Here is a 288,358-nt window from a genome sequence, read left to right as displayed (position 1 = left end):
GTGTGCGATTTGTGCAGTAACAATCCACAGTACTGTAGTGCCAGCATGCCAGTCGACACCAAACCTCATCCAAGGAACGTATCCCTACATTGGCGGACCATACCAACAACCACATTGTGCCATTGTCACATGTGTGAAGATGTTGAGGGACATGTGCATGGCATCATCAATTAATAGTAAGCATGATTGCCAAAACCACCTATAACATGTTGGACATCAACCAAATGCATCAAATATTTCCCAACATGCATATGGTAACATCCTCTGCCACACATCCCTCACATGTGAGTACATCTTGGACCTTTGCACCTCATCTAGGTGAGTGGTGAATCTGATTTCAATGCCCCTGAGTCGTGTACGTCACCCATGCCCCCCATCATGTACACATTCCTGATATTTGCACAGATGCGTTGTCAATAGCTGCCGTTGAAGACCCACTCCATGTGAAAATGAACAATGTACATGCTGTGGACAAATGGAATGGAATAAATACTCACACACGTACATTATTGTGCTCCCATACAGGTGATGCTGGCTATCCCCTGAAGCCGTGGCCCCTCACCCCTGTCCGTAAACTACAGAACAGGCACCAGGAGGACTACAATCCTGTTCATACACACACTCGTGTGGTGATAGAGCAGACCGTTGGCCAATTGAAGGCACGGTTTCGCTGCCTCAGCAGGTCGGCTGGGGCACTCATCTACGGGCCTGAGAAGGTGGGCAAGATCATAATAGTATGTGCCATGCTGCACACCATGTGCATCCGGTGCAACGTACCACTACCACCTGACATGGACCAGCCAACACCGGGGGAGGATGAAGATGACGAAGAAGAAGATACTGCACATGAGGGACGTGCTGTCCGCCAATCATTGATTGCCCATTATTTCTGATGCACTGGGATGCAGAAGGTGCTTGAAATGTGGAATTCTGGGCACTGGGATTGGGGGACTCTGGGCACTGGACACTGTTGTACAATAAATGGACACACACTCAAGAAGCAATGTCCAGTCGTGATTTTTTTGACACAACAGGTGTATTGATCTGGTGAAACTATTTACATTAATGAACCCTCCACCCGCAGTACGTCAAAGTCCACCTACCCCCACACCGCAACAGCCCCACACACCCACGTACCCCACCCCCCAACCGCCCCACACACCCACGCCAGCCCCACACACCCACAGCTCAATATGTCTTAAAATGGACTGTGTTGGTTTGCAGTCCAAGGGTCCCCAGCAATTGCTGCCCCCTTTTTGATGGAGGGGGTTGCATTTCTGGACGGCGCATGCTGCGCAGGGACCTGCACACAGGGCTAGTTTGTGTGGAGCTTGCAGGCATGGTGCTCGTTGATGTACTTGGTTGTGGTTCGGGTGCAGCAGGACGGCATTGTTCCATGTTGTTGGCCATGCAGTCAAGGGTCTGTGCAACAGGTGTGAAGCCCTCATGGACCCGCTTTGCAACACGGTTGACGGCACGGATGATGGCCACAGTGTTGTCTCTGTAGGCCTTGCGCGTGGCGTCCTCATCAGCCAAATACTGCTTTACCATATCGTGCACTGATTCTTGTCTCCTGTCCATGCGGGTCAGCCGTCCTTCTAGGTCCCTGATTGATGTGCATCGGGATGGTTGCATGGCCGGTGGTGACATGCTGAACACAGGGCTGTATACTTGTGGCGCTGACGACTCCTCGCCGCAGTGGCCTTCAGACTCATGCTCAGGGGTGCCCTGTGGTGTATCCTGCGGGCTGGGCGTGTGTTCGCCATCCCCCAACATGCTGACTTCTGCATTAGGATCCTCCTCAGGCCCCTCATCCTCGCCAGCACTGTGGTGGGCCGATGCGGCAACCTCGCCCACGGAACTGGTGGCTGCTGACTGTGTGCCATCCATGTCACTTGCCACTGATGTTGGCTCATCTTCAGTAAGACGTGTCTCCTGGGGGCCCGACTGTTGCATGTGGGCAACCTTCATGGCCACAGCATCTTTCGGCAGGTGTGCCTTGCTGGCACAGGTTCCTCCGCCATAGTGATCCAGGGTGAGAGGGGCAGGAGACTGCTCAGCCTGTGGTAGGGGCTGTGTACCCTGTTGGGCACTGGTGTGTGCTTGGCTTTCCCTTTGATTGCTGATGCACCCCTGGATGTGGATGGCATCATCCTCACCCCGGGCCTTTTGTGCAGGTGTTCTTAGTTGTGCTGCGGCATCATCGCTGTTGCTGTCTGAATTTGTGCCTGTGGGGGATAGAGAGGCAGGGCATCAGTGATGGGAGGACTTGCATCCTGCATGCATCTGTGTTGGTGCAGTTTGGGGCATGTGCTTCCTTGTGTGCTGGTTGGAGTGGCGGGGATGGTGCTTGCAAGATTGTGGGGGGATTGTATTGGCATCCCACAGGTGCAGACATGATGTCCATGGTGTCTGTTGTGAGGCCTACAGGTGTGTTGTGGCTTGCATGCTATGTGCCATGTGCAGTTAGGTTGCAGGGATGTGGCATTTGGGTTAGGAATGTGTGTAGGTGTGGCTGATGGGCCATTTATTTGCTCTCATTGACCTCACACTTGGTGGGCAACTTTGTACTTGGCATGCCAGGGGTTTGTGGGGGCTTCTGTGGTGCGCAAAGGGTCACTCAACGTCATAATCCGATGGTGAAACTCCATACTCTGCTTGTCCGACTCCTTCTATCGACTCCATGTCCATGATGGAGCTACATGTTTCCTCCCACCTGGCCAACTTGATGGGGGAGTTAGAACCGTTGCCTGCCCCTGGCTGCAGTTGGCAGACAGTATATTCCTGACTCGCAGGCACACGTCATCCCATCTCTTTCTGCAATCCTTGACGGTACGCGGTGGTGTTCCCACCGCACTGACCTTCCTTGCGACCTACTCCCATATTTGTTTCTTTTGCAATTGCGCTGCACTCCGCAGGTCCGCACAGAACACCACATCCGCCTGCTCTACAAGTGTCTGCCAGCAAATTGAGTTTATCGTCACTGAAGCATGGTTTGCGCAGGCGTGCAATACCTTTTCTTGTAGCCTTCGACATTATCTTCCAGCAAGGATAGGTATTTTTAGTGCACCGGTCCTGTCTGCAGAGGATTGCAATGGATTGTGTTTTTCAAGATAGCCGCCGGCACATTTGCCATTCCGGCGCGATTATGTTGCTTCTGGTTCCGGTATTGACGTTAACGGTAAGAACGGTGCCGTTATTAAGGGGGACAGCGATGGCGGAGGAGGTATCAGCGCATTCCTTGATGCCGCTATATGGGGGGTTTAAGGGACGTTACCTGCTTGGCGGTGCGACCGTTACCAGCATGCCGATACGTGCGTGCACGATTACTCGTATTCAGACGCTGATTACGGCGGCAGTGCTACCCAGACACGTTCGTACCGGCATTCTGGTAGTTGCAAATTATTACTGCCTAACTCGTAATGAGGCCCAATGTGTGGCCTTAACGTGGATGATTTACCTGCTGGTGGTAAATTCTGCACTGCATGGTCAAACTCAGAATTTGGCATAGCGGTAAAAGCATCAGCATTCCTGTTACCGCCAGAGGCGTTGCTAGGGGGGGCTAAGGGGTATAGCCCCTGGTCTTTTGGTTGGAGCCCTGGATAGAATCTCAGGAGCTACAGCCAAAAGGCTAGCTAGCCCCCAGACCCAACAGTTCCGACATCAGCGTAGCCCCGGGATTTTTCGAGACCTAGCAACACCCCTGGTTACCGCAGTAACGGATGACTGCCACTTTTTTTTACTGCGCTGCCAAACTCGTAATGAGGACCTATGCTTATACTTACTAGGCTTTATTTAAGTAAATTTACTGCTGATGTACCCGCGTGAATGGCTTGGGGGTGCATGCAAGGACATGCACTGCATGCTTGCTGTGCCCCGGGAAGGCAGCACCCCTCGCCCTCCCTTCCATCATTTTGCAATGGGCCCCCGCTCCCCATCAGCCGGCCCTGGATGTAAGCAGTCAAAGATAGGAAAGTGCCGTCCAATGACGAGGGCCAGTTCTGCCAGTCAGACAAGCCTGGGCAGTTGTTCATTATTGCCCCATGGCGGATTAAAGGCCCTGGTTAATGAATGCAGGGGCAATACTTTGAATGTCTGGAGGTTTATCTGGAGAGCTGACCCCTCAAGGGACCTGGAGGCTCCAGACGCCTTACACCAGCTGATGAGTGTTTGAGGGGTTTAACAGCAAGTCCTCGGGGTGGACAATGGCTCAGTGACCTCCTAGCATGGCTCGAAGGCTATTGAGACTCCAATAGCCTGTAGGCTGTAGCCCCATTGAAGTCAGTGGAGATGGACACTGCTATGGAGGGTGATGACGTCGGCACCATTGAACAGTGGAGGGCATTTGGATGCTTCTGATAGAGGTTGACACCTTCTAAAAGAAGGTGAGAGGTATCACTGGGAAATGCAAGGAGCGTATGGTTTCTACTGGACCCTGTTGTGCACGTGAAAAACACAGACATCCTACTGTTTCAATTAAGTGTCAACTAAACCCCAAGACACACCTCTCTCTCTCTCTCTCTCTCTCTCTCTCTCTCTCTCTCTCTCTCTCTCTCTCTCTCTCTCTCTCTCTCTCTCTCTCTCTCTCTCTCTCTCTCTCTCTCTCTCTCTCTCTCTCTCTCTCTCTCTCTCTCTCTCTCTCTCTCTCTCTCTCTCTCTCTCTCTCTCTCTCTCTCTCTCTCTCTCTCTCTCTCTCTCTCTCTCTCTCTCTCTCTCTCTCTCTCTCTCTCTCTCTCTCCATCCCCCAGGTGTGCGTTACTACATCACTATGACCTTTCACCTCCAAAGTGTCTCAATACGTGTCATTATCAGGAGAGGGGCAGTCGCTCACGCGACAGTATGTCTGGCTGGAAGGCCAGGGGGCCTGGCCTACAGAGAGCCTCCCCGTGTGGGTTAATCATCCGTTTTCTGCACCACCTCCGAGGGAGGGAGGACTGTGGTGTGGAGAGGCACAGGCTGTGGATGTAGCCCGGTCCCCTCTGAACGCCCACCCGCCATTAAGGGTATCTCTCGCACCAAGAAGAGCCCCGTTGGGACAGTGTGCGCTAAAAAGAGCAATGGCCGAATCAAATAATGCCGACCATAGACAGACAGGGTGACAGGAAAGTATACTGACAGATGTAACAAGAGGAAGACATGAACTAAAGGAGACAGAAGAAGGGATAGACAGACAGGGTGACAGGAAAGTATACTGACAGATGTAACAAGAGGAAGACATGAACTAAAGGAGACAGAAGAAGGGATAGACAGACAGGGTGACAGGAAAGTATACTGACAGATGTAACAAGAGGAAAACATGAACTAAAGGAGACAGAAGAAGGGATAGACAGACAGGGTGACAGGAAAGTATACTGACAGATGTAGCAAGAGGAAGACATGAACTAAAGGAGCCAGAAGAAGGGATAGACAGACAGGGTGACAGGAAAGTATACTGACAGATGTAACAAGAGGAAGACATGAACTAAAGGAGAAAGAAGAAGGGGTAGACAGACAGGGTGACAGGAAAGTATACTGACAGATGTAACAAGAGGAAGACATGAACTAAAGGAGACAGAAGAAGGGATAGACAGACAGGGTGACAGGAAAGTATACTGACAGATGTAACAAGAGGAAGACATGAACTAAAGGAGACAGAAGAAGGGATAGACAGACAGGGTGACGGAAAGTATACTGACAGATGTAACAAGAGGAAGACATGAACTAAAGGAGACAGAAGAAGGGATAGACAGACAGGGTGACAGGAAAGTATACTGACAGATGTAACAAGAGGAAGACATGAACTAAAGGAGACAGAAGAAGGGATAGACAGACAGGGTGACAGGAAAGTATACGGACAGATGTAACAAGAGGAAGACATGAACTAAAGGAGACAGAAGAAGGGATAGACAGACAGGGTGACAGGAAAGTATACTGACAGATGTAACAAGAGGAAGACATGAACTAAAGGAGACAGAAGAAGGGATAGACAGACAGGGAAACAGAAGAAGGGATAGACAGATAGGGTGACAGGAAAGTATACTGACAGATGTAACAAGAGGAAGACATGAACTAAAGGAGACAGAAGAAGGGATAGACAGACAGGGTGACAGGAAAGTATACTGACAGATGTAACAAGAGGAAGACATGAACTAAAGGAGACAGAAGAAGGGATAGACAGACAGGGTGACAGGAAAGTATACTGACAGATGTAACAAGAGGAAGACATGAACTAAAGGAGACAGAAGAAGGGGTAGACAGACAGGGAGACAGAAGAAGGGATAGACAGACAGGGTGACAGGAAAATACACTGACAGATGTAACAAGAGGAAGACATGAACTAAAGGAGACAGAAGAAGGGATAGACAGACAGGGTGACAGGAAAGTATACTGACAGATGTAACAAGAGGAAGACATGAACTAAAGGAGACAGAAGAAGGGATAGACAGACAGGGTGACAGGAAAGTATACTGACAGATGTAACAAGAGGAAGACATGAACTAAAGGAGACAGAAGAAGGGATAGACAGACAGGGTGACGGAAAGTATACTGACAGATGTAACAAGAGGAAGACATGAACTAAAGGAGACAGAAGAAGGGATAGACAGACAGGGTGACAGGAAAGTATACTGACAGATGTAACAAGAGGAAGACATGAACTAAAGGAGACAGAAGAAGGGATAGACAGACAGGGTGACAGGAAAGTATACGGACAGATGTAACAAGAGGAAGACATGAACTAAAGGAGACAGAAGAAGGGATAGACAGACAGGGTGACAGGAAAGTATACTGACAGATGTAACAAGAGGAAGACGTGAACTAAAGGAGACAGAAGAAGGGATAGACAGACAGGGTGACAGGAAAGTATACGGACAGATGTAACAAGAGGAAGACATGAACTAAAGGAGACAGAAGAAGGGATAGACAGACAGGGTGACAGGAAAGTATACTGACAGATTTAACAAGAGGAAGACGTGAACTAAAGGAGACAGAAGAAGGGATAGACAGACAGGGAGACAGAAGAAGGGATAGACAGGCAGGGTGACAGGAAAGTATACTGACAGATGTAACAAGAGGAAGACATGAACTAAAGGAGACAGAAGAAGGGATAGACAGACAGGGTGACAGGAAAGTATACTGACAGATGTAACAAGAGGAAGACATGAACAAAAGGAGACAGAAGAAGAGATAGACAGACAGGGTGACAGGAAAGTATACTGACAGATGTAACAGGAGGAAGACATGAACTAAAGGAGACAGAAGAAGGGATAGACAGACAGGGTGATGGAAAGTATACTGACAGATGTAACAAGAGGAAGACATGAACTAAAGGAGACAGAAGAAGGGATAGACAGACAGGGTGATGGAAAGTATACTGACAGATGTGAAAAGAGGAAGACGAAATAAAGGAGACGAATGAAGGGATATACAAAAGGATGACAGGAAAGTATACTAACATAGATGTAACAAGAGGAAGACATGAACTAAAGGAGACAGAAGAAGGGATAGACAGACAGGGTGACAGGAAAGTATACTGACAGATGTAACAAGAGGAAGACATGAACTAAAGGAGACAGAAGAAGGGATAGACAGACAGGGTGACGGAAAGTATACTGACAGATGTAAAAAGAGGAAGACATGAACTAAAGGAGACAGAAGAAGGGATAGACAGACAGGGTGACAGGAAAGTATATTGACAGATGTAACAAGAGGAAGACATGAACTAAAGGAGACATGTAACAAGAGGACGACATGAACTAAAGGAGACAGAAGAAGGGATAGACAGACAAGGTGACGGAAAGTATACTGACAGATGTAACAAGAGGAAGACGACATGAACTAAAGGAGACAGAAGAAGGGATAGACAGACAGGGTGACAGGAAAGTATACTGACAGATGTAACAAGAGGAAGACATGAACTAAAGGAGACGAATGAAGGGATATACAAAAGGGTGACAGGAAAGTATACTAACATAGATGTAAAAAGAGGAAGATATGAAATAAAAGATGGATGAAGGGATAGGCAGGGGTTAATTAGGCAGGGGCAAGTGTTAAACAGGGCAGTGGTTTGGTCCCCGTCCCCCTTGGTGGGTGGGTGTATCCTGTCCCCGTTCCCCTTTGCCGTTAACGGAAAAAAGTTAAACAAGATCATCAAAAAGAGACATTCTCAGGGAGTTGGTCAAAATAGCCCATTGATCGATAATCAGCATTCTGCAAGTTAGAGGGGTGCCAATATTAGACTTGCTGAAAATCACGATTGGTTAGCACTGCCAAGGAGTATAATTGCAGTAGTGTGGCAAGGCGCAACTGGCAGAGTTATTTTTGTGTACTGAATACGGATGGCAGGCAGGTAGCTATTCAAGCAATGTATATTACAAAGATTATATCATAGTAGCAGGCCCCACAGATACACGCTAACAGCTTAACAGCGACCATCCAACTGTCCCTCTTCAAACTCCTCCACATTCTACCACCCTCAACATTCCCCCTTCCATTACATCACCACAATGTGGACAATATCAATGCTGTAATAAACAGTAAGATACAACACACCCCCTCCCTCAAATACAACAATGCTAAGGAAAGAAAACCTATCACGCAACATAAATAGTTCTCTCAGAGTACCTGAAAGGAAAACATACATGTTATACATGACAAGGTTCTACATACCCTTGTGGTTGCAGATTGTCTCTTGCAACCACATAACAACCGTCCTTCAAGAGTACCTGAAAGAAACAACAGCATTATTTATACATCATGAATTCTTGACATCTGTTAGGTAACCTAGGCACTCTGTGACTTCTCTTAAACATCCTACATGTGGAATTAGCTTCCAATTCCACATTATCATTCATGCCTAAGTGGCCATCATCACTTGATACAGGAGAATAGTCCCAATGATCCCATTCCCTCACAACAATATCATTGTTCCTCCTTGCTCTGCCTCACAATAATTTAAACACCTTGTTATTATTCCAAACCGCTCCACCTTCCACTCTGACAGCTTTCTCAAAACACTCTATTACTTTCATGGGATTGGAAAACTTAAAACTCCTTTCTTACTCATTCGTCCTTTCCACACCATTACCGCATCACCCACCTGGAATTGTTCACACTTCCACACAATACTACCTTTGTACTTCCTATCATGATATTCCTTAAACTTCTTCTGACCCTTCAGCAGCCTCTCAGCCACAACATTTTGATCTACCTCCAGCACACCCATCATCTTATTTAACCAAACAGAGCATAGCTTACTATTTGGTTCTCGGTCTCTCATCAACTAGAACGGTGACACCCAAGTAGTAGTATGTGGCATCACTATTAAACTCCATAACAAATCACAAAGATGATCCTTTCAATTAAACCCAAGCCAAAGCCAACTGCACACAATCTCCAATGACCCTGTTCAGTCTCTCCACCATCCCATTGGTCTCTGGGTGATACACCGAAGAAAATGTCAATTGAAAACCCATCTTCATAACAAATTCACCCATTTCCTTGCTCCTATACTGCGGACTATTGTGACTTAATATCACCCTAGGAATACTTTCCCTCCTAAACATCTTCTCCAGGAAATCATTAACCTTACCTGAAGTGACACAATCCAAAGCAGCAACCTCAGGCCATTTAGTGTACCTGTTCTGTCAATCAACACTAATAAGAACCAACTACCTCTTCCCAGACCTTCATAAGGACATAAAACATCAATGGCTTATTCCATCCATGGGCCATCAGGAACCAGTAAAGGGTCAGCTGTGACATCTTAACTATCATGTTTTTGTCAATTATTGCATGAAGCACATGATCTCACTTCTCTTTCCATTTGTATATCCATGGCAGGCCACCAAATCTTTCTTTAATCTTCCTTTTCATTATAGTCACACCAGGATGTCCTTCATGTGGTAACATTATCATTTCATCCTTCACCCCTTCCGGTGGCATCACCAGTATACCGCTCAACATTGAATCTCCCTCAATCATCAACTTATCTCCGACCATGAAATAACCTTTAAACTTATCCTCCCCTAGTTCTCACTCTGGCCACCCATCCACTACCCATTGCTTCACCTGGGTAAGGGTTTCATCTTCAGTATTACTCTCACTCCATTTTTCTTGACTTAATGCATGCAGGACTCAGCACACACGTTCCTGATCATCCAAATTCCCATCAATGCCACATTCCACATTCTCACTATTACCACTACACTGGACAAAAAACCTGCTATGCAATTCCTCTTCCCTGGAAAATATTCTATGTTACAATTGTATTCCAATAATTTGAGGCTCAACATAGAAATTCTAGGTGTGGCCCTCAACATACCTTTCACGGTCAGCACTACAACCAGTGGCTTGGAGTCTGTGTTAATCGTGAATCTTTCACCACACACATACTGTTTAAAATGTTGGGAACCCCAACAACATGCTAGCAATTCTCTCTATTACTGAATAACGTCCTTCAACATCACTCACCGCTCTAGATGCAAACATAATTATCTTCTCTCGGTCTCCTTCCATTTGAGACAAACCAGCACCTGAGCCCTTAGCACTGGAATCCACGGTAATAATTGTCCTTATACCTGGCACAAAGCCCCCTAATAATGGTGCTTTCATGATACATTCCTTTATCACATCCACAACCTTTCTATGCTCCTCCGTTCAAACATATCTTGCACTCTTCTTCATAAGCATTCTCAAGGGTTCAGTAATTTCAGCAAAATGTTCCACAAATTTGTTATAATATTAATCTAACCCCATAAAGGAACACGACTCTTCCTTTTTGTGTGGATAAGGTGCTTTTTTGATAGCTTCCATCGCCTAAAATGTTGGTTTATAACCCCCTCCTGACAATGTGTGTCCCAGATAGTCTACTTTATGGCTACCAAATTTACATATACGGTGCTCCTCAGTCAGACCTTTCTCATCCAATGTTTCCAAAACTTTAGCCAACCTCTCTTCATGTTCTCCTGTTCCTTGTCCGCCATACCAATATAATATCTTGAAAGACAAACACTCCCGGCATACCCTCCAACAAATATGTCCAGATCCTTTGAAAAAATGGCAGCCGTTGAAGCTAACACAAATGGCATTCTAATATATCTGTACATGCCAAATGGTGTGAGAAAAGTGGTATATTTCTTGGAATCCTGGTGCAATTGTATCTGATGATATGCAGCCGACAAAAAAATTGTGGAAAATGTGTCTGCACCAGCAATCAAGTTCAACATTTCTGATATCACTGGTAGGGGATATTTCTAAACATTTATGGCCTTATTTAATTGCCTCAAAGCCATACATACTCTTACATTCCCATTAGGCTTGCTAGCTACCACAATAGGAAACACACAATCTGATGCATCCACCTCCTCAATCACTCCTTCACTTTTCAATCTGTGCAATTCTGTTTTAACATCCTCTCTCAACGCTATAGGTATGTGCCTTACAGTATGCAACATTGGTTGAACTCCCTCCTTCAACTGTATTTTATGCTTATATCCTTGCAATTTTCCAATACTTTCATTAAATACATTGGGGAAAAACTCCTTCTCCTTTCCTCTGACATATTTAATTTCCCTCTTCTCACAGTTAGCCACGACAATTGAGATAGGCTCTTTACTGCCTGGATTGAGCTTAATCTGGAGTTCACCTGGTCCTCCCAACCTAAAACATTCATTCCCTTGGACACCACATCAACTTTAACCTCTGCTAATCTGCCTTTGAAATCAATAAGGGCAAGTTTATAACCAAACATCTTTTTTTATCGAACCCTCAAATGAACCTGGATTTCTGATATCAGGCTTTTTCAATACAGGATCGTATCCCTTCCTACACAGCTCTTCCCATTTTCCTTTATGGTATGTGGTGAACCAGTATCTACAGTAAGTTCCAAAACAATGCTATCAATAGAAAACATACTCTGGGGGGCTTTCTTCCTGTTACCATCTCCCACCATAGTAACAACCTCTACCTCTTGTTCTTCCCCCTCCCCATCGTCTTCTTCCTGCACACATTTTATTTTTTATTAGCTTTCATATTTCTACACACAATGCTAAAATAATAATAATAATAATAATAATTTGGCATTTATATAGCGCTTGGAACCCTCAGGTATCTGAGCGCTGCTTATTATTACCCACAGTGTTTGGTGCTCATTTATCGAGCTGGGAAGGATGAAAGGCTGAGTTTGGCGCCGCCGGGATTCATTTATCGAGCTGGGAAGGATGAAAGGCTGAGTTTGGCGCCACCGGGATTCGAACCGGCGTTAGCAAGCTCTGCACGGATGTCAAAGCGAGCAGCTAAAATGGCCTTTCATGCCACAATTTGAACACTTCTTACTCAATGCAGGACAAAATTGAGAATTTGCATAATGCCCCTTTCCATATCAGAAACACTTCCCTAAAATAACTCTTTCTATCACTGTCCTCTCCACTGCCATCCACTGTGACTTTTGTTGCTTCCTTGCTATTCCAGTCTTTATTTCTGATCGTAGTCGCCTCCTTAAAACTGTCCTTAGGTTTCACAGAATTCACCTTAGACACCTTGGCCGCCAAGTCCCTTTCTCATTCCTTTATCGCTTTACTGCACGTCATCGTGTGCTCAACCTTTTTAGTAATTGCCAAAGCTTCATCGAGAGAGGGATCCCCACACATCCCTAGTCTCTCTTGGGCAATGCTGTTACTCATATGGATGATTATCTGGTCCCGAATTAGTTCCTCTTGCGTTACTCCTCTGCCAAAGTTACACAATACCTCCAATTTCTTAAGAGAATTCACATATTCATCCACTGTTTCATTCCTGCCTTGTTTCCTCGTACAGAAATAACATCTGTTGACAGCTACATTGGTTTTCGACTGGTAGAATTCATCTAAAGCTCTTAACACTTGTTCATAATCATCCATGCCATCTTCATCACTTTCGCTTGCCCTTCGAGGCAGTAATTCTGTAAATACGGTGCCCTTCTGGCCCAAAGAGTGTAGAAGCAATTTCTTCTTCTAAATAACTGTGAAGCTATCATTGTCAATAGCATCCATATCGTTCCCCATTACTCCTTTCATTCCTTCCATGGAATAGTGGGCACACCAGCCATTGCCAAAAACTGGCTGAGGTGGATGGATGGTTACACCCTGCACGGTTGCACAGTATCCACTAGACAGAATGACTAATCTCTTTAATTATACAGGCAGATGCTTCAAATTATGCATGAAAATGTGTCCTAAATTGTACAGGCAGATGCAATTCATTAAATTGTACAGGCAGATGTAATTCATTAAATTGTACAGGCAGATGCAACTCTTTAATTGTGCAAGCAGATGCAACTCTTTAATGGTGCAGGAAAAGAGGCTCTAAATTCTATGACAAGACTGGAGGCGAGCATTATGCTTCATCTTCATTTATTTCTAATAGAATTAATACTCCCTGCGCAGATAGCAGGGGTAATCTACATTGTGCAGGCAAATGTACTCTTAAAATTGTGCAGGCAGAATTGTGCAGGCAAAAACAACACCTGAATTGTGCAGGCAGATATGCTCTAAATCTTGCAGGCAGATACAACAACTTAAATTGTGCAGGCAGAATTATGCAGGCAGATGCTACTCTTCGAATTGTGCAGGCAAATATGCTTTAAATTGTGCAGTCAGATGCAACTCTTGCTCACTTCTACAGTCTCTGACAGCGCACAGTCATTAACATGCACCAATATCATGTTTGCTGTATTTAAAGTACTTGAGATGATCTCATATGTATCATCTGGAATACGTACTGCCTCATAAGATTTTCTTTATAGAAAGGTTCTGGTATTTGCCTGGAACAGAAATGGCTGCATGCAATATAACATTCGAGGGTCCTTTCCTCGAACGCACGTCAGCATTCATAGGCTTAATGGAGACTCTGTTCCTCCACGGAGCACGCGCACAAACTTCATATAATGCCGGCAGAATACAGCGTTAAATCCAATCCTGGGCAAATCAAACTTCAGAGCAGGGCATCGCGGGTCCACATCTATTGGGCATATGACTGGCAGGAGCCCAGTAAGAAAAGAAAATAAAACAAACCGGCAGCAGCACTGTGGGGCCTGACTTCACTGGGCTGAAAAATCCCCATGGCATAGCTCTCAGCTCACATGCTTTTGGCGGGTGTCACCCGCCTTGTAAAGGGTTGAATTACCCGCCAAGCCTCCTGCACGCCCATTCATTCCAATGGGCGTCTCACCCGCCAAAAACAAAATCGGGTGATTTCACCCGCCTTTGCAGCACAAATGGTTGAGACCTATGCCATGGCCACGGCACTGTTTGCATTCCATCCTCGCCGCCATCTGATGTATTCATACACAGGCAGGCAGGTAGCTATTCAGTCAATGTTTATTAGAAAGATTGTATCATAGTAACAGGCCCCACAGATACATGCTAACAGCTTAACGGCTACTATCCAACTGTCCCTCTTCAAACTCCTCCACATTCTACCACCCTCAACACTCCACCTTCCATTACATCACCACAATGTGGACAATAGCAATGCTGTAATGACCAGTAAGATACAACAAATACATGAGGGTGAGCAGGTGATTATTGAGGTGCATAGCGAGAGGCGTTTTGTGTCAGGGAGTGCCTTAAGTGACACTGAAAAATGAGCCGGGCTCATGAAGGGGGCTTGGTCTAAAGGTGGTGGCCACCTGCCGGCTTGTTAGGCCATGCCCCCGTGACGAGCCCCCGCTCAATGGGCTACAGGCTCCCATGCCAACAGAGGAGCATCCAGCATTGCAAGAGTGGGGGGGGGAGTGGCGAGACACGTAAAAGTTCTGCTACTTTTCCGCCGAACACAGTGCGTACAATTTCATACAGTCTCATTCGCGACCCCAAACCGCCCACCCCTGCCCCAATTTACTTTTTTGGCAACATTAGTGGCAGATGGCATTTTAACACAGAACAAAAAAAATAAAACTGCAGGACCATTACAGATGCAGGAATCTATTAGAGCTCTGCCCAGACGCCCTGGGGCCAAATACATACAAACCTCCTAATTTGCATATGGGTTGCAACAGCAGAAATGACTTAGGATCCAAGAAGAATCTGGGGCCCCTGGATGATTCCTGAGGATGGAAGATGCTCTTCCTCGACACAGTACCTTGGGTGCCGTGGCAGACGAAGTGGTGGAGTTTCTTGGTCTTACTCAATGAGACCCCTTGAGGATGGACCCCCTTTGAAAGAAGGAGTCACCGGGATGTTGATGGTGAAAATAAAGAGGGAACCAAACAGTGTCGGAAAGGCGACACTTTCGGTCTACGTGGTGGTCTCCGTTGGTGGGTCGTTACTGTGGCTGTGGATGTCCCATTAAGGTGAAACTTGCTGTGGACCTCGATAAGGACGGCTGAAGAAGATAAAACCCATGGTTGCATTGAGTGACTTTCAATGGCCACGGGTGCAGTGGCAGAAGTAGGTTTCGGGTTTTGGGGTTTCACGGTTTACTGCCTTTTGGTTCTTCAGTGCTGCAGCTGCAGCATGAACCTCTGGATGGATTCTGGTGACCTAGACACGACCAATAGACTGGACTATTCACCCTCACCTAGTATGGATACTCAGGATGTCTTCTTCAGATTTTGGTGGTGGGAAACCCACCAGTGGACACTCCACTGCAGGCAGCGATCCTGGACTTTCTCTGGCGTGGATAGATGTCGTGTCAGGGAGGCCCCTTGAGAGATTCTTAAGAGATATTAAACTTTGTCAGCTCTGGGTGTCAAGTAGAACCGTGCCAGGGAGCTCCCTCTTCTGGCAGATACTCAGCAACCTGACTTACAGTGGTCACAAACACTCCTCCGGACCCTGGGTGACACAGATGAACCGCTTGGCTTCAAGAGGTTCAGGCACTCCTCTTCTGGACCCATGAATATCCCTTCTCCAGATAGAATGCACACAGGACTGGCTTCTAGGACACTTTGGGTGAAGAGCAGCAGTTGCACTTTGTTTCCTTGCAGCTCGGGAAGCGGTCACCTATCCAGGTCCTCTCTGGTTCAGTCCTTAAATCAACACAGGAGTTTTCGGATTCGGTGAAGTGCATTGTAAATGGCTGCTTTTTCGGCCACGTGATTATTTTAGGGGAGATATTCACATAGAACCGAATTCATGTTGTGAAGGAAATTGAATGATTGAGGCCTGCAGTGTGACTCTGAAGGACTGCATACTCTGGTCCGACTAAAAGCCAGCAGTAGTTTTGTTTCATCAATTCCACTGAGACTCCTTGACCGTCAGACCAGCGCAAGGCCTACCTTAAGCTGGTAAAGTACTGCAATCAATGCATGCTTCGAGGGACCATTGCATCATCACATTACTACTATTTTTAAAGGTTTCATGGCGCTAGGTCCTCTCTAGAGGGAACAGGGTTCAACTACAATGTGTTCCTTTGTAATATCACCCTCCCTAAAATCGTTGCGTTCTTAAACACCCATCGGAAGCAATAGTTGCGTTGGTATTATTTAGAACCTGAAATTCATTGATTGGTAAACTGAAAACAGCAGGGGGGGGTCTACGTCTGGACATCAGCCAAACATTGTTTCTCCAACAGTTGTAAGATAGCTCAGTGGATTCAGCACTTGCTGCTGCAATATGTGTTTGATTCACAGTTTGCACGTTCGAATCCCGGCGAGGTCAACTCAACCTTTCATCCTTTTGAGGTCGATAAATGAGTACCAACTCAGGTTGGGTGATATTGTATGTATATTTGTTCTATATAAAGCGCTTTGGCGTAAGCGCTATATTATAGCACATCATTATCATTACCTCTTGTTAACCCACTCTACCCAGCTGCGCCATCGTCTGTCCTCCACCATGTGTCCATTACTTAATACACTCTTTCCCCCTTTGCCATTTTGAAATGTTTTGTACTACACATTTCTGCCATGAAATCTAAAGCTCCCATGAACATTGATTTGTGGCTTGGAAAGGAAATCAGGCAGATGCCGTCCCCAAGGGGTTAATGCTGAAAGGTGTCTCCTCTGTTTCCTGTCCCAAAATTCATTATCAGATCTGGTGACTATGTTTATAAAACATGCCTGGTTAGCTGCCCTTAGGCAGATGCTGCTGTGCCAGTTGCTCTCTGCATGCCAATGCTGCCGTGCCAGTTGCTTTCTGCATGCCAATGCTGCTGTGCTCCTGGCCCTGTCTGTCAGATAACGGACATGCCTCGCATACAAAGGCTGCCTTTGCTGGCCACAGCATTTCCACGTCTTGCAGCTGAAACTAGAAATATGTTTGCTTGACTACATTAGCAGTAACTTGAATACACCCCGTGACTGGATTTTAAAAAGGAGTCCACACCTTTTGGTTGAGTCAATTCATGTTTTCAAATGCATATAAAACATTTCAGAAATGCTCTTTTGTTTGAAGAAACTCCGAAAAGTGGGTGTTTGTGTGTGAATGCAGTGTGAGTGAATGTGGGAAGGTTATGGGTGAGTGATTGATGGGTGAATGGTTATGCATGTGACTGAAGTATCTGGGAGGGAGGGTCTATGCATGTGTAAAGAGTGCAGTGTGAGAGGAGGGGCATAGGTAAGTGATTTGTGGGTCAATGGGTATGAATGGGTTTGTGTGTGAATGCTCTGGGTGGGTGCCATGTTGAAAAGGCAGTGTGAATGTTCTGATATTTTGGTGCAGCCAGTCTAGCCATTTCTTACTGTGACATGCCATGTTTTACTGGGCATCTATGATAAAGCAAGCATGATAAGTGTTCTTGCATGTCTAAATTGGCCTACATTGAAGCCAGATTGGACATGTTTTCTTATCATGGCATTGCATTTTTAATGGCAAAGCCAACAGGAGTATGTTATGTGGGGCTACTGGCATACTGGCAGAGTCACTCTGGACATGTTTTCTTATAGTATCATTGCTGGCATTAACGTCAACATAAGTATGTTCTTATATGGGAACATAGCGCATATTTGTGCAGCCACCATGGACCACACACAACTGCTAGCGAAGAATGTGGGCTTATGGCAGCCCTTGGCTCCTTATGTTGGCTTGGTCTCCATGTGGCCTGGAGCCAAAGGGGAGGAAGCGAATGAGGGTCTCACTCTCTTTGTTCCTTGCCACACTCAATATGTGAGAACTGTCTAATGCAAATGCTTCAGAAAACGTTCATCACCTGTAAATATGCATAACCTGCTACAATCTATTTGTTTCAATTTTTTGCATATCCCGACAGGGGGTGACTGTAGATTTGCTTGGTCTGGCTCCGTTTCTAGGGGGTGAATTTGATGACACACCTTCTTTTATTTCAGGCAACAGCCACATGTATTTTATTTCCATTGCATGGTATCATTTGGACTTGGACTGGTGATGTCATTTTCGCTACCACTGGCATTTTGGTGAAATTACCTCCCTGAGAGAGGACTCAATTTCAGACCATTCCGATTTGTGCAATGACTCAGCACAGTTTCATATTGGTATACAGCTAGCCCTTAAGGTAAATAAAACACTCCTCTTATGTGTACTTAAAACCCAGCTTAAGCAGCTAGCTTTTGACTCATAACACACATGTGCAAAATACTGAGAAACTAGGTCCTTCCTGATCTCTGCACTATAACGCATAGACCTTCTATGTTCCATAAATCTCCAGCAGACCAGGGATATATCGTTCCTTGAGATATTGGCAAAGGAACTGTAAAGACTCGACTGGGTATCTGTTTCTCTGCCCCCTATACGGTTAGGGTAGAAACACAGAGCACCCCAGTCAAGGTTGTCTATGTGTTAGCAATGCAATCCGAAAGCATTGGATAATGGCATAGATATACTGTAGAAAGGCAAATTACAATAGGAACATTGGTAGAATGCTTTTTCTAAAGTAGATAGACAATACTGTGTGAGGACATCCCACCTGGGCATGCTCTAAGGGAAAGATTAAGGTGTACTTTATCTTGTGTAGTACAGCCCAGTCGAAATATGTTCAATAATAATCTGCTTCTTTTTCTACAGGACTGACTACCGCAATGTACCTCGGAAGCCACAGGAGAACAGGAGCCAAGAAGAATCTGAGACCCCTGCATGATTCCTGAGGATGGAAGATGCTCTTCCTCGTCACAGTACCTTGGGTACGTTGGCTGACAAAGTGGTGCAGTTTCGTGACTCTTACTCAACAGGAGCCCTTGAGGATGGACCCCCTTTGAAAAAAGGAATCACTAGGATGTCGATGGGGAAAATAAAGAGGCAACCAAGCAGTGTCGGAAAAGCAGCACTTTCTGTCTTCGCGATGGTCGCCATTGGCGGGCCATTGCTCTGGCTGTTGATGTGCCATGAAGGTGAAACTTGCTGTGGGCCCAGACAACGTCTGGCTGAAGAAGATAAGGTCTGGTCTCAGATGCCTGTCGGTGGCGACAGGTGCAGTGGCAGAAGTAGGTGTTGGTTTTGGGATTTTGCGGTTTACTGCCTTTCGGTTCTTCAGTCCTGCAGCCGCAGCACAATCCTCTAGATGGATTCTTGTGACCTAGACATGACCATTGGACTCGACTACAAACCCTCACTAGGTTTGGTCAGTCTGCATGTCTTTTTCAGATTTTGGTGGTGGGAAACCCACCGGCAAACACTCCACTGCAGGCAGCGACCCTGGACCTTCGCTGGCGTGGACAAGTGCACAGATGTCATGGCAGGGATGCCACTTGAAGGATTCTTAAGAGATTTGGAACTTTCGCAAGCAGCACTATACCAGCGTACCCCCTCTTCTGGGCGATACTCAGCAACCTGACTTAGAGTCGTCACGAACACTCCTCCAGACCCTGGGCGCACATATTAACTTCTTGGCTTCAGAAGGTTCAGGCACTCCTCTTCTGGGCCCACGAAGATCTCTATTCTGGATGGCAGGAACACAGGACTGGCTTCAAGGGCACTTTGGGTGCACGATGTTCCCTCGTTGCTCGGGAACAGGTCACCTTTCCAGGTCCTCTCTGGATCAGTCCTTGAGTCAGCACAGCAGTTTCGGATTTGGTGAAGAGATGCATCTGCAGCCTTCTTCCTCCAACTGGACTTCAGGATGCAAGCTTATGATGACTTCAGATTCAGCTTCAGGTTTCTTGTTACAGCTTCTTACAAGGAGGTGAGAGTGAGGCCCCTTGTTATACTAAACACTCTCCATTCAATCAGGCTGAGCAGGCTCAGGCAGCCAATAACTCCCAAGTGTATTCATGCAGGCAGCATCCAATCAGGCTCACAGACATTCAGGCTATTCACCAGAAACCAGACACCCACAACACAGAATGTGGAATGGGGGCTACTCCCCAGGCTTTCAGTGCACCGCACTGCATTCATGCCAGATTCAGTCAAGGCTGGTTCAGGCATTGTGTCACACCACCGAAACCAGACACTCACAACACAGAATACATATTGACTACTCACTCCATTCAGGAAGGCTCCACTCCAAGAGTGTACCTACAACAAGCAGCTTGATGCAAGGATCCGGCCAGTCTGTCAGGAGACATCCCCAGAGCCATATATGGTCCTTCCATCCAACACCTATTTAGGGGAAGGGAATGGAGCCAGGGGTTCTCTGGACTTTGGGAAACCAGGTGGTAAGGCAAAGGAAACCAACAGGACACCAGGGGCCATCTTGCCTTTTTGCATGAATCCATTGACTCCTATGGCAGGGCCCGGTATCCCAAAAATGGAGGATATGTAGAACTACTGTCACATTAGCATGTTGCTGCCGCAAGCCCATACCCTGCTCTGTGGGTAACACACATATGCCCAAAAACATACACTACGAGTACAGGGTTGTGTCCTTACTATCCTATGGGTACTGTTAACCAGGAACAAAATGAAGAGCTGCACTGCCAAGGGTTCAAACTGAACTCCTGTGCAGAAAATAAGCAGAACACACAGTTTAAGAAGGAAGAGGACAAGGAGGTCCTGTCTCTTCAATGCATTTCCAGCATCACATGAACTATATAGTTTCAGAAGGCCAAGAAAGATGCATTCTTTCATCAATTTATTTAGCATGGGAATGTTCATGCAATGTCAGGTGCTAACAATTCCTTAATGATATTGTGTGTAAAATGAGGCTTTATTTTTTACCATAATCTAATCCAAAATATCAAAGGTTTAAGACTAATTAGATCATTTACATAATCCAGTCCAAATTCCTTATGAAGCATGTAGGTGGGAGCACTTTTAGCGGCTCCAAAAAGATGTTGCAAGAAGTTATTTTCCTTAGTCTGAATTACTGGTGCAGGGGAAAGGCCCCGCGCCTCAGCCCCATACACGCATATTGCTATGGGCCTGGCCTCATAGATAGTGAGTGCAGCATCAATAGTTGGACCTCCCATATCTCTGCCAAACTTAGTGATAGCACCATTAGCCTGTGCAAAGTTGAATGCTGCACTATTAATTAAATAATATCCCAAGACAGGTACATTTTGAGACCCATTTTAATTTTCAACTGGATGCAAAAATGCCTGGTAGATTACTACTAGACTTGCCCACACACATACGTTTGGATTTTTCAGTATTCAGCGACAGATCTCTCTGGTCCATGTATCTAACATAACCAACAGTGAGTTTCTGGAGTACTAATGGGGTACGGGCCAGTAAAACAACGTCCTCTGCGTAAGAGAGGGCACGTATAGATCTCCCCACAATTCTGGGTGTGTGTTGCATCAGCCTTTATCAGGTAGTCACACTTGGAGCAGGAATCAGGCAGGAGTCTGGCAAGTATAAAAGGAGGCTTGTTTATTAGTTACAGGGTTTAAGACAGGTGGTTAACAGCAGAGCAGCATTGTAGCTTCCACTCAGGTGTAGCTCCCATCCTGAAGTTCTGTTTAACGGTCAAACCTGGACTCTGGAGGTTCCCCAGGTTCCATGGCTCACACGACATTCCATTAGTTATATTCAATACACTTAGCATACTACAGAGTGTCCTTTGAGATTTCGCTTAACTCTAGTGCCAGGGTACTAACATAGGGATTAAATAATAATGGCGCCAGCACACATCCTTGCCTAGCCCTACAAGACACACTAAAAGGTGGAGTAACTTTACCAAAGCCATCCAATCTCACCACTACCTTATTATTGTGTAGGGGAATCAGCATGTATAAAAGGGTGCAAGCATGCCCAGAGAGTGTAGTGAATTCCCCCAGTTTATGCCGGTTCACCCTGTCGAAGGCTTGGACATCCGTATCCTCGAACATAGTTGTCCAATATCAGGTTGAGGTTAAGTCAAGCCAAATAATGCTTTATTTTCAGCGCAGAGCCATAAAAGCATACAAAATCAAAAGGTACAACACATAACTTTCACAAATTAAGTTAAAAAGAAGATTAATATATCATTTTAAAAAGCACTCATTTCAGGCAAGCCCTGCCTTTAAAATATCATAACAAAATGTGGCATACTTTGTGCAGGGATTCAATTCCAGCAAGGGAAAAAATACATGATCAGTAGTTGTTTCATAGATGCTCTAAAAACATTTTTTTTAAAAACCTATTAAATACCCTATAGCGGTAGACTTCAAGATGGCGGCCAGAGGTAGCAGACGTGTGTAAACGTCTCCTCCGCCGGGCCGCAACAGTAATGCAATTATAATAAAGTGGTGTTACCGTACAGGAGCCCCAGAGGGGTCAAGATTCCAGAGAGTGCAACACGAGCTGAAACCCAAAGAGACAGAGGCCGGGTGAATCAGAGAATTATACTCCTCAGTTGAAGGCGGGATCCCATGCAGCAGGAGCGGACAAGGGAGAGCAGCCTGAGCGCCCCGCCAGGCACCAGAAAACCGAGGGCAGTAGCAACGCTCGGGAGTGAGGAAAGCCAGACATCCACAGGGAGAAGCGACGGCAGGCCCTTTCGGGTGAAATTAATACCCCCTGAACTTAGAACGGAATAGAGGAATGCGCTCTACACCGGAGTAACACAGGGCCCAACACCGATCGGGAGCAAGAAAAGACAGGAGGGACAGCTGCAGCACCAGTAACGGTAAATCGCAGAAGCAGATCCGCAAGGCCCCCGTCCGAAGGAGGGTGCGGCGACGTCCCCGCCCGGAACAGACATAGCTCGGGAAGCGAGAAGTGGAGGAGCGCCACAGGTGGAAAAGAGGCCCAGGAGCAGGCAGCGGAGGAGGAGGCACCAAAGCAGAGTATCGGGACTTCGGGCTGCAGCCTACAACAAGGAAGAGAAGGTACAGCCAGATCGCTAAACCCCATACCGGGGTAGCAGTATAGAACCATACAAGGAACCAGGGCGGGCCCCCCACTTCCTCTATCCTCACCAGGGGTCTGAGAACAAGCCCTATCATACTCCAAGACACCCCAGGAGGGGGGAACTTGAGGACAGCTACACATAAGGAGGAGCCAGGCAAAGCAAAGCGCCTAGAGCTGGAACACGAGGGGAGACTGGGAAAGCCCCTGCACGGCGGCTTGAACAACACACCTCCACCAGGACCCTCAATAGGGACAAGGCACACGAAAAAGCCCATGTGGGAAGAGCAACACCACGAGGGGAGCGGGCACTAAGAGGAAAAGCCAGGAAGAACCGAACACTGCAACCCCATCTCGGTCAATAGAACATCCACACGAGGTTAGGGCAAAAATAAAAAAGGAAAGTGAAAAAAGGGACAAGGAGCAGTGGCACAAGTCTGTGGTAAGCACAGAGGGCTTGGCTTCCCACCATTATGGCTAGACAGGCCTGAACCCCATCAGAAAGTGGCACTCACTGCAGAACATAGAGCCCCCTCCCCAACTACAAAAGATTAAGAAAATGGACAATACCCTCACAACCAGTGACGCAAGAGGGCAAGACAAGAGAGGCTCAGATATCCGCACACACGCGTAAGTGTGTGCAGTATTGTGCAAGGGGCAAGAGGAGGCAGGACACAAGCGACGGAAGGTACAGTGAGACCTCAGAATCAGAGCCCCCACTTGCAGAGCTGCACCAACAGAGGTCAACAGGAGACTCTTGCCCAAGGAAAGAAAAAAATGATGCTTTAGAAACACTGAGCGCATTAAACCATTACCAAATGAAGAATCCAAGTGGTCCATACCCATATACCCTGAAACTCTGCTTTTCGACTGCTCAGCATGCATCCTAACTGTTTGAACACCACCCCATCCGTGCCCCTTTGTGACTGTCTTTTTTTAATATAATGGTTTTGTAGCTTGGACATACCACAGTACCACAAGCCCAGTACCACAGTAGGTACCACAGTAGGACAAGCCCAGTAGGACACGCCCAGACCAATGCCACGACTGCGGGACACCAGGAGAAACACACGCCCGATGGACAGACCTCATGTCCAAGTCAAGGAGAAAAGGGAATCCACGGACAACGCAGAATCAGGCAACTAAGCAGGACTCCAGCCTACTACAATTGTGGCGCACCGACGTACCAAACCAATCGAGGGGCAAAGGACAGGGAGAGACTCATTCGAACACAGGCCAGCCATCAACACTCCCAACGGCGGCAAGTAAGGAGGACATGCAAGTGTGGTTCAAAGAACTGCAGGATAAATTCATGACCACATTGCACACTTAATTCGAAACACTGAAAGATGAGATGAAACAGGCGGTGCAAGAAGTAAGGGTTGACATGGCAAAACTAGAAGAACGAACTGACACGCTTGAGAGAATTGTGCAGAATGTGGAGGAAGAAGCGCAGCAAACACGGGAAACCCAATAGCATCTGGTTTGCCTTACACAGAACCTAGAACTACAGTGCGAGGATCTCGAAAATGGATCCTGCAGATCCAAAAACCGGATTAAGAACATGGTGGAAATGGTGGAAGAAAAAGATCTTAAAGAGGCAGTGCAGCAAGTCTTCAAGGAAATATTGGCCAACAGTGAAGAAGAAGAGGTCCGGATCGATAGAACCCACCGTGTAGGCCCACGAAGGACGAGCGAACCAGGATCACGCCCTAGGGACTTCCTGGTAACACTCACTTCATACCCCCAAAAAGAACAAATCTTACGCAAAACAAGAGCGATGGGGCAGATCCAAATGAACGGGGTGGAAATACAGCTATACCAAGACCTAGCTCAGTCGACGCTCCAAAAACGGCGAGAGATGGGCCCGGTGGTAAAAACTGGTGGTGAAGCAAATCCGATGTAAATGGACCTTCCAGGTTGGACTATTATTCGCATGGGACGGCAGACAACACAGAGTGACCACCTTTGACGAAGGCCTGCATATCCTGTACCCACAAAAAGAGGAAAGAGAGGAGGGAAGGAATACAAACGACAGGACAAGGAGGAGGCAGTGGGAATGGAAAACAATACAGCACAGAAAGAAATATAATGGAAACACAAAGTGATGGCCGAAGAAACCAGGTGACATCATCAGCTAACTGGACGCAGATTTCCAGAGGGAACTAAGATCAGTATATAACCCTACAAGGGGCAGCAGGTAACATGCTCCATGATCAGGTTGCGGCCTGGGCAGGGACTAATCCCAGAGTAAACCACCTAGAGTCCGATTGGGGTTTAGAAATCCCCACAAAGTTCTCCCTGAGTTTTCTGAGGGTCGGGTGCGAGGGGCAACATGCTCTAGCAGCCGTAGAATCCCGAACCCTCCTCGGGGCTGTTATTGGTGTTGGGGTGGGCTGGTTTAACAAGTTGGGGAGGGCAGGGGAGAGGGTGGAGGGAAGAGGGCAGGGTGGGGGCAGCTGGGGGGATGGGGGAATGCCAGAAACAGGGAAAGGAGAAGGGATGACATGGAATGACCGAAGATGGGAGGGATAAAAGAACATACTTTCAATGTTAGGGGCATAAACACCCCGACAAAAAGGAAGAAAATTGAACACCTACTACATAGGGGGAAATATGATATCTTATTGCTTCAAGAGACGCATGTGAGGGCTAAAGACAAGGGGAAAATCCATCTCAGAGGGTACAACCACATACTCAAGCTAATGCGGAGGAGAGGAGGGCGGGGGTGATCCTGGCATTTCGCAAAAGCCTGCGAGTTCAATTACACGACACTCCAGCGGATAATGCAGGTAGATACATATTTGCTCATGTGTTCTAGAAGATCACCCAATCACACTGGCGTCAATATACACCCCGAACACGGCCCACGATGGATTCCTGAGGGACACCTTCGAAAAACTGGAAAGATTTGCTAAGTGGGAAATGGTAATAGGAGGCGACTTAAATATGGCCTGGCAACCCAAACTAGACAGAAGCGAGATAAGAAATCAGGAATATGGAGCTCCATCAGAGAACCTGAGCCGCAAAGTAGAAACACTGGCATTATGCAATGTATGGCGAGAGAAGATGGATCAGCAAAAGGGGTACACACACTTCTCACACATACACCAGACGATGACCAGGATAGACTACATCTGGGTGTCCACCGGGCTACTGGGGAAAATACAAGGCATAGAACTGGGCCCTATATCAATATCTGATCATGCCCCAATCTGGGCAGAACTCTCCCTGGTGGATAAGAAAACGGGACTGTGGCGGTGGAAACTCCCATCTGATATGGAGAACACAGTGACCCCATAATGGGGAACACGGCGAAAGAAAAAATCATAGAATACTTTACCTTTAACGACACAGCAGACACCTCACATGAAACAGTCTGGGAGGCTTTCAAAACGGTCATAAGGGGCCACCGGATTGCCCTCAAAGCAGCGAGAAACAGAGGTACCAATGGGAAAAAGAGTTAGAGGGGAAACTTCAGGACATACAGACAGAGATCACACAGAAACCCACAATTAACTTAAAAAAGGCACTGTGACATGTCCAGGGCGAACTGGAAACACTACGCACAAAATGGACAGAGAGAAATCTCTTATATCGCAAACATTGGTACTATACAAAGGCAAACAAGGTCGATAAATACCTAGCTAGACAACTGAGAGCCAAGCAATAATCCCAAACGATAAAAAAAATTAAAGACAAACCTGGCACACTGCAGACCCAAACAGAAAATATAGGGGACATTTTTAAAGATGTCTATGAGACACTCTAGACATCAGATAACCCGTCAGGGCTAGAGCAAGACTCCTATTGAACACAATAACAACCCCCCCCCCCAAGATCACCAAACATAAAAGGCAGCAGCTAGAAGAAGATATTAAAATCGAGGAAGTGAAGGAAGCCATACTAGAACTCCTAGGGAACAAAGCCCCGGGCCCGGATGGCTTTACGGCAATCTTTTACAAGAAGTATATAGATGTATTGACCACGATACTAACAAACTTTTACAACTCATTCAAAGAAACAGGGAACATTACCCCATCAATGAACGAGGCCAAGGTCCTGGTGTTTCACAACATAGGAAAAGACCCGACCCTACTGGGCTCGTACCGCCCCATAGCATTAATTAACATAGACGCTGAAGTGTATACGAAGGTCCTGGCAAATAGACTTACACCCCTTCTCCCCAAAATAATAGGTGAAGACCAATCAGGCTTTATCCCTGAACGCAGACACACGACAACACTACAAGAATTATTCACTTAATGGAAAAGATAGGGATGACCCGGACACTGACCATACTGCTTTCCCTAGACGCAGAGAAAGCGTTCGACAGGGTTCGCTCCTGTGCCGCACCCTCTGGAAAATGGGGTTTGGGGATCAATATATTAAAATGATACAAGCCAACTATAATACCCCAGGCATAAGAGTAGACATAAACGAAGAGGTAACCAAGAAACTGAGGATAACATGGGGAACTAAACAAGGTTGCCCTCTTTCTCCGCTCCTGTACGCAATATTCCTGGAGCCACTCTTAATTAGAATGCGAGAAAAGAGTCTGTTAAGGGCATAGAAATGGCAGGGAAATCCCATAAATTAATGGCATACGCGGATGACATGCTGCTGCCATTATCAGACCCAGAACTGTCGCTGAAAGTGGTGATGCAGGAATTGGAAAAATATGGGTCAATCTCGGGTTTAAAAATTAACAGACAACTGGCCACCAGGGGGCGCACAGGCAAGCACGCTTTCTGTGTGAGCTCCATTGCTGCAGCCCTGCATAGTGGAACGAGCCCCCACTTATGCCCCCCCCACATACAAAAAATTGAGTAGCTGCCTCCGAAACACCCTCCCCCATGTGGGAAAAATTTGAAACAAAATCAGACCCGGAATCCACCTGTAATCACTTGTGGAAGTTTCAGCCTCCCGGACGCAAACAGGCCGAAACCGAAACTACAGAGACATACATGCGTCCACTGATGCGGATGGCCCCTTCAGTAACGACGCTCTGATGTGAAGGAAAACTGCTGCGGGTCCCGCGTTGTCTGCAAAGCATGAATCAACTGTGGAGGTAGGTGCCCCTGACTGTGAGGAGCCGCATCCTCCATTGCTCGCCCCTCGCATAAAGTGACTCCAGCGAGGCAGGTCCTGGCCACCCGTTAGCCGGCTGGAAAAAACGGCGTAGCACAAAAGGCGGACCCGTGCTGCAGGTACACCTAGAGGCCCCTGCCCGAGGAGCGGACGGAAAGGTCCCCGGCCACCGACACCCCCGCACACTCCCCCGGGTGGAATACAAAGAATGGGAGGACCCGTGAGGCGAGAGCACCTGAGGCGCGTAGGCGATGATCCGCCTGAGGCACCCGGCGCACCAGTACACTCCTTTACTCCTGATGCAACCTTGGAATTCAGAGCCCCGTGACAAGCAGTCACATTCAGGCACGGAGGAAAACATATATGGACCTCACCCCTAGCGTTACATGTGCAACCACCCTAAATGCACTCTTAAACACCTCTAGAGACACAGTTTGAAATCCACAAATACCATAGGCGCACAAGAACATTCCAGCCATGTAAAGCTGCCAAATTGAGCAAAGACCAGAGTAAGAGGCAGTTAAAGGGACAGCCAACAGGAACAAAACAATCTACCTTCAACAATAACGGTGCCCACCCCATTGCGCACAGAGGGGGAATCCTGAATGCCCCGGTTAACACTATAGCTTGAGACCCCTGCAGATTTCGGCAAAACTCACTATCCAAAGGCTGGTACACCGGACATTTCTCCACAGCGGGCACGTTAAAAGTATCCCACATCGATCCTCACCTGGTCCGGCCACTCGGAATGAACTGGGTGGGAACTCACTTCAAGGGTCCACAAGTATCATTGCCACTGATTACCGCCACAACAATCAATACTTACAAATGGATGCAAAAGAAGATGCTCCGACATAGCCCTTCCTCGCGGAACTACCCTGAAGACGCTCACCACACGCTTGAAACAACCTTGAAACAACCTAACTTCGTGGGTTGACTCATCTGAAAAACGGTAAAGAGGCTGACCCAAGACATCACACGAAAGGCTGAAGGGGGAAAGGCGGTGTCGGACAGCTGAACACTATGCCACAAACTACACAGGCGTAACAGAATCAACTCTGGCGCTGATCACTGGTAGGCACAACGGACAACCCAACCAAGTTACACCAAAGTGCCTTGGAAGGAGGTGAACCTAAGTAGCCAACCTTCTAGTGCTCACAAGGACGCGGCAATACCAAGTCAAAACCCCCATTAAGAGGATAACCCCACTTGCCCTCATTGATACCGCCCCACAGCCTCAACGCAACCCCCAAGACCATATGAACGTGAGACAAAAATTTGCCCCATTTGCCTACGCCTCCACATCTACTCTGATTGGCGACCCCGACATGGCAACCTCAGACACCTCCGGGAATGAAGCAGCAGCCACAAAGGGTGACATTGCTGCCCTGCTGGGAGAAATCAAGAACATGGGGGCCAACATAGGTGGTAAAATAGACAAAATTACACAACGACTATACAACATGGAAGATAGGCTTGACGGTGTGGAAAACAACAAAGAATCCATAGACACTCTTGAAGCACAGCTCAAACAGAGTATAAAGGAATTGGAACGACGAGAGGAGAACTTCAAACTCAAGATGGATGACTTGGAAAACCACGAACGACTGAATAATCTACGCATTTTTGGGATTCCGGAATGAGACGGAGAAACTGAAAGCGACCTCAGGCAACGCTTCATGATATCATAAAGCTCTTGGTCGCTGATGACGCAATAGACAAACCCAAAACTGAACGAATCCACAGGGCCGGCGGCCCCTTGGCGGCCCAAGATCGGTCCTCGGCCAATTTCTTCGCTTTCAGGACAAGGCCAGAGTGCTCAAAAAAGTGAGAAGCAGTCAGGCAATCACTCTATGAGGTGCTTAAATAACAATATATCAGGATGTATCTTCTATGACACTGGCCCTCAGGTGGATGTGCGGGCCTCTTAACAAACGGCTGAAGGAAAAGAATGTGAGGTACAGATGGGGCTATCCGTTCTCCCACTCCTTCGAATACGAAGGAAACAAGATAACACTGAGATTTGAAAAGGAAATCAAGGCGTGCATTTCTGAGATTATTGGCCCACAAGAAGAGGAGGACAATCGAGAAGAGCAGAGAAGAGAAGACCGAGGATGGCGCATCGAAGGCCCGAGGAGAAAGCGTGTGAAAGGCTTGAGAAAGTTCCGCAGAGGTAACGTCTCCCCGGAGGGGGACAACTGAACGATCTGCAAAATGGAGATGTAACGAGAGCCTCTGGAAAGATGCAGTCTTTAAGACCGAAATGGATACAGAGATTGACGAATACCTCAAAATGGAAAAATACTGGTGAGGTATCCAAGCAGGTAGTGTGGGTGGCGGGGAAAGCCACTTGGAGAGGTATTCTTATAAGAGAGGGGTCCCGCAAGAGGAGAGAGCAGAAGATCATTGAAAATAGACTCAGGACTGAAATCTGCCAGATAGAGGGTGATATTAGGAATGACACAGAGAGGAATGACACAGAGAATGATCCCGACAAAATTAACGATGCGAAAAGGAAAAGGGAAGAACTAAAATTGTTAAAGCACAAACAGATAGTGTGTAAGCTTCGGCTCCTCAAAAGAAATTTTATGAAAAGGGGGACAAAGCTGACACACTTCTGGCCCCCAGACTTAGAGAACAGAGGGCTGAATGTATGGGTAATAATGGACAGCAACCACGATCTAACACACACACCCCCCACTATCCCGGAACACTTTGCTACATTCTATGAGAACTTATACACCTCTGAAACGAACCCAGACCAAACAGACACATAAACTTACCTATCCTCCATTGACATGCCCAGGATGCCAGGCCTAAACTCTGAACTACTAGAATCTCCCATATCTGAACAAGAAGTCCTAGATGCGATAAAGAGACTAACATTGGGCAAATCCCCGGGGGAAGACGGCTATACAGTGCACAACTAACACCATTCCTCGCAGAACACTTTAATGTAATACTTGAGACGGGCATAGCCCCAGACTCCTTCACTTGTGCTTTAATCACGGTAATACTCAAAGAAGGAAGAGACCCCAAATAATGCAGCTTATACTGCCCCATCTCCCTACTTAACTTGGATGCGAAAATTTACACGAGAGTGCTGGCCGCCAGATTGGAGAAACTAATGCCCCAACTCGTACATACCGACCAGGTCGGATTCATACTAGGGAGACAGGGGGAGGACACAATGCGCAAAATCCTCCACCTTATTCACACATCCCAGACTACACCTAACGAACCGGTCCTCCTCTCAAAAGGGTAGAGTGGGGATTTCTAAGTGCAGTGCTACAAAAGGTGGGGATAGGCCCAAGGTTCAGACAGGGAATACGGGCAGTGGATACGTCCCCCAGAGCCTATATATTTGTGAACGGAGAATACTTCAGATGGTTTGAATTAGAACGCGGAACACGACAGGGATGCCCACTCTCCACAATTCTCAATTCTCTTTGCACTCTCCTTGGAGCCACTACCACAAAAAATGAGGTCAGACCCTGGGGTGGAAGGTATTCGCTTAGGAGAAATAGAATACAAGGTGGCTCTCTACACTGATGACATACTCCTCCACTTAACCAACCCCATGACATCCATTCCCCAAGCCCTTAAGTGATTGGAAGACTACGGGCGCCTCTCTGGGTTCACGGTAAACAAAGCTAAATCCACCTTATTCCACCTACAGGGATCGATAGAGGGAAATGAAACAAGGTTCTCACAATTGGGCCTCAAAATCGAACATCACAAACTGCAACACTTGGGGATACAGATCAACAAAGACTTGGGTGGCCTATATGAAGCTAATCCCCCGCCCCCTCCAACAGTTTAAGGCTGACCTCAATAGATGAAGCAAGTTGACAATCTCCTGGTTAGGTCGACTCAATGGAATCAAAATGGTATGCCTCCCCCGATTCTTGTACCCTTTCCAAATGCTACCTATCGAGATGTCGAAAGGTTTCTTTTTTTGAGGCCAAGAAAGCCATTGTACATTTCCTATGGCAAGGGAAGAAGGCGAGAATTTCATATGACACTCTCACACTCCCTAAAGAAAAAGCAGGGGTAGGGCTCCCTAACTTAAGAAAATATTATGAAGCGACACAACTCCGCATCCTAATCCCTCACCTACGCAACCAAAAAGACCCCCAATGGATCCCCATGGACAACCACTATCTCTCACCAGCCACAGTTTCCGAATGGATATGGGCCCCAAGGAAAAAACTCCAAAAAAGACTCAAAGGCCACCCGATACTAAACACCTTATGGGAAATATGGACAAACAGCAAGGAAATGCAAAAGATCACCACATGGCCGTCCCAACTAAGTCACCTATGGTCCCTGGGAATCAACAACCACATCCCAAACGTAGAAAGATTCCAATCCTGGTACGAGGCCAGCTTAGAAAGGGTGGGACAACTGCTGAAAAAGGTTCATTTTGTCCCGCTGCCAGAACTGACCGAGACCCTGGGAATAGGCCCGCTGTCCACCTTTCACTATATACAGATAAAAGGGGTATTAACAAAACCAGCATGGAAGGCCAAATTGATGCGGGATCTTACCCCCTTTGAAAAAATATTAGACTCTCGGACAGAGATGAGGGGCATGATATCAATAATTTACAAAGAATTGATGGAAGGGGGATGCGCATAAGCGGAATCGTTGATAAGTAGATGGGAGAGAGATTTGGGAGAGCAGATAAGCCCTGAATTGTGGGAAAGAATGTTTAAAGCGGCATCACAGACATCTATATCTAAACGCAATTAAATTGTTACACAGATGGCAGTATGATCCCTTTAGACTTTCTAAAATGTTCCAAACATCCAATCCGACATGCTGGTGGGAATGTGGAGAGGTCGCCGACTATTGGCATATATGGTGGGGGTGCTCTAAAATTAAAATATTCTGGGACGAGGTCCTAGGATGGATCAAAGATATAGATGGTATCCATAGGGATGCCAACCCCCTCCTAGTACTATTGGGACTTGAGAAGGATGAAGATTAATGGAACAGGATTGGAGGCCTGGCCCCCCAATTGTTACAAGCTGCCTGTGCCACACTGGTGACAGGATGGAAATCTAGAGTAGTCCCGAGCAGAATCGAATGGATCAATGTGACTTCCAATATATGCACAATGGAAATGATAACAGCATCCCTACACGGAAGATCTGCACAATGCGAGACTTTATGGATGGACTCTACAAATAAGCACTTATCACGAGAAGCAGAAAACCAACTTGATTGAATCCCAGGGTCGAAATGCAAAGAGAACAACTTATGAAGTTCCGTATGAAGACACTTGAAACTCATCCGAGGGGACACCTCACAAATATGACTAACCACTGACACACATTGAAATAACCCTTATGATGTTTTGCTTGACCCTCGGGGGAAAGGGGAATCGGGTAAGGAATGTTACGTTTAATTGTCACAGTTCAAGGTCGAACAAATGGACAAGTGATATGAAAAGGTGTATGTATATGAAGTTCTGATCGTGTAATGTAACCTTGTAATTGTATTTTTTCTTATCCATGTAATGTAACATGACCTGCAGAAGAACAAAATTCAATAAAACCAAATCTAACAATAAAAAAAATTAACAGACAGAAATCTGAACTTTTAATCATGGTGATTTGATTTGATGCATGGTGATGCGATAAAAAGAATCTCATCCACCTTAAACCTAAAGATAGCAGATAGAGGGATCAAATACCTAGGAATCACCCTAACGGCCCGGGAGGGACAGTTATTTGGGGAGAACTTTCCGCAACTACTGGGGAGAATAAAACAGGATACGCAGAGATGGAACCAGATGATGATCTCTTGGTGGGGGCAGATGGCCTCAATAAAAATGAATATACTTCCCAAATTAGTGTATTATTTTCAGGCGCTTCCGATTACAATCCCTAAGTCATTCTTTAAGTCCCTGACTAGAACATTAATGACATATATCTGGAATAAAAGACCCCAGAGGGTGATGAGAACGGTGCTGACAGCACCAAGCCACAAAGGAGGGCTAGCTCTCCTGCATTTCCGTAAATATTACGAGGCAGCGCAGTTGTGGGTACTAAAGGAGTGGGTCCCGACAGACACACACAAATTTTGGGCAGACCAGGAGAGGGCTGTGGCGGACACATCACTGTCTGACATAGTATGGAAAGAGAAAAAGCATAGACACCCAAACCTTCAAGTCAGCGAAGTGATGAGGGCGGCTTTGGACGTATGGGATGAAACAATCAAATGAGGCGAGCTGACCGAGGCAGCAGCGCCCTTCAAATCCATGTTTGGAAATCCGGAATTCCCACCGGGCGTAGAGAAGGGGGAATACAAAAAGTTGGAGACAGCTGGGTGCATAAAAATTGGGGATATGTACCAGGACAAAGAAATCAGGTCTTTCGAGGATTGCAAAGATATGCTGGGCCTGAACGCTAATGACAGATATAAATATGAACAGCTGAGACACTGGCTGTTGACCCCTCCCATAAGGCAGGCAGCGACCAGAGAGCTAACCCCATTTGAGCTGTACTTGATGACTTATACAGGCAAAAAGAAGCATGTCTCTGCCCTGTATAAGTTTATTAATACACAAAAGGAGGAGATCCAATGGAACTATATGAAAAAGTGGGAAAAGACCTTGGGGGAAACAATTTTAAGATCACTTTGGGAGAACACCTGGGGAGCCATCCCAAAACTGACACGAGCAATTCAAAGGAGAGAAATGTATGTAAAGATTATGGTTCAATCGCACTACACCCCGGAGAGGCAGAACGCCATGTATCCGCAAACAACAAACTAGTTCTGGAGAGGCTGTAAAAGAGAGGGAAACTGGAACACCATTTGGTGGAACTGCCCGAGTATCAAAGGCTTCTGGTCCGAGGTGAAATCTCAGATGCAGGCGATGTTTAAAGATATAGACCAGGTGGGAGAAAACGTTTTTTTTTAGCTCTGTGGAATCCCCGGGCAAGGGGCATGCCGAAAGTGCAAAAATGAAACTTTATGGGCCTACTGATAGCAGCTTGGCTGGCAGTTGCCCAAAAAATGGAAACAACAAGCCCCACCATCAAGTTATGACTGGCTACAGAAAGTATGGTCTTATCACCATGGAATGGGTAACATTTAAAATTCAGGGCAGTCAAGACAACTTTCGGAAAGACTGGGGAATAGTTCTATCATTTTTACAAAGTGTCTACATGGTGCCATGGTGCCCACACAAGATCAGAACATTGGACTTATTCAGCTCGTGACCCACAATCGTCCACCGAAATGGAAGGAACTTATGTCCGGCAGCGGATAGGGGGAGGGATGGCGACAAGGAGGGGCAAAGGGGAGGAAGCGGTGTTGGGAGAAATGCTGGCTGTGTTGATATTAAAAACTAATTAAAATACGTTAAAAAAAAATAGCCTATAGCAATCCCTATTAGGGAAATTTTCCAAAAGTGGCCAACCAGAAACTGAAGAATGGGGGCAGTACACGTGCAACCCAATCTTAGTATTGGGAGAATGTGTTCGCAACCCCTAGCTTACAGGTGTTTCAAACTCGCAGGTGGCTTTATGGTGGGGGATCAAGTATCCCCTCCAATAACAATACAATTCTTACGTCTACATAGCCACGCTCAATGAATATTAATTGGAATATGTATCACACAATAGGGATTACTGGTGCTTTAGCAAAACTTCACAGCATCCGCCACTGATCGTACACCCTTGCTTTGTGAAAGTGGTTTCAAGCACCGTACTCTCACCTGCTTCAGCGGTGCACACAGGAATAAAAAGTGTACAATTGTCTCTTTCCCCCGCTTACATAAGAGGCAGAGACCACCCCCACCCGTTTTCCACGATTTGGTGAAAGCAGTAATATTTAATATCCCCATCCTAAAGCTGATAAACAATGCACCCATGTATGATGGCCTCAGGTTATCCTGGTAATCTTCCTGGCCTGATTTGTGTGCTAGATAGTTTGGGCCTAATTTTAGCAAGCAAACCGCCTCCACCATTTCACTCCTGGATAGAGCAATAGCTTTATCCTTTATCCTGGATTTCTCAGCTTTCACAATGGATTTTGGGTCCAGCCATAAAGCTGCTTCATTGAGGCTATGTAACCCCCTTCTCACATGTGCAAGCCAAGGGGTGCTATTGCCTCCGTCTACGCCCCGTACATGTGCAATTGCGCCACGATATTTGTCTAAACCTTCTGTACTCCAAATCCTTATCCAACAGAGTACAGGGTAAAGCGCCATATAATCTCCAACTGGGTACACATCCGTTTCCGTATGCAGCAATGCATTCGGGGTGCCTGTGGGTATCTGAAGGATTTGCTTCAGGTGTTTATTTCCCATGCCGATTAGGGTTTCCGAAATGGTGTGGCCCCAGAGTTCAGCACCACGAAGATATGCAGGAATCGCTTGTTTTCGATACAGTTCTAATGCTCTGGCAAGCGCCCCCCTGCCATGCCTTGCATGGATCATTCTATGGGCGCGGGCATATTTCCCCAATGTGGTACAGGCTTTATCTGCATGGGCATTCCAGAGTCTGTTTTCATGGAATCGGATTCCCAAATAGTCAATAAAATTTACCTGTTCTAATTTTTCTCCCTACACACTAATAATTAGGCTACAATGTTTTGAAAGCCGGGGCCTGAAAACCAGCACCTTTGTTTTCTTGATATTCAGTCTCATATTGAGCCCCTCACATTTTCAATAATCTCCTCCATATAGATGGAAAACAGCAAAGAGGATAGTAAGCAGCCTTGCCTCACACCCTGCAATACAGGAAAAGGTCCAGTAACCTCCCCCCACCAGGCCATATCTTACTTCTGCTTCGTTATTGCTATACAATGCCTGGATAATAGAGATTAAGTGGGAGGGGGCTTTCCTTTTCGATATTCCCCCATCACGTCAAATGCCGTTTTGAAGCCTACAAAGGTTGCGTACAACTTCATGTCCCTCAAAACCGTGTATTTTTGCACCAAGAGGAGCTATCGGACAATTGGTCTATTCTACTTTCGTTTTTCCGAAAAGCCGCCTGGAGATCACTAATAATACCATTATCAACCGCCCATGTCTGCTAATGAGACATTGATTTTGTGAAAATGTTGCTGGTGCTGTCCAGGAGTGATATGGGCCTATGATTCTCTGGTGAGTCCCTGCACCCTCTCTTGAATATTGGGATAATTAAGGCAGATTTCCAGGACTTCGGAACAGTTTTGGCCACAAGGATATCTTAAACAGTTTACATAAAATTGGGCCCCATACAGATATTTAATTTGTATAAGAATCTTCTGGGATACCATCTGGGCCAGCTGCTTTTCAAGTCTTCTGTTTGCATGTCGCATTACATACTTCCTGCACCGTTGAGTGGAGCCTATACTTTTCTAGGGGCTCTTCCACATACACACTGTTCTCAATGGGGACTATATCTGCATGGTAGACCGAAGCTCCACAAATGCCTGTGAAATGATACCGCCAGGCGTCGGCCTTTATACAACAGATCAACGTCCCATCCCCTTTTGTATCTGCCCCTGAGATTCTCTTCCAAAAGTCTACAATGTCACCTTTATCAAAGGCTTGCTGCAGTTGACACCATAGGGACCTAAAACGCCTGTTGTTCTTATCGGTTTCTTGAGGTTCAGGACCTTCTTGACCATTCCGACTCCTGCTCTAACCCATATTGTTCTTCAGGTAAACTATTATTGGTCTGTGCCCAATCGATTATGCGATTATAACCTACCCTGCCTAACCATTTTGCCGTAGAATCAATCAGTGATATTGGGCAATAACAGCTTGGATCAAGTCTGTTGCCTTTTTTGGAAGAATGGTATTATTGATTCTTTCCAACTATGCAGGATTTGATCGTTAGCCAGTATGCCATTCAAACTGTTGGTAAAGACCGGCACCCAGAGCAGATGATCTTTCTTAAATAAATCCAGTGCAATCTGATCTGGACCTGGAACTTTCCCAGAGGGGGTAGAGAACAGAGTGCTCCTTAATTCTTCAAACTCAAACTGCAGTAGGAGTTATTGATACTTTTGTTTGTTTATATTGCGGCTAGTACACAAGGGTTTCAGAGCGTGACGAGGCAAGGGAGGGGAACAAGGGAGAACAAAACAACATTCTTGCTAGACCCAGTGACATTGAGAACGCGCATGTGAGAGGGAAAGGGGAAAGTGCATGGCAGGTGGGGGGAAGTGGAATGTGCTGAGCAAAGAAATTAAAATAAATAATAAATAAATAATGAAAAGCAACAAACAGTGATAGTGCAGCCAGCAAGTGGCAAGTGCTAGGTTTGAGGCAACAGAAAAGGTGTGACTGATAAGTGCAGAAAAAAGGGGGGGCTGTAGGGTTACAGATACAGACCCCAGTGCAAGGGATTGCCAGGAGGCAGTGCCGGTGGGTGGCAGGGTGAGCAGGTACCTGGGCCCGAAAGTCGGTGGGTAGCCAGGTGCATGATGCCGAGACAGAACAGATCAGCAGGGAAGAAGAGGAGCTAAGGCAGAAGCAACGAGGGAGGTCTTGAGGTGCTTCCGGAACCGGAGATGGGTCTCCTTAAGTTTCAAAGTGGCAGGGAGGCTGTTCCAGAGGAAGGCCCCAGCCGAAGACAGAGATCTACCCCCAGCTCGTTTCTTTGAAAACGATTGACCCTGAGGGAGCTATAGGTAGAGGAGTGAAGAGCTCAGAAGGGAAGGTATTTATAGAGGGACAGCTGGAGGTACTTTGGACCCAGGCCCCAGAAAGCCTTGTGGACAATGCAGAGGGTTTTGAATGTAATCCTTGCATCCACTGGGAGCCAGTGCAGAGATTTCAGTCCTGGAGAGATACGATCTCTGGGCCTGAGGCCAAGGACAAGTCTTGCAGTCCTGTTCTGGATAAGTTGCAAAGGGCGGAGAGTAGAGGCAGGTAGATTTAGAAAGAGGCTGTTGCAATAATCCAACCTAGAGGGAACCAGGGCTCGAGAGACAGTAAGCTTCTGGGGGAAGGAGAGGAAAGGCAGAGTACCTCTGAGGAGGTGTAGTTGGAAATGTGTCTTTTTAGAGACATCAGAGATGTGGGCGGAGAAGGAAAGCATGGAGTCAAAGATGACCCTGAGGTTTTTAGCCTCGCAGGTGGGGGTAGGAGGAGGGCCAAGGGAGGCCGGCCTGAGAGTGACAGCAAAGGAGGGCGAAGGTGTAGGTGATTCGTGACTTGGGTTTTTCCTCATCTATCTGGAGAAAAAAATATCCACGTAGCTGGACCTCTGTGGGAGATTCCACTAGCTGGCTACACTTATGGGCATCCATATCAGAAAGAGTGCCAGGGGACCACTCCGGTGGTGATAGTGCGCGGTAGAAATATCCTTTAACATTAACATCTAGGATTGCTTTTAGCCCACAGTCGCATTTGGGTCTCTGGGGGAGTGGGAGAGAAATAGACAGAGAGAGAAATAGAGAGAGACATAGATAGATAGATAGATAGATAGATAGATAGATAGATAGATAGATAGATAGATAGGACTGGCCTGGCAAAGTACATATATATGGAGGTTCTCATTTTATGTTAAGTCCTGTCTCAGTCCCCTGGCACCTGATTGGGCTACCCAGTGATAATCACACTCTTCAGTGTCTCTCCTGGTGGAAGTAGGGTCTGTGCTATGAATAGCTGTTTCCTCATAGCATAAGGAGAGTAGTACCTACACAAGTAGGGGATTTGTGGCAGCCATAGCAAGGAGGGCTGATGTCATATGCAAACATGGGCTCAACCTCGCCCCTTTGAAAGGACACTTGGAGGGTTCATCCTTCTACTCACTCTAGGCCCAGATATACATTCCAGACCAGGACCCTCGCCAGCATACCTGTCAACCTTTCGAGTTGCCAAGGCAGGTGAAAAAACAGTATTTCATTATTGCGGGGGATTGGCTGATGGGTGAATTGACTCTAGGGTGGGGGATACCTCCCAAAATCTGGGGAGTTCAAAGTTATGCACCAGGGTTTGGCCACTCTATGCACCTTCCTGAACAGATCTGCCTGTTGCTGGGAAGAATGAAAGCCCGATGCAGTCTGCTGTCAAACACAGTTCACTAATTACTCTCTAGAACCCTCTTGTCTGTACACAGAGCCCTGAATCAATATACATATAAATCGCACACCTTTGTCACACTTGCACACCTGTAGTAAATAGGGAGCTTTCATTTCGGTTTTGTACCTCGCTGTCTATTTGCTGCTTTCCAGCACCGCTAGGGCTGCTTCACACTGGACTCTGGGGTTGGCTACTTGGTGCCTTCATCACATGTCCTTTTAATGGGAACCTCTCACAAGGGATGGACATTTCTACTGAAGCCCCACCTTTTATGAAAATCCAGCAAGTGGTGGGCGAAAACGCTTCTCCACCACATGGAATTCCTCTGACTGGCGTCAGTTGCATTTTTGTTTAGGCTCCTAGGTAGTGCTTCTGCGCCACCTACTGTGAGCCCAAAACTAATAGTGTTGAAAGGGGAGGATGGATGGATACACTTCTGGGTGCTTTGACCATGTTCTACCCTCTCCACGCTCATGCCGTAGGCTTGCATCAACGTGACAAGCACCCACATGAGGCGGGAGCTCTTTTGTCATTCCTCACAAGTCATCTACCCACGCTTTCTCAATGTGGATTTTTACTTTGTATGGTGCCATTACAGAAGAGGACCAACATATGAATATCTGTCTCGACCCTCCCCTCAAAAAGAGCAGACTTGTATGAACAGGTAGGCCACATCCCCTCTGCACTGGAGCATCCTTTTTTTAGTTTAAATCTGTATTGAGGGGTGGCCACCAGGGGGTGCAGACAATGTCAAGTCTCTCTGTCCAGCTCCGCACCTCGTGGGCCGAATAACGGGTTTAGCCCCCCCAGATCACCCCAGGACAGACATATAACATGCGGGCGGACATTGGGCATAGGCTCGAGAAGATGGACCAGAGAGTGGACAAAGTGGAAGATCGGCTCCAGGAATTGGGCGCCAACCAAACATCGGTCAACATCTTGGAAACACAGATAGACACCATACTGTCCGCCCTGGAAAAGAAGGATGAGGAAAGGGCTCTGCAAATGGACGATTTCGAGAACAGGGAAAGGAGAAATGACCTTCGGTTCTTCAGCTTTCCTGAAACGGAAGGGAAAACGGAGAGGTACATATGCTGAGCGGTCAAAGATGTGATCCGCCTCCTGTTCGGGAACGATGCAACAACGGACCTTACCACTGATAGGGCGCATAGGGCGCATAGGGCGGGGGGCTGAGCCGTAGGCCCTCGCTCCATCTTCGTCCGCTTCCACTACTATGCTGAAAAGGTGAAAATCTTCTGTTTTGGCACACGACTGGGCTTCAAGATAGAGGCTTCTGTTAAGGAACCGGAGGGTCGATATCTGTTCGTAAGAGGGGAATTACAGGGGACCCACCTCACACTAGGAGTGATCTACGGCCTGAATGAGGATCAAGTGCCTTTTTGGGAGGTAGGTTAGGGACGAATTGAGACTATTTGTGTAGGGCACTCTCATAGTGGCATGGGATTTCAACATGGTACTAGACCCTACTAGAGATAGGAAAAGAATGTCATCACAAACAACTTCAGCGGCAGAGGACTTCACGTCACGGAGTTTCCGCAGAATCAACCTCGATCTGTGCCTGGTTGACACACTCCCTAGCTCGGCCAAGATGGAACCCCCCTTACACATACTACTCAAAAATGTACGATACATTCTCAAGGATTGACTATATCCTGGTGGAATGTGCTCTACTTGCCCATACACAAGACCTACAGGTGGACCCGGTCCCTTGGTCTGATCATGACCTGCTGCAAATCACACTAAGGGGGGGTTGGGGACACCGGCGAAGGGGGAGGTGGAAGTGTAACAATGCCCTGTTGAAGGACACGGTAACGGTACTGGTAAACATAGTGGAATATTTTGAGTTGAACGATAACAGGGAGGTCATCCCACACGTCTTATGGGACGCATTTAAAGTCACCATTTGCGGTGTCCTCATAAAGATAGGGGCTCAGGAAAATAAGGGAAAGGGACTGCCAGGAAAAGGCCCTACGAGAAAAAATAGCGCAAATACAACCGGGACGGGTACCCAGCACATCTATCTCCCCTGAGCAAGCTTTGACCCTAGACCAGTATAAGACCCATTTTAGGGATCTACTGTTGAGCAAGACTGAAAAGAACCGCTTATTCCTTAAACAAAAATATTATGAAAAGGAGGATAGGGCAGATAGGATCTTGGCGAGGAAACTGAGGGAAGCCCAGAAAGGTAAAATGGTTAAAGCCATGAAATCCGACGAGCGGACACTGAGGTATGATACCCCGGGCATAGGGGGGTCTTTACGCAATACTATGAGCGGCTGTATAAATCAGAATTCAATGGGGATGAGGCTCTGATAGAAGACTTTCTAGCAAAACTACCCATACCGGGTTTGACGCAGGGCAGTGCCGAGAGACTTGAGACCCCGATAACAGAGGAAGAAATTGTACAGGCAATAAAGGCGATGAAGGGAGGCATGACGCTGGGGGAGGACGGGTTTTCAGTAAAATTCTTCAAGCTATATCGGTCCACCCTGGCCCCGCACCTAGCTAGGGTTTTCAATGCAGTTCTCGAGGGGGATAATCTACCCGAGACAATGATGGGAGCCATTATAGTGGTGTTACCAAAAGAGGGTAAAGACCCAACAGAGTGCTCCTCCTACCGTCCGATCTCCCTACTGAACACGGATGTCAAAATCCTGGCAAAGGTGCTCGGTAAGAGGATGGAGGGGATTATGCCAACCCTGGTCCATGGAGATAAGGTTGGCTTTATTAAAGGGCGTCAGGGGTCGGATAATATCCGGAAGACCATCGACCTAATGCACTATGCACGGGGGTCTGATCTCAATGCCAGCCTGCTTTCCCTCGACTCGGAGAAAGCCTTTGATAGAGTGGAACGGAGGTATATGGCGGTACTCCTACAAAAAATGGGATTTGGGGAACACATGAGAAAATGGGTAGGACCGATGTATAGGGCACCCACGGCGAGAGTGCAGGTGAATGGGGACTGTCGGCCCCTTACAGTCTTACAAGTGGTACGAGACAGGGTGCCCTCTATCCCCTTTAATATGCGCCCTCTCGATGACACCCCTGGCGATAGTTGTAAGAACCCACCCGGGAATACAGGGATTCTATGGGGACAGGTCCAATTCAAGCTCTTGCTGTTTGCAGATGATATTTTGGGGTACCTTAGTGATGCCCCATCGACACTTCAAGTCCTGCTCTCTCTAATTGACACGTTCAGAGTCGTCTCAGGCTTAAAAATAAATAAATCTAAATCGATGCTGTTGCCTCTTCGAGCAGTCGATCCAGACTTAGACTCAGTGAATAACTTGTTAGGTGTCAAAGTTGTCAAGGTAGCAATCCAATGCCTAGGAGTAAAAGTGACCAGAAACCTGGCGGTGCTGGCAACAACCAACTTTGACCCTCTGCTGACCACCATCAAAACAGATATGAACCATTGCGGCAACATGATACTTTCGTGGTATGGCCGTATGAGGCAGTAAAGATGAATGTTCTGCTGAGATTCCTGTACTTGTTCACTGCCCTCCCCAGAAAGGTACCGGAATCGACCTTTAAAGAACTCCAGTTAGCAGTTCAAAAATGTATTTGGCAGGGCAAGACACAAAGGACGAAACGATCCACTCTCACCCTCCCCAGGGAGGAGGGGGCTTCGGCCTCCCTGACTTCCGACTTTACCACAGAGCAGCCCAGCTCAGGGTGCTATTGGAACATATGTGGGACGAACTGGGTACATACTGGACCTACCTAGAGGACTTAGACACGCACATGGTCGAAGTGAGGGATCTGTTATGAGCCCCCCACAGGGACATACCGAGTAGGATAATCGACCATCCCACCCTAGGAGTGATGTGGTCCTCCTAGGAGGGAGGGGGGGGAAGCAAACAGAGAACCTATCAACATGGCCCTCCCCAATGATTTCGCTCTGGGGTCCCGTTATAGGATTGGTAGACAAGGGTTTCCGTAAATCGCAAGACTGGTCAGAGAACGGGCTGGAAAGGGTGGGACAGTTGTTACAAGAGGGAGAACTCCAACCTTATGAGGCAGTAGTAGAGGTTCTGGGAGATGGTAAAATCACAGTATTTGAGTATCTCCGTTTGAAAGGACTCCTGAATGATCAAAAGTGGGGAGTGAAATTTAAGAGACTGCTAACCCCATTCGAGAAAGTCTTAGATTCAGCCAACACACGGAAAGGGATGGTCTGCAAACTGTACAAGGTCATGAATGTCAGCGACAAAAAAATAGACAATGGTTTCAACAATACTTGAATGAGCTAGCGGGGGAAGAACTTACAGTGGAGGTGTGGGGTAAGATATACAAGATAGCTTGTCATGGGAATCTCTTTACAGCTGATATGGAGCATCATTTCAAGGTACTCCAGAGATGGCATGGAGGCCCTCTCAGAATATCTAAGATGTTTGCGGGGCGTCCACACTGTACCCGAAGAGGTGCGGCCAGATTGGTTTGAGAGGACACTGTCCATGAGTCAAGGCTTACTGGGAGAACCTAAGGGGGTGGATGGCGCAGGACATAGGGGAAACACTCCCGCTAGACCCTCTGCAAATGTTACTGGGGATCCCTCCAAGAGATTCAGAGACATATAGGTACCCCAGGATGTGGGAGACAATGCTGCGGCAGGGAGGGTGGCTCTGGCCCAGAAATGGAAAAGTGCAAAAATCCCAAGCAAGAAAGACTGGTTGAACAAATTGAAAAATATGTTTCTGATGGACAAGGTAACGGCAATAGTGAATGATGAGGTGGGGGCATTCAGGACAGCCTGGGACGGAGTCGGGCAGAAATGGGGATGGGATGTTCTCTAAGGGAGGGGTGATTCTGGCAAAAAGGTGGCAAGAAGAAGAAGGGTGAGTTCGCTGGAGCGAGAAGGGGCGGGTCCGAGTGATCAAAGAGAGGTAGATGGCCCTTGACGGTCCCAATGCCATAATGGAACAAAGTTCAGATGGCCGATGGATCGAACATGTATCCAAAGAATGGGAGTACGGTCCCGGAAGGGGATGACGACACATAGTAAAGAATCACTGAACTGCTTGATTTAGTTGTATGAGAAACCACCATTGTTTGTGTGATTAGGCGAGGGAGGGCAGAGGAGAAAGGGAAATGGGTTGTTTAAGGGGACCGGAAAAGCGTTAAAGTGACAAGTAACTGTGGTCCTTGTGTTGAATGTTAAAATGCCAATAAAATCCAAAGTTAAAAAAAAAAGAATCTTTACTGATGTTTTAACAATGCAACCAACAGTACATAAGCCTTTTCCTGTTCAATTGTCAGGACTCCGAACAGACCATGGACTGCATGGGATCGCTGGTGAAGGAAGAATTTGCCAATCATCATGAATACCCACAGCAAAATTCTTTCCTCCAAAGGATGGCCGCCATGTTCTCTGCGTTATGTTCAGAATGCACTGGAGGAGGAGTTTACAGTCCCCGACAACAAAAGTAAACGCCAGATGCACCTCAGTGCGTCACACCTTACTTGTTGCCTACACGCTGTTCTAATTTCCTGTCCTCACTCATTTCTGCTCACTCTTGGTTTCCATTACCTTGCCTTCTTCCTTTCTCGTGCCCCTTCCCACTCGCTCTACATGCTCACTGTTGCAGGGCTTCCCTGCGTTCCTGTTGGCTCTCTCCCGCTTGCTCTGATACCTGGTTTCTCTGTATTCGGTGCAACATGCAGTTCAGTTCCTTTGGCCCGCTGGTCTATTCTACATCCTTACCTTCTGACCTATGTTAGCTCCTTTAGGATTAAGGGGTCATTTTCCTCCAACAGGTTTTTGGATACTTATCTTCCTCTTCCTGGAATTTGAAGATCATTGTACAATGTTCTGGAAGCCGGATTACAACACCTTCAACCCAAGATATTTTACCTCAAGCCCGAGTTTTTCCTTGGGTCGGGCCTCTCCTTTTGCTCAGCCACTCTGTTCCTATTCAGACAGTCCTAGCATCTCAAGAGGTACAGCCTTATCTCTACCACTGATGAACCGCTGCCAAGAAGCAGGTAAGGGCTAAACCTGAACCCAATTAATTTTACAGCTGGTTGGTAAGCAGATATGTAGAACAACAGATCTGGCCAACTGGCATACACCAATGTTACATATTCAATGTACAATTGATATGAAACCTATTGGATCAATCAGTAGAAAGATTGTGGTTTATCCATAACAAAATTATTAGTATGTTTGACGAGAATACATTAGGTGAAGGAACAAAAAGATGCATCTGTGGAATGTACGCGTATCACCCTCGTGTATACCGCATACAGGTCTCGATTTAACCTGTTTATTGCCTAACTATAGAAAAGGGAAAAGGTGAGAGAGTAGGCAAGAGTGACGGGTGAATGTTGAGGAATTTGTGAAGAGATAGGCGTGGAGAAGCAGAAGGAGAGACTTGCATGCAGGTACGTAAAAGGTGATGAAGTTAATTATTAAGTTAGGGCTGGCAGAAAAGCAGGATAGATTGGGCTGTGGAGGGGTTGAGATAGGCTTGTACCACAATACCTGGGATGGAGGACCACATTATTTTTTTCTTTTTTACCCAGTTGATACGGTGGTCATTTTTGTTATACATTCGGGAGCCTCTGAGAGTGATATTTCACCACAGAAATTGGAAGAATGTATTTCTCCCATAGAACTACACTGGGGTTATCATTATTTTAGGTGGGAGACAGTAAATAATAGCACGATTTTTAATTGAACAATCACTAGTCTCCTTTCTAAATTGGGAGGGTTGGCATGTATGTAGAAAGTAAAGAGTGAAGAGTGCTTAATAGTACATCAAAACATCAGTCTGATGGTTCATTGTACTTGTGTCATCCTCAATCTCGTCCACGGTATCCCATTAATCTTCCCTTAGTTCTCGATCCATGTCCCTGTCAGACCTCACTGTCCCGTATCCTGTGCTCCCCACTCACCTGGCACCACCCCCCTCCTTCTCAATGTGCTCATCCTTTATAGCTGTACTATCTAACCAGAAATAAATGTCTCCCCCCCTCCATTCATCCAACCCACTCACCTTCTTTCTTTCCCCTTCCTGCGTCGTCCTCAGTTGGGCCAATTCTACCCGTGTAGCCTCCAGTGCCTCTTCTAATTCTGTCCGATCCTTATTATTATGGGGGTGGGAGGATAGCACTCTGTGTTGATCTGTAGGGAGGTGGGGCAGCAGCTGGGGTTGGCACATATGTCATGTTTGTATACCCCGTGGCTGGGCGAGTGGTGAGTGGGTAAAGTCCTGTGTGTGAGCGTGCAGCCCCCTTCTCCTGTGTTGTTACAGGCAATTCTTTTAGGGTGACCCCTTCAGTATTGGGTATCCCCCCTCCATCAACGCCCTCCACATACTCTATCATTTTCCACAAATCTAATATCTCCTTCCTCTCTGAAGTTGTTTACCTTTATATCTAGCAGCTAAGAATGTGCTTGTGTGCTCCAATATCCCTCTATTCTGGGTGCCCTGCTCTGGCTCCTCCTTGTGTCGCTACCACCCATTTTTAATGATACTTCTCTACCTTGTCTCTGTACAGTGGTAATGTACTATACATATACTTCAATGGCATCCCTCCTCCCATCTTCGCAATTTGCACGCTCAAAACCCCAAACTTTACAATTATGCACTGCAACCGCTTTATCACCAAAGTCGCTACCAGTCCACCGACCCCGCCTCCCCATCAGCACTCTTGTCACTCCCCTCTCCACACGCGCGGACACACTATCACACTACATGCTTTTAAAACAAGCTATCAACTCCGGCCACCCCTCACCTCCACCTTTTATACACAAAAAATCGTAATACACTAAAAATAACAAGCTAAAATAACAACCACTACTCCAACTGAGCCCACTAATTACACAGAGCTCCTATTTTGTATCTCCTTATCACAAAACAAATGGCACCATCATCTTCCCTCACTTGGAAAGGTTAGCACACTCCTATTTTTCCTCTGTATAATCATCTTAAATTTAAATCATCAATAAAAATAAAAAACAAAATCTCGCCACATGGCCTTACCACACTCCTCATGCACATCACACTCCCCCACACACCAGACCCTTTGTTGTTATCCCTTGCAAGGGGGTACTCACATCTGGGTGTTCACCCGAGCTCCTCAGTCACGGGGTCCCAATAACGGCCTGCACTCTCCCAAGAGCCACACCCCGATTCAAAGAGCAGACATGAATTTTGTGAAAACGGCTCCTGGATACCTCTGCGTGTTGCACGCTTGGGTCTGGTCGCTTCAGGTGGTGCGTGGCCCCTTCAGAGAAGCGGCCTGGAAGCCTCAGTCATCGCAGGGGTCGCTGGGATCACATCGGGGTCACCAAATGCCCCTGAACGCTCACACCAGAAAAAATACAACCCACTAGGGAAAAAGGCCCAAGACACCTCTTGCAAGTATAGCAAGTATTTTATTCCCAATAAATAGGAGTGCACCAGCAAAGAGCTTTGCTGCCGCCGAACGTTCTGCCAGAATCTGCATGAGCAGCACATTAAGAAGGTACATAGCGTCATCAGTGACATCATTACATACAGTAGAAGCCTGCGCGGCTGGTTGGTGAGACCGTATACATTGGCCGCCTGCTCCATTAGGGATGCCAGGTCATTGGTCCCAGCCCTTCTGCTCATCTTCTTCTATGTGAGTGATGCTGCATTCGTCATCAGTCACAAGGTGGTGGCTAATTGGCAATTATGTACAAAGTAAACAATACATCTCTATCTATGTAGCAGTGCACCTGGTACGAGCAGACAGGGGCCCAAAGGAAAAGCCGAGGTCATACTAACTCACAGAATTCGCTGGATCCCAGACAGGCCGGTACCTCTCCAAGGTCTTCCACCCTCGTTTTGGGCTATAATTGTATCCCTCCCTACACCTCGCAGCACAAATCACGTGACCTTGAAGTGAAGGCAAGAAAGCCCTGCTTTCTGATCTTTTTTGATCGATCGGGGGTTAGCATGTTTATGGTCGGTGGTCTGGGGCTGGCTGGTACTTTGAAATGCAGGAGTCTTAAGGCTAGGGCATTTGGGTGCTAAAACTTAGAGTTGGGACTGGTGGGGTTTGGAGGCCCGTGCCCTCCTTCTCATGGGATTGTATTGTACAGAGATGCTCAGCCCTCCTCCCATGGCCTTGCGGAGCACATTCTTCCCAGAGCACGAAGACTGGCAACTTTTAGGACAATAAAGGGTGTATGGATCTCTGCGGCTCTGGCCTTTCTCATCACTGCCCGGGATACAACCTTGCCCAGGCCTTTCCTCATGTTCGCAGCCCGTGATACTTGCTGCTGCTCCGCATTTAGGCTTTACATTTCAATATGGCTGATAAGATTGCGTTTGTCCCTGCATGTGCACTATATCTACAAAGCATGCAATTGGGTGATGGTGTAGAGGGCTTTAAGAGCACCTCCCTCCTCCCTGGTCTCTTACATTACATCTCACGGCCTTTGCTTATCCTGAACTGTTTCGGGGTGTGGGATGGGCATCTCCCCTTCCCAACACCAGTCCTGTTTCCCGCACCACTGCATGCTGGGACTTGTAGGCCCATTCTTAGAATGGGAAAACCGCAACTCGGTGGTCGAAGTGGGCAGGAGCGGTTGGGAGTGGTGCTCCTCTGCTTTTTTTTAAAAGTTTTATGTTCCTATACTTTTATTTTAAAAGGAACCTGTTCCGGAAGGGTTTTGTTTTAAAATAAAAATGAAGCAAGAAGTTGAAACTTGCACTTCAGTGCACTGCACTGAACATTCCCTTAAACATCAGTTGTGTTTGTTTGGCGGTTTGGATTGCTTGTGGGAGGGGATGTGGGGAGTGGGGGCAGGCCAACTGGGAACATAGTTCCACTCCTTCTTTACGTAAACTTCGACTACTGACAAAACTACAAGTTCCAGCATTCATTGGGGGTGAGGGGGCTGACTCAAGGTGTCACGCATGGAACTGGGAAACTCGGCAGCTATGTCGTAGGTGCAGCTTGATTTTCAGCACCCTGTTCCCCTCCACGCACCATTATCACTACCAAACCCATTCAAAGCCCGAACCAAGTTGATTTTACAGACACACTGCGCGCACAAACAAAATAAATTGCAGTTGGTATGTGTTTATTTCCCAAAAAGGTAGCCTGACACGTGTTTCGAGCACTTGCTCTTCTACTGAGGCTACAGGTTAATGTACATGCAAAATAGGCCAATACATAGAATTACAGAGTATTGTATTATAGATGAAAACGACCCAAACAACAAATCAAAAAGAAAGTGGCAAGTCACCATACAATTGCACATCAGGCATATGAGACCAAAAGTAATCATATTAAACATAAAGAAGCAATCAAAACCATACAAAGGTAATTTGATTGCCAAATAAAATGTGCCAGTGCATATGGAGCCAAAAAGAACAAAAACAATTCAAGAGATGGCAAATAGATTAACACACGGAAAAAGGAATGGGGGTAGAGAAAAACAAAAATAACAAAAAATATACGAAATAACAAAAATAACAAAAAGAAATTAGCATATTTCATCTGGGTTGGCCATCCAGTTAGTTAATATATTTCCGAAAGGTTGAAGCAATTTACCTGAGTAGTGGGAAGTCTTTATTAATAACACTAAACAAGACAAGAAAATGGGAGGGAAAAAGAGCGTGTGAAAAATAATAGCTCAGTTGGGGACATGGTAATTGGAGAAAGCAAGAAAAGTTGAACTTACCAATGTGTGTGGTAAACAACAAAAATAGAAGGATCGTGGGCTCCACTGTAAAGATCGCAAACATCCAAAGTCCCTTTTATGCCATCACTAGGGTTTCACGCCAGGGTCAGTTGTAGAAGCCTAGACCAGGCTGCATTGGGAGAGACGAGTGCTAGGCCTACCGACAGTTTAGCAGCCTGTTGCAGGCTCTCCACCGTCATTCCAGAATCCCTAGCCCCGAGAGAAATGATGCAGTTTGCTATTGGGGCTGAGTACACAAGGACAAAGGGGGGAACTGCTCCCTTGTTTGTGTTTTCAGCCAAAATGCCAGGATCCCCGAAAGTACATAAATAAGGCTGCGTCACTGCTTTAACTGAACAGGTACTTGTTGGTCCTGGGTGGCACACCATGACTTTTTAGTCATTTGCAGGAACTTCACTGTTGGTAATGCAGTGATCTTGAACTGGGGTTAAATTGTTTGAAAATTCAGTGATCAGACATAATACACACAAATGGAAAGGTAGCTTGGCAGGTTGAGCGACTGTGGCTGACATCTCAGGTGTTTTCGAAACCTTTCTAAATCCCATTGCGTTTTCCCCCAATGTTTTATGAAAAATGTAATGTGGTGTCCACTCATTTAAAGAAAATAGAGGGGAGAATTGCTCCACCCCAACCCTCCAAGTGTGCGGTCGGTGGGTCATCTCTGCCCCCGGTATTGCAAATCAAAGGTTGGCACCATTGTGCTCAGGAGCTCCCCTCCCCCACCTTCCAAATCTCATCTGACTGGGGATTTGCAGGTAAATGTATCGTTTCAGAGAGCGCGTGGGAGGGAGACTGCAGGCTGTGTGCGGGGGGGAGGGGAGCTGGCAGACGCCATCTTCTCACTCTCCCGTGCCAGGCCCTCATGCTACTCTTGCTGGGCACCCTCCCCTACCCACTTCCAGGCCCGAATGATTTACCTTATCGCCACCTGTCCCGACCCCATCTACTCCCATGCCACATTCCTCCTCTTGAAGGCCTTAGGCGTGAGATAGTCCTGGCTGTCTGGTGATGAGTCTGTCCTGGTGACGTGACCTGCTAATGATGACAGCCCTTGTAGTTAATGCAATAGCTCAGGGCTGGTCACCTGCTGGTCCTGCCCAGTGAAGTGATGGTACAGGCCCCCAGTGATCTCTCTGGGATTTAACAAGTTCTAGCGTTCTATTTTTGGAGGCCACTGAACACACTGTGTATAAATAACTGTGCCTATATACATATGATTGATAATGATGGCTGAAGATGGGACAGTCCTGGATGGTGGTGTGATTGACTTGGGATGGGGGTGGTTCTGGCCTGTGCTTGAAATGGAAACAGAAAATTGAAGGTACTCACTGTCCTAGAGTGCCTGCTTACTGTTGAGAAGTGCCAGTACTCCTCCATTAAAAGTATTGGCTTCTTTCCTGCTGAAAAGTGCGGGTATGGGCCTCATCAGCAGTTGGGCGGTATACCGGCGGTAAATCTGCAGCAATACCACCCAACACAATGACTGTTACTGCCACTTGGTCCGGCCGTATTACCGCAGGATCACAAGTGGCGGTGTAAGTCCCCATTATTTTGAGTCCATTGGACTCAATGGGGCATTTTTGGAGCAATTACTGCAGCGGTAATTGCGCAGCAGTTATTGCGCCGTAAATAGGCAGAAAGTCAGCGCATTCACCTCCAACTCAGAGCTGGAGGTCAATCCTCCTACTTTCTCCCAAACTCGTGATTGGGCGGTGCGGTAATGCGTCAGTAACGCTATTACTGCTGCATTTTTACCCAACCGCCCAACTCCTGATGAGCAGTGGCATCGGCAGGAATCAAATTTAGGAGGGGCACCGAGGGGGACAAAGACAAAAGTGGGGGGGCACAGACAAAAGTAAGGGGAGAACATGGTCACTGCTCATCTTACGTAGGAGGGGCACAGGGATTCACAGGGGGGGCCTGGCCCCCCCATGACCTCCCCTAGCGACGCCACTGCTGATGAGGCCAATGTCTTTCAATTAAAAATGCAGGTACTCGGGACCAGCAAGTACCTGCTCATTTAAAGCACTGGTTCTGGCTAGTGAACTGATAGGTCCAGCTGGTGATGGGATTGCCCTGGCAGGTGAAGCGCTATGACCGTCTTGACTGGTGATGTGAGGGTCCTGACTGGTGAGGACATTATCCTTATCTGTGATAGGATTCCTCTGGCTGATGGTGGGTTCTCCCTGGCTGGTGATGGGCTAGTCCACGCTGGTGATGGCCTAACCCCCGGAACAGGTGGCTGCTGATATTCTCGTGGTCTTCCAGTGTTACTCCCACCTCTTGAGTTAGTGATTCAAGTCCTGGCTGGGTTGCTGGCGGGTTTGTACACTATTTGTGCATGTGTGGTGTCCAGAATTTGAGTCCCTAGTGGTGGAGTGGGGCATGGTGCTTTTACCCCAATGAAGCTAGAATGTACTGAAAGGGCAGGGGTCTGCAACCTGCGGCTCAAATTGTCCCTCACCATTGACTGCTGGCTAGAGCTGGCGGGAGTTGCATTCGAAAACATCTGGAGAGCCAAAGGTTGTAGAGCCCTGCGTTAGGGTTTCTGAGTACTCAGTGAAACAAATACTTTGTGCTCGGCAGCTGGACCTATGTCTTTTGTTCCCAAAGGCATGCTGGCCGAATTTTCTCCCATAATTTTTCTGCTCTCCCTCCTGCCCCATGTATATCTAAATTTCTCCCTCCTCGGCTCTCTGCGACCTCACAGGGCGTTTTTTGACAGAAATACTTTTCTTTTGGTTTTTATTGCGGTGCTCAGGTAGACCAGATGTCTCTTTTTGGCATAGAATTCACACAGCTCTTATCCTTATAGTAATTTAATAGGCACTTTGATGGCCCCAGACACACTTATTACGAGGCAGAAATAAGTATTGTATTGTTATATTCGAAAGGCACTACCACCGGAAGGTTTCAAAGCGCGTTAAGACCCCGAAAAGCAAAACTAATATTAGGACAGAAGCAAGACAAATGGGTCACAGTGTGTTGTGACCTCGTGAGACACGCCTCCAGGGCAGTCTCGCGAGATTTGCAGCGTGACCTGGCGAGAGCCGGAAAAGCGCGCTCGGCGGCATTCTGAAGGCGCCAAGCTAAGGAGCAGCTGTGCTCCTGGCGCTTCGCCTTCATAAGAGACTACAGACAGTACTGGGAGTGATTTATGTGCTGGTTCTGCATCATATGTTAATCTGTTTCCTGGACAATTATAGAACCATAGTGTGTTGTTATTGTTGAAGCTACTACAGCAATAAAAGCTGTTCAATCCTACTGGCTGATCCTTATAATTTATACAATACAGAGCCAGAGCTCTCAACTCACACGCTTTTGGCGGGTGTCACCCGCCTTGTAAAAGGCTGACTCACCCGCCAAGCCTCCTGCACGCCCATTCATTCCAATGGGCGTCTCACCCGCCAAAAACAAAATCGGGTGATTTCACCCGCCTTTGCAGCACAAATGGTTGAGAGCTATGCAGAGCCAACAGCTTGCTAAAATTAAATGGCTGTCAGCTTTTTTCTGAATGCGGAAAGACCACTAATATCCTGTAGAAGGTTGACAACAGTGCAGGAACGGCCAAAAGCCTCGGAGCGTTTCAATTGGGTGGAAACTAGTAATGTCGAGCGCATAACTGCTGTGTGAGACCTTGAGGAAAACATTTTCTGTTAGCCAGGAAACCTTATAAGTGCTATTTGTTTTCCACATTTTGCTCTTTTTCTTTATGCTTTTCAGTGTATCCCTTATACTTTTATTCATTTTTTATTCAAGATAACCATTCACTTTCAGTATTTCCTGATTTATTTATTTGTTTGTTTATTTCTGTGACTAATCCTTTTGCGCTTCCTCGCCTCTTCTCTGACCCCTATCTTCTCCCTTTTTCTTATCTCTATATTCATTTTTCCTTTGATTTTCCTCATCCCTTCTTTCATGTACCTTTGCTTTTCTTTTAACCTTTGCTGTTTCTGTCTGTCACGTTCATAGGCTGCTCTCTGGTTTGCGACCGAGCTGCTTTTCTTGCTCTTCGCGATAAAGCTGTTCTCGCCTTAGCCTAACTTTCCTTCTTATCCTTCTGGCCCTTAACTGCTCTTTAGGCCTCCCATCCTCACTTTCTTTCCCATCGAGTTTCAATGAGATTTGTCCTCCCATCCATTTGTCCCTTGTAAATGCTATCTCATCAGTTCTGTCTTCACTTCCTTTCCTCTTTTTTCCCTCTCTTCCCTTGTTGAGAGGTGCCCTTGTCTGTGCCTGATCCCCTCCTTCATTAACGCATCATCGTGTCTCCCTTTGTCCCTTGGCTAGGGATGTGAGATTCTTGTCCTTAACCTTCCCTTGATTTTTGCTACTACTGTATGAAGGTGACTCATAAGCGGGGTTGTTATACCCTGTGGCTGCTTTTATCTCTCTTTAATGGGCAAAGTCCCTCGGGCTTACTTTCCTCGGTTCCTGTTTCAGGCGGGGTAGGCGATGCTGCAGGTGCCTCACCCTCCCTCAGTGCATATTTTTTTTTCTCAACCAAGCTGCTGGAGGCTCTTCCTCCTTTCCTTGCTCTTAAATTTTTACAATTCGAGAACAGCATAGCGTTTTTCTAACTTTTTGTATATGCGGCATGCAAGTAAGTTGCCTTGCGTGGTAAAATGGCTTTAGATTGAGGCTCAATTTGTGGCCGCGGCATAACATCTTGTGGGCGGTACCTTTAACCCACTCCTCCAATTGGAGCAATGTTTTCCGGGCTTAACTCTGTTTCTATTGATATCCTTATGTGAGTCCAAATCTCCCATTACTATGAGCGATCATCAAATGCAGCGAGCTCCAATCCAGTTCCTTCCCGCAAATTATTTTTACTGCCAATTTACTCAAGATCATCAATCTATGTGCGATTCCTTCTCAACTGTAGAATCGCATTAAGCTTTTTACTTGATTTCAATCAACAAGGAGACAAAATTCCTTACATTTGACATACAACAGGACATGTATAACAGACACTTGACAGACTAGACAAACACCAGCTGGACACACATATACCTGCCTTCTAATGAATACCCCGTCATGGGGTTTAAACGAACCCCAATTGTGCCGTCTTTAATCGTCACCGTAGCCTATCGTCCCCCATTATGTGGGCTCTGGCTTCACGTTTCTTCTGACCACTCTTTAAAGCGCAGGAACAAGGCAAATCCTTACGTTTTTGTCTCAGGTGCCCCCGTTGTAATCCTTACTTTTTCTCTTGGGTGTCCTCCCAGTATCCTTACTTTTTCTCTCGGGTGTCCTCCCGGTATCCTTACTTTTTCACTCAGGTGTCCTCCGGGTATCCTAACTTTTTCTCTTGGGTGTCCTCCCGGAATTCTTATGTTTTTCTCTCAGATGTCCCCCCGGAATTCTTACTTTTTTATCTCGGGTGTCCCTCCGGAATTCTTACGTTTTTATCTCGGGTGTCCCCCGGAATTCTTACGTTTTTCTATCGGGTGTCCCCCTGGAATTCTTACTTGAACCACTACTGTCCTTCATGATTCTTATTTCATTCTGCTTGCTCTTTTATCAACTGCCATATTTCCCTATTGTATGGCTGCCTTCATTTTCCTGAGGTCATCCGTTTCACCTCGTGTTTGCAAATGTTCATAATTCGCAGCCTGCGCCTAAATTTCTAAAATCCTTCTAGCTCCCTTTTTTTCGTTATTTCTTCACCAGGTTATACAGCTGGCTACATTCATCACACTGCACACATACTAAAATCTTTTACTTCTCACTCACCCAATCTTATTTGCCCTCTGCCGCTTTCATGCCTTCAAAATTGCTTGTGTTTAACTAGGATATGTCCTAAATAATCATGCTTTTCCTTGGTAACCTCAACACCGTCATCATGCTTTCACGCTTCGTTCATCTAATTCCTACAATACCAGAATCTCATCCGCCCGTCTCAATCCGAAAGTCTTTCCCCATTTAATAAAAATGTTCTCCACTCCGGCTGACAAGGCTCAAAATTGTAACCTACCACCCCTGGTATGACTCCATGCAGACTGTCCTACAAGTCACGGTGGAGCTCCTAGAAAAAGCCTTTAGGAGCACCCAAAAAAAAACCTTCACTACACCCCAAAATTCCCCAAAAGCAGGTCACAGATGATCCAGTAACCTCCTTTAATTTCAGGGGGCATTCTTAGTCAAATATGATAGAACGCACGAATGGCTATGGACCATTCAGCTACAGGGCAGTGCCTGCTCCTGCCTGCACGTTGATTTAAAACCCCATGTAAAATCACTTGCTCCTCATCTCATGAAGTTTATCACTACCGGGGGGCATGGCCTGGCAGCCATGTAACAGGCCGCTCTTTGTCGGGGCTCCCAGATCCGACAATCGATCCGTAGCCTTGCACACCAGCAAGCAGTTATTTCTGGAATACATGCAGACGTGAGTCAATGGGAAGAGGAGCGGCGTTGAATGCAGTGTCTCACGCCGAGATCGGATGCCAGTAACAGGAGTTCTGTTACATTGTAGCCCCCGCGGATGAAGAGAAGGCTGGCTACAAAATGGCGGCGGAGGGAAGACAAAGGACTCTCTGAGAGCCAGCATCGCGTGACCCCAACGAGTGACACACAGAGCCGAAGTGGGCTGTCTGTGAGGACAGGACAGCTCGCGTTTGCAAAGGGGAAACACAGAGTGAAGGTGCCCAGGCTGCTAGAATGCAGAAGAAGAGCTTGCGTGCGCCGGCGGACCTGCAATCAATTTGAGTGATTCTGCGGAGCGGTCTGTGGTTCCCGGCCGGCACACACGAAGCGGCTGGAGGGCTAACGGGGACACGGAAAACTGAAGACTTGGCAAAGCGGACTGAGGGGGTGTGTTCAGGGGTGCACAGTCGTTCGGAGGACCAGTAAAAAAGAAAAACAAAAAAGACGTCGGACATGCAGTGGGGCCAGACGCGTCCCCGCAGACCCTGAAAGCACACGGGCCGCCAGTGTGCTGAATGATAATATAACAAATCAAAGCCTGGCACGGCCGACCAAGTGAGAGTGCGTGAGGGGGCACGGAAAGGTGGATGATCACTTAAACGAAAAAAATAAAAAATAAAATAAAAAGGACGTCAGGCTCACTGAAGGGCTGTACACAACCTTGCATTCCCTGAAAGTGCATGCCCCAAATGGTAAAGGGGATGAGACTGCCTGGTCCTGCATGTTGGAAATGCCTTAGCAAGTACCTAACAGCACTGGCTCTGGGTGGCCCATATTGTGAGCCTGTGAGGCTGGAGCGCCTGTAGCCAGGACACAGTGAAAGAGCACCCCGTGGGGGTTAGCGAGCCCACTTGGGGCACAGGAAAAAGTGCGAGAGGTGGCACGTATCACGAGCCCCCCACTGGACACGGCACTGAAATATTGAGGCAGTGATACAGCACCTTTAGGCACGCATACATAAAGGGGACTGCTGACTATGTCACACCGGGCAAAAGAGGTGGATGCAGAACAGTGGGCTGGCTGAAGCATAGGAAGGTCACCCCATGGGTCGCAATACATCAGCGCTACTGCCCAGAGAGCACAAACCATCCTGTGCTCTCCCCTTGCAGCCTGGCTCAACCACGGTGTCGAAAAGCGAGGATGCCAAAGCTGATGTACCGTAAGATAGTAGGAGCTGACTATGTACCCGCAAGCTGGCAACAATAATTAACAAGACAGAAATGTCGGCGAGAGGCAGCAAAGTTAAAAGCAAACAGCCTACAATGGACATCTTTGCTAAATCGCAGCAGACGCCCACCACCCCCACGCAAAGTGGAATTGCTGCGCCCTCTGGGGCGGCAATGCCAAGTGACAATCACATGATTCTGGCAGCCATAACGGAGCTGAAGGCCTCATGGGGGACGACGATGGCAGAACTAAGGACTGCATTGGAAGCAAAAATAGATGCGGTCGGAGTGGAGGTCAACTTGCTAAGGCAAGACTTAAGAACATTGGCGGAAAGAACTAGCGGCCTGGAGAGTGCTGTTAAAATCAACGCAGATCCTAGCAAGGACAACTCCAAGGCAGTGCACATATTGAAGCAGCAGGTAGCCAACCTGGAAAATCGAGCAGAGGAGGCAGAAGGAAGAGCTTGGCGCAACAATATACGCGTGGTTGCCTTGCCGGAAGGGGAGGAAGGCCAAGACCCTACAAACTACGTGGAGAACAGGATATTGCAGGAAATAGGTGTAAATAAGCTCTCCCAAGGATTTGCTGTGGAACGTGCGCACAGGGCCCTGATGAGAAAACCGCAACCTGGAACCCCCCACCCAAGAGCAATTATAGCGAAGATCCTGAATTACAGAGAGAGGGAAAAGATCTTGGCGTTCTTTAGGAAAGGGGGGACGATCAAGAGAGCATCAGCGACCATCACTGCATATCCTGACTATACTATGTTAGTCCAGAGACAACGCTACAGTTATGTGGAAATTAAGAGACGGCTGCGCACGGCTGGATTGAAATATATGTTGCTGTACCCTGCTAAGCTTAAGATCATTTACAAAGACAAAGCACATTTGTTTGAATCTCCGGAGGATGCAGCGGCGTGGCTGCATGAACATGGCTGTCTGGAGCAAACTGAGGAGCAGGGTCCTGGAAGTAACGCTAAGTGACCTAATAGCCAAGCATGCTGAGGCTGATGGCGAGGGGCAGAGGGTTGCTATATCAGGAGGCATTTGGACATGTTGGACTGGAATATAGTGTGTGTAACGATAAAAAGGAGAAGGGAGGTGCGAAGAATTTGATTTTTTGAATAGGGAGCAATTGTTACGCTCACCTGGCTCCCACAGAGGCGTCGATCTGGACTGGGCTGCTGCGGTCTCCACCAATGAGACGCATAGGGCCGAGATGACGGAGTGGACTGGCCCACCTAGCTTTGTTTGCTTGGCCCGTAGAAATATTCTTCTGCAAGTGGAGAAAGGGAATTAACCACCCGTGGAGTTGAGCATAAATCCCCCCACCCCGCTGTTCTCCCCACTGATCACCTTGGATGTTCCCTCTTATAGTCTCACCTGATGATTTGAAAAGATGAGCTCTCCATCCTGCATTGAGCGCAGGGGCGCGTAGATAACCAGTTGCTTCACTGACTCGAAGGAATTGGTGAGTTCCAGGACAATATTGACTCCGATATTCCCAGCAAGACGCCGTAAGTATGTAGTTCGTAAGAGTTCAAATGCCTGACTTTCACTCTTGTCCGATTCCTTGCAGGTTGCAGCTTGACCCTACTGAAGAGTTCCTCGTGGCAACCGGTAATGTTCTGGTAAGGATTTGTATTATCCAACACAGTTCGATAAAACAATGTCCATATGTAAACTGTTGCTTTCTCCCTGATTCAGGTGCTGAGAGAAAGTATGAAGTTTCGGGGAATAATGCCTCCGGCGGTAAAATCAGGTAAGTCTTTTGTGGTGAGGAGGGTTCCCCTTGTTAGTCCCTTATTTCACCTTGCTGTCCTTTTGTTTCCCCTTAGGGGCCGGGGTTCGGCTAGGATGCAGTGGAAGCTGCGCCGACCCGTGAAGAAGAATAGTACCCCGGTGGTAAAATCAGGTAAGTCTATGGGGGGTATTCCTCTGTGTATTCCCTTGGCTCACCTTGCTGTTCTTGTCTTCTCCTTAGGTGCAGGAGTGCGGCAGTAACATGCAGGAGGATGTGGTGAAATGTGAAGATGCTGCGAAGGCCGGTGAGTTCAGCGTGGCGCTGCAACAGGCGAGGCGACGCGCATAAAACAACTTCTTTCTTCCAGCTCGAAGGCGCGATCGATCGGGAATTCAGGTAAGGATCAAAGGTATTGCTCTTGTTCTAACCTATTCTCCTTCTTTCTCCCTTTTTCTAGGAGCTCCAAACTCGAGGCGGGCGTGGCAGAAGACTGGATGCAGACTTGCAGGCACGGTGAGCGTTACGCTGCTGGATGCAGAATAACACGAAGTGTGTGCTGCTCTTCGGGCGTGGTTTAAATAGCATCCAAAGTAGTCCCAGGTAAGTATTCCTCCCCAGCCCCACCCGAGTAAAAAATAGTCCCTAGGTAAAATAGTCCCTTCCAAGCCTCGTTTGGCTTGGAGCTCTTGCAGCATGGTCTGCATCAGGTAAGTTTGCAGCATGGTCTGCATCAGGTAAATTTTAATCTGAGAGCCTGGTGCCTGGTGCCAGGACTGACTCTCCATATGAGCCTGGCACCATAGGCGCCAGGAATGCACCCAAATAGCCCCTAGCGGGGGTTGTTGGGCTTGCTTGGGGTAACTTGATGCCTGCTTCCGGGGTCACTGGACTTGGTCTGGTTCCCCGGGGGTAGGCATCATGACAGCACTCCCCCCCCAAGGCCCCTCATAAAGTCATTCTTCCCTGTGGTTTTGGTTTGTCTGGGAAATTACGGTGGAATTTTTTCACCAATCGGGGTGCATGAACATGGTCACTAGGTTCCCAAGACCTTTCCTGTGGTCCGTAACCTTTCCAGTCGATTAAATAAAAAAGTTTTGACTTTATCAGCTTGGAGTCCACGATGTTCTTAACTTCAAATTCGGGTTCTCCGTCTACAAGGATGGGGTCTGGTGGCTTGGTTAGTCTTGTCCCTGGTTGTACTGGCTTCAAAAGTGACACATGAAAGACGAGATGAATTCGCAAATTAGCAAGTAAGTCCAACTTGACAGCCACCGGGTTGATAATGGCCTTAATAGAGTAAGGTCCTAAATATCTGGGGTTAAAGGTCTGTGTTCCCTTTAGAGGTATATGTTTTGTGGCTAACCATACTTGGTCCCCTATTTGGTATTGTGGAGAATCACTTCTATGCCGATCAGCATCTTTCTTGTATTTTTCTTTCGCCTGTTTTAAATGTGTAGTTGCTTCCTTAAAGGCTTGTGTAATCATAGCGTGCAGATGGTCCACTGCGGGCATTTCTAAGTCTTGGGGTGAGTCAAGGTCTGAGGTTCGAGGATGGTGCCCATATTAGGTATAAAAGGGGCTTTGTCCAGTTCCAGAGTGTACTGAATTATTGTATGCATGTTCGGCGATCCAAAGAATGTCTTCCCAAATACTCTCCGTCTGATGTAACATACAACGCAGGTATTGTTCGAGAGTCTGGTTGGTCCTCTCCGTTTGACCATCAGTCTGGGGGTGGTGACTGGTCGATAACCTCACATCGATTTGCGCCAATTGACAGCATTTTTTCCAAAAATGTGAAATGAATTGACTGCCCCGGTCAGAGTCCAACACGGACGGAAATCCATGTATGCGAACAATGTTTTTGAGGAATTCTTTGGCCAGGATTGAGGCTGAAGGTAGTCCTTTTAAAGGAATAAAGTGGGCCGTCTTGGAAAAAAGATCCACAATAACTAGAATGGTGTTAAACCCATTTCAAGGAGGTAGATCGGTAATAAAGTCTAACGATAAGGTGTGCCATGGTGTAGGCGGAATGTCTAAAGGTTGTAAGAGTCCAGCTGGTTTTTTCTTTTGACTTTTGTTTTGAGCGCAAATGTCACAAGACATCAAAAATGATTTATTATCCTTTCGCCAGGTAGGCCACCAGAATTGTCTTTTAATTTTAGCTTCAGTTTTTGCAATACCTGGGTGCCCCTCAATTAGGGTATCATGGTAATGGGAAATGACTAGCTCTTGTAGTTCCTTGTGTGGCAGAAATAGCCACCCTTGGTAATAAGGCAGATCATTGGTGACAGAGTAGTCCGGGCCTTTCTTTACCCAGTCCTGCAGGGCTGTAGGATCAAAGAGTTGCTGGATCTTTACCTGAATGTCCTCTAGTGTCTGTAGAGTAGTCATGCCAAGAATCCTTTGTTCGGAAATTATAGGTACTGGTTCTGTGTTCACTTCTGCCTCTCCCATCCCTATTTGGGATAAGGCGTCTGCTTTACCATTCTTACAACCTGATCGATAGGTTATCACGAAATCGAACTCGGCAAAGAACAATGCCCATTGGAGTTGACGTGACGATTGGGCCTTGGCTGTTTTTAAATACTGTAAGTTCCGGTGATCGGTGATCACAGTAATGGTATGCCTGGCACCGAGAAGATAGTGCCACCAAGCCTTGAAGGCGGATTTAATGGCTAATAACTCCTTGTCGGTAACCGCATAGTTTACCTCGGGTGCCGAGAACTTTCTGGACCAAAATGCTACTGGGTGAAGCTGGCCAGTTTCAGGGTCCTTTTGAGACAGGATAGCTCCCATGGCTAGACTGGATGCATCAGTTTCCACTATGTATGGAAGTTCAGGGCGCGGGTGCTTTAACACAGGTGCAGACGTGAATTTCGCTTTCAGCTCTTGGAAGGCATTTTCAGCTTCTTCAGTCCACATAAAGCGTTTATTTTTTCGCAAGAGTGCTGTGATGGGATGTACGACATGTGAAAAATCTGGGATGAATCTGCGGTAGAAATTGGCAAAGCCGAGCATGCTTTGTACTCCTTTAACTGAACTTGGTGATGGCCACTTAAGGATTGCATCCACCTTCCGTGAGTCCATTTGGACTCCCTTTGGGGTCAGGATAAACCCAAGGAATTCAACTTCTGTGGCATGAAAAACGCATTTGTCTAGTTTTGCATATAGTTTGTGCTGGCGCAATTTCTCAAGGACTGCTCGGACGTGGTTCACATGGTCAGATACTGAAGAGGAGTATACTAGAATATCATCGATATACACAACAACACAAACGCCAATGAGTTCACGAAGGACATCGTTCATGAAGTATTGGAAGGCTGCTGGTGCATTGCACAACCCGAAAGGCATCACCTGGTATTCGAATAAACCATACTTAGTGCGGAAAGCAGTCTTCCATTCGTCGCCCTCTTTTACACGTACCAGATGGTATGCCCCCCGGAGATCTAATTTAGTGTATATACAAGCGTCCTTCACTTGGTCTAGTAGTTCAGGGATCAGAGGCAACGGGTATCGGTTCTTAACAGTTATCTGGTTCAATGCGCGGTAGTCTATGCACGTTCTGAGGTCACCTTCCTTTTTGGGTACGAAGAACAAAGATGAAGATGCAGGGGACTTGGATGGGCGAATAAAGCCATTGGCAAGGTACTGGTCTAAGTATTGTGGTAGGTGAAGATTCTCAGGTTCCGTAAGGGCATAGATCCTGCTACAAGGGGGTTGTGCACCGGGTATGAGATCGATTTGACAATCGTACGATCTGTGAGGAGGTAAGGTGTTTGCCTGTTCCTTTTGGAAGACATCCTGGAATTCTTGGTATTCTGGAGGTAGTTGCATGACTGCTGTGGTTACTGTGGCCAGGCCTGCGTTCTGATTTTTCTATGGGTAACAGGTTTGTGCACAATCCGGGAAGGTTATTCTCTTCTCTCGCCAATCAATACAAGGATTATGTGTTTCCAACCAAGGTATCCCCAGTATTATTTGGAACTGTGGGGCCTTGATTAGATCAAACACAATAGTCTCTCGATGCCCATCCTGACCCAATAGTGTCATCTCTGCGGTGGAAGGAGTTACAGGTCCAGAGGCAATTTCAGTTTCATCGACTGTGGTGATGACATCTGAGGTGGTTTTTCGGCAGAGAGGTAGATTCATCCTGGAAGCCAATTCATAGTCCACATAGTTTCCTATAGCCCCGCTATCAATGTATGCCCTTACTGCGTGCATACGCAATGGCTGCCCTGGATCTACGAGGACCGTTGGTATGATGAAATGCGAGGTCTGAGTGTCCTTCTTCAAGCTTGGCAAGCGGACCTCTACGCTTGTCGGGCATGGTCGTTTCCCGAGTCTGACTTCATATGGCTTTTATCAGCAGCTCCTACCACCTTCTTGGGTGGTTTTACAGGGCAATCCCGTAGAAAATGTCCAGAAGTTCCACAATATAGACACAATTGCATTTGCCGTCTCCTTTCTCTTTCCTTCTGGGTTAAGGGTCCTTTAACCCCTCCGATTTGCATGGGTTCTGAAGCATCTGCTCCTTTGGTGTTAGCGTGGGTTTTGACCAACACCCGATTCTCAAACTTGGCTCGATCAGCCTTTCTGTTCTGAAGTCTGTGATATAACTGGACCACTAAGTCTATATATTCAGCGCAGTCTTGAGGTGGGTTCACGACTTGAGCCAAGACATCCTTGAGTTCTCCTCGAAGCCCTCGATGAAATAACGTGATTCGTTTTACCTCAGGCCATCCAGTTTCCACTATTAACCTATTAAAGGTCGCGATGTAGGATAAAAGGTCCTGGTTACCCTGTCGTAGGGACAAAAGTTCGTTATCCAGGGCCTGTCCTTGGGAGTGCCGGGCAAATAGTCTTTCCATGCTTGTTTGAAAGCCCTGAAAATCCCGAAGAATTGGGTCATCCTGAGTAACTAGTGGAATTGACCAATCAGCTGCACTGCCGCTGATATATGACAATACAAAGGCTACCTTGGCTTGATCGTTTGGGAAGGCTCCAGGTCTGCATAAAAAGTGCAAGCGGCATTGGTTCATAAACACGGCGAAACTTTTGGGATCTCCGGCAAAGCGTTCAGGTGGGGCTAATGGAATATGTCCTGGTAGGTTTATTTGCACAGGGTTACTCGATAACACAGGAGCTGGATTTCCCCCGGAACTAGGTAGGGGTGCTTGTCAAGCCTGGCTTTGCAATAGTTGCCTAGCAAGATTATCAGTTCGCTTCTTTGACAAAATCAGTTCTCTCCTAAGAGCATTGGTTTCTTGACAGGCGGAATGCACTTCAGCCCTCAATTCCCCTAGTAATTGGGCCAAATGGTCAGTCTCTGAGGTATCCATAACGCCCGGGTGGGAATTTGTGGGTAGGCTTCACGTTCTGTTACGCTCACCTGGCTCCCACAGAGGCGTTGATCTGGACTGGACTGCTGCGGTCTCCACCAATGTGATGCGTAGGGCCGAGATGACGGACTGGCCTGGCCCACCTAGCTTAGTTTGCTTGGCCCGTAGGAATATTCATCTGCAAGTGGAGAAATGGAATTAACCACCCGTGGAGTTGAACGTAAATCCCCCCACCCCGCTGTTTTCCCCACTGATCACCTTGGATGTTCCCTCTTATAGTCTCACCTGATGATTTGAAAAGATGAGCTCTCCATCCTGCATTGAGCGCAGGGGCGCGTAGATAACCAGTTGCTTCACTGGCTCGAAGGAATTGGTGAGTTCCAGGACAGTATTGACTCTGATATTCCCGGCAAGACGCCATAAGTATGTAGTTCGTAAGAGTTCAAATGCCTGACTTTCACTCTTGTCTGATTCCTTGCAGGTTGCAGCTTGACCCTACTGAAGAGTTCCTCGTGGCAACCGGTAATGTTCTGGTAAGGATTTGTATTAGCCAACACAGTTCGATAAAATAATGTCCATATGTAACCTGTTGCTTTCTCCCTGATTCAGGCGCTGAGAGAAAGTATGAAGTCTCGGGGAATAATGCCTCCGGCGGTAAAATCAGGTAAGTCTTTTGTGGTGAGGAGGGATCCCCTTGTTAGTCCCTTGTTTCACCTTGCTGTCCTTTTGTTTCCCCTTAGGGGCCGGGGTTCGGCTAGGATGCAGTGGAAGCTGCGCCGACCCGTGAAGAAGAATAGTATCCCCGGTGGTAAAATCAGGTAAGTCTATGGGGGGTATTCCTCTGTGTATTCCCTTGGCTCACCTTGCTGTTCTTGTCTTCTCCTTAGGTGCTAGAGTGCGGCGGTAACATGCAGGAGGATGCCGTGAAATGTGAAGATGCGGCGAAGGCCGGTGAGTTCAGCGCGGCGCTGCAGCAGGTGAGGCGACGCGCATAAAACAACTTCTTTCTTCCAGCTCGAAGGCACGATGGATCGGGAATTCAGGTAAGGATCAAAGGTATTGCTCTTGTTCTAACCCTTTCTCCTTCTTTCTCCCTTTTTTCTAGGAGCTCCAAACTCGAGGCGGGTGTGGCAGAAGACTGTATGCAGACTTGCAGGCACGGTGAGCGTTACGCTGTTGGATGCAGAATAATGCGAAGCGTGTGCTGCTCTTCGGGCGTGGTTTAAATAGCCTCCAAAGTAGTCCCAGGTAAGTATTCCTCCCCAGCCCCACCCGAGTAAAAAATAGTCCCTAGGTAAAATAGTCCCTTCCAAGCCTCGTTTGGCTTGGAGCTCTTGCAGCATGGTCTACATCAGGTAAGTTTGCAGCATGGTCTGCATCAGGTAAGTTTTAATCTGTGAGCCTGGCGCCTATGGCGCCATGACTGACTCTCCATATGAGCCTGGCGCCATAGGCGCCAGGACTGCACCCAAATAGCCCCTAGCGGGGGTTGTTGCGCTTGCTTGGGGTAACTTGATGCCTGCTTCCAGGGTTGCTGGACTTGGTCTGGGTCCCCGGGGGTAGGCATCATGACAGCAATAGACGAAGACAACATATCCCCAAGAGTTAGATTAGGGGGACCGCCACTAGGGCGACACCTCCCTGCTGAGCTACGAGTAAGGCGACTGCCAGAAAGGGCTAGATGCGGGGGTGCCTGAGATCCAGGGATGGAGCTGGGTGACAGTTGGGGAGACGGGGCAAGTTGGGGCTAGGGAGGGAGAATGGAGATGGGGGAATTCCGGGGAAGTTGGAGATATTGTTGGGGCAGGGCGGGGAGATAGGAGGTTTGGGAGATCTGGGTGTTTGGCGTGGGGAAAGTTGGGGTGTTTGACGTGTTTTTAGTTAAGCAGATTTTTAGTTGGGAAACGAGCCTATACAGAAAGGGATTGATTTTGAAAATGGACTGCACTGATGTGAGAAGAGGTGGGGTTTTAATAGGCCATGGGGGACCTTAAAATAATTACCTGGAACGTCCGGGGGTTCAATAGCTACTTAAAAAGAAACAAGGTTATGTTATACTTGCGCAGACAGAAGATAGACATAGCCCTGCTGCAAGAGACTCACCTGACGCGAGATAGGATGGAGATGATTGAGAAGAAATGGAAGGGAACTATAGCGGGCTCAACATATTTGACGTATGCCAGGGGAGTACTTATATGGGTGGCGCCACATGTCCGGTTTCAGCTGGTACAAACGATAGTTGAGATGGATGGGAGGATGGTAGGATAGACACGCATCTGAGGATAGACACGCATCAGCTGCTAAGGCGTTGCGGAGGCTGTTGAATGACTTTGGGTTTGAAGATACGTGGAGGGCACGGCACCCTCATGAGAGGCAATACTCGCACTATTCAGCCCCACAGCAGTTACATACTAGGCTGGACTATGCTTTTGTCACACCAGTTGTACTGATGGAGGTCATGCAAGCTGAATATAAAGCGAGGGTCCTCTCGGACCACTCTCCCTTGATCCTTGCATGGCAATACCGACCCCCAAGGGCGAGGATTCTGACATGGCGCCTCAGAGCAGAGGCACTAAGAGACCCCCTATTTAGGGAAGACATGAGGGATGAGATTGTTGCTTACTTCGAAACGAATAACGCTAGTGTAGACTCGGCGGGTACACTGTGGGAAGCCTTTAAAGTTGTGATAAGAGGGGCAGCTACAGCGAAATCTAAAGGATTGCAGGGTGGGATCCAGGCTGACCTGCAAAACACGGAGGAAGAATTGGAAAGGGTATTGAGAGGGGGAGATAATACTAAGGAAGAAACCAACCTGATAGTCAGACTGCAGCAAAAATGTGCGGAACAATGGGAAAGGCTGTGTAACCTTAATTACAAAAAATATATAGAGAGACAGCATGCTGGGGGGTTTAAACTGGGAAGGATTCTGGCGTGGTTATATAAAAGTGAAACCCCCATATCCATGATTAGAACAATAACGAGGGAAGATGGTAGTGTGGTTGACACCCAAGAGGGAGTTAACTAGGGGTTTGCGGATTACTACAGACAACTATATGGGGATGATGGGGAGAGCAATTGCGAGGTGATAGCAGAAACACTAGAGGATATAGGATTGCCACAGATCAGTGCTGAGGAAAAGGAAGAGCTAGATGCCCCAATTACTTTAGAGGAGCTAGAAGAAGTGGTGAGACAGTTGCCCACCAGTAAGACACCGGGGGCGGATGGACTCCAAAGTGAATTTTATAAAGTAATCAAAGGAGAGGTGCTCCCCCCACTGCTAAATATGTTGAATGAAGCATACGAGCTGGGCAAACTCCCAGTGTCGCTCAGAGAGGCAATCATAATACCGCTTCCTAAGCCTAATAAGCCGGGGCATAGCTGCGGTTCATATAGACCTCTGTCAATGCTAAATCAAGATAGCAAAATATTGACGGCCGTCTTGGCAAACAGACTGCGGAGGGTTATTGGCAAAGTGATACATCCTGACCAGACGGGCTACGTCCCGAATAGAAATATATCTAATAATCACAGACGACTCGAGTTATTGAATATGGGAACGAAAATGAAGGGGAGCTGGCAATTGTGTCACTGGATGCAATAAAGGCCTTCGATTCGGTCAAATGGCCATGGCTGCTGGCGGCCATGGCTGGGTATGGAATGGGGCTTGGGTATCTACGGTGGGCGAAAAGGTTATACAGCAAACCGCTAGCCAGTGTCAAGACAGGAGCAGTGATATCAGAAAGATGGCAACTCAGCAGAGGTACCAGACAAGATGTCCCTGTTCTTCTATGCTTTATATTTTGGCTATATATGCGGATGACATGCTGTTGTATTTGAGACACCCTGAGGAAAACCTCCAATACATACTGGTGGTTATGGAAAGATATGCGGGGCTGTCTGGTATAGCGGTGAACCCTCAGAAATCTAGCCTGTTCCCATTGGGTGGATATAAAGGGATCCCATTGAAACAGCTACCGGTGTTACAGATATCTTGGGAGGTCAGCACGTTTTGCTATTTGGGGGTGGATGTATGCCACACGGTAGCGGAGGAGCATGAGCGCAACACAGAGGTGTCCATTAAGAAAATCGAAAATTGCATGACGTTTTGGGTGAAATTACCCTTAGCAATGATGGGACGTGGGGCACTGCTGAAGATGGTGGTCTTACCTAGGCTCCTGCACTACTTTGGGAATATATCACACTGGATACCAAGGAAGATCTTCACTAGACTGGACACTATGTACAGGGATTTCCTGTGGCATGGCACACGGAACAGGGTGGCCCTTTGGAAGCTGCAGAATGTCTATGAGAAGGGGGGGATAAAGCTGCCGAATTATGAAGTCTATTATATAGCAAGCCAACTTCAATATGTTAGTAAATGGCTCTCAGAGGAGGTGACTTCTGAATCCAGGCTGTTTGGACAAGATTGTACCCCATTTTATTTAAGAGAGATTGTGTGGCTTCCTAAGGTAGCAATGGTGGGGCATCCAAAGATGATGGTACTTGGGTGGAGGATGTGGCGTAGGGCATGCCAGATGATGGAGAACCCGTCCCTGTGTTCCCCGCAGGTACCCCTGGTAGCACTGGTGGGTGGGGATGAGCAACTAAGGATGATAATTAGAAACCACTGGGAACCTGTTGGGATAGCAACAATGGGTGAGGTTTGGCAAGAGGGAACTATAATAGACCTTGAAGTGTTGGGGGAAGAAACCAGGTTGCACGCTGGCCAGTTTATTACGTACCACAGAATGGTGCAGAGAATTAAGAGGACATGGCCTGAAGTGGTGTTGGAAGAAGAATCAGATGCTACCATAGATGTAATATATGACATAGCATTGGGAGGACATGAGATATCTAGAATATACGAGCTGATGATGTCGAAAGTAGGAAAGGAGGTAACACAATTGAGACTAGACTGGGAAGCGGAAGTGGGGGCCCCGATGGAGGATGGGATGTGGGAATGTGCCCAAGGGTACCATAAGAAGGTGTCACGGAATGCAAGACTACAGCAGATGCAACTGTATGTTACACATAGGGCGTATATGACACCCCAGAGAATATCTAGGTTCAAAGATGCAGGACGGCAAGCGTGTCCTAAATGTGATGAAGAGAAGGCGGGCATGGTGCATATGTTCTGGTCATGCCCGATTGTCGAGCGCTTTTGGAGCGAAGTTGCACACAGGCTAGCAGAACATGGGGTTCAGATGGTGATTGATACAGTGTGGGCCTGCTTGTTGGGGGGGTTCCCTAGACCACGCAAGCTCAAGCATGTAAGCAAACTAAAGGACTTGGCATATGCGCTTGCGAAGAGAAGGATTGCCATGGGGTGGAAGGCAGCCGCAGGCCACGAATAGAGGTATGGTGGAAGGACTTGCAGAAATGGGTGGAGGCAGAAACTATGGTGTGGCAAGAGGCGAGCAGCGCTGGGGGGGAGGAGGAGACAGAGACCCTGGTGGCCTGGAAATTGTTAGTAGCTGAGGTATTTGGGTCAATAAGAGACCCAGTGGAACCTATAGAAAGGGACACCCTGTCACAGGATGCAGGAATAGGAAGTGAGATAGGATAGGCTCGAAATGGGGGGTGGGATAAGGGAAGCAGTGAGCACATTTATGTGATGTACTAATTGAAATGTTAACACATGCACTGCAAAGTTTGGTTTGTATTGTTTGTTTTGAATAAACCAATAAAATTCTTTAAAAAAAAAAGGTTTATCACTACCTCTTTTAATTCTAACACTACTTTTGTAGCTGTAAAATAACCCTTACTCATGCCATGCCAGGTTACATGCTAAACTCTGTTTGTTGCACTTTATCGTTAGAGTGCCAATGCAGGGACGTCATTTGGGGGTCACCAGGGGTCGTGGCTTTACCCCCGCAGGTATCCCTTGTTGCCCCGTGGTCCCCTTTGCTATCCTAAGAATTAAAGATGTTTAAAACTTTTCCTATAGTGGTATCATTAGAGGTCAAGGGTCATTGAGATGTCACTTCCGCTACCTCTATCATTCTGGTGGAGTGACGTCCCTGTGTCATTACTTCCCTTTCACTATCTCATTCGCTAATACCTCCGGCCCTTTCCTTTCCCCGCCATACTTACACCACCTGCTCATTCATGTCTCGTCATTATCAGTGTTAAATTGTATTACTACACTGCCATCCTTGCAAGCATCTCACAAAAATCCTCACAGGCTCTAAAAGTGCAGAGTGCCGCAGTATGCAACTCTCGGTATTCTTTGAAAGAATACACATGACTTTGCGCCAGATGAGCTGCTCACTGGCCAACCATGGAGGAAAGGCTCCTCTTTTAAAGTCACAAATGTAAGTCTTACACAGTGCTGGTACATTTAACTGATGCTGCTGCTAGGGTCAGCACAGCCCAGTGGCGGCTGGTGACTTGGAAGTTGGTGGGGCGTACATGTCTTGGCGGGAATTTGGGAGTGAGCTAGGCCACCTCACACCACTCAGTGGGCCGGTGGCTTCTCCCTATGCAAGGCATTTTGGGAAAAATGGCTTCCAAGATGTGCAATTTACTGTCCAAGCCCACAGACATGTGACATCATAAACCTGGTCTAATTATGAGTCTAAACAGCCTGGAATCCACTGAAATGTCTGCAATGGTTTTTCCCAGCTCACTGACACCTGGACTGGACTAATGTGAAGGCATTAACAAATAATGCACATGGATACAATTTCTTAAAATAAAGCACCTATTAATGCCCCCAAAGGTAGTTCGCAAAACTGGGAACACTGTGCCTCTGCCATACAACGCACATACATAATAAACTTAACTAAAAGTCCACATCTCAGAAATACAAAGCAATATCTGAGCCATGGTGTCTGCAACCAAACGGTATGAACGCCACGTGTCCAAACAGCACCCCATTGAGGGACATGTATGAGGCTGGTGGCATTCACAGATATGCACAGACACAGACTCTGCCCTTTACAGGATCTCTGCTAGCCCAGAAAGGGGTTAAGAGCGAGGAGACAGCTAAATTAGGCTATGACCTCCATTCTCTGGCTCCTTCAGAGCCACGCATGCTATAGAAAGCAACATTCGTACACTGACTGCCATATTCCATTTGCCTATGTTGCTGGCAGTCCTGCATGTATGTGCCACTAGGACTGCTGGCGCAATGACCCAGCCAATATTTTCTGCGATGCTCGGCCAGGGCCAGATTGGCTACCTGCACTAGGCTGCTTGCCACCCCACAATATAGAGGAATAGAAATGGAGCTAAAACCTGTTTCATTGTCATCGCTGGTTCCCCCATTGGGTGCGCAGGATGGTCATACACAGCTTTGAATTCCCCCTTCCCATGCGAGGATTAAAATCCTCATTTAACAATTCAGTTATGTCCGCTCACCCTGCAACATTAGTGTTAAAAATCACCACTACTGCTAGCATTCTGTTTCCATACAGCACTTAACAATACATAAACACATACACACGTGTCGCTGCAGGGCCTACCTAAGTGAGAAGCTTTTCTGACATGCAATGCGAGGAGCAAGCATTTCTTAAATCCTGCGCTACTCCCCAGTGCTCTTGCTCATGGACTCCTTGTTACCCACTGCTGTCCACATTCACCAAAAAGGGCTAATGCCACAGGGCTAAGCTCCCCCGTCTTGTCCCCAAATCATGGAATGCTTTTCTAGTGAACTTGGCGCAGAACCATCCCTTCTTATTTCTCGTAAAATTCTCACCCTGCTTTGGTTACCTACCTCTATCAGTTCTCCCAGCAGTGTCTGTACTTATTCCCTTTTTGCTAAATTAACCACTATGCTGTGTTTTACTTAATATACTCTATCCAGTGTGAGCTTAACATGCAGTTCATTCATAGTAACTACAATATATCTATTTGTCCTATAACCACAGGCGATACTTCAATACACAGCCCCTAGTGTATGCCTTTTACTGTAATCTGCAAGCCCCTTCTTTTTAATAGCACCACAATGCATACGGGCTTCTGCATGCTCCATGCTACTAGGAATCTCTCATTCCTTGCCACAAGACAGTAGACTCCAGAGACGTTTTTATTTGAGGGCTCATGGGGTGGCTGCCCAGGGCCCCCACAATGCTGCCTGGTCTAAAGCAAGATTCCAGTTTACATTAGGCTAAAATAGCACATGCCAGGAAAATTTGATTGCATGCTGCTGAGGCTTCAAACCCATTGCCTGTCATTTTTGACAAGTACATTCTGCCTTGATCAATTAAAACGTGCCCTGCCTTTCGTTTTCATTGTGGAATACATAGTTTGGGTACCACGATCTTTGTAGCGTTACTTTCCCCCTGTGGGAATGTTGCTGATCGTGTGCACTAGCCAAAGTTGAAATCCATATTCATCAACAGGGGTTCAGAAGTTGTCTCAGTGTGTTAAGCACTTATTGTAGGGATATGTGTTCATGTGAAGGATCAGAAGGGCCCCTCCCAGTGAGGCTGGCTGAACCGTTTTTAAATCTGAAGTTCACAAATATACCTGCACAATTACTTGGGTTTGCAGCACAAGCAGCACGATTAGCAGCACTGTTCCTGCACCAGTTAGAGATTAAAATCAGTTTGCTCAGCTGAGCATTCTTAAAACCTAAGCAATCCCTTTAAAGATATGCATAGAATATCTGTCCAAGCGGCAAACGAGTATGCAAATTCGGGACTATGCAGCAAAAGTGTTCATGCTTGTACCCTGGCAATGCCAGCAGACGGCACAGTGATCCTGGTCAAAACATATAGGATCCCTTGTATTACTGTGCTGTTTTCTGCGAGGTGTTGCCTATTTGCATTGCTGGAACTCCCCTTGATAATCGAGAACTGACGCTAAAATCATTCCCATGTTGTGTAGCCCCCGTCAGCAATATTTTGGGTTTTAGAATTGTCAGTTTTGGAAATACGGGTTGCATACTCTTGCAAGTCAGTTTTATAAACATTAGATTGTTTTAGTTCATGTTGAGAGCTGGAAGAGAAAGCGCTCAACTGCAGGAATTGCAGTATTGGTACAAATCCCAGCTTCACCCCTTAAACGCTGTGTGATCCTGGACATCTCATTTAATCTTTTATACGCCCCAATAATGTATGCCTATTCTTGAAACTCCACAATGGGGCCTAGCTTTTAGTCATCCGGCTTTTAAGAGCTGGGATGTCCGCTCACCAGTACTAAAATGAAAGAGTCTTGCAGTGCTTTCCACAACAGGCCGGACGCATTAATATGCAATCAAGCCCTTTTCCTACAATTGCTGGGGCTGCTGTGCCGTGAAACACATTCATTCTGCACGCAATGCACTCTGTTTTAGAAATTAAATGCAGTATCTAACACACATGCACTCAAACATTCTATAGATCACTAAAATAACCTCACAATTACATCGGCTGTTAGCATGCCCACCACGAGTCAAAAATAACAGCAATGTGATGACCCAGCCAGATCTGAGCCCTGTGTTTACCAGCCATCCCACGGAAATATTTAGCTGTTGTTTTCATTAATAAATATCCCCTTAGCGCTTGGTTAATACATGTAACTGCACTAGTGTATTTCCCTTATCTCTAAATGTGGCCTTTTATTCCATAATTCACAAAAATGCTCAGAATGATTCTTTGCATTTTGCGATCTCTATTTCATAACTTGTTTCCATGAGACCTACAGCCTGTCTTTTTATAATATTCTGTGTGATTTAGGCAATCTTATAAGGCGCGCCTGGAGAGCGTTCTCCGTGCTTATCTCAAGGGCTCCTTATTTGCACATTCCTTTCTTTGTTTGATCACCGCGCTCTCGCTAACTCTTAGTGAGGGGCCTGTTTTATTTCTCTTGTCAACCCCCCCTTTACACATTCGTTCTCAACCGTGTTTTTCCAAACTGCTGCTCTGATGTTAAAACAACCAAATAATACTATCTTTAATCACTACTTGCAACCTCATACAGACATTCTAACAAAACCAGAGCTCTGTTTTTGCTTTACGAATTTTTCAATCATTTCTTATATTTGTACCCACTCCAGGCTTGTAGTTCCTGGTTCTTAGCCGGACCTCCCCTGCACCTCACAGTTAAAACATTGTCACATGTTGCATTCCTTTTCGTGTAGTGCGCTTATTGCACGAGAACAGTACTTCCATAAATCAAATGTAACTCAGCCATTTTAATGCAAAAATCTATCGTTCTTAGCGCGATCTATCAGTTATCTTGCCTGCTACAAGGAAATACAACTTTAACTCCATAGCTGCTGGTTTGAAACACAATGGGCCTCATTACGAGTCCGGCGGTAACCACGGCGGTAAAACCGCCTGGTTACCGCCGGACTCGTATTACCATTCCGCCTCCGTGATTCCCGGAATTACCGGGGCATTACAATCCCGGTTTTCCGGGAATCACGGAGGCGGAATGGTGTAAATCCCCATTCCCATTGAGTCCTATGGGACTCAATGGGAATCGGGATCATGGAAACACCGGCAGCATCTCGTAATGCTGCCGGTTTTTCCTCGTCCGCCTGCATGCGGGAGGTGTTAAACCCGCCAGGTCAGACCTGGCGGGAACATCACCTCCCACCTGAAGTAATTGTCTATGGGGAGCTTCACAGTCTACTCAGCCCGAAATGGCAAAGGACTTGTGATATTGCCGAAGACCTAGAGTTACTTTGTGTCAACGGCCATTAGGTGTCTTATTTTGATTAATAGTTGATGCTCAAGAACCATCCTCCTCGCTACCAAATGTAAACGAGGACTGCGTGACCTCTGACGGGCCCATAGAATCAGAGCTCGCCCTCGAATACATTAAGACAAAGTAGCTGCACCTCTAGGAGGTTGGGGTGCAGGATTCAAATACTCCAACACAATTCAATAAGGACCACTCAAATGGATCAGCACAAAGACTGTTAAGTTCATAAGGGTTTATTTCATCATAGCTGACACAGCGCAGCCCTATCTGCTGTGGTCAAGTTCCCTGTCTCAAAAGAACCCCCCTCGGCATTACCCAGAGCTCATTTTTATAGCCAAATATGAGGAGGCAATCTGCCCCCACCGCTCCTGCTCAGTCTAAGACAACCTCCTTGTTAGCATTAGCTCATTGGGCAATTCATTTTATTTGGACTAAAACCTTCAAAATGAAATACGCTCTAGCATGCATTCCTGACTCTTCTTTCGGTGCACTGTTCAATTATAATTTGTACAGCTGGATTCTTTCAGATAAGGGTTTTGACCAGGCCAGATTTTAGTCTGGTGTCTGTCCATTAGTCAAGTTTCTGAAAGCATGGTGTCCTCGAACATCTCAACTTTAAAATTATCTCATCATTACACACTTTGAGCACTCCTCAGTTTCTTCTTGTTAAAGCCACATTTTGGTTACATGTATTTCCATTAAAGGCATTTTAGCCAGAACGATTTTCTATCTGTGTACAGAATCTCTTATTGTCCATTCTGTGCCTTGCCACCTTATTCCATCATGGTAATGCCATTTTCGATGTTATAAACACAATGCCTTTTGAATAGTATATTGCAACATTATAAAAAACATTTTTGCATAATTGCAACACCACATAAGTCCCTTTGAATTTCTCTGGTTAGGTTTAAGTAGGGGGGCCTCCACTTCATTCAGCTGTTGATTCAATATATATATATAGGTCGCGACCTTCAGTACACTCTGTTTCACGTATACTCTCTGTTCCCCGTTTCTTCTATTCTGGATACGGGATGTCTCCTGGACCGGCTCATCCATTACGCTGGGTGGCACTCCCTCTTGTTTAGGCTTGCTGTAGCTGTCCTATGTGCTGTCACGTCTTCACTTTTCTTCATGGGTTCTTCCTTTCCATTGGCCTTTCTGTATCTTCCATAGGATACTTCTTTTTGCATCATAGTGTTTCCCTCTGTTGAAGCTGTCACGTCTTCCTTTTTACTGCCACCTTGTCTGAATCCATCATCACACAATCCGTCCACTCCTTCAATCTTCACGTCCACTTCTTGTCTCCTTGGTCTTTTTGATCCTTGTAGTACCATGTGTATTTTGTGGGGTAAGTATGTTGTTTCTGTAATCTCACTTCTCGCTCTCTTTCCTTTCCATCCCTAGCATCAACCGTCCTTTGCATTTGTGCTGATGCCTCCTCAGCGGTGACCTGTTTCGGGATCGTATCTTGGGTGCATTTCTCTGCTATCTTCTTCCCTCCATTTCTGTGAAGTGCTCCACCTTTCGTTCTGTTGTATGCATTTGTTGTCCCCTTAGACTTTCTGTTCACATTTGTAGCATAGCTATTTTTTGATTTTGGGGTGATTTGCCTGCCTTGTTCTCTCTTGGCCATAATGCGCAGTTCACCCAGTCAGCATTCTTCTATCACTGCTGCATCTCCTGTCTTGCCCCATTTGTTCCCTTTCTCTTTCATAGAGCTCTGCTTCCTTGAGGACTGCACAGTTCTGTGACATTTTCTTTGCATACCACAGCATTCGCGTTCTTCTCTGGTGTGTTCGCCCATGCGGCTCGTCTATTTCTCCTCCATTAGTTCCTGCTTTATATGTTCGATCTGATCTTTTGCATGAGTAGTCGCTTTCTTGGCGGTCTAAGTTCCTTTGTCTTCTGCTCCTGCCTTCACAAGGAGAGGTGGCTTGTCATGTTTCTCCCTGATCGGTGCACGTGTTCCACCTTTGATCCCTGCGTGTGTGGAGCTTCACCTCTCTGTTTCTTGTGCTTCTTCTGCCTTTGGCCTCTTTTCGATCCCATTTCTTTCAATGGTGTTTTCCTCTCATTTATAACAGTGATATGTTTACTCCTTTCCACCATCCACTTGTATTTCCCTGCCTCTTTTGACATGGTCTCATTTTGCCCTATTGCCGACCGTTTCTTTCCCTATTTTCCCTTTTGTCCTTGGATATTGTTTGGCTCCTCAGTGGCCTTCAGCATGACGAGAACGATGGGCTCTTCCCTGGCTCGATATGTCTGTTCCTCAATGTTGGCCAGTTTCCCTTCCTTCAGCAGATGATTACTGTCCTCCCCTGGTAGTTTCCTGTGTTCATTACGTTCCTTTCTTTGATGCATTTTGTAGGGACTTCGCTTGTCGGGAGGGACGCACCTTTTCGGAGATGATCCCTGCACTTCGCATGTTCCTCGTTTGCCTGGCAGAAACAGTAGACTGCTGTGCTGGTAGGATGTCTCTCTCTGCTGTGCTCTTCTTGACGTGATGATGGACCGGTCTATTACTGTGTTTTATGTCTGTCACTTTGACCCCTGTTTCCGTGGTGGAATTCTGGTACGTGGGCACCATTTTGCACGCTTCCTATTGTAGGATTATGGAGCAATGTCGTGTGCATGGTTGGAGTGCTGTGGCTATGGTGTGACAGTGACCCATGTCCTCTGTGTGGCTTGTTGGTGTCTGTGGGAGCTGACCCTGTCCTCCTGATAGAGAGCTGGCGAAGCATTGCTGCCAGTTATTTTTCTCTTTGTTGTCAGCTGGTCTGCTGCTCTGGCAAAGTGACAGCGCTGTGCTCTTAAAGTGCCTGTGCTGGCGGCAAGTTAATGTGTGTGTGTGGGTAGGGGCCTGGGATGCCAGACGGTTTTTGTGTGAAGTGTGCATCAGCCTGGGAGACTGCGTCCTGTCTCTGTGGCAATGTGTACTCACATGGCTCTTTTTGTTCTCCAACTTTGTTTATCACTGGTGTCAGTGGGGCCTGTGTGCTCTCTGTGGTGCTTCTGGAAAGAAATGAGCGTGTGGAGTCACCACTGCCCTCCTATAGGTTGCGTGTGGGCCGGGTTGCCAGATGGCTGTCTGGGTTATCAGTGTCACTTTGTGAAGCAGATGCCCTCCAGGGCACTGAATGATGAAGGTTGGGCCAATCTGGTGTGGGTCACCCCAGCGGCGGCCACCCCCTCGGGTTGTTGGAACCGTAGTGGTTGTTGCCTGCCCCCTGGACGAGTAATGTGGGCTGGATTACCTTCCACATTTCCTGGATGGCCAGACAGTGGTATTGAGAGCAGAACAGAGAGGGCTATCCTGATAGTGGCGGTAATGCAGAGCCGGCATGTGGCCCTGGGCCCCTTGCCTCAGGCTGCACTAATGGCGGCAGGCTGTAGTGGGCGTGCCCGCTGAACTTGCTTGCTTGTTTAGTGGTCCGGCCGCTGTGTGGCGCCAGCCTGCAGAGGGTGCTGATTGAAAAAGGCGGGAGGCCGTTGCTGGCCGGAAGGGTGGCCTTCTTTGTAATGCTGCACCAGTGGATTCACAAGCACTTCCTGGGTGCCGCAGGCTGCCTTTCCCACCTGGAATAGTGTGATTTTAAGCGCTTCCTGGAGCAGCAAATCGCTGTCTAGCACTGTACTGGCAGATTGCTGAGTATACCCTGGAGTGTCGGATATCCGTGGAATGGCGGATTGCTGTGTAACACTGTACTGGTGGATTGCTTGCTGTCCTTATTTGTGCCGGGATCAGCGGACGCCGGGATTGGCGTGAGGTGGGATCGGCAGGAGTCGGAGTGCCTAGTTTCCTCTTTAGCAGACACCAGGATTAGCGGGAGGCGGAATGACTAGTTTCCTCTTGCTGGGATCAGCGGAAGGCAGAATGCCTATTCTCCACTTGCCGGGATCGGCGGACGGTGGAATGCCAATATTCCTCTAGCCCTGATCGTGCAGGGCGGAATGCCTATTTTCTTCTTGCCGGGATCGGTGGGAGGCAGAAAACCGTGTATGCATTTCCCGGGATCAGCATGGGGGCTCGTGTCCCCTCGTTGCCAGTTGTTGCCCCTTACTGACATGGAGAACCGAGCTATGCTCTGGGAACGGCTCGGGCTGAGGCCCTTGGAATGAAACAGGGTATCAGGTAATAATATCGCCATATATATGGTCGCCGTAAATAATATTGCAGTGAAAATGTTCTGACAATATTATTTGGGTGACCATATATATGAGGACAAGAGCGAGAAAAAAAAATTTCGGGGGTTTTGCGGTGTCCCCCGCATGTTCCATGCAATAATGTTGCCACAAAAAACGGCCATTTTTTGGCGATATTTTTGCATGGCGAGATTTTTGTGGCGACATTATTACATGGAACCTGAAACAGAGCCATGTAAGGGTGTGACCTTCTTTAGTCTCCTCTTACAGATTTCTGCCCGGGCTCTAGTAGCCCCTCCTCTTCCACGCTCATGCCCCCTGCGGATCCCATGCCTTCAGTCCCTGAAGGTCTTACTCCTTTAAGGTGGTCAGCCCAGGTTCCACGTGCGACAGTCCCCATATCTCACTACCTCTCACCTCATGTACCTGAAAACCAGACTGACCTGCCAGATCAGCAACAATGGAACACTGAATCACAAAGATTGCCCACCCCTTGCCATCCTTACCTGTCACAAAAAACACCATATCTCTCTTATTACTCTCCTCCCCTGCACAGTTCACCAACCCATACAATTCTCCCTCACTAAAATTACTGCGGTCGGTAGGCAATAGGTTCGGCATCAACTGCCGACTGTTACTGAACCTTTGATGCCACTGATCTAAATAGACTGAGGGGGCGCACTGTTGCCCAGCATGGCTCTCTGCCCGGTGTGCAGTGCCAAAACGTCCCTGGTAACAACACGCACTGCGTGCTCTCCAGGATCCCCCTTGGGCTAAACTGCACAAAATACCCAAACTCGCCAATAGTGGAAAAGGTTGCTTTAATATGACAGGACACAGCTTATAAACTTCGCTAACCTGGCCCCTCGGCCTTACAAACTAACCAAACTGCTAAAACATGTAGGTAAACCCACTACCCCCCCCCCATTCCCTCCCTTCAAATAATCCTTCCCCCTTCAACGCCCCAACATCTTTTGCAAATTTATCCAGGTCCTCTCCCCTAGTCACCACCCGTACTACCCTACCTCTTCCCCTATCTTGTAACCCTGGGCTAGCCTGTCCATCCAAATAGTACTTACCACCCTCCTTACCATGATAATAAACCAACTATCATTTAAACAACCTTGTTCCTGGCACTCAGAAGCACCCTCCCAGAGGTGTTCTTTCTGCCCCACCCCCAACCACTTTTATTCAATTTATTTTTTTCACTCCCCTCTTGAAACTCCTGACATCCAGAGGCATAATAGTCCGTCATTTGCTATTGATCCACAATCAGTCTCTTTACTCACTAAATTCTTTATAACTCCTGGCCCCAGGCCAAAGCCTGTGTACCCTTCCTTTAACTCTCTGAACTGAACCGATTCCTCCCTCTCGCTCTACCCTGTACCCCCTTCACCATTATCCCTCCCCACCTTGGAAGAGCCCTCGGTCCAAATATAAGCATTTGCTGCCCCGATCCTTACTTCTCCCCATCCATAGCGTCCCTTCCAAACCTTCCCTTGAGGGCCATCCTCCAATCTCTTAACAAAGCCCTTCTCCCTGCATAACTTGCCATTGACCTACGCACGCCATGGCCCACCTGCCATATAAACAAACAGTAATAGCAGACGATTCCATTAAGCTAGCAAAACCTAATCATCTAAATACCCCTACTCATAGCTGTACCCCCACTGTATATGAAAACCTTCCTTCCCTAACCTTCCTTGACATCTTCCACCAGAAACCGTTCACCCCTTCTCTTCTCCAGAACACTGCCCATCGTAATGCATCTGCGACAATTGCAAAATGAGAACCCTATGAAAAAATCCCCCCACTTTACAACACTCCACTTCTCCTTGGCTGCATCTAACACTCCTTACCATAAACCCCTGTACCCCCCCACCCCCGGCCCATTGCCCCTGAGACTTCAATCCACCACTCCTGTTCCTTACTCATATGCCCCACTGCCAGAACTCCCCACCCCGAGGAGTGTGACCCCATCCACTGCCCGGTCTTCCCCCAAGTGCAGCTTTTCTGTACCCCCCTGAACCTTTCCAGGGTGTCCTGCCTGAAATGATAACCGGCACCTAGCCATTACCTTCTTTCCCCTTTATCTCTACCATAACCAGGCACACCATTGCCCCTCCCGTTTACCGCATCAAACCACCTCACACTCCTTTACCCTGCTAATCTACTGCAATACCTACCTGCCATGCCTACTCCCTTTTTTTTATTTAGTTTTTATTGAGTTTATGATAACACATTATGCACACGCAACAGGTGGTCCAGCATATGAATCTGTAAAATCATTTTGAAAAAATGAACAAACCAGTTATGCGAGTGCGTCTCAACACATTTCCCTTACCCTTTCCACCCACCTCCCCTCCGCCCCCCTACTTCATGTCACCACGGGCTTAATCATTTACCACTTTCAATACAGGCATCACCTGAGGGATCTGTGACCTAGACACGGAGCACCATATGTTTACCAACAATTGTGACGTAGCAAATGCGATTTAACAGTTTGGTGTTGTTACGCTGTGTTTGATTACTTAAGTGTGTGTGGTTCCAGTGGACATATTGCGCAGAGAAGTCAGCCAGGTCTGTTTCAATGGAGCTCTGATCTCCGTGGGTAGCTGTGGTTAGACGATCCATTCGGTATAAGTTCCGGGCTACATTGACCCATTCTTCCTTCCTTGGGAGAAGTTGGCTTTTCCAAAACATGGCAAGACTAGCCCTGGAGGCGAGGAGTAGGCTGTGCACCATATTTGGCAATTTAGTAAGCTCCTCATCTTGTTCCTCTAGGCCAAACAGTATTGACATTGGCACCCCATCTAGGTCTTTTATCCAGCTGAGGACCTCGTCCCAGTATGACTGGACCGCTGTGCAACCCCACCACATGTGCCAATAGTCAGCTTTCATCCCACATTCACGCCAGCAAAAAGGATTCGCACATTGGTACATTTTAGCAAGCATAACTGGGTCATATTGCCATCTATGCAGGAGTTTGATGCGGTGGAGTTTGTATTGGCTAGCAATCGATGTTTGTGAGGCTTTCCTACATATCTGGAGCCAGGTGCGTGGGGATAGTTCCCTACCTAGGTCTACCTCCCATTTTTCCCTTAGTTTTCTAGATGGGGATTTCTTCGTATCTACCAAGGCTGTGTATAATGCACCTATTGGGCCGCTGGTGCCGGTACCTGTGTCCAGGATTTTTTCAAAGGGCATGAGCTCTCTTTGCAGCTTGTCTTTCCAGATTTCTCTAGTCATAACCCCCTTCAATTGTAAATATTAGAATACTGGAAGATGCCCGAGCCCAAGTGCTTCCTCAAGTTCCTGTATTTTAAGAAAGGTTCTTTCCTTCCAGAGCTGTCCTGCCACTCTTAAGTGGTCCCGGAATATCCTGAGTAACTTTGATCTGGGTACCCATAGCCATTCCCCTACTGTTGCGGGACAGAGGTGGTGGTAATCAAGGCCTACCCATTGTAGGTCTTTCCGTTGCCTAAGGTGGGGGAACAAGATTCTCAATTGCGTGGCCTCGTAGTATGAGTGTATGTCTGGTAGTCCCACTCCTCCACTTTCTTTGTGGAGATATAGTAGCGCGTTGGAGACCCTGGGTTTCTTGCCCTGCCATAGGAAGCGCGTAAGAGAGGCTCTGGTTTTTCTGAAATAAACGTTGTCTCTCTATTGGGAGCATTTGGAAGAGTTGCAGGATTTTGGGTAGGATCACCATTTTGATAGCGTTAAGTTGTCTCATCCAGGAAACCGTGAGCTGATTCCATCGTTCTAGATCTCTTTCTATAATTCTCATCAGAGGGGGAAAGTTAGCCTCATATAAATCGTTGACCTCTCTAGTGACATTGAGGCTTAGGTAGCGTAACGTATTCCGGCTGATTTTAATGCCAGAGGTGCAAATCGCCTGACGTCCTCATCTCTGTTTTTGTCTATTGGGAAGAGGACCGACTTTCCAGTGTTTATCTTAAGGCCCGCTACTTGACCATATGTTTCTATCACTACTCCCTTTTAAACAAAATTACAACTGCCCCTCACACCTCCTTTCCCTGGCTAAACCTAATTTCTGCCTCCTACACAACCCGACGAAACTCTGTGAAGCGTACGCCTGAACTTTTCACGCTACAATGCCATGAACCAACCAAGGCACTATGGCCCAAAACCTGATGTCCCCACCTTCCTTAAGAACTCCCCACATGCTGTCCCTCTCATACTCTTTTCTCCCCATCTTGCCCACTAGGCCCAAAGGACTCTTTAACCCTATATCATAGCCGGACATTCCAAGATTGCACTCTTGCCGGTACCCTAGATGTACCCTCCCAGACCACCTGAGCATACCATCCGTAATCCATTCCTCCTTCATATTCCCTATCTACTATGCAGATACCCTCCTCTTCTTAACACTCCACTTGCTCTCCTTCCTCTGGGCCAACCTAACCACCAGTGCTCTCCTGACGCCAAACTAATAATGCCCTGACCCATGTGTCATCCATAGAAATTTCACATATATATTTGCAGTCACAGGAATTACAAGCAATGACATAATATGGTGACTAGTGAATGAACAGATTGACGAAGCCGCCAACGGCACTAAGTGTACTGTCACAAACAGTATACTCTACCCGCCATGAGGACTAAGATTTTGTGACCGCTCTCTATACTGTGCCAATGTTAATCTTCGCAACCATACCGTATCCTCCCTCTCCTCCCTTGCCCATGCACTGTTATGAATTGCATCCCATGGCGTTCAGGTTGGTTTGGTTTTAGGGCCAGCACATTCAACTGAGTCCCAGGAAAATGTACCACTCAACGTGTTCCTGCACCGGTACTTCCTTGGCCACCTTTGACCCTGATCATGCATCATCTGTCCATGCACTTCATTTGCACTGCCCACACCTCACGTAGTACCTCTACATCCGTCTCTCTTTGCCCATGACGCTTCATGCTCATCCTTTCAATGATCCAGCCCCTGATGCTCCCCCAATGCACCTGGGGCTGTCAATGCACCATCTGTCCATGCACTTCATTACGCACACCCCGCTACCTCACAGAGCACCTCTGCAACCCCCATCCTCACAGAATGCACAATATCCTCTACCTGGGCCACTCTGCCCTGTTCCCCCAGTTCCCCTTTTTAAAATGTTTGTACACTATTCACCCCATCCACCCACTGCTTACCGCTGTTGCCATTACCACGCTGCCAACCACCCGCTGTGGACCGCTCTCTAAATTGTACGCCCACTTCATAGAGTGAACTTTAGATTGTGAACTAAGCTAACATGCCTTCTTATACAATTCTTGGCAAAAGGCCCATCCTTCTCCCAAGCTCTTCATTAAAAATGTACTCAAAGCTACTGGCATTATTGCCGTTTAAATCCGTGGAGCTATTTGCACTATACCGAACTAACTTCCAACATGTATCTGATTGCCAATATTGAATGTGCAGAAATGCATAAAAGCATTCACTATTTGATGGAGATGTTTATTTATTTTATTTTTAAAACTGCAGAGTGGCCTAATTCTTAAACCAGGTCATAATAGATCTACTGGTCCTGATATTAAGCCAGATGTACCGCAAAACATTCCATCCGTTCGTTTTCCACCTACTGTTGTAGGCTGTGTTAATATATGTTAAGTGATGATTAAATTAAAGAAAACACTACGGACAATTCTGCTGCTATTTTAGCTGGACAACCATGACACTATAATTAAATCAGAAACCACCAGCAAATTTCAATCTCATTTAAAGTGTCTTTTTTTATTTACCCGGAGCCTCTGCCAGTTGCCGCCCCCTATTAGCTCCTAGCCTTTTCTGCAGGACGCGCTTGCCCGCATCCACTTGAGCTTCAAACTCACTGCTCACCCGCATCGTGGTTCTTGACACTAAGCTCCCACTCCCTCTTTAGATTTTTTATTTTTTATATTGACCTAATCATTTCCCCACCTCCCTGTAAACTTAATGAGCTCACCGATGCTCCCTCTTCACCCTCCTTTCTCCTCTACTGCCCAATAAATTGTGCCCCGCAATGCTAGCAGCATGTCCGTGCACCAGTGTTCTCCTCTCCCTCATTCCTGCCTCCTCGCAGTTGAAACTTCCTTAGTCGAAGCAAGTACTCCCTCACCATTACCATCCTTGTAACTTTGAAACCCTGTCACCCCCCCATCAGCTGTCCCCACCCTCACCTCTTTTAACGCTGGAACACTGGCTAGCTCACCCCACTCCTTTTCTCCTCTCCACCTCCTGCCAAAATTATACCTACTCCTTGCCACTGAGTCTGCGCCTTCCTGACCTCGAACCTTCTGTCCTCTCTCCTATTGCCACTGTCCTGCTGAAGAGAAAGAAAAGAAAACATGCTTGGCTGCACCCTCTGCATTCTGCCGTGGGGCGTCCACTCCACCGCTGCTGAAATGGCCCCCTGGGGGTAGCCATCAAAGCTACCCCCCCCCCTCCTCCGCTACTAAAATCACTGCTTGGGTCTAGCAGTCCAAGCCAACTCCCCTCCTCCGCTGCTGAAGTCGCCGCCCGGGTTTGCCACCCAAGCTATCTACCTCTCATCCTCCGCTGCTGCACTCAGCTGCCTGGAGGCAATCGCCCAAACGACCTACCCTCTGAACGTGAGGGTGATCATAGTGACCCCACCCATCTCCCCTTCCCGGGGACCCCCGTCCCATCTCAGATTGCCGCTAAATACAATAAAACCGTCCTGGTTTCTCCCCCAGCTCGGTAAGGAGGATGATGTTGCACCCATTCCGGTCTCGCACCCTAACTTACCCGTATATCCTAAAGTTGCAATTTGCCTCCAAGATTAAAAATGTAGGCTGTTTTTGGCATGAGAATCTATCTTGGAAGTGAGGCACAGGTTACTGCAAAGGTCCAGGCAGTCTTTTTACTCACTGTGCATACTCTGTCAGGTTTTATCATTTATTCCCGATGAGGAACGTGTGATAGTGGTGGGGGCTTTAACGAATGCCCACTTGGATTACTGCAATAGTCTTTTGATGGGCATCCCTGCAAAACAATTGCATAGGCTCCAAAAAGCCCAAAATGGAGCCGTCAGATGGAAGGTAGCCTGAGCAAAACAGCCCACATCTCCCCTCTTCGCAGAACATTGCACTGGATGTCAGTGGAAGACCGCATTAAATTCAAGGTGCGCCAAACAATGTTGTTTTTATGCACACTTGTGCATCTTTTAATTGTTAGCGAGATCAGCCTGACACGTGTTTCGAAACTTGGCTCTTCTTCTGAGGCTGAGACAAATATTGATTTAACGTTTAAAGATGCATGGTTAACAGTCATGAACAGTTGATAGCAGTCAAAAAGAACACCATAGGCATCAAATACAATGTTCATCAAAGTGTGGCACAACACAGAAAATACCATATATGTTAATCCAATGCCAGGATCAATTAATAAACCAAAATACAGTAATATACAAATAAGAATAATAATAGCAACCAGTAGGCATATGGTAGCTAACAGGAAGAAAAGAATAAAGGTTGAGGAGGAGATGGGTAGAGAAAAAATACAAAATAGAAGAAACCAGTTAGTCATATTTGATTAATACGCTTGTAAACTTGGTATATGTCTATGAACAAATGTGCGGCGTGTCACACCACCTCTATATTTTAGAGCGAAATTTTTTTTATATATAATTACCAAATATACTTCTCTGGTTTGCTTGCATCGCTAGAAGGAAAATGCAGATGACATTAAACTTTAATCACATCTGACCCCTCGCTACATGCCAATAATCATAATATTAGACAGTACATATACATGGCCCCAAACGCTAACTTACCAAATTAACTGTTCGCAAAGGATCAATTCAACCAACCATCTGTCAAACAAGATTAATTCAATGAATAATATTAGGTCCAACAATTGCGCTTGTTAATCTCTAATATAATGTTAGTCACAATAAATATATAAATACCTTAATGTCACTTCACAGTTGCGATAAAGCTTAATGTTCACTATCTATGTTTCACGCCATCCTGACAATGTACATGCGATCACAATCAATTATCCATGTACAATTGTTGTGATCCAAATTGAAAAAGTCCCAATTGAGTCAGGGGAGACGAGAGAAAAAACCGTACCCCATCCATAGTTAGTTAATTACCTTATTCTGCTTCCATTACCCCCCCTAGCATGCCCATCAGGGATCGTGACAAAAGTAACAGCGTTCCTACTTACCAGCCTTTCGGCGGCGCGCTGACTTAGGGGAGAGCGGGCTGCCACATAAAACCTGAACATAAATTACCTTGTTACTGTTGAACAATACAACGTTCCTTGTCTAACAATAGCCACCATCTTGGGTGAGTATCACACATCGTTTAACACACTTTAAATATTCAAGTGCCATGCAGGGAGTAATGCCAATATAAATGACCTGTGTCTCTTAACATGAGAAAATACGGTGATAGATGACAACCAAAACTTGATTTGTATAATTGATAATGAGCGTCCCATACGATTGCTCTGATAAGCCCTACGCTGGCAATATATGGTCCTCCTGCAATAGGGGCGAAAGTGCTCCGCTTCCTAAGATGTAATACATATGGATATGTGTAGGTGTGACACTAGCCGCCCAAAGGACCACAACATACATCCTGGACAATACTCAAAAGGCCATGGATGTCCCAATTTTTGACATCATAAATTAGATTGTCACACATTTCATAATTTATAAGATTAACACCCAGACTTGAAACTTCATGACAGTTATTCCCTGGTAATTATGAATATAATTTGGCATGAGCTATAATATTTAACATAAATATATACATAAGAGGAGCTATTGCAGTTAAATTCAAAATTCAAAACAATGGAGAGATTTGTCTTCGTACAAGTTACTTGGAGACCACTGTTTAGCTTATCCATACATGTGTTGATCAGATTCAAAGGTATAGATGTAATTAGTGGTTGGTATTTACACCTGGATTTCGGTTGGTAAATGCCGCAGTTGCAGTTCACCTCAAAACCCAAAACCATGTAGTGTGTAAGATCTGCACAATAAACTAGAGAGCAACTGTTAGGCTTATCCATATGTATGCTGACACAATTTAAAGTAATACATGAAATTCATGGTCTGTGTTTAGGCCCCTGGAAACCGTCCTATATTGGCAAATCAATCTTGTCTCAAGTTGTCTCAATTTAAGTTCCAGGTTACCCCCACACCCACCCCCCACCCCCATTGTGGGAGGCTCACTTTAGCCATTCCAGTGAATTGTATTGTCCATTTGGTGGACTTTTTGCCAATGGGTTGCTAAGGGATATTGTGTCTCATGGTTAGAAATTGACGATAAGTGTTCTCTTATTTGGATTTTCAGAGCGCAATGTAACGCAGACCACATACACAGATGATGCAATAGACCACAAACTTGGTGTTGCAATTAATAAACGAATTGAGAACTTGTTTGCCCAGTGCTCCAAAGTCTATTAAAGCTGTTTCAAGTGCATATATGCACATGTTGCAGCCACCACATTTATGGAAACCGTTTGGCCGACCGTGGACTAACCATGTATTGCTCCCTATTGGGTTCGACATGAACGATGGACACAAAATATTTTTAAGCGTTGTTGCTTTGCTGAAAATGATTCCAGGGTTTGGCTTGAGCAAAATGTTGATCCAGATGGACCAAATGCCAATGACGTTTCAAATTTTTGTAAATATTATTGCTGTCAGCATTGTACCGAGTGATCAGTCTAAATTTGTTGACTTGAGTATTGGAACTTCTTGTTTTGGGTGTCAGTAAATCTACTCTCATCATACTAGACACTTCTTGTTCTGCTTTATTCAATATTTGTGTCTTGTACCCCTGTGATCTAAATCTCCCATGAATCAACATTTTTTCCGACTCAAAATCATCAGCATCCGACCAATTTCTTTTAGCTCTAATGTACTCCCCTTTAAGCATGTTCTCAATCACTTTTATGGCAACTGTGGGCGTATAACACAGCATTCACAGAAGTTTGTTTCTGAAAATGTATTAATCTTAAAGCCCTCATCCGTAAGTGAGATATTAATATCTAAAAAATCAATTGTCGAATCACTAAACTGGTGTGTAAATTGTAGACCCCAATCATTGGGCCTCATTACGAGGCGGGCGGTAAGGGATTACCGGCACCAGTAAGGGCACCGGTAATCCCTTACCGCCCTACTACAAGTTCCCTTTGCGGGTCCTCACGTAATGACTGGTTTTTCCAGGCGTTAAGGACGGGACCCGCAAAGGGACTCTGGAGCTAATAACGGTACCGCAATTTGCGGTACCGTTATTAACGCCTTCCCCATTCCCATTGAGCCCTATGGGGGCTCAAATGGGAATGGGGAAGGGCCCTGGTGAATGGGGAATTACCGGTCCCGCCAACCTTGGAATGGACCGGTAATTGCTCCATTCACCAGGGCGGAGTCGGTAGGGTTTTGGAGGCAGCCATGGAGCTAAAAGCTCCATGGCTGACTCCAACCTCGTAATAAGGCCCATTGTCATTAAGAAATTTCACAGATTGCAGTAAACATTCTGAGGTACCAGTCCAGATCATGAATACCACATCTATAAATCGTTTCCAAACATATGTCAATGGAGCGAATTGTGAATTGGTGAAGGCACATTGCTGTTCGAACTGATGCATGGAAATGTTGGCCACGGAAGGTGCAAACCTGGCTTCCATGGCAATGCCAATTAGTTGTTTATAATAGGTGTTGTTAAACAGGAAAATATTATTTTGTAGTGCACACAGTAATAGTTCTTTAATCATTTCTATATGCACACGGTATGAGGATGATTTTTGTCGGAAGATATAGTTAATGCTCTCAAAAGCTTTCTCATGATCAATAGTTGCAGATATTGTGCTTATGAACTTTTTTATTCTCTCTCTTTCTTCTGTGTTGTGTATTCTGTGTTGTGTAACGGTATGTTCTACATTTATGTATGTGGGTACCCTGTTAATGTTTTCATGATTTCAATGTTTGAAATGCACATAAAATACTGATATGTGGTTGGTATCTATATGAAGTGTAATATAGATTGAATATTGATTGCATAAGGCCCTGACGAAGGATCACGCGATTCGAAATGCATTGACCATATTTTGACGGTTGCCTATTTAATGCACTAGCAAACCAGTTCTAAAAAAACTTAATTAAAACCGAAGTATCACAATCAAACACAAAAAGACTTGAATATTTACTACTAATAATTTTTTTAGATTATTTAAGAATCCCAATGGGATCTAAGGGTGTGCGGCCCACACCGAAGGCAAATCAGCCTAGGTCTTACTTTTCTGTCCACAATTTTGTGCCTCAACACAGTGGCACACTTTAGTGGGCTGCACCCCGAAAGTTCACAAATTGATGCTTAATTAAGATTTGGTTATCATAAACAAATTATCTTAACCAAGCAGTGCCCGCTCATCTCTCAGACATTTTCTGTGTTGTGCCACACTTTGGTGAACATTGTATTTGATGCCTATGGTGTTCTTTTTGACTGCTAGCAACTGTTCATGACTGTTAACCATGCATCTTTAAACGTTAAATCAATATTTGTCTCAGCCTCAGAATAAGAGCCAAGTCTCGAAACATGTGTCAGGCTGATCTCGCTAACAATTAAAAGATGCACAAGTGTGCATAAAAACTACATTGTTTGGCGTAGTGTGATTGTACAAACCCATTAAATGTCTTACTTGAATTGTGGAGTGTAGGGCAATAGACCCACATCTTACAATCACCTGTGGCATTTAACAAACAAATATCACACTCCTGCAAGCTCTGTGGATCTCTGTTCTTTCCTTGCCCCCTCTCTTCTTTAAATTCAAGGTGGCATGCTTAATGTTAAAATGTCTTAATGATCTGTTCCCCGCTTATCTGAGCGATAAACTCTATCGCTACCAACCGTCGAGAACACTCCGATCTAAGGACCAGCTACTGCTGGCGGTCCCTGAGCGGTATGTGTTTCTAGAGGAGACAGCCGATTCGCAGTTGCAGGTTTGAAACTTTGGAACAGTGTCCCTTTGGAGATCAGGGCTTGTAATACGCTTCTCAAGTTCCGCAAGGCCCTTAAGACATTTCTGTTTAAATAACAGAAGGGGTTTTACTGGTGGGGTTATCCCGCGCTTCCTGTTATAGAACATCTGTATGCCCTTCTTTTTGGCTATTTGAGTTGTTATCTCTTGTTAATGCCAACCACGCTTTTACACGGTTGAGTCCGTCCTGAGGTCCTGAGCGCATTATAAATAATCACATCAGATCAAATCAAAAAAGTCCTCCTTATGCCTGCACCTGCTCCCCCCTCTTGCAAGCTAGGGCAACCCACCCTAACGCCCCCCCCAACTTCTACTTTCCCCAATGAATGATGCATGTACCCTTGACCGAAAACAACCATCCTTCATTCCCCCCTGCTCTATCCCCCAGCCCACTGCCCACGGCCCCCTCCCACTCTGCATGCCCCCCCCAAACCCCTAACTACCTCCTGGGAAATACCTCACCTCAGTAACCCTTGCCACCCAGCAGGCATAGCAAGCTTTCCTGGCCTCCAATACTGCTTGCTCGCCCCCTACTACCAAAACCCACCACGGGACCCAGGCCACACAACCACCCTTGGGCCCCAATGGTCAAAAGCCAACTATTATAAAAATCGCCCTACTTAAACTCTCTTCTTTTCTTTTTAAAAACCTCAAAATGGGCTGCCCGTGTCCTCTTAAACCTCTATCCCCTATCCCCAAATCCCCAACAACCTGGATGGGGGGGCATAAGAAGCTGCCACCTAGCCCCACCCCTTGCAACACAAAACTGGCACCGGCCCAAAAAGGTGCCCAACCAGCCAGCCGTTCTCCCCGGCACCTCTGCTCACCATGCAGCCTGCCCCTTCCCTCACCAACGGGGAGGTATGCAACATTACCTCAGCCCCCTGGAGGAGGAGCACTGCCACTCACAATGATGCCAGGGCTGAGCTCTCCCGGAGCCTGTGCAACGCTGCCCCTGCTCCTGTGACCCCCTAATATTGACAGCACCCGGAGCCCGGAACGGAGCTGAAATCCTGCTGTTCCTGATCCCCTCATAACCACTGCATTTGTCCATTTGCCTTTTCTGCCAATTATTCCTTTGCGCATGCACCCCGCTGCGCTTTGCTACTTTCCACACAATCAATTGGCATGACACAGTATTTCAAATGGCAAACTTGGCCGCAGTTTTATTTGCATGACAACAGAATTATTGTACACATTTGTGACCTTCAGTCTGCAAGTGTGGCGCTTCCTTTCCGGCTTTCCCTTGCTTCCCCCTATACTTTTGTATAGTAGGCCCCCAACTCCCCCGACCCTTTGTACCTGAGCCTATCCTGCCCGTGCAGGTGTCCGTGGGTGGGGAGAGCGCCGTTTGTTTTGGGGGAAGCTGAGCCTTGTTCGTTACCACCAGACGCCCCCGCCGTTTAGGCCCCCAAGAGGCACTGGTCCGGAAGAGCGAAAACCCATTCCGTTTCCTTCTGGCTCGTCCGGAGTCTATCATTTGTGCTTGGTTGCCCAAACACCGCCACGCCACTTAGTGGGTTCTTGCCCACTGTGGCTCCCCTCCTTCCTGTCTCCTTCTCATAACTCCAGCAATTTGGTACAAATGTTCCAGAAAAAGAGCTCCATTCCCTTTGTGGACAAGTGTACTCCATCCTTTAGGAAGTACTCGGGCGTCTTCCCATCAATCAAGCCATGCCTGATTTGATGGAAACCTCTGCCCCTGCAGAATTTTGCCATGGCCCCATTCAGCTTCCTCCTTGATTTTTCAACTGCTGAATGGCTCCCTGTCTCTCTCCATTGCGCCCGGGGAATAACTTCACACCATACAATTTCCATTTCGCCCAACTGTGCTGAAATTTCCTGCAATGAGCTTGTAATGTCCCTCAGCAGGACACCCCTCCCCAGGCTGGTCAGGTCGTTCCCTCCCAAGTGTATTACCAACACCTCTGGTTTCCGCTGCCTATTCAGTAATTTCCGCAATTGCCCCTTTAGCTGCGCCCACTTCATCCCTGGCACCCCGTGCCACTCAATCCTGAACTCGCCGGCCGTCAGCGCCTCCTGCTGCTGAGTCCAGCTCGCCTTGGCCCTTGAGATGAATGAGTGCCCCACTACCCACAAGGTGCGTTTCCTCCATCCTTGTGCTGCTGGGAAATGACAAATGGAGGGAACGGCATGGTTAACTTACATTTTTTCAGGCCTGATATATCGTTTGTAACATCCCGAAGACCATCTCCCCAATTTCGTGATGTCCTCCGCCCACAATCCCCCGACTGCCGCGGAGGTGGCGGCCCCTATTCGGAATGATGTGTCCCAAAACGGCCCCCGTCAACCCCATCTTTGCCAAACCTTGTGCCATCACTTTTTTAAACTGAAAGTGGCTTAATGCGGACCCGTCTCTGTGCAAGAGCCACGGCGCCTCCGCCTCAGATGCCGCTGCCGGAGAAAGTTGGCCACCGCTGTCACTGGGCATACTCTGCTTGTCTGAATGGCCTGCAGTGTAAATGCCGCCCCCTTCCCCTTCTGATCCGTTTTTGACCTTCTCACATAGATGACAACCTGGGTGTTGTTTACCTGTACATCCCTTAAGCGTAAAAACCCGTTACCCTTGCCATCCTTGTTCTCCGGCACCAGGTCGCTGACCCTGAGCGCCCCAAAGAATGCCACCGTAAAGGCGGCCGTGAACAGTACCCTCTCGGCCTCGTCGGTACATACTGCGCCCAGGCATTTAATCAACCCGTGCAATTTGAAAATATCAATTGGCCGCCTCTCATCTGGTTTTGCTACAGTTTGCTTTGCCCAGCCTCTCATAGCTAGCATGATGTAGTGTTCCTTGGTGGGGTCCTTCTCCTCTTTCATCTTTGCGTAATGCACAATGGCCGCCAAGTGGTATCCTACCCATGCCCGGGTCTTCCCCGTCTTCCAGCACCATCCCACGAATGCCCGTACCGGGTTCTCACCTCGGTCGCCTGTTAGCACCTCTTCTTGAAATTGCGTAAAACGGTCCCAACATGCCCTGTACCTCTTAGCTGTACCAGGCGCCAGTGCTGTCTCTACCAGAGAGCTCAGATCGCCCCAATCATCCCCCACCATTGTTCCATTGTTCCACAGGGCCATTTCTTTCCTTGCTTTGGGGCATCTTTCCCGGAACCGGTCCCACTGTAAACGAGACAGAGAATCAGCGGCCGTATTTTTTACCCCGGGAATGTGCCGTGCCCTGACTTCAATGCTCAGACTTAACAGACTTTTGATAAGTTCCCTGAGTAGCCTTAGAACCCTTGGATTGCTGGACGACCCTGTGTTAATAATCTGGACCACCGCCAAATTATCCGACCATTAGGCAACTTTTGTATTCAGCAGGTGCTTCCCCCATAACTTAAATGCCACTACTCTGGGGAATAGTTCCAATAGTGTGATGTCCTTAGTCACCCCTTCCTTGTGCCATTCCAGTGGCCATGCCACACCACACCACCTGTCCCCCAGGATCGCACCAAAACCCAAGGACCCTGAGGAATCGGTAAACAGTTTGAGCCTTTGACTGCTAGCCCACTCTGCCCTCCAGATCGCCACCCCATTGGATTCCGTTAGGAAGGTATCCCACATCCTGAGGTCCTCCTTTACCTCGGTTCCAAACCGGGCGTGCTGAGAGGCGTGTTGCAAGCCTACTGTCTTTAGTTCCACACTTCTGGCGAATGCCCTGCCCAATGGTATTACCCTCCCTGCAAAATTGAGGTTACCTGCCAATGACTGTAGCTCCCACAAGGTTGCCTTGTTTTTCCCCAATAGGTCTCGTATCAAGACTTGTAACTTCTGTACCTTGTCCTGCGGGAGCCTACACTCCCCTTTCACTGAATCAATCTCAATCCCCAGAAATGTCAATGTCGTAGTTGGACCCATGGTCTTCCCTGGTGCCAAAGGCACCCCCACCTGTTCCATTCGTTCCTGAAATTCCTCCATCAGTGCCCTGCACTCCTCTGTCCCCTTTCTCCCAATGAAGAGGAAATCATCTAGCTAATGCAAAATTCCCCCCTCCTTCTTTTTCTGCCTCACTGTAAATTCCAAGAAGGAGCTGAATGCCTCGAATAATGCGCATGAAATGGCGCAACCCATTGGCAAGCACCTGTCGTAGTAGTAGTTGTTACCCACTTTGAAACCCAGCAAGTTGTAACTGTCTTTGTGGATTGGTAACAATCGGAAAGCTGACTATGTCTGCTTTCCCTAACAGAGCCCCTTCCCCTGCTGCTTTCACCATTTGTACCGCATCCTCCAGGGAGGCGTACTGCACCCTGCACCACTCCTCCGGAATGCCATCATTCACTGACTGCCCCTCGGGTAAGGATAGGTGGTGGATCAGGCGGAACTGGCCCTCTTCCTTCTTCGGTACCAACCCTAGTGGGGATACTACGAGATTGCTCATGGGTGTAGCAGGGAATGGGCCTGACACTCTCCACAGTTTCACCTCCTTTCGCACCTTCGTTTCTACGACCTCAGGTTTCTCCAATGCCGACCGCAAGTTGCCCGCCTCCTTCCCCCCCTGGCTACCCACCCCCGGGATCTGGAATCCCCACCTGAATCCTTGCCACAACAATTTAGCATCCGCCTTGTTGTGATACATATTCAGAAAGGGAGTCATGGCAAGGAGGCTAACTGGCGTGGGTAATGTCCCTTTAATCACACGTTTGACATTCACAATTTCCCCCACATTGCATTGTTTTGCCGGCATATTAATCAACATTTGCTTTTTCTTTAGTTTTGCTACTGTCCCTGAGCTTGGCCTCGCCTGGGGTGGCTCTGCGGGGACCGGTGCTGCCACCCCTTTGGTGCTTGTATCTGCATGTCTTCCCATACGAACAGTACCCCTCAGCAAACCTCCATCAATTCTCTTGCTCCCCCTGGTGGGCTGCTGCCCGGTACACCGAGGAGGTGGGCCCGCGAAAGCACCCCCTCCCCCTCTGCGTGTTCCCCCCTCTGCCCGGGACCTCTCCCCTTGCGGCTTGTCCTCTGGCTCCCTACAGGGTACTACTTTGTCCATGTATCCACCGACATCCATTTCATCCCATGACATTGCCGGCCATATTTGCATTTTTAGCCTGAAACCCCGGTCATACTCCAGCCACCCCTCGCCGCCATATTTCTGATACAAGTCATGCACATACTGCTCATAAGCTATCATTGCTAGCGCATCCTGTGGGTACCTTTCCAACATCACTGACATGTACATCCTATATGCCTTGAGCCAATTGTTAATGGAGTGCTCCACCTTGGTGCTCTCCCTGTCCCTTTTTTCCTTCTTCTCAGACAGTTCTTTCAACCCTCCCCACATGGGCACAATTCCTAGTAAGTTGAAGATGTCAATAAATTCTTTCCTCCACAACCTTTCTTTGACCGCCCATGGAATATACCATACCAACGAATTCACTGTTGCCTGCATTGGCGCAAACCCTGGTATTGGTCTCCCATACTGGGTTGCATGACCCCAAACTCCCCCTGGTCCACTGCTGGTCGGGCCTGTTGTTGGAAACTGCGCTGTGCTCTGCACCCCTGACGAGACCGCCCCCGGCCCCAGCCCCCATCCACTCTGGATCGCTTGCGCACTTATTGGGGCCACTGGTACCAGTGCCTGAGCCAACCCTGTGGTGTTAGGCGCCCCCGTCCCCTGACTCTCCCATTCCTGTCCCCCTGGCATCCCAGCTGCGGCAGCCATCCGCGACTGCTGACTGCCCCCTGTAGGTAGACCCACGCTAGGCAAACCGACTGATAGAAATCCCCCGGGTGGTCTCCCGCTCATCTGTGGCAACTGACTTATTCCCCCTACTTGCGACCATACCTGATTCCCATTTACGCCCCACTGGATTGCCCCGGGCTGAGTCGCTGCACCCAAACTATTCACCATCCCCTCTATCCCATTGGCATTAGCAACAACATTTGACACTTGCCCATTTTTCCCCCATGCTTGCATGCATTCCATCACCATACCTTTCACCATCTCCAGGGATGTGGTTCCTTCCCCAGCGACATCCACCGTTCTGGTCACAGGAGTGCTGGGTGGGCTCACATGGTTCCCTGGAGCCTCAGCAGGTGTAGGTGCCGTTAAGGCCACATCCTCCTGCGCCCTCCCCTCCTGTCGAGGCCTCTTGGTGCCGTTGGCCCGCTCCTGGTTTGCTTTGGCTTTTGCCGTCAGTGTCCTTTTCCTTTTTGTCGGCTGCACTTCCTCATCCTCGTCCTCTTCTACGCCGTGGATTTCTACTTCCACCACCGTCGGTTCGCTGGCGCTGTCCTGAAACAAAAGTGGTGAGCCTTCTACCCTCTGGCTGTGTCCTCTCCCTTCCTGGCTTGGTTGGGCCACCATTGTCGTCATCCAATCTGGCCCGTGGGTAGCCGCTGCCACCCTGGCCATTTCTAGAAAGGCTGCCAGATCCATTGCCTTGTAGGTACTGCCGGGCCAACTGTCCTCTTCCTTTCCCAAAGAAGCTTGTTGGCGTTCCCTGTGCCTCCTGTCTCCCTGTGTCCGGGCTTTTTGCCTCCTTCTAGCCCTCTCGCCCTCCTTGTCGGCTGTTCACCTGCCGCCGTTTATCCCTGCGTGCTCGAGTGCCCTGGGTGGGGTTCAGTGCGAGCGTTCCTGCCCCTTTCCCGTTCTCTTCCCGTGTTGCGTGCCGCTGACCTTCTGTGCCTTGGAGTGAGCAACGTAGACACCTGCCCGCCGTCGCACACCAGGCCGTCCTTGCCTTTTGGCGTGCTGCGGGACCAGTGCATGTGCAGGCGTCGCCGGCGACAGAACAGCCTGTACGCCGTTGCCCGCTTGGACCGGCAGTGTCCTCCGGCGGGTATGCGTCCCTGGCCGCGTGTCCGGGCTCCCGGGAAAACGGTCAGTCTGCCCGCCGCCGCCCGTTAGCGACGTCTGAGTCCCTCAGTGCGGCTGCGGCTCGCCCAAGAGCACCGGTGGCCATGTCTGCCTGCTCCCTCTGCTTTAGCCAGCGCCGGTCCTGTTCCTCTTCTTCTGCGCTGGACCGCAGCTACCGGCCGTACCTGGTGCTCCTGCCCCCGGCAGCGTCTTTTTCCGCGACTTCCTGGTTTCCTCCTCCTTCCTCTGGCTTCTTTCTCCTCCGTCAGCTGCACACCTCACGCCGAGAAGGAAGTGGGAAGCTCCACCCCGCCAGAGGATTCTTTGTGAACGCCACCAACGAAATCCTCGGCCAAACGAAATCCTCAGCAACCCAAAGTCCTCAAAACGAAATCCTTCTGATCCGGCGAGTTGGCGGGGTACCACTGCAGGAGCGAGATGTCTCTGCAGAACGGCCCTGCCGCTTATAAGGCGCTCGCCTCGCCCCTTTCCTTTGTTAGCCCTTCGCGGGCTTTTCGTGTTGTTTTGGCGCCGTGGTGCCGTTCCTCCCCCTGCCCTCCCTTTCCCAGGGGGAGGGTCAGAGGTTGTAGGTGACAATGCTGCCTCCTCCATTTTGTTTTGGGGTCTTTTCGTCGTCAGCGACATTTCCTGCTCTGCCCAAAAACCTGTCCCTTCACATAGAACCCCCCCACCCCACCCCCACCACAGAAGAAAACTAAAATCCCTGTGGCCTGGCACTCACCAGCTCCCTATCTCAGGTCCAATCAGACCCGCTCAGTGCGCCCGCTCTGATAGCAAAACATGCCACCACAGAAAGCAGTGCCGGCGAAGTTCCAGGCAACATGTTCGGCATCAACTGCCGACTGTTCCCGAACCTTCATTGGGACCCATATAAAAAGACATGGGTGCTTTGCCCCCCAGCACGGCTTGCTAGCCGGAGTCCAGCGCCCAAACTTCCCCGGGGACCAACGTGTACCGCGTGTTCCCCAGGGCCTGCGTTTTGGTCAATAGTTAAATGTTTCGAAACAATCCTACTCTTTAAAGGTAACCAATGTCGTTTTCACAAACACCGGCGAGATGTGAGAGTGTCTGACTGTATTGGGGTCACTCCTGGCTGTTGTGTTCTGCAGGACCAGTATCCTTTTGAATTTGTGCTAGTTTTGGATCAGTGATGGAAAATGTGATTCTTCAATTTTTGGGGTTTTAGAAGTGTAAGATGCTCCATAGGGGTATCATTTGTATGGAAAACCAACCCAGTTTCAGTATACAGCTTCAGATCGCCCAGTAACATATGGTAGATATCAAGGAAGAGGTAAGTCAAAAAAGATGACTGACACAGCAACAAATATATCCAGAATTATCAGCGAGGATGCAATAAGGAAGCTGTACATTGCACAGCTCTCCATTTAGGGCTCCTGTGTTTAATAAATAAGAAGGATCCATCTCTATTAATGGAAGACAAACCCTTATATGGGTCTCTTCGCTATCCACTACAACTCCACCCTTATTATGGATCTAATTTTGAAAACTCAGCGTCAAACCGAAACTTGTAATTAAGTACAACTGATACTGCATTTACTGCATTTAAAATGTAAAAACTGTCCTTGAAACCCCTCCTGATGAACCAGCATTAACACTGCTGGAGTAACACGCGTAGAGGACCATTCAATTTAGGGCTTTCCACTACAGAATATTCTTTCAATGACTCTTTTTATTGCCAACACACTTCCATAAATGAATTTTCATGAGAAACAAGTGACTCCATGAATGCATTTTTCTTGTCCAAACACAAACACATGGACATCAAGTTTTGGCACGCAAAATGTTGCTCTTTTCTCTAAAATCGATTTTCAACCAGTATTGGGCAGATACATTATTTGAAGCAGCAGGTCGGCGAGAACTAGTTATCAAAACTAAAACGAAGTTCCCCAGTGGTTTGTATTTTGTCTGCAAATGCATCAGTAGTTTGTGTATGTAAGTTTGAATTGTGATAGTTTTCAAAAAGTCGAATGAAAAATCTAGAGAACTAAATATTGAATTTGGAAATGCATAGTAAATGTAAAGTGTACTTCAGTAGCTCAACTTCTGCCATTTTTGTGTCCTCTGCGGATTCCCAAAAAGGTTTCAATATCAAATAAACACCCATAGGGTAATTGATATGGGGCCTCATTACACGGTAGGCGGTAAGGGTTTACCGGTACCGGTATTTTACCGGTACCGGTAAATCCTTACCGTCTTACTACGAGGTCCCTTTGCGGGTTGGGGATTTTAACGCCTGCTTTTTGCAGGCTTTAAAAACCAACCCGCAAAGAGACCCATGGAGCTAATTACGGTACCGCAATTTGCGGTGCCGTAATTCGCGCCTTCCCCATTCCCATTATCCCCTATGGGGCAAAAATGGGAATGGGGAAGGGCAATGGTGCAAGGGGGAATTACCGCCCCTCCAACCTTGGAATGGGGCGGTAATTCCCCTTTCCACCAAGGCGGTGCCAGTATTTTACCGGCATGAACCATGGCGCTAATTTTGCGCCATGGTTCACCGCCTACCGTGTATTGAGGCCCATGGACAAGTGTTAAGTAGCCAGTATCAGTATTGTTAGGTTGAAGGTTAGGTGACAGTAATGGCGGTATGGGGGAAGGGTTTTTACAAAGATAGGTATCTAGAGGTAGAAAGGGTTGACATGTTTCAGCCATAATTTATGAGGCAGCCGGGGGGCCTTCATCACGACAGAAAGAAAAAAAAAATGTGTACCTCTCTTTTTCACATAGAACCCTTACAGTCATATCTCTCGCACTATCAAGAATCGACTACGCAAACAGTCTCTCCCTATGAATGCCTGAACAGCTCACCAAAAAGCATCAACACGTCCAGAACATTGCAGCAAGTATACTCCTGAGATTAAACAAGAGACCACATCACACCAGCTCTGAGAAGCCTACATTGGCTACCAGTGAAAAAACACATTAAATTCAAGGCCCTCAAAATTGCCCACAAATCCTTACACAGACAAGGAGCCGAATTTCCCCAGGCCAGGATCAGCCACTGTCAACCAAGAAGAGACCTAAGATCAAGCAACAACCTCTAAATACAGACAAAACAATATGAAAAAAGGAAATTCAGAGGTACTGCATTCTCATGCCTAATTGCTAACCTATGGAACACAATGCCTACGGAAATTAGAACCACAGAAGCCCACCTGACCTTCAGGAAATGACTAAAAACGTGGTTATTCAACTGACAACGGGACAATAGCAGCTAAAACAAAGAGGATCAAAAGAAATGCAAAAATGACAATAGCAGAGGAAAGGGGCAATAGCAGCGAAAGCAAAGAGGATCAAAAGAAATGCAAAAATGACAATAGCAGAGGAAAGGGGCAATAGCAGTGAAAACAAAGGAACCTGAAAACTGCCCCTCCCGTCGCCACCTCCCTCACCCCCATTCATGTGCCACACCTAGAGGGATCGGCGAAGAGTAGCCATGCCTCACGCTAGACATATCTGTGACTGACACCCCACGCGCAAGATCTAGACAATCTGGAAAAACCAACCTTGCACCGCATTAAATTGAACTATGTAGACAACCATGCGTCCCTCCAGATAGTTAGGGTAGATCAGTCACGCATCACTTCCTGAAGGTCTGTGAAGACCAGCCATGCGTCCCTTGAGCTGCCAGTCTTCCAACGTGCCGAAGCACAATGATACCGAATAATTCTTGCTGAACATTTGGGGACCAATTGGGAGCAGCCAATCTGTTGCACTGTTAGGGAGAATTCTCATAAATGTGTCAATTCCTCCCACCTTAAAGACCTCAAGCTCTTTTGCTAAACTTTGGGACTTTGAACTTTTCAAATCAATGTGTTTTCTGTATGTGTTTTCTTTGGTTATGGAGTGTAAACATGCTCTTAGGCCTCAACCTTTAGCCACAATGACCCTCCCAGGTCCAGTGCTGAGTCCAGAATGTGTCTCTCTTGAAAAAAATGAGACTTGAGTTAGAGTTCAAAAGGCTACAAATGCAAACTGAAAACAAACATCAAGAAATCAAACTAAGGGAAATGGAAATGCAACATGCTCTTGAAATGAAGAAATTGTCTCTTGAAAATGTTTCTATCCCAGAGTCTTCTAGGTCTTCCAGTCCTAAGAGACCTTGCATGCCTAAGGAAGCTGTGAGTATGTATGAGGTGAAACTTGATATTTTGGATTGGTTGGGTGCTTTTGAGTATAACTATGGGATTCAGGGTTTCACAGGGAATCAGTTGATTCCTTGGCTTGTGTCTAGGCTCCCCCAGGTTGCAACTGATGCTGTAATGGAGGTGGGGGAACTTGAAAGATTGGAGTATGAAAATGTGTAGCTAGCTTTGATAGCTAGATTTGGGAAAACTCCTTCCCAGTACCTTAAGAGGTTTAGGACCCTCAAAAAGACTGATAGTACCCCGTGGGCTACCTGGGTGTGTGCATGCTTGAAACACTTAGATGGTTGGGTTAAGGGTTACAGAGTTAACACGTTTGAAAGAATGGGAAATCTCTTTATGTTGGAATCTTTGTGATGCCTGCTCTCTTGATCTGAGACAGCACTTGGCTGACTCTAAAGAAATTGATCCCAAGAAGTTAGCAAGAGCAGCTGACTCATGGGTAGCCACCAGGGCCACTGATAAGGATTCTGAAGCCACTCATAAAAAGGATATGGGGAAGCAGCACAAAGGTGAGAATAAAGATATCTCTAATTCCAACCAACCAGAAGAGGCTCCCAAACCACAAAAGGGTAGATCCCCTGGGAAACCTGGTAGGTCTAGTGAATCCTCTGGTGCCAAACCAGAGGGAGGTCAACAGAAACTGCCATTCCAGAGAGCATTTGGTAATTGCTATGTCTGTGGGTCCGTAGACCACCTGAAAGGAGATCCCAGATGCCAGGGTAAACCTGCAGGGTCGGCACTGCCTCCTTACCCTTTGTCCCTGAGGGAGAAGTACAAATGGCTAGAGTTCACTTTCACCTATTGGCTGAAGAACCTTTGGTCGTTCAAGCCAATGCATCCTTAGAGCCCCTGGGTCTGGATAAGAAACAGAATATGAATGTATATGACTCCATTCCAGAGAACTCCAAAAGGTATTATATGTACAGTGTTCTTGTAAATGGCCAGGATACTCCTGCCATGAGAGACACTGGGGCCAGCAGAACAGTTGTGGTTGAAAGCTTTTTCAAGCCTGAGGATGTTGCTAAGGCGCCCAAAGGTCCCACTAGATTTGCTGGAGGCCCTGTCCAATTGGTTCCAAATCTACCAGCTCTCATTCAGTGTAACAATATGACAGTGAGGATTCCTGTCAATATTCAGAATGAGGTGCCTGGGAGAGTCCTGCTGGGGAATGACTTAAAAACTCTAGGAGTAGTGTCCAGTACCCTCTGGCCTCCCAGTGAAAGGAAACGGAACCAAACCAAATTGTCTAGAGAGGCAACCTTAGGAGACCCCTCTGAGCATGTGGGACCCTCTACAGAGACCCCCACTGTGAGCCCTTGTGTTAGTAAGTTGACCTCTAAACAAGGCAAATCTGAGGCTAGAATAGTAGGGAAATGGGAGCCCCAACCAAGCTCCATCATAGCCCATCCAGTTGTAAAGTCTCTGACCCACCCTGCTTCTGAGGAAGAGGTGGATAGGCAAATTGGACCCCTCTCTAGGCCTGTGAGAACTGGTAATTCTCAAAGCTGGTGGAAAACCAGGAATGATGGGTCTAAGGCTAAACACCTTAAGACTGTTGGATCTTCTACTGAAGACTCCAGTGTATATCCTAGTGTTAGGAGGGAAACTTACAAGCCGGGTAAAACCAGATCTCAGAGGAAGTGGAAGCATGTACCTTGCTTGACCACAGCCCCTCCAACCAAGATACCTAAGACCCAACCTTCTCTTGTGAGAGAGGTGGCGAGGAACCATGGAGGCCCCTCTAGGTCTAAGGAATTCCTTTCTAAGGACCCCTTATAAAAGCCTATTATGGGTCTGGAAGTTGTCACAACTTCTGAGGGACTGTTAGATCAGATCCCCTATATCTTAAATAGGAGAGCTATACCAAACAGAGTGTGTAGGTCATATAGCTTACAAATGAAAACAACTGATAAAAAGGGCCATAGCAAGGGTTACAAAAAGTTGCTGGTGTACTCAGCAGGCCGTTTAACCAACTTGCAACAGGAGATCAATCCTGGTGGGCATTAGATCCTCCTGTCCCTTAGTCTAGGGGTGGGGAGACGAGTGTTAGGGAGAATTATCATAAATGTTCCAATTCCTCCCACCTTAGAGCCCTCCAGCTCTTTTGTTAAAATTTGGGACTTTGAACTTTTCAAATTAATGTGTTTTTTGTCTGTGTTTTCTTTGGTTCTGGAGTTTAAACAACTCCATAGGCATCATTATTTTAATTGTGTCACACAGCACCCTCCGTGCAGTGACACAGGGAAGCATTTCAGGCTTTCCCAAGGTTTAAATACCTTCTCTGGGATAAACTACTGTTTCCCAGAGTAAGTAAAGTAAAATTGACTTTACTAGTCTTTGAAATTCCTACACCCAGCATACCCTGTCTTACAATAGAGTGCTGGAGGGGTTACTTAGTATCCCCTGTGTCTAGACAGGGGATACTAAGCAGTCAAATGCTACCCTTTCCTCTTAGAATGGCTGGTGGCAATGGTTCGACAACAAACTACCATGATTTTTCCCGACCGCAAACTATTTGTAGCTCCGGTAACGTTAAATCACGGGAGCCATGTTTTTCAAGATGGAGTCTGAGCCCCATCTGTAAAAACAGGTCCAGGTCTTCTTTTTTGCCATTTCTTTGTGAAAAGGTCCTTCTAGAGTTTGTCTCTGCGTGCCAAACCTAGTTTGGTCCCTTTGTTCATTCGCCTTTGGCGGGCTTCAGGAGTGAAGACCGCCTCTGGCGACCCAAGTGTCTGGGGTGGGCAGGAAGTAAGGGATGTGCCCGAAACTCCCTGTGCTTAGTCTCCTAGGAGACCCAAATGCACTCTGTAGTGATTGACTGTCTGACTGTCTGGCAAGGACAGCCACCCTGCTGGGTGAGTGACAGCTGGGCTGGAATCAATGGGAGAGAACTGAATAAAAGGCGAGTCTCTTGGCTTGGAAGGCAGAGTCGACCACTTTAATTAAAGAACCAAAGACGAGCTTGAAGAGGATGGCTGCTGCAACTCCTGGACCGTTGGTTTGCCCGGTGAAGCCCTGCTGCAGTTCTGAATCACCAAGTTCATCTCGACAGAGAAGCCCTGCAAAGGACGACTTCTCCCTTTGAATTGGTGGGACCAATCAACTCAACAGTAAGCCACCTGGGCAGGTATCTCAGAGCTAGTTGCATTTTCCTCAGAGTGCTGAAGGAAACCGTATAACCAGGGAGAGGGACCCTAGCTTGTGTGCATTACTGACAGCCACCGGAATTTAAGTTTGCCAGTTGCAAGCTTTTTTGACCAGTCCCAGTGCTGTGCAGGAGTCCACCAACGTCCTCCCTCTTGTCCTACGACTGAGGCACAGGAACATCGAGATCTGCAGGAACTGCCAGGAACAGAAGTCATCAGCTGCATCTTTTTCTTCATTGTAAGGTCACTGTGAAACGAGACTTAGAGTACTTACCTCTCGCGGTGAAAGTGCTTGAAACTTGCAACTCGCAGGCCTAATCAGCTTGTGACCCAACATATGATTCTGCTTTTTACAAACTACTTCTGAGAACTTGTGCAGAGACTTTACTGTTTACTTACCAGAACCGCTTTATCCTATCCAAGATTTTAGCCCATTCACTTTGGCCTAGCATATTGAATTGAATTGACTCTTCTGGTGAACTCAAAATATCTACACTGTCTAAGAATAATTGTAACCTTTCATGTTCTAATAACCTTTTACTCCTCTTGAAAAGTATTCTGAAAAGTATTCTGAAATAGTATTGAAGTATATTTGTATGTTATATAATTGCCTCCTTCTTATGAATGTTTTATAACTGACAGATACATTAATAAGTACTTATCAAAGAAACCTTGAGTGTAAGAGTTTATTTGAACACCTGTGATTGTAGACCTCTGTGTAACATCATTACTGCTCACATTCCCCTCTTGAGATAAGCCTGGCTTCTCAGCCCCGATACAAAAACTGTGTAGTACAGACTTATACCAAAGGTTGGTTTGCTTACACCTGTAGTCATAGTTGTGTGTAGTGTTCCCAAAGGGTACTGCATACAAACTTTGCCTAACATGTACTCAGAGGAATCAGTGGGGGAAGGTTGCCCTTCGAGCTTGGAGAGGTGGTAGGGACGGCAAGCGGTATTCAGCTGGAAGTGTTGGAGGGTACCACTGAGCTGCAACCAGATGAGCACTGAGGACATACTTGAATGTATTGTCGAGGGTAATCAATGTACCAAGTAATCCACCCTACTCCTCCAACATACTTCACAACTACTATAAGCGACTATGGGCTAGCCAAAACACACATACACACACCAAGCATTAACTAGCATTTACACTCAACAAACTTCACAGACACGGGACCTACCCTCAGGCGGAACATACCAGTGGACACAATCCATAAAGCCCCAGCCAAACCACACACAAACGCACTAAAACATAACACAACGTTCTCATGCATACAACAAACAACCACGACACTGGACTCCCCCTTATGGATACATAAAAAACACAGTGCGCACAATTATACTTCAACCATAATTTGCACATGATCCACAACAACTACATAAACACTAGTACACAACCAAGGCACTGAGTCTTACCCTTATGGTTACAACAAGCCGGGCCGCACAACCATCTTGCACGCAAGGCAACACACAGAGACACCAGTTTCTCCTGGTTTTGAACCTATCCTATCATCCTTACTAACATATCCCATCCTAGTTTATTGCAGAGCCATGTAAGCCATCGAGAACAGTCAATACCAATAGCTTCATCATACCAAGATTTAAGTTGTTTAATGCCTGGGGTAGCAGTTTCCCAGTTAGAACGGCACAACTCTGGAACTCCCTGCCACATCCTATAAGAGAAGATCAGCCCTACCTTAAATTCAGATCTAACTATATAAATTGGCTGAACTTGACAGTAGCGCTCTTGCCCTCGTAGTGTAGCCGAGGAATTCTTCTCGCCGATCTACCGAACTAGTTGATACAATGAACAACTAGAACAATTGATTGGCGGAAAGATGGAATGCCAACGATGAACCCAGAACCGCATGGAACAGGATACTGGGACGAGACGTCTTCTCAGGGTGTACAGGCAAGACCCCCAGACAACTGCAAGAAGAGCAACAGTCACAATGGTGCAATTCTATGCAGAAATTCAAACATCAAGAGTGAAACCAAACACTAACCTGTGCAGTTCTTCAGAGTGTCAGAAAATCCCCAGGAAGGAGAAGAAGTAATGTGGAAGTGTTTGTGGCAAACCAAAAATACGAAATGTCAAATGTCAAGGAATCAACCAGAAGTGAAGGCAAAACAGGGAACAGGAGGTGGATCCAAGCATATGTCCAAAGAGCAACACCTAAACCGACGGCACGAGGACGCCTAAAGATACAATAAGGCAGTCTCTAGTCCGTGTACCAGTGGGGCAAAGTTCCAATGCAGGAGTAGGAACCGCAAGCGGGAAACAGTACAAAAACAGTCTGGCAAAGCAAGGCCGGTCCGGTTGCGGTCCGAGGTCGAAGAGCAGGACTGGCAGCAAGAAGTACAAGGAGTAAGCAAGGCAGGTCCGGTGGCGGTCCGAGGTCGAAGAGCAGGGCTGGCAGCAAAAGTACAAAGGAGTAAGCAAGGCAGGTCCGGTGGCGGTCCGAGGTCAAAGAACAAGGCTGGCAGTAAAAGTACAAGGGAGTAAGCAAGGCAGGTCCGGTGGCAGTCCGGGTCTAGGAACACGGGGAAAACAAGGCAGAGAAGACAAGGAAAGAACCTGGATACGAGGAAATGCAAGCCGCTAGAATACAGGATTCAGAAGCGCCGGCATAACGTGCAGGCGTGGCTTAAATAGGAATCACATGAGCACAATACGTCCTTCAGCGGGCACGGTGAAAACTGAATGCCGTGAGAGGACGCCATCGTCTCCATGCCAACCTCCAAGCTCCCGGCAGACGAGGTCTTAAAGGGGCCGTAACCACCGTTCGTTGGCAAGAACGAGATCCATAAGTATTACGCCTCGTGGAAGCCGGATAATTATGGCATCCTAACACCGATGAGTTCTGCCAATACTTGACAGTTTCCTTCCCCAAAGAGACCCCCACCTTCCGAGACTTCCAAAAACGGGATCACAAAACCGGGGCATGTAGGTTCTCAGATGGTTCCCAGGTGCGATCCTCCGGACCATACCCCTTCCAGTCAACATTGTAGTGTCTTTTACCGTTCCAAACCTTGGTGTCCAAGATCGCTGAAACCTCGTACTCCACAGCACCCCGAACCCTAACAGGCGGAGGATGAGAGGGGAGTCGAGTATCGTGAGGGCACGGTTTAATCAAAGACACCTGGAATACAGGGTGAAGTTTCCATGAACGCGGGAGAACCAAACGCACCACTGCCGGATTAATGACATGCGATATAGCATATGGGCCGACGAAACGTGGGAGTAACTTCCTCTGACCAGGCAGGCGTAAATTGCGTGTTGATAACCCCACGTTCATGCCCGGGTGATATACCGGAGCGGGGGTACGATGCCGGTCTGCATAAAACTTGGTCCAGTTTTGAGCCTCCACCAACTGTCGTTTGACCTGGACATGGGTGCTGGAGATGTCCCTAACACAGGCAAGAGCAGCAGGGTTATGAGTCGGCAATTCAGGGGCAATAGGCAAGGAACGCGGATGTTGTCCATAAAGGGCAAAGAAAGGAGAAACCTGTGTAGCAGTGTGACGCGAATTGTTATAAGCAAATTCCGCCAGTACAGAAAGCCACTCGTCCTGGCGCTGAAAGGTAAGACATCTTATATACTGTTCCATAGTGGCATTCAGGCGTTCGGTCTGCCCATCCGTCTGAGGATGGTAGGCACTCGAAAACCGAGCTTCAACACCTAATGCAGCTGACAAGGCTCTCCAAAAGCGTGAGGTAAACTGAGGACCACGGTCGGAGATGATCAGAGAAGGAAGACCAAACAACCTAAAAACGTTCCGCAGAAAGAGGTCCGCCAGTTTAGGAGCAGTAGGGATCCCCTGACAAGGTACAAACAGTGCCATTTTAGTAAAATAGTCGATGACCACCCAAATAGTGTCAAAACCTTCCACCACAGGTAGTTCCACAACGAAATCCATGGAAATTAAGGACCAAGGGCGACCTGGAAGAGGCATAGGTTGTAGCAAACCCACGAGTTTGCCATGTGATGTCTTACACTGAGCACAAACCGAACATGTATTTATGTAATCAGTGACATCCTGCAATAAAGACGGCCACCAACACCATCTTTTTAGTAGATCAACAGTCTTCCTAATACCTGGATGAGCAGCCAGAGACGAATCGTGACACCATTGTATAGCAGTACGTCGCGTCCCCTGAGTAGGCAGGAATGTTTTACCCTGGTTATAGGGTAATGAATTCACGATCTCCAGTCTGTATTTGGCTACTTCTGGCGGATCGTTACGAAGCCATTCCTGTATAAAGGACTTAAGTGACGGACGTAAGGAGCAACCACACACCACCTGAGTGGGTAACAAAGGTGCACCAGTGGCGTGAGAGGATTTGGCGGGTCCATGTAGACGAGAGAGAGCATCCGATTTAGAATTCTGAGAACCAGGACGATAGGAAATAGTGAAATCAAACATCGAAAAGAACTCATGCCAACGAGCATGCCGTGCAGTAGTGCACTTCACTGACTGAAGAGCCAAGAGATTCCTATGATCCGTGAACACCTGGACAGGCACTCGAGAACCCAACAAATGATGTCTCCAAACCAAGAAGGCGTCCCGGATAGCCAACAATTTGCGCTCCGTGATAGTATAATTCCTTTCATAAGGGGTTAACTTCCTCGAATGAAAGGCTACTGGATGTAAACCTGCATCATCTGGGCAATGCTGAGACAGGATAGCACCCAAAGCGACATCCCAAGCATCAGCCTCGACTATGAACGGTTGGATTGGGTCCGGATGCTGGAGCACAGGCGCTGAGGTGAAGGCAGACTTCAGACAATCAAAAGCCTGTTGAGCTTCCCCATTCCAATGAAAAGATATCTTAGAACTAGTCAGGGCCGTAAGGGGACAAACAATGGCTGAAAAGTTTTGAACGAAACGTCTGTAAAAGTTCGCTAATCCTAAAAAGGATTGTAACGCCTTCAGATTGTTGGGAACTGGCCAATCCAGAATGGCAGAGACCTTAGATCTGCTCATCTGAACCCCTTTGTTGGTGATGTTATAGCCAAGGAATTCAACCTCTTGTACGTGGAAGAGGCACTTTTCCAGTTTAGCATACAGATGATTGTCCCGCAGACATTGTAAGACTCTACTGTCATGAACAACATGGGTTTCATAGTTGGGGGAGTAGATCAGGATGTCATCCAGCTAAACAATCAAATATTGATCCAACATGTCATGAAAGATTTCATTGATGAAGAACTGGAAAGTGGGCGGGGCGTTACTTAGACCAAAGGGCATTACAGTGTATTCGTATAGACTGTATTTGGTTTTAAAGGCGGTCTTCCATTCTTCCCCTTCACGTATGCGTACTAGGTTGTACGCCCCACGTAAGTCTAGCTTCGAAAAGATTTTGGCCGAGCCAAGCTGATCGAGCAAGACTGATATCAGGGCAATCGGGTATTGGTTCCTGACCGTAACAGCATTCAAGGCCCGATAATCAATGCAAGGGCGAAGGTCTCCCTCCTTCTTCGGAACAAAAAACAGAGGGGAAGCTGCCGGAGAACGCGAAGGCCGAATGAAGCCTGACTTTAAGGACTTGTCGATATATTCTTTAAGGATGACATCCTCCTTGGGTGTTAACGAATAAATCCGACCAGATGGTATCTTGGCCCCTGGAACCAATTCTATAGGACAATCAAAAGGCCTGTGGGGAGGAAGGATTTCTGCCCCACCTGCGTCAAAGACATCCAGATATTCTTGATACTCTGGGGGTAATTGAGTGTTAATAACAGCCCCTATCGTGGAGGCAGAATCCATGAGTGCATGGCTTGGGCTAGAGGTTTTCTGAACTGACGTCAAACAGAACTGGTCACAATGTTCTGAAAGGAAACTCACTTCCCCCGAATGCCAGTCCACCACTGGGTTGTGTAGCATCAACCAAGGAAGCCCCAGGATAACTTTAAGCTGTGGGGCGGCAATCAGATCAAAAGAGATTTCTTCAGTGTGCCCACATTCCGTCCTCATGACCAAAGTAGCAGTACGCTCAGTCACAGGACCAGAAACCAGGGATGAGCCATCGACCGCATTCACGACCTCGGGGCAGTCTTTGGAAACAATCTGTATACCCAGCTCTCGAGCGTAAGCACCGTCAATCAAGTTACCTGTGGCACCTGAGTCCAAAACAACAGGAACCACCCGCCTACCGAGGGAGGTGGAAGCAAGAGTGACGGATAGACAGTATGGTGTAGACATGAGGGGTTCATTGCAAGAACCACCCGGCAACTGAACCCCCTCTATTGCCAGGCTTTCGCGTTTCCCTGTTTTCTAACGGGTTTCTTAGTGCATGATCGTAGTAAATGATCCGATGACCCACAATAGAAACAAAGACCATTCTTTTTTCTGTGTTCCCTTGTTTCTGCTGACAGAGGTCCCCGCAATGCTCCGATTTGCATTGGTTCTGATGACCCGGTGGCAGGTGTGGAAGTGGTGGTCGTAAGAGGAGGAAGCGGCCTCCGTTCCCCCCTTCTCTCTGCTTGTCTAGAGTCAATCTGCAATACTAAATCAATCAACTCAGGGAAAGCGGTCGGGATTACAGGTACTGTGGATAGTGTATCTTTAAGGGAATCAGACAATCCTTTATAAAATAGGGATGCCTTCTTTTCCTCTGGCCAATTAGTTTCGGCAACCAATTGATTGAACTGGGCTAAGTATGCCAAAAGGGTTGAAATCCCCTGCTGTAAACCCAATAATTGTAAGTCAGTGGCTTGCGTGGCATACCGCGTATCAAAAACCCGACTCATAGCCTCAATCAAAGCGTCACAATTGTACAAGAGATGACTACCCTCTTCCAGTAGTGGATTGGCCCATGCCGCCGCCGTACCACCCAAGTGTGACAACAAGAAGGCTGCTTTTGTGGTTGAATCCGGAAACGAGGCTGGCCTACATAGAAAGTGTAACCTGCACTGGTTAAGGAAGGTTCGGTAAGCCTTAGGGTCACCTAAAAACCGCTTTGGCGGAGCCAGGGGAAACTGAGCAGTCATGTACACTGGCCCAGTGTCGGAATGGGCAGGAGGTAGCCCAGAACCCGATGCCACAGTGGGCGAAGGCGCCCCCGCACCAGTGGGATGAACACCAGCCTGCAGCTCATCAATACGTCTTTCGGTGGCAGCATGAGCATTAGCCATTTCACTGCGTAAATCCGCCACCAGTTGCATGATGGCTGTCAAAGACTCATTGGCATCCATTTATATAGAGGGCTTCTGAATATGTCAGTAGCGCTCTTGCCCTCATAGTGTAGCGGAGGAATTCTTCTCGCCAATCTACCGAACTAGTTGATACAATGAACAACTAGAACAATTGATTGGCGGAAAGATGGAATGCCAACGATGAACCCAGAACCGCATGGGACAGGATACTGGGACGAGACGTCTTCTCAGGGTGTACAGGCAAGACCCCCAGACAACTGCAAGAAGAGCAACAATCACAATGGTGCAATTCTATGCAGAAATTCAAACATCAAGAGTGAAACCAAACACTAACCTGTGCAGTTCTTCAGAGTGTCAGAAAATCCCCAGGAAGGAGAAGAAGTAATGTGGAAGTGTTTGTGGCAAACCAAAAATACGAAATGTCACAGAATCAACCAGAAGTGAAGGCAAAACAGGGAACAGGAGGTGGATCCAAGCATATGTCCAAAGAGCAACACCTAAACCGACGGCACGAGGACGCCTAAAGGTACAATAAGGCAGTCTCTAGTCCGTGTACCAGTGGGGCAAAGTTCCAATGCAGGAGTAGGAACCGCAAGTGGGAAACAGTACAAAAACAGGCTGGCAAAGCAAGGCCGGTCCGGTGGCGGTCCGAGGTCGAAGAGCAGGACTGGCAGCAAAAAGTACAAATAGTAAGCAAGGCAGGTCCGGTGGCGGTCCGAGGTCGAAGAGCAGGGCTGGCAGCAAAAGTACAAAGGAGTAAGCAAGGCAGGTCCGGTGGCGGTCTGAGGTCAAAGAACAAGGCTGGCAGTAAAAGTACAAGGGAGTAAGCAAGGCAGGTCCGGTGGCAGTCCGAGGTCTAGGAACACAGGGAAAACAAGGCAGAGAAGACAAGGAAAGAACCTGGATACGAGGAAATGCAAGCTGCTAGAATACAGGATTCAGAAGCGCCGGCATAACGTACAGGCGTGGCTTGAATAGGAATCACATGAGTACAATACGTCCTTCAGCGTGCACGGTGAAAACTGAATGCCGTGAGAGGACGCCATCGTCTCCATGCCAACCTCCAAGCTCCCGGCAGACGAGGTCTTAAAGGGGCCGTAACCACCGTTCGTTGGCAAGAACGAGATCCATAAGTATTACGCCTCGTGGAAGCCGTGGACGCCGGATAATTACGGCGTCCTAACACCGATGAGTTCTGCCAATACTTGACAGAACTCCTTGGATAGTTGGTTACACACGAGTGTACACATGACTCCCTGTGACACTTTGCCTGTATATACACATGTATCCATTTGTTTATCATGTACCTCTTCTCATATGTATCTATTTATTTGACCTACCACTGCCATGTATATACACATCTGCTTTTCATATAATGTAACCTGTAACCTAAGCCTTGCATATTCTGTACTGTTGCACCCTGATGCCCTTGGGTCTGGTGCGCATTATAAATGAATAAACCAAACCAACCCGAACCAAACCAAGCGCCTGGAGACCGCCCCTGAGTGGTAGCAGAATGTGGTATAAATTACCATAACATAACATACATAATTGTACAAAGTAAGAAAAAAGCAACCATAGCTGGCAGGTTGCAATAACATGTGACTGATGTTGTGGAGGAGTAATACAACAGGAGTGTTGACCTTAAGTGGTGGGTTGGCAAGATCCTTCTCTTTAACAGCATAATGTTTGGTCTACTAAGGTGACACATTAGCTGGGCAGAGTTTAAATGGATATGTTCAAGGAGGAGTGTTTCCAGTCTCACTGCGCCAACACATACAAAATTGAGACACTGCTTAGTTTGCAGTTTTATTAGGTGAGTATGGTACAGCCTTACACGTGTTTCGAGCAACACTGCTCTTCCTCTGAGGCTTGTACATAAAAATTTAAATTAAATTAAATATTAGCCAACCATATACGAGGTTGTAAAAGTAACAAAATTGATAACGACAAAAAATAAAAAAAAAATAAAAAAAATAATAATGAAAGAAAAGAATAGTCATGTTTCAAAGCAACCATATAGTGATAATGAATAGATTCAAGAATTCAAGATGTACCACGGGGCAGTGGGGGAGATATGTCACCCGATTTTTGAAATAAGTCGGTCACATTTATGCCCCCATTTGTATAGAGGCGTGAGTTAAATTATATAAGACAAACACATTTTAAGTCCAAAAGTTAGCAGGAAACATTGTTCATGCATAGCATAAAAATTAGTACATTTTAGGTAAACCCACAAATACATTTGTGAACATTTAGCATTGTTGACCAAATAGTAAGAAAACCCACCGTATTAATGTGGTAGGTTCAAGTGGCATAAACAATTTAGAAACAGGGTTGGAGAGTTGAGAAGGAGCGGAGGATAAGAGAGAGACAAAACAATAGGAAAACCGTTAGTGCATGATTGCAGTGTGTTCCCAATGACCATAAAATGCAAAAGTTCGATTTGATTTAAAAGCTTGATATTAAGTACCTTGGGTTGATTGTTGAACATACGTGATTACGTGTTGTAGATGTACTGAAAAGTACGAACCTAAAGTGGATAATACTGATTATAGCATTGGTCGTAATTAATCAGTTTAGAGTTGCTAAATTATGCAATTAGAGATAATTAGGGCATACCTTTTTATATTCCTCGCAATTGCGGAAAGCTACCCAATTAGTATATCCGACTGTAGATGTAACATAACAGTTGATCGGCATGAGTGTTCCATTGGGGCAAAGCCGTAAAGGAAAGAGAGGTAGATCATTAGGTTAGAGCGCTGGCCGCTTATCTAATTACAGGCAAATAGGCATGCAAACACATATTGGAGGGTGTTCTAGGGACCAGCGAGAGTTACTTACCCTGGTGGTCCGAACTGAACGTGTCTATTCCCCACGCATGCGCTGTGCGAACTGTTGTTTTTATTGAACTGCTTAGAGCTGTACACTCCAAAATGGTCGAACCACACCTAAACCCATGTCGGCCATCTTGGAAGGGTTAAATTGCTGTATCTTTGAATTGTAAAAGTGATAAAATAACGCCTCGCGCGAAGTAGTAAGTGATACTACCAAAGCCTGATATGTTATATCTCATTTTGACAAATGTCCAACTCAAAATTATTATTGTAAGATAGCAGAATTCTACATGGTATTCCAATATGAATCTCAGGTTGCCGTGGAGACCAAATGCATCTCACCAATATGGTGATGTAAAGTGTTATAGAGGGCCTAACTGAAAAATTATAATTAAAAAATGTATATTCCTTGAAATATAAATGCATTAGGCAACTAAGAGGCCGACTACAACCTTGGACAAAGGTGATAAGGCAGACTTGCTCTCTACGAAATAGGTAGATTCCGTGTTAATGTATCAAGGGGTTGTTTGTCAAAAACGTATTGCCCGCTCCTGAACCTTATGTACAGCAAGTGCTGAAATTTCATATAATCATGAAATTCGACCGAATTAAATAATATTAAGTGCAAGACACAAACGCAATGGAATATAGAACCAGACCAGGATAGACAGTAAGAGGAGAAACTTGAACTTGAAATAAGCGATAGTGGAAGGGCTTTCTATATAGTCTGAACAAATTATATAAAACATCATGTTTATAGAAAAACAGCAAGTTCATGGTCCGTGTTCAGACCCTCAATTACTGTTCTGTATTGACAAATAAGACGTGCTTCCAATCGACGAAGAATCAGAGTAAGGTTACCGCCTCTCTGCGGTAATGTCACTTTTGCAAGCCCTACATATCTGATGTTTTGTTTAAGGTCAAGCTGATGGAATTTCTGCCAGTGTGATGCTAGCGGGAATTTGGCATCCTGGCTGGCAATGGTCGACAAATGTTCACGGATTCTGGTCTTGAGGGGCCTGATCGTACTCCCAATATATTTCTTGCCACAAACACAAATGATGCAGTAAACCGTGTATTTGGTGTTGCAATTGATAAAAGACTCAATCCGATGTGTTTGGCAGAATCTAAACCCTGCAGAACGTGCCGCTCTTCGGGAACTGGCAGAAATAAGGACCTTATCATTAAGGAAGCAGATAAAGGCGGAAACGTAGTGGTAATGAATAAGGAGATTACATCACCATGGGACTTGCTCACCTTAACCAGGCAGGCTGCTATTTACAGCTACCATCTAATCCTATTCGCCAAATTCAATTAGAGTTTAACAAAATGATCTTAGAGTGGCACAAGAAAGGAGTACTATCAGATACTGAACGACAATTTCTAATTTCAGATGGTCCAATTATGCCAACCATTTACTTTCAGCCTAAACTACACAAAGGGTATACCAGTATACCCGAAGGCAGACCAATAGTGAGTGGAAGAGGAGGTGTTTTGGAACCCCTTGCGCTATACGTCAATCAATGTTTGTTACCTGCCATGCTTACCACCACGGCATATATTAGAGACACAATGCATGTCTTACAAATCCTAAAAGACTTACCCTTTCGACAAAATTTATTGATGGTGACATTAGATGTCAAATCACTATATTCATCGATTAAACACGATATGGCTATTCAAAGTGTGGAATACATTTTCCGTAATACCTCAGCATCTTACTATGTGCATATTGAAATGCTCAAGCAATTTATTATGTTTGCTTTGGAGAACAATGTGTTCCTCTTCAATGATGTGTATTTTAAACAACTCATTGGGATTGCTATGGGCGCTAGCTTTGCCCCAGCATTAGCCAATATTTTTATGCACAATTTTGAACAGCAATTTGTGTTTTGCACACATGCCTACACCTCATATATTCATCTTTGGAAGCGTTATATAGATGACGTGTTTATGCTTTGGACAGGTAACTTAGAACAACTAGATGCGTTTGTGAACTTGCTTAATTCAAACGAATGGGGCATACAATTCACTCACTCTTCCAGCTCCACTACTATTGACTTTCTGGACCTTACTATTTGCATTTCGGACTGTGGCTTTACAACCAAAACCTTCAGGAAAATTACTTCAGTTAATTCAATCCTGCATGCTGACAGTTGTCATAAAAAACATGTGATTTCAAACATACCTAAGGGAGAACTGATTCGAGCACGTCGGAATTGTACAACGTTGGATGAATATTACCTTGAAAGTCAATCAATACAAAAGAGATTTCTACAAAGGGGTTACAACCAACGAAAAATAGCTGCCACAGCCCGTCAAGTCAGTACGTTAGAGAGAGATACCTTACTTCGTCCCAAACAAACGAATCGTCGACAAGGCCCAGACAAGATTCGACTGATTACCCGATACAATTCGGATAGTCATATACTACATTCCATCATGAAGAGACACTGGCACTTACTGCATTTGGATACGGATATCAGTAACTGGATTGACCCATTTCCTAATTTTACATTCAGTAAAGGAAGGACTCTAAAAAACTTACTCAGCCCATCATTCATGCCTAATGAAGATCGCCAAACTACATGGCTCAACCAAGACAAATTCAAAGGCTTTCACAAATGTGGTAGCTGTTCCATGTGCCCATATGCATTAGAAACTAATAATGTTTTGTTTAATCCTTGCCAAACACATCGGATTGAGTCTTTTATCAATTGCAACACCAAATACATGGTTTACTGCATCATTTGTGTTTGTGGCAAGAAATATATTGGGAGTACGATCAGGCCCCTCAAGACCAGAATCCGTGAACATTTGTCGACCATTGCCAGCCAGGATGCCAAATTCCCGCTAGCATCACACTGGCAGAAATTCCATCAGCTTGACCTTAAACAAAACATCAGATATGTAGGGCTTGCAAAAGTGACATTACCGCAGAGAGGCGGTAACCTTACTCTGATTCTTCGTCGATTGGAAGCACGTCTTATTTGTCAATACAGAACAGTAATTGAGGGTCTGAACACGGACCATGAACTTGCTGTTTTTCTATAAACATAATGTTTTATATAATTTGTTCAGACTATATAGAAAGCCCTTCCACTATCGCTTATTTCAAGTTCAAGTTTCTCCTCTTACTGTCTATCCTGGTCTGGTTCTATATTCAATTGCATTTGTGTCTTGCACATAATATTATTTAATTTGGTCGAATTTCATGATTATATGAAATTTCAGCACTTGCTGTACATAAGGTTCAGGAGCGGGCAATACGTTTTTGACAAACAACCCCTTGATACATTAACACGGAATCTACCTATTTCGTAGAGAGCAAGTCTGCCTTATCACCTTTGTCCAAGGTTGTAGTCGGCCTCTTAGTTGCCTAATGCATTTATATTTCAAGGAATATACATTTTTTAATTATAATTTTTCAGTTAGGCCCTCTATAACACTTTACATCACCATATTGGTGAGATGCATTTGGTCTCCACGGCAACCTGAGATTCATATTGGAATACCATGTAGAATTCTGCTATCTTACAATAATAATTTTGAGTTGCACATTTGTCAAAATGAGATATAACATATCAGGCTTTGGTAGTATCACTTACTACTTCGCGCGAGGCGTTATTTTATCACTTTTACAATTCAAAGATACAGCAATTTAACCCTTCCAAGATGGCCGACATGGGTTTAGGTGTGGTTCGACCATTTTGGAGTGTACAGCTCTAAGCAGTTCAATAAAAACAACAGTTCGCACAGCGCATGCGTGGGGAATAGACACGTTCAGTTCGGACCACCAGGGTAAGTAACTCTCGCCGGTCCCTAGAACACCCTCCAATATGTGTTTGCATGCCTATTTGCCTGTAATTAGATAAGCGGCCAGCGCTCTAACCTAATGATCTACCTCTCTTTCCTTTACGGCTTTGCCCCAATGGAACACTCATGCCGATTAACTGTTATGTTACATCTACAGTCGGATATACTAATTGGGTAGCTTTCCGCAATTGCGAGGAATATAAAAAGGTATGCCCTAATTATCTCTAATTGCATAATTTAGCAACTCTAAACTGATTAATTACGACCAATGCTATAATCAGTATTATCCACTTTAGGTTCGTACTTTTCAGTACATCTACAACACGTAATCACGTATGTTCAACAATCAACCCAAGGTACTTAATATCAAGCTTTTAAATCAAATCGAACTTTTGCATTTTATGGTCATTGGGAACACACTGCAATCATGCACTAACGGTTTTCCTATTGTTTTGTCTCTCTCTTATCCTCCGCTCCTTCTCAACTCTCCAACCCTGTTTCTAAATTGTTTATGCCACTTGAACCTACCACATTAATATGGTGGTTTTTCTTACTATTTGGTCAACAATGCTAAATGTTCACAAATGTATTTGTGGGTTTACCTAAAATGTACTAATTTTTATGCTATGCATGGACAATGTTTCCCGCTAACTTTTGGACTTAAAATGTGTTTGTCTTATATAATTTAACTCACGCCTCCATACAAATGGGGGCATAAATGTGACCGACTTATTTCAAAAATCGGGTGACATATCACCCCCACTGCCCCGTGGTACATCTTGAATTCTTGAATCTATTCATTATCACTATATGGTTGCTTTGAAACATGACTATTCTTTTCTTTCATTATTATTATTTTTTTTATTTTTTATTTTTTGTCGTTATCAATTTTGTTACTTTTACAACCTCGTATATGGTTGGATAATATTTAATTTAATTTTAATTTTTATGTACAAGCCTCAGAGGAAGAGCAGTGTTGCTCGAAACACGTGTAAGGCTGTACCATACTCACCTAATAAAACTGCAAACTAAGCAGTGTCTCAATTTTGTATGTGTTGGCGCAGTGAGACTGGAAACACTCCTCCTTGAACTTGACCTCACAGTGGTGTATATGGGCAATATACCCACACAACCCAGTCACCTGCTGCCCTCCATCTAACACCAAATCAATATTGCAAGCGCAGTGTTCCACTTGGCTTTTTTGACCAACCCTCTTGTTCCTTTAAATGGATATGGGCTGCTGTTAAGCAATTGAAGTGGGTCCGATAGTGTTGGACGCTACTAATAATTGTCTGGCCAGCACATGGTCTATTTTATCTCTCTTTAGTCTATTGCAGGTAGGACTTATTTGCCGTCTATCAAAAGTGACCCCTAATTTCTGTTGGAAGTGCTGTAGTTCTTCTTGAATTAGGAAGGCCATTAATTTTCTTCCTTCCTATATATCCTTTACCCCCGAGCTTATCCAACCATTTCCTAAACCCTGAAATCTTGCTTCCTCTTTGACAGTGAAATAAGACTCCACCAATTCATAGCACCCACAGCAACCACGGCTAGGTTGAAACGGCTTAACATTCACAAATTCTGCCCACATCTCACTGCCTGCTTCACTGAAACTCGGATCGCCACCCTGCTACTCAGGCGAGTTCACCACTGTGCAACCATCCTCCTGGACCCCCATCCCTCTACTGCTTTGTCCCCCGTAAAAAATGCCCAACTTTGCCATCTGCATGCTCTTCAGCCTTCTCGATCTTCTGTTCGCCAATAAAATATATGGCCCCTGGCTCTCTAGGCATCACTGGTCACTCTTTAAATTCTTCATACTACTTTGTTAACCTGTTCATGGCTGTGCCACCGTGTATATGTCTAGTGTAATCTCGAGTTGCCCCTTCACACTACTCTAGCAGTGCACCAAGCCTTGCGATACCACAGCCTTTCTATAAAGCCTTTTACTTCTGAACCTTTTCTTTAACTTGATTTGAATTCCCTCCCCCCATATCAAATGTACCACCACTATCCCTGCTTTCAAACCTGCTCTTAAGCGTTATCTTTTACCCCGGGAAGGAGACCTTGCCTGAACACGCGATGATGCGTGCTTACACCCCCCACCCTGATTACTTCCTTTGTTCTCTTTGTTCTCACTCTTTGTCTATTTTGATGTGATCGTGTGCAATCAGGGCTCAATCTTTACCTTATTAGTCTGTGTGTTCCCAGTATATGTACTCACTGTTGTTTTTTGCTGCCCTCTCCTAGCGGGATCATGGCTTGGCTATCTACATGCTTGCGCTGGCCTAAGGGGCAACAGAACAATACGCCAAGAGCAGGCCCAACATCCTAGTGTGAACCCGTTTTTTTGGCCAAAGTGGGCCAGTTTGATGAGTTAGTACTTCACTATGCAGCTAGTTGTTTTGAGCAGTCTGCTTAGCAAATAGTCTTTAAAATGCACAATTTGCAACACATTTTTACCAAAATACTTCTCTGTGGATACTACTCAGTCTTGTCACAAAAAGAATGAATTGCGATTTGCAACCGTGGTCACGTTTCCATTGGTGCCCGAGACAATTGTATGCCCCTGCCCGTCAACCAGTACTGTCACTTGTAAAGCTTCGCTTTCTGTATCTCTGCACAGTGTTTCTGATAGGAGTGCCCACCCACCTGTTCAATAGAAGTAATAAACAAGTACAACTGAGGCCTCTTCCTCGCTCCTGTTTCCATGTTCCTGATGCGCAAAGTGTCATTGTGTTAGGTATGGGGTTAATGGTTGTTTACTTGTCATTCTCTTATTTGTAGCCATGGAGTAATTAAGAGACAAGAAAAACTACAAGTCCCAGGATGCATTGACAGAAACAGGTCTTGCTGGACTACTTATTACTGCAGTGGGCCAGCTTGAGAAGAACTGTTGGAATTCTGTGGTGGATTTATTGTAACTGACAAATAATAGAACAGGAACACGATTTAAAAACATTTAGATGTACTTTTTTACTTGGACAAGGAGACATCTTTTTCTACGAAAACTAAAATTTAATTTGTTCTATAAACTTTTTTTGAGTCAAGGTTTTAAGAAGATAAACCCTAATGCTAAACTTCTTCAGTATCTAGAGCTGCGGGTCTCCAGATGTTTTGGACTACGGCTCCCACGATCCCTCACCTTTGACTATACTACTGACTGGAGCCGATGGGGGTTGTAGTCCAAAACATTACTCATGCCAGTGAAGCATTATTGCATTGTGGACTGGGCGTCGGTTTGATGACGTCATATGTTATGCCCCTCCCTGCCTGACACTGTCCTCTCCGCTCCTTCCTCTCTTTCTCCGCCCTCTTGGCTCGCCCCGCCCCGCCACTGGCCCCGCCCCCTGGCCTGTCATTTTTCTCGCCGCCTCTGCAGCTTTTCCGGGCCGAGCCCGGCTCCCTCTTGTTATGCCTGGCCCCGCCCCCTTGCCCCGCCCCCTGCTAGGCTCCACTGGTTTCCATGGCACTCATCGTCTCCGCCCCGCCTCGGCCCCTCCTCCTTCTCCGCCCCTGCCTCGGCTCCTCCTCCTGGCCCTAGCCGAGGCCCTCCTCTTCCCTCCCAGCTTGCCTCAGTTACTCTCTGTCCCTTGCCTCCTCTCTGTCAGCCTCCCCTGCCTCCCTCCCTGCGACATGCTGCTCCCCCCGGGTTCCGCGCTGCTCCCCAGCCCTCGCCGCCTGGCAGCCGCCGCCGCCCCCCCGGCCGGGAAGGCGAAGCTCACCCACCCCGGCAAGGCCATCCTGGCAGGTAAGTGACCCCCCCTCCTTGTTACCCCCCCCTTCTCGAGATGGAAGAGTGTTACTGCCTGTTTGATCATTATTCGCTCTGATGTCCTCGGCTGCACCCCTACGTTTACCAGCCCTGCCCCCTGACCGTGGTTGTCCACATCACCCCGTGTTTACTCGCTGACAGCTCTCCATAGGTGCCTACCGCCTGCGCCACCCCGGTTACTGCCACACACCATCCCCTGTTTACTGCACCCACCTTGTCTTTGGTTGCCTGCACCATCCCCTGTTTACTTGCACCCAGCTCCACAGGGTTGCCTGCACCACCCACTGTGTACGGGTTGCCTGCACCATCCACTCTGTACTTGCAGTCAGCTCCACAGGGTTGCCTGCACCATCCACTCTGTACTTGCACCCAGCTCCACAGGGTTGCCTGCACCACCCACTGTGTACTTGCAGTCAGCTCCACAGGGTTGCCTGCACCATCCACGGTTTACTTGCAGTCAGCTCCACAGGGTTGCCTGCACCATCCACTCTGAACTTGCAGTCAGCTCCACAGGGTTGCCTGCACCACCCACTGTGTACGGGTTGCCTGCACCATCCACTCTGTACTTGCAGTCAGCTCCACAGGGTTGCCTGCACCATCCACTCTGTACTTGCACCCAGCTCCACAGGGTTGCCTGCACCACCCACTGTGTACTTGCAGTCAGCTCCACAGGGTTGCCTGCACCATCCACGGTTTACTTGCAGTCAGCTCCACAGGGTTGCCTGCACCATCCACTCTGAACTTGCAGTCAGCTTCCCTGTTTACTTGCACCCACCTTTCACTTGGTTGTCGGCTCCATCGCCTTTACTTGCGCACAGCTCCCCAGGGATTCCTGCACCAATGTCCACGCCCATTTGCCTTGTTTGCGTGCAACAACCTGTTTACCTGCAAGCGTGCCCACGCTTGCATGCACCCTCCTGGGTGTCCCCACCGCCGCCCCGTTTGGTTGCATGCAGCTGTCCCTTAGTTGCCTGCACCACGTCTGGTTCATGTGCATAGACCTTGTGCTTGATTGTCTGCAACGCCCCCTGGTTGCCTGCAAGCAGCACAGCCTTCATTCAGCGTGTTGCTGGTTCACTAGGACACACCTATCTCTTTTGTTCCTAGCCTCGTCCCCTCTTTGGGTACAGACCGCTCTTTACGGGGTGCCTGCGCAATCCCCAGTTTGTCGGGTAGCAGCCATTGTCATAAAGATGCTGTTCGCCCTGTATTTGGCGACCTTTGATCTCAACCCTCCCTTGGGTCTGGCTTGACTGTGTGATCCTGGTCAAATCACTTCATCCCCCTGTGACATCCCTCCTCTGTAAAATTAACGACTCCCTAACCAGCTGCGCTTGTATATTTGTACCTCTGCCCTGCTTAGTATGCACGATTGAAGATTCCTGACGACCCAGTTCTCCGGAGAGGCCGGTAGAGCCGACTCGGAGTCGTTAACCCTTTCATTTGCATTATCCTTATTAAACGTGTGGCTTGCACACAGATTTCTGCAGTACGTACAGTAACCAGCCGAGCTATTTTACTGGTATCGGGATCCCAGTCCAGTAACCCGCTAAACTATTGTACTCCTTGCCATCCCATCAAGGAAAGTCAGGTGGCACAGCACGCGCGTTAACTCACCGAGCGGCTGTACCAGGAAGCCACCCGGCATGACCGCAAAAGGTGTGTTGGCAGGATATTGCCACCTGGCAGCTCCCCTTAACCCGGGTGCCCCGTGTCGCTCCTGTTTCTGATTGGCTGTCCTGCGGGGTGTGTTGCACTCTTACAATTCCACGCCCTGGCTCTCCTATAAATAGACCCAGATGTGAAACTTCCGTGTATGAGAGTTCTCCGGTGGAGGTGGGGGGGGGAGGGGGAATTCCTGGATTAATGGTACCTGGTCCTGCAGTGAACTGCATAAAAAATGCACGAGTGCATAGTAAAATGGATGCACGTATGTGTTAATGAATAAGTGCCTAGACAGATGTCAACACGGGGCATTGTCAGTCTTGCAGGAGTGGGCGGGGTAGTGTCAGTCAGTCCAGGGATAGTAGAGTAGATGTTTGTTCACAGCTGTATGGGCGGTGTCTTTGTGGGGGGTGGGGGATGGGCAGTCTGGGAGTGGGTGCCAGACTCCGTCTTTGAGGGTGCCAGTCTGTTGAAGCGAGCTGCCAGTTTCTGGGAGTGCGCTTGCCGGGGAGGTGGCATTCTGCTGGAGTGGGTGGGAAACTGGCGGCAGTGCCATGCTTGACCCACCCCTGCATGTGAAAGTGGGTGGGTGCCAATCCGGGGAAGCGTGTCTGGAGGCACGGCTCGCAGTGTAGAATTAGTGGCAGCCTTGAACTGTAAAATTATTGGGAGTGCCACTGTGCAAATACAGGGAAGGAGGGGGGGCAGGGCGGCCTTGGGTGGCAGCATGAGAAGAAAACGGGGGCAGTCAAGGTGAGGGACGGTGGGGGGGGCGACTGGCAGTGGGTGGGCTGTCGGCGGGGTTGAGGGGGGAGGTGGTGGTATTCCGGGGACGTGGATGCCAGTCTGCGTGGCTTTAAGTTGATGCCCGTCTGAGGAGGGCATCTAGGCAGGCTGGTGCCAATCTGGCGAGCCATTAAGAGGGGCTCCAGTCTATGGGGAAAGCAGTGGGGGGGGCAAGATTTGGGGTGCGGGTGTTCTTGTGTAGTCCCACGAGGGGAAGGTTCAGGGGCGGTGGGGGAGTCGTGGTGACAGCCTGTGTGGGCGATGTTGGGGTGCTGTCCAGCAGGATTGCCTGGGAGTGTGGCTGTCAGTCCGGGCGGGGCGGGGGGGGGGCGTGCTAGTCCGCGGGAACGCCCCCTCTGACTCGGGAGCCTCGCTCCGTCAGGGAAAGATGTGATTGTATGGTATGATACACAGCAGAGCACGCGCAGCCAATCAGATCTCGGAGCTCATGCAGCAGGCCACCCCATTGGCCCATTTGGGGGCGACGGGAGACTGGTCACCTGTGGGTGGGCCGCGGGGAGGGGGGGCTCGCCCCTCATGAATAAGACGGAGTGGTGACATCCACACACGGACAGACACACGTTCAAAGGGCTCCCCTCGCAGGGCGTGCGATGGGCCCTGCGCCATAGATGCCATCTCGCTTTCTGAGGAAGTGGCTCCAAGGGGGGTGTCTCCTGTCCCGCACCTGTCATCTCATGCAACCCATGCGGATGCCCCCTGCAGTGCAGATCTCTTCTCTCTCATACCCTGGTGAAGGGCTCCAGGGTGGATCTCCCTCATGCTGCAGAGGTCGTATCGCACTCTGAGGGCGGGGCCCTGGCTGTACCCACACGTCCTCTTCCACTGATGTGTGGATCCGAGGTTGATGTCCTCCGTAATACAGATGTTATGTCACACCCGGGTGACGGCCTCCAGGGTGGATGTCACTGACGCTGATGATGCCCACCTAGCTCACCGAGGGGCTCAAGTGTAGCTGTCCTGCCTAGACTGCACATGCCATCTCACACTGATGAGTGCCACCCGTGTGGGCGTCTTCTATAGTGCACACTGATGCAGGGCTCACGGTAGATAACCCCAGAGGCGTAGACAGGGTAGGGCCTGAGCGGGCAAGGCCCACCCAAAATCTGTAAATGCCCACTCAGCAGCGCTGTATGGGTATTTACAGATGTTAATGTCAATATGATGGGCCCAACTACATTCGCTTCAGACCCCACCTGTTTTACAATCCTAGCTACGCCTCTGGATAACCCCGCACTGCAGATATCGTCTCACGCCCTGTATCGTTGCTCCAGGGCAGAGGTCTCCTGCACTGCACATGTTATGTCGGGTGTATATGGTTTGGCCGTGGCACAATTGTTTGCGGCTGCGAAGCCAATTTTGTCGCAGCCAAATCTGCCCAAACGAACCCCCCCATTGACTCCCCCACCCACACCCTTACTTACATTTCCAGCGTCCGCTCATCTTCTAACCCTGCGGTGTCGGATCCGTCCCTCCTACCTGGGTGGGATCCGACGGTGGCGGGTCTGCATTTTTTTTTCTTCCCGTACCCCACCTCCAAACCTCCGGAAGCAGGAGACACCCCTGCTATCCCCAAAGGCAATCACTACCACACCTCCAAACCTCTGGAAGCAGGGGACATCCCTGCTATCCCCAAAGGCAATCACTACCAAACATGGGGAGCGGGGTGCACCCCCACAACCTCTACTCCCTTTGTTCAATTGATCGTTTCGAAACGATCGACTGGTACTGGCCGAATTCGGCCAGATTTACCATACGGTCAATTGAAAATGATCAATTTGGGTGCTACCGTTATGCCCAGGGCCGGGCCTAGGACTTGCGGGGCTGCGGGCGAAAAGTAAGTGTGGGACCCCTCAAATGTTCACATGTAGTGACGTCATTGGAAGGGACACACGATGCATACACGTTGTAAAAACGCCAAGATTTTAATTTAAAACGATGCCATGCAATGACCAAAACCGAATGCACACATCATTTTGCGGGCATTCTGCCTTTGCTGTGAATGGAGTACTGATGATCTAGTTTTACAGTGGGCTTACCTTCTGAATTGATTGACCATGCACTGCCTGTGACTGCAGGGACTATTGGTTGGCGCGTCACTGTATGAAAGGAGGATGGGCGGGTGTGAGCAACAGGGAATATGGTTTCCTGTCCATGCATTGTTTCTTCCTGAATGGAGGGAGATGCGATAGCAGGGGGCTCTGATGCACTCAGAGGTGTGACCCCAGGGGTCTGTGCTGTGTTAGGAGATTTCCCAACACGGAGCCCGTGATTCATTCACCTGTGAAAGAAACTGTACACTTTGGTTGTCGAATCAGAGCTTGCCGAAAGGTGAAGATGAATGCGATTACAGGATGCGCATTCGTTCTACTCATACTCCACGATTCAGATGCCTTTAGGCGGCCCTACCCCTGCTTCGGGGCCCTGTGCCACCGCATAGAAGGCCGATGCCCCGGGCCGGCTCTGGTTATGTCCAACCAGGGTTGGACTGGTAACCAAATGTGGACCTGCACATCTTTGTCCAAGTGGCTTCGCATTACCACTCTAAACAGTGTTTGGGGGTTGTCTTCCCAAGAACGTTTTTTTTTTAACTTTGTTTATTTTAAATCAAGGCAGGATGATAAGTACAGACATTATAAGCAGTGGTTATTTAGGCATGTTGAACCCCAGTCCTTTATCCCCCCCTGCGACTTCTCCCTCCCTCCTCCCCCTGGTCCATCTGTCCCATAAGCCCTGTAGGCGGGCTCCTCCCTCCCGGGCAGTCCGAATTGGGCCTCAGTGACTATGTGTCTTTCTCCGGGATCTCCTGATTTTTTAAGATCCAGCGGGCCCTGGTGGGTTTGTAGGTCAGGGCGGGGAAGCGCTGGTCGAATTCCAGCACTGGGGCCCAGATATTCTGGAAACGATGAAGAGTTCCAGCTTGTGCTGCCGTCACCTTCTCCGCTATCAGAATGTCCCAAAGTTTGGTCCACCATTGGGCTATGTGAGGGCCTTCCGGGGTTTTCCAGGTTCGGGCCACCACCGTTTTCCCTGCTAGTAGGCAGTGAGTTAATAGTTTCGTTCTGGGTCCGGAGTGCGGATAGGTCCCGGGAATTGGAGCACCCAGCAAAACCGGTTCTGGTTCCAAGGGAATCGTTGTTCCGGTAATTTGTGAGATGGACCCTAGGCAAGCTTTCCACAATGGTTGGATCTTCGGGCAGTCCCACCACATGTGGAAGAAGGAGCCTGGGTGGCCGCATCCTCTCCAGCAAGAGTGGTCCACCTGGGGGTTCATATGGTGAAGTCTGAGGGGCGGATAGTACCACCGCAGCGTGATCTTATACGCACATTCCCTATTGGTGATGCAGGTGGACGAGGTATGTGTTCTGGTCCATATGTCAACCCAGGTTTGATCCTCTATCGGGTGACCCAGGTCCGCTTCCCATTGGGCCATGCAGCGGGTTCTTGTGGTCAGGAAGTCCCTTAGAAAGCGTCTGTACAGGGTGGATACTCTGCCGCGGGTTGGAAGGTCTCCCAGGGTGAGTTCTAAGGCAGTAGGAGGGCGTGTTGCTGCTTGCAAGGTTTGGGGATGCGAGCACCAGTGGCATAGTTGAATATATGTGAATCTATCCCGTTCCTGGAGTTGGAACTTCTCCTTGCATTGGGCGAATGTGAGAGGTCTCTCCCCCGTATACAGCTGGTCTATGGTCTCCAGCCCACCTTTGATCCAGTTACGAAAGTTGCGAGGATTCGTACCCGGTGTGAACGTTGGATTATGAAAGACCGGGGAACGTGGGCTCAGTCCTCTTGGCACTCCCTTTCGTTTTAGCGCCCAGTCCCAGGTGCTAAGGGTGTGTTTAGTTGATAGCAGGAGCTCTCCCCAATGGGTCCTGAGGGGGGGCGGGATGTGTGGTAGAAATCGCAGGGGTAGGGGTGCCCGTGATTGTTTCAGCTCCACCCATCTGGGGCGGTTTGTCGTATTTTGCCAAGCCTGGACCTGGGCCAGTTGGGCTGCCACTCTGTAGGCCTGTAGGTCTGGGACCCCTAGCCCTCCCAATTTGGAGCTCCCCAGCATAGTTCTGAGAGGGATTCTCGCTTTCTTACCTCTCCAGATAAAGTTCAGCATTTTCCTCTAGATCCCTCGGAGAATTGGCGTGGGGATTGCCACTGGTAGTGAGGCGCATGTGTATAGGAATCTCGGAAGGAGGTTCATCTTGCATGCAGTGATGCGCCCGAGCAGGGAGATCTCTTGGGTCTCCCAGCGCTTCAAGTCGCCTTCCAGTTCTTTAAAGAGTCGGAGAAAATTGGCTTTGTACGTATCCCTTGGGTCAGCCGGGATGTAGACCCCTAGAAAGGGGATGGCGCTCTTTTCCCATGTTATTGGGAACATCCTAGTCAATGGTTCTCGTTGTGCTGGGGTGAGGCCAATACCCAAGGCGGATGATTTATCGAAGTTTATGGTGAGGCCTGAGACTTCGCCGTAGCTGGCGATTTCGTGTATCGTGTGTTTGAGGGATGAGTGGGCCTCCGAGATCGTGAGCAAAATGTCATCCGCGTATAGGGCGAGTTTATGGTGCGTGGGGCCACTTTGTATGCCCTTGATTTGGTCATTCCGCCTAATTTTTTGTCCGAAGGGCTCCATGGTGAGTGCAAAGAGCAAGGGCGACAGTGGACAGCCTTGCCGGGTTCCGCATGATAAGGGGATTGGGGCCAAGTTGTGGCCGTTGATCCTCAGTTTTGTTTTAGGGCTATCATAGTTGGCTAGAACCATCGTTTGGAAAGCTGATCCGAAGCCGAAGGCCCCTAGGGTGTGTCTCATAAACGTCCAATCCACCCTATCAAACGCCTTGGCTGCATCGAGAGCCACTAAGACTAGTTTTTGGGAGTTCCGGGAGGCGAGGTCCACCAGGTTCAGGGTTCTCCGGATGTTGTCACCTGCTGTCCGGTGAAGGATAAAACCTGCCTGGTCGGGGTGGATGATCTTTGGCAAGATGCGATTCAAGCGGGTTGGTAGAATTTTTGAGTATATGTTCGCATCGATATTTAGGAGTGCGATTGGTCTGTAGGATGTTATGCTTCTTGGGTCTTTTCCAGGTTTGGGCAGGAGGATGGTGGTTGATTCCTGCATCGATGGGGTCACCGCACCCGTTTCCCTGAAGGAGTTGAATAGGGTAGCCAGGTGGGGGGTCAGTTGTGCTCTGAATAGTTTATAGAACCAGGTTGAGAAGCCATCTGGGCCGTGGGCCCGTGTTTTAAGTGATTTGATGGCCTCCTCAATTTCCTCCCCTGTGATGGGCTCCTCCAGTTCGTCTCTCGTTGCGTCGGAGAGCCGGGGCACTGCTGCATGCTGCAGGTATTCCTGCTGTTGTGATAAGTTTCGTGGGGTTGCTTTCATGATTTGGGCCAAGTAATCTATTGCGAGGCGTTGCTTCTCGGGCTCTGAGTATAGTGTGGCCCCGTTGGCATCACGCAGGCCCGTGATTGCGTTGATGCGTCTCTGCTTGGCTAGTTTGGCCACCAGAAACTTGTTCGCCTTGTTGCCCTTTGCGTAGTATGACTGTTTGGCCTTCGCCATTAGCTGGGCGGTTTGTTCCGCATAGTGGGCTTCCAGTTTTTTCCGTGCCGTACGGATGATCCGTTGTGTTTTGGGGGACCAGCCTTTCTCCTTATGGAGTGCCTCGGCCTCTCTTAGTTCGTTCTCTAGGGCCGTCCGGGTCTGACGTCTGTCTCGATGGTAGGCCGCACCTTGGGCTATTAGGGAGCCCCTGATTACTGCCTTCATGGCGTCCCAGTTGTTCGCTAATGAGGTGTCTGAGGCTGGGTTTTCGTTAAAGAAGTTTCTTATTCCTGTTGCGATCTTGTCTCTGGTGGCCATGTCGTTGAGGATCGGGTCGTACAGCATCCATTTACGCGGGATGTTGGGGTTAGGGTTATGAACCCGGAGTTCCAGGAGCACTGGGGCATGGTCGGATATCGCTCTTGTGCCGATGGTGACCTCTTTGACTGAGGGGAACGTATGCGGGGAGATCAGGAACAGGTCGATCCTTGAGAAGGTGCGATGGACAAAAGAGTAAAAGGAGAAATCTTTTTCGTCAGGGTGGAACACCCACCATGAGTCTATTATCTCCAGCGTCCTGAAGAATCGAAGGAGGCTGAGTGCTTGGGCGAAGTCGCTTGGAGTCGGGGGGTGTGATCGGTCTTTGGTGGGGTCGGGAACCCTGTTGAAATCCCCGCCGACAATTGTTTGGCCCTCCACAAAGCTAGCGAGAGATGTGCCCAAGGAGTCATAGAAGTGTGACTGTCCAGTGTTGGGAGCGTATACTGAAATGAGGGTATATAGGTCTCCCATTAGGAGGCATTTAATCGCTGTAAATCGGCCTTCTGGGCATATTTTCGTTTCCAGAATCTGTGGGTTCAGATCTTTCCTGAAGAGAATCGCCGTACCTCCTTTTTTATTTGTGCCAGAGGCGAAGAATTGGAGCGGGAATAACCGGGATCGAAGGCGGGATACATCTGCCGGCAGCAGGTGGGTCTCTTGAAGCATAGCTATCGCTGCGTCTTCGTCACGAAGTTTCAGTAGAATTGCCTTTCGCTTGTTGGGGGAGTTCAGGCCATTAACATTCAGGGAAAGGATCCGAAGCGACTGAAGGTCCTCTGAAGACTCACTCCCCGTTCCTTGGGTTAGGGGTGGGTCATGGGGTGGTGGCTCAACTGCCATGTCTGTTAGGGAAACTCTTGATATCATCCTGCACTTGAGGTTTTAACGCGGAGCCCCAACGGGGGGCCGCAACTTTAACAGGGAGGTAGACCGACATTGTCAGTACGGTCGTACCTAAGGCCAACAGGGCCAACTGTCCCATCACGTATCGTGTACTGTGGGTTTCCAAGGAACAAGGGATGGAAAGTATCCTTGGAGTGGGTATGAACCATGGGTGTGGCCCGCCGCCGCCGTGTTCAAGGTTGGTGAGCTCGAAATCTAGGTGGCGGGTCCTACTTCAAGCAGGGGCATCCGTGTCCAGGCTTACTTGCTGACGGAGCCTGAGATTGTGGAAGCGTCCCCGTTCATCTCTTTCTGTTGTTCCGCTGGGTCGACGACCATGGCGTGCGTTTGGGCTTTGGAGAGGGAAGCGGTCCAGAGCCTTCGGTCCCCTCAGGGATTGGCGTGGAAGGATCTCGGGGTGAGGTTGGGTGTAAGATTTTCTCAGCGTCTTCCAAGTGGCTGATTCGGCGTAGGGTGCCATTATATGTAAACTGGAGAGCTGTCGGAAACAGCCATCTGTAACGGATCTGTTGCTCCTGGAGGAACAATGTCAGAGGCCGAAGTGCTCTTCTTTTCTGGAGAGTGAGTGGTGAGAAGTCCTGGTATATTTGAAGGGGAGTGCTATGAAAAGTGATCTCATCTCCTTGGCGACTGATCGCTGATATTGCCTCTTTCGTCGTAAAGAAATGGACCCTGGTGATAACATCTGGGGGGGGTCCGAATCTGTCCCACGGCGCGGGCGGAGTCTGTGGGTCCGGTCCAGCAGGAGTTGGTATTTGTCCAGATCCGGGAGTAAGGCCTCGAAGAAGCTTCCCACGTATTCCGCTAGTTTGTTGTCGGGGATAGAGGACGGGATGCCCCGAATGCGGAGGTTATTGCGACATGCCCTATTTTCAAGGTCTTCATGTTTGAACTCCAGGATCTCGTATTTGTGATGCAGGGAATCGATAGATTTTTGCACTTCCCCCCAGTGTGGTAGCGTGATCCTGGGAATGGTCCTCGATCTCTCCGAGCCTCTGTTCGAGTTCTGTGACCCTCTGATCCGTTTGGTCAACTTTAGCGGTGAGTTCCGAGAGGCAGGCGCGGAACTCTGATTTGATGTCCGCCATGAAGGCTATCGGGTCTCCTTTGGTGGCGAGAGCACCCCTATCCTCTTGTGGCTTCTGTGGGGTCAGTTTAGGAGGATCCTCTTTCTTGGGTTTCTCTGGAGCCGTAAACATGGCGAAGATATCTGTGCCCTTGCTCACCTTCGTCTGCCTCGACATGCTGCTCGTGTCAGCCGGTCTTGATTAAGAGAGTAGCAGCGAGGCCTAGGACGGCGGGATACTGCCAGGTTGTGCCATGTCGGTTCCGGTCGCTTTAGATGGCATTGGCGACGCGGAACCCCGCTTAAAACCGCCGGAATTCGGCGGCGGCGGGCATCCCACGGGCGGCCTCAGAGGACCGACCACATCGATGGCGCTCCAAGCCACGCCCCCCCCCAAGAACGTTTTTAAACATGGGTTCAATTACAATAAAACCGTACGCATATCAATTACAGAATAAAAATAGACACCCTACACATTTCCTGTCTGATACTGCACCGGTCACCTGGCTACCCTCTGATTTCAGGCCCAGGTCCCTGTCCGCCCAGTTGCACACCTGCACTGCCTCCCGATAACCCACTTGGGTCTGTAATTGTAACCCTACAGTCCGCCTGCACCTTCGGACACCCGCTGTCTGCACTTACCCTTGCACTTGCCACCTGCTGGCCACACTTCTCGTTATTGTTTTAATCCCATGTACAGAACTTCCAGCAACCCCCTTCCCCTTTCCCCTGGCACTTTTCCCTTCCCCCATCCCCTGCACTTGCGCAATCTCAATGTCACCTGGCCTAAGATCGTTGTCTCCGTCCTCCCTCTGTTCCCCATCCCTTGCCTCGTCACGCCTTGAAACACTTGTGTATAGACACGTTATAAATGCCCTATCCTATCATATCACTCAATAAGAATTGAACTAATCTTCTCTATACATGGTACAATTCACAAACTTATTCATATGAAAAAGCCATAAGCTTTACATATTAACACAATTCATTAGTCATTGAATTTCCCATGAATTATTAAAATCTAATCCATGATATGATATTTATATCGCTCCTATACAGAGGTGTATTCATTAGTATTTCATGCACCTTAGTTCTGCCAAAATCAATGCTATTAGATTCCGGCTAAAATCTCATCCCAGAACTGTGATTGATCATATCATCTGATTTTAAGGATAGTACTTGTGCATAATAAAACCTGTTTTTTGGGATTCAGTTAAAAGATGCTCCAGGCTCCCAATTATTCCCATACTCTTGCAGTACCCGCATATTCTTTTTTCCCTTTCAATACCCTTACGCGCTCCCACTACTTACCTTGTAGGACGCAGGTTAAACGGAGTCTGAAACAGCTACTCCTCCTTTTAGGGCATGGGAATTTTGTAATATAAGGCTTTGTCATGTAAAAAGGTTTTTCATGGCGCAAGATGTTGTAGAACAACGTATTCCTCAAATGAACGTCTCTAGTCTTAATCCAGCCATGCTCCCACATAGCCTTTTTGACTTTATGGGGTCTTTTAGATCACGGTCCCCTTGGGCAGATTTAAACGCTCTTAACAGGATCACAATATTTTATCCAATTAGAAAAGTGATTACCACTCATCAAGCCATTTAGCTTAACAAACAGTGATTTGTTTGGGGGGAGGGGAAGACATCAAGCTTTTTCTATAAAAACCCAGTATTTTCCATTTAATCTGGGCTGCCATAGAAAGTAAGCCAAATTCCCAACAAACAATCGAGGCTGGCATGCAGTTAGGCAAGGCCAAACTTTGAGCTATATTACACCTTCCAAAGTCTGCCAATCTGCCTCCTTAATGGGAAGGAAAATATCAGTGTCTTCTAACAGAGCTGGAAGGACTTTTGCTCTGTAATACTAAGCCGTATTGCAGCAGGGAGAAACAACCGTATTTGGAATTATTTTCATTTGTGCTATGTAGATCCCACTTTTCCATTTTAGGCTGTCGCAATGTCGACCTTTCCTCGGATGACTATATATGGGATACATTACTCCCCGTAATCGTATTTCTGATGCTTGTATCTGCTTAGATTCACATGCTATGCATATGCTGACATTTAGTGGAAGCTGCAGAGTATTACAGTTGTTTTCAAAACTCGAGGGACGTTAACAGGGTGTGCCAGTAATACTATCCCTAGTGTGACGTCTACTGTACCCATGGTCCTTCAAGCATCAAAGTTCCTCAGATCTGGCAAGGTGATATAGGTTAGGGGTGTGTCGATGGACACTGCCTTACGGGTAGATAGTATCTGTTTAGGTATTGCTTGCGCTTGGAGTGAAACGCCATCTTAGAAAATATCTGCCATTTTGAAATCGAGGCATAGTGCTATGTTGCAGCTGGGACAGCAGGCCCAGGCTCAGAAAAAAGAGATAGTTGCCAACTCACGTTCAAGGAAAGCTTTTGTTTTACTGCTGCTAGATTAACTTTTAGATTCATTGGTGCTTCATCCTTTACACCTTATTTTAAAGTGTTTTTAGCTGTGTGCATGAGTTATTACTGTTATTTTCACTCAAAATTTATGTTGATCGCGTTTTTGGTTAGAACCTAATTCCCTATCAGCTTCTGTAGTTCTCTGCCTTATTAACGCCGCAACCAGGCACGTGAGCACCGGCGCGTGAGTGAAGCCGGTCTGTGCTAGGTATGTGCTTCCACTTCCGCTCTCTGTACCTGAACTGCCTTAGTATGCAGGTGCCGGATGCTATTGAACGTGCCAGAAATAGTTTGGGTAAGGAACGCTCTAATAGTTATTTAATTAAGTCTTCCTGAGTGCATAAAATTCCTGAACAATACAAAAAAGGTAGCAGGCGCCCCCCTCTAGAAAGAACATGGCATGATAACTGGGACAGGCGAGATGATCGGAGGGATAACAAAACAATTAGTCTCAAGATGTCCATCTGTGCCGGATGCTATTGAACGTGCCAGAAATAGTTTGGGTAAGGAACGCTCTAATAGTTATTTAATTAAGTCTTCCTGAGTGCATAAAATTCCTGAACAATACAAAAAAGGTAGCAGGCGCCCCCCTCTAGAAAGAACATGGCATGATAACTGGGACAGGCGAGATGATCGGAGGGATAACAAAACAATTAGTCTCAAGATGTCCATCTGTACTCTGTGTTGCATTGTGTATAGTGCAACAGTAGGTACTGATAGGCAGATAATGTTGAGGAATACAAAAAAGGTAGCAGGCGCCTGTCTCTAGAAAGAACATGGCATGATAACCGTTTTTTCCCGACTTTGAGAGTCCGTAGCCATCGCTTTTTGCTCACTGTACTTTTCACAAAGGAGGAATATCCATTTGCCTATCAGACTTTGTCCCGCCCTCAAGGGCAGTCCAGAACCGACATGCCAGGCAAACCTCCTTTGAACAAGAGTACCAACAGCAACCCCAGGCACATTTTTCGCTACCAAAATGATAACCAGCAATTACATATCTGTACTATGTAATTTGGCATACCGCAACATTGTGTTCTCGCAAATGCCATTTATGTTATAGCATGTGTCACCGCACTTTGGAGTCACGCGCGGCTCCCTTAAATGTAATCTAGCATGACACTATCTCACACTCACCTCTGCTAACAGGCAGCCTGAGATGACTCGGAGATGGCACTCGTGTCTTCTGCCAGCTCACAGACGGTGTCAGATACCAACTAGCAGCTCATTTTCCTTTTTTGTCAACTTACAAAACTGCATCAGATATCTGGGAGATGTCGTTATAACGTCTTTTAACTTAAATCCTAGGTGAGATGACCTTTGGTACACATCCAGAGGTTACACACTCAGCATTTTTTAGATATTCCATAAATAGATGGAACTTCAACATAGCGGCCCACCGTGAAATGGTGCCAGCTGCCCCATTAGAGATAATGAAAAGGTATTCTAAAGTGATGCGTCACAGCAAGGCATAAAATAGGCAGTGTCATATTGCAATTTTCTATGCAATTCTGTAGGTTTGGTAAATAAATTGACACCTGTGTAGCAAAAATAGCTATTTAAGTTGCCCTATTCAATGAAAGCACAGCTCACCCTGCATTCCTCTCTTGCCCTCGGGCCTCTCTCCACCCTTTTTTCCTCTATTCACTGCAGTAATCCTCTCCTCCACTCATAAGCGCCAAAGGCATGTGTGGGAGTGCTAGTCAAGAATGTATTTTCTTCAAATAATTACAAGCCAGAAGTAATAGGATTGACCCTATCATTACGCCAACTATAACCTGTCTGGCAAAGACCAGTATATGTTCACTTTACATTTTTTAAAAGACAGTCATGCAATTCCATTCCTTACATAATGCATAATTGCAGTATTGCTATTGTCAAACACTGCAGTGTCTCGAGGCTTTACAGTAAAGTTCAGGTTAGTATATCTAAATTTCAGTGCCAACTAGATTTCATTTTATTGGGAAGATGCTTCATATAGACATGTGAAAACATTTGAAAATGCACATGATTACACAACCAAATACATTTTATGCAAATATAGCTCTGTGACGTTACTGATTGCATACATCTGTAACTGGTGCTCAGCCCATGAGCTGAACCCATACTCCTGTACATTAGATCTTATAACCCTGTTGCTTTATAGCAGCTACCCTGAAATTGAGATAATCACAAACTACAATTTCCCACCTAGTTTATCCAGTTCTCTGCCTGATACACCATCCCCTCTTAGTCTCTTACTTTCTTTCCACTTACACAATGAATAAGCAAAACTAACTACATTTGTACGCAAAGTAGCGATCAATAGTTCCACCTGGTCTGTGAACCTTCAGATCTGCTGCCATACCATCTGCCGTATTGAGACTCCAGAGCTCACTTTGCTTTATGATTATGATTGCCTTGTATAACAGCACAAACATGAGAGATGGCAGCCTTTTTATTGTATCTATCTGTGTCAATTCATGGAGCTAACCTTTTACACACACTCCTCCACGGCACGCAAAGGTTACTTGCCCGCTTGCATAGTCGAGTAGATTTTATGAAGGGCGAGTACCATTTGCAGGGGACGTTTGAAACTTTAAACTTGTATTTAATATTTACTTTGTTTGCAATAAATGTCAAATGTTTCACTGTGCATGGCTGGCATCTGGGTGGCAGCAGTGTGCCAAACATAAAGTTGATTTTTGGTGACTTGCACCATTTTACAGAAAGCGCATTAACATTTTTTGTCATCTGTTGCCAAGGGTCGAGTGCATTTCTCTTAGGTCGAGCAGGTAAACTGAATTTCTAGACCTGCAGGTCTAGCAGAATGTTAAAGAATTTGCAAGGACTTTATGGCTTGTGAATCTCTTTTTGCAGAGTATAAAAGCTAACTTGCTAATTGTTAACATCTACTTTAACCACTCAAATACCAAAATGGCAGACCTCCCAGCAGGTGTTAGATCTCTTGCCTATGGATTGGTCTGGGAGGGCAGATAAGGAATTCATGGTTGCGGGGGGGAGGGGATTTGAACGCTGCCTGTGTATCACCATATTGCACAGAGTGATTGGTCAATTCTGTGAGGTTCCCTACCCTCTCGGTACACCAGGGGGTGGCATGGAATCATTACCAAGAGCAATGGGATCTTCGGGTATGGCTACCAGCGGATCAGGTAGTGAGGGGCTTTTTCACGTGGACCGGGGGAGAGGAGGTGAGGACATGGACTGACCATCTTTTTGTCTCTGAAAATCTGGGACACCTGTGCGATCCGCTAGAAAGGGGTGATTGCCATGAGCAATCACTTTCCTATAAGCTAAAATTGGAGTTGGGAGGACAGAGGTAAACGGCGAACAACTATATGCACACCCTATTGGATTGTATTAAGTCTCTCACCAATGGGGGTCAAATCAGTGGAGGAAGACTCCATAATCCTCCCTTTGACTTAAAAGTAAAATTGGTGAAACAGGCAAAGAGGGAAGCTATCAGAACCTCCCTTAAAACTGCACCAGAAAAATCTACCTTCAGGGCAGAAAAGGGATGTATAGACGGGCAGTATAAAATTACACTTAGACGCATTGGCTGGGAAAGGTTGATTGAGCAGAACCAAGCGGTGGTCACAAGCCTTATCCAGAAGGGCACTGTTAACTTCTGTAAAACTATGCGGGGAGTCACCAAAGGTATACAGAATTTTCTGGAGTCCAATATTACTGCTCAGGAGTGGAAGGGCTATATTACCAGCAAGTATTCTAGGCCCCCTGATGAGGAGAATTCAACCTACTTAAGAACGGCAGACTTGATGCAAGGGGCTCTCCAGTGGCAGATTGAAGACATCTTGTGGGCTATTGGCAGGGCTAAACCATCGAGGGCCCAGAGTCCTGATAATATACCGCCAGCATTTAATTAAATCTAATCCAGAGCTCTGGGCTGACCCTCTGAGAGACCTTTTCAATCACATGCATACGCTTAACAGTCCCGGCAACCTGGAGAGAATCTTCATCCCAATTTACAAACAAGGATACAGAAGAGAACCTAAAAACTATAGACCGATAACTTTGCTGGATTCTTCCAGTAAAATTCTCAGTACCCTTCTCCTAAGGGAGCTCAAGGGACATATAACATCGAAGAGTTTGTACTCCCAGTTTCAGATGAGGTTCTGTATTGGTAGGGGGAGTTCCGTAAAATGCCTTTGTTATGTCACACCTCTTAGCAGCTGTTAAAAAAGCAAAGGTAGGGTCTGTCTATATGGCATCAATGGACATGTCCAGTGCCTTTGATACAGTAAGTAGAGCAAGGCTCTGGAAGAAACTCTTGGACATGAAGCTCCCCTTAACTTTGGTGCAGTTGCTGGCTTTGCTGCACATGGACACAACTATCAGGGTGAGGTTGACTAGGAAGGGAGCCATGACGGACCCCATTGCTACGCACATGGGTTTGCGGCATGGGTGTGGGGTGGCCCCCACCCTTTTCAACCTCTACCTTGCTGACCTACATTGTGAAGCCCGTCGCGGAGAAAAGGGTGAGGACTGAGGCTGTTTTTGGCTGTGTGCTGGGCCAGGCAGCAGTTGATATTTGCCTACTACATTTCACCTTCTACATTCGTTCTACTGCGTGCCGTGCTGGAAGGGCAGAAGACAGTAGACCAAGAACTGAACTGAATCCATTGAGCGTTGGGAGCTTATTCAAACACGGCCCCTTTAACGCTGCACTAGTGCAAGTCAAAACAGGAACTGCCTGCCCTTGCGGCGAGAAGCCCGTCACGGAGAAAAAGGCGAGGAATGAGGCTGTTTTGGCTGTTTGTGCTGGCCGTGCGGTGCCGCTCTGTGAGGCTCAGCATAAAGCATTTTATTGCCACGACAGGGTCCCGGTACATTCTGAGAGGAGCCAGACGTCGGAAGCCAGTCAATAATCACTAGACCACCAGATTTACAGATGGATTAAAGCCATCTTGCTTTCGAGATGGAGGAGCGGAAGTATCGACTAACGAAAATAGAAAGTGAGGAGAGTGGGACTGGCGGGCTCAGGGATTCTGTAACTGCAGCTGTACAGATCCCGTAGTACAGTGCCCCCTATCCATACCCCCTACCTTCGATCCCAATAGTCCTCCAATTAAATCTCGGGGAGACTAGAGTGTCACAAAGTCATATCATTCGAAGTATGAAAGACTGAAAGCTTCTGCACCTGTCCATCTAAATAGCATTAATTCAAGAGCAAGCAAGACCTGTGGATAAGTGTATCCCCCAGAAGTTGGACTACCTGCAAGGTAAAAGCCTCAAGGAAGGTTCTTAAAAAAAAATATCTGACTAAGTAAGGGTAGTGGTCAGGGGTCACCAGAGGAGTAAACATTTAAGCTATCTCCTACTAAGAAGTGAAAAGGAAGAAAAATATGAAACACACATTCCAAAATAAAATCGGAAAACTAACTAAAAAGGGGAAAAAAAACTAAAAAAGAGGAAAAGAGAAGGACAAATTAAAAATGAAACTCCGTAGCACATTAACAAAGGATGATCTCAGGTGCCCAGAATGGGACGGGTCCTACTCTGAACAGGAGACCTCAGAGGACAAAGAGCCACAGGCCAACAGACTAGACAGGAAGATTGTGTTGCTGAGCCCATTGAAGGGGCTGAAGAGGGCCAGTCAATCCAAATCCAGGCTCAAATCCATTCTAACATAAGTCCTTCATAGACTCCGTCCCCTGCCAGGGTAGGAGCCTTGGAAAACCACTCAATAATTCAATCTTGGAAGCAAGGGCTGGAGTACACAGTCACTACTAAAAAAGATACAGAAGAAAATTGACAATCTCTTTCACAAAACAAAATCTAAGAATGCGGATGACGGGGATCTCTCGCACATGACGTGCATTCTGTCTGAACAGGATGAAGCCAATATGGAGAACCAGTTGATTATTAAGGAGGCATTAATTCACCAGAGAGTCCAACAACGGACAACGCCAAAAGGCACCTTAGCATGTCAGGCGGGGGAAAGGGAGATCAATGGGACCGACGAAGATGAAATACAGGAAGAAGTCAGAGAATTGGGCTTTCGATCAGACCCAACCCAAGCACAGAGCAGTCCCGTCCAACAAGGGATGCCATGTGCAAATGAAGCCACAATCCCAGCATTCCTTAATTCCTTGGTTTCTGTATTCAAACTTCTCAAAACTGAAGTCCAGGCACAAGCAGGGATCCTTTTGGAACTTACCACGGAAACAGCAAGTTTGAACTCAACATTGGTGGGCTGCAATAACATTATTAATGCTAGTCTTTTACCATGGATGAAGGATATACGCCTGGAAATCGCCAAACAAGGATTAGATATATCAGCCTTTCAAATATCATCGACCTCAAGGAGAAAAGAGGAGGAAGAAAACAAAATACTCTTAAATGAGTTGTTGACACAAATGAAAAATGAATGGCAAGCTCAAAGGGGAATAGAGGGGGAAGATATATCAGAGGAGTTAAACCACCCCTTTGATGATACCCCCTTATCCGAATCGACCGTTGGGGAATTTAGACGATTAGCTAATGTAGTGGATGGAGCACTGGAAGAGGAACCCAAACTGGAGGAGCAACATCAGCAGTTAAAATACATGGATCAAGGGCAAATAACCATGCTAGGTATGGACCTGCAACATTCAAAAGGAAGAAGAAAAGAAAGGAAGAGAGAAACAAGGAGAAGAGAAAGAAACAGGGCTTCACTCCATCAAGTGAGGGAAGAAAAGAAAACCAAGAAAAAAAGAAATGGAAAATATAAAAATTCAGAAACAAACACCTTCCTGAAATCTTTACTAAAATCACCAATAAAGAGTATAAGAGCGGAAGAAGAGCCTAGGAAAGACTCATCCTCAGAGGAAGATGAACACAAAGACAAGAGCACAAAGGAGGTGGGGAAAGCAAAGATAAAGCCATTTTGAAAATCAAAAATAAATGTCACCAAGAAGACCCTTTGAACGATATTGAGATTAAAAGCATACGTGTTGGCCTTCAAACAGATTGTAAAGAGTGGGAAAGGGCGACCAAGAACATGCAGCTTGGTGAAAAAGAAGGACATGAGGTTAACTCGCTCGTATCAGAGAAGAACAAGAAGAATACTCACCTCCCCCGCCCCATTGGCATCACTGCAATACAACCATCCGGTCGCTCCAATCTTTCTATTGAGGAAATCGAATTGGGACAAGGCAATGTACCTTGCTCAATCTAAAATCCAATGGAGAAGGAAAATCAATGGATTTAGAAGAGAAAGAAACACGTCTGCCAGCTAATCATAAAGAATTAAAACACCTAACATGGGAAAGCAAGAGCAAAGAGGCCACGTCTGTATTTGCGATACCAAAACTATGGCTTAGCATTTCAGACAAAAACAGGAAGCTTAAATCATTATGCAGAAGTGTCATTCTCTCATATTTCAAGGAAATACTGAGTCTCTATCTTCTGAGCTCTCTGAACATTGAATCTCTATGCTTCCCAAGTAACCCACTCACAGCTGAAGTTGGGTTGACATCGAGAGAGGCTTGGGAAACAATAGTGGGAGCTTCAATAGAACTGGAGACAAGGGCCCTTACAGTATCATGCACAAAGCCCTCACCATCAGCCGCCACAGCGCCTCAGACACCAAAATGACCCTCTAAAACCAAGAGGATTTCTGGGAAAGCAATAAACTGGAGTGTAACCAAGTGGAAGGGAGAAACAGCGTTGGCAACAGTCAGGCTAAAGCTCTTGCAATGCTTCCAGAGATCCTGACACAGGTGCTGTTTAAACTGGGCATGGGGAATCAGTCTCTTTAGGCAGAAGGGGCTGTCTATGGTGAGTTGGAACACACAGGGTTCCAATACATTCACCACCAGGGAAATGAAAAACCATCTATTTCGGAATATAGACATTCTCCTTCTGCAAGAGACATGGCTGGTCAATCCAATCACAATTGAAGGATACACTTTTTACTGCTCACCTGCTCTCCAAAAAGCTAAAGGCAGACCGTCAGGAGGCCTGTTGATGGCATTCAGAATTGCCACAATAAAAGATTCGACAGTGATTCTTTAAAATAAAATCGGCATACAAGTGAGTAAGGTAATTTTGAAAGCTCAAAACCTTGCTTAGAGGTGTTCTTGGTAAATATTTATTGGAACCCCGCTTGCTTTAGCCTTCAAGTCCTCCATGATACTCTGTCGTCATTCCTGGACAAAATCAAAATCAGTAATGGGAGTGTCAGAGTAATATTAGCAGGGGACTTTAATGCCCAATGCATGGCGCTGGAAAAAAATCCGGGCAAATATGGGTCTCGAAAAACCTCAGTGACCGGGAAAACATGGGTGGAAGTTTGTGCAGGATGGAGTCTGAAAATGGTGAATGGAAGTCTGCCAGGAGATATCCCAGCAGCCCCAACCTGGCATCGAGGTAGTTCTGCCTCGATAATAAAACTATATATTCATGTCAGCGGATCTCTTCACACTAGACATCACACTGAAGATAGAGCAAGGGGCTGGAAGCGACCACTCTAGATTGGAATTACTCTTCTCAGACATCACCTCAGATCAACGAGCTAAACAAGCCCAATCCTACTTGCTGAGGAATGGTAGGTTGCGCCTATGTAAATATAAAAAAGAAGGATGTTTTAAACAAGAATGTTGGAGATCCCAGACGATATACAGCAGGGCTCTTGCAAACCTGAGCAATTCACGACATACATCTGGCAAATAAGTCCACCAATCAATGAGGGGGAGCAGGGGAAGCAAACAAGTGCATCGACACTCGTATGATGAGGCGACCAGACAGGAGAACAAACTACTGCATCAGAAACTGAGACAGTTGAAATGAGCAGGACTCAGCAGAGAAGCCTACAGAAAGGATTCTAGGAGAGCCTCACAAAGGTATAGGCAGTGGTCAGTGGCCAGAAGGATGTGGCGACTTCAGCAAGATGCTGAGCGCATGCTTAAATTAGCAGGAAATAAGGATGCTGGTGAATTCTGGTCAGTGATGCGCTCCCTAGAAGGCAACCCAGACACTGCACTATGCAATTTGGTAACAGAAAAAAGCTGGCTAGAGTTCTTGTCAGCAAGCTTCAAGAAGCCGGTGGAAACCGAAAGTCCTCTAGACATATCTGTCCGTTGGTGTCTCCCGCTAGGGATGCAGTCTATAGTAGATCTGATTACTAAATCCTCCAATTCCAAAGCAGCAGGGCCAAATGGCCTAATTTACCAAGTGCTGAAAAAACAGCCTCTGCTCTGTGCCAAAATATTATCTTGGCTTTTTGGAGAGATCCTGAAAAGTCACCAATTTCCCTCATCATGGAAGTCGGCGATTATCATCCTGCTCTTTAAGGGGGGCGACCGACTGCAACCCACAAACTATCGGCCTATCGCCCTCTTAGATTTTGAGATTAAACTCTTCATTAAGATCTTACTGGGGGAGTTACAGATTTGGGTAAAGGAAAAAAAATACTATCAACACATCAAACTGGCTTCAGGGGTGGACACTCGACAGCATTAAATGGCCTACTACTAAACATCCTAAGCGAAAAATGGTGAAACGTGAACAACAGCTTCATGGCGCCTGGGTAGACTTTTCAAAGGCGTTTGACCATGTGAATAGAACACGCTTATGGGCACAACTGAAGAAATGGAGTATCCCAGAAGGTCTCTTGTCTATGCTGGTAGAATTGCATAAGGATACGACTATTAGAGTCTGGCTAGACGATGAAGGTCCTTTGTCAGACCCAGTAAAGGTCGAAAAAGGAGTATGTCAGGGCTGTCTGGGTGCCCCCTTATTCATTAATTTCTACCTGGCTGACATGGGAGAGGCATTAGAATAATCGGCACTTGCCAGTCCCATAATGAATGGGTTTAAGATCCACTGGCTTGCTTATGCTAATGACGTGGTCTTGCTAGACAAGACCCCGATTGGGCTACAGCGACTTCTTGATAGATTGGATACCTATGCAAAGGAAAATGACCTAGCCATCAATCCAAAGAAATCAAGAATTGTAATCTTCAAACATCCTCTCAAGAAGATAAATTACCCAGACTGGAAGCTTGGGGGTCAGAGTATCCCAAGAGTAGACGTTCTAACCTATCTGGGCTACAAGGTCTATGCTGCTCCATCACAAGGGGAGGTTGAACAGGAAATGCTACTAAAAATCTCCAAAATTGTTCCACAAATGAAAAAGATCTCATCAAAATTCTGCAAATTTTCACTCATTCCATTAATTAAATTCTACAATGCCAAAGCAGTCCCAGTAATCCTGTACGGGTTAGAAACAAAAACATGTCTTTGGAACGTAGATTAGAAAAGGCTGGAGGGGCTAGTTTGGAAGAGAGTACTCTGCCTTCCATCGAGTCTTCAATGTCCTCTCTCAGATTTGAACTGGGCCTAAGGTCACTCACAGTACATGCTGAATGGAAATTAATCTCCATGTTTTGACTTATAATTACTGCTCAGAAGGATACCCTGTATTTCGACATTAAAGCCCATTTGGAAGCAAAAAAATCGAACATTCTCTCAAACTTGGAAGAAAGAACATTGAGAGGGTTGGAAAAAGCAGGAACAGATTTAGAGACGCTTATATCCAATCCTCTAAAGGCAAAAAAGCTCTTGGAAGAAACCGATTGGATAATGACAATTGATAAGATGTGATCCCATACCCCTGAACATTTCTTCTTGAAAGCAGAAAAATAACGAGGAACTCTGGCCCAATACCTTCTGAAATATCCGGATTGGAGGATTAGAATGAACTTCCTTAGGATAAGGCTTAATATTGGATATACAGGCGAGATTCTCTCAGTCAGGGGAAGAGGCAACCGCTTTATGCAATACTTGTAAAACACACCATCTAACCAGTTGTTGAAACATCTACTGATGGACTGTGAAGGGACCTGGCCGGTGAGAGACTTTTTCTTTGCAAGATTCGGAGTCGGTGGGGAAGCCCTTATTGCAGACCAGTTTTGGAACAGACTAATTTCGGGTTATTCGAGTTCTTTAACAATAGCGGTGGTGAAAGCCCTTGAGAAATTGGACATTGTGATGACCAAGAAGATCCCAGATGCTGTCTAGGAAACCTGCATCACGAGAGAAAACATTGACAGTGGAACAGTAGTGCGAAAGTCTAACATCTGCATCTACATTAGTCAATGTATTTTTCAAGTTTGTTTTTCTAATATAATTCTATTTTTAAGCGACTTCCGATCAAAACATAAGTCACAAAGAGCTTATTATTTTATTTGGCTGCTCAGGTATAGCGCTGTATAGCTATGCCTAGTGCCTAGAAAAGGAAATGTGCACTTCAGAAAAAGTTCCTTTTTTTTTTCTTTTTCTTTTTTTTTCTCCATGTTTTATTATCTGGATGTTAAATTGAAATGGAAATGGAAGATTTTGTAAAAGGTTTTCAATTAACCAAATACAAATAAATAAAAAACATTGTGTATTGGAGGGAGGCACCACTAATGCTACCAAGTTGGGCTCCGTATTTCTGGACTGCATTGTCTTTGCAGATGATGTGGTCCTCCTTGACTGGACAACGCTCGGGCTTCAGAGGAAACTCACTCTGTTCTTTGAATACGCAGTTAAGAACAACCTGGTCAGAAGTCGAAGGTCATCTTTTTTCTAATAAGAGACACCCTAAAACCATGATGTGGAGTGCTGGAGGCATCCCTCTCGAAAGGGTGGAAGCTATTGGGTACCTTGGTTATCATGTTACTAACGTGTATTCCAAGGAGAGCTGGAAACGTTTCATTAGGGGGAGGTGCCCGCCTTAGTGAGCAAATATGAAGAGGGTCCACTCGCAATTATGTCACTTCTCACTCAATCCCTTTCTCCAATATAATATTATCTTTCTAGTGTGGAGGCCACGCTACTCTATGGTTTGGACCTCTGCCTCTTTGAGCTGGGGGAATGTCTTGATTGCATCCAGGGAACACTCATAAAGAAAACACTGGAGCTGTCCAACTCCATCCCGAATGCAGTGATAAGGCAAGAGTTTGGGCTGATTTCACTGGGTACTAGAGCTAAGTGGAGGAAAAAAGGGGAATATGCAAAACTATTAAATCCGCCTGCTGCAACATTACAAAAACATTTAAATTTTTCAGTAAAAACATTTTTACTGGCTTATAAAATACTCTCTATGGGAATTGGACTTATATTTTTACTCTCATAAAAATCATGTACTCTCAACTTTAAAAAATAGGGAGTAAAATGCTCCCACTTCCAAATCTTACCTGGAGCACTGGGGGGAAATGGAAGAATTAAAGGAAAGAAACTGTGTGGTGGTAAGGAGGGTCTCCTGGTTTTACGAATGAAAACACCTAAAATGTACAGGGAAACAAAAGGTGATTGAAAACGCCACCAGCAACAAACAAAAAAGCACAGATGAAAAGGTATGGGTCCCAATGAAGAGAGGGTCCTGAAGAGGGCAAAAATATAGGTTCTGGTAGAGGGCAATAAGGAGAGGGTTGCTGGAGGGGGAAAAGAAGAGGGAATTTGGATACTGGAAATAGCAAGAGGGGTCCAGAAGGGGGAAACAAAGAGGGGGTCTGGAAAAGGGCATTGAAGAGGGAAGGCTTAACAGGGAGCAATGAAGATGAGGCTTAGAGGGGGCAATCAATAGGGGGTCTAGATGGGATTGTGGTCATTTTGTTTGTATGGGGCTATTTTCATTTCATCTATGGATGGGGTTTTCTCTGGACGACCTATGCAGAGGGTGGTCTGGATGGGAATGCCAAAGAGTGAGGACGTTAAGACCCTTTCAGTAAAAGGCTTGGATTGCCTGTACACTCCATTCCATAATGGTTTACGCGAACCTCTCCCACCAGCCGGATTAAAGCGGTGCCCATTTCTCTTCCACCAAACACACATTTATTTACTTGTGCTATTTAGCAGCTCTTTAGGTGAATAATAGAGATTTTTCACTATATTTACCCTTTATTTTGGATAAAAGACACTAATTAATCATAACCACTTTGAATTCGTCTGGGCAGCCCCACAACAATATATCGGTCTTGGTTCTGCCACCAATGAGAGACATTCAGCCTTCACCGCTTAGCTACGTCTCGTCCTCTTTGCACAGAAACACACGCAACCCCAGACACGTTTCAGCCTTGTTGGACCTAATCAGTGGGGTGCAGCTTGATTCCCTAGAGAGCGATTACAGGATCCTTGTTTGGCATACTCCTGTCCCACTTGGAGAAACAGGGGGTTTCCTGGCAACGGTTGCCAAGCTTCTCTTGGGCCTGGGTTTGGTGAGTTTGTGTGCAAATCTATGGGGCACCTGGATCGTAGGAGCCACTCCGCGACAATGGCATAGAGTCTGGGTGTGGGGTGCAAGGGGGACTGGTTGTAACAGAGGTAGGGAGTGGGAAGGGGTTTGGAGTGGGAAGGGGCAGAACAGTGAACTTGACCGGACTGGTGAGTTTCACTGCAGAGTTATTCTGTTGCCATGGAACAGGAAGATGCACATGATGAGGGTGGGCCTTGCATGGGTCCATCTTGATTTGAGAAGGCAGATTACATGTATGTGATATGTCTGTAGGTAGAGTGTTGGGAGGAATATGTGTGCTGGCGGCCTGTGTCTCTCGCAGGGTGTGGATTTAGGCGGCAAAGTCATTGCAAGGAGGCTGTGCTGTCTGATAAAGGCCTGAGCTAAGAGGGCATTGCCTGGGTTGGCGAGTCGATTCCAGGGTGGCATACCCTCCTGCTTCCACGGAAGGCCATTATCGTCATTGGCACTTGCTGCACATCTTCAGAGTGTAGGTGCTCATGGACAGGTGCCAAGGAGGAGAAACACAGAGCACTGTTGGGTGTGTTCTGATTACTGATGGGTAATCTTCATTACTCCTATGCTTGTTCATCGCAGTACTTCTGAGGTGTCATCCTCCATAGCAGGAACCCTCTTTATACATTTTTAGACCAGCCCCTTTACTTGGAGTATGTGACTTCCCCCATATCCCATCATGCATCAGTTAGGTTTTGCCATTACATCATGGGCTCATTCCGATGCCTCTGGGACGAGGAAGAGTAGAACTAAGAGCAATGTAGATTACTGGTAAGTAAGTGGAGCATTACCTCCATGTCCTCTTCTTTGCCCCAGCAATTATTTCTACCATTGTAAAGGATGGTAATATAATTTCTGAGGCTTGTGGAATTTGCTTAGATCACATGCTGTGCATAGGCCGACATCTAGTGGAAGCTGCAGAGTATTAGTTTGTTTTTCGAAACTCGAAAAGGGGCGTCGAACTAGGGTGTGCCAGTAATACTATCCACTGTACCCATGATCCCTCACGCGTGTAGGACCCTCAGGTTGTTTCTTTTTCCGCGATACTTGTCGGAAGCATAGTTGCGGAGTTCCCTGGCTTTCAGCCATTTATCATAAATTTACCTAAAATTCCCGTTCCTCAAATCCCACGTCGAGATTCCGAAGATCGACGCCGGTACTGGAGAACGAACAGCCGTCGAGACTTCACAACGGACTTTGGGCCTCGGAAGGCCTCTGGCCTCGGCCCGGGCTTCGGAAGGCCTCTGGCCTCGGCCCTGCAAGTAGGGAGAGTGGGGGGGTGGACATACTCACACTTGTTTATTTTCCTACATACACTCGCCCTCTGGCATATATTAACATATGGAGAGTACTCCATTTAAATTCTGCCCCACATGCAACTGTAAGTTTCCTTGGGTAGATGAGCATAATACCTGTAATCTTTGTCTGCCTAGGGATCACCCCGAAGCAAATTGCAGAGCTTGTAAGCTCTTTAAAGCTAAAACACTATCTATCTGCTTGGATACTCTGTACTCACGCTACTCCTCATGCTACCTCATGTCAGAAAAAATACAATCTGAGCATCCTACACGCGTGAGGGATCACGGGTACAGTGGACATCACACTAAGGATGGTATTATTGGCACGCCCTAGTTCGACGCCCCTTTTCGAGTTTCGAAAAACAAACTGTAATACTCTGCAGCTTCCACTAGATGTCGACCTATGCACAGCATGTGAATCTAAGCAGATACAAGCATCAGAATTACGATTATGGTGAGTAATGTATCCCATCTTGTCTCCAGTGCAACTTCAAGCCCACCAGGAAAGAGTGCTGCACATAACATTGCCCACATTTCCTCAAACCTTCAGGCAGAAATGGTGGTTGCTAGAAACACTGTCTTGTATGTGATATTCTTGATGCTAGCAGAGTCCACTGGTTCGAAGGGAGGGACTTGCAAATACAAAGGGAAGCTATATTTTTTGCCAATGAAAAACCCTATGTGATCTGACTTTAAAGTCTGCCCATCTGATCCCAGACTCCGGGGATCTGTAGAAGGCCAAATGGTCACCCACTGCAGCCTCAGGGTGGAAAGTGCTAAACCCAATTCCAGCCCTCCTGAAGCAATTTACTAATCCTAGGGAAGGAGCAAAGGAGGGGGGGGGGAGTTAAATTCCTGGCACATAAAGTAAGAGGATTTTCCAATGTCGGTTAAGTGCTGTGACTGCTTCTGGACTCCGATAGAGCTTTGAGTAGCCAGGGCTTGTTTTGGCAACTCAGGCATTCTGCCCTCACCTTCTCTGTTCTCTTGATGTGCACCAACTTGATGCACAGAAGGTTGTGTACCACCCAAATTCCCAGTTTACAAGCTTACAAGCCAACTGCTCCAGGGCCCTGGAGCAAATCGGTTAATATACACCAATGTGGATGTGATGAAAGAATTGGAGCTCTGATTATGGCTGCCAGCTCCCTCCAAGCTTGCCTCCTGTGGTTTCTCTATCCCCTGGTGCTGTACAGACCTCAGTGTCTCGCCCCACGTCAGACAACGGGTGTCTAGTAATCGTGATTAGCCAGGCCTGCTGTAATGGGGACTCTTGCAGGGATTATCCATTTGCATCCACCACCGCAACTTGTTTCTTAAGAACGGAATGACCAGGGTATTTGTCACAACGACCCATTGGTCACTGTGGCATCTCTGGCGTAAGGGGAGTCAGACGCTCCATTGCACCGTGTTGTGTACTGCAACTACGAGCGTTGCATCGTGTTGCCTGACCAGCTGTTTCAGCAGTCTAGTTGACATTCAAGATGGCTGCTTGCAACACAGCAGTCGTTCTTAACCTGGCAGAGCCTTACGCTCTCTGCATTGCAACCCTCTTTGCTTCACTGTGTTGGGTAAGATGCTTGTTCCATCTTTCGGTCCATCCCTTCTCTGCACTCCTGTGCTTTCTGCGCTTCCGCTAGCTTCCCGCCTTGGCTGCATCCTGTTGTTTTCGCCTTCTGTGTTCTTTCGTGCCTCACCTGGTCCATTTTGGCTTCTCCCTGATGCTTTTCCCTACTGGGTTCTCCCGTGCTTTACTTGTCTTGTTGGCTTGTTACTGCTGCTTTTGTTTCCTGAGTTCCCCTACTGTACTTTCTCCAAGCTTTGTAGGGCTAGGCAATATATCGAGTTTTGGAGATATAGCGATACATTTTCAATATCGATATAGGACGAGACAATATCGTTAACATTGAGAGATATATATTATTACATGTACTATTTATTTTTTTATTTTTTATTCACCTTTTTGATATTTACACAGCTGTGTATATTCTCAAACAGGAAGAGGAACCCTGTATTTGCACTTTACTTTGATAAATGTCTTTTAAATAAAGGTGTTTGTGACGTCTTGCATGTAGTTAGCGGCTTACAACTGAGCATTTAACCCAGATAAACGATATTGAGATATATATCATATATCGAGATATGACTTTTTGGCCCATATCGCCCAGCCCTACCGGTGCGGATTAGGAGGCATAGGTATTAGCAGGCAAGGCGGGATGTGCTTCTGCATATGCTCTCTTCATAGCTGTGTCCGCTCTCCTGTCCACCTTGCCCCTTACTGCTGCTTCCTCTGGCACCATGGACGAGCATCCCACCAGGATGGAGAGGGATGTAACCATCTCAGCCGATTGTGGTAGGTTCTGCTCTTCTCCTGTCAGTTCAGACATGACTATCGATTCTTTCTGGTTTTAACTATTCATTGATGATCTCGCCCTTGATATTGGGGGTCAGTGGAGCCCCACCTTCACCCTATGTTTGACTTGTCTGGGTGGGGGTCTCTTTTTTTTCGGTTCGCCAATTGGCCTGGGGGTTTTCTGCTGCACCCCAATGTAGTTTGATATTTGTCCCAATACTTCAGCTAGTGTCTCCTTGTCAAGATATGTTCCCCTTTCTCCTGGCATTCCTTTGAGTCTGAGGAGGAAGAAGAACTAGTGCTGAAAGATAATGAAGTGGAAGACCACACTCTTCTACTCTTTCTAGTTCTCCATTTGCTATCTTTTTTCCAAGCCTTCTTTAGGATGCACATCATCTCCTCCTCTCTTATGGAGCAGGAAGGCTCCTTTATCTAAAACCTGATACTATCTTTCACTGGAGAGTGGGATTGATCTCCACTTCCACATGCTTTCTCTTCTCCGCATGCATCCTGGTAGCTCCTCTTGCAGGTCAGATTACATGGTGCCCGGGTAGCCACACCTGCGCTGTACCTGCTGGGCATCCCAATCCGACATGGCCACCCGACACTCCAGCCTACATGCCCTTCAAGCTATGCATACGCCACTGATTTCCTGAGAACTCCAGCCAGACATTTAAGCATCACTTGAGTGTGTTCTGGTAAATCCCTTGCGTAGATTCCCATCAGGCACTATTAAGACCTTGAGTGCTGGCCCAAACCCACCTGTCTGTTCTACTGTTGTAGAGGTGTACCAACAAAAGTAGTGGAACTGTGACTCGGGCGGGAGACAGGGTAGGCAGGAAGGGAGCAACATGCAACACATTATTCATTGGTTGCAACGATGCTGGCTGACAGCCAATCAAGCTGAAACCGATGTTAGTTTAGCTGGCGCTGCTATTGGATGTTAAAGTAGAGAAGTGTGATTTAACTTCATAAAGAACACTTCCGGAATGGTTACAAGAAGTAGTGGAACTGTTAGCAGTAAAACAGTGTTAGCAGTAAAAGTAGTGTTACGCTGACTGTTCCCGCTCACTTCGACCACTGCTATTATGTGACTTTCAGCAGTGCTTTTTATCTGTACCCAGGCGCGGTACGACAGTCAGGAGCCTGTTGCTGAGAATCCCTCTGGCCTTGCCTGATCCCTGGACCACCGTTTGAGCCTTAGCTGGCATAACCAAGACCCCTTGCCCAGCAGGAATGCTGGGAGCTTCTACCACCTCTGTCCCACACTCATAGCCTTGCATGGGGTGCATCCCAGAGGGAGTGTGAACCATTGCCCTCAGAAGCACAGCAGTGGACGGATCCTGTAGCACCACATAGCCCGACTACACACGAATCAGTCCCCTGTCCAGAAGGCAGGAACCTTTTGAACTGATACATGATGGCATACGGGGAGCCTTATATGCTCAGCAGAGTGGGGCGGGGCTTGAAAAGTAGTGTGGATGGTACCTCTGAACGAGGTACCACCCTTGTACCTCGAGGTGCGTGGAAAAGGGTGGTGGAGGTAATGGGCAGGCCAGGTCAAAAGAGAGGTACTGAGGATGTGAGCGGGGATGAGAGAAAGGTGGGCTGAGAAGGAAGGGAAGCGGGTGACAGGAGGGAACAGTGACCTAGGGGATTGAAGTGAAGGCCAAGCATGGAGAGCATGCCAGATGGTGGATGGTGACGCAGTGGTAAAGGGACTTGAGGAATGCAGGCTTGTGTCTGTATATAAAGCCTGAGCTCCTCGTGTGTTGACTGGATACCAAGTGCGGCAGGGGTTGTTCAGATTCAGTGCTTGTGGTGCACTATGGATGGTACTCTTTTAACCATACTCTGAATGTAGCATGAAGTGTTCAGGAGCACAGAGCATGCACTACAATAGTGATTGTGTGCTTTTCCTATCCTCGGTGCATAGATGCAGGTACTCCTGGTCACAGAGGCTGTGCTGCACCTGTAGGGTGATCTTTACCTATCATTAGTGTGTATCAGGAGGTACTCGATGGCACAGAGGATGTGCCTCTACTTCTGTGTATGAGGGGTTGCTCAGGGCATAGAGCAGGTGCTGCATTACTGATGATGGTCTTGACCTATCTTTGGTTTATATCTGGGTTCTCTGCAGCACAGAGCACGTGTTGCATTAGTGAGGTTGCTCTTCGCATATCCTCAGTGTAACAGGCGATAATCGGGGTTGTGGAGCATGTGCTGCACCAGTGAGGGGGCACTTTACCCATCTTTGGTGTGTAGCAGGCGGTACTCAAGGTCATAGAACATGTGCTGCATATTCTTGAACCAATCCAAAATGTCCACATACACACTGTGTAAGAGGTACTCCTCTGAAGCGCTAGAGTCACCCTGCTATTCAAAAACCATGAGGGTTTGGATAACCATTGGCCTTAAGTCCCCTATTTAGCAAAGCGCTTGGATTAGCTGTGGCCACCGAGCTGATCTTGCAATATATTCAATCCCCATCGAGCCAGTCTTGGACCGGGCAGAGGGACAGATTCAGCCCTCATTGTTTTTGTGCACGATATCTGAGTAGGAGCAGATTAAGACAGTATTGCAGCAATGATCATTGTTAGAATTTACAATAACATTGTACCTGAGCGGGACCAAGTCTTTCATTACATCCAATGGCCACCCTTTCTCCTTACTACCTGCTCCTGCCAAATTGCCTGAGTTCTCAGTCCTTCCCTTGCTTCCCGGCTTTCCTGAGTCCTTCTCAGTTGATGACCACTTGAAAGCTGGTTTTCTCCACTCTCGGGGCACCAAATCAGTACGTATTTCTGACCTTGATAATGTTCGCGTGGCCACTGATGGAGGCAGCGTCTAAGCCCTGATCTTGTTACATCTGTCTGCAGCGTTTGACACTGTTGACCATACCATTCTTGTTGATGGCCTTGCTTGAATCGGTACTGGATACATGATTCTGTCCAGGTTCACTACTTTTCTGACAAATCATTCTCAGGCACTACTACTCTCATCCAGGCTTTTCAAATTCTTAAAAATCCAACTAGCCCTGCAAGGTGATTTCCTTAGTTTACATACTCGATCTAAGAGAAATGCACTTGCCCCATGACAACAAAATTCCAGTGCTTTCTGTAAAAGGGTGCATGGCACTATAGGCATACATCATATTTCCCCAATGCTGCTACTTGAAGCCAGCCACACACAGCAAACTTTTATTTGCCATTTACTGAAGAAAATGTGTTTGCAGTAAATGTCAAATAACATTTTTAAACCTCACTATAATAGTCTGCAAGGTCGAGTACCGTGCAAATGGTACTCAACCTTCATATAACCTCCTTGACTGTGAGTGGACAAGTAGATTTTGTAAGCCCTGTCACCCTTTCTCTTCTCGGTCCCCCTTAGTCAGTGGTCGAAGTGTACGAAAAGAAGTAGTGGAACTATGTTCCATGCTGGCCTACCCGGCTCCCCACAAACCCCATCACCACGTCCCCTCTCGCACACAATACACACCCCCCAAACACTTTCACCTGCTGTTTAAGGGAACGTTCAGTGCAGTGCACTGAAAGTGCAAGTTTCAAATTCTTCCTACACTTATTTTAAAACAAAACCATTCCAGAACGATTTCTTTTTAAAATAAAAGTATAGGAGCTGTAAAAGGTAATTTAAAAAAGTAGAGGAGCACCGCTCCCAACCGCTCCCGCTCACTTCGACCACTGCCCTTAGTTCAGGGGTACCTCAGGGCTCGTGCTGTTCACTCCTTGTTTTCAACCTTAAGTTGAACCTCTGGCACAGCAAATCCATAGTTACGGCCTCCGATTTTACTCATATTTCGATGATTCCGAGATCCTGCTCCCGTTTGGCCATACCCTGGGAATTAAATCTCTTAAATCTCAAAGGTGTACGAGGGCCATTGGCTTGTGAAGGGCCAGCCATTGCTTAAAACGGATAAGCGATAAGACTGAGATATTAATTGTTGATGGAAGTTCAGGCCTTTGTGGACCCTCCCTGTCGCCCTTGGAGTTGGCTACTGCTCCTATTCTCGTGTCCTCTATTCGTAACTGAGGTTTTCGCAAATACTCTGCTCTGGCATTGATCCATCCGAACAATGCTGTCATTAGTAGCTGCTTAAAAAAAATATATATATATTTATTAGAAGATTCATCACAAAATCCTTCCTTTGCTTCCTTCCTCTTTGTGTACTACAGAGATCAATGCTTTAATGAGTTCAAGGCCGAATTATGGAAAGGCTCTTTCTCTTGGCACCCCGGCCATCAAATCCTACATGCCACATGGAATTAAGCTGTGCATTTGGCCCTTGCCGGCCCCTATTGCGCTTCTTCGACCTCTGTTAGTCAAACGCCTTTGGCTTTCTGTTTTTTATAAGAATTCTTTTAAAGGTCCTTTGTGTTGTTCAACGTGCCTTTCATGGTATCGATCCCACTTCCCTTCCCTCTTGACTTGTTCTTTATCACTGCTTTCTGGCTCTTAGTTCTTCTGACTTATGGCTTCTCGCTATTGCTTTCAGTGCTTTGGGGGCAGAGCCTTCCCTGTGTTTTCTTCTTCTCTTTGAAATAAATGTCTTCATTACCGCAACCACCAGGCTTTCTGCTGCTCTTCGAAAACCCCTCTTTTTAATAACTCGTCCCCTCTCGTAGCCCTCTGCTAGTGGCCCATCTGTACATACACCATGATGCCTCTGGTGGCTGTGCGCTTCACAAATTCACACCATGCCCAAGGAGGGTGTATCCTGTGTCTTACCCTCACTCCTTCTTTTTGATCGGGCAGAACTCGCACTGCAATATATTTATTTTGTGGTTTTGTAAAGTGCACCATTTGCAGTGACGTCTCAAGGCACCTGGCAAGATGGGGTTGGGACAGCGCAATGAATTTAGTTGAATTCTTGGGTGAAGATCTAGATTTTGACAGAATTGATAAAGGTTGGTCAAGTCGCGAAGATGTTGGCAGATAGAGTTTCAAAGTGAGGCTCCTTTCTTACTTCCAAATAATAAGCATTTGCAGGGCGCTCCAGTAGGCTTATGCTGTAGTAGAGCGAAGGAGGTTGAGTAGCTTGTGGGGAAAATTAGTTTGATTAAGTACTTTGGGGGGTTGCCTTGGAAAGCTTTGTGGACTTGCACCAAATCCTTAATTTTACCTATTTCACGGACAGGCAGCAAGTGTAGTGATGGAAGAGATGAGCGGAGATGGTCTTCCCAGAGACGCTGGTGATGGGCCTGGCTCTGTATTCTGAAGGATTTGAGCCTTCAAGCCAGGCGTTGCTGAAGTACAGTTTGGGAGTAATGAGAGCATGAATTGCCCTTTGTTAGTGAGAAGATTAAAGGAAAGCTTTTATGTTATGAAGATATTTCTGGATGTAGATGTTGGTAGAAAGGCTTGGGTTGACGTGCACCTAAAAGCAAAGAGCAGAGCAGAGCTGAGTGTCCCGCCGAGGCTGTGTATCTTTCAAGATAATTCTCACTTTTCTATTCCCACTACACCCCACTACCCACCCCCCTTTTTTCACACCCTCCTTTTCAGATACAGCAGAGCGCCTGGGGACCACACCGGTGGTGATTGTGGTTTGATGGGGGCTGGGCCTACCCGCATGTAGCGCGCGCAGCGCAAACCGACGCGGACACCATGTGTGAGGGTACCAGAGCGGGGACTGCCTTTTGGCGGGCTCTGCACTCTCTTTTATTTACTCGCCCACGTGACCGCAGTCACATGGACATCACATCCCTCATCAACTTTTAGATAGCCATTCAAACATGAAAATCGCTTGTATTCAAACATGAGAAACATGGTCACTCAAACATTGAAGTCATCTGTGGCTTTCCCCCTAGGCCACCACCCAAAACATGTGGACCATTTGTAACTGTTCAAAACAAACTGCCGTTGACGCAGCACGTCAAGTCTCTCGCCAGGGCTAGCTCTCAGTCCCTCAGCCTAGCCGAACATAGACGCCATTGAGGATGTAGCCTTTCAACCTCGTCGATGGCACTGGTTGCTTTTGGAGTGCATACCGCTCGCTCCTCTCTCTGTGGGGAGTATGGGGTGTGTCCCTGCTTCTTTCTTCTTCATGGCGGATAGGAGGCTCCGGGGTTGCCTCCTCCACCAGACCTTCTTGTGGGTTGTCTGTCTGTGTCGGCTGGTCTTCTCCAGGACTACTGTCTGCTTTGCTTTCCTCCCACAGGGTCGGCAGGACTTTCTGGAAGTGCGAGACATTTCTCGACATCGACTCGTGCCCTCGGGTGGCTGACACGCGGCCATGCTCTCGACGGGATACCGTCCATGGTTCTGATTCGTATGGGAGTGACATCTTTCCCTTCCGATTTTGGGTTCTTACCAGCACCGTGTCCCCAACCTGGAGGTCACTGGCTACAGCCCTTCTGGCCAAGTCCTCCTTGGCGTTGTGTAACCGCCTCCTTGTTTCTATGTTCTCTAAATCGGCCGGGGCTGGTTTCCAGGAGTGGTGTAGGGGAAGGCCCCCTTGGATGGGGACACCCAACATCATGTCCGCTGGGCTGACGTGAGTTGAGGAGTGTGGCGTCAGCCGGTACGTGCGTAGGAATCTAAAGAGCTCAGGGAGCCACTTGCGACCTTTGTTCTTTGCAATTCAGGATGCCATAAACCTTTCAGCGTCCCCGTTGGCTTGTGGCCAGTATGGGGTTACGTGATGTTGGCGTATCCCCAGATTGTCCATGAAGCGTTGGAACCCCTTGCTTGTGAATGGCGGGCTGTTGTCACTTCGGATCGCCGACGGAATGCCATGCTTTGCAAACATTTTCTCTAGTGCAGTGGTGACCGCTGCTGCATCTGTGGAGTGGACGGGCTCAACCTCGGGGTACCTCGTGTGCTCATCAATAGCCACCAGCAGGTAGGTCTCATTGGCAACGGTGCAAAAGTCAATGCTGATGGAATCCCACCTGCGGTTGCTCCGTGGCAGGCCTTCGATGAGTTCCGGCGGTCCGGGGCGGCATGAGGACTGACAGGCGTGGCAGGTTTCTACGAGGGCCATTACTCTATGTTGCATGTGGGGCACCCAGATGCGTGACTTGAGGTATGCAAGTGTTTTGACGACTCCCTGTTGCCCCTCGTGCGCCAGTTGGATTGCTCTCTCGTGCAGGTACAGCGGCAGTACGATCCTGTGTCCCTTCAGGATAAGTCCGTCCACTGACATGGACAGCTCGTGGCATATCCCGAACAATGCATGTAAAAGGCTGGTGCGGGCGCCAAATGGCTGAAATGGTTGCATGAACGTGCCCTGCGTGGTATCCAGCCACGTGCTGGTGTCTGGGTTCTGGCTCTAATCTTTGCGGCGTCGTGATATCATCTGCCATGTTTTCACTTATCTTCCACCGCCACCCCCAGATGGGTGCAGCCTGGCTGTAGAGGAGTCTGTTGATTCCGCTTGTGAGCCCCAGCGTGCTCCCTACGTGAGCTGGGAGTACTCCAGATGCTATGTTGGTGCTTCAGTTCAATGGTGCCACGGGATTCATGTGGAGCGTGTGCAGAGGTGCATTGGGGGCACACTGGGTGCCAGGGGGTGGAGCGTGCTGCGCTCTATTCCTCAGTCCTTAGCTGGAGCAGCAGTTCTGGGCCTCTGGCACTGCTGTCAATGGAGAGGCGAATGTCCTTGGGCCCTTCCCCATCGGTGCATGTATTGGAGAAGAGGAAAAGAAATGTTTCCATGCAACCACCACGCGCTGTCTTTATTAGTGGTGCGCGTCGGCTTCCCGCGCTTTCATTAGAGTGGGTGCAACTAGGGGGAGAAGGGCCTTGCAGTCCTTGTTGTGCTTTTCCAAACGGTGCTTTTATTAACAATTCTTTTTTTTTTTTCTCGTGTGCCCCGTGTTGTGTGGGCGTGCGAGGGTCATAGCTGAGGCAATCCCCCCCTCTTATCTCTGGCCGTTGGGGTAGGGGAAGCGGCTGTTGGCGGGGGCACGGAAGAGCTGCACTTACTGCAAAGCCGCGGCGGTGGGCTTGTTTTTTTTTTTTCTTCTTGCGCTCCCCAGCTTCACTGCCCGGCGCGAGTAGCTCAGCGGGCTTGGGCTGCCAGGGGAGTGTGAACACCTGCTGCCTCCTCCACAGGCGGGTCCGCGAGGGATCCCTGCCTCGTCGCCAGTGTGGTGTGACGTGGGCTGGGCCGAACAGACGCGGACACCGTGTGTCAGGGTACCCGAGCGGGAACTGCCTTTTGGCAGGCTGCGCACTCTTTTATTTATTCGCCCACGTGACCGCATTCACGTGGACATCACAGTGATGGTGCACAATTGCTTTTCGCCATTTAAATGCGATAGCATTGACCGCGGACTCTTCTCTTTAGGTCAACCCCACTTCACCTCACATGTTTAGCAATTCATGACGCACGAACCAAACCGCCACATTGTCAAATAACGAATACAGGGTGGGTACGCTAAATCTCTCCGGCTTGCAAACAAGAGTCATGGGGTCCGCAAGCTGCTGTTTAAACTATACTTGCTGGTCCTCACCAGTGTTGCCAGGTCGGAAGGAAAAAATAAGCTGAATGCCCTTCAAAAACAAGCCCAAAACAAGCTGACTCCCATCCAAATAAGCGGAAAAAACAAGCGTGCACCTAAAAAGTTGTGGAAAGGTCTGAAAAGTAAGAAACATAACACAACAAGAAAAACATACATAGACAGAACACTGACATAGTGTGTTAGAACAGCAATATTTTATTGCATGGCGACTAGAAGTCCCAGATTGCAAAATAATACGGCCCTGAAATATTTGTATTTATTGTTTTATATAGCGCCTTAATCCAAGGCGCTATATAATATTGTAACATGGCCAATTGGAAGCTGAAAAGAAACATGGCCTTCCTGAATACATCTTTCCGAGAAAATGTTGTACATAAATTCCAATAATCCTCTAACCCAGTCTTGCAAAAAAAAGTTTTTAAAAAATAAATAAATAAAGGATGTTAGTGGATAATGCGTCAGCACTGGGGATATCACCAGGATAATATTGCTATAGAGTGAAGCTTGCTAAACTAAACCAATCCCCTTCTTTACATCTTTACATGTCAGTGTGTATGCCTGCATGACAAAACTTTTAAAGTGCGCTTTTTTTGCATATGTTTAGGCATTTGGCATTGATGGGCCACCTGGTGGGCAAGTAACGATCCCATCAGTGCCAAACACTTAAGCATATTCAAAATACAGGGCGCACCCGAGAGCAAGACAAAGCAGCAATTGCCGTCAAGTGCTGCCAGCAGCCCAGTGCAGGACGCTCTGTGCGACGTGTAATGGGCTTAACTGCAATCCCAATTACACGCGCAGAGACGGTCCAACAAGCGGACGAAAACCGCGACAAGCGACCTCCAAATATTATAAGCGACTTTGGGCAAAAACAAGCCCAAAGTCGCTTATAATAAGCGGACCTGGCAACACTGGTCCTCACCCTTCTCTGAAGCGCCTGCCATTGCGTGACGCCCTTCAGGCGTGCCCACTGCCCTGCCTGAACCCCAATACCACTTACCCCTTTCTCTCCCGCCATTTCTCCTTTCCTGTTACTTGTTGGGAAGGAGGCAAGCCAGGCCTTTGGGCTCAGTGACGTCGACAACCAGTGCCTACCATGGTGGTGGCACTTTATTTTCTGCCTAAAAGTGTTTTTCACTAATAAAACCACCCATAAATGATCCGAACATCCTTTCCAGGCATCGTGAAGGCGGCGGTGGCGCCACACCCTTGAGTACTTTTGAACTGCGTAGCACCTTTCATCCACCATCGCACCCTGGGGTCTCCCAGCCCCCGCCGCAGGAGTTTGCACGTGACTACTTTGACCCGGCCGTGCGCCATTCGCTGGGGTCGCGAGGGCAGGGGCGTGCTGCGGCAGCAAGTCTGACAGGGTCCAAAGTCCAGAGAACCTGCTCCCTGTTGACTTACTCGGCACAAATGGACGAGATAAAGCCATAGGCGCAGGGAAGACGTGCAGGCGCGGAGCCTTTCAGGAAATGGGGAAAAGGCCACCAGCTGAAAAACAAGCTTGACGGTAAAAAAAAAAAAAAAAAACACTGCAGGGCGTGAAGTTAAGCAACACACTCACTGCTAAATGATGCAGCTGTCATTAACATCAGTGCACCTGCACACATTTTACAGTGAACTAAACCAGCATTGGCGACCCCAACCGTTTTCCCTTTTGTGTAGATATGGGAAAGGTGTTTGCCAGGCATTGCCGTAGTGGTGTTAACAGTGCCTGGTAAATGCCTAATACCCAAACTGGTGGCTTTGCCAAAGACTTTTTTTTTTTTAACAGGTCTTCAGTGAAGGACACGCATAGTGCTTATAAATCGAGTGGCTGACGGCAGACCTGGTTAAGACATGTTTTATTTACACCGGTAGCGGGGTCTACAGCTCCAATTAAGTCATTAACTCTCATAAGACTGCTTTGAAAAAGCACTGGCAGGCACTTCAAAGTGCAACGTTTGATGGTAAAAACGGCTTGAGTAAAGTGAGCGCAAACAGTTCCCACGAGGAAGTGTTTTGGGCGGGTGGGGCCCGGAACTGGGTGGGAATGGCCACAGGGATTAGCTTGGCCAGTCAATGGGTGGACAAAAAACAAAACCGCACCTACAAGCCGTGTGTCCCTCCTCGTATACCATTACTTCACGTCTGTACTCTCATGCACTCGTTTCGGCATATATGTTGCACAAGCGCTACCTAACAGCCCAAACTAAAAATAAAGGGCTTTGCCTTCTCATGGCACCACAGCTGTGCCCACAATATATCTTTGGAACTCAACCTTACTAATGATATCAGTTTGTAATACTGCACACATCCTCACTGTAGGGGTCTGAAAACATCCTCCCTTGTCTGTGTAGAGGAAAATTGTGACCCACCCCTGGTGGCAGTCAGACTGTGGTCTGTAGGGTGAAAAGGTCTAAGGAGAGCCGGAAAGGTAGAGTGGGAAAAGACGGGGAGACAAAGTACAGACTTAACTCACAACTTGTAGGAATACATATTTTAACACTGATGTTAAAATACTGCACAGGTTCTTAGTGCTGGTTGGCAAAGTTAGTCTCTTACATTTTTCAATGGTATTTTGTATTTTTGGCCTGCATAGCATCCTCTATAAATATCCCTGATAAAAAAAAAAAAAAACACAAGCCTGTGGCCAAGATGGCCGACGGACAGGACGCCTGAAAGGCAGCTCCTGCAGCCGTAACCAAAGGACCCATCATCTAGCGGGTTCCTCTCTGTAGCACAAAAGGCAGATGCGGGGGTAGAGGCACAGAAGACAGGGGCACCCAACAGCAAAGTCACGAAATGCAATGAGGCAGTAACCGAATAAATCGGATTGATACGAACAGCTGGCCTGACCTTTAGATGGCGGTGGGGGAATTCACGGACAACGTAGCGAGGGAGTCCCGTGACCCACTGGAGGAGCTCCAACAAGGTACTAGGACTTGCTCCCGTCACTGGACCCTGGTGACCCCGGGGCACCTTCAGAACATTGGTGACGCTGCCTCCCTCCCTCCCTCTATCACCAGTGCCGTGACACCTCGCCTGCTTGGGAGAGCCAGATGGACAGTGCAACGGTGGGAAGCTAAAGAGAGCAAGCAGCAGGTGACGAAGAGGCCAGGGCTGGCTGATGAACGCAGACTGATGAGCGCTGAGACATTGAGGCAGAGTGAAGGAGGTGAGGAGCCCTGGACACCTAGGGGACCGATGGTGAGGCCCAGATGGGGAATCAAGCTTGGCTACGAAGGGGAAAGGCGTACCCCCACAGAACATCCCAGGGGCCACAGCAGGGAGTTGAGTATCTGAGAATGTAGAATACTTTTTGCCCAAGGCCTATAGCTGAGCAAAGGAAGGGGGCGCCAACCACTGGGGTCACCCAGATCAGTGTCCCGCATGGAGGTGATTGATCTTCTTATCTGAGGATCTTTCCCATTGAGCGATTAGAGGCACCTATTATTCAAAATAATGTCCAAAGCTAATAAAAGCATGAAATCATTATCGATGAAAACCTTCCTCCAAAATAGTACATCTACAGAAAGGGAAGATGAATCGAAGAGGGCATCTGGAGGGGGAGATATAAGTTTGGATGGCCTGACGAGAAGCGCAAAGGTCTCCATGATCAAGGACCTCAAGGAAGCCTTATTGGTTATACTGAAGTCGGAAGTTGCGGCAATCGAGACAGAACTCACCAAGGCAATCTCTGAAAACAAGAAGGAAATCTCTGAAATGGGGGGGGGGGTGTGCCGTAATGAGGATGCGGTCGATACACTGAAGAATGGTTCCGCTCAAGTTGAACGTGGGATCCAGACTAATGGAGAACTGAAAAGCTTTGCAGGGTAGATGCACGGAGGGACAACCTGAGTATCAAATATTTAAAGGAAGGAGCCGAGGACCGAGGAGAGTGATATCGGAGGCTTTGTTACTGACCTATTTTGATTTATTCTGGAGGATGTTCCAAATATTATGGTGAAAACGGTGACAGAGTTCATAGGGTGGGAGTCAAAAGAGTGAACCCTGTTGGGCCTCGAGATGTCTTGGCAAAGCCACACAACTTCACAGTCAAGGAGAATATCCTCAAGAAGGCAAGAAAGTGGGAGCCCATTGACTACAAGGGCAACAAGGTTGAGATCTTTCAGGACGTCACTCAAACTTATCCTGGAGAAGTTAAGGAGAATGAAACCCATAACGGAGGAGCTGAGCAAGAAAGACAAAAGCTATCGATAGACATACCCCTTCGGCCTGCAATTTGAAGACAAGGAGGCCACGATGTTTGATGTTGAACAAAGTCTGGTGTAGTGGTCAGATCTGCTGAGAGAAATACGGGAGAGGGGAACACTGCGTGTAAGTGGTTTCGTAAGTGGTTTTTGCAGCAAACTTTTGTGCAAAGCAGAAGGTTAGAGCACAGTGTTACCATTTGGTTGGGGAAGGGGGCAGTAAGAGGGAGGAAGCAAATGTTGTTGGAGGGAAATTTTAAATACTCACCAGCAGAGTGAGAGGGAAGAATAGGAAAGGTGTGAACAGATCACACTCAAGATTGCGCAATCGACGGTCATGGACCTGTTAGGTAATTTGATAAAGTGATGGTCGGGTAATGTAAGAGGCCTCAACAACCCAAACAAGAGGCTGCAGCTGATAAAAGAATTGTGAAGGGAGGGAGCTGAGATAGTAGCTCTACGAGAGACCATCTCGTACATAGGGATCAGATCAGGCTGAGAAACAAACATTTCCCTATACAAGCACACTCTAGTGCCGCGACCAAGAGGGTGGGGTGGCCATCTTGATACAGGGGCAGGGATGGAAGGTACGTCATAGTTAAAGCTGCATTGGTGGGTAGGATTCTCATGATAGCCTCAATTTATGCCCCGAACAAGGGCCAAGAGCAATTCCATCACACCTACAGGCTTTGGCTACATTTAGGGAAGGAGACTGTTTCATTTCAGGGGACTGGAATGCAGTGATAGAGGGCAGTTGGGACAGATCGACCCAACTGAAGTCCTCGCTAACCAGTGAAATGTGAAAAAGTGGCAGTGGGCGGGGGTGCTGGAGAAGATGGGGCTAGTGGATGCATGGAGGGGTACCATCACCCGGGGTGAAGGTCTTTACGCGCTATTCTTTTGTGCATGAATCCTACTCGTTTGTTGATTATATTTTTATGTTGGCGGCGTCCCTGTAAAATACTGTAAAATAACCAAAAGATGGATACAGGTATATCAGCACTATGTCGGACCACCCTGCAATTACCCCTGAAAGATCACTGTCACCATACCGAACTTCTTGAAGCAGGCCTGACACGGCCCTGCAGATTATGTGTTCAACATCCTACCTAAGAACCATTTCATCCTAGGATACCCTCCAAGGACACCTTCATCCCTTACTCTGCCCCACACCCGAGGCCCTAACAGCTGCTTTCCTGCGCAGCCAGACATTTCAGCACCTCACTTGCGATTCATCAGAATCTCACTTGCACATTGCATCGCCCTTATCAATGATAATCAACTCACGACCAGACGCCTTTATAAAGACCAAGGAGGGTCGAAACACGTGTTGGAATTCTAATTAAAATAACCTTTATGATTTACAAAATTGGACTGGGTCAAATCCTTTAAACCATACTAAATCCTCGAACCAATTGCTCACCCAGCCCTAATGTGACAAGGGCTCTACCTTTTGTACCTGTTCAACCCAACTGGGGATGGAACGACACTGCCTCTATTCAACCCTGTCACGGGCAGCAGGGTCCCAGCATAAGCTTTACTGATCAGCGCAGTGATCTACACATTCTAGTGCCCTACCCATTTTACTCTGCGATGACGGTTAGCCTAAGTTTAGAGGGAAAACCTAAATCTCGACCTCTGTGGAAACTAAATGACAATATTCTAAAGGATGCGATGGTGAGGGGCAATTTAGAAGAGGCAATAGCAGATTACTTTACGCATAATTTAGCACCGGAAACATCAGCAGGCAATCATTGGGATGCTGTGAAAGCGGAGGCAAGGGGAAGTGTGATCGTCTCATCTACGACCCTACCCAAAATCAGGAAACAGGAGGTTGACTTAATAACGGAGAAAGAAGCGCTGGAAATCAAGTTTAGAACGTCCCAGAATATGGTTGATTATTGGGCACTAATGGCGAAAAGCAGGGAGCTGAACACGATAGACGAAGCTGAAAACGGCTTCTTCGTTCAGAGCAGACTTTTTATGAAAAAGGAGGGAAGGCAGATAGGCTTCTAGCGAATAGATTGCGAAAAGCACTTTTTTTAAATTCAAAGGATAGTGGATAGTAATGGGAAGGACAGCGGGGCTAAGGTACACCAACTTCAGGTCTTCTTGGACTTCTACCGCACGCTGTACTTGGCGGACCAAGTCGACCTGCAAGACCAGGAGGACGATTTGTTCTCCCTCGCTACCCCTAGCATTCCCGAAAAGGAATAGAGAATGTCTGGAGCGCCCAATAGAGTGACAGGAAGTGCTGGAGGCAATTAAGGGCATGACATCAGGGAAAGGTCTTTGACTAGATGAGTTATCGGCGGCCTTCTACAAATCAATGTCTCTAATTCTGCTAGATCCTATGACCGAGGCACAAATTGTGCTTATTCCGAATGCAGTGAAGGACCCAACTAGCTGTGCCACATATAGACCTATCTCCAGACGGGATTTATAAATAATAGGTCAACAGGGGATAATATTAGGAAAATAAATGTTCTTATTCATCGCGTAAACGGGGGAAAGTGTCAAGACATGGACTTCCGAGTGGACTAAATGCCTCCGTCCCCAAGCACCAGTTAGAGAAGTCATGGCGACTCGCTAACCAGTTATTGGGGCCACAGGTGAATTGGAACTGCAACACCGGATCCCAGGTAGCTGAAAAGGAAGGACAGTGTTTAGGACACAATAACTCCTAAAACAACCAAGTATAAAGAAAGGTAAACAACCTACCTAACTGGGCACCGGGGATGGATCGAAGGATGGGAGGAGAAAAACCCAGGAACAGGAAAAAACAATCTCCAGGAGAAGAATTGCACAGGACGGTGATGTACTGTCCAATGTTCCAGCAGCAAGTTCCATGGAAGAAATCCAGGTCGAAAAAGGCCAAAATCCAAAGTTACTTTGGGGATAAACATTAGAAGGAGGGGGAGGGATTCGGAGGAGGCCAACGATCCTGCAATATTTAATAAGGTTGTTAATGACTTGGAAAGATGGAGCAAGCTATACCTAACTTAGACTAGCAGTTATTAAGATGAATGTTTTACCCAGACTCCTCTATCTTTCCCACAATGTCTCATTTTCCAAGCCCATATGTAGGCTATACAAGCCATACTGACCTTTATATGATGTGGGGCTCGAAGGCGAGAATAAGCAGAAAAAGGATGATGGCTAGTAAAGGGGGTTGGCCTCTCTTGCCCTGATATCCTGAAGTACTACTTGACTTCCCATATTCGAATCCTAGCAGAGTGGCTACGAAGAGAGTCAAATGAGCATTGGCTGTTCATTGAGCAGGTCTTAGTGGGCCAGCACCTGCAGAAACAATCCTGGTTGGACAGACAACAGAGGGAGAAGGGACTATACATGAATACAATTTCAAGGTGGACAATGGAGGAATGGGACGTGTTAAGAAGAAAAACAGGAGCCTGACGACATTCCCATCACCTTTTACGCCGCTTCACGGAAACAGGGATTTTACAGCTGCGCTTAGGGACCAAAGGGTTTGGAGAGCAGGAAAAGGCGGTATGCCCGAAGTTTGGTGATATGGTGGTGAAAGGGGAAATAAAGTCGCTTATACAATGTAAACAAGACTTTGACCTGCAGGAGGGAGAATATTTAGATACCAGAAGACCAGACAGGTACACCACCCTACAGTTAAGAAAGGGGTGGTGAGATTGTATACACCACTAGTAAAAACGCTATAGGAAGCGAAAGGCATGAAGGAGTTAATCGGGATGATTTATAATTGCATTACTGTTTCAGAGGGCGATTAGGGGTGGCCTTTCAAAAGGAAACTGGAGGAAGAATTAGGACGGGAAGGATTGGAAGAAGACTGGAAGTTTATCGGAATGCATGGAAAGGGTAGACTGCACACAACACAGAGATCTAAGTTAATGCATAGGTGGTATTGCACCCCCATATAAGTTGTGCTGGTTCAACCCGGAACCGGATGGCCCATGTTGGAGAGGGTCCGGACAAGGAGCAACGCTAACACACATAAAGGGGAGTTGCCCAAAACTGAGAGTTGAGGTGGGGGGGGGCTAAGGTGGTGTGTACTCCCTCCAGATTGTATCTAGTTGGGTATGTCGACGGTCAGTATTATAACCTTTGGTTCTCCAGATGTTTTGGACTATAACCCTATCCAGAATAGGCAATAGTGAGGCATCATGGGGATTGCAGTCCAAAATATCGGGAGATCCACAGGTTGCAGAACCCTTGCAGAGGCAAGAGAAATACGCAACAGTGAATGCCAGACCGCATAACGCTGCATTGCGTAAACCCCAGAGTGCATTCATGGCAGTGGAATAAGCTTTTCTACAACTTCATTTGGTTTTGGCTGCTATGAAAAGATTGGGATGCCATCATCCCCACTTTCCTGGTGGATCGCACCTCTACATGTTTGCGCAGCTCGGGTCCCACGCACATCCTGGGTGATCTCAACATCTGGCTAGAGGACCTGCCCTAACCAGCCACTTTTAATCTTTTAACACATCTGGAAGCTCTGGACGTGCATCAGCCAGTACCAGGCCCCCACATTGCAAGCCACGTTCTGGACCCCATCGTTCCTGTTCCCCCAATATCCTCCTGAATATTCCCTTCTCAAATCACCTGGTTGCTGAGCTTAGCAGGGCCCAAGCCCAGCTGTATACCCGTCTTTTTAAATATATATATATATATATTTTTTTTTTTACTCCCTAAAATCAGGCCAATACCCTGAAAAAAGAAAACTAGAGAGTAATGTGCCTGACCCTATTGTAATTCTAATTGGTTATTTATAATGCGCTTAATACCCAGAGGTTTCTAAGTGCAGACCCGGGGACCGAACCTGTGTTACACTGTGTCGTCTAGCTTCCAAGTCGAGCACGTTGCCCCTGAGCTATCCTCCCGAGACTATACGCCACCAGCGCTGCTCAGGTGATGTGTTCAGGCCAGACGCATTAGCAGCACTTTCCATAAGAAAGGGCAACCAAGCAGCTTTTTAAAGCTCCCTTTACACTCCACAAACAGGTTATCTTGAATGTGCATATCGCCTCCGCCTGCAATGCTTATCGCCTTTACGAAAGCGCTCTCCTCTACTGTCTCTATTGTAAATTCTTCAAGTGCTTCTAGAAAACGTGTTTTTCTTGTTAACTGTAAAGCGCCTTGGATTAAGGCGCTATATAAAACAATAAAATGCAAATCTTACCACTTCATTTCCAAGAAAATACCTTTTGTGCCAGATGACCTCTCACGGATTCCCCGCGTTCTTGGCTTTGGTCCTCCAGGTCCGGACACCTGCAACTTGTGCTGATTCTTCCCTTTGCATCAGGATCCGCTACAGACGTGTGGGCAGATCACATTTTGCTTAATTTGTACATCTCACCCAATCCTCCGCTTTTATTCCAATGCCGACGACACTCCGCTGCATCACTGACGTTCACCTGGATGAGCCAGTACTGGTTCAGACAAAACAGAGGTCCAAGATCTCTGGAATTCCGGGTTCCGATCTACTGCCAGGGGCACACAACCCTTACCCGCTCTTGATTTTAACAAATCCAAAATAACTAGTCCCATTACAACTAATACCATAGTAACGAATTCCAAAATAAATTCATTACCCCCAATATCCCCCTTTTTTTGGGTTCCTAATTCTTTCCCTCACCCCAAAACCACTATTCCCACTCCCGACCCCCTTTGAGTCTTTTTGCCGAATTCGTTTTTTTGGAATTCGTTATTTTCGGTTCGTTGTAATGGGAGTCGTTATTTTGTTATTCGTTAAAATCACTGCATACTGGGTTAAGAAACCAGGGGTTCAAATGGGGTTTGTTCTTTGTCTAGTTCCACAGGTTCATGCACATGCTAAAACAGTATTTTCCAGCTTAGGCTCATCAGTAAAATTCTGTCATTCCTCACTCCCACGCACACATTCTCTGTGGTCCCTGTTGCCTTATGCTTTTAGGTTGTTGTAACTCTCTTTATTTATTTATTTTGCATTATTAAAGCGCAAACACAGCCCGCGGGCATCGAGGCGCTGTTACAGGAATTGTTCGTTTTTGTTGCGTAATAGTTTTTTGTTGTTGTCTTAGTTGCGTATTTATAATGCGCTTATACCCCAAGAGGTTTCTAAGCGCGGACCCGGGGATCGTCCTTCCAAGGCGCGCATGTTGCTGTTAAGCTATCCTCTCGGGACAAGTGGCCTACATGATCAGCACACGCATTGACAAAGCCAAAAATGTTGGCTTTACTAAGGGGAACTCCTTTGGAAGTGCAGGCTCCCCGTTGGTCCCAAGCACAGAATGGGAGGAGGTAGCCTGCATGGCTGAAGGGCTGGGGGAGAATAGTCCAGCATCCCTGCACTCCCTTGTTCCTGCCCACCTTCCCAGCCCCATTGCTTTTTAAACTGTGAAATGTCTGTTTCATGCCACATCCCGTATATCTATAACCATGTTACTGGCTCAATAGTTGGTGATTTAGTGCCATACGTAATGGTCATCAAAGCCCACCCGTGAGCCGAAACTACGTAGCCTCACTAGGTACAGCTAACGCACCACTTTGGAATCAAAACGAACGGTGCCGCTGAAGAGCCAAAACTAAACAGCCTAGTGATAGCTTTTCCTTCCTCCTGCCCTCTCTTCCACACCAAGGGACTGACTAGCAATGCAAGACTATTGGTGTAAGTGAGAGGTCCCACGTCTAGAACGCTGCTGCTCTACTTTGCTCTGAAACACATAGGTGTGCCTACAGATGCCCGGATCTTCGCCAACCTCATAGGCTCTGGCCCAACAACATATGCAGTTTGACTGCTTTCGTATGAGGGCATTGTATGAGACTTGTCGCTGCCCCCTACTAGTACCCACGATGTTGCCGCAGTCTCCTCCTAGCAGTTTCTCTGCTAAGGGAACTCTTGAGTGACCATGTACTAGACATTGTATAAACCTAAATAAATACATCAACCCCCGAATCAGTTTAAGACTTGTATTATCCCGTTGAATTTACATGGCCTAATTGGTCTATCTTTTTGACTAGCCATAGAGCAAATCTCAAAATAGTGTGCATGTTGCCCACCTCTCGGTTAGGGGTTTTTATGGGCAGTCTACCCTGAACTCGGAATTAGGGTGTCTGTGTGCCGAGTGCGCTCTGCCATCTACACCCCTTTTATCACGAGGGCTAGCCAGCGAGCCAGGGGCACAAGCACAGTTGCCCCATATCATATATACATGACAAATGTCTTCACGGAGAACATCAAATATGGAAGTTTATGAGCACTTCTGACGACTTACATTACAGGAGAAACCTCCCTTCCTCCCCCAGGTCAGTGGTTCCCTGTCTGGGAGACAATGGTAGACTATAGTCAGTGGCGGTCTCTAGGAGTTGGTGATATTCTCTGTTTGGTAGTTGGTTGTGGTCTCCATCTGGAAGTCCATGGTGGTCTCCAATTGGGATTCGGTGGTGGTTGTTTCTGTAAATTAGTTGTTTTCTATTGTCTGGTAGTTAAGAGTTGTCTCTGTCTGGGGTTGTCTTCTTTTCCTGGTGGTTAGGAGTGGTTGTCGTCTGGGAGTCGCCATTTTGGCAGTAGGGGCTCTGTCTGGGAGTAAGGTTGATTATGTCTGGGAATCGGGGATTGTTTATTTCTGGGGGTCAGTGGTTGTTTCTGGGAGTAAATGGCGGTCTCTGGCGGTCAGTGGAATTCTCCATCTGGGAGTATGTGGTGGTAGTCTCTGTATCAGTGGTTTTCTCTGTTTGGGTGGGTGTCAAGGGTGGTATCTGGTGGTGTCGGCTGGTATGCATTGGCGAGGGGCATGATAGTCTGGGGGGATCAGTGGTGGTAGTCTCTGTATATTGGTGGTTTTCTCGGTTTGGGTGGGTGTCAAGGGTGGTCTCTGGGGGTGTTGGGTGGTATGCATTGGGGAGGGTCTTGGTAGTCTATCTGGGGGAATCAGTGGTGGTAGTCTCTGTATATCGGTGGTTTTCTCTGGGTTGGCGTCAAGGATGGTCTCTGGGGGTGTCAGGTGGTATGCATTGGGGAGGGGCATCGAAGTAGTCTGGGGGATCAGTGGTGGTAGTCTTTGTATATTGGTGGTTTTCTCTGGGTGGGTGTCAAGGGTGGTCTCTGGGGGTGTCGGGTGGTATGCATTGGTGAGGGGCATGGTAGTAGTGTGGTGGTAGTCTCTGTATATCAGCGGTTTTCTCTGTTTGGGTGGGTGTCAAGGGTGGTCTCTGGGGTTGTCGGGTGGTATGCATTGGTGAGGGGCATGGTAGTAGTGTGGTGGTAGTCTCTGTATATCAGTGGTTTTCTCTGTTTGGGTTGGTGTCATGGGTGGTCTCTGGGGGTGTCGGGTGGTATGCATTGGCGAGGGGCATGATAGTAGTCAGTCTGGGGGTTCCGTAGTTGTCCCGGTCTGGGGATGAGGGGGTGTTCTCAGTTTGTCGGGGGATGGGCGAGTGGTGGGGGGGTGCTGGTCTACATCTGGGGGTCAGGGGTTTTCTCCCTCTGGGATTCAGATGGATTCTGTCATGATTCATAGATTGTCTCCACCCGGGAGTCGGTGGTTGCCTCTGGGAGGAAGTGGTGGTCTTTGGGGCTCAGTGAACGTTTCCATCTGGACGTCCCTGGTGCGCTCAATTTGGAGACTGGTGCTCTGGAAGTTGGGGCAGGTCTGTGTTTCATGGGGGCGTGTCTGTCTGGGAGTCACGGGGGTTGTGGGGGGCGCTGTGCTTGAAAATCATGGATGTTCTGCTCTTGGAAGCCCGGGGGTGTCTGTCTGGGATTGAAGGTTAGTTTCTTGGAGGCAGGGGTGGAGGGGAGTCCTGGACGTCGGGTGGGGGGGGGGTAATCTTTGGAAGTCGGTGGTCTTTAGGAAATGGGTTAGTGGGGTGCCCTTTGGAGTTAGGGTTAGTCTCTGGGAATCAGTAAGGGTCTCTATGTGGGTTGAGGTGGAGGGGCGGTATCTGGGAATCGGGCATAGAATCAGACTTCAAGTGAGGGGCCTCCACCAATGAGTCAAGCATCTCAGCATTTGAGTCACTCGGATCCTCCCCGCTTGGATGAACTGGAAAGGGAGGTTGATCAGGGTGTTGTCCCCTAAACCATAGTCAAAATGAAAGGCTTTACTGGGAATTGAATACGGGCGCAAACAATTTACGGGTGCCAAATTTGAGCATTTGCCAATCCATACTCGGCCATGTATATAGGGCTCGAAAATGTTTAATTGATCATGCTTTGATCTGAAAATGTCAAGTAACTGCTTAAAGTAGACCATCAACTGCTTTTAAGCAAGTGCTCTGCAAGTAAACATCTCCTTAGACCACAGGTCTCCAACTTGACTCTCCAGATGTTCTGGACCCTGACTCCCGTGATCCCTGACTATTGACTCTGCCGACTAGGGCCGATGGGAGCTGTAGTCCAAAACTTATGGGGATCCATAGGTTGGAGAGCCCTGCTTTAGACCATATCATTTTAGAATATAATAAACATTTGGGTAACTTTGCTAAGTGCTAATGAATAAAGAGCCTTTGAATATGTTATAAGTAGTTTACTCAATGCGTTACAGAATATATGAACTGATTGCAGGAGAGAAAGGCATATCACTGCTTGGGAACTCCTATTGAAACATTCCACCTGCTTCAGAAGGAATTGAGAAACGTTAGCCAAGCAATTCTCGTTCTCTTTCTCTGGGTAAAACGCTGATTTTATTCAACCCCTCTGTGCCAATAATTGTGGGCACAATTTAACCGATTTGGATGTGAGCTAGCAGGGGTGTTGCTAGGTCTTCAAAAAGATCCGGGGCTACGATAATGACTGTCGGGGCTATAGCCCCTGATACCCCCCTGCCACCCACAACCTTCCCCTCCCCGCCCAGCAACGCCTCTGTGAGCTGGTCCTGGGTAGCCACCATCAGGACATAGTTACCGGACAACATTGGGAGCGACCCCCCACTGCAACGGAACATTGGGAGCGACTCCCCACTGCAACGGTTGGGGATTTGGGGTTCTGTCATGCTGGGATCCAGTCGGGCACACATCAAGCTGAAGCCCCTTAACAGACGGAAGGTTTGATGTCCAGAAGGGCACATGTCTCCATAGTGCTGGCAACCACAATGGGTTGGCATCAGTCCGAGCGCTATGCATGCACCCACATCTAATCCAGACGTGGGCCCCTTGCTCTCCGTGCAATATGACCGCACCCCACTGATTATGGGGTCAGGTGAGGGGGGCATTGTGCAATGTGCTGTGTGGTCTTTGTGGGTGGGACCAGGTTGTTATGCAAATAGTCGTTTCTCTGCTATGGCCCAGAGATCTGAAACAGGACTCTGTGATTGTCCATATTTGATGACTTTTGGAAGATGAAAATAAAACGAAGTTTTAAAAAAAACAGGGCTGTAGATTGTCCAGCGTGAACACCAACGCATTTGGCCTTGTTCGTTCTCAGTAGAGGGATTCCGGCGCCTTAAGACGACCTACAGAACATGCCCCGCCGATGCACCTGAAAGGCCGGGAGGGCTGGAACGGCATCAGACGCGCCAGGCTCTCTTTGAACTGCCCCTTTAAATCCATCTGCCTTAATCCTCCTCTGAACCTGGGAGGCGAGCCCATCCTGCGCTAATGGCATTACAGCGGCCCGGGCAGGATTTGCAATTGGATTAGGCTCCAGAGGAAGATTTACCCGCGACTATAAAACCGCATAGATAACACTGCAGGTGGGGTGCCTGCCTGCTGCAGCACCGTGTGCCACCCGCAGCTGACAGGTTGACCTGGGCAGTGCCGACTCAGCCTTTCAACCTACCAGGGTGTATGAATGAATGTTGGGCTTGAAGTAGTTTAGGCGCTATAAAAGCAACCTGTACACCTTCCATATTTCATCGCGCTCTGCTTAATACTTATTTAGCTCCATGCAAGGAAACCACATATACTCTTTCCACTTTCCTGCCACACCCCTACCCCTTCCCGCGTAATAGTTAACTCTTCAGGGCTTTGAAGCGGCACCAGTCCAAAATCAGCACTGTACAAAGATTCCGTTTGACATGACAGTGATTTGAGAAAAAAAAAAACAGTCTTTACCAAAGCACCAAGAAACAAGCCCAGCTGTGGCGAGCGCTATATAGCTGGCCAATATTGCTATGCGTCAATTCGGATCCCCGTGGACTCCTGCTCACGTCCACGACCCTGGGTGCAACCTTTCATCTCTTCTCGCTTTCTCCTATTTCTTCTGGGAGGTAAGATTTTTAACCCTAAATCTGTTGCAGAAAATAAGCCAATTATAAAAAGCTGTTTTATAAAAAGAAAAACCTTTATTCCAAAGTCGTGTTTTTCCCTTTTAAACGGCGGACGTGTTTACCACAAACTGTTTCCATTTTTAATGAGAAATCCATTTTTGTACCCCCACCCCCGTGGCTTTTAATGCTGCCTTTTAACCGTAGTTTTTTGACTCCCCCTCCCGTGACACTCTCCTTTTATTGATTTTTATTGAGGTGTGTCGGAAGCGGCCTCAGAGACGAGGAAGAGGAGGAGGTGCGGCTTGACACGAGCGTGACACGAGCGTGAGCTGTGAGCAGTACGTGTGGGTCCTTTCCTCTAGCAAACGAGGTGAGGCGAGCGAGGCGAGAGTGGTCCGTGAATACTGCGGACGGCCCTTGGCGACTGTGTGGACTCTTCCCTGCGGTACCTGCGGTATCTGGGTGAGGGGTCCGCGGGAAGAAAGCGGAAGGAAGACGCAATTACACACGGCACACTGTACAGGGAACGGTATTCCTAGTGTGTGGAGCCAGCCCCCAGCTCCGGAGACAGTGCAACAGAGGGGCAGTGCTGGGCAACATTGAGCCCAGCGGCTTGCGAGGGTGCAAGTAAGTGGAGGGGCGACTGGGTCTGGTGGGAGACGTGGTCTCTTAACGTGGCTTGCTGGGCATAGAATTGTGTGCCTTTTTGCCAGGACAGCTTTTTTTTTTTTTTTTTTTGAGCTGTCTTTGTGACAAAAACGGAGCAGCCTTTAGATTGGGCAGACCACACGAATGTTCCGTGGCTCGCTGGGCACAGACCTGAGTCCCTATTCTGCCAGAGCAGTGTTCTGAGTGAGTTGTCTATCTGTAATAAACTGTGCAGTTCTCTGTAATTGGCAGACCCCACGAATTCCCCAATCACATTAAGGTGCCAGAATAACAGTGATGCAGCGGGGGAAGAGAGCTACACATTCTATTTATAATCTGAGGAATAATAAGACACAAGCTCAGAAAGAGCCTAAGGAGCCCAATAAAAAAGGGGTCAAACGAAGGAAGAATGCTAAATATGAACTCCCGGTAGCACAAGGTGCCATCACTGAGTTTTTCCTGGTGAATCCACCGCCCGAGACAAACTCCACCACAATTGATGAAGAGCCTGCGCAGAGCGAGGGGTCGGTGCAAGTGCCCAGGGTTAGTCATTCTATCAATTCTTCCAATTATGACGATATTGATAATAACTCCCTCCTGGACCTGTGTCTGACAATACAAAGAGAAATGCAACCCTATACCCCACAGACTACTCCAAGTGGCTCACCGACCCGGAAAGATAACAGCAGGAATTCTGTAGCGGGGGAGCATAATGTGGCAGGATACCGCGAACGTCTCTCCATTTCCCCGAATCTTGCAATGGCTTCGATGGAGGATGAGCCAGACAATGAGACAATGGGGTATAGGGGATCTATATCCGGCTCTACTCAACTAGCTGAGCTGCAAACGTCCGTGGGTGCCCTCCAATTTGCACGAAAAAATTCTGCTACAGATGACGGGTCGTATCCTGGTAAATTCCAATGCCATCTCACTAGCACTGGAATTGAAGAATTTACCAAAAGAGGATGCGGAAGAAAAGTTAGCAGAGGCCCTTCAAATTGCCAAGGAGATGGAAGATAAGGTAGACGAGAGAGAGGATGGTGTGGTTCAGGAGGAACTGGAGACTAACATCTCGATCGAAGAGGACTCTATCGAGGAAGTAGATCGGGAGCAGAATTATAGTCCTCAGGGCCCCCTCACACGGAAACAACGGAGACTGGCAAAAAAGGCTCTTAAAAATAAACCTCCTACAACAGGCTCTTTGCCTCCTTCGGGGAGAAGTGGCCCTGCGATGGAAACTCGCTCAAGAAAAGCCCGGAAAAGGAGGAGGAGAGCGGCTGTTCGGATGGCAGAGAAAAAAGGTCCTCTGGCAGATTGGTTGAAACCCAAAGAGAAGCAAAATGAGAAGAACCTCGATCTTACTACCGGGGAGATCTCAGAAATAGAGTGTGAAGCAAGCATAATAACCCAGCATGATACCTCATATGAGAGACGGTCATTAAGAGAATCATTGGAGCCTATATTGCCAGAGAAAACGAAGGATGCCCAGGTTAACCACACGAATCGCATATGCCTTATAAAGAACCTATACCCAAGGGATAACCACTCCTGGCTGGCACGATCGGAGCTACTGACCAGGCTACACCTTTATCCCCTCAACTCCGAGTACTAAAATCAGAGGACTTTCTGTTTATTGAGCCACTATCGGGCCCTAATCCTAATGTCTCTGCTCTACACTGCGTGTTTCTGAATACCGCCCAATTACTCAGAGAATATCAGGAAGAGCTGAAAGCAGTGGACATCGCTATTGATGTGGATCTGCAGGAGAAAGATCTCACAGCAATTCCTGAAGTCCCAGATATAACTCCGAATCTGGAAAACGATTCCTGCCTGGTGGTAGGGGAAAACCCACTACTGACTGAAGTACAACAAGCAATTAAGTCTCTATTGGAGACACTTCCGCAGCTGGTGTATAAGCATTGAAGCCTATCACTACTATCTTGGAACTGTAGAGGCTTCTCCCATCTACTTAGGGCAGAGGGCTCTGCAGATCTTTTATTCCAGCATAGCTTTATCTGCCTACAAGAGACCTGGGCTCGGGAACCCCTTTTTTTGGATGGCTATGTTATACATCAATCACCGGCACACCGGGGAAGCAAAGGACGTCCGTTTGGCGGCTTACTTACGGGGGTTGTAAACTCCATGCTGTCACGCAAAATTCAATGCCGAGCTGAGGACCAATTGTTGGCCGTAGAGGTAGCATACCCTCAAGATAAGGGAAGTGGTAAGCTTTTGCTTATCAACCTTTACAATCCCCCCAGCGCAGGTGTAAGAGACTCTCTGCAAGAGGCTATATTGGATATACTGTCTTCCTGGTCAATGGGACCAAACAATGCTGCAGTTATGATAGTGGGGGATTTTACTTGTCATATGGAAGATGAAACTTCTATTTTTACTAATCCAGGCCTTAGCGCTAGGTGCAGGATGACTCATGGAAAGAGAGAAAAGGAAGGCCTAGGGTGGTTGCAATTATTTGATTCTTGGGACCTGGCTATGATCAACGGCCGCACCTCGGGTGACAGGCCGGGGAAGCACACTTGGTCCAATGGATCATCATGGAGTACATTGGACTACATATTTATGTGCCCCCTGATGCAGACTAGAGTGGCGGATATGTGGGTAAAGCCCAACAGCTGGAGTGACCATGCGGCAATATTATGTTCATTTATGACTCCGATTCCTGACACTCCCAAGCTAAATATTGGAAGTATTGCAACTAACGGTGCAGGAACTAGAATTATTTGGTCTGAGAAGAATGTCAAAGCGGCATCAGAAGCGCTAAAGTGGGATACAGAAGAGAGCGGACGAGATTTCCTGGTTATGTCTGCTAATGAAATAGAAGAGTGGATATCAGGTTTCTCAGGCCATCACGCAGCAACCAAAAAGGGATATGTTATGAAAGAAGGAAATGATCCTCTCCCGTATAACGGGAAAATCGGAGATGTCAAGAGAGGACTGAGAAGAACGATACGTAGTCTAAAAGGCCAGAATCTCTCTGAAACCTTATACCAACAGAAATTAAGATCAATTAAAAATCGATATAGGTCGGAGGTGAAGAGCATCAAGTCAACAGAGAAGAACAACTGCTATCAGCGACTTATTAAAACTATCTGTTCCAGAAACTCTCGAAGTATTTGGGCACTTTTAAATGAAAATAGAACTAAGGCCAAAGGCTTAGTTGCCAATCCAATAAATAAGAAAGTATGGGAGCAATTTCTCCTAAATCGCAATATGGAAGAAGAGGGGTCGGCAAGCCGGCCTATGGGGAAACCTCCGATCATTCAACCCTTTGATGTTTCACCTGGGGCAATACTTAACAAAATTGTTATCCTTAAGTCTTCTAGAGCCCCCGGACCCAACGGGCTAGCGAATGTGGTGGTAAAAAGTAACTCGTCATTTTGGGCAGAGCTATTCTCTGTACTCTTTAATAAGGTATTTGCACTGGGGGAAATCCCTCGATCTTGGCAAAAGGCTATTTTGATCCCGGTGTATAAAAAAGGCAACCGCACAGATCCAAGTAATTATAGATTACTATCCATGCTGGATGTGTCTGGGAAACGTTTTGCCTCCCTTCTACTCAGTGAAATGCAAAAATGGGTGGAAGAAAAGCAAATACTCAGTAGATTCCAATGCGGCTTTAGGCGGGAGTTCTCGACCTCACATAACCTTTTTGTAATGGACATACTGCGTACGAGAGCACTTAGTAAGGACCAGCCCCCAATGTACGCATTGTTCATCGACTTTAAGGCCGCTTTTGATTCAATCCCAAGAGCCCGGCTTTGGAACAAACTGAAAGTACTGGGTTGTCCCACAGGTCTGCTATATTATCTCAGACTGCTCCACCGAGACACCTCGGTGAGCCTCTGACTCAATCAGGAGGGGCAGTCGACCCAAAATGTGATCCAAAATAGAGGGGTGAAGCAGGGTTGTGTCACAGCCCCTCTGATCTATAATCTGTATGTACACGACATCCCGGCGACACTTGTGGAGGTTAATAATTGTCCACCAAAGCTAGGCGAGGTGATGTGTGTGGTCTTGGCGTATGCAGATGACCTGGTAGTCCTTGATAACACCATCGCTGGTCTCAGGCGTTCTGCACATGTCCTCTGGGAATATGCTAAGATCAATGGCCTGACCATCAATTTGCAGAAGACCAACGTGTTAAGATTCACTAAGAAAAGAGTAACTCGTGTGAATCTGATAGTACATAAACAGACAATTCTGTACGCCCCATCTTACCGCTACCTAGGAGTGGAAATAGAGCCACTAGGAGACTATGCGCTCTGCAAACAGGGCCGTAACATCAGGGCCCTCCAAGTGATCGCACTTATCGCATCCTTCACCAACAAACAAGGGGGCTTTACTTTGTGGGGAACACGCCACCTGTATATGCAAGTTTTTGCACCCATGGTCATCTATGGCCTGGAATCATTGTTGACGGTAAATTTGGCATGGCTCCAAGTGCTAGAGGGAAAGTTCTGGCGGCGTATGTTGGGGCTTCCCCCGGGGGTGCCAATGGCCTTGATAAGACTGGAGCTAGGCCTGCCGTCACTCAAGGCTATGGTGCTGAAAAAAAGAACTGGGTTCTACCTCAAAATGACAAGTGGTTCCCCTAATCCCCTACTAACGGCCCTGCATCAGGAACTAAGCAAAAAACTTACCACCTCATCCTTGTATAAAGATATGGGAAAATTCCTTAATGAAATTGGTTGGACGCATAGAGGGACAAGTGTGACTAAAGAAATGCTAAATGCACTGGGGAAAAAGGTGGACCTTTGGGATTGGCTAGAGAATTTTGCCCATCTGGACTCCCTCAAATCTTACCATTTCGTTAACTATAGAGTATATAAGTTCATGAAACCACAGGACTACCTTTTCCTTTGCCCAACTAGAAGACTCCGTCGTTTTATTATTCTATTTAGATTGGAACAACTGCCTACTCTATCTAAAATAGGAGCAAGGGAAAATATACCTACAGCAGAGCGAACTTGCTGACTGTGTAAATCTACTGTGTGCCTAGAGAATGCTAGACATGTACTAACGCAATGTAGAGCACTCAAGAAGACTATTGTCCATTTTTTGGGTGAATTTGTGCATGATCCGCTTACTATACCCAAATTTAGGTTTTGGCAGTACTGTACCAATACATCGAATATGCATTTATTCATAGCCCTGTATAATGTCTGGCAACAGATAGAACATGAAGTGGAAACTTGAGTAAACCTTAACGTTGATTTTTACGCAGTGACCTGAGGGTGCTTGAAAAATAGGCAAAGCCGTTTTAAAATTATGTAATTAATAATCCGAAGGTCTTTAGTGACCATGTCTACCTTTCTTCTAATTTAAACTCTCAACTTCTCTTATCTTACTCGACTTGCATTTTGTATTAGATGTTATTTGTAGTGATTTTTGGTTTGATGACTCTATATGTACGATCTCATATATATGTATGATTTTTATGTGTATTAATATATGTGTAAAGTTTGAATTCATTTTCATACTATATCACATTAAAGAATTTGATTTGATTTGATTAACCATAGTTCCGCCCTGATTCATAGCAGTCTTTGCTTGTGCCACACTCCATCTGTCAGGAGCCGGCCCAAATCTTGTGCCACGCTCATGCTAATAAGGATTTATGCCTGTGGTCTGCAACCTGGTGCTCTCCAGATGTTTTTGGACTCTGCTGGTAAGGCCTGCTGGGACTTGTGATCCAAAACATCTGGATAACAAAATGTGCAGATTCCTGCTCTCTGAGGAGTGTGCTCACGTGCCCCACTGGTTCACTAGGAGACTGTGCCTGGGTTTGACACCTCAATCGGGAATCTGCGCTCGGGTTTGCGGCCCCCATCGGGAGTCTGCGCTCGGGCTTGACACCTCTCCATCGGGAGTCTGTGCTCAGGTTTGCGGCCTCCATCGGGGGTCTGCGCTCAGGTTTGCGGCCTCCATCGGGAGTCTGCGCTCAGGTTTGCGGCCTCCATCGGGGGTCTGCGTTCGGGTTTGCGGCCTCAATCGTGAGTCTGCGCTCGGGTTTGCGGCCTCAATCGGGGGTCTGCACTCGGGTTTGACACCTCTCCATCAGGAGTCTGCGTTCGGGTTTGCGGCCTCAATGGTGAGCCTACGCTCGGGTTTGACACCTCTCCATGGGGGTCTGCGCTTGTGTTTGCGTCCTCCATCGGGGGTCTGCGCTCGTCTTTGCGGCCTCCATCGGGGGTCTGCACTCTGGTTTGCGGCCTCCATCGGGGTCTGCGCTCCGGTTTGCGGCCTCTCCATCGGGGGTCTGTGCTAGGGTTTACGGCCTCTCCATTGGGGATCTGAGCTCGGGTTTGCGGCCTCCATCGGGGGTCTGCACTCGGGTTTGACACCTCTCCATCAGGAGTCTGCACTCAGGTTTGTGGCCTCCATCGGTGGTCTGTGCTCGGGTTTGCGGCCTCTCCATTGGGGATCTGAGCTCGGGTTTGCGGCCTCCATCGGGGGTCTGCGCTCGGGTTTGACACCTCTCCATCGGGGGTCTGCGCTCGGGTTTGACACCTCTCCAAATGGGGGGGTCTGCGCTCGGGTTTGTGGCCTCCATCGGGGTATGCGCTAGGGTTTACGGCCTCTCCATTGGGGATCTGAGCTCGGGTTTGCGGCCTCCATCGGGGGTCTGCACTCGGGTTTGACACCTCTCCATCAGGAGTCTGCACTCAGGTTTGTGGCCTCCATCGGTGGTCTGTGCTCGGGTTTGCGGCCTCGACTGCGCTTGGTTTGCGGCCTCCATCATTGATCTGGACTCGGGTTTGCGGCTTCTCCATCGGGCGTCTGCGCTCGGGTTTGCGGCCTCCATGGGGGTCTGCGCTCGGATTTGCAGCCTCTCCATTCGGGGAGAAAAGGAAGGCCTTGAGAAGCTTTCGGAACTTGAGGAGTTCCGGCTCAAGTTTGAGAGGGGCAGGGAGACACCTGCAGAGGAGCGAAATCTAACCCCCCCTCCCCAGTCTGCTGGGAAAAGCGTCTGATCTGCCAAAAGTTACAGGTAGGCACTCTAGCAGGGAGGTATTTAGGGAGAGAAAGTTGGATGTAGAGGGGTCTCAGGCCCCAGAACACCTTGTGGATGATGCAGAGGATCTTGAACGTGATCCTTGCAGCAACCGGGAGCCAGTGGAGAGATTTTAGGGCTGGATAAATGCAGCCCCTGGGCTTGAGGTCAAGGATAAGTCTTACAGTCCTATTCTGGATTAGTTTAAGAGGGTGAAGGGAGGAGTTGGGCAGATTAAGGAAGAGGCTGCTGCACTAGTCCAGCCTGGAGAGGACCAGAGCTTTGGAGACATTGAGTTTTCAGGGAAAGGTGAGGAACGGGAGAATGCCTCTGAGGAGGTGCAGCTTAAAGTGGGACTTCTTGGCAAGGTCTGTGATGAGAGGAGTCGCAGATGACGCCAAGGTTTTTTGCCTCCTAGGAGGGTAAGGGGAAGAGGTCCATGGAGGGCTGCCAGAGTGTGTGAGGGAAAGAGGGAGCAGGGGTCCCAATGAGAAGGATCTCTGTCTTACTGGCATTAAGGCCGAGATCCTTAGCAGAGCACCATGCCTGAATGGCAGAAAGGCAGTCAGGAATGAGGGAGGAGGAGGAGGAGGAGGAGGAGGCAGAGGAGGGAAGCTTGAAGGAGAGGTGGGTGTCATCCGCATAACACTGGAATTTAGGAGAGATGGTGGGCAAGTGGGCAAGAGGAGCCAGGTAGATGATCAACAATCAAGGCGAGAGGATAGAGCTCTGGGGGACTCTGCAGGTGGAGAGTTAGATCGTGGAGAGAAGAGTCCAGTTGAACCTGGGAAGGCCGGTCCAAGAGGATGGCAGTCAACCAGTGCAGAGCTAGGTCTGTGATGCCAAGGGTATCCCAGAGCCAGTTAATCAGGGTGGCATGATTGACCATGTCAAACGCTGAGGAAAGATCAAGGAGGATGAGAACGGATGTAGAGCTGCAATCCGTGTTCAGGAGAGCAGTTTCCGTGCCTCTGGCAGCTCAGCTCTGAAGCGAGACTGGCACTCGGGGAGACAGCCAACCGATTCAGTGTGGTGGATAAGCTGGGAGATGGCCACCTTTCCCTTAGTCACCATTTTGGCGTCCCATAGGACTCTATATACCATGTGTGGTAATGGTTTCGCGTGGCATGGGTTTTCCTCAAAACAAAACCAGATGTGTTTTTGCGAGTTTCAATTGTGAAACCGTGAATTTCATGGTGCAGTAAGTGCAGTAAAAGTGGAGTTGATTATATTAGCCCCACTTTTTTCCACGTTGTTAAACTCTTAATGAAACCCATTTTGTGCATGTGCGCATATATGTATGCAGCAGTAAAGATGACAAGCTTCAAGATTCGCCTCATACTGAAGACCTCAATTCTCCACATACATAGCACACGATGGGCCTCATTACGACCCTGGCGCTAAGGGGTTAATGGCGCCGTAAAAGGCTGCGGCGCCGTTAACCCCTTAGCGCCTAATTACGAGGTCCCTTTGCGGCTCCCGACCTTAACGGCTGGTAGGACCAGCCGTTAAAGTAGGGACCTGCAAAGGGACCTTGCCTATGGGAATGGGGAAGGGCCAGTGGTGCATGGGAAATTACCGCCCCGCCAACCTTGGAATGGGGTGGTAATTCCCCATTGCACCATGGCGGACTTGTTACAATACCGGCAGCAACCATGGTGCTAATAGCGCTATTGGTTACCGCCGGTGTTGTAATGAGGGTCAATTTCTTACTCGCCAAGAGTCAGTTATGACTAGCCAGTGGATAGTGGGGAGTGCACATTTTGAGCCCTGACGTATGTTTGTTCTCTGTACAGCATTTAATGCTGCCGGTGTTGTTCGCCGCGCTCCATTGAAACACGCTGTACATCACAAGAACACCAGCTCAACTGTGGATCCCTCCAAAGCTTGACTAAAGCTTCATCAGTTGATGAAAGAAGGAGTTTGCCCACTGTCTCTCTCCTTACATGATGCCGCCACTCCATCCAGAGCCACAAAATAGTGTAATTTCGTATACTTGTACAGTAATCCTCTTTAGTTTTCAGCACTTGCCGCCCTAATTCAAGGCTTGTAAATCACTTATTTTTATGTTTTGTCCTTGGGTTGTGTCCCGCTATGTTCATACCCTCATCTGTGTGCTGTTGCACAGGTAGTCTTCCGGAGAATATCGCTGCGATCTGTCAATGGAGTTAATGTAAGTAATTTCTGAACGAAATAGACATCCCTGTAATTTAAATAAATACAAATGATGTACAAAGCTAAAACATGCTGGAAATCCACTGTAATTTCATAAAGAGCTTTTAGTTCTTAAATAATCTCCATATAGCTAGTAAATACCTTTTTGAAGGCTGAAAAACGTGGGCATGCTAGGCTTTGCACCCCCACATATATATTTGCACCCAAACGGCTTAAAAGAAGAAAATAATTTATGTTTTTGGATTCGACCAAATCTCATCTATGATATTACTATATGATATGATATTTTATTTATATTGCTCCCATACACAAGTGTTTCAGGGTGCGACGAGGCAAGGGAGAAGTACAAGGGAAGACAAAACAACGATTTTACTAGGCCCAGTGACATTCAGTACGCGCAAGAGAATGGGGGAGGGTATAGGCGAAAGTGCAAGGAGCAGGAGAGGAGAGGGAAGTGCTGAACAAGAAATCAAAACAGAAACAGGTAGTCCAGGCCTGAACGCAACAGAAGGGACGCCCAGGGGCAGCACTGGCCGGTGCAACCCCTTTCTGCGACGGGGGTTCTGGGAGGACCAGGACATCCGGTTTCCAATTTGGGACGGCCCAGTTCTGAACTTCCGGCATGCTGCTTAGGTGACTGCAGTTAGAGGGGCCCCCACTGGTGTTAATGGTTATTCTGTAGGGCACAGACGTTAGTTTTAATCCCCCAGTGCGTTAATCTCTTTCTGTGAGATTTAAGGGTTGGCGTGCATATTATTCACGGGTAATTAATGTAATTATCCATTAGATTTCCAGCGAAGTCCTGCATCGCCTACATTACTGTCTCCCTGACATATTTTGTGTGTGCAACTCCACCGCCCACCCAGCTTACTGTCACCCCTTCACCTCTATGCCACGTGCACTTCTCATACGGGCCTTTCTGCCCACAGTTAATCAGTACCTGCGCTCTCAACCAGAGTACCTGCACGAGGCCACTCGCTGACCTTGGGCGCTATGTCGGGGCGCTGTAACCGGGCGGTTAGGGCTCCAGGAGCTCTGTGTCCAGGGCACTTGACTTGCGCTATTGGGGCTACACAGGGCTCTGGACCCTAGATCCGTCCTAATTCACCTACACCCCCTTGCACACTTACTAGGGCCCTGGATACCGCTTAATGGAGCCCAACCCTACTGTACCTGGACCGTAGATCCTCCTAATGCACCTACACCCCCTTGCACACTTACTAGGGCCCTGGGTAACTCTTAATGGAACCGGACTGTACTCTACCTGTACTTGGATCCTAGATCCGTCCTAATGCGCCTACTGCGCCTACTCCCCTTTGCATCCTTACTAGGCCCTGGATGACGACAATGCACAGTTTATTTGTGAAAAAAAGAGACTAGCTGGTGAGACCTGTTGCCTGGACTTTGATTTAATGTGCCCTTGGCCACCACAATGAACAGCCTCAGCAGTAGCACGTTTCATGAAGCTTCGAAATTTTGAACATGAAAGGGTCACTGCAGGTGAACTTGTCTCCCTTATCTGACAATGGAGCTGTAAGTCACAGCGCCAAGTTACACTACAGAATTAAAATGTATTTCAGGGCCTGGCAGGAAGCCCATTCATGACAGTCCTGGCTGACACACACCTTTAGAAAAAACCACAGACTGCTCCTGCTATGCCCTTTGCTTCTGATACCTACAAATACGGTCAGTCTGGACTAAGTTCAGACGGGTGGCAACTCTAGCACCGTGGATCTCGTGACTCTCGGCTGTCAGGGTGGGACGCTCCGCTGTGCACTCAGCTCAGAGCTGTCCAGGGTCCTGTACGATCCAATTCCTAAAATGGAAGAACAACATTTTCTCATTGCACCCCAAACCTAGATCCTTCTACTAGATGCGATGGACCCACAGTCTTTCCATTTAGCTGACCAGTCTCCGTGGACACCTTGCCTAATGCACTGAGGTGGCGCGACAGCGTGGAGTGATCTTCGCCCCAGACCCCCCTATGCCTATTCTTTCCGCATGCAATTAATTTGGGTCCTCGCCTGCCCAAACTACCGCAAATCTACTTTTTTAGGAAACCCACCAAAATCCATCGAAACACTTAGGGCCTCATTACAAGTTGGGCATTGTGGCTAAAATCAACGGTAATGTGTCCACACCCTTGAAAAAGTCCATTGGCCACCATTCAGAACTGCCTGCGGCTGGATGCTGACCGGGCCAGTAAAGTGTTCAATTTTCAGGCTGAAATTATCAGGGGGCAGCCTTCCCCTCCCTTCCCAATACCTCCCTCGATATGATCTGGGACCAAGCAACGATCGCCGTGGGGCCAAACTTGGCGAACCCATGAAAAAACATACACCAAACTCTCCCTTAGTCCCTGATGTCCTAAGGCTGCCAAGCCGTTGCCAACGATGTGCACGTCACCAAGTCTGGCTGCGGCACACCGCGCCTGCCTCTTTCCTCCATTATGCCACGCTCAGCTGCTACACCTGCAAGCCTCCAATACCAAGCCACCATAGTGACTTCCTCTTTGAAGTAGATGTCTCCATGGCCCTGTTCCTGTAGCAGCCAGAAGGCCCTCTTGATGAACACGTGTTGCATGATCCACACCACCCGCCAGGCAGTTCTGCTCTGTGGTTACAATAACTACAACTCCACTAAACATTAATCATTGGATTTCTTAACCTTAGTCCCCCTCCCAATCCCTAGGATGAATCCTACTCCAGCAGATGAGTCCATGCATAGAGCCAAAAAGCAGTTGGCAATTTCCAGTGCCGAGACTTCTGAAAGATTGTTGAAGAGCTGGTTACTCGTGATTGCGATAATTTAGCTTCAGATCTGCTTGGTAGATTTCTGTGCAAGCCTCTTAGCGCTCTGTGCCGAGTCTTCTGAAAGCGGCCTGCTTGCTAGCCCAGGACCTGGGAGAGACATGTGCCTCAATGATTTGGCCTCAATCATGTTCCTCCTCAATGATTTGGCTTACAATCCGAATATCTCAGACCACAATCTGCACACCTTATTAGAAGACCTGGCTCAGTGGAGAAAATCGGTGTCCGTCCGTCCGTTCTATTCATCGTGAACTTACGTGCCCACTTCCCGTCACCCTCCGATGTGATCAAGTCATGAAGCAGGTCCATCGTGGTTGGTTGCATAGGGAACGACGGGCGTGTAGGCTTGGCGCATTCTTTAGACGAAAGTAGAGCAACATGTCGAGTGGGGGCGTGCCATCGTTTGGATGTATCGTTTCTCTAAGGTGATCGGCAGTACTTCCACGTGGGTTGTTGGAAGGAGTGGCGAATACAGACACTTGCGTCCAGCTATTTTGGCTATCTTTTTCCATGTACATTCAACAGTGTTTATCTCGCCTCAAGCACACCTGAACCCTCGGGGACCGCAATGGCACGTTCTATTTGGTCATGGGGGAGAAGAGGCTGTCTGGAACCGTTCAGCACTAGGATGACAGAGTGCTGCCCTTGTGCAGATAGGTAGTGTTTTCCAAAGTCCGGCATGGCCAGGCCACCCCTCGCTAAAGTTGCGGTAACTGTATCCCAGCCCATTTTAGCAGGTTTCCCAGCCGTAATTAATTTGAGCAACAAAGTTATCAGGCATGTGAAATGTTTCTTGGGTAAAACAAAATCTATAGAAATTTGGGAAGAACGGCCATTTTAATCAAAGCTACACTGCGCAGGAGCGATAGCCGGAGGCAGCGCCGCCTCAGTATTTGCAGCTTCAGTTTTTCAAGGGCTCTCCCATACATAGGTCTCAACCTTTAGAGTCAGAGAGGCGGGTGAAAACACACAATTCAGATTTAGGCGGGTGAGAATCCATTGAAGAGAATAGACAGATAAACAGTTTGGCGGTTGTGTGAACACTTTCTCTGGTGGGTGACACCTGCAAAAAGCAGGTGAGTTGAGAGATATGCCCGTAGTTTTCACTGTGCAATATATGCCCAAGTGACCCATACTCTCCCTTTGCCTCTTGAATCCCAGACCATCATCGTATCTTTTAGTGTCTTTGGTTATGGGGGAACAGGATTGATTTAGTTAAGTTAACACTTGGGCCTGAGTACTGCCCAGATATGTTGCATAGCTGATGCCACATTGCGCTTCAGAATTTTAATCACTAGTACCAGATCGTCTGCATACATTCATATGCAATCGTATTCCCCTGTACCTGTGATTGGCCCTCAACTGCATGGCCAAAGGCACTATCGCTAGGGTGAATAGCATTGGGGATAGGGGACATCCCTGCTTGGTGCCTGTATGCAGCAGTATTAAGAGCGCTATATTCGGAACCTAGCCCTGTTTTCTTTAACACTAAAAACAGAAATGGCCATTGCAAGGAGTCAAACGCCTTTTCTGAGTCCATAAGGACAGCAAGTGCGGGTACGTCGGGATTCACCAGATGTAATATCCTGAGAGGTGGATCTGCCCGGGATGAACCCGGATTGGTATGGTTCACCCAGCCGGTTAGGAGTGGCTGGATCCTGTTTGCTATTGTTTTGGCTGTTATTTTGTTATCCGTGTTAATAAGTGAGGTTGGCTGGTAGGAAGAACCGCTCTCTTGCTGTTTCCAGGTTTCAACAGGAGGGTAATGATGGATTGATTCATTCATCGTTCTCCTGTGTACTGGCCCTCCATCACCCCCTGATATACCTTCAGGAGATGCAGGCCTATGATCTCTTTGAAGGCTCTGTGAAACTCCAGCCCGTCTGTGCCAGGCAATTTACCCAAGGAAGATCAAAGATAACTTTTGTAAATTTTGCTGAGTTTGAGGGGTCCGTCAAGCCCGTCCCTTTCCGCGTCGCCCAGCCTATGCATCCTTATGGAGTCGAGATACTGCCCTCTCAGAGTCTCGTTCATACTGATGGTGGATGAGTACAGTTTTGTGAAATACTGCATGAAAGCCTCAATAATGTCCTTGTGTCTCGTGGTTGTTGCCGCCCTCTCCGGTTATGGCTGCTATGAGGGTGTGCTGCCTCGCTTGTTGAACAAGTCCCATCAAGGAAATTCTGCGTCTACCTCACCCTAGCACCAGACCCAATACTGCCGGCCAAGGAATTTAACCTTTATGGGTTGTCTCGTGGAAATGTTTTCTGGCCTGTCTGAGCTGGGAAGGACTGTGAGATCACCTGTTCGGCCATGTTCCGATTCAAACTCTTTGCTTTCCCGTCTTGTTTTGATCTAGCTCCCTCCTTATGGTGTGGAAAACTCTGGACTTCTTTGATGTACATATCCCTCGAATGTAACACAAATTATTCCCACAATACGAGCTGGGAGGTGAGTTTTTGTTTATCCAGAAGAACTTAACTTTCTTGTCTTTCATTTTGCTAGCATAGGCCACGTCCACCAGAGTCGCGCATAAGTTGCCACTGGTTGTAGGGGCTGCAGGGGTTGCGCTCCATGGATGGGCAGAGCCTGATGTGGGCACGCCCATGGTCCGAGATGGGTTGTGGCAATAGACAACAATCCTCCACCCAACACATATGACCCCGGGAAACAATCATGTAGTCAATGTGCGAGGAAGAGTTGTGCACTGAGGAGTTAAATGTATTCTCATTTGCTTATGGATAGCGTGTCCGAAAGCCCATATAACCCGAACCATATACTTATTTACTACAAGGCCGACGATGCCGGCTTAGGGCGGCAGATTGCCAGAGGAGCAGCATTTTATTGCAGTTTATTTTCAATTTACTGGTTGTCATTTTAAAAAAATCTGAAGACAATTTTGTTTCTCCGAGTCTGGCTGATGCACACAACTAAGTAATTTTGAGCTGTTGGTAGTCATTACACTCTGACAGCTGAAGTCCTTGTTGGCCAAACTAGGATAAATGCTTGATATTTGCAAAAGCTTTCTTGGTAGGGGCTCTTTTGTTTAAAAAATAAATAAAAAAAGAAATAAAAGCAAACGTGTACCAAACCCAGCGTGCTTTAGGTATTTAGTGATTCGGTCATACAACTCTCAGACATATGACGGATATAAAGCTCTTTGTTCATTCCTATGCTCTTTAATATGAAAAACAGCCAAAACCTCATTGGTTGTATTGGTGCCACTTCACATTGGGCCTCATTACGAGTTTGGCGTGGGCACGGCTACCACCAAACTTGCTACCGGCACCCACGAATGGGCCATTAATGGCCCATTACGAGTTGAATGGGCCGGTAATTGCCCATTCGCGGGTGCCGGTGTGGCCGTGCACCCGATCCCCATTCTGCACAATAAGGCAGAATGGGGGTGGGGAGCATGGTTGCACCGGCACAGTTTGTAACAGAGCCGGAGCAATCACGAGTTCTGCTCGCGGGTGCCAGGCGTGCAGAGCGGCACCCGCAAACAGAACTTGTAATGTGGTGCATTATCTTTTGGAGTTTTTTCTAATCAATACACACATACACTGTGTTAAGCAATCAATTTTATATTGAAATACACGACATGCAATTTTTAAACTGTTGCAAAAATGAGGTGTTTCCCTTCAGAAAAGTCAAGGTTAAAAAGTATGCACCATTTTACAATATTAAACGCATGCCTATGTGTAAGTCAAGCACAGAGTTCCCACAGGTGTCACTAAAATGATGTTCAGAAGCAAGCATTAATTTCTCTCCCCGGCTCCACATTTTAGCAGTCTGTGGCCACCCAAAAGGTGCAAGAATGACTAGATCATAGAAAAGTTAAAATGGCGAAGAGTAAACCTGATTATGCAAGTGCATCAAGAAACCTGTGAAAGGATACCCAAAGCCATAGAAGGGTGGGAATAAAAGCTGTGTGCCAAAGGTACACAGTGTTTCACTGCTGTAAAGGTGTCCCGTAAAGATATCCATTCAGCCATCTTTACAGAAGCTGCTCAGTGCTAAGCATGCAAATGGCGTCCCTGCTGGTTTTATAATGCTTGTTTGATTACATTCTGCTGCATGCTAAGTGCTACCAGGATAACAAACAACATAGTATGCCACACAATACATTACTGTGATGCTTATAAGTAATCTTTACATTAATTATATTTTAAATACAAAGTAGGACTTTTACTGTGAAACAGTATTCAAACGACAGCAGGACATCTATATCTATACCCACACATCTGAAAATGTTAAGTATTGTACAGTCCAACCAACTCTACAGATGTAACAAACATTTTAGATTAGCTTAAACGCAAGCTGGACAGACCCATAGCCCAAACCACACCCACAAGAGTAATATTGGGCTGGAACGCCCAATCCATTGCTCAGTTTTACTCTTGGAGCGTTGGGTATTTTGAACAATTGCACAAACAGAAATGATGTAGACAGTATGTACCATTTCATGTATTATAAAAGGTGCCTGCACTGTGCAGCTACGAGGAATTATGTTGCTTCCTACACATGAATGTTCAGGGTCGGCCTTATCCATTACTCCAATGTGAGAATGCACAGCCAAAGATTCCAAAAACCTTCTCCAACTGTGTTTACTGAGGTGTTTATGCCCAGGTATAGTTTACACAATTCACCTGTGATTTTGCCATACTTTAATGGCGTTCCAGCCAAGGCATTGGAGTGGAGGTACATTGGCTGCAGCTGGTAACTTGAGTTATTTCCATTTTGCCCCCTGCTAACAGTAGAGCTGTAACCATGAGCAAGGGGTTGAGCTCTTTTTATCCAACATTTGCATAAGATGTGCCTGTACCACTTGCATATATTTCAGGTGTACATTTTACCATTTGACAAGACTGGATGTAGACATGCAGTGATGTTGCATGAATATTACAGACCAATCTAGGTGCTTCTCATAGAGTGACAGCAGGCAATTTGTGAGAGAAACCAGACATTAGCATTGAAGCCACCCTCGGCAGCAGTCCTCCCTTTTCTGATGAGCACCAAGAGGACTCTACAAGCCAAAGTGCCGGACCCTCTAGGACTACCCCCAGCATGCTGCCCACCTCATCTGGGTGTCTTTGATGCAGGCTCTGGCTGGCCTATCTGGCAATAGGGCAATGCCCAAAAAAAAAACGCTAAATGCTAGTGTTGGCCATTTTTGTTGTCAATGTGGGACACTTTTTTTTGCCCATGTGGGCCAGTTTGAGTTACTTCACCATCCGGCTAGTAGTTTTGACCAGTGTTACGGAATACATATTATTTAAAATGCACAATTTGCATCACATTTTATCAAAAACCCCTTCGGTACTACTCAAATAGTCTGTCACAAACAAATGAATTGCCATTTGCAAAAGTGGGCCACTTTTTCGGTGGTGCCCAAGACACCGGGCCGAGACAATTTTATTCCCCAGTCTGACCCTGCATAGCTATCCTGGCCACACCACGGATGCCTGCCTCTCCGCCCTGGAATCCTGTGACCAGAATCGGCAAAAGACTAGGCCCAAATGGAGCACCGTTCGCTTCTAATATGTCTATGCCCTACTGTGCATCGACTGTACCCGTATTAGGAGAAAGTAACACCTGTATGACTACTGAACATGTACTCTGGAGGATAGCTCGGAAGTAACGTGCTCGTCTTGGAAGCAAGACGACATGGAGCACCAGGGCTTCGATCCCCGGGTCCGCGCTTTGAAACCTCTGGTATTAAGCACGTTATAAATAACCAATCATATCATACTAAGAAAAATATGCCTCTTCTGTACCCTTAATGCAGAGCTACTAGGACCCCATATAGCCCTTAACACACCTGTACTTTAGTAGGAGCCCAGATACCAGTTATTACATCCATGCCTGACGATACACCGAAGATACATTGTGAAACACCTATAGTCACCTGTATTCTAAGGCTACTCTACCTGTACTAAGAGACCAGATGCCTCACAGTACATCTATATCCTACCCTGCACTTACCGTACTTGCACTATGAGCACAGATGCTTCTGAATACATATATACACGTACATTACGTACTAGGACCCCAGATAAAATGGAGTCCAGATACCCATTGATGCATCTGCACCCTAATGTACACTATACACTATATTGTAATATTCCTGATACTGTTTACATATATAGTACTACTGGACGCTTACTATACCTACACTAAGAGCCCAGATACCTCCCTTATTCTACCTTTGGCATTTTGTCGTCCCTCCGTCCCACTCTTACCAGTTAACATTTTATTATTTAAAAACCTTACTTTCAGTTCTCATTTAATTATTAATGAATTCTATGGGATTTACATTCATTGCAATGAGATCACAAATTGGGTGTAATCTACATGCATAGGATCTCTCTAGTAGGGGGCGACGTTTAGTCTGAAACATAGGAATCGTGTCCCCCAGTGAGCACTCGGAAATGTTATCTTATATTTAGGCAAGAACCCTAGTGGGTGAACCATCTTGCTAAGGCTTGAGTACCGACTAAGGATCTCATCTCAGATAGTGTACTGGACCAATCTGCAGCAAGAAGGAATTTGTGTAGCTTGTACTGGATTAGAACAGGCAAAACACCTGACTCATTCTATTTGCGGCAAAAGTGCAGAAACTCCCCACTGAGTTCACTTTTTTCATGGCGTTCATATCCCCTTTTAGTTCATTTGAATGGTGATCCCAAAGCAGGTTCCAGGTCCATGCTCGATCCTTTCCAGCCGCACCATCTCCGGAGAGAAACCGAGGCCCGCTCTAAACATAAAGCAGGTATCGGAACACAATTTGGAAGTGCCCGCACTTGCTTCCTTATGGATGACTTCACTAAGCCCCCATCTAAGTCTCACAGAAGTGGATTCAATGCGAGTCCATTAAGTATTGCTGGGACCATTTTTTACTTCTAATAACGAGCTAATCCTATATTTGCAGTCTCTTGTATTGAGCCTTTTTAGCTGAGCCGAACTTTGTTTAGCCTTCTTTTTAATTCTGTCTACAAGTTCTTGCTTCTTTGGTTGACTTTCTATAATAAGACCCAAATACTTCATGTCTGTGTAACTTTAATAAAATGTGGTGAGCTAGATTGATACCTACGAATGCTGCGGCACCCTACAGTACGCTTACTGTACCTGAAACAGGATCCCAGATGCCTTATGCTGCGTCTAGCCCTTACAGTTTCGCCTACTATACCTAGAATCCGGGTACTGTACTCACTAGTCTGCCCAGTTCACATTTGGGCCCTCTTCCTCTCTGTCACTCTATCTTATCAGATCTTCATTCACTCCCTTTTCCTGCGCTTGGCCCAGATATTCGGCTCCTGTTGCCTTTGTATGGGTCCACGTCCTGAGGCAGTGCATTTTTTGCTCTGTTTAGTCTATTCATTCGATACACGAGAGCCGTGTTTGTGAACCTATAACCGGGCTGGACGCTTTGCTCTAGGTTTAGAGTGTGTGTGGGGAGGGAGGAGGGCATGTTTGGCACTGCGATGTCGCAGTACCATGGTGCGGTACAAAGAGGAAAAGAATGATTGATTTCTTGGACAGGCCGTGCCCACAAATACAGAAACAAATGTGATTCCACAATGACAAATCAGGGACTGGCTAATTGGCAGTGGGGTTCCCTCGTGGGTCTATGCTGGACGAGAAATACCAATTTTTGGGTAAAGTGCCTTGCTGCCACCTGGATGTAATCCTCTCACTATTAAAACCATCATTGAAAACCAATCAACAACTGGGCACAGAGTAGAGTGCTTTTGCTCAGGGCTTTGCAAGGGGTGTAGACCAGGATCACTAAACCTTAACACCAACTTCGAAGTGACATTTTGCACTGACAGCAGGAGATCTTGTAGCACATGCTATGCTTTGTGGAAGATACTCCTAGAACTCAGGTCACTCCCGGGAATGGTGTTAGACCATCACTGTGACGAATGCTGGAATTTGAGGTGGCAGAGGACCTTGGGCAGTCACCACCTTTGGCCAATAGTAGAGGACAATAAGTGGTTGCCTCTTTTGACAAATAGTAGCAGGCACTGTTTTGTCTCGGCCTTCTGCAAGACAGTGAATGGTCAGCACTGTTGGCTTATAGTTTAGGCCTATTAGCGATCCGAGTCTTTGGCAGTGCACTGTACAGGATGAGTAGGTACCACCCTTGACCAATGGTTGGGGACACTCTGTAGACACAGCCTTCAACAAATAGCTCAGTATAAGATGTAGTTACAGAACTTGTTGAGGGGTTTCCAGAGTTTACCAGTGGTAGCGGACCCTGCCTAGTCCCTGCCTGTCACTGATGGTGGCCAATACTGTGTAGTCGTCACTGATGATCAATGGAAGAGGAAGAGACTCCCTAGTCAAGGGACATTGGTGGCTAAGGACAGAGAACACAGCGGGAAGACCCCCTGGCCAATGGTAAGAACATTGTGGTTTCTACCTCGGGCTAGTAGTAGAACTCTTTCCCCTTACCCCAGGAACACTTGGTCTGCTGTCCAATTAAGGCATGTCCTGCTCCCCTAAGGAGCTCCCCATTCCGGATTGTCCTAGGTCGCCTGTTGCTCTTGACCTGTTAGAGGGAGCCTTATTCTTTGTCATACGGTATGTGTGAACCCTGTCTTCTATACCGGCCTGCTTGTTCAGACCTGTTTTTGGTCCTACCTCCCTAGGGAGAATTATCCCTTTGCCCTGTTTTTCCATGGAGCACTATTCTTTGTCCTGCTGTCCCCTACTGGTCTGCATGCCCTAAAATGCCCTGTCCCATGTGCCACGGTCTATAGGAACCAGCTGAACTTGTTTTCCTGCTGTAGAAAGCCCTATCTATCTGTGAAGCTTCAAAGCACAAAGAAGCTGACGGCATCAGACAGTCAGGGCAGGACCTGCCATCCGGATAATGACTTTTGCTAAGATGGACTTGCCCTGAAATATTGGGTCTAATATACACATCTACAGAATTTCCCCCGACAGTACCCTGTGGTAAGTGTAGAATTAAAATTGATACTGTGATGGATTTTTTGGATATAAATCTGGTAAACTGGCATCCGCCAGTTAATTAAGCCCACAAGCTGGCCCTAAATAAGAAAGGCATCTTTAAGAAGTCTATTTCACATTCCTATCCTTATCCGTTAACTCTACAGAAATCTGTTCAGTGCAATCCAGCGCCCAGATGCAGCCGGGCTTGACGCGCTATACAAATGTCTATTTCACGTTCCCTTTGGCCATTAGTCGTACCACTCCAATATAGAGGCTATTTATGCTAATCAGTGGAGACGAGGGCCACCTAAAAACTGAGCCCAGAAGTTAAGACTTTGACTTCATCAAAGTGAGTCTGTTTATATCGCGTGGGCAGGCTTTTGTCCTCTGCATGTGTGATGCTGCTGCCTCTCGTTAACGAGTGCTTAAACGTAAGCAAATACAACTCTCTGTCAAAGGCTCTTGATGTTGCTATCGGAGCTACGGGCTGGTGACACATCGAAAGATGCCTTCTGCCTCAAAGTGGGAGGGATTCGGCCCTCCCTAGCCAAGGGCTGGCGCCGCCTATGGGGCCAGGTCAATTCAACAAAGCCCAACAGTTTGGGAGGGGGCTAGAGCCTGATCTGCTCAACGGTGTTGCGCGACTGCATTGCATTCTTTTTAGTTTGGGCTATTAGGTGGCACTTAAGTCAAAACTATTGCTTTAGAGAACAAGGATTGGTGGAAATGTACTTTTTTTCTGGGGCATCCCACCTAGCAGAAGGGAAGGGGCGAGGTCCAGCGATGGGAAGGTATTCTAGTAATCCCCATAAACATTTGCCTCTTCAACTCCGTTGATTTATCATGTCAGCACAGTACAAAATCTGCACCCATTTCAAACCTAAAAAAAGCACATCAATATTTCCAGTACTGTGCAACATTGAGAAGAGGCTTCACAGGGCACCCTCAAGTGGTCCTGTAGGGAAATGTCTCACTTTTGAACCTAGCGATCACAGTTCAGATCCCTGCCCAACATAGTTTAAAATATGAACGCACCACAAAATTCTAAAATAAATGTGTAGTGCACATAGATTTCCCAGGATTGTGGAGCGGGATCGGAGATCCGGAGAGAACATGTTTTCCCAGATCTGGGAAGATCTGTCCCAATGACGGCACAGAGTACAAATAGGGAGACATGGCATATGAGGCGTGACAAAAAGTGTGTAGGTGTTGTTTGGGTATGTTCCCACCCATTGCCATGCTATTCTCTATAGCAATTCCCACCTAGTTCCTGCCCCCCCCGCCCAAAACACCTCCTCATTGGAACATGTTGAGCTAACTTTAATCAAGCCTTACCATCAAACTTTGCACTCAAAATGCCTGCAAATGTTTTCTCAAAGGAGTCTTCTGAGAGTTAATGGGCCTAGGATTTACTGGCGGGATACAGGCAAACAGTAAAATCGTAACCAGCACTTAGAATGCCGGAATTGCCCGCCGCTAAGTGTATGTAATTCCTCATTTCATGGAGTCCATAGGAGTCCATAGGGAGAATTGGTGGTATTACCGGCACTGGGAATACTGGTGCCTGTAATACTGGCATTGTTGGTTGGTGGGGTTCTGGAATTAGCGGCAGCTCGGAGCTTCAGGTAATTCCATCCACCCCACCACAAAACTTGTAGTTTGGCGGTGCAAGAACAGTGCTGCTCACGGAATTACTGCAATGTTTTTCCTGCACAGCCAAACTTGTAATGAGGCCCAATGACTTAATTGGAGCTGTAAACATGCCACTGGTGTAATATAAATGTCTTGGCCAGGTCTGCCTTCTGCCACTTGATTTAAAAGTGTCATGCGGGTCTATCACTGAAGTCCTGTTAAAAACAAGCATTGGCAAGCCAACAGTTTTGGTTTGCACAGAAGTATTAGGCATTTGACAGGCACTGCTATAGATGCTCAGGTACTCAAACTATTTTGCACCTGCTATCATCAACGGCCAGTTAATACCAATACAGCAGTGCCTTTCCGATGCCTACACGAAAGCCCAAACTGTTAGCATTGCGATGCTTGTTTTGCTTTACCCTTGATGCACAGGACCATGCATGAAGGGTAAAGCAAACATAAGTGTGGGTAAACTGGGCCACATTGAATGTAGGCCAGTAATAACACTTAAGGTGCACTACCAGCCTGGACATGCTTTCTGTGGCATGCCATCTTTGCTGGCTGGGAGTCCTTATATGGTAATACTGGCATATATTGATGCAGCCTGCATGCACATACATCGGAACAACCAGCATGAATATATTTTTATACTGGCATATGTTGTGGACAAAAGTGGCATGAAATGCATTGGAAAATGTTAATGTGCACGGTTGGTGACTTGCTACTATTAGTTTTTTCCATCTGCTAGCATTCAAAAACAATTGCAAACGGTATGGCTTTCTACCCAATTTTGCAAAGAAAGTGCTGTTAAATGCATCATTTTAGCCTAATGCTTCAAACATTTTCTTCAGAGTGATAAACCCCTACAAACACCTCTTGTTTGGTTGGGTCTCTCACTGTGCTCCGTCGATTCCGCACGATTGGCGCAAACTTTTTAAGCTGTTTCGGTTCAGAAATTCACCAGCCTCCATGATGTGTAATTTAATGAGCACACGGGGCCGTGCGCTCTTTAATGCTGGCGGCACGCACCACACGCCGTCCTACATATATTCATATTATACAAAAGTTAGTCTGGCATAAACCTTTCTTCAGTGGAGGAGAAATCTCACTTTGCTGTTGTTGATTTGCAGTTGTAGCAATAAAACACATTCGGGGGTCCACCACACAAACTCAAAGGGAGATTTCTCGCGTCTCCTGTTTGTGGCGGCGCCTTCACTGGCCAAGTGCAACAAATTGTAAGGGGGCCTCACCACATGTTTTGCCTCGGGCCTCGCCGCACCTTGTGAGAGCCCCAGTGAAGGAGGCGTGGCCCCTTTAATGCTGTGCCAAAGCTTCTCAGACTTGTTTGTCACACCCTTGTCATGGCTTCCCAGCTGCCCTTTCGCGCGTATTAGTGCATTTCTGAGTGCTCCAGAGAGGGGGGGGGGGCTCAGCCTGTTGTGCAGCATTAGGCTTTGGTTTTTCTCTAAAGGGGTGTTGTCTGTCTTGGCCAATCAGATGGGCCAACCCGATTGTGCCGAGTCATGTTTTGGTGGCGCGGATCCCTCCCACGTGAGGCAGCAGAAACGCACAGAACAGTCATGCTGGTAGATGGGCCGGTCGTGGGGCTGGGTGGGGTGGGGGGGGCGGCTGGTGGCCTTTTGGGGGGCGTGGATGGCGTGGAAAGAGAAGAAATGTGCAGAGATGGGAGGAAGTGCTAGAAGGCGGGTGGAACGTACAGAGGGAAACATTGATGAAAAGAGGAATTTAAAGCATTTGGTGTAGAATGTCGTTCCTCCTGTTTCAACGCCATTTCACCAAAACTATCAAGTATATATATATATATATATATATATATATATATATATATACTTGACAGTAAAAAAAAAAAATATATATATATATATATATATTTTTAAGCGCGAGCTGTTTAGTGAAACAGTGACACAATTATCACAGCACTTACACCAGGAGTCAGACAAATCTATTTTTAAAAAAGAACTCCAGTGTCCGTCCGAGTTGCCACCTGGCAACGTGCCAGTCCTGGCTTTTTCGCCGGTGGCACTTAGCATGCGTCGTGGCTGCCAGCTGGCCCCAGCCATTGGAATCCGTCACGCAGTGCTTTAAGTGGGATCAAAAGCTGAGAGCGGTGCTAACAAACAAGTCATGAACGAATATTAGGGACTGGGGGTGAGAAGTCTCTGGCGTTCCAAGAAGCCAGGGCACCAGGGAACTTAACGTTTGAAAGAGGTGTGTGGCGTTTCTAGCTAAAGGCGCGGCCTGACGAATGCTATTGAGTTTTCTGTTGCAGAATACAATTGACAGTAAAAAGGCCAAAATCTCCTCAAAAAAAGTGTCAAATATAATCTAACTAGTTGTCAAAACTATGTACATAAAATTGAGATCAAATCTAAATCGGTCAAAATCAGTTTTAAAAATGTAATTTTTTAAAATTGTGATATGGTTCAAATGAAACCTTATATACACTCACAACATGCTATAGAACATACAACAATGTAAATCGTAAATAATAATGTATCGCATTACTTTTTATTACAAAATCTATTAACACATCCTTGCTCGTAATTGATGTGTCCAAAAGGATACCACTGCCAGCGATAGTCCAATCTGATAAGCAGTCCTTGAATCATAGCGTGCGGCACCAAAGAGCCGACTGCAGAGATATGCGCGTACCCTCCAGGTCAGAATTTCTCATCCAATTACGATCGCTCGGTGGGTAAATGCGGCCCCTCCAAAGATCTGTGTGTAACACGAAGGGCACCGATGTCAGTCACCATGGCCGCGGTGCCTCTTTCAATACCACCTCTTCTCTGCCAATGCTCCCCAGAAAACTGCCAAAATATGCTTGCCAATTTGGTACTCCGGAAAATGAATACCAGAATTGAAAAAGCCCTTTTGTTCGGAAGGTGAAAGGCATGCTTTGTTAAAAGGGAGGTTTTTCCTTCCAGCAGCGCGCTGCAGTGATTAGTGAAGTATTAATGTATCGAATTGGCTCTCTGTGTTTTCAGTGCTGCCAGGAATTGAAGATTGCGGCAGAGACGGCCGCATATTAGGAGATGAGCCTTGGACAGAGAGCCCAGCGGTTCCCTATCTCAAGGCTACATTTTAAACTTTGCCAGGGGCCGGCCCCCTTGCCCCTAAATGCCTGGAGTCCTAGCTGTTACCCAATAATGGCCTGCATGCTAGTACTTTCAGAATAGGGACCACGCAACTACAAGTCCCAGAATGTAATTGCAGCTGACGATAAAGTTAGGACTGGCGAAAGGTGTTTCCAACGGCCCGGGGACACTTGGGTATTCTGCCCCCTCGCGGACTACCTTCTAAGATGGTGGCATAGAGCCCAGGATGTGGCAGCTAGACTACTTTGGGCTAGGATCTTTTTAAGGGGGATGCGAAGGGGGGCAGTTCAGAATGTATTTGTGCAGGTCCTCCGTGCAGCGCTGACCGAAGCCTTTAACTGACTGTTCCCCCACTTTTGGTTTCTGGAGCACAGTGTGCTGCTCCGGCAGGGCGCCCACCTCGTTCCAGCAGGCTCTTCTGCTTTTTCCAGCCCAGTGCTGCAGCGTGGAGGCCCCTCTTCTTCTCTCTTCCCAGAATGATATCTTTGTTCTCGTGGGGCCCTTGCTTATATTACTATTAGCGATGCCATGCTACACTTGAACTCTTAAAGAACCAGTGTATCAAGTAGCAGGTATGTGACAAGCCCCCTACCTCCTAATACTGGTATCAGGAGGGATCATCACCAAACCTGGCTGCCATCAGAAATGAACCCTCTTACTATGCCTTCAAAAAGCTTGTAAAAACTTGGCTGTTTCAGAAATACAACTAATTTCTTCTGTTACCCACTGCTATTGTTTACTGTACCAAACGCTGTGATACCCCAGGGTCTGGGCGTTACAAAAATGTTATTAATAAATAAATACCTCGCCCAGATCGATAATCATGTAGCGGGTGGTGGCAACCAGTCCCCATGGTCACCTCCCCACACGCCCCCTAAAGGCCGGGCAGGGGTCACCATCGCAGCCCCCGATGAAACTGAGCCAGGACAGTAGCCTCTCTGCTGATGGACAACAGCTTGTCTAAATGGCGACGCCATATGAACAACAGTGTGGAACTGAAAATGCACAGTTTACCACTGAAGCCCCTATTAGAGGAGACCCAGCTGATCGCAACTCCCTCTCGTAGCTCCACTAATCGACTCGCTCCTCTTCAACCTACGCTACTCCCACCGTCAACGCTCTCACTTGGCAGCAATCTGCCTCCAAAATACCACACTTAAGAGCAATGCCTTTGCTGACATCTCTAGCCTGATCACCCGCGCCCTTGACAACAGCGGCAAAACCAGTCTTGCAGCCCTGTCTTCCATTTGAATGATATTGAGTTCTCCCTTCTCGGTGCAATGGACACATATACACATGTCACTGCCACAAACCAAGTCGAATATTACAAGCACCAAGGACTCTGGTACTATGGCCGGCACGCTTCATCATCTCAGGGTTCGCATCTACCTCCCTGTGTAGTCCAAGAACAGCCCAGCCACCACACCCCTCTTTTCCTGCAGCGTCAAGACTGCCAAAAAATGGCTATGGTGTGCAATAAAAGACACTTCATTACAAGTCACAGCACAATGATTGGACCTACCAAAAAGATCTCCTATTTATCATCCAGCTTTGACTTCCAAAAATCCTTGTGGTCTGAAAGTTTCGGTAACTACTCACCAAAGCCCACACTGCACGCCTGCCTATGTTTAGGCCTGTACCCAGAGTACCTCTACAAACGTGCCTTTGTTGCCAAGCGACGTCTACGCCAAAGGCCTTTCCTTCCTTCTAACACTGGCATGGATAAGCATGTGTTCCAGCCTTCGTATTCTATAACCTGCAACTTGCTGAGCATATCTTTTGTAACCTAGGTGGCATCGCCGGGGGCATCGAGATCTGCATCACGTTCCCCACCGAATATGTGAAGACACAGCTGCAGCTGGACGAGAAGGCCAACCCGCCCCGGTACAAAGGCATCGGTAAGTGGCAAAGTATCCAGATCACATTTCAGCACTTGTACAATGAGCCTTTTCATTTATCTGTTAGTGCTTTTTTCGTAATTAATTCTTGATTTTTGTTTCCTTGCATGTTTGTCCTGCTTATTCCTTGTTTTCCCAGTTTTGACCCTGTTTTTTTTGGATCATTGGTCCTCCTTTCCTGATCCTGGATATACATCGTTTCGGCCCTTATTCCCATGGCCAGTCTCCGTGAACTCGATGCCTGATTCTTGTTCTCCCAGTATTTCCGCTCACTTCCTGCTCTACCTGACCCTCACTCAGCTCCCCTTTATCAGCACTCCCCAATTTTCGTTTCTTCTCAATCCCACTTCCTCATTACCCAATCCCCTTTCTTGAATTTTGCTTCTCACTACCTGGCACTCACTTTCCTGGTTTCACTCGTTGCTCCCTGATCCCCACTTCCTTTGGGTTTCTTACTTATGATCTTCACGCTCCTGGCTTTGGTTTTCTCACCCCTGAACAACTGTCCTGTTATGGTCCTAGCTCCCTGTTCTCCATTCTTCTGGTTCGGGTCCCTACACCCTGAACCTCACATTTCTGGATTTTGGTACTCCTTTCCAGATCCTCAACCATCCGCAGTTGGTCGACACTCCATGTTCCTTGTTCTCCTGATTTCTGACCTCATTTCCCAATCCTCATTCTCACAGTGTTGTTCACTGCTCAACCCTCGTGGCTTGTCAAATCATCTTGCACGTGTTTATTCTCTGATTGGATGTTGGATGTTGAATCGACCCCTGGGACATCAGGTTCTTGCTTGACTTGCAGTGTTCTCCCTCTTCTGTTCCAGGCGACTGTGTGAAGCAGACAGTGCAGGGCCATGGGGTGAAGGGGCTCTATCGGGGGCTCAGCTCCTTGCTCTATGGATCCATACCAAAGGCCGCTGTCAGGTGAGTTATGCTTAACACATTCTGCTCGTAACTCACACTCTCACCTCCTACAGTCTCTGTTCACTCCCTGCAAACCACTGTCGTGCCCACTTGCTCACATCTCATCCTCTCCCAACCTGCATATCCCTTTCCCACCCCTGTCTTCTTATTCCCTGTTTATCCCTGCCTGTCATCCCATCTCATTTTGTCTTCCCCCGCTTGCAACCTCCACTTAAGCAACTCATCCAATGCATGTCTCCCGATTTCACTCCTCCTTCCTGCTTGTCACCACATCTTGCCCAAACCACTATTCTAGTCTTCCCATCGTAATCTCCTGTCTCCTTCTTAACACCCCTCTCGCCTATCCTTGCCCAATCATAACCTCTAAGCACATGTTTTTCTCCCCCTTTCACCTGTGATTGTCCCCCTGATCAGCTTTTCACCCCATGTGTATTGCCGAGTAGCCCTCTCCTAAATGGGAGACTTGATAGTTTGACCAATGAAAATACTAAGTGAGCTAAGGAAAGTGTAATGCTGGCCTGCTTGGTAAGATGTTGATGTTAATCACAGTCCATCAATATTGGATGAGGGAAGTCCTCCTAAAGCCCACCTACATCCGGGGAGTCTGTATCATGCCCCCCCTCTGTTTGTCTCCTTACACTAATCTCACTATTTCCTCACCTGCCCCCATGTGAGTGCGCCCCTGTCCACCCGACGAAGCCCTGCTTCTCTCCACCTGTTCCACCCTCTTCTTGTCTTTCTTCCAGGTTTGGAATGTTTGAATTCCTCAGTAACCACATGCGAGACTCCCAGGGAAGGTTGGACAGTAAGCGAAGTGTGATCTGCGGCCTGGGTGCGGGCATGGCGGAAGCAATCATAGTCGTCTGTCCAATGGAAACCATCAAGGTACAGCCCGACTCAACTCAATATGTGCCCTCCAGTGATCTGTGCCCTACTGTGCTTTTGGTGCCCATCAGTGCTGTGTCCATTAGCATCCATCAATGTCCTACAGTGCTTCTTGCAACCATTGCTGCCCTACTGTGCTCCCTGTGTCCATCGATGCTCTACAGCACTTACCTTATTCATTGATGCCCTATAGAACATATTATGGCCATTCAGACCCTGTCCACTTCCTGTGTCCATGTGTTGCCTACACTGCATCCTGAGTCCATCTGTGCATTATCACGCTTCCTCCATACTTGCGCACAAGTCACTCTATGCGGACCCCTTTTCCCCAACGAAAACCTAGTTGGCTGTGGCAAAATACCTAATTGGGCACTTTAGCAGCATTTGGGGTAAACAGTACGTTGATCCAAATCTTTATCAAGACAGATCAGAGTAGGCACAGTGCGTTCTTTAGCGAACTGTCGTCCCTCCAACTTTTCCTCCTGTATAAATGCAGACAAATAGGGGCCTCATTCCGAGTGTGCCGGTCCGGAAAAAATGCCGGAAATAAAATCAGCTCTGGCATTTTTACTGGAGCGGCACACTCCGAGTTTGTCGGTATGGGCGGTGAACTACCGGCAGGCCTGACCTGCTTGGAGTTCAAGCTCCTACCAGCAAATAATTACTGCTATCACCGGAAACTGCGGTGTCCTTATGGGACTCCACGGAATGGGAACTTACCGCCGTTGACAGCACCTGTAATATCCCGGTAACGCAGGGACATCGGGCACTGGCAACGGTAAGGCGGGTTTGCCTGTAACCCGCTGTTATTACAGGCGGTCTTCAGAATAAGCCCGGCTCCTTCAATTAATGCGACTGAGCAAAGCACTTATCATGGACAGAGCTATGAAATATCAACTCTTATATCTTGGTACTATTTCCACAGATCTGCATGTTGCCCTCACCAGTTCATCCACTCGTCGGCCATAAATAAGCGGTCTCGACCATCGTTCTACCATCGTTCTTAAGCACTCACTGGTAGTACTCACCTAGGGTCCCGTGCATCATGACAGCACTCCCCTCACTCCTAATTGTAATTGGAAATGTATAACGCGCTTAACACCCAGAGGTTTCTAAGCGTGGACCCGGGGATCGAACCTGTCTTGCTCTGTGTCATTTCGCTTCTAAGACGAGCGCGTTGCCCTTGAGCTATCCTCCTGAGACAAGCAGAGTTCACTCTTCTTTATGTTGAATGTGAAATGTGGAGCCGGGGACGTGGGGGGGTATAATGGTAGGCTAAACCTCATCCATTGCTTGGACAGAAGTGACCCTCATGAAATCTTAGCAAGAATATGAAGTGGCATTCTGGGCAACCTCCAAGCCGAGCTTTCTATGTATCCAGAGACACAGGGCCGAGCCACCTAAACACTTCTCCACGCTTCTCCAACATATGAAAGGCACAGATTGCTCTCTCAGTGAAATACAGTTCATTTTCATAAAATGGTATACATTAACATACATTTATTTTTAACGAAGTGCTATCTAATTCTGGATCTATTAGGCGAATGGCAACTTTGCAGATTTTCATCCACACTATTCTTACCTCCTTATTTTTTTTAACCACAGAAAGCTGGGGGCGACCACGCAAAACCCCTCCTTCCACCCCCTTTTTTGTACCTCACCCATACTTCCCATTTGTGGATAAAAAGAAACAAAGTAAACAATTCTGCGAAAATACATTCGGTAAAGTTGCCATTTCCCAAAAGTGAGGTATACCCAAATTCCTGCTAGATACTATGTCCTGCCATTATACATGTGAAGGAGGTGGCTCACCTCTCTCGATTTTTAACCAAACTCAAGTTCACGCACTAACATTTTATAAGGTTTACCGGAAACAATAGTCATCTGTTCGAAATGAAAGAATGCTTACATTCCATACAGTTCCTTTAAGTTACAGCTGAGGTTTCACAATCATGTAAGGACGTTCATTTGAGCCAAGTCATACATTCCATAACGCCACCTAGTAGCCATTGATGGAAGTTCACTTCCAGTTCTGAGCCATAACAGCAAGGCATTGTGGGTATGAACATTAGCCCAAATGCATATAATATATGTATAATGTCTGTGCAATGGGGAATTCGCATGCACACACATGGCTCTATACCAGAGCGATCGTTCAGGGGAACCCCGACTTCCCCATTCAGCCCTTCCTCGACCTTGGCTCCATCTATTAACTGACAGGTTCCTAAACCCACCCTCTTTTAATTAAGTCTGCGAGGCTTTCTGAACGGCCAGCTGCCCAGTTCTACTGTTCACCCCAGCTTTCCCTCACATCCCAGGGCGGCCTTGGGAGAGGAGAGGAGAGGAGGGGAAGGGAGCAAAGCAAGGACATTGAACGGAAGCCCTTACTGAGAGAACGAAAAAGATACAGAGAGAGCGTGGGAGAGAAAGAGACATCAGGACAGGACAAAAAGAGATGCAAATACAGGGAAAAGGAGGGAGGGACAGTGGTCGGGAGCGGGGCTCCTGCGTTTTTTTTTAAAAAATTACATTTTATACTGTTCCTATACTTTTATTTGAAAAAGAAACCGTTCCGGAATTGCTCCCTTTTTAAAATTAAAGTGTAGGAAGAAGTTGAAAATTGCACTTCAGTGCACTGCACTGAACATTCTTTTTAAAGTGCAGGTGTGCTTCTTTGGGGGTGATTGCGCGTGGGAGGGTGTGTAGCAATAGGGTTTGTGGGGAGGGGTGCAGGCCAGCAGGGAACATAGTTCCACTACTTCTTTTTGTACCCTTGAACCACGAGAGAGGGAGAAAGAGGGAGGGACCGACTCGGCAAGGCTCTCAGTACAGTAATGCAGCATACGGTTTGTGTACCATGGTATTTGTACGCAGTCATGGTGTATAATACAGTTTACTGTAATTGTAGCCTAACTGCAGCAGTTAATTTCTAATAGAAACTGCAGTACATGAATTGCGTCTCTAGTATAGTGCAATATATTCTGCAACTGTACACAGTAAATGGCTGCTACACGGTACTATGTGTACTACATTGCAGTGTGTACTTACGGTTGCAGCTGTGTTCGCAGCTGGATGGATTGCACATGTGAGATGCGCGTTCCTTGAGAATGAGACGGTACCCTGCAACATGAGATTAGCAACTCGGTTTGGGTCGAATCCGCCTCTCACCCGTCCAAGATTGATACATTGAGTACTCGTGGGGGTAATAATGATAGCAATTATTACAGCGCTTCAAAGCGGATTTGCATGAAGCGCCGCATAACTCATCCTATTCTCATCTAAAGGTGATGTTTTTGCAATAATTCCTGATCTTTCCCCATTCTTGTTTGCAAATATGACCCTCTTCTATGGAACAATCTGGGATAGGGAGTTTCCATCGGTGGATTTTCCACCGAAGGAGAATTCATCACATTTTTTTCATCGAGTTTTGCCACAAATATATTTGAGGAGGTGGGTTAGGGTAATAAAAAAGGTACAGGGTGGTCTGGGGTGGGGGCCTGCTGGGGATCTCCCCCGCATGCATTTGCGGCAAAGTGTCATAAAAGAAAAAGACAATTCGATGAATTCTCCTGCAATGTAAAAAAGAACCTCGATGCAATCGCATAGAACGGAACAATCTAGCAGCAAATCTCCTGCAGCTGATGGGCTGGGAGAGTGCGTATTAGTAGACGAGGAAGGCTCGGTTCTAGCACGCACGAGTCCTGGAAGCATCTAGCAGCACATCTCCTGCAGCTGATGGGCCGGGAGAGTGCGTATTAGTAGACGAGGAAGGCTCGGTTCTAGCACGCACGAGTCCTGGAAGCATCTAGCCGCAAATCTCCTGCAGCTGATGGGCTGGGAGAGTGCGTATTAGTGGACGAGGAAGGCTCGGTTCTAGCACGCACGAGTCCTGGAAGCATCTAGCCGCAAATATCCTGCAGCTGATGGGCCGGGAGAGTGCGTATTAGTGGACGAGGAAGGCTCGGTTCTAGCACGCACGAGTCCTGGAAGCATCTAGCAGCAAATCTCCTGCAGCTGATGGGCCGGGACAGTGCGTATTAGAGGACAAGAAAGGCTCGGTTCTAGCACGCACGAGTCCTGGAAGCATCTAGCAGCACATCTCCTGCAGCTGATGGGCTGGGAGAGTGCGTATTAGTGGACGAGGAAGGCTCGGTTCTAGCACGCACGAGTCCTGGAAGCATCTAGCAGCACATCTCCTGCAGCTGATGGGCCGGGAGAGTGCGTATTAGTAGACGAGGAAGGCTCGGTTCTAGCACGCACGAGTCCTGGAAGCATCTAGCAGCAAATCTCCTGCAGCTGATGGGCCGGGAGAGTGCGTATTGGTGGACGAGGAAGGCTCGGTTCTAGCACGCACGAGTCCTGGAAGCATCTAGCAGCAAATCTCCTGCAGCTGATGGGCCGGGAGAGTGCGTATTAGTGGACGAGGAAGGCTCGGTTCTAGCACGCACGAGTCCTGGAAGCATCTAGCAGCAAATCTCCTGCAGCTGATGGGCCGGGAGAGTGCGTATTAGTGGACGAGGAAGGCTCGGTTCTAGCACGCACGAGTCCTGGAAGCATCTAGCAGCAAATCTCCTGCAGCTGATGGGCCGGGAGAGTGCGTATTAGTGGACGAGGAAGGCTCGGTTCTAGCACGCACGAGTCCTGGAAGCATCTAGCAGCAAATCTCCTGCAGCTGATGGGCCGGGAGAGTGCGTATTAGTGGACGAGGAAGGCTCGGTTCTAGCACGCACGAGTCCTGGAAGCATCTAGCAGCAAATCTCCTGCAGCTGATGGGCCGGGAGAGTGCGTATTAGTGGACGAGGAAGGCTCGGTTCTAGCACGCACGAGTCCTGGAAGCATCTAGCAGCAAATCTCCTGCAGCTGATGGGCCGGGAGAGTGCGTATTAGTGGACGAGGAAGGCTCGGTTCTAGCACGCACGAGTCCTGGAAGCATCTAGCAGCAAATCTCCTGCAGCTGATGAGCCGGGGGAGTGCGTATTAGTGGACGAAGAAGTCTTGGTTCTAGCACGCACAAGTCCTGGAAGCATCTAGCAGCAAATCTCCTGCAGCTGATGGGCCGGGAGAGTGCGTATTCGTGGACAAGGAAGGCTCGGTTCTAGCACGCACGAGTCCTGAAAGCATTTAGCAGCAAATCTCCTGTAGCTGATGGGCCGGGAGAGTGCGTATTAGTGGACAAGGAAGGCTCGGTTCTAGCACGCACGAGTCCTGGAAAGGGCTTGGTGTCTGCCAATCGCCGAAGTGGACCGCTTCCCGAAAGGCCTATAGAAAACCCAGTGCAAAAAACACTTCAACATTCGTTTTCTACATCATTTTAGATTTTCGCTTGTAAGACAAATTCTCTTATGAGACAAAAGTATACAGATGCGATACATGTACATATATAGTGAAAACGAAATCTGTATTGCCTCAGAAAGAAAAAACGGCACCAATCCTAATATGGAGTCTAAATCACATCTATAAGGCGGACATGAATGATAAAGCAATCGGGAAGGAAACGAAGCAAAGGGATGAGTGGAGGTGTCCGGATCAGTTGCCTGTCAAATGAGGTGACCACTTTACTGAGGGAGCGGCCAGACCCTACAATGATTCCTTATGGGAATTCAGGACGAACATACACACCCTTAGCACCTACAGTGTGCACCCCTACACCTGTGCACCCCTCTTCTGAAGAGGGGTGCACAGATGTACAAATACACCCAACCCAAAACGATTTTTAGAAATTGAGGGACAGATGCAAAGCAAGAGCCTCTTGCTTTGCATCTGTCCCTCAATTCTAAACATTGTTTTTTTAAACCGGCTTTTACCCGGGCCGCCAGAGAGAGACACAGTATGGATGGAACAAGTGGCCATCCATACTGCGTCCCTTCTCTGCGGCCTGGGGGGAGTGGGGCTCGGCCCGACTTCATTCTGCCGGCGGGTGCGGGGCCCCGGAGCACCCGTGTACTAGGCGCCCCGGGTATCTTGTCACTTGCTCCAGGGCCTACGGGCTGAGTGTTTTTCAGTGAATCAGGATTGTTACCACTGTTGAGGTAGAAAGGCTTCCGTGAAAGAGAGGCTTGTCTTACCAGAAACAATGAGAAAAAAAGACTTTGTACTGGGATTTATAAAATCTGTCTGCTTATCTATATCCTGACCAGCATAACTAACCAGGTTAGGCTTTTTTTTAATGAATTCAAGTGGACAGTCGGCATGTAGCAAAACAAAAAACATGGGCAGGTTATACTATGGCATATTTGTCAATTTTTCTTTAATGATATATTTATTTTTATTGGCTGTGTATCCAGTAGCCTATTGGTATCCTGTTTGAATATGGATCTATAAAGCCAATTGATAAAACATATTTAATTGAAAACAGAGGAAAAAACCACCCATGGAGTATTTAATGCAGCAAAATGGTTAAAACTCACCAGGTAACTTACCAGGGTTGTATGACCGCAACCCGCCTCCTGTACACCTTACTGGGGTATGCCTGATCACAACCCTCCATTACTGCCACTTGTTGGGGGTCTGCCTGAGCACAGCCCTCCTCTGCCGCCACTTATTGTGGTCTGCCTGAGCAGAGCCTGCCACTGCTACCTCTTAGAATGCTTTGCCTGTGGACAAGCCTCCACTGCTACCAGTTGCCATGGCTGGCATGGGGCACAGAATGCCAGAAAGGCATGTAGCAGTAGGCCCCAGGAATTAGGGTGAGTGGGGCAGGGCAGGTCGCGGGGGAAGAATCGCCGCAGCAGGCAAGCACAAATGGCCCCCTGTCCCCATGCAGTAGCAACCCCCCCACCCCCCAGCAGGATGCAAGGCATCTTGTCCGCCAGGTATTGTGAAGTGCAAGCACATGGGAAAAGGATGAAGCAGAGGAAATTGTGAGTAACCAAAGGGTGTCTCATCCTCTAGTCCTCTGGGACTTGTCATCCAGGTGGCCAGGACACAGCCATCCCTTTTGGATCCAGTTCTTGTGGGTGGACTAGTGCAGGAGGTTCACCTGGGTGAGGCGATTTCAGGGAGAGGGGGTGAGGCAGCCAATGGTGAGACACGGTATTCCCCCCCCTTTTTGTTCATCTAACCCATCCTATTTTTTAGGATTCTCCAATGTCCAACTCCCCCCTGGCCCCTCCCCTTTTACATGAACACTTGGCCGAGGAAGAGGTTGACTGAGAGTAACAAGACTAACTCTCATACATCGTACTGACCATGTCCCGTTCATCGGGTCAGGCAAAGTCAGGCACTTGACTTTAAGAGCATAGACCTGATACCAATTAGCTCTCCTCACATGGATAAAAGGCAGAATTTAGCAACACACTCTGAGCAAGGCGGAATACGAGTACGAGCAGAACTTCCAGGGAGAAGGCAAACCTATTGGAGCAGAGAGACAAAGGGACGAGAGCAGCGGGTCAAACCCCAAGAGGTCCCTACTGGAGGTCATTGCCTCCGTCATGCCACGAAAGACACCTGGCGAAGGCCATATCCCATATCGGAAGGCTGCATTTTGTTTCAGCGACCCTCCTGGGTGAACTGCAGAGTTGGGGAGGCGAGGCCAAGGTTGCGGTACTAACCTTTACTCATGAATTGGAAATCGTAAAACCAAGAAAGAGACGCACACAGCCGGTGAGTTGGCAAGCGACCTGAGAGACTTGTGTGTGTTAAAGAAAGTTTGAATTGGCAACATAACATTGCAAGTGATGGCTGCACACGTGTGAGTAACGGAATGATCCGGAAAAAGGTAGTAGCCCATTTGAAAGTCTCTGTGAAAGGTGCATTGTTTGTAACAGTTAAGCGAATTAACTGCAAAAGCGAAGTAAGCAAAATGAACTCCTAGAGAAAGGGAGAGTGAAAGTTGAACCTTCAACTTTTAGTGGACGTGGTCCTGCGGAGGTCTGTAAAGAAAGCCACGCACATTTGAAAGTCTCCAACATCTGAAAGCGCTTTGAGCCTGACTGAGGTAGACACACAGTGCGTAATAAGCTTGGGGAAGTGAGCCCCCTTGCAAGTTTTATGAACTTTGTTTTGAAGAGGTCTGAGCCCAACAGGGGGGCGGGGAGGCTATATGAGGTCTGAACCCGACAGAGGGGGACCCACGTGAACTGTGGCTTGTGAACATTTGGTGAAATATTTTTTGGAAGTCTGGAAGAGAGATTTTAACGTGGCAGGCCAGGCGGGCCTCGATCCACGTTTTGCAACTGTTTATTGTGTCAAAAACCTAAGCCAGAGTACGTCATCCCACCTACATGGACTGCCTTACTCCCTGTGGTCTAACGTGGGAAGGAGAGCTGATTCAGCTGCATTTATTCCTTTACGTACATTTCTCCTTTACACACTTTTTCTTCAAGGGATAGGGCAGGCATTCGATTTTGTTAGCATAGACCATTTTGATTTGACAGACTCCACTAGGCCTGTTTTGTTTATTGTTTGATGGACAAGACTACTCCTATCTTAGTTATAAGGCCAAGTAGGAGTTTTCCCAATCCCAGAAACTTTAATAAAGGTTTTGCAAACTGTACCTGTTGTGTCAGTGTCATATATGTGATACCATGCCTCCCATTCAAAATGCAAGCAAAGGGGACTTAGTTGAGAAATGGTAGGCAAATGCAAAATGCCATAATAGGGCAAGAAGCAGCGGCCAAAAGTAGCCCCTTTCATCATGCCGCCGCCTCAGCAAAGAAAAGTTTGCTACAGGGCATTCTTGCCCGATAAGTACAGGGGCTGTGGCGTAAAGAAAGCCCCAATGGTCCTGCAACGAATGAAATTTGTTTGCCACCCAACCAGCCTTACAAAACAAGCGCAAAGGAAATACCGGCTACCGTACGGAGGCGACATGAAAAGAATAACAAGTTGACGTTGTTGAAGTCGTGGGCTTTTGATTTGGCGGCACTGGTCAGGGAGACGCTGCCCTAAGCACAAAAAGAGAAGGTGGCAGCCAGAATGACCACAGGACCCACTTACAACGGTCATGGGCCTTTGGACTACAACCAGTGACGCTGGTGCAAAAGGGCATACCTTGTTAGTGCCCAAAAGCACGCATCTGATTGTTTTGGTTTTTTATATTACTGTTGTGAATAATAAAGGCCTTTGGACAAATAATTTGTCCATAACTATTGTCTCATGGTAATAATTTTAGGTGGTTACCAGTGGCCTTATGCCATTACTTGGCCTTATCCCTGAGCGCAAACCTCTACTGTTGGGGTCTGCCTGAGCACAGGCTTCCGCCGCTGCCGCTTTTTGCAGTCTGCTTAAGCTCAGCCCTAAATTGCTAGCACTTATTGGGGGTCTATATGCACCCAATGCCCCACCTCTCCCACTTACTCAAGGCGGTCTGTCCACGGTCACCACCCCTACCACTTACTGAGGTCTGACTGAGACATCCCCTGATTGCTACCACTTACTGGAGACTGCCTTTACAGACCCTTGCCTTCCACTACTTATTTGCCTGCACTTTGTCACACCACCTGCTTCTACTCTTACCAATCACTCTGTAACGCCGCAGGCTGCCGGGCCCACCCCTCCACTCTCTCCCCGACACCAGATACTCCCTACGCCGCAGGAGCAAACTATATTTTTCAGGATGAGCCCTGCTGCGTTAAAAACCATGTGGACCCTCTCAGATTGATTACACTATACGCAAGTCATTCTTGTAATATCTGGTTTTATAGAAACCAGGACAGAAGATGGCCATCAGACGAGCTCGCTTTTTATGTTTTTACGTTTCCACGTTCGTATCTGCTTACGCTTGTGTGTGTTTGTGTCTTCCATGATTCGCTTCATGCTTTAGATCAAGTCATATGGTTTCGTATTTTGCCGATATTTCTGAATCTTCAGAACATACAAACGTAGCTCATCATGTTCCCATGAATTGGCTGAAAATGATCAAAATATGTTTCTTTCACCCAGTCTTATCGCCTCGACCTCGTATACCCCAAGTCAGAGATCGTCGTGTATCCACAAAACCCACAACGAGTCATAGCAAGCAATTTTATGCACACCAGGCTGTCAAAGAACACCATTCATTAATGTTGTTGTTTACTCCCCCCAAAACAAGTCAAACCGGTTAATGCGAGCGCAAAGAAAAGCTATATGTTGTATGAACAACAAAGTGGCAGGTGGCACTTGTGTTTGGCCTTTCACCCATTCTGTCTGCTCCCAAGATAAGCGGCCATATGTCCTGTATTATCACACATGACCTGGCTTTTTAGCCAACACCTCTTTGCCTTTATTAGAAATCCAGGCCTACAGGGCCCTTTATGCAAAGTGGTGTTAGTTGGGGCCAGGACTGGACCATGGTAAGGCACACAAGATGGGCCCCTTGGCAGTTTTCTGCGGCCCTTTACTTGAAGCCCTTGGTGGTCCACCCCATCTTATTTCCAGGGATAAAAGTTGCATGAATTGAATCTATATACTGGTTATGGAAACCGCCATCTTGGAAGCCGCCATTTAGAGGAAGCCGAGCTTCCTGTTATGTGGAACTGCACAGTGTAAAGGTTCATGTAGAACCAGTGTACCCTGTTCATTGTAATTTTGCAGTATCAGAAGCTTGAGGGGTTATTCTGCTGAAGATCTATTTTGCCAGGTGTCATGGGGAGGGAGGAACTGGGATCAGGGTCACTATTTTGCAGACCATAATTCCGCTGCCCCTCTACTCCCTTTACTGTTCCAGAAGGTTTGCTCGTCACTCCTCCTTCCCATTGAACAGGGGAACACTCCTGTGACCGCTGCTTTAAAAACAAAAAACAAAAAAAAATCAGGATTTGAGATCCTTTACAGCTGAAACATTTCTGCAGTAAAGTGTCCCGCTTCCACGAACAGAGCCGCAGTGAAACATAATGTGTGTTAGGAAATAGTTCTCATTAGACAACTTTCCCTCCATATTCTATGGACCCCTTATTCTGTGGACCCCAAAACTTTTGCATTTGTCTTTTAACCTGTCCTGACCCTTTTACAGGTAAGTGAAGCGTTCAGTTTCACCTCCCTTGCCTTTTGCTCATTTTGTTATGGGGAAATTTCAGTCCTTCAGACTATCAGTACTGAGAAACTTTTGTCTTGGTAACTTTTTTAACAGTGCACACAGCATCTTACAATGCAGTGCAGTGGGGATACTTTTGTACCACCCTAGTCTTTTTTACACTTGGGATTTTTGGTTACTTTTATATGTGTCTAAAGACAAGCTGCTGGCAGCAGATACATCTTTACATTCTTTTTAGTGTGCACATTCGTGTTTACTGTATCTGGCTACTAAACGTGGCTGCTGCCTTTAAAATGCCCTTGCCATGAGATTTTTCGCTTGGCCTTTGGCCACATTGTTTAGCCTTCTTCCTGCCTTCTCAGGTCAGGAAATCCCATATATGGTCCTGCAGTCACCCTGGAAAGCTGCAGCTTTCGCCGGCTACTGCTGGCCTGATGTGTGTGGATCCAGGAAGTGGGTGGGACTGTCTGATCCCACTACACATACGTGGTGCCTGAAAGTCTAGGTGTGGGGCATGAATGAATCCCACAGTGGTCCCTGATTGGACCACTGCAGGCTGTTTGAATGGTTCAGATCCTTACCATTGGTGAGCTTGGACTTGCTTCCAGCCAGGATTTAGGATAAGAGGAGGACTCCTGCAGCCGTTTCTTCAGATCAGCGTTTGGAACAAGTATACTGTGTAGAAGAGCAGCCGACTGAAGATCCATGAACATCTCCTGAAGAGGCCTGGCACCCCATCCTGCGTGTTTGGCCAGGTGAATCCCTGCTGGACTACCTGATTTGCGAAGTTCCTGAGTAGTGCTTCAACCCTTGCACTGGTGAGACCAACCAGTCTCAATGCATTCTGGAGCATCCACCCGTCATAAGTGTCCCTGGAGCACCTAGTGGACTGACCAGCTCTCCAGTGGGATACCTCGGTAGAAGCGTTGCCGTGCCGTGGTTTCGCCTAGAACTTCGGAGAGCGCCTGCTCTTGCCACAAGTCTCCTTCCTTCCAAGTTTCAGCTTCCCAGCATCAAGAAAACCTGTCTGGGAAAGTGATGTTTGACCGCGACTGGAAAGACACCTGCTGTCATGTGTGGATGCTGTTGCTGGAACTCACCTTCCCCTCTCTGGTGAAGTTTCCTGAGGAGGTCTGCATCAGTGCCTTATGCACTTCTTCTTCACAAAAGGTTTACACACTGCTCCTTGAACTGACTGCAAACATCTTTGCACCCGCAGCTCCTGTGCAAGATCCAACGGTGGGAAAACCTACCTCTTGCGATTCGCAGTCGACCAGCCTAGTCACTTGGGAAAATTGGAGTCGGGCTGGGGGGGAGTAGAGGGGGGTAAGTAATTGCAACATATTCACCTCCCCCTAGGCTCCTTAGAATAAACTTTGGTTATTCAGCTTTTTGATTGTTTGTTTGATCTAAAAGCTGTTTCTAAAAATAGGAAAATAATTGTACTGACTTGGAACATTGTTGAAGTATTTTCTGGAATATTTTCACCACCACAAGAACTCTTCCTAAACCCTCTCGTAAGAAGACGCTTTGTGACTTTTGGACACAAGGCCCCATACATCATAGGGATTGGATTTATAAAGTTTGGTCATCATTCTTGTTAACTGGTTTCATTCTACTGAATCACTACTTACCTTCTTTGTGTTGACTAGGTTATTGCATGTATTCTTACAAATCTAAAGGTGACAGTATATATGTTTTTATAATTGAGTATTGTGTGATATTACCACCTGCTTATTTAATATCTCAGTGTGTGTTTTTGTACCTATAAATATATTGATTTTTACTTGCCTGTTTAAATTAAATTATTGTGTGCTTCACTGTGTGGAGTCACTTTGGACCCCTGACCTCACTCACTTTCTCCTGAGACTAATCCTTGACCACTCTCCATGCTTGGATGTACGTTAAAGGATCGAGTCCCAAAAGATCTAATTACAAAATAGTGAAAGCCACTTGTCCGCATTTTGTAATTCTATCCTTTGCTTTTTCTTTTTTTGTTCCCTGGCACGCATGTAGAGGATGCGGGAGACATCCCTGCGACCCCCGCATCTCCGAATTCCGAAGTAGGGGAGCGGAGCACACCCTCGCAACCCTGCTCCCCTTGTTTTGGTATTTTGGTATTCAGTCTTTTCAAACCATGTCGAATGCACACTAATTGTGCATTCAGTCTTCTTTTTTCTGGTCTTTTGGTGCAAACCCTCCACCCTTACCTTGATTGGGTTTGGCTAACCTCTGAGTTCCCCTGTTTACTATAACTAGGGTGGCCTCCTAAAATCTGTCCACCAGGCCAGATTCTAGAAATCCATCTTAACAATGTGTAAGCAAGTTCTTATTCTCAGTTAACAGAAACGGAAGTGGCGCAACAAAACGAGACGCCCTACTTGGTGCTGTTGTGTACATGAATACACTGTCCTTCAACCACCAGCAGGTCTGTCCTGCAGGATCCTGTGACCCAGAGAGGGTAGGTGTGGCTATTCCCGTGTCTAAGTATGATAAGTCTCCCCTCTCATACAAGCCCGTCACTGAATAGTTGGGTATTCCTGGCATGTAATTCCTTTGAAACTCATATTCCTGCCTCTTGATTCTTATGGTTGGGCTTGTGCCAGATAAACCACAAAGGAGCACTGGAATTAACTAAGTAACAAAACGGGGTGATTCCTATAGAGGTTTGTACCTCGACCTAAAGCAAGTAAGGGCCTGTTCTATGTAGACATAATGCCCTGAATCCAATATTCTACCCCCCTCTTTTAAATCCTCAAATTCATGGGGCGTCCACTTCCAGGACACTATCTGTTAGATCAAAGTCATTTTTGACTCTTCTTTTGCTAACTCTTAGTCCGCTTGACTTTTTGCCATCTTGTTGGTTTGCTGGACTGTTCTTTTTGCTGTTAGGGAGACATCTACTGAAGTCCCCTTTCAGCTCATTTATAGGGTGCCTATATGACTAGCTGGGCAGGAGAGGTTCTTGAACACCCCATTTTGTCCCTGGATGTCACATCTCACAGAGAAAGTATGTTGTGGAGTAGGTTGATGGCGATGACATGTTTACTTATGGTAACACCACTATATAGCCTTATGTACCATGTTGGCAGCCAAATAGCAATATATGGCGGCTATTGAGCTACCACTGCCTTTTTAAAATCCCCTACCCCGTCCAATTTGTTGTGTGGTCTCTCCTTGTTTCAGTTGACCTTGAGGAATGGCCAAAACAGCTGTCCAGAAAACAGCCTGCCCAGATGTCTGGGTGTGGCGCTCTAGGCGTGTGGCTCTGCTCCTCTCAGTCTAGGGGAATTCTGACTCAGTCTCTGTTCCAGCAGAGACATATGTAATTACCCTTCAAGGCTGCTTTGTGTGCTTTGCTTAAAGCTCCTTCCTGCTCTGTCTGTGACTAGAACAGAATTAAGTGTGCTGCTGTTCAACACATTTTCTTCAGGCTCTTTCATGGGACACACGGACATGAACCCCTGCAGGTGCTTCTAGTGGGGCCATACTGCTGCCTGTGCTTGGAGTCCTCCTGTGACACTTCTAACTTGCTTGCTTGTTGCTGCTGTGGTGCCTTCCTCCTCTTCAAGGCCCATCTAAATAAGACCCTTCTTCCACCGGATTTCATTGTTTTGGCATCGGCATTTCCCTGGACACTGACACTGACCAGTGACCCGAACTGCCACCTAACCAGACCCAATCCTGACATCGAAACCTAAATATACACCTAAGCTTCCTGGACTGCAATCAAACATCCTCTGCAATGGAAAGCAATAGGCAGATTTTTACTTTAAATGGGCACGTCTCACGGTGAACCATCAAGATTGTGGGACTTCATAATAGACAGTTGTTTTACCAAAGTGCTTGACCTTAATGGAACATTGCATTTTTGCTTGGCAATGGACCGCAATCCGGGGAACGGTTTGCATGACCTATTCATCCTCGCCATTGTGTCCTTTGCATTCACCCTCCACGTAGTCAAATCTGGGCTCTCCCAACAGCAGGACGGGCAAGGCTGGAACTTACTGTCTGGTGTCTGGGAGAGTATGGTTACATGTTACAGTCAAGCCTCTATTCTTCAAGAATAAAGTGGAGGGTGACTCGAGCCCATCACACAACCACTCACCGACTAATTTCAGTACTTCCTAAAAGTGTCATACGCTTATTCTCTTGGGTATTATGTGGTGCCCTTCTCACAACCAGCATTTTCCCTTGACCGCTCTTTGCTGACTCTACAAGCATGCAAACTACCCCAAACTCCATCCCCATCTCCTCTGCCCTGCCTTACCTTGCAAATATCTCTTGTTCGTTTGAACTCTGCTCACCCTTCAACCTTGCTCTCTTCGAATTCCTTTTTTCTTTCCTCTGCAGACTTACGGTCTGGATACTCTGCATCAGGCTGAGGTGCGGGCAGTAAGCCATTTTTTGTACAAAACTCTGCAAGGTTAGACCACTAGGGTGGTGACTGGTGCAGTATTGAAAAAAGTCCTAACTTAAATTATTTGTTAGCACAATTTTTCTATTTTCAGAAGATCAATAAGGACCAGTTTTCTACCAGTTTGTCTTCATGAAGCCTAAACTGCCCCTAAGAAGGCAGAGTTTTCTATTGCGTAGTATCCCGTTGCCTTTTTGATGTTTGTTCAAGGATCATCATATCACTGATATTGATATCCATTGTGGAGGATGTGTTCAAATGAAAGGGGGAGCCCTGATTTACTTTTGAGTGTATGATTGCCAAATGACTAAGCTAGAGGTTGGAAGGGGTGTCAGCTGTTCCTGCCCTCCCATCTCCATTCAAGCTGTGAAGGGATTAGAAGACGAGGCATGATCTAGATTAATTATGAGTGGGTGAGCAAACCCCTTGAGTGAACCCATGAGCAATGGTACGCTCTGAAGCCTTAGGAGATCCAAGTTGAGGTGGTTTCTAGGGTTTACTCTAGTCCGGTTTGGAAGCCAGGAAGGGCTAGTTCATGGCAAAAAAAACCTCTCCTGATTAACATTGAGCTGGTCTAAGAGGAAGTTGTTAAGCATGTTTGAGGCTGGCAAAGCTATCCCAGCCTGGGGGTTTTTTGGCAAGGGAAGGAGAATATTGTCACAACTGGGATATATTTCCAGGGATGCAATCCCTTTGTTCCCATTTGACCCCCAAACTCCTGGATGAGGTTTACAACCTAAAGCTCCACTGTCCAGTGGAAGTTGGCGAATCCCAACAAGTGAAGATCCGGAGCAGGCACTTGACAGGATCCCTATGGAGTGCAAAGGGACACCAGTTTGATAGCACCTTCAATCTGCAAGTACCAATGATAAAGGAACTGCATTAGAGGACTTACCCCGTTGAGGGCTTTGGGGCACGGCAACCCTCGGACTCATACCTACCCTTCTCTGTAAACTCACCCCACCCCTGTAGTCCAATGGAATGGAAGAAACCCTAAAGGTTGCAGCAAAAAATGCGGTTGAAATATCAAGGATTCGAAGACTGAATGCAAGCACTCCAGAAAGAAGCATATGGTGACACAGCTGCAGCAGAGCAGAGAGCAGATGCGTTGAAAGTGAAGGCGCCTGCAGCGAGGAGATGTGCTTGAGTCAGGAGAGAGCAGAAAGAGCTACAGGGGCAGTGTGGGGGAACGACGTGGGAAGGGGCGCCATCATAGAGGGGAAACCGGGGGGCACTGTGGAGGTGGGGACCAAGAAACAAAACAAGGAGAGCAGAAAGTGAGGCGGGTTCAAGGAAAGCCAAACTGAGATATAGAGTGGACAAAGCAAGCAAGAAAAGCGGAACACAGGTATGAGCCAGAAGTTGGATGGTGGGGAATCCTGGAACACCAAACCAGTCCAGAAGTTAACTGGTGAAATAACCTTCAGGGGATTGGAGCGCTGCCATGTGAAAGATCCACCGAAGAACGTTGCAAAGCAAGTTCTCAAACACTAGATGCGGACCGAAAGAGTGGGAGGAAGCTGTGGTCTGAGGTGTGAGACAGCCATGCCAGCCTTGGGTGCCCCCAAGATTGGCTAGAAGGAGAGATTAGTCTCACTGAAAAAGAAATCCGACCCGTGTGTTACTGGCTGGGTAATGTGAAAGAAACAGAGCCCATACAATATCATTTTGTAGAGTTGCAAGGAACGGAGAGACGGTATTATATTGCAGTGTAATGGTACCGACAGCATGCCCCCTTCTAACCTTCCAGAAGCAACCTAACCCCATGCCTTTGGCCCATACATTCATAAGAAACAATATGATGATGATGAGGAGGAGGAACCCTTCTCTAAAACTGTGCTGTGAGGTGGCCTTGGCTTGCACTGGGAAGACGCCTTGCGCTCTTTACAGGAGTGAGTCCCACTGGGTCCTGACTCCATTTCTCCATTAGTCCGTCTTCATTTTTCGATGCACCTGCTATGCTGATCAAGGCCCTGCAAACTGCCTGGAAGTGGTTAGACTTGGCGGTAACCATGAGCTATCTGCCACCTGTCGCACATGCTAGTTCAATTCTATCGTTCCACATTCTTACACCAGTCTATAATTATTTGTGTCCAGGCCTTGTGACGCTTGCCAGTGCCAAGGCCTTTATATGGACCAGTCTATGATGAACACTATTGGACTTATATGCACACCATCAGGAGTCCAGGGTGCAATAGAAAGAACATATTGTTTTGTGTATGATTACAAGAAAGACTTCAATGGTAGTTGAACTTTCCTGTGTATGGAATGTATTGTGTTTGACATTGAATGTGTGATAGTATGAATGAGTATGAAAGGTGGGAAATGGTAGATGTCCAAAAACATGACTGACTATGTATAGTAATTGTGTGGTTTTTAACTTTGTGGTATCATTTTCCAATTAAACTGATGAACTGAATTTTGTGTAGTGTGTTGTTCCAACCTCAACACCAAGATCCACTTTTTTAAAATATATCTTTATATGGAGCAGTCTACTATGCCAGCTTCCTAATTCCACGCTGGCCTTGTAACAATGTACCATCAGCTCGAACAACTGAGGTCTCGTAAAATGTACCAATAACTCCAACAGAAGCGGTCTCATATTCTTTATTAACACAAATGTGTTTTTATGTTAAATATAAAAGAAAAGGTTACTGACCCTAGAAAAAGAGGAAGCAGAAAACAGTGGACTGCTTAAGCCTACAGAGAACAAAAAAATATAAAATCAGGGAATACAATTATGTCTCAACAGTGACAAAATGCGAAGCTCTGGGTCACTCGTGTTAGGGCACTGAGGAGGTAGGGGAGAGAAGAAGAGCAGGTGGCCTCAAATTTGAGGGCATAGTGTGGGGGAGAAGTCACAGGAAAGAAGAGAGAAGCATTCAAAGGAACATGAAACCAGACGCAGAAATGCTACACAATTTGAGCAAATACCCTAGCTAAACAACAAACCTGTCATTGATATGATATGGCATTTGTAACGCGCCTATACACAAGTGTTTCAAGGCACGACGAGGCAGGGGGGGAACACGGGGAGACAGACAACGAACCTACTAGGCCAGGTGTCATTCAGATCGCGCAAGTGCAAGGGTAGCGGAGAAAGGGAGAAGTGCAAGGGGGAAAGGGAGCGGGGAAAGTGCAGTACAGGGTTAATAGCATACAGGAAAAATAACAAGGGCCAGCTAGTGGCAAGTGCAGACAAGTGCTGGGAAGGGGGGCTGTAGGGATACAGACACAGTTCCTTAGTGCAGGGGGTGCCAGGGAGGCAGTGTAGGGGAGAGTGGCTGGGCCAAGGACCGAGAACGGTGAGTGGCCCAGTTGCAGATTCAGTGCAATTTCAGTAACTTTAGCAGGGGATAGGGGGAGAGAAAGCAGAAGCGAAGAGGAAGGTTTTGAGGTGCTTCCGGAACCGGAGATGGTTCTCCTCAAGTTTCAGGGAGGGAGGCCCCTGCAGAGGAGAGAGATCTGCCACCAACTCGTTTGGAGAAGCGACTGACCCTGAGGGAGTTGGAGGCGGATGAGCGAAGAACTCGAGAAGGAAGATATTTAGGAAGAGAGAGATGAAGGTATTTTGGCCCAGAAGGCCTTGTGGACAATGCAGAGGGTTTTTGATTCATTTTTTATACACATTAACACAATTCTTGCAAAGTGATCAAAAAGCCAACTTAAATGAGGCAAAGCCCTACTTGTAGAAGTCCCTGATGCCACACTCGACCAGCACGCTGCAGCACACGCCATCACAGAATTAAGAACATTTCATCACATCACCCCCATCCTCAAGGAGCCGCACTGGCCACCCTTTGGTGCAAGCCTGATGTTCACCATGGTGGAGCCTCAGGTGGGCAGAGGAATGAGTGTGTGTGCCTCCTCATCAGAACATGTACACGGGTGCAGCAGTGATCACTGTGGCATCCCCGTGACACTGGGGGTGCTGCCTAATTACAAAATGGCAGCACGGGCCATGCAGCAACGGGCCGCTGAAGATTTCTGAAGTGCCGTGGCCGAGGCAGTGATATTGTGTGGGCCCCCCAGCAAACGGGGCCCCCGCAGAAGATAGACAATGCCACAGGGGAGCGGCGGTGAGTGCGGGTGGGTCTCCCAGCCAACTGAAACCACCCTGAAGATAGAAAAGGGCAGCCGGGCACAGCAGTGTGCATGCAGAGACCCCCACTCGCGCATGTTGGCTCCCAGGACTATATTAGAGCGCAGGCTGCTCAGTGAGTGTGGGTGGCCCCATGTGGTGGACGGGACCACCCTGAAGAAAGAAGAGGGGCCATGCCCCAGCCATCACCCATGGGGGACAGGCCCTTGCCAGCCACCATCCAGCCTTGCCACCAGGATCAGCAGAACTAGCTATCATGTGTGTAGTTCTATGTATATATTTATTGTTCAGCAGCACGTTCAGGGGGGGAGCACAGAGTTGGGCTAAATGGTTGGGAAACGGTAAGTAGGTTTAAGAAATAAGTCGAGGTAGGATATTAATGATAGGAACCCTAGGTAGATAAAGGTGGTAGAGGGGAGGTACTCTGGCATGAGGTAGCAAAAAGAGTGCGGCGGCCTGCCTGAAGCCACTGAGCGAGATGGGACCACCCACAGAGGCCATCCTCTGGCCTCACACTCCATGTGGGTGGTACTGAGTATAGGTAAGGGGTCTGTTGCGTCAAACTCAGCCAAAGGGTCCCAGAGACCCATCCAAGGAGGGGTAAGCTGATTTAGCAGTTTCACATTTAGATGGAGCTCACATCAAGGGAATCCTAGGGAAATGGTATAAAAGATATGTGGTTTTATTCAATAAAGAGGGTTACTCATTGGGATCCCTATAAAATTCTCTTTGGTGTCTGTGTCCCTTAGTGATCAGAGAACTCGGGGTGTAGCCCATCTCCTGTTAACAGCGTTTGAATTTTAGCAGGTGCAACGCTCCTCCCTACCCAGTCGGGTGGGGTGGTGGTAACCATGGAAACTGTCCCTGCTCAGGGGCAGGAAGTGTACACCCTTGCATGGAACAGGGCCGGAAGACGGGGGCTACACACATCTGCCGTCTAGCAGTTCAAAACACTTGCTCACAGTCTTGGCAGTTTATAATGCCCAACTACATCACGATGGACCCCAGGGTATTCATAGTTTTTCCCACTCTACGCTTTCATTCATGTCGTCACTTAACCTAGGTTGTCTTAATTGCTGCATCCCTGACCCTCGCCTCCACCCCAACCCTAGCCCGGAGCCCAACACGTCTTAAAAGCCTCCTTGCCTTTGACAGAACTGTGCCCCCTCTGCTCTCTCCTGGGGTCCTACCCTCCTTCATTAAATGACCCACACTCTGTTGTCTCTCTATCCGTCAATTTCCCCTCCTGTGCAACACCTTTCTTCGCTATCTTGCCCGATTGTTGTCCTCTGCCTTCCTTCTGTTGTTTATTATTTTATTATTATTATAGTATTTATTGAGCACGGACCTAGCTTCAAGAAGCAACTGAGCGCTTTACAGAGGTATACACCAATACAGTTACATAACAGAGCACTTTACAGAGGAGTACAACAGAACAGATAAACCGTGTGGGGTAGGATACAGAGGAGGGGTGCAGCTGTAACCAGTGGAGGAGAGGGGTTGGTGGCATCTGGCAAGTATGGTGGCACGAGTGGCGACGTGATGTTTCTCTTCCTCCCCTCTGATCTGCTCTTTCTCTCCACTGTCTCCTACGCCCTCCGCTCCAGCCTCTCCATTCAGTCTCCTCCCTGCACTACTATATGCTCCTCTCATTCCGTAGCCGCCATCCGTTTCCTAATTCCCACACCTTTTTATTGACTTTTCCCATTTATTACATCCTGTAGGGGTATACAATTGGCCTTGGGATTGTGGGTTCAGTGACAGGTGTGCACCGGTTGAAAGTGAGGCCTCAATTGCTCGCACAGCCCTCAAACTATAATTCCCTCAGGTGTGTTAAATAATACATAATTGCTGTCTGCCATCGTGGAAATAGATGCTGCTCTGCATCCAAGCACCCACATCATGTTCTGCGTGGGAAAAGGCTCCACCAAGGGGTAGCCAAGCGGGGCCATAGCCACCCTTATAAAAATGCTGCCCCACCGGCCCGCCCGCCTGCCTGCCTCTTGCATTTGTTTTGGTGTGCTACCCTAAGAGTTCCAGTGACCTCATCAGGCCACCCCTATGAAAAAGTCTGGGGGGGCAACTGCGCGGGGGTCCTATTCCTGTGGCAGTTGGATTTTCTGATTTATAAACACAAATGAGAGTTCCTGCATTCTGAAGCTTGTTGCTTCAGGTTGGCATTATGTGCACATCAAAGATATGCCTTGCATGGTGGTGGCGATTCTGGAAGCCGCTTCTTCTATAGTTTCCAGGTTACCGCCCGCAAGTGCTTTCCAAAGTTTGCAGTACCTAACCCTCATGGGGTCTTTCAGCAATCTAAAATACTTTGCACGAAGCTGGTGATAGGATGGGATTTGGGGGGATTCCCCCCGTATATATACCACCATCAGGGCTGCCATCATGGAGCGGACAATGGTCCCTGCCCCCAAGCATCCCCCTAACCACATCCCCTAAACTCAAGGGAGAGCATACAAAATGATTTGCAGTCTTCAGTGAGACTTTGGGTATAACGGCAAGCCTCAGTGTCCATAGCTTTACTTTTGGCTAAAAATAGGACCGGACACGTCGGAAGCCAGAAATAATACTGGGGGCGCACTCCGTTGTGAAATTAGTACTTTGTGTCCTAACAAATCATAGTTAACAAGGCAAATGAAGGAGAACTGAGCCCATCTAATCTGCCCGGTTCAACACTGTACATTCTACTTGGTCGCCAGGTCTGTCAGGGGACGAAATTAATATTAGAGGCGCACGAGCTAAAAGCAGCTTCTCGGAATCCGGCATTAACCAAAGCAGCTTCTCGGCATCCAGCATTAACCAGTGAGCAGAAGCTACCACTTGGGAACCAGGAGCTAGTACATAGTGTACCACGAATCTAACTTCAACATACAATGCAAACTTAACATTCTGCTTATATGGTATGACCCCTTATGGTTTACATTTCATTTAGATGTGTCCTAATGCTTATTTATAGATCACCCCAAATGCACAGAGTTAAATTCACATAGGTGTGTTTGCTTGGCATCAGTTGGCCTGGGGAGCCAAAAGTAGCTCCTGGTATCTGTTGGTGCCAAGCTCTTCCTGGCTAAAAGCAGGAGCTAAATAGTGCCAGCTCCCCTCAATTTCAAACCCGGTCTGTTTTTGCTCTTTTACTTTGATAAATGACATGTGACTTCGAAGCGCTTGTAACTGCAGTTTGGTGAATTATAAAGAAGAAAAAAGTAGGCCTTTTCGAATCCTGTTACTGATGTTTCCCCTATGTGCCTTCTAACTCGTGTTTGCTAAATAACCATTGATCCCTCCACATGAGTGGCTCCAGCACTTTGGCCACTGGCCAGCCGCTGGATAGACGTGTAAAGGCAGTTCTGCTGTTTTCACTTTCAGGTGAAGTTCATACATGACCAGTGCTCGCCGAAACCACGCTTTCGAGGCTTCTTCCACGGCGTGCGGGAGATCATCCGTGAGCAAGGTGAGGCCCGAGGCACCATCTTGCCAGGGGAATGGTAGTTGCGCGCACACACGCCTGTTTTGTGCGTCTCTTTGAAGTTGAGTTGTAATGCAGCCTGTGCCCACTCAGGCCTCATTTCACAACAGCCTGATTTATACGACGTGAACAGCCGCATGTGAAGTTGCTTCTAACAGTGGCTTTCCAACCGCATCAGAACCTGTGAAGATCACAGCCGTGGTATATCAGACTAGCTAGAGGCATGGTAGAGACTCGGCTGTACCAGCTGAGTGGCTAATCTGTGCTCAGCCTGTGACAGGTCCAGACTAGAAGTGGCAGATCAGTGAAGATGTCTTGGTGACCAAGCTGTGCTTAGCCTGTGACGCCCGGTCTAGGAGTGGTAGAGTAAGGGAGAGTTGCTGAGTGGCCAGGCTGTGCTCAGCCAGTGAAGAGCCCAGAATGGGAGTGGCAAGTCAGTGAGCGTGGCTGAGTGGCCAGGCCGTTCTCCACCTGTGAAGGGTCTGGCTTCCGAATGGCAGGTTAGTAAGCAGGTCTAAGTGGCCAAGGCATGCTCAGGCTTTGAAAGGTAGGGGCTATGAGTGACAACAGCAGGCCTGTTAGGGTGACTGTGCTTTTTTCAGTGTCTGTAGGGTATGGTTTGTGAGTAGTAGTTGAAGTGCTCTAGTTGGACCCATACCTCAGTGGTTGTGCTGTGATCTTGATAAGGGTGGTACAGGTGGCACTGTGTTGATAAAGTATTGGCCATTTTGTGCTGAGTCTCCAAGGCGTTTGGATCGTGAGGCTGGAACCATCACCACGTGTTTGTGTTTTATTTAGTTTGGTATTGGCTACCAATACTAGGGAACTGAGGACCCTACTTACTGTGTCGTCCTTGCTACAGCGTGCCTCCAGACTGTGTTACCGCAGAGGTGCCACCAATGCCCAGGCTGCATGAACTAATGCCATGTGTGTTTTCCTAACCTATTCTTTTTTCCACCTGCTCATAGGTTTGAAGGGCACCTACCAGGGCCTGACTGCTACCGTTCTCAAGCAGGGATCCAACCAAGCCATCCGCTTTTACGTCATGACCTCCCTCCGCAATTGGTACAAAGGTATGTCTGTGTGTGTTTGTTTGTTTGGGGGTGTGTGTATTTATGGCTGTGCATGTTATTGTTTGTATCGGTGCCTGGTGTGCACCAAAGTATGTCTGTGTATGTGTATCCACATGTTGAAAGTGTGTCCCTGTAAGGGTACCCCTAATTCTAAGTGTGCCCCTTAATTACTCTCACACCATAGTAAATGCACCCCTCTAAGGAAGCAAGGTAAAGGGTCTTATCTTGCCAGGATAACAAGTTTAATCTTTACAGAAATGAGGATGGGGCATAGAACTCTGCTCCCTGAACGGCCTTCTGTCCCTTTTCCGTTCCAAGCTCCTCCAGACTGGTGCCAGGCAGGAGCTTCTATACACTTAGCTTGGTCATTGAATATGGGCATGGCTCCATCCAAACTTGTCCTGCTTCCATACTAGGGATGCTCCAGTCTTACTTCCTTCATGGCAGGCAATGTCTGTTTTAGGATATGCTACTTTACATATTGCTAGCCTATGCAAGAATATACTGTAGCTTAATTTTTCATCATTTTGCTACCTATGAACATTTATATATACACACATTTTCCCGTCATGCTCTCCATACTTCACTCAATATACTCATATTTTTATCTGGTCCAGTAATTCCCCTTAAAACCTTGTTTTCCATTATTCTGCATTGTGTGTATTTGAGCCTTAGCCTGCATGGGCTTTTTGACAGACAGCAAACCGCTGCTAATTTACGTGCTGCTCTGCTAGAGCTAGCCTCCCTCAGTGACGCAACACCGCATGACCTCTGCAATCCATTTTTAGCGCAGGCCACATTCCTTCCGGGAAGGGGGAGGGGGGAGTATTTTTTACTCCTACCGAGCTAAGAACTGCATAGGTTTTGACATTTACAAATTCATTCAGCTAATAGTTATTTGCACCTTATATTTAAATACTAACTGCCTTCTGTGTGTGTGTGTGTGTGTGTGGCGCGTGTGGCGCGTGTGGCGCGCTAGGGAATGAAGGAAGGCGCTAGCTCCTTCCCAAAAGCATTTGTATAGCGCCTTACACCAAATTGCTGAACATAAGAATAAACACAGTACAAAGAATGAATAATCATTTAAAACACCAAATATTTCTGTGGTTGCAGTAACCCTTATTAACCAGACAAGAGAAGGTAGGATCGTAGGGAGACCCGAAAGAATGAATAATCAGTTCTCGAAATAGCTGGATATATAGCTAGTGATCTGCCTTCTGCCTCCAGTTTGATCGCTAACTGGATTAGTGCAGCAAATAGTACATGTGTGCAAACCTACGGGGGTCCTCAGTTTTACAGCCATCTGATCAATAACTAGAGGATCACTAGTGATTGGGTAGCAATACTTGTATGTTAAAGTTATTGGGCTTCATTATGAGTTTGGCAGTGTGGTAACAAATTGTCAGTAATTCTGTTACCTCCATTTATTTTTGCGGTAATCTGTTTACCACCACTTATACTGCACTTCCAAATTTTGAGTTTGGAATTTACGTCCAAAAATCAGCAGATGTCCAGGCTTACTGCTTGCTTTAAATCTACCAAAATCCCCATGCGTTCCCACGGTCCATAAATGGGGATTTACAACTATTGTTTCCCAGAGAAAGTAAAGTTAAATTGACTTTACTAGTCTTTTTAAATTCCAAGACCCAGCACACCCTATCTTACAATAGAGTGCTGGAGGGGATGTCTAGAAACTCATGTAGCAGTCAAATGCTACCATATCCTCTCGAAATGGCTGTTGGCAGTGGTTTTACAATAAACTACCATGATTTGTCCCGACCGCGAGCACCAGTAGCGTTAAATCGCAGGAGCTATGTTTTTCAAGATGGCGTCTGAGCTTCCTTTGTTTAAACGGGTCCCGGTCTTCTTTTTTTGCCATTTCTTTTTGGAAAGGTCCTTCTAGAGTTCGTCTGACTGTCCAGCAAGAACAGCCACCCTGCTGGGTGAGTGGCAGCTAGGCTGGAATGAATGGGGGAAAACTGTTTAAAAGGTGAGTCTCTTGACTTGGAAGGCAGAGTCGACCACCGGAATGAAAGAACTGAAGACGAGCTGGAAGAGGACGGCTGCTGCAACTCCTGGACCGTTGGTTTGCCTGGTGAAGCCCTGCTGCAGGTCCGAATCGCCAAGTTCATCTCGACAGAGAGGCCCTTCAAGGTCAACTTCTTCCTTTGAGTTGGTGGGACCAATCAACTCATAAGCCACCTGGATACCATTCTCGGAGCTGGTAGTATTTTCCTCAGAGTGCTGCAGGAAACCGAATAGCCAGGGAGAAGGACACCAGTTTGTGTGCTTGATGACAGCTACCGGAATCGAAGATTTGCCTGCTTTTATGACCAGTCCCCATGCAGTGCAGGAGTCCCCCGACATCCTCCCTCTTGTCCCCACGAGTGGGGCTCAGGAAAAGCGAGATCTGCAGGAACAGAAGTCCTCAGCCTCATCTTTTTCTTCAACTTAAGGTACTGTGAAAACCCGACCGAGAGAACTTACCTTTCACTGCGAAAGTGCGTGAAACTTTGGCAACTTGCAGGCCTAGTCAGCTTGTGACCCGACATATAAAGCTTTCTTCTATGAACTACTTCTGAGAACTGTGGCAAAGACTTTTCCGTTTAACTACCGGAACCGTTTTACTTATACAAGACTCTAGCCCATTGACTTTGGCCTACCTATTGCATTCAATCAACTCCTCTGGTGAACTCAAACTATTTGCACTGTTTAAGAATAATTCTACTATTGGCTTTATTAACTTATGCCTTTTTGCTCCTACTTCAACTGCTCTGAATGCCATTTTGCTTCTCCTTCAAAGTAGTTTAAATGCCTCAGAACCGGATAGTGTGAAGTACTGTAGAATATTCTTGTGTGATATTGATTGCCTCCTTTTAGTGAATGTTTTCTAACTGACTATGGGTCTGATCACGACTTTGGCGGTAACGCTGGTGGTATTACCGCCGGCGCTATTATCCCTACCGCCAAACTCCCCGGCGCTAATAGCGCCGGATCACGAGTTCGGCGGTAATGTAATTGCCCATTCCCCATTGAGCCCATTCGGGAATGCCCCATTCCCCATTGGGCTCAATGGGGAAAATGTGCGCTCTTACCGCTGGCGGATTTCCCGCCGGCGGTAATAGCGCACATTTTCGGCAGATTTTCCCCCAGCCAAGAGCTGGGGCGAAATCCGCCGAAGTCCTGATTTGGCAGACCCTTAAATCCGGCGGTAATAGCGCGACCGCCGGATTTAAGGGTTACCGCCAAAGTCGTGATCATGCCCTATATAATAAATCAGTAAGTGTTTTTACCAAGAAACCTTGAGTATAAGAGTCTATTTGAATACTTGTGATTGTAGACTTCTGTGTAAAATCATTACAGCTCACATTCCCTCTTGAGATAAGCCTGGCTGCTCAGCTCGCTACCAAAAACCGTGTGGTACAGGTTGGTTTTGCTTACACCTGTAGTCATAGTTGTGTGTAGTGGTCTCAGAGGGTACTGCATACAAACTTTGCCTAAGAGTCATCCTCTCTAGGTGAGATATATTTGTTAAGACCTGTATCCCCTGGCTCCATTTGCTTCAATCTGTAACTTTTAATAGTATATCCTTCTAATTGTATTCACATTATTATACCTGTCTCGGATTCCCCTCGCTGTATGGTGTTCTGTAATGTCACAACTAGATTTGTGCTATATAAAACCCAGAGCATACATTTCTGGAGGTTGTGAATCCGGTACACCCTGTTTCGGTGCCACAGGTTCGGCGCGGGGCGATTCGCCGCTGGGATGTTTTGGCGCGCCGCACACCAGTGCACATCGCCTGCTGTTTAGGGAAGCGTTCAGTGCAGTGCGAGTTTCAACTTCATCCCACACTGTTTTAAAATGAAACTGTTCTAGAGCGGTCCAGTAATTGCTCTGATGTGGTTTATTACCTCCCTCCAGTTATCCTCTGCTTTAGGACAGGACCAGACCAGGTAATATAGGGTCCTCCTAGTTGCACAACTTCTCAAACAGTCTGGGGGTATTTCGGGGTTGGATTTATTTAGTTGGTCTGGGGTGTAATAATGCCTGTATCAGATCTTGTACCCTCCTTCCCTGTTCGTAATGCACTGCAAGCTTTTATGTAGCCTGGACCAGATCCCATCCCCCATTCTGCTGTCTATTGCTGGGCCTAGATCCCTCTCCCAATCAAGCATATATTTTTCTTTTTTATTGGGGTCTGTTCTGTCCAGGAGACGGTAGAGCGCTGAGATTCTGCCCCTTGTGGTTACTGACTGTAAGGCTGATTCAAGAGCAGTTAGGTCTCTAACCCGTTGTTTGCACCCATGTGTATGTGTGTGACATTTGTGCTGCGTGTGCATATCTACCCCCAGGAGTTAACTACCCCTCCTAGACAAATTTCTGTATGTTCCACTGTAGGATGATTAGTTCGCTCTCCGGGATGTACACCGGCAGTGCCGCACATTGGTAGATTAGTCTAGGAACTAAATTAATTTTCACTGCAGCTATCCGCCCGAACCAGGAAATTACTTGCCTCTCCCAATCCTTTTGGTCTCGGCGGATCTCATCTAATAAGTGTGGGAAGTTGCTTGAATACAAGTGGGAGGTGTCTTTGAGGATGTGCACCCGAGGTACTCAATTGCGGATTCGACCGAGGGGATTGGCAGTATAGGGCTAACATCCAACTTTTGTTTTTTGGTAAGGTTAATTGCCATAGCTGACGATTTGCCCAAGTTCATCCTGAAACCGGATAACACCCCAAACTCCTCAGTCTCCTCCCAGAGGGGCTCCAGGGACGTGGCTGGCTTGGTTGCAGTTACCAACACATCGTCCGCGTATAATGCGATCTTATATTTGTCCCCCCCCACCATGAGCCACTTTTATCCTCAGGTTCCGCCGATTTCTAACGGCGAAGGGCTCCATGGATAAGGCAAACACTAGAGGAGAGAGGTGGCCGCCCTGTCTTGTCCCCCTGGTTATGCATAATGTTTCAGATCTTGTGCTGTTGACCCAGAGCTGCGTGGTGGAATTCTGGTAGTTGGCCATTGTCCACTCAGTCAATCAAATCGAACGATTTGTCCGCATCTAGCGACAATACTACCATTCCCCCCATTATTTGCGTACGTTCAATTAGGTTTATGGTATACCTAACGTTGTCGTGCGTCCCTCAACCCGGGATGAATCCTGTTAGATCCCGGGCTATTATGTCCGGGAGATGTGCCTGTAGTCTAGACGCTAGTACCTTGGAGTACATTTTCTCATCGTTGTTCATTAGGGTTATCGGCCAGTAGGAGGAGGGCAGTTCTGGGTCTTTCCCTGGCTTATGAACCCGAATCGTCAGCTATTCTGCCATTGACTTAGTGACTGAGCTTGTGGTAAAGAAAGAATTGAATAGGGTCTCTAGTTGCGGAGCTAGGATATGTTCGTAAGTGTTATAAAATTTCGCAGTTAGCCCGTCCGGACCCGGTGCAGTATTTTTTTAGGGACTTAATAGTTTCAATTATTTCTTCCCTAGTAATGCGGGCCTCCAAAGTTGATCGTTGGGTTTCGTTTTGGGGATTGTTAGGTTAGAGGTAATTGGGCAGATTCTCAAGGGAGGTGGGTGGCCCCGACATTACTGCTTTATGGTGCTTCACAAACTCCTTGATTTTGTCCGCCTCCATGTATCGGGGTTTGCCGTCTGCTCCTATGAGGCGCATGATGTTATTTCTACTGTGGACTTTCTTCAGTTAATGTGCGAGAACCCTGTTTGCTTTATTACCCTTACTATAGTAGAATTGTTTCGTGTAGGACAGAGATTTAGCAGAGTGGTCGGCCCAGTGCATCTTCAATGCAATTTTGGCTTTCTTCAGAGCTCTTTGTTTCCTTAGTTACGTGGGATTTCAGCTCTCTCTCCAGGAACACTACCTTTTTCCTCAAGTTTAGTTACTCGGCATTCTGCCCCAGCGCCTATGAGTGTACCCCTCAATACAGCCTTCATGGCATCCCAGATGACATCTAAGGCCGTTTCGGGATCGTATTTTCGGCGAAGTAGTTGACAAGTGTCTCCTCGGTTTCCCTTTTGATATCCTCGTCTAAGAGGATAGTCACATAATTTCCAATATCTACGTGGAGGGCGTGTGGAATCACTTATACTAAGGATTGCGGATACTGGGGCATGGTCTGCAATCATTCGGTATGTATTTCCACCTTGTCCAGAGATGGGTGTTGGGCGCTTGTGACTAATAAGAGGTCTATTCTCGAGAAACCTCTGTGCACGTAGGAGTAGTGGGTGTAATCCCTTGTTCATCCATTGGACAGCCTCCATGCATCCACCGTCTCCCTTTCCCTGAGAAACCTAGCTAGGGATAAGAGTGGGAGTAGTCTGTTTTGGTTGGAGGCAGAGTTTTGTCCATTAGGGAGTCGGGGACAAGGTTGAAATCACCGTCTGCATTAAGGAACCCCTCTGAGAATGCAAGGACGATCAGGATCAGATCAGATCAGATCAGATATGAACTTGGCCTGGGCAGTGTTCGGACAATACACAGCTAAAATGGTGATTGGGCGCTCGATGAACAGCCCCTTCACATCAACCTCAGGGGTCCCTTCTCACTGTGATTCTTGACAAGAGGACCTGTTCACTTAGCAGGACAGCTACTCCCCCTTTCTCCCCCCCCCCGATGTAGCGAAGAATGCCTTTTTGCATCTTTTGAACCTAATACGCTTCTCATCGGGTTGCAACAGGTGAGTCTCCTGGAGGATCACTATATCCCCCGCTAACAGACCCATGTTATGTTCTGCAGACCTGTGTTTCCCCGAGTAATTAAGGCCCTGGACGTTCCACAAGATGATTTTGAGTTCACTCTCGGCATCCGGTCCCATGAGGATCAGTAGTAGGAGTTGCTTTAGGGGTTCCCCTGCTGGGCTCCTTACGTATCGCTAGGGTGTCATTGCTCTGCCCATGTTCTCCTGAGGAGCTTGTGGATGCCGATGTGTTGCCTCCGTTAGCTGTTTGGGCGAGTGAGAGGGAGCTTCTGGTCAAAAAAGTGCCTCTAGCTATCCCCTCACAACCCTTCCCGCCTCCCCACATCTCCCCATCCCAAAAACCAGTAGGAAAAAACTCCTCCTACCTAACAGGGTAACTGGTAGGGCTCCGGCACCGAGCTAGAATGGCCAACTGGGCCTAATGCGAGCCCACAGGGTATAAACAATACTTGCGTAGCATAGGTAAAAGAATGTGAACATTGTTTTCTTGCCCATATGCCTCTATTTTTAGCAGGAGACTTTCCCACCCTTCCTCCCTGCACCCGGTATTCCACGCCCCTGCCATTGCTGACATGAGTTTCCAACCACCTAAAAAGACGTTGGGCTAGGGGCACTCGGAACATCCACCGACCTTGGTTGTCCAAGCCTAATTTAGACAGATCAGTCTGGATTAGCTGGCTTCCAGGGAGGACCGCAGATCCTGCACCGTTTGCTGACCCTTTTCCATGTTGACTCCGCCTGCTTTTTGAAGAGGTCCTGAGCGGTGCTGACTCTCCGTTTCCCATTCCAATGGCCATGAACTTTTCAGCTTCTCTCGGTGAATGGATCTGATGGTGGGGTTCCCTCCCAAATTAATTTATCAGACGTTGGGAAACCCCAGCAGTACGGGATCTTTCTTTTACAAAGCCATTCCGTTAAGACCTTGAGGGTTTTCTGCTTTTGGAGGGTGGAATTTGCTAGGTCTTTGTGCAGTAGGATCGTGGAATCTCTGAATGTGATTTGGTGCATTGACCTAGCCTCTCTCTGTTAGGCAGAAACCTGTGCAGTTCCCTCTGGGACCACTGCAAAAGATTTAAGACTACAGGTGTTTGGCAGTAAACCCACTTGGTAGCAGTCTGTACCACACAGATTCACTTGGTAGCTGTGGCTGAGCAGTCAGACTTCCCTCAAGAAGAGTTAGGCATTATACAGAGTAAACACTGACCAGGGCTTGGTGTGAAAGAGGTATAATTATTTCTGATGTTTGTTAATCTGCTTAGAATCACATGCTGTGCATAGGTCCGACATCCAGTGGTCACTGCGGAGTATTGCATTTTGTTTTTCGTAGTCGAAAAGGGGACGTCGACAAGGCGTGTCTGTAACACTATCCCTATAGTGACGTGCGTTGTACCCACAATCCCTCACGCGTCGAGGTCCCTCAGATTGTTTTTTTCCGCCCAGTTTCTGGTCGCCTTTCGCGGAGCTCCTAGAGAGACATTGCTATACTTACCACGGACCTCGGTCCTTTTGTCATAACTTAATATACTGATAACGATCCCTCCCCCTCGACGTTAGCTGTGAAGCTGTTTCTCCGCCGAACTGATTTTCGACGGAGAGGAAGAGCGGAGGAGATCCTTCGGCGCTGCCGAACACGTGGCCTGGCCTCGACGGCCAACTTACAGTAGGGAGAGTGGGGGTTAGAACTTTGTCTCTTCTCTTTGAGAATGTCTTTCTTTCTCCCTTTTCTTTCCCTTGGGGTTGTTATCGCCAGCTATTATTGCCTCAGCTATGGAGAGGACACCATTTAAGTTTTGCCCATGGTGCAGGGGCAAATATACTTGGAAAGATAAGCACAAGCTCTGTAATCGTTGCTTACCCCTCGATCACATAGAGAACAGCTGCGCAGCCTGCAAGCTCTTAAAACCCAGGACTCTTAAAGAACGTAGGGTTAAGAGGTGGGCGGACTACGCGATGTCGAAGTCAGTTTCCTCACCCGCTGCCGCTGTTACTGAAAGTGACGAGGAGTGCGATAACTCGACGTCCGTTACGGAAGTCATGAACCCCCAGAAGGAGCGCTCCCGCTCCTCGTCGTCCGTCCCCGGCCCCGACGGGCTCGGCTCACGCCCTGCTTATGGGGATGAACACCCCGGCGACAAGGACGCACACAAACCCCATAAGGCTAAACACACTACCCACGGCTCTTCTTCGTCGAGAACGAAGGATCCATCAGCGCCGAAGGGGACGCAGGGCACTCCGGCGTCTACCGCAGACCGTAAAGGTCACAAGCCCCACCCGCAAACGCAGCCGCGACCAGCGATTGGGCTTCCATCTAACACGGGCGCTACCCCAAAAACATCCGACGCAACGCTCCATAGAGCGACCGTCGAGGTACAACGCGCAACGCACACAACGTCGACACCAGAGCCCTCGACGGACAAAATCGTGGCCGAGAGCCTAGCGAGAATTGTCGCCAAGACAAACGTACGCGGACGACGAAACAAACGTCGAATACCGCGTCGAAAAAACACAAAAGTAGCCAGGAACTGCCCCTTTCTCCAAAGGATGCTTCCGAACTACCTGAAGGCTTTTCAGAAGGAGACGGGAACCTCTCGTCGACGTTGTGGCAGCGTTCGAAACGATTCGAAGGCGAAAACACTAATTTCCCCCCTCTAGACCATTCAGGGGTACCCCATGAGACCCTTGAAAGACTCCATTCTTGCATGGAGAAAATGGAAAGGTTTCTAGGAAACCAAGACCCACCCACTCACAAAAGACAAAGAGAATGGCCACAGGATGACCCTAGAGTCAAGATTCCTAGGCTGGTTGACCTCACTGAGGAGGAGCAATACCTCCAAGAAGATGAGGAGTGTTTGGGTGGAGAAGAAGAGGTAGAACTTGAGGAAGAGGGGTTCGAAGAAGATCCTTACACCACTGCTACAGGGTTTGAAGAGGATACAGCTACCTCGCAGCCCTGGCTTTCACCGTCAGTGCAGCCTTGGCAATCCCCATCAGTACATTCAGACCCTGATGCCTTTCTCCCTTCTCCTCTCAAGGATTCACATGGGAACTCCTCTCCCATAGATGACCAACCTTCCCTCAATGCACTATTGCGCAAGGCAGCAGCGCATTTTGAGATTGATACAGGGGAAACTCTTCCAGACATTGACTTTGTAGAAAAAGTCATCAAAGAAAAAGCCCCTGTTAGCCAATCTATTCCACTCCTGGCTTCTATTAAAAGAAGAATTTCTCCTTCCCTTACTAACCCAGCTTTAGTAAGAGGGGTCAACCCTAGAATAGAAAAGCTCTTCAGCCCTTCATCCTCTGACCCTTTATACATCAGAGGACACTCTATTCCGGACTCCCTTGTGGTTACCAACACAAGAAAAAGAGCAGGGGTGCCACTATCCACTAGTGAAGCACCTCCAGACAAAGAAGGCAAAAAACTCTACGCACTGGGGAAGAGAATCACGACCTCCGCCGCCTTCTCTACTAGAATTGCTAATAACAACTCACTTTTAGCTAGCTACGCAGATGCACAGTGGAACAAGCTGCGCAGCGAAGCAGAGGAAGCACCTGAACCTCTGCGTTCTCGCCTGCTAGCTATAATATCAGAGGGCACACTGGTAAACCAGGGCATCGTTAAGAACTCCCTAGATGCCGCTGAGACGGCTGGCCGCTCCCTAGTGCAGGGAATACTTCTCAAGCGCCACGTTTGGCTACGCAATTCAGGTTTTAAGCCCGAAACCCAAGCCCCCCTCATAAATAAACCCATTGAACAGACGCATCTGTTTGGGAAAGCAGTAGATGAGGCCCTAGAACATGCTAAAAAAGAGTTTGATACCATCAAGACTCTTGATCAAATTTCTAGGCCCCCTAACAGGCGAGGCTATGGTAATAAACGCTCCTTTCGTGGCCAAAGACAGCAGCAGAACCAACAACAACAATATTACTCTGGCTCCAACTGGCCCACCAACCAGGGTAACACCCAGTTCAGTCAAAGAGGCCAACGCCGTGGCAAAGGAAGAGGTCGTGGCTCCAGCCCCAGAGGTTCCACGCCCAATAACAGCAAATGACCCGAAAATTCGGGTCCCCTCCCATGCATCACCGGTCGGGGGCCGGCTAACATCGTTCCTTTCAGCATGGGAGGGAATCACGTCAGACCGTTGGGTATTATCCACCATAGCCCACGGATACTGCATCGAGTTCAACGGTTCCCCGAAGTACAAACCCCCACGGAACCGGCGCATGACACCGCAACACCTCTCCATTCTTCTTCAAGAGGTGGAAGAACTACTGAAGAAAGAAGCTATAGAGCCCGTCCCCCTATCACAGGTAACAGAAGGTATTTATTCAGTGTACTTCCTTGTACCCAAAAAGGACTTAACCATGCGCCCTGTATTAGATCTGCGCCCAGCGAACATATTTGTCAAACCCCAAAAGTTTCGTATGGTGACCTTACAGGAGGTAATCCCACTGTTATCACAAGGGGATTACATGACAACACTGGACATGAAAGATGCATACTTTCATATTTTAATGTTGACATCGCACAGAAAATACCTCAGGTTCAAAATAGAGGACAAACACTACCAGTTCAGAGTACTACCCTTCGGGATAGCATCTGCACCAAGGGTATTCACGAAAGTACTGGCAGTGGCAGCGGCCCACCTGCGCAGATTATCCATCCCGGTATACCCTTACCTCGACGACTGGCTCATAACAGGGGATTCTTACGAAACATGCTTCTCCAATACCCAAAAGACCGTAGACCTTTTGTCCCAACTGGGCTTCTCCATCAACGAAAAGAAGTCCAGCTTAGACCCCAGCCAAACCAAACAATTCCTAGCGGCTCTAATTCGAACAAAGGACGGCCTCGTATTCCCCTCCAACGAGAGGGTCCAAAACATGCTGTTTCAAATTCCCCATTATGTAGCAGGCCGAGAGGTGACGGTACGCAAAGCAATGCGCTTGCTAGGGATGATGGCGTCATGTATTTATTTGGTACCTCACGCGCGCCTGCGCATGCGCCCAATGCAAGAGTGGCTCTACAGCCAGTGGTGTCAGGCCAGCGGACAATGGGACGATCTAGTGGTGGTCTCGCAGGCCTTGGTTCTCTCGCTACGGTGGTGGACAAAAGAAAACCTGTTATTAGGGAAAACTTTTGCCACACCCGCAGTGGAAGCCACTCTAACCACAGACGCATCCCTTACAGGATGGGGGGCTCACCTTTCCCATCAGACGGCACACGGAGTGTGGACTCCGAGTTTAGCATCCAAGCATATAAACCTGCTGGAACTACTAGCGGTATTCAAAGCACTGAAAGCCTTTCAGGAACACTTACAAGGAAAGACAGTGATGGTCCTCACAGACAGCACCACAGCCATGTACTACCTCAACAAGCAAGGGGGCACTCACTCTCCAGGACTGTCCAAGCTGTCCCAGAATATATGGAAGTGGGCTCTCAAACACAACATGTTCCTACTATCACAACATGTACCAGGGGAACTCAATCTGCTAGCAGACAAACTCAGCAGAGACTTCCCCCTGCCCGAAGAGTACGAATGGCAATTGCACGAAGACATCGTCTTAGACATCTTCACGCAATGGGGATTCCCGGAAATAGACCTGTTCGCAACCCTGGAGAACTCACAATGCCAAAGTTACGCCTCCAGGTACCCCCAGAACCAGTCCAAGGGGAACGGTCTGTCGATTCAATGGTCAGGGAAATTTGTTTACGCCTTTCCCCCCGACTCCCCTTCTCAACAAAGTGGTGCACAAGATGCACCAGGAGCAGGTTACCATGATACTAGTGGCCCCAATGTGGGCACGGCAACCTTGGTTCGCTCACTTGATGGAGATGTCCCTATCTCCCCCAGTGAAACTTCCCTGCCCGTACAACATGCTGTCACAAGACAAGGGCAGGACACTGCATCCATGCCCTCAGACCATGAACTTAGCAGCCTGGCTCCTGAGATCATAGAATTTGGACATTTACAACTCCCACAGAGATGTATGGACATCCTCAGGGAAGCCAGAAAACCTAATACTCGACACTGCTATTCTAGCAAATGGAAAAGATTCGTTATCTGGTGTAGAGGTACTAGCATCAACCCAGTTGACTGCTCTCCTACTGACATTATTCTATACTTGACCCATTTACTGGATTCAGGTTTAGTGTTCAATTCCATTAAAGTCCACCTAGCGGCACTTTCTGCATACACCACTTCCCAACTTAAAGTGTCGTGGTGGAAGATACCAGTTATCAAAGCCTTCATGGAGGGGGTAAAGAGGATACACCCTCCGATAGCTAACCCAGCTCCCGGATGGGACTTAAATGTGGTACTTTCCAGACTCATGGGCCCTCCCTTCGAACCCATGCACAAGGCAACTCTTAAAGATATCACCCTTAAGACTGCTTTCCTAATAGCTATCACCTCCATTAGGAGAGTAAGTGAACTACAGGCTCTTTCTGTACTAGACCCCTTCGTAACAGTTCACAAAGATAAAGTGGTTCTACGCACACACCCAAGGTTTGCACCTAAATTCATCTCGAAATTTCATGTAAACCAAACTATAGAACTACCAACGTTCTTTCAAAACCCTTCCAGCTCGGGAGAAAAAAGTCTGCATACACTAGATGTACGCAGAGCTGTCATGTTCTACATGGAAAGAACCAGACCACTGAGAAAGAGTAATCAGTTCTTTGTCTCGGTGGCAGCAGGAAGAGAAGGAGATGCGGTCTCAAAATCCACTATATCTAGATGGATTGTTCAATGCATCACTCTCTGTTACACTCTTGCTAAGAGAGAACTACCCTTCAAGCCAAGAGCACATTCCACTCGAGGCACTGGGGCTTCCATAGCATTCATTGCAAATGTTCCCCTTGAGTCCATCTGCAAAGCGGCTACCTGGAGTTCTGTGCACACCTTTACAAAACACTACTGTCTAGATGCACACTCTAGATCTGACTCCCAGGTGGGACAGGCAGTATTAAGACATCTTTTCTCTACTGTTCCTTCTCATAACCCACCGCCAACTCCGGGTACTGCTCGCTAGTCTATGCACAGCATGTGATTCTAAGCAGATTAACAAACATCAGAAGACAATGCATTACTTACCGTAAAAGCATTTCTGATGGTTGTATCTGCTTAGATTCACATGCGCCCACCCTTCCTCCCCGCTCGGATGGAAGGAACATAGACTTCCTTTATATCTCTCTTTTCTGTACTCACTCACGTCTATAAGGCTCCCTCAGGGCAGAAAAATACAAACAGAGGGACCTCGACGCGTGAGGGATTGTGGGTACAACGCACGTCACTATAGGGATAGTGTTACAGACACGCCTTGTCGACGTCCCCTTTTCGACTACGAAAAACAAAATGCAATACTCCGCAGTGACCACTGGATGTCGGACCTATGCACAGCATGTGAATCTAAGCAGATACAACCATCAGAAATGCTTTTACGGTAAGTAATGCATTGTCTTATTTAAAACCACATCTAGAAAAACACACAGCCACTAATAGTAAGCAATTCAAAAACACAGTCACTAAAAGATATACACTCCCTTAAAAGAATATTAGACAAGTCTTAAGTAAAGCCCCACTTATTTTCAGACAGCGGTGAGCGCTTAACGTAGATGGCACTCTAATAACTCGTTTTAAAAAGGGAGAGAAAAACAGAGAATAAATTGAAACAGATCCCAACACTTTTTCACGAACACACAAGAGAGGAAGGCAAAGTAACACCGTGAATTCAGAGTCAGTAGGCCGGATCCGCTTTAAGAGGGTAAAAATGAAATGTGTCCAAGGTCACACGGTTGCAGTGCACAAAAGTCTTGTAACGGTTCAAAAGGAGTTGGACCAAAGAAAGGGACCAGTTAGAGGGTCAAGGCGGCCAGCCCAGTCCAGAAGGTTAAGGGGTTATTATTACCTTGTAGCAATCTTTAGAAAGGGAGGCCTGGCGGACACGGTACCTTAAAGTGGTGAGAATACTCCAGCGGGGGCAGTTTTTCCTGGCAGCGGATGCAAGTCGGTGCTTCGTCCGGGGGAAGAGTAGATCTCGTCGGGGAGGAAGACAGGAGTCCGTTGCACTGCCAGGGAAGAAACCAGCCGCGGAGTTTCTCAGGTACAAGGAGCGGTCCATTGATTCGCGGTTCAGTGGTAAGTGGCTATCCGGCCGTCGGGGTGCTTGGCACGGGCAGTTCGACCACAAACCGTTCTGGGGTGCGAAGAAAGAAGGTAAACTGGTTGTGCCCACCAGTCAGGGGAAGAAGCCTCTCCAGCCGGGAGATCGTCTCTGTCGTCGGGAAGTGGTGAGTCGGTTCCGCAGGGCTCCACCGGTGGTGTCGTTGTGGTAGGTCGGCTCAGCTTCTCCCTTGTCGGATTCTCAGGTCCTGTGGCGACTTCTTAAGTTCCAGTCCCCAAAGCCCTGCTTTTATGCAGCATACCCTCATTCACTCAGCCTAGCTGTCAATCAAACATGCTAAGTGGTGAGCCGGCCGGCTCACCACTTGGGCCAATCACACAAGAGGGTGACTTGAGTTACCAAGGTAACTCAGTCCAGGGTGCCTAAACCCCCTCCCACACCACCTGTGGTACCCAGACAGAGTGGCACCACTTTTGGAGGCTTCTGTGGAGAAGCTTGCCAAAAAGTGGAACAAAGGGCTCGACTTGGGTTGGAGTCACAGAAGAGAACACAAACGCCATTTTAGAATCGAGTCCTGGCAAAAAATACCAACCGGCGAATTAATATTAATTAAATAAACCGGCGGTATGTTCGAGGCTATGAGAATTAAATAATTAAAGTTGGTAGCCTCGAACAATGGGAAAATCCCATAGGGAAATATTCGCGGTCGAATATAAAAAGTAGTTTCCACTGCCACCAGCCAAAATTCGATCAGGGGGGACGGAGACGTGCCCCCTCGACTAACAGACCCCGGGGCAATCGAATTGCCCCGACCAGTACGTCCACAATATGATGGTTTGTACTGATTTCTGTTAATAATTTGGGACTAGTAAAGTCAATGGTGACTTTACATGCCCTGGGAGACAGTAGTCAGTCCCAGGGTATGGAGTCTATGGTGGGGGGGTCACTATGACACCCCAGTGTTACTGCACGGAGGGTGCTGTGTACACATCGTAAAAACACATGGGACCCTATGGAGTAAAGGGCCCCATAGCCCATAAAACACATTAACAGTCAAAGGAACACCATAAACATGTCCAAGAGTGGGAGAAAAAGAGTCTCACTCTTGGCAGGAGAAAAAAACAAACTCCAGAAATCCAGCAAAGCTGCTGGGGGACTCACTAGGTTAGGAAATTCAGCCTAAAGAGAGAATTCTCCCTAACACTCTCATGATCTCATCTTTGACTTTGAAGAAGTGGACCCTGGCAAGTACATCTGGCGGAAAAGAGGTTGAGTGTCTTGGGACCGTCCTGTGAACCCGGTCCAGTTCAAGCGGGGAGCTGTCTGGGAGTGTTATTATGAACCTAAACAGGTCTGATACATAGCTATCCAGATTTGGGTGAAAGACCGATCGCGAATGTTGTTGCGCTTGGACCTGTTTTTCGGCATCTTCGTGCCTTGCCTCCAGCAGCTCACATCTTGCCGCCATCCTGTTCTGCCATTTGTCTTTTTCAAATTTTTGGTCACATAACTCATTTTCAATTTCCGCCACTCTACTTTCTACCTCCACCACTCTCTTGTTGAGGGAGTTAATTTTCTTTGTAACTTCTTCAGTTCCTTTCTGGATTTCTTTCGTTATGGCAGAGAGCAGGTCTTTTAAATCAGATTTTGTGGCCGATTGCGCTGAATCTAGAGTAGCGGGGTCCGGAGCGGAACCCGGGGTTGGTTCAGCTCGGGGGTCACCCTTCTTCGGTTTGTCCGGGCCAGTGCCACTAATTAGCACTGCGATATCCGCCTGCTTGGTTTCTTTGCAGCTCTTAGCCGTTGCGGTTCGCCTTTTACTGTTGGGGCAGGGGAGGCGGGAAATGGCCCGTTTTAATGCACCGCCGAGGGCACACCTTGCTTCCAGCTGGGCCCTGCGCAGAGTCCAAGCGAGAGACAGAGTTCCTGCTTGTAAGATGATTTGGCTAGTCGGGCACCTCCGCACCTCACATCGACGTCCGTTCAGGAGAGGGATTGCGGCAGGGGACTGATGGTCCATGTGTCTACCAGTGCCTTGGAGGAGGTATATGTTTGCAGCAATCTCTGGTTGGGGGAACTCCCTTTGTACCCGATATGGGGCCGCTGCCTCAGTGGGCCATTATTTTGCCAGGAATCGATTTAACAGACAATGGCTGGAGCGATCACACGACAGGCTGCGACGAGAGGTATAGGCAGTCAGGGTTCTGTGGTCTGGGGGTTGTTCCTGGCCCTCCGGGTCAGGACTAGAAGGCAGAAACATGCTTAGGATGTGGGAGTTAACAGTTTACTGTAGTATTTTGAGTTACTTCTTCGCCTATTATTTCCTGCAGAGCCTCCCTCCATTCGGCATCATAGGGGGAGGGTAGTCTGGATGATTCCCCTATGGCTCCCAGCCCACTCAACTGGTTGTTCTGGCCATGGAGTGGTTTGCTGAGGAGGGAGGATCAGGGCACCAAACACTTGCTTTCAGCACCTTAGGGCCACTCGCCTTCTCAGAGCAGGATCTCTGGCTCACACAGCTAGTGCCACAGGGGAATCCGCAGTCCGGGCTGCATACAGCGACTTTGATCACCATCAGCTGCGGATACTGGCGCATCAGCTTGCGCCTTCCTGAGTCTGCCTGTGTGCTGCTGGCAGTATAGGGCCACTGCACTGTGGTGGCGGGGGGACCCCGGCTCTGTTTGCTGCGGGGGGTGGCCCAGCTCAAGGTGAGGGTTAGGGGTGCTGATGGGTGCGAGTGCTGGGTGCCGGCCCCCCACCGCAGCAGCAGTGATGGTGTCTGAGTTGAGCAGAGATTTGCGTCCCCAAACCCGTGTGGGGGCGGACTACTGAGGATGAGCTCACCCACGGGGATCGGCCGCTCCGAGCGGTCGCGCTGGTAGCTGGAGGTCCGGACCGTTAGCAGGTGTGGGACACAAGTCAGCGATGCCGGCAGTGAGAGAAGAAGCTGGCGGGGAGGTTACGGTCCGGCCCCCGATTATTTGCAGCAAACGGAAGGATGAAGCAGCATTATCCTGATTTCATGCCCGCATTCTTGCAGTTGTAGGCTGGTGGTCCGCGCAAGGCTACAGCGGCTGCTTGTATGCCGAGGCTCCTCCTCCGTGGGGCTAGCTGGAGGCTCCAGAGGGAGATAGGTGCCATTTTCTTTATGCGTCTCGTGCTGGGCTCTGGCAGGCAAATACAAATTTCTCTGCAGTTACAGCGTTTTTCTGCAGCGCGGTACCGACGAGGTGTGCCCCATGCAAAGCTCATACCATATTCTCAGCTTGTTAGAAGAATCGTCCAGAGGAGCCGGCGTTGCTTCGTTCGGTGTCCGGAGCGCACCAAGAGCTTCCAGGGAGCCATGCCACTCGCGGCAGCTCCAAGCCACACCCCCCTAACATGCAAATTTAAAACTAATGTAGACCCCCAACCCACTCATCAGTCCATATGTCCCTCAAACACCATTCATCATTCCTCCGAGTCATGCATATAAGCAAAGAACACTACCACTAGTATTAGCAGAAGTAGAGGCCCTGCTACAAAAGGGATCCCTGACGTCCAAACGTACTGTCCCGTAGGACAACTGGGATCAAGAAGCAAGCCACAGCAAGGTATTGTCATTCTATCACTTTATTTGGGGACTGGACACAAGTACGGGCCAACTTAAATGTTACACTAGGATCGTCCACAAAAAAAGGATGGTCTCCTCCCAGATGTATCTCTCACGCTGGATGCTGGTACTTAGGCTATTGGGCCTCTGGAACAAATCTTCTAGTTCATACTATATAGTTACAAAAGCTTGGCTCACCTCCCCTACCCTGGTGTAGCAGGCTTAAGGGGGCCCAAAGCCTTTTCTTTACTGAGACTGTTTGCATGCTTTCTGGGTTCCTGTACCCCACAACCTATTCTAGTATAATGTTTCTTGAACAGAAGTGTCAGTTGTCGTAACCACTAAAGAAGAGGCAGAGAGGGATCCCTGGGTTTTCCTGAGCGTTTCCCTGTTTCCTTTGCCCTCGCCTCTATATATGACCAGAACGTGCTATCCCGGTCTCGTTACTCCACCCTCTGTCTGGTCCTGCCTAGGGATGATGTGGCCTGCCAGAACCTTTCTGCTCTTGCTATCTACATACTGGTCTTCCCCAATCTCTCATTCTTTCCCTGCTTGTGTTTCCTTTCACCTCCCGGATGCTGAATTCTCTGGTGTAGTTTTTTTTTCTCTGATGTTGCCCTCCTGAGCTCCTTACCTCTTCCAATACCAACTTCTCTGCCACCTCCAGCTTGAGTTGCTCCTCCATGTTACTGATGTCTCCTGGTGTTATGTCTGCAGTGTCACTTCTGGCCTCTGATAGTCACATCTACCACTCACCCCTGGGTATGACCACTTCCTTCTGCACCCTGTGTCCTCATACCTCCTCCGCATGTCTGGGTTCTCCGGTTATTTTCTGTTCCTGGAACTGCCCCCTTCTGATTTTACCACCTCCATCACATCCTCTCACCACCCTCCAGTGGTTCTATGTGATAATGTCGCGACAGAAAATGCTGCTGTTTTAAATGCATTTTTCTGTGGATTTAAATGTGGGGGAACACCCCACGGCCCCCTATTATCATCTTAATATATAAATAACCATAACGCAACCCCACATATAAATGTGTCGGAAAATGAATTTTTAAAAAACTGCTTTTTCTGCTGTGGCTTTTTTGTCAAAGCTTTTCACTGGATACACCGCCAGCTTCTTCTTTTCCGCCAGCCACTGTTCTTGCGATCTCCTCCCTCAGCTTTCAACTCCCACCACCTCCTATCCAATCTTGCCCCTTCATGTTACTGCCCCATCCTACAACTATTTAACTTCCATCAACTCCACTTGTACACTCTCAATCCCTTATTTTAGCACCACCACCTTGTTGCCACCACTTCTTCCTGCTCTCAAATGCTGCTATCTCTTCGGTCTCCACCATCTCTACAGCCTCTGCTCCTTCCACTACTCTCCAGGCTTCTGCCAATCATGATCCTCCTGTAAGCCACACTGCTAGACAGGGCTGCCGGGGTTTTGTATGGTTCTTCCTACTCCCCCCTGTATGGGACTTCTGGTGAGGGTCTGCACCTTTTGTTCTCTGATTCACATAGTGATGTTATTGATTATACTCCCCAAACACACTAGAGTCTGCTTGTGCTTTACCGAGAGCCCCTGCTCTCCCAGTGTGTGAATTCAACACTGGACACACATTACGCATGCTTTTTACACTCTTTGGTTTAGTGAATAGTTTGTATGCTCTGGGAAAATTCAACATGGTACCCTTCTCGGCAGGAAGACTCTGCTGAGGGACAATGCCTGTATAACTAATGTTTCTCACTGATATAATCCCCTGTTGTGTTGTATCCACAGGACACACTGACTCACTGAATGTCCTTTTTAACTTTATATGGTCACCGGGAAAGGCCATAGGCAATATTATTTATGGGGATCATTTCTGGTGTAAATAGGAGCGGGGTTGCGGGGGAGTCCTTCGCTCCCTTTAAAAAAAATATTTGGGTTGCATGGGTGCCCCCGTAGGTTCCATGGGTTAATATCGCCGAAAAAAAGGCGCAATTCTTATATGGTAATATTTCTGCGGGGATATTAACACATGGACCTGCTGGAGGTTTGTTTATAGAGAGCTGTAGGCTCTCAACTGGTTTTTGGGTGCCTTATCCTTAACTTTCAGGGTCTCGCCAGGGATTTTTGGCTTCCAGGATTAACCTGCCCTGGTGATCTGATAGATAGGGGAGAGTCGAGAACCCCAGTACATGCTTTCGGGAGCCACTGTTATGGTCCATTAGCATATGCCAGTGACCAGTGGATCCATCGAGTACCACCCTTCAGCCCAAGATCCACTGGTTCAGGGTGGTGTCTGGCCCCCTGGGTCATCACCTTGTTGGTCCCCTGAACTAAGGAGGATATCCTGTCACAGTACCTTGTCAATGTACTTGCGCCAAACAGATGAGACACTACGTCCGTGTTAGGCCTGTGGCCTCTAAACATCTTTGTGAAATGCCAAAACGTTCATAGGACTAGGCTAAGAAAACGTCATTACACTGTTAAAACAGGAAGATTACATAGCGTTGCTGGACCTGAACGATGCAAACTTTCATAATTCTGTGCACCCTGAGCATTGACAAATACTATTTAAGGAAGGTGTTGTCAGGTGGGCAAGTAGGGTCCACAAAAAGGCTGAACTCCTTGTAAGCGGAAGAGGCTTTATTAACTCAGAAAGGTCTCTGCTGGTTCAACTCTAGTCTGAAATGGGTTTCCTCTTAATAGATGAACAATGTCAAGGGTACTTGGTGGCAAACCCTGTCACCTAGTCGCAAAATACCACTTCGAATGGATAGTGTCCTCCAACGTATTCCTCATCTTAGATGTATTAGTCCAGCTTTAGCTGCTTTGGAAATTTTTTCTCGGCAGAGGGCGCCGTGCATTGATGTCGAGTCGAAGTCCCTCGAAGGCCTCCATCGAGGGTGATGTCATCAGGTATACAAGTAGCACGCGCGGCGTCCGTATGCCTCAGTTCCATTTTTCTGCAGTGCGTGTTGCTTCGGAGACTCTGCACGCCTCGATAGTTCTGTGACGCAGTTATTGTGAAAGAAGATATTCCAGATGTCCTCACCGTCGACCCCGACCACCCCACGTTCGGGGTTCAAAAAATGTAAAACCTGCGGTTCCAAAATGCCGATCACGGATCCGCACCGAGAATGTCTCTGGTGCCTCGGTAAAAACCACAACACAGAGCCTGTACGAAGTGTCAGGCAATGACGGGCAAGGCTTTGCGAGAGAGGAAGGGAAAACTACAGGTAGGTCGAAAACCCAACTGAAAAAGCCTCAAGCGTCGAGTCGAGATCCCATGAGGAGAAATCTCCTTGACGCGAAAGGCGAAAACACAGGTCTAGGTCCCGAAGTGGTTGACACCACTCTTCGTCTTCGACGAAAAAGTCCAAAAAGAGACTCCACCTTCAAAGACGAGGTTTTGGACGAATCCCCCAAGAAAATTAAAAGCTCCACAAAACATTCTTCCTCCGAAGAATGGGAAGCATTTAGAGTCAAAATGATGGAGATTTTTGAAAAGGCTAAGCCTCGGTCCGCTCCTTCTGCGGAAGCCGGCCGAGAGCATTACCGTTCCGAAACTCGCGGGCCCTCGAGCCCGGGTGATTGAAGGAGGAAGGATCGGGAACCTTCCAGGACCCCGAGTGATAAAGATCGCTCAAGTCGAGTCGACCGCTCGAGGGCATCAACGGCATCCGGAACCCGACACACCTCGAAGGATGAGCCTTCGAAGAGCGTCTCAAAGCCCTCAAAGCCAGCTCCGTCGACGACTGCTATCTCGTTGACGCCTTTGTCGACGTCTACCCCGAAGCCTTTGGTGCCTTCAGTGCCAAAAGTTTCAAAGGCTCCAGTTCAGCCAGAAACTGACAAAACAGCAGCAGAAAAAGCTGTAAAGAATATAAAACCTTCAACCTCCACCATAGCAGCTCCTCCAGAAAAAATGTATAAACCTCTCCCAAGGAAGGAATATTTTTATTTTTTTATTTATTTATATTTTTCAATTTTTGAAGAACAAGAAAGGTCGGAGGAGGATGTTCCTTTTGGCCTAGATTCTGGCACCCCTAATGTCCCAGAATGTCTGATTTCTGAGGAAAGCAGAATGAGGGATTTGGTGGAAACCTTGCATAACGCAAGTGGAATTGACACATCACCTGAAACAGATTTTGGCAGGCCAGAACCAGGGGAACATGTCACTCCCTCATAAAGACAACGCATGACAAAGGTGGTGGATTATTTAGGATGGGCTAGACCACCAAGTCAGTTCATCCAGAATGACCTGACCGATATATTGGATCATGGGCCCACCGAAGATCCGATTTGACCCTTCTAAGTAGCCTTACAAAATAGGATGGCCAAAAATTGGGAAACCCCGGACTCAATTACTCCTGTGAATAAGTCCCTCACTTCAAAATACCGTCTTCCAGTAGCGACCCCGGCAATCTATCCAAACGCCCTACTCCTGAGAGTCTGGTGGGCCAGGCAGCCACAGCTTCTAATAAGCTGTTGTACCCTTCCATCCCTCCGGATAGGGACGACAATCGTGTGGATGGTTGGGCACGCAAGGTATTGTCAGCCGGGAGTATGGCATTAAAATCGGCCAACTCCACATGTGCCTTGGCAACATTTTCGTACACTCTGTGGGAGTGCATTGCAATGGCGGCGGAGCACATACCAGAAGGGGAAGAAAGGGAAGGATTCCTGGCCATCGTTGGAGATGGAAAGGAAGCTATGCAAGAATCCCTTCAGTATGGATTGGACAATGCAGATAGCGTGAGCAAGTCCATGGCCACTAGCATAGTGATACGCAGATTTGCCTGGTTGCGAAAGTCTGGTTTCGCACCAGATGTGCAAAACCGTCTTTTGAACATGCCTTTTGACGGGTCTCACCTTTTCGGCAACAAGGCTGATGAGAGCCTTGAGAAGTTGCAGACCTCAAAAGCAGCAGCCAAATCTTTAGGAGCTGCTATTAGGCAACCTCAGCCTTTTCGTACATCAGGACAATATTGGAGGGGACGATCCTATCGTTATTACTCCTCACATGGAAGGGTGAGAGGAATGGCCAGTCAAAGAGGCCAGAGAAAAACCACTCCTGGTGGACGAGGTAAACATGCTAAGCCAGCCTCAGCTGCAGCCTCTTTGCCATCAGCAGTTGCAGCAACCGCCACAAAACCACTTTGAGGACTTGCATCACAAGACACCTGTAGGAGGCAGGCTGTCACAGCATCTGCAAGAATGGTGAGCCATTACTTCAGATGTTTGGGCTCTAGAAATAATAGCCCAAGGTTACTACCTTCCTTTTCTAACGCAACCTCAAAGCAATCCACCGGGGAGACTTTGAAGCTTCCAGACCCGCTCCTACAGCAGGAAATTTTAATCCTGCTAGAGAAAGGTGCTATAGAACCAGTACTTGTAGCGGAAAGGAACAAGGGATGGTAGTCCCCATATTTTTTTGATCCCCAAAAAGGACGGGAACTGAGATCCAGCTTGAACAAGCTTCTCAGGAAGGACACGTTCAAGTTGGCTACTCTTTCTCAACTTCAGGATTGGTTGGTGTCATTGGATCTTCAGGATGCTTATTTTCATGTGCCAATCCATCTCGAGCACAGAAAATACCTGAGGTTCGTGGTTGGTGACTCGCATTATCAGTTTCGAGTCCTACCATTCGGATTGACCTCTGCCCGAGGGTGTTCACCAAGTTAATGGCAGTGGTAGCAGCACACCTCAGGAGAGGGGGGATTCACGTCTACCTCTACCTGGATGATTGGTTGATCAGGGTGCGTTCTGCCGAGCAAGCCCTGAATCATCCGAAAGTCACCTGCCACTTCCTCCACAGACTGGGCTTCTCCCTCAATTTCAAGAAGTCACAAATGACACCTTCCCAACAGCTCCAGTACATGGAGGCTGTACTAGACACATCCTTGGGAAAGAGCTTGCCTCCCAAGTCAAGGGCTCAAGACATTCTTCAGATGGTTTCCAAATTCCAAAATGCCCAAAATCTCCAGGCCTACGACTTCTTGAGGTTGCTTGGCCTCATGGCATCCTGCATTTTCCTAGTGCCAGAAGCACGCCTAAGGATGTGGTCGCTTCAATGGGCTCTAAAGACTCAATGGTCCCAGTTCTCAGAACAAATGACGGATCTCTTTCGGATTCCGAACAAGTTTCGGCAGGATCTTCTGTGGTGGACTTACACAGAGAACATCCTAAAAGTAGAACATTTTTGGCAACCATAGGGGGAAGCTCATGCCAACGATCTGACAATAAGCAGTCCTTGGTCTCCGCCGGAGTCCAAACTACACATCAACCTTTTAGAGCTCAGAGCAATCAGCCTAGCGCTGAAGGCTTTTCTGCCATCTGTCAGAGGAAAAGATTTCCCGATAATAGACGGACAACACAGTGGCCATGCATTACCTAAACAAAAGAGGAGGTGTAGGGTCACTACCTCTGTGCAGAGAGGCAATGCGGCTCTGGTATTGGGCAATTCAAGAAGGAATCTCCTTATCGGCAGTTCATCTAGCCGGGGAGAAGAATATGACGGTGGACGCTCTGAGCAGGCAGAGTACGAGTGGGACTGGCTCAGGAAGCCCTTCAGGAGATCTTCACCCTTTGGGGAACCCCTCAAGTAGACCTATTTGTGACCAGAATTAACCGGAAGTGTGAAAGGTTTTGCTCAAGGGAATTTCCCCCGAGAGGAGCCCTAGGGGACGCGTTCGTGGCGGAGTGGAACTTCCCACTGCTAAATCCGTTCCCTCTGATCCTTGTCATTCCTCAAGTCATCAGGAGGTTAAGACGGTTCAAAAACCACATGATCCTAATTGCCCCGGATTGGGCCAGGAGGACGTGATACCCAGACCTTCTAGATGTGTCCACCTGCCCTCCAGTACGTCTTCCTCAGAGAGAGGACCTTCTCTCACAAAAGGAGGGCCAAGTTCTCCATCCAGAGGTCAGGACTCTCAACCTTCATGCTTGGTATCTGAAAGGCTGAGATACAAGGATTGGGACCTTCCAGATTACGTCATGGAGGTGTTGCTTTCGGCGAGAAGGCCAGCAACAAAATCTTTGTACCGTTGCCGCTGGAAGAAGTTTTGGAACTGGTGCAGGGAAAATAATGTTGATCCTTTTCTGTGTCCTATTCCAGAAGTATTATCTTTCCTCTTATCATTGGCACATAGAGGTCTCAATGTTGGGACCATTAAAGTTTATCTTGCAACGCTCTTCGTAAGAATGTTCCTATTTTAAAATTCCTTTAATAGTGCAATTCTTAAAGGTACTCACTAATGTGTTTCCTCCCTCTTCTTTTCAAGTCCCAGTTTGGGACCTTAATCTGGTTCTAAAGTTTTTGATGTGTGCCCCTTTTGAACCTTTGCACACATGCCATTTAAGACTACTAACATTGAAAACCGTTTTCTTGGTTGCTTTAACATGGGCACAAAGAGAAAGTGAGTTGCAGGCACTGTCTTCTGGGCCACCCTATACTGTGTTCTACAGGGAGAGAGTTGTATTGAGGGTTAAACCCTCGTTCTTACCTAAAGTTGTGTCTGATTTCCATTTAAATCAGAAGATCACTCTGCCCGCGTTCCATCATCCACCTTAACCCAGTAAGGAGGAGGAAAGATTGCGCAGGCTGGACCCAAGAAGAGCTCTAAGCTTTTACATTTCTAGGCTCTCCAAGATTAGAGTGGATAATCAACTTTTCATTGGCTACACCGGAAGGAAGTTGGGTCAGTGTCGAAACAAACCCTATCACGTTGGATTGTGCTTTGCATTTCAGAATGCTACAGATTGGTGGGAAAAGATCCACCAGAAGGCTTGAGGGCCCATTCAACCAGAGGCATTGCCTCTTCGACGGCCCTTCAAAGAGGTGTTCCCTTAAACTTTATTTGTGAAGCAGCAACTTGGTCTTCGCTGCACACTTTTACTAAATTCTATAATCTGGATGCTTCCCACTCTAAAGAGCTTGCTTTTGGTAAAGCAGTGCTGTATTCAGCTATATAATTTTAGAGATCTACTCCATCCTCCAAAGATCTTTTTACACTTTGCTTTGGGAGTCTTATCTAAGATGAGGAATACGTTGGAGGACACAATCCATTCGAAGAACAAGTTGCTTACCAACTGGTAACGTTCTTTCAACTGGATGTTCCTCCAACGTATTCCTCATCGCCCTCCCATCCTACCCCTCTGTAGATTTTCTGGTGTTTTTACCACTTCAACTCTTGCAAGGCTGACACCTGGCTACCTACACTATCTATACAGCAAGAGCAAGAGGGGAAAAACAGAACTGAGGCCAACGGGCGCCGCGCGTGTTACTTGTATACCCGATGATGTCACCCTCGACGGAGGCCTTCAAGGGACGACATCGACGCACACCGCCCTCGGCCGAGAAAAAAAGCAGTTAAAGCTGGGCGAATACATCTAAAATGAGGAATACGTTGGAGGAACATTCAGTCGAAAGACCGTTACCAGTTGGTAAGTAACTTGTTCTACTTTTCTAGCAGGCGTTTCTGGGCCCCTGCCACCTGCTGTAAATAGTAGCAGAGTTTCTTCTCGAGTCTCAGTCCTAAGCCTAACGGGTTCCTGCACCCTTTTTCGATGATTCCCTTGGGTTAGTGTCCTAGTTGGGCTCTCGGTGCCATGCGTAAGGGGTTTCCGCACCCTCTCGCCCCCCAACTCTGAATGTGATGAGAGCCTCCACCACATTCCTTGCTGAGGTTCCGGGCTCCTACCCTCTCTTTAACCTAACTACTCCCGTTCTGCTGCTGCTCCCCTTGCCACCGGGGCAACATGCTTTTACCTTCTCATGCCATGGGCTTGGCCTCTTTAGAACAGGGCCTCACCTTTACCCGCTGCCTTGGGCCATTCTTGCCCAGGCAAAATGTCATAATATAATGAGCTAGGTTCACTTTTTCACTCTCCTGGTGTGCCTCTTCCAGCTCCTTCCAATATGCTGCTACTACCACCTCCCGGTCCTCTCCTCTCCTCTTTACTTACTTCCACCACCTCTTGAATTTCTCCTGCAATAACCTTCCACCACCTTTTGTTCTTTCTCCCCATCTAGTCTCCAACCCTGAATACTCTTTTCTCCCACCTTGTCCAAACTCCTTCCCCCCTCTCTCCAAACTTCTCCAAACTCTTGCCTTTCTCTCCAACGGCCTCCTCTCTCCAAACTCCAGCTGCCAGCTCCTACACCAATCATCCAGACTGCATAACTGGGGAACTGGGATGTTCTAGTCTTGTGACCCCTTCCTCGGGCTCGGCTTTGTGTGAGGATCTGTACCCATTGGGGTAAAGGGCTGTGAATGGCCAAATGCAATTCGTTTACCTGCCTTTAACTCTGGTTCCTTAGGGCAGACATTAAGGCTTATGTGCCATTCTGAAGTTCACTGTCTGTGGTGGGTTTTGGTCAAAGTAAGCACAGAATGGGCCCTGCTGTCTGTTGCTTGTACCAGCGCAAGAGGACCGCGCTGCAGAAAAGTGACTGAAATGTTACTTTGCTAAGTGGTCTTGCGGAGCGATGCTCACCTGGAAGTAAAACCTGTTTCGGTGTTTACGCAAACTCGTGTTGAGATCTACATAGGAACCTTCACAGTAAGGTCGCTGCACACTTGCTCTCTGACCCTTGTGACCATTTTCTCTTAAAGGGGCATTGTCTACACACGTGCGTGCTCTTGAAAGCCCCCTGATTGAGGACATGGAAGGCATTGTATCGCTGCTTTCATCCAGTTTTAGATTCCCCCAGGCAAAAGCTGAAACGCTTAAAGGGGCAATGCCTTTATGCGAACCTCCTTGCTATAACATGGGGGGGCTTTGTAGGGTAAACCGTGGATCTTCGCCCACACCGCAGCTGTGCCTGTCTTTAGCTTGAGGAGGCACCACCCCACTAGATGACCCCAGTGGCAAGCAAGGGATCTCGTCACAGTGCTCCCCAATGTCAGTTCAAAGTACTGCCATTCGGCGTAACGCAAGCACCTGGGGTATTCACAAAAGTGTTATCTATAATGAGGACACATCTACACCAGCACACAATCCATGTGTAATCCTACCTAGATGAATGGCTGATATGGGCAACAGTGCGGGGCAAATGTTTATTAATTGTCAGTGTATGCAGTGTATGAGTCAAGAATATAAAGCCTGTAGGGGTGGGCGAGATATTTTTGAGCTGAGCGGCAGTATACAATATATAGCTTGATATTGGTTATATGGGAGAAATGCTAAGCTGCAAGCTGTCAACTACATGTAAGGCATCACAAACACATTTTATTTATAAGACATTGATAAAAATAAAGTGCACACACAGGGTTCCTCTTCCTGTTTGAGAATACACACAGTTGTGTAAATATCAAAATGTAAATAAAAAATCAAAGCGTGAGGGATCATGTTTAGTCAACGTCACACTAGGGATAAGATTACAAACACGCTCAGTCGACATCCCTTTTTGAACTTTGAAAACTTCATGTGCAATACTCTGCGCCTACCACTAGATGTCGGCCTATGCAAAGCATGTGAATCTAAGCAGATACAAGCATTAGAAATACGATTACTGTAAGTAATGTATGCGATATATATCTTGATGTTAACAATATTGTCTCATCCTATATCGATTTTGAAAATAGATCGATATATCTCCAAAACTCGATATATCGCCTAGCCCTAGTCTTGTGCAAGAATACACTCTGCAGAGGGTGGTGTGCATGCAATTCTTTTTATTTGTAAATGGAACTTACAACACGTGCATGAAACTTAATCGACAGGAGTGTTTATGCCTGTAGATGTGTGTGTATATATATTGTACTGTATGCTGTTGGACTAGGTGGTGTGATTGTGCATGGGGCTGAATGTATTGCCCAAGCAACTCAGTTTTAGGCGTGCTTGAATTAAGCGTTGTGTCCAGGTGGCTGAGCGTGTGTTTGCACAGGACGAGATGTATGTTTAGTGTAGTGTCTGCTTGTAGTAGGAAGGATTTCAATAGAAGAAGCTCTTTGTGGGCACACTGAGGGCAGGCATCTGTGGCCCATGTTCCTACTTTATTCCGGTGTCCTGCCTTTTCTCTTCATTAGCTGCAGTTTTTTCCTTTGTGCCTTGTTTTTATCTGTGTTGGGTCCTCTCCTTTTCTATCACAATCTCCTTTATTTATTTCTTCATTTGTTTTTCTTTCTTTCTGTAATTTTATTTTTTGTCTACCGGATGATGGTCTTTCTTCCATGTCTCTTTCATTCCTTAAATACCATTTCACCAACTCCTCTTTCGTTCTTTTTTTTTTAAATTCTTTTTTGTATTTTTTGACAAACTCTTTGCTTTTTCAGGGGATGAGCCACACAAAGCCATGAACCCTCTCATCACTGGGCTCTTCGGTGCAACAGCTGGTGCTGCAAGTGTGTTCGGCAACACTCCACTGGACGTAGTAAAGACCAGGATGCAGGTAGGAAGATGATATGCCACCTGCTCTTCCGTAGGACTCTTTCACTCCTTTCCCTAAGATAAAATCCCTGTTATTTTCCATGTTCAACCAATCAAACTTTTGCTGTCCCTCCCAAAGGATTATGGACCCTCTATAAAGGTTCTTCCACCCATAGGGCTCTTTCTCGCCTGCGTCTGGGTACATGTCTCTGCTACATGCCTTGTTCCACCCATAAGACCTTTGCTATCCCTCCTGAAGGCATACTACTCTGCTATACTCCATGTTCCCCCATAGGACTTGTTCTTCCTTTGTAGGGCCTTTTGACATGCTACTTGCCTTGAAGTTCCGCATGGGGCATATATCCATGCAATGGATATTGTACTTCACAACTTAAAGATAAAAGATTTTAACCAAAAATATATGTAAAAACAATACTTCACAACCTGCTGTCTTTCGTGCATGGCCCTGCCACAAACCTTGTGCTGCATGCCTTGCACTCTTACTGTCTCTCCCCTGTGTCCTTGCTTGCTCCACGCCATGGTTCTCCAGGGCTCTTGCTGACCTCTGGGCTCACCACCGGCAACATCTCTCTGGGTGTTCTCAGAAACAGCAGATCTAACGGGATATGCAGGGTGACCCTGGGTTAAGGTTAGGAATTACTGTTTAGGGAAAGTGGCATAAAAGTGTAGAAAACCTTCCAGGCATAAGCAGTGGAGACAAAATTGGTAAGTCAAAGAAAGTTCTGGGACTGGCAGAGGGACGAAATAGGGTAGGGAATGCAAGGGGTAAAGCAGGACACTAGAGTATTTCACTAGTAGCCAGGTCCACTTCTGCCATCACATGTTCTATTTCTTGGTAAGTCTGCTGTTCTTTCAGTTCTTTCTAGCATTTAGATGCGGGCCGCATATTTGTGGTGCAGCACTGAACTCCTACGATAGTTCTTTATCTTTTATACGTTTGGTTTTTATTTTTGTCCCCAGGGCCTCGAGTCGGGGAAGTACAAGAGCACGTGGGACTGTGCATACCGGATTATGAAATACGAGGGTCCAAAAGCGTGAGTCCAGCTTGTTATCTTCATTGACATGGGGTTAGTCCTCACTGGGTACAAGTATGGTGGAAAGCTGCTGTGAGCAAGGAAATGGAGAAAGTGGAGGGAAAGGGGAGTGCGAGGTGGAGCAATCGCCAACTAGGCATTGAAGTGCAAATTGCTCAAAATGAATGTGCAGGCAATGTGTCTGGGTGCACAAAGGACTAGGCCGGGCAAAGGTAGGTGTAGGTGTGGTTGCAACGCAGCACTAGGCATGGATACAAAAGAGACTAGAGGTAGGTAGGTGGACCAGGCACTGAATATGGGTGTGCAAAGCAGTAGGCATTGGGTCATACAGTTGGTTGGATGTGTGTGTCTGTGTCTATGCCTTCAAATATAGAGGTTGTGTTCTGCTTTGCCCCTGCCACTGGGCAAGAGACAGTCACATGCCAGGCTGCAGTGTCATTGGCCCTTTAAGGGCCTTGCCATGACACCTCAAGTAGGGCAACACCCCTACCCCACCTACCCAAAGCTGGCCCACCAAAGTTATGTCACCCGACAGCCCTTGCAACCATCCCAGTACTCTAAAGCACTGATAACATTTACCTTGGATTCTGCAGTCTGGGCAGCTCTGCTGTGGTCCACAGATATGGACCACAACAGCCAATCTAACAGGAGTACTAAATAGCAAAACATGCATGCATACCCTAACACCCAGACCAGCACAAGCAGCTGGATGTGCTAGCATATGAGATGGATGCATTATGAAGGGGTGGTGTGGTCATTCAGAGAAGGAGATTGTGGCAGGAGTTTGGCGGCGAGTTTACGATTCAGGAAGGAGGCGGTGGAAGGAGTTTAGAAGGAGACAAGAGCGGATGAGGCTGGAAACCAAATGTGACATGCGGCAATCATTACGAGGTATTCAGTGCGAGACTTCAGGGAGTGATTGCGGGGAGAGCATCAGGAGGGGGTAAGAGGAACATTACAGGTGGTGGGATATAGAAGGCAGTAGGAAAAGGCTGGAGGAAGAAGGTGGTAGGACGAAGAGGTTGAGGTTGGGAAAGCACCATGGGGCTAGCGAGAGCAGGGGGAAATTAGACTGTTTGCTCGAAGGCGGGGCTTAGGGGTGAGGCTCTGATCAGAAGTGGTTAAACCAAGGTGGCATTGATCAGGTACCCAGGAAAGGGCAGTGATAAGGCCCTCCTAAACTCCTTCCTGGAAACCGGGACAACCAAACCGTGTGGACCCTGCCTAGACCCTCCGGAAGATAGCTCAGGGGCAACACATTCACATTGGAAGCAAGAGGATGCGGAGCAACACAAGTCTGACCCCCGGGTCTGCGTTTAGAAACCTCTGGGTACTAAGCGCATTATAAATAACTAATTATAATTTATAATTATAAGGGGAAACTCAACTTGTATCTGCAACTTGTGGCGGAGTCTCGGCACAGGAGCCAAAATTTCTGTTTGTAAGCTATTAGCTACACATAAAAAGTCACTCTCACCCTGAATTCTCCACATGCGCACAGCAGACCGTTTCATACTCTCCAAGAGCCAGTTATCACTCGACAAAGGTTAGTGGCAAGTGCAGATTTTGAGGCCGGCTCAGCGAGGTGTATAGGACCTGCAAAGGGATGGGAGATGGTCGTAGTCCACTACAACTGAAGACCAGCTGGAGGACTGTTGGCGAAAGAATTCCAGAGAGACCATCAGTGACTAGGGTGAGCCCAGAAAACTGCAAGACGTGTCTGAACGAGGCCATTGAGAGTTGAAACCCTTTTTTATTTTATTTGTTCAGCTGGAAATTTAGCACTGCCAAGAAGGTGAGCATGACATTAGGTGTGAGTGAGCCAGACAAAATTGTGGGTTTAAAATATACAAGTTGTGGGTTTGCAGTTCATTAGAGACATATGTGCAATGCACCCAAGGATGTGGGTAGCCAAGGAACTGGTATGGTTGTGCTAAGCACTAAATGTGGGGATGTGAAGCAGTAGGCATGGGTGCATGCAACACTAGGCATATGTTTTGTGAGAAACCTGAGGGTATCTCACTCCTATTTATTCCCTGTAGGTCCTCTGCACAAGTGGACAGGGTAAGGCCATCGCTTTTGGATCCTGACCTTGGGGGGTGGACAAGCAAGAGAGGATCATCTGGGTGGAGGGTCCTTTGGTACTGGGAGTGGGATGCCCTGGTGAGAGACATGGTACCCCACCTTTTTACCTTCTAGGGACCAACCCAACCCTGTCCCAGCCTTTATTGGTTATTGTGTGCCAGCTCCCTTGACTTCCTCAAATATCACCACTGACAGTACTGGGACAAAGAAGCAACTGGGAGTAATGAAGACTAGAAGCTTTTCCCACTCTGGTACGGGGACGAGGAAGATGCCTGTTAAAGACTGACAGGGTCAGGCCTGGCCCTTTGATTATGGTCAGGCAGGTTCAATTGAATATTTGCTCCTGCGGCCTGTCAAGGGACTGCAGGTGTACTTAAGGAACTCTTATCAAAAGGCAAATAGGGAGGTGGTGCCGGTGGTGTTGAAGCAGGAGCAGGAGCGGGGAGGCCAATATAATCATCAGGGAGGCAAGTTGGTGAAGCACACCAATGGTTTATGGAAGTGCGGCCTGGGAGCTGGGGCTCTGCGGAACTGATCTAAAGCTGGGCAGGGAGCCGTGCAGAGAGGCTGTCCCTTGTTCTGGTGTTCACAGTGCTCGTTCTCCTGTGGGCAGAAGCCGACACAGGAGTATCTGAGGGCAGGAGACGTAACCCTGATGAGGAGAGCAGAAGGGCTGAATGATCTGCGCTGCTGGAAAACCTGAGGCTGCAATCGTTGAGTTTCTGCCCAAGGAGAAACCCGGTATGCAAGGATTTGAACGTTCATAGAGGGATACATTGTGTCGAGCGGTCGCGTGTATGAAAAGAGATGTTTTTCGAAGGTCTCCGAATAAGAATACTTTGTAGTGGAGTGGCCACGTGTATATGAAAGGACATTATCGAAAGTCTCAGAGTGCTGGGCACTTCGTTAAAGGCAACTTACAAAGATATTAACCAACGAGTTGAATTGAATGAAAGCTTTAACAAATACAACCTTATGGTTATTGAATTCCGAAACGAAAGAAAACTTAATGAAAAGGCACATATGGAATTAAAGTTGAATGGAGTACTACAATTCAAATACAATCACCATGTGCTGAACTCAGAAATGAATGGAACTTTAAAGTAAAGGCCATGCATGCTAAACTTTCAGGTGAACAGAACTTTGAATTTAAATGAACCCAGTACATACTGAAAGTGAATGGAACTTTAACAGTGCACATGAACCCACTATTTCTGATGTTTATTAATCTGCTTAGAATGACATGCTGTGCATAGTCCGACATCCAGTGGTCACTGCGGAGTATTGCATTTTGTTTTCGTAGTCGAAAAGGGGACGTCGACAAGGCATGTCTGTAACACTATCCCTATAGTGACGTGCATTGTACCCACGATCCCTCACGCGTCGAGGTCCCGGCCAGATATTGGTTGCCTTAACGTGGAGCTCCTCAAGAGAAATTGCAAAAACATTTACTCGACCCTTTGGTCGTTATTTATTATTATACATTACATTAGATCCCTACTTCGACGTCGAAGCTGCAAAGCTGTTTCACCGCCGAGTAAGAACTTCGACGGCGGTGGCTTAGATGGAGGAGATCCTTCAGCGCTGCCGAACACATGGCCTGGCCTCGCCGGCCTAAGACAGTAGGGAGAGTGGGGTTGTGGGACATTTCTTCTATTTCTAAGAATGCCTTTCTCTCCCCCCCCTTCCTTCGAGGTCGTTATCACTCGTATCTGTATCCTCAGCTATGGAGAGGACTCTGTTTAGAATTTGCCCACGCTGTAAGGGCAAATTCATATGGAAAGACAAGCACAAGCGGTGTAACCGTTGCTTACCCCTCGACCACAACGAGGAAGGCTGTGCGACCTGTAAACTGGTTCGCCCAAAAACTTTAAAGGGCCGCAAGGTCAAGAGGTGGGCAGCCTACGCTATGTCTAGAGCTGATTCCTCACCCGCTGCCGCCGAGTGTGACGAGGATAGTGATAACCCGACCTCTGTTTCGGAAGTTGTAGACCTCTCTAGGGAGCGTACCCGCTCCTCGGCGTCTGTCCCCGGCAGTGACAAGTTCGGCTCACGCCCTACTTATGGGGATGAACTCCGCGGGCGACACTGACGAACACAGAAGGCATAAACATAAGCACACAACCCATGGCACTTCTTCGTTGAAGATGAAGAAAGCCATAGTGCCAACGGAGACGCCGGACCCACCTGCATCCTCCACCGACCGTAAGGGTCGCAAGCCCTCCCCGCCACCGCAGACACAACTAGCGACTGGGCTACCTGCAGACAAGGGCGCTACCACCAAAACGCCACGCGACGCGCCTCGTAAGAGTGCTATCGTCGCCGAAAAAGACTCGGCACCGCCCAGCACGATGCCAGACGAACCCTCGATGGAGAAATTAATCATCGAGAGCTTGACGCTTATAGTTTCCATTGACGGCCGGAAAAGGGCGGCGAGTGATACGCCGAAGACCCTTCACAAGGCCAGGGAAACGCCGAGAATGCCGGAAGGGAGGCAGGGACCGCTCCCACCGTCGAAAGAAGGCTCTAGCCTACGAGAAGTTTTCTCAGAAGGCGAAGGGACTTTATCCTCGATCTTCTGGGACAGATCAAGACGGCTACAGGCAGAAGAGCCTCCTTTTTCGCCTCCAGACCGTTCTGGGTTACCACATTGGACTTTTGAGAGATTACAATCTTGTATGGACAAACTGGATAGATTTATATCCACTCCTGAACATAAAACACCCAAGAGGCCAAGAGAGGTACTTCATGAGGACCCCAGGGCTAAATTACCTAGCCTATTTAACCCCTTTCAAGAGGAATCTAATACTTATGACCTCACTGAAGAAGACCCTCACTTCGAAGAGGACGAGGGATTCTTAGATAGTGAAGACCAACAGAACCTCGAAGAAGAAGGTTTTGAGGAAAACCTTGACGTAGGTGGGGGGGGCTTCGAGGAAGACCCAGATGAAGGTGGCTCACAGCCTTGGCAGTCACCAACAGCATCTACAGACCCTGTGATCCTAAACCTTCCCTCTCCTCAGACCACACCGGTCAGGAATCCGTCACTAATAGATGACCAACCCACTTTCAATGTACTACTACGGAAGGCAGCAGCGCACTTTGAGATTGAAACTGGGGAAATTACTCCCGATACTGATTTTGTAGAAAGAATCATTAGGAAAAACCTCCCACTAGTCAAAACATTCCCCTCCTCGCCTCAGTTAAGAGGCGAATTACCCCATCGCTGTCTACACCTGTGCTGGTCAGAGGGGTCAATCCAAGAATTGAAAAACTGTTTACTCCCTCTCCTTCGGACCCATTATACATTAAGGGTCACTCAATTCCAGACTCCTTGGTGGTAACTACCACAAGGAAAAGAGCAGGGGTTCCGCTATCAACCAGCGAAGCACCCCCAGACAAAGAAGGAAAGAAACTCTACGCCCTGGGTAAAAGAATTACAGCCTCGGCAGCTTTTTCAACCAGAATTGCCAATAATAATACCCTACTGGCATGTTATGCTGATGCCCAATGGGGAAAATTACGACAAGACCTCAAGGAAGTCCCTGAGCCCTTAAGAAGTTGCTTATTAACCACGGTAACAGAAGGAACTCTGGTTAACCAGAGCATCATTACAAACACTCTTGATGCTGCAGAAACGGCTGGCTGTTCTTTATTCCAGGGAATAGTTCTGAAGCGTCATGTCTGGCTCAGCAACTCAGGTTTTAAGCCAGAAACCCAGGCGTCACTCATTAATAAACCAATGGAGGATTGTAACTTCTTTGGGAAAGCAGTGGATGATGCACTGGAGACTGCGAAGAAGGATTTCGACACCCTAAAGACTTTAGACCAAATCTCAAGGCCTCCCAATAAGCGAGGATTCGGCAACAAATGCTTTTTTCGAGACCAACGTCAACAGCAACAACAGCAGTACACTGCAGGCAACTGGTCCTCTACTCAGGGAACCGGTGGCCAATACACTCAAAGAGGACAACGCCATGGCAAGGGTAGATGTCGGGGCCCAACTCCCAGAGGATCCCCAGCTACCAACACCAAATGACCCGAAGGTTCGGGTCCCCTCCCATGCATCACCGGTCGGAGGCCGGTTAATATCTTTCCTACCAGCACGGGAGGGTATAACATCAGACCGCTGGGTATTGTCAACCATAGCCCGTGGTTACTCCATAGACTTCAGTCGGTCCCCCAAGGGGACGGCGCTTATCACCGGAGCACCTCGCCATCCTACTTCAAGAAGTGGAACTGCTGCTACTAAAAGGAGCAATAAAAGCGGTGCCTCTATCACAGGTAATGGAAGGTATTTATTCAGTGTACTTCCTTGTAACCAAAAAGGACTTAACCATGCGCCCTGTACTAGATCTGCGCATAGCGAACAAATTTGTCAAACCTCAAAAATTTTGCATGGTGACCCTACAGGAAGTAATCCCCCCTACATTCACAGGGAGATTACATGACAACACTGAACATGAAAAATGCATACTTTAATATTTTAATGTTGCCAGCGCACAGAAAATAGATGGCAAACACTACCAGTTCAGAGTGCTACCCTTCGGCGTAGCGTCAGCGCCAAAGGTATTCACAAAAGTACTGCCAGTGGCAGCGGCCAACTTGCGGAGGTTGTCCATCCCAGTATACCCTTACCTCGACGATTGGCTCATAACAGGGGATTCTTACGAGACATGCTTCTGAAATACCCAAAAGACTGTAGACCTTTTGTTCCAACTGGGCCTCTCCATCAATGAGAAGAAGTCCAGCCTAGACCCCAGCCAGATCAAACAATTCCCAGGGGCTCTAATTCGAACAAAGGACGGCAATGCAAGAGTGGCTCAACAGCCAGTGGTGTCAGGCCAGCGGACAATGGGACGATCTAGTGGTGGTCTTGCAGGCCTTGTTTCTCTTGCTACAGCGGTGGCTGAAGGAAAACCTGGTAATAGGGAAACCATTCGCCACGCCCGCAGTGGAAGCCACTCTAACCACAGACGCATCCCTCACAGGATGGGGGGCTCACCTATCCCATCAGACTGCACATGGAGTTTGGACTCAGGGTGTAGCGTCCAAACACATAAACTTGCTGGAACTGCTAGCGGTCTTCAAAGCACTGAAGGTTTTCCAGGCGCACCTGCAAGGGAAAACAGTGGTGGTCCTCACAGACAGCACCACAGCCATGTACTACCTGAACAAGCAAGGGGGCACGCACTCTCCAGGACTGTCCAAGCTGTCCCAGAACATCTGGAAGTGGGCTCTCAAACACATGTTCCTGTTGTCACAACATGTACCAGGGGAACTCAATCTGCTAGCAGACGAACTCAGCAGAGACTTCCCTCTGCCCACAGAGTACGAATGGCGGTTAAGAGAAGACATTGTCTTTGACGTTTTCACACAATGGGGGTTCCCAGAAATAGATCTGTTTGCAACTCTGGAGAACTCCCAATGCCAAGATTACGCCTCCAGGTACCCCCAGAACCGATCCAAGGTGAACGGTCTCTGGATAACACGGTCAGGGAAATTTGTTTACGCTTTTCTTCCCGACTCCCCTTCTCAACAAAATAGTTCACAAGATGCACCAGGAACCAGTCACCATGGTACTAGTGGCCCCTATGTGGGCTCGACAGCCATGGTTCGCTCACCTGATGGAGATGTCTCTGTCTCCACCGGTATAACTACCCTGCCCGTACAACATGCTGTCACAGGACAGGGGCAAGACGATACACCCATGCCCACAGACCCTGAACTTAGCAGCCTGGCTCCTGAGGTCATAGAATTTGGACACTTACAGCTCCCTCAAAGATGCATGGACATTCTTAGGGAGGCTAGAAAACCTAACACTCGTTACTGCTATTGTAGCAAATGGAAGAAATTCGTCATCTGGTGTAGAAATAAGAGCATCAACCCCGTTGACTGCTCTCTCACACATATTGTTCTTTACCTGACTCACTTATTAGACTCAGAATTGGTCTTTAATTCTATTAAAGTTCATCTAGCTGCACTTTCCGCATACACCACTTCTCAACTCAAAGTGTCATGGTGGAAAGTCCCAGTTATTAAAGCCTTCATGGAGGGAGTAAAGAGGATACACCCTCCTATAGCCAACCCATCTCCCGGATGCGACCTAAACGTGGTACTTACCAGGCTTATGGGCTCACCCTTTGAACCCATGCACAAGGCATCCCTTAAGGACCTCACTCTTAAGACTGCTTTCTTAATAGCTATCACCTCCATTAGGAGAGTGAGTGAACTACAAGCGCTCTCTGTACTAGACCCCTTTGTAACAGTTCACAAAGATAGGGTGGTTCTACGCACACATCCTAGGTTTGCACCAAAATGTATTTCAAAATTACATGTCAACCAGTCAATAGAAGTACCAACGTTCTTTCAAAACCCTCCAAATTTAGGAGAAAGGAGCCTGCATACACTAGATGTGCGCAGAGCCGTCATGTTTTATATGGAAAGAACTAGACCGCTGAGAAAGACTAATCAGTTCTTTGTCTCAGTGGCAGCAGGAAGAGAAGGAGATGTAGTTTCAAAATCCACTGTATCTAGATGGATTGTCCAATGCATCACTCTGTTACACTCTTGCTAAGAGAGAACTACCCTTCAAGCCGAGAGCATATTCTACTCGTGGCACTGGGGCTTCCATAGCATTCATTGCAAATGTCCCTCTTGAGTCCATTTGCAAAGCGGCAACCTGGAGTTCTGGACACACCTTTACAAAGCACTACTGTCTAGATGCCCACTCTAGATCTGATTCCCAGGTGGGACAAGCAGTATTAAGACATCTTTTTTTCTACTGTTCCTTCTCACAACCCACCTCCAACTCCGGGTACTGCTCGCTAGTCTATGCACAGCATGTGATTCTAAGCAGATTAACAAACATCAGAAGACAATGCATTACTTACCGTAAAAGCATTTCTGATGGTTGTATCTGCTTAGATTCACATGCGCCCACCCTTCCTCCCCGCTCGGATGGAAGGAACATAGACATCCTTTACCCATCTCTCTCTTTTCTGTACTCACTCACGTCTAATAGGCTCCCTCAGGGCCGAAAAAAAGAGGGACCTCGACGCGTGAGGGATTGTGGGTACAATGCACGTCACTATAGGGATAGTGTTACAGACACGCCTTGTCGACGTCCCCTTTTCGACTACGAAAACAAAATGCAATACTCTGCAGTGACCACTGGATGTCGGACTATGCACAGCATGTGAATCTAAGCAGATACAACCATCAGACATGCTTTTACAGAAAGTAATGCATTGTCATGCTGGACTTCAGGGTGAATGGAACTTTGGAAGTGATTTCTAACAGTGAATCAATGAGAGGCATATTGAACAACAAAGTGGGAAGAAATTGTACACTGCAATTCTGAAGTTAACTATCAGTCAATATATTTGTACAAAGACCCATCATATAAAGAGGGTGCAAGAGTGGCGCAGAACTTTCAGAAACTAAGAACACTGTTGTGATATTGAAATTGAGTCTTGGGGAAGGGAACTCTGAGGCTTATCCTATTTATTGACTTGAAGATGGAGTGTCAAGATTCTTTTGGGTTTTGAACTGTGCTTTGGAACTTGGGGAGGGGAGCCCTGATAATTGGTTAAAAAGTATATCATCCTTAACTTAAGGAATGCAGTCCTGAGACTTTTGTTGCAAGTGTTTTATACTTGGGGGAGGGAGCTGAAGGGAAGCTGTGACCTGCCCGTAGCTCGGAACTTTGTGTTGGACACTGTTTCTGTTGGTTGCTGACATCCCCACACATTGTATACCCTTCCTCCCCGCTCGGATGGAAGGAACATAGACATCCTTTACCCATCTCTCTCTTTTCTGTACTCACTCACGTCTAATAGGCTCCCTCAGGGCCGAAAAAAAGAGGGACCTCGACGCGTGAGGGATTGTGGGTACAATGCACGTCACTATAGGGATAGTGTTACAGACACGCCTTGTCGACGTCCCCTTTTCGACTACGAAAACAAAATGCAATACTCTGCAGTGACCACTGGATGTCGGACTATGCACAGCATGTGAATCTAAGCAGATACAACCATCAGACATGCTTTTACAGAAAGTAATGCATTGTCATGCTGGACTTCAGGGTGAATGGAACTTTGGAAGTGATTTCTAACAGTGAATCAATGAGAGGCATATTGAACAACAAAGTGGGAAGAAATTGTACACTGCAATTCTGAAGTTAACTATCAGTCAATATATTTGTACAAAGACCCATCATATAAAGAGGGTGCAAGAGTGGCGCAGAACTTTCAGAAACTGAGAACACTGTTGTGATATTGAAATTGAGTCTTGGGGAAGGGAACTCTGAGGCTTATCCTATTTATTGACTTGAAGATGGAGTGTCAAGATTCTTTTGGGTTTTGAACTGTGCTTTGGAACTTGGGGAGGGGAGCCCTGATAATTGGTTAAAAAGTATATCATCCTTAACTTAAGGAATGCAGTCCTGAGACTTTTGTTGTAAGTGTTTTATACTTGGGGGAGGGAGCTGAAGGGAAGCTGTGACCTGCCCGTAGCTCGGAACTTTGTGTTGGACACTGTTTCTGTTGGTTGCTGACATCCCCACACATTGTATAGATTAGTTGTGAGGGAAAATGTAGGTTTTGGAAACAGACAGATTTACAAGTTGAACTCTTTGACTCAGACATCCCTTAGTCTTGTTTTGGTAGGGAAATACCGCCAGAGTATAGGGCAAGATATGCCTTTTTCCATCCTGACTTTCTAAGTTAATAGAAGTGTTTTATTTATTTATTTATTTTTTTAAGCATCTTTTTATTAGTATGTCCACACAAATATTGCATAGCAATATAATACAGAGGTGCATTGAAAAACTATAAATGAACAATTCATAAACATATAGTCAGTTGTATATCAATAGATAACATCACAATCAACCCCCCCCCCCAAACATACTACAACACTTTCATGTACAATAAAAGATCAATTACAGAAAATAAAAATACAAATTAGGTTAGGACACAGACACAAACACAAAAAAAACCTTCAGAAAACACTAAACTAAACCACCCAATAAAGACGACAGACAAAATAGACGGAAAAGCTAAACAAAAGGAGAAGAGGAAAAAAAGTATTAGCCCACTCCACATCAATATCCTTAACTGAAATATTTAATCATATAAGGCATTGAAAGGCCACCAAATTAAAATATACTCTTCTTCCCTTTCTTTTTCCCTGAATGAAAGTTTTTCATAATTCGACAAAGTTTGCAAATCAACTAACCAGTCTTCCACTGAAGGCTGTTTTCTAGTTTTCCAGACACGAAGAATCAGTCTCATTGCCAGTAACATAGCATTATCTATCCAATTATTGTATTGCATAGAGCTTTTACATCTATCCTGGTGTAGTAGTAGGATTATATGTTCTGCTGATCTTTGTAAAACAATATTTAAAATCATTTCAACTCTATCAATCACCTCATTCCAGAAACTCTGAACCCTTGAGAAGTACCAAAAGAGGTGTAACAAAGTACCCCTTTCATTCCTACACCCCCAGCTTAAATCATATGTTTGTAATCTCAATTTATACATCTTAACCGGTGTCCAGTAGACTCTGCCTATAATTTTTTGTCTGATTAGACGTAAATTCAAGTCTATTCCTACATTGGCACTCACCCTAAGAATACCTTTCCAATCTTTATCCGTGAAAACCCTATTTTCAATCAACTGACCATGCCATTCTCAGTTTTTCCCATGCCACAACATGGTTTTGTTCCAATTGCATAAAGTTCATGTATGTACGTACAGTATATTATTGCCCCGTAAGCAGTTGACACAGTACAGGTCTGACCCCCCTAGGGAATCATTAACCATACTCTTCCTGAGATTAATCAATGAGAGTAATTCAACATATCTTCTTCTTTCTCTTGTGTGTAGCCCGTACTTTCTCTGCATTTCTACAAATGTCAAAAGACGATCCCCATCTAAAATATCACCCAGAGTCAAAATACCCTTCTTAGCCCAACTCTGCCAGTACAGGCATCTGTTGTCATGCTGTAAAACTTCATTATGCCAGAGTGAAGCATCAACACTTAAACCATACTTCTGCTTATTCTCCTCAATTCACCACCTTAAAACTTGTCCAGTTGCCACAATTGGTTTTAACTTCAATCTAGTAATCGACAATATCCCCATAGTATAACGATTTTCTAAACGATACGGACAGCAAACATCCCTTTCCATGCGCAACCAAAGAGCACCTTTAAAATCTTCATTTTTCTAATAATAAGACCCCTTCTTAAGTAGAAAAGCCTTACAATACTTATGCGAATCAGGATATCCAAATCCACCCTCCTCAACCTTTTGAATCAATATATATCTCGGAATTCGAGGTCGTTTCCCTAAACCCCATAAAAAACATTGAAAAACTTTAGCAATCTGTAATACTTGCTTTCTGGTAATCCATAGTGGTATCGATTGAATAATATATAACACTTTTGGTAGTAAAATCATCTTAATGGCATTTATTTTTGCCCATGATGATAGGTTAAATCTTTCCCATCTACGTATAGGATAAACTATTCTATCCATAAATGTATCAGTATATTGAATAATTTTCTGTAAATCGCCAATAATGTATATACCAGGATATTTAACACTATCAGGGGACCATTTACAGTTCCACACCTTCAGAATGTTTTTACTACTATTTTTAGACATCAGGAAAATCTCAGTCTTGTCTCAGTTCACCTTATGACCTGAAACCTTACCTTCTTCCTCAAACATTTGTTTCAACAGTAATCCACATTTTTCCGGGTCTGACAATAAAACTGACATCATCCGCATAAGATAACATTTTAACTTCCATCTTCCCAACACATAGCCCTCTAATATCCTCATATTGTCTAATATAGGCAGCCAATGGTTCAAGTGCTAAGTCAAATAGAAATGGTGAAAGAGGACATCCTTGTTGTGTGCCTTTAGTTAGTGAAAAAGACCCAGAAATCAAACCATTCACGTTCACTCTTGCTGTAACGTCATGATGAATACATTCAATCATTTTCATAAAAATTGGCCCAAAACCCTTTCTCAACAAGGTGTATCTTAAAAACCTCCAGTTAACTTTATCAAACACTTTTTCTGCATCAAAAAACCCTATGATCCCCTTTGAGTCCTTTTTGTGATGCATCCCAATGACATTCAAAACAGTCCTGATGTTATCATATGCATACCTTCCTGGGATAAAGCGTACTTGAGATTCACCGACAAGATCTCCCATATTGGCCATAAGACGATTTGCCCATATTTTTGTAAATATTTTAAAATCCACATTTAACTATAAAATTGGTCTATAGTTGCCACATTTTTTTGTGATCCTTATCAGGCTTGGGAATAACAATAATTATTGCATCCGTCATCGAACCACCTATAGTCCCTGACCTTAAAAAATCATTAAACAGTACACATAAAATTGGCGATAACTGACATTTTTATCATTTCGAAGTTCCGAAAGATAACCTTTATCAAAGAAAGCCTGTAGGTCAGTTTCAGTAGGATGCAGTTCTTCCTTATACAATTGTTCATAAAATTGTCTGAACTTTTATTACAAATTTCATCACTTCTATGAAAAGTTTCACACTTATCATTTTCAATGGACGAAATACACGTATCCGTAATTAACCCTTTAAGCTTGTTAGCTAAGAGTCTGCCATTTTTATCTCCAAATTCCCAAAATAGTTGTTTTGTATAAAACAAGCATTTCCCTGCATCTGTCTGCAATTGAATTTTTAAATCCTCTTCCAGTCTATTCAATTTACATTTTTTACATTCCGAATCCATCTGCGCACAACTTTTTTGTAGTTCTGAAATCTCCTTCTCGTCTTTTAGTATTTTCTTTTTTTTCTTTCTAACATGTGAGGTTCTACTAATCTTTTCCCCCCACAAAACTGCCTTAAAACAGTCCCATACTATTTTCACATCCGCCGAACCATTTTCTTAAAAATATTCCCCAATGAAATCATTTAGGCCTGTACTAATTAACGAGTCATTAAGGGCTTTTGCTTGCATTCTCCACCTGTTATTCTTCTTACACATATTATTCAAAATGACTTTTAAGTCAATCAACGCATGATCAGAAATACCTCTTTCTCTAACACCTGAACTAAATGTCTGATCAACTAAGGTGTCACTAATTTAAAAAAATCTATCCGCGAGTATGAATTATGTACCATGGAGTAAAATGAATATTCTCTATCCCTCTGATGATGAACCCTCCAAATATCAACAAGTGTATATTCAAAAGCACTGATTTTTCCTCCATTATATCTGCAATCTGATCTCCTGTCCAGTTCATTATGCATCACTAAGTTTAAGTCCCCACCCAAAATTATATATATAGTGAAGTGTTTTGTTTCTAATTCAGAATGTATTGTCTGTGTCTTACTCCGGGATGCCTCAACAGTATGAAAGGTACTATTTCCATGAGTGCACGATGCATGGGTGCCATAGCCAGGATCAAATGCGACTAGATTGGTGGTCTAGGGAACATATTTTTGTGTATTCAAGGGTGCTACCTTTTGTGTGTGTATGTGATAATGTGTATGTGTACAATGCAATATGCGTTGAGTGTATATGGCAGACACTGGACTTGTGTGCATATGTACAGAGCCCTAGGCTTAAGCATGCAAGGCCCTGATGTACATGTGCTGGTCTAACCCGATACTTTAGGGCAATCAGAGAGGACCCTGGGCGTAGAATAGAAAATGGACTATCTAAAAGGCTAAGCCTGAGGGCTCTTTACCTGTTCAAATGAGTTATTTATTCTTTTGGCTTGTTTCAGTGCCTTTCCATATTTATTTATTATATAGTAAGTTGTTGATAGGTTACTGCATGTGTCGCTAGTAAAACTATGTTTGAGTAACTTGTCATTGTGATTCTGGTTATGTTTTTTCGGATTGAGGTTTTACAGTAAATGTCTCAAATGAGGCTCTCTCAGATTGGCTCTTGCCTGCCCTATTTAGTAAGGCTGCTTTTTTGGCTTGTTGTTCGCACAACCATACGCTGTGCTTGATTGGCTCGTTGTCCTTACACAAGTGAGCATGACTCCGATTGGCTCGTTTTCCACACTTCTAGTGAGGGTGCCTTAGACTGGCTCGCTGTCTTCACACATTAGTGATGCTGCCTGCAATTGGCTTGTTTTCTTCTACCTTCTGGGATTGCCTCAGGTTGGCTCTTTCTTCTCTCAATACAGTTTCCTTTCAGTATTGGATGTTACACTTGCAAAGCAAACACTGATTGGGTACTGGGAATTGTTTTGAAATGTTTGCTTCTAATAGGTTGGTTATCTCACTCTTCCTACTTGACCCCACTTTATTTCTTCAGTAAAGCAGTCAGTTGTCTGATTGGATGGCTTCTGCCATTCCTCTTGGGCTCAAGTAATTGGTTTTTGATAGCGGGCACCTGTGTTGAGTATTTATGAAAGTGGTCTGAAATCATTAGAGGCTGTTTTTTGACTGGAAGTTTCTTTTAATCTCACTGTCTATTTTTTCTCTGCAGTTTTTACAAGGGCACAGTCCCGCGCCTGGGGCGCGTCTGTCTGGATGTTGCCATTGTCTTCATCATCTATGATGAGGTTGTGAAATTCCTGAACAAGGTCTGGAAGACAGACTGAAGACATGCACGGACTCCGGCTCTGCAGTAGGCATGGCTGCGCCGGAGGGACATATCAATAACATGGAAGAGGGATCTTTCATCGACATGCCCATAGGACATATCAGTGACATGGCAAGGGGACATATCGATGACATGTCCGAGGCGTATATCAGTGACATGGCTGGGGAACATATTGATGATTTGATGGAGAAACCTACTGACAACGTGGTATTGGGACAGTTTGATAACCTAACGAAAGAACACTGACAAATTGCAGAGGGACATATTGATGACCAATGGGAGAGAAGTCTGCATCAGGCCTGTCGCCTAGAAGACTGTGTGCCAAAGGTCCATTCCTTCTTCAGGATCCTTGTTTACAATGGGCGTGCAGAGGACATGGCTCCTCTGAATTTTAACTTGACCAAATGTATTTATTCCTTGTTAATATTGGTTGCTTAGAAGGAAATGTTGGGGTTCCTTTTGTGATTTTAGTTCCTGATACTCCCAATCCTAAGCTGCTCACTTTATCCATTGAATGGGAAGTTTTTACCCGATCCACTCGTGCTCTGCAGAAATTGGAAGATGGAGCCCAAACGTGCCTCTTTCTCCCGATGACATCATGGGTTAGGCACCGTCTTATGGTGTCATAGGTCAAAGGTGATTTGAAAATACAGCCCAAAACATACTTCTTTCGCCTGATGACATCATGGGTTAGGCACCGTCTTACGGTGTCATAGGTCCAATGTGATCTGAAAATACATCCCAAAACGCGCCTCTTTCTCCCGATGACATCATGGGTTAGCACCGTTTTATGGTGTCATAGGTCGTATGTGATCTGAAAATACAGCCCAAAACGCGCCTCTTTCTCCCGATGACATCATGAGTTAGCACTGTCTCATGGTGTCATAGGTCGTATGTGATCTGAAAATACAGCCTAAAACGCGCCTCTTTCTCCCGATGACATCATGGGTTAGCACTGTCTCATGGTGTCATAGGTCGTATGTGATCTGAAAATACAGCCCAAAACGCGCCTCTTTCTCCTGATGACATCATGGGTTAGCACCATCCTATGGTGTCATAAGTCGAAAGTGATCTGAACATTTGGAGACGGGAATATTTTGTTTAAACTATCCGGCATACACTACCCAGCGAGGTATGTGGTTGCATATTGACTTTTCACAAAGATTTCTCTCGTTCTAAACCAGGAGCAGAACTCGTGGGTTCTGATCTCAAAGTAGCTGTGGCCTTAGCGTGGGCCACAGGATCAAACCTAGTGGCCCTCTTTATATTTAAAAAAATAAATAAAGCCTACACACTCTGTTAATGAAGAGCCCAGCTCTGTAGATACTTGCAACAGATGGCTTTTTTGGGTCCGGGAATACAACATATTGGCATTGCACTGACCCATTACATGAGAGCTGGCATGAAAGCCAAAATCAACCTTACAAGAAACCAGGAATTGCCTTACTTTTTAAAACCAATATTTTTAAAACTATTTTAAGTAGTAGCAGAAAAGAGGGCTCTGACCATTATCAACCTTAAAGCAGTAAAGAACTCTCAGATGTGCACTACAATGGGATTTGCTTAAAATTGAAAACCATCCCGGGAAAATCTCAGCAGTTTGTGTGCATATGGGCATTGCCTTAATTATTTCCAGGCACAAAAATACCAACACCATCGTATTTTTTTCCCCTGAAATTGTTTCCTCTTCTATGTTGTGCTAGAAGACGGCCACTATTTTGTCTGCCTATCTGTCTGTTCAAGAAAAGGGCATCTCTGTGCCTGCCAGAGAATAGGTCAGCCTAACTGCCTGGATTCCGATCAAAGTCCTGAAGCAGGCTTCTATAATTTGACATGCAAAACCGAAACAGCTGTGTTGTGTAAGTGACTCTGCGTCACCTATTCATTCTCCCACAATGTGGCTGTTAAAGGCTGACTCGATATAATGATGATGAGACGATTACTTCTTTATTGCCAGTCTCGAAGCCTTGTAGCACGGTGCAGATAGCAAGAGTTACTTTGCCTCATTGGAAGGTTCTTAGCCACAAAAGTGTTATGGGTGGCTTTTCTGGGTTTTCAGCATAGATCTATAGTCCGCCATAATGCTGGGCCCACGCCAAAGCGCATATATTTCATGTCAGTAAATCTGGAAAAAGAACTTGGAATACTTTTTACTTTTCTGGATCTGAGAAATTTGGAAGTGGTGGATAAGAGGGCCAAAAGACCCCACTTCCCTTGAACCATATCCACGCTTTCTCAAATCGGTGCATAGAAACTCCATATTTTGCCAAATCCTGGGAGCACAGCAATATCCACTGGTGCAGTGAATCGCTGAAAGCGTATTTTGCTAAGCTAGAAATCTTTATTCTGGATGCACAAATGGAATCCGAAACAGGCTCATTGTACAATGCACAGCACTGTACAAACACTTGCCATCAATTCCTGCCTTCTGCATTGCACACAAAAACGGTGCTTTCACATTCCCAATAATTGTTCTCTCCAAGTATATTTTGGAATCATTTACAGGCATGATAAAGAGTAGCCTTTCAATTATTGTATTTGACAGGGATCCTGGGGAGTATCAGAGCATTGCTGTCACCAAAACCTAGAATTTCAGATTTGGCAAATGCATTGTGCCAACAGGTGAACTTTGAAATTGGAGGAGACTGAATGGATGAGCTGCATAGTTCCTGCAATTGGCAGGAGATTAGCCTGTTCTCTTAGCTGCCAAAACTAGAGTTGAACTGCCAGATGTCTGCATCGTAATATCTGAGCGCATGTGATTAGTTGACTCAACATTTTGCACCAAACAGCCACTTTATGCCTTATTTCACACTCTTTCTGCAGTGCGCTTAACAATCCCCAAAGTCTTCTCAAAAGAGGGCAGCTCTGGTTTGGGAGATGGTTAGCGGGGGTCGCAGAGCCCCAAACCTGGGTCTTGGACAGCACTATGCAGTCATTCCTGGGAGCAACATGTTTAAAAAATCATTACGAGTTTTAGTGGGGCGCGCAGATCTAGGATGAGCACGTGCGAGCGTACCTAGAAAAATATTTTTATTTTCTTAAATCCTGTTGGTTTTGGTCACACAGAGCTTTTGGAAAACTCTGCGATCATTCCAAGAAAATGCCATTTTAAAAAAAAAATGTTTTTAGTTCGTGGGAAACAAAAATAGGTTTAAGCCTGGTGCTATGGCCTTGGGGAACTGTTTCCCTATCTTCCCAATCCGCAAGCCTTAACGCATGTGGTACAGTCAGTCGAAGACCTAGTTTTGGGTTACAAAAGTGAGGTGGAAACTGCATTTTTTTTCCCAAAGAACATAAATAATTGTAATTTAATTTTTGACAGATAATTTATGGAACCCTTCTCTTTCCATGGAGGGCTGTTGCAACTGATTTATCAATTAGTAAGATTACAAGTTTTGAATTAGAGTAGAAAGAGCGTTTTATTGACCAGAAACACCATTCGATTGGCATTATCTATTGAGGGGTTAAGTTCTAGAAAAAAGTACATTTTGGTCGGGGTTAGGGGATAGTGTCTGTTTTTACTTCTGCCACAGTTACCACTTTCATGTAAGGGGGGCCAGGCTGCCAACACCTAATGTATCATATTAATTTCCTGTGAATTTTGAACAAACACTTACCCCATTTCTGATTTGCCTGTTGTCTGGTCCTGGAAATTGTTGTCCCCATTTCCTCAGTGCGTACTACAAGGCCCTGCATTCCATGGGGGCAGGAATGACCACAGATGGACATTTCCCCACTAGCTTTCTCTGGCCTTTTTGCTAGCGGGTAGGATCTCTCTAGGAAGTCTGTGTTTTCTAGTGGTTGAGGGACCATTAGTATTAAAAAAAAAATAGGGTAGAACAGATAAGCCTTGCATGTTGCTGGTACTATTGAGACCATAGCAGTTGTGGTTTGGGGGCGTAGTTGTGGCATGGTTATGGCATTGATGATGCTTCTAGAAACATCTAGTTTCTTGATGCAACCTTGTCATTTTTAATATGTCACATATTCCTGAAAAGTATAATTCCTCCCCTAAAGTTCTGGAATGGTCCATTGCGCCCCTGGCTCCTAACCCCCGATCATCCATTACTATGGAGACTATATGAATATACTTGAATGTGGGTCTTGTCCTATTTGTTTGGGGGCATATGTACTGGCTCCCAGTCTCTCTTAATTGTGCCAAAGGCTCTTTGTGATTCGGGGCCGGTTTTGTGCCAATATTGCCTGTATGCAAAAATATATTTATAAACTATAAAATGTGTCCAGATGTGTGATTGATTGAACTTCATTCTGTGTGAGGTCATGCTGTGTGGCAAATGTTCAAAGTACCGTTAGTGGCTGTTGTGCTTTTGGGTGGCGAGCGCGAAAGGCTTGTAATGTTGTAATGTTGTGTAAGGGTGTAGGAGTGAGCTCGGACACAAGGGTGGTATGTTGGTTGGCAAAGACCTTTATTAATGACAAAAACTGGGTTTTGGAGGGAATCCTAGGTAGCCCTATCTCTAAGAGGGGTTTCCCTGTCTCAACAAAAATAGCTAATGAAACTTTGTCAGAATGTCCAAAGTAAAGTACACTGTCCTGTGTCCAAATCCTTACCTACCCCTCACAAATAAACTTAATGTAAGGTTAAAAAGGTACATGTCTCTTGGCTGGCAACCTGCAGCCCTGCTTTGTAGTTTTCCATTAAAGTTCAAAACCAAGAAAAAAGTGCCCCCAACAAATAAAGTTCCGCAAAGTTCAAAGAGGTTTATTTCCCTTCCATTTGAGTCTCTTTATGGCTCATGAAATGTCTCTCTCTTCTTGGTTGAAAATAAATAGGTCCCAGACTCTGTTGAGCCAACCTGTCTTCCCGGTGCAGTGACAAATAGGAACAGCCTGGATACTCTCTTCCAGGCAGTGTCAGGGGTCCCAGACCTTTGTGGGCAGAACCGGCTTCCGGTGAAGAACTACCTGGATGCCTTTCCCAAGCTGTGTTGAGGCTCCCAAACCCTTGTGAGCAGACCCGGCTTCCAGGTACTGCGGTGAAGAACAGCCTGGATGCCTTTCCCAAGCTGTATTTAGGGTCCCAGTCCCTTGTGAACAGACCCGGCTTTAAGGTACTGCGATGAAGAAATAAACAACCTGGATGTCTTTCCCAAGCTGTGTTGAGAGCCACAGACCCTTACGAGCAGACTCGGCTCCTGGATACTACAATGAGGAGGAGGGAGTTTGGGTTTTACTCCTACTTGCAACGGGTCCCAATTGCAACGGGTCCCAGCCACTGCTTTCTGTACCCACTTGGTCCACTCTCCTGCCAATTGGGGTACTCAATACCTTTACTCTCTCAGTTCTCTTCATCTGCTTTCACCCTGACCCACAGCCTTGGTTTACTCTCCTGCCACGGTCTATATGTCCAACTCTCACATACAATGTTCATATTACTCTTTAGTGCCATTCTGGACGTATTCCCCCAGTTCCCCTTCACCTTGTTACTTTGTCTTGGTGAATAGTCACATAGGCCAGTCTTTACTTTTCTTAACTTTTCTTTCACCCTCTGTCTTCCCAACACTGGGCATAGCTCCCTAGTACCTGCAGTGTCTTGCCCGTTGCCCTCTGGTTGTTTGCGAGTCTTCCAGGGTCTTCTGTGTTTTCTCCAGCTCCCTGGAGTCTTCTTTGATCTCCCGTGGTTCTCTCCAGAAGTTCTACCGTGGTTTTTCCTGCGCTCCAGCACCCCTGGTTACCAGCAAGACTGTTTGTTTCTCTCCTGTGAGCTTTCTTCTTTGTGGGGTTCTCTTGGATACGCTTTTCTCCTCCCTGGCTCGTCTGCTTCTCTGTTCTGACCTTTTACACATAGTCTGCCGAACTCACGTCAGGGTCAAGATGAAGATGCCATTGTTCTCTTTCCTTGCTTATTTTAAACGACAGCTGGCCAATCGGATCGTTCGAGAGACTAGAGCTATCGGGATTGTCACAGTTGCCTTTTGTTAACTTTTATTAATCTACACCCAGAAGGTATTTATGGAGCACATTACTAGATCTATATATTCAAATACTCTCTTAGACACCAGTACATGGCAGACAGTGGTTTTGAAAACAATAATTCTTTATTTACACAATATTATAAATCTCAGGCCAAAAATAGTTAACCTTATATTAAGGTTCAGAAAAAGATGGGATAATGTATTCCGGATGTATCCCACGTCTCCTCAATCCCCACAGGTTCCTATGTTATACCTCAAAACTACTGACCTCTGAATCTTAAAACTGATCTGTGTCAATGCTTGTGAATCAAAAGTAAAGGGAGGAATATTACTTAAAAAAACAAAAAGAAGTGCAGTTTATTTTGGTGAAATATACATGAAAAACAATGTCAACATTCTGTAGAATAGATGCATTTAAGTTTAAGTTGTTTTGGGGTGAAATGACATGTTTGCGAGGAGGAGTGGTCCTATGCGCTATCATGGCTATACATTTTGGAAAGAAAAACAAATAACACAAGTTGCCTGGCACTAGAGCGTAGTGCTATCTCCACAAGGAGAATGCATTATTGTTCAAGGTTTTTCCACTTACCAATTTAGCTACCTAGAATGTTAACACAGCAAGCTTAATTAAGGCCATTAAGAGATGTCAGATGATAGCTAGATGGATGAAGCTTAATTCCTTTTGGCCACTTTAGTTCTGGGTCAAATAAGAAAAGAGTTGCATAAAATTATATGAAAAGCAATCGCACATATTTTAAAATAAATACGCGTGCACATCAGGACCCTCCATTTATGCACGGTCTCAGAGGCAAGGTCCAGGGATTGGAACAACTGCATAAATATAATTACAGTATTGGAATTACAGGTCATACAGATCGGCCCATCGGCAACAATGGCCCATGATTGTGGCCAATGTTAAGACAGAAGACCATAGTGTTTATTTTATTGGAGTGTATTAACAGAGGTATAAACTGCAATAGATGTTCCACAATATGAATTAAACATTTTACCTACAGAGAACTGAAGGGTAAATTATACTGCAAACCAGTTATTCGCATTACTAACACACTTTGGTGTTATCGATTAATTAACGATTAAATTATAATCCAAAGTAAAAATAAGGAAACTGAAGATACAAAGAAAAGCAAAACAGACAGCAAGTGGTTTGTTACGTGGTGATCATATTTTGTGGTAATGAAATAGGTTCTCTCATCAGATGATCCAATAGGAGGGAAGCATCCAAAATATAGGATAAAGGGAGTGAGAGATTGTGTTCTCCAATGAACCTGTTGATAGTTATTAGCTTCCATGAAATAAAAAAATAAGGACACAATTGCTTTATACTTGACCTGGTGTTTTTAACTGTGGGACCATCATTCTCATATTGGTGGTGGTTTGGGAGACTTCCAACGTGAAGCTGTCAGGAGTGTGGCGGCTATAAAGGCAATGTGAGATGAGTAGAGCTAGGACCTATCAACAGACATAGCATCTGGGCATCAACATCTCCTAGTATTAGAACTAATGGGTCTCTTGGGAGTGTTACTTTACCTATCAAACGTATAGGTCCAAGAACTACATACCAAAAAGGCTGAATAATGCAGCTATCCCACCACAATTGTAGTGGAAAATGGTAAGTTAGCCAGAAGCATTTTGAAAAGTCAGAGAGGTTAAATACTGACAGAAACAAATCTTATAAGCATTTTCCCTAATTGATGTAGGAGGTGAAATCCTGGGGGCTCTTTCTCAAATGTTGGCCCAAGAGATAGAGGTGGTTCCTTTTCCTGGATCCTCAGACAAGGCTTGCATGCAATTGTCTCGTCTTGAAACACTTGTGTCGCCCCTTGAAACACTTTTGTATAGGCGCGTTATAAATGCCTTATCATATCATTTCATTACGGGTAGCGGTATGATAAGATTTCTCTAACGTTCTATAAAGAGCTAAAACTCCCTTAGATTGAATACTGGTCAAAAGTGAATCTTTTGAGGTTTCCCAGAGTGAATCCTAATTTGTTTCCAAGATGCGGTTTCCAGGATGTGGTCTGCAGTTGCGTGTAATGAATCTGAATGTGAAACCTTGTTTTACATTGGTCAAAAGTTAGAGAAGAGCCTTGTTCATAAAGATGAAATAGATGAGTTTGATCCCCTACAGTGTGGAATTAAACTGGGCAATAGCCAGGTGAGAAATGAGGATATCTAAAGACCAGTCTTAATGTGTATGGTTAAGACAATAATTTGTATTTACGCCGAGCCTTTTCCCATAAGGCAAGGTCTTTTTCATCATAGCCAACCTGTGTGAAAGGTCCCCTCTGATCTGTGTATGAAAATAAATGGTACTCGAGAGATATGGGCCAGCTATGTAGGCTTCAATCTTTCTCCCCTTATTATCTGACTTCTCATCCAGCCAATCAAATATGACTTGCAATTGAGACGCTAAAAGGTATCCCTAAATATTAGGGAGGAGGGTGCCCTCCATTGAATCCAGGGTGGAACAAGCCATTCTGGTAATCTTATTGTCTCAGATGAAACCGAGAATGTATCAGAGTTTGAATATTGGAGAGAAGCTGAGGTGGAAATCAAATTGGAAATCTCTAATGGGGTCCATCGAGTAAAATTGTTTTTTATTGAACCCAAACGCTCTGGTACATTATTTTTTATACAGGGTCTAATGTGATTTGGTAAGGTACACCCTCAAATACATTATTCGGTTGGGCTGCCGAGGAAAGCCATATTGTTGTTGTAGGGACCAATTTGAGGTCTTGGACAAATACCCAATGCTTGAGATGCATTATAGCAAATGGAGAAGCCAGATATATATCTCTGAATGTAGTAAGTTCTCCAGTAACGTGGGGATAAATTGTTCAAGTATCATTTTTTATAAAGAACAGATTATCATCTGCAAAACAACACCAACTTGTGTTAACATTTCTGCACACACCACAAAGCCTTTGATGTTGGAGTCGGTCCGAACCATGTGAGTGAAGGGCCCCAAACAGGACAAAAATTAAGGCATAAAGGAGAGCCTTTTCATGTCCCCGTAGAAAGAGATAGTGTCCCTGTGGGCCTCATTACACGGTAGGCGGTAAGAGTTTACCGGTACCGGTATTTTACCGGTACCGGTAAATCCTTACCGCCTTACTATGAGGTCCCTTTGCGGGTTGGGGAATTTGACGCCTGCTTTTTGCAGGCGTTAAAAACCAACCCGCAAAGGGACCCAGGTAGCTAATTACGGTGCCGCAATTTGCGGTACCGTAATTAGCACCTTCCCCATTCCCATTATGCCCTATGGGGCAAAAATGGGAATGGGGAAGGGCAATGGTGGAAGGGGGAATTACCGCCCCGCCAAACTTGGAATGGGGCGGTAATTCCCCTTTCCACCAAGGCGGTACCGGTAAATTACCGGCATGAACCATGGCGCTAATAGCGCCATGGTTTACCGCCTACCGTGTAATGAGGCCCTGTGTGTTGAAATGACTACTGCGCCTCAGGAGTGCAGTGATGAGTAGTGGGTAAACCGCTACTCAGCTTTATGCTACTATTAAATCATCAGTGATCCCAATCATAAACAGTAAATAGGCACAGCCTGAAAGGTTTACCTCCTTCGCCTTGTGTGGTAGCAAAGGCTGAGAGCAGGCCTCTTCAGGAGGGTGTGAGTTGATAACCGTAACAACCCAAGTTCAATCGTCCATAATGACAGATTGTCCAATCAGTTTTCTTGGAAAATCTAGTCTTTTAATGAAACAATCAAATACACACTACTACATACTAGCAAAACCCACACCTGTAAAAAAATAAAAAATTAAAAAAAACATGGAGAAAGCAGAGTTTGTATATAAGTGCTCTGGGTAGAAGAGCAAGGGTTTTGAGGCACTTAATTGGCACAATGATAATGTTGAAAAGTGTGTCTTGGAATAAAAATGTGGAGATGAGGGGTTGGGGGGCTTAAAGTCCCTATGGTACCAAAAGTGGACCAGGGGCACAGGGCCTCTTCACACTATCTTGTGTTTTTAAATAAACAGTTTTTATTGACATTTACATAAATCAAGTCATAGTAACAGGTGGTCGGTCTGCTAGGTTGCATCAATTATTACA

The 288,358-nt window shown here is 47.1% G+C and overlaps 1 protein-coding gene across 1 annotated transcript; it reads left to right on the top strand.

Annotated features, from left to right (window-relative positions):
• Positions 1–123,705: 123,705 nt before the first annotated feature.
• On the top strand, positions 123,706–278,772 carry SLC25A1 (solute carrier family 25 member 1). The gene is made up of 9 exons (XM_069619949.1): positions 123,706–124,158; positions 205,816–205,923; positions 206,750–206,849; positions 207,596–207,734; positions 230,586–230,670; positions 231,654–231,758; positions 261,469–261,584; positions 262,544–262,617; positions 278,214–278,772. The coding sequence occupies exons 1-9, from the start codon at positions 123,822–123,824 to the stop codon at positions 278,326–278,328; spliced, it is 1,179 nt and encodes a 392-aa protein (XP_069476050.1). The 5' UTR covers positions 123,706–123,821; the 3' UTR covers positions 278,329–278,772.
• Positions 278,773–288,358: the final 9,586 nt, after the last annotated feature.

This window comes from Ambystoma mexicanum, chromosome 10, assembly GCF_040938575.1.
Source record: "Ambystoma mexicanum isolate Mex_15411 chromosome 10, UKY_AmexF1_1, whole genome shotgun sequence".
NCBI classification, from domain to species: domain Eukaryota; kingdom Metazoa; phylum Chordata; class Amphibia; order Caudata; family Ambystomatidae; genus Ambystoma; species Ambystoma mexicanum.
This window is presented reverse-complemented; position numbering and strand designations above follow the sequence as displayed.

Excerpts from the sequence above, each read along its gene's own strand:
- SLC25A1 (XM_069619949.1), top strand. The coding sequence starts at position 123,822 with ATGCCTGGCCCCGCCCCCTTGCCCCGCCCCCTGCTAGGCTCCACTGGT. Across the intron at positions 124,159-205,815 it reads CGGCAAGGCCATCCTGGCAG|GTGGCATCGCCGGGGGCATC; the intron begins GTAAGTGACCCC and ends TTTGTAACCTAG. Across the intron at positions 230,671-231,653 it reads GGAGATCATCCGTGAGCAAG|GTTTGAAGGGCACCTACCAG; the intron begins GTGAGGCCCGAG and ends ACCTGCTCATAG.